This window comes from Ranitomeya imitator, chromosome 4 (assembly GCF_032444005.1).
Source record: "Ranitomeya imitator isolate aRanImi1 chromosome 4, aRanImi1.pri, whole genome shotgun sequence".
NCBI lineage: Eukaryota > Metazoa > Chordata > Amphibia > Anura > Dendrobatidae > Ranitomeya > Ranitomeya imitator.
The window spans coordinates 401,253,422-401,541,779 of NC_091285.1; positions in this window are offsets into that span (position 1 = coordinate 401,253,422).

Consider the following 288,358-nt stretch of genomic DNA (forward strand, 5'->3'; position numbering starts at 1 on the left):
ATGTATGGTAAACAGCCAACCTATAATTAACTGTCCTGCGGTATTTGAAGTAGTGCTTGGAGTCAGTTACTTCCTCGGTGTTCCGGTCACCGGCTACGCGCCTCAGTAGGATGTTGCTGTTCTCGGGGCACGACTCCTACTGGCTCTCCTTTGTGCTTTGATGTCGTTTCTCACTTTTCCACAATATCCTTCTCTTCATGTCCCTTTCTTAGTATACCGCCGCAAGGTAGTGCAGGCACGGTTCCGTCGCATTCTATTCTTTCTGCTAGGCCCCTGTCAGGAACCCACCCCCTGACAGGTCCTCCCTGGACTCTCCCAGGCTGCGTTCTGTCCTAACTTCCTATCCGACCCCTAGTTTTACCAGTGTGAGGACTGGCCTAATACATAGTGCCTTTTGCTCCCCCTAGTGGCCAGAGTGTGAAGTGTAATGTGTGCTTGTGATACCTGGCCAGGTGAACTCCTTTAGTGCAATCAGACTTAACATCACTCCCCTTAGCGGCAGAGCAACATTACTGCAACGACCAGGACTCTGGGGCGCTGCATATATTTTTTTTTTCCACTAGGGTTAGGGTTAGAGTTGGGGTTAGAACTAGAGTTAGAATTAGGCTATGTGCACACGGTGCGGATTTGGCTGCGGATCTGCAGCGGATTGGCCGCTGCGGATTCGTAGCAGTTTTCCATCAGGTTTTCAGTACCATGTAAACCTATGGAAAACCAAATCCGCTGTGCCCATGGTGCGGAAAATACCGCGCGGAAATGCTGCATTGTATTTTCCGCAGCATGTCAATTCTTTGTGCGGATTCCGCAGCGTTTTACACCTGTTCCTCAATAGGAATCCGCATATGAAATCATTGATTCCAGCCAATCTTGCGTTCAAAAAGTCAAATAGTGCTCCCTCCCTTCCGAGCCCTGACGTGCGCCCAAACAGTGGTTAAACCCCACATATGGGGTACCAGCATACTCAGGACAAACTGGGCAACAACTATTGGGGTCCAATTTCTCTTGTTACTCTTGCAAAAATAAAAATTGCTTGCTAAAACATATTTTTTGAGGAAAGAAAAATGATTTTTTATTTTCACGGCTCTGCGTTATAAACTTCTGTGAAGCACTTAGGGGTTCAAAGTGCTCACCGCACATCTAGATACGTTCCTTTTGGGGTCTAGTTTCCAAAATGGGGTCACTTGTGGGGGGTTTCTACTGTTAAGGCATATCAGGGGCTCTGGAAATGCAATGTGACGCCCGCAGACCATTCCATCAAAGTCTGCATTTCAAAACGTCACTACTTCCCTTCCGAGCCCCGATGAGTGCCCAATCAGTGGTTTACCCCCACATATGGCATATAAGCGTACTCAGGACAAACTGGGCAACAAATATTGGGGTCCACTTGTCCTGTTACCCTTGTGAAAATAAAAAATTGCTTACTAAAACAGAATTTTTGAGGAAAGAAAAATGATTTTTTATTTTCACGGCTCTGCGTTGTAAACTTCTGTGAAGCACTTGGGGGTTCAAGTGCTCACGACATATCTAGATAAGTTCCTTTGGAGGTTTAGTTTCCAAAATGTGGTCACTTGTGGGGGGTTTCTAATGTTTAGGCACATCAGGGGCTCTGCAAACGCAACGTGACACCCGCAGACCATTCCATCAAAGTCTGCATTTCAAAACGTCACTACTTCCCTTCTGAGCCCCGACATGTGCCCAAACAGTGGTTTATCCCCACATATGGGGTATCAGCATACTCAGGACAAACTGGACAACAACTTTTGGGGTCTAATTTCTCCTGTTACCCTTGCGAAAATAAAAAATTGCATGCTAAAAAATAATTTTTGAGGAAAGAAAAATGATTTTTTATTTTCCCGGCTCTGCGTTATAAACTTCTGTGAAGCACTTTGGGGTTCAAAGTGGTCATCGCACAACTAGATAAGTTCCATGGGAGGTCTAGTTTCAAAAATGGGGTCACATGTGGGAGCGCTCCAATGTTTAAGCACAAAGGGGCTCTCAAAACGCGACATGGTGTCCGCTAACGATTGGAGCTAATTTTTCATTCAAAAGTCAAATGGCGCTCCTTCCCTTCCGAGCCTTGCCGTTTGCACAAACAGTGGTTTGTGACCACATATGAGGTATCAGTGTACTCAGGAGAAATTGCCCAACACATTTTAGGATCCATTTTATCCTGCTGCCAATGTGAAAATTAAAAAATTGAGGCTAAAAGAAATTTTTTGTGAAAAAAAAGTACTTTTTCATTTTTATGGATCAATTTGTGAAGCACCGGGGGTTTCAAAGTGCTCACTATGCATTTAGATAAGCTCCTTGGGGGTCTAGTTTCCAAAATGGGGTCACTTGTGGGGGAGCTCCAATGTTTAGGCACACAGGGGCTCTCCAAACGCGACATGGAGTCTGCTAAAGTTTGGAGCCAATTTTTCATTGAAAAAGTCAAATGGCGCTCCTTCCCTTCCAAGCCCTGTCGTGTGCCAAAACAGTGATTCCCCCCCACATATGGGGTATCAGCGCACTCAGGACAATTTGTACAATAATTTTTGGGGTCCAGTTTCTGTTTTTACCCTTGGGAAAATAAAAAAATTGTTGCTAAAAGATCATTTTTGTGACTAATAAGTTAAATGTTCATTTTTTCCTTCCATGTTGCTTCTGCTGCTGTCAAGCACCTGAAGGGTTAATAAACTTTTTAAATGTGGTTTTGAGCACCTTGAGGGGTGCAGTTTTTAGAATGTTGTCACTTTTGGGTATTTTCAGCCACATAGACCCCTCAAACCGACTTCAAATGTAAGGTTGTGCCTAAAAAAAAATGGTTTTGTAAATTTCGTTGTAAAAATTAGAAATCGCTGGTCAAATTTTAAGCCTTATAACTTCCTAGCAAAAAAAAATTGTTTCCAAAATTGTGCTGATGTAAAGTAGATATGTGGGTAATGTTATTTATTAACTATTTTGTGTCACATATCTCTCTCGTTTAACAGAATAAAAATTCAAAATTTGAAAATGGCGAAATTTTCGCCAAATTTCCATTTTTTTCACAAATAAACGCAAAAATTATCGAACTAAATTTACCACTAGCATGAATCCCAATATGTCACGAAAAAACAATCTCAGAACCGCTAGGATCCGTTGAAGCGTTCCTGAGTTATTACCTCATAAAGGGACACTGGTCAGAATTGCAAAAAACGGCCAGGTCATTAAGGTCAAAATAGGCTGGGTCATGAAGGGGTTAATATTTTGCTATTTATTTACAGCCAACATCCATCTAGCTGCTTTTTTTGCAAAAACATATAAAACACCAGAAAAAATTATTGCAGGTTAAAAGGGAACATGTCACTGCTCTGTACAGTTGCTGTAACTGCGCCCCCAGCCCTGAATGACTACCGTATATACTCGAGTATAAGCTGACCCGAGTATAAGCCGACCCCCCTAATTTTGCCACAAAAAACTGGGAAAACTTATTGACTCGAGTATAAGCCTAGGGTAGAAAATGCAGCATTTACCGGTGAATTTCAAAAATAAAAATAGATGCTCCATACCGTTCATTATTGCCCCATAGATGCTCCATATACAACTGTGCTATATAGAATGCTCTGCACCGTTGATTATGGCCCCATAGATGCTCCTTATAATGCTGTGCCCCATATATGCTCTGCACCTTTATGGCCCCATAGGTGCTCCTTATAATGCTGTGCCCCATATATGCTCTGCACCTTTATGGCCCCATAGGTGCTCCTTATAATGCTGTGCCCCATTTATGCTCTGCACCTTTATGGCCCCATAGGTGCTCCTTATAATGCTGTGCCCCATATATGCTCTGCACCTTTATGGCCCCATAGGTGCTCCTTATAATGCTGTGCCCCATATATGCTCTGCACCTTTATGGCCCCATAGGTGCTCCTTATAATGCTGTGCCCCATTAATGCTCTGCACCTTTATGGCCCCATAGGTGCTCCTTATAATGCTGTGCCCTATATATGCTCTGCACCTTTATGGCCCCATAGGTGCTCCTTATAATGCTGTTCCCCATATATGCTCTGCACCTTTATGGCCCCATAGGTGCTCCTTATAATGCTGTGCCCCATATATGCTCTGCACCTTTATGGCCCCATAGATGCTCCTTATAATGCTGTGCCCCTTATATGCTCTGCACCTTTATGGCCCCATAGGTGCTCCTTATAATGCTGTGCCCCTTATATGCTCTGCACCTTTATGGCCCCATAGGTGCTCCTTATAATGCTGTGCCCCATATATGCTCTGCACCTTTATGGCCCCATAGGTGCTCCTTATAATGCTGTGCCCCATATATGCTCTGCACCTTTATGGCCCCATAGGTGCTCCTTATAATGCTGTGCCCCATATATGCTCTGCACCTTTGATTATGGCCCCATAGGTGCTCCTTATAATGCTGTGCCCCATATATGCTCTGCACCTTTATGGCCCCATAGGTGCTCCTTATAATGCTGTGCCCCTTATATGCTCTGCACCTTTATGGCCCCATAGGTGCTCCTTATAATGCTGTGCCCCATATATGCTCTGCACCTTTATGGCCCCATAGGTGCTCCTTATAATGCTGTGCCATATATGCTCTGCACCTTTGATTATGGCCCCATAGGTGCTCCTTATAATGCTGTGCCCCATATATGCTCTGCACCTTTATGGCCCCATAGGTGCTCCTTATAATGCTGTGCCCCATATATGCTCTGCACCTTTATGGCCCCATAGGTGCTCCTTATAATGCTGTGCCCCATATATGCTCTGCACCTTTATGGCCCCATAGGTGCTCCTTATAATGCTGTGCCCCTTATATGCTCTGCACCTTTATGGCCCCATAGGTGCTCCTTATAATGCTGTGCCCCATATATGCTCTGCACCTTTATGGCCCCATAGGTGCTCCTTATAATGCTGTGCCATATATGCTCTGCACCTTTGATTATGGCCCCATAGGTGCTCCTTATAATGCTGTGCCCCATATATGCTCTGCACCTTTATGGCCCCATAGGTGCTCCATATAATGCTGTGCCCCATATATGCTCTGCACCTTTATGGCCCCATAGGTGCTCCTTATAATGCTGTGCCCCATTTATGCTCTGCACCTTTATGGCCCCATAGGTGCTCCTTATAATGCTGTGCCATATATGCTCTGCACCTTTATGGCCCCATAGGTGCTCCTTATAATGCTGTGCCATATATGCTCTGCACCTTTATGGCCCCATAGGTGCTCCTTAGAATGCTGTGCCCCATATATGCTCTGCACCTTTATGGCCCCATAGGTGCTCCTTATAATGCTGTGCCCCATATATGCTCTGCACCTTTATGGCCCCATAGGTGCTCCTTATAATGCTGTGCCCCATTTATGCTCTGCACCTTTATGGCCCCATAGGTGCTCCTTATAATGCTGTGCCCCTTATATGCTCTGCACCTTTATGGCCCCATAGGTGCTCCTTATAATGCTGTGCCATATATGCTCTGCACCTTCATGGCCCCATAGGTGCTCCTTATAATGCTGTGCCCCATATATGCTCTGCACCTTTATGGCCCCATAGATGCTCCTTATAATGCTGTGCCCCATTTATGCTCTGCACCTTTATGGCCCCATAGGTGCTCCTTATAATGCTGTGCCCCATATATGCTCTGCACCTTTATGGCCCCATAGGTGCTCCTTATAATGCTGTGCCCCATATATGCTCTGCACCTTTATGGCCCCATAGGTGCTCCTTATAATGCTGTGCCCCTTATATGCTCTGCACCTTTATGGCCCCATAGGTGCTCCTTAGAATGCTGCTGGTGCTGCCATAAAAAAAAAAAAAAATCACATACTCACCTCTCTTCTCAGGACGCCGGCGCTTTCAATAATTACCTGCTCCTCTGCGGCTCCGTCTCCAGCACTGACGCTCAACAGAGGGCGCGCACTGACTACGTCACAGCGCCCTCTAACCTGAGCGTCACTGCTAGAGGACGCTGCAGACGGAGCCGGAGCGAGGAGCAGGTAATTATAGCGCTGCGCTCCCCTTACCTGCTGCGGCGCGGTCCCTGCAGTCCCTGGCTTCTCCGGCGCTGCAGCTTCTTCCTGTAATTGAGCGGTCACATGGCACCAATCATTTACAGCAATGAATATGCGGCTCCTCCCCTATGGGGGTGGAGCTGCCTATTCATTTCTGTAATGAGCGGTGCCATGTGACCGCTCAGTGCAGGAAGAATCTGCAGCGCCGGAGAAGCCAGGGACTGCAGGGACCGCGCTGGGAGCAGGTAAGTATGATTACACAGCCCCCGCTCCCCCTCCCCTGCTGACTGGTATATGACTCGAGTATAAGCCGAGAGGGGGACTTTCAGACCAAAAAAATGGGCTGAAAATCTCGGCTTATACTCGAGTATATATGGTACTTAGGCTACGTTCACATTAGCGTTTCCCGACGCAGCGTCGGGAAATGCTGCGGCGACGCATGCGTCATGCGCCCCTATATTTAGCATGGACATGCGTTGTGCTGCGTTTTGCGACGCATGCGTTTTTTTGGCCGCAAGCGTGGGGCGCAGAAAACGCAGCAAGTTGCATTTTTTTTGCGTCCCAATTTCGGCAAAAAAGGACGCATGCATCACAAAATGCAGCGTTTTAGCGTGCGTTTTGTTGCGTTTTTGTTTGCGTTGTGCGGTGCGTCGCCGACGCAGCCCCGCACAATGCAAATGTGAACGTAGCCTTACACCAATGCAGAGTCAGTGTCAGTCAGGGCCAGGGATACAGATACAGCCGCCACTCTTTATACTCAGAGCTGTGACTGAGCCAGCACTACACCTAACCTCACTGACACCTAATGCTTCCAGGGAGAATAAAGTTAATTTTCTCCCCCGAGAGTTCGGCTAAGTGCAGGTGCCTGCAGATGAAGCCCTTTTATGAAGGTTTAAGCTTTCAGCAGAATCATTTACCACTCTGACATCATTGGACTGCTTTACTTGAGATATACAGTACAGACCATAAGTTTGGACAGACCTTCTCATTTAAAGATTTTTCTGTATTTTCATGACTATGAAAATTGTAAATTCACACGGAAGGCATCAAAACTAGGAATTAACACATGTGGAATTATAGACTTAACAAAAAAGTGTGAAACAACTGAAAATATGGCTTATATTCTAGGTTCTTCAAAGTAGCCACCTTTTGCTTTGATGACTGCTTTGCACACTCTTGGCATTCTCTTGATGAGCTTCAAGAGGTAGTCATCGGAAATGGTTTTCACTTCATAGGTGTTCCCTGTCAGGTTTAATAAGTGGGATTTCTTGCCTTATAAATGGGGTTGGGACCATCAGTTGTGTTGAGCAGAAGTCTGGTGGATACACAGCTGATAGTCCTACTGAATGGACTGTTAGAATTTCTAGTATGGCAAGAAAAAAGCAGCTAATTAAAGAAAAAAGAGTGGCCATCATTACTTTAAGAAAGGAAGGTCAGTCAGTCCGAAAAATTGGGAAAACTTTGAAAGTGTCCCCAAGTACAGTTGCAAAAACCAGGCTACAAAGAAACTGGCTCACATGAGGATCGCCGCAGGAAAGGAAGACCAAGAGTCACCTCTGCTTCGGAGGATAAGTTTATCCGAATCACCAGCCTCAGAAATCCTAGGTTACCAGCAGCTCAGATTAGAGACCAGGTCAGTGCCACACAGAGTTCTAGCAGCAGACACATATCTACAACAACTGTTAACCCCTTAAGCCCCGAGGGTGGTTTGCACGTTAATGACCGGGCCAATTTTTACAATTCTGACCACTGTCCCTTTATGAGGTTATAACTATGGAACGCTTCAACGGATCTTGGCGATTCTGACATTGTTTTCTCCAGACGTATTGTACTTTATGAAAGTGGTAAAATTTATTCGATATAACTTGCGTTTATTTGTGAAAAAAACGGAAATTTGGCAAAAATTTTGAAAATTTCGCAATTTTCCAACTTTTAATTTTTATACCCTTAAATCACAGAGATATGTCACACAAAATACTTAATAAGTAACATTTCCCACATGTCTACTTTACATCAGCACAATTTTGGAACCAAAATTTTTTTTTGTTAGGGAGTTATAAGGGTTAAAAGTTGACCAGCAATTTCTCATTTTTGCAACACCATTTTTTTTTTAGGGACCACATCTCAATTGAAGTCATTTTGAGGGGTCTATATGATAGAAAATAACAAAGTGTGACACCATTCTAAAAACTACACCCCTCAAGGTGCTCAAAACCACATTCAAGAAGTTTATTAACCCTTCAGGTGTTTTACAGGAATTTTTGGAATGTTTAAATAAAAATAAACATTTAACTTTTTTTCACACAAAATTGATTTCAGCTCCAATTTGTTTTATTTTACCAAGGGTAACATGAGAAAATGGATACCAAAAGTTGTTGTACAATTTGTCCTGAGTATGTTGATACCCCATATGTGGGGATAAACCACTGTTTGGGCGCATGGCAGAGCTCGGAAGGAAAGGAGCGCCATTTGACTTTTCAATGCAAAATTGACTGAAATTGAGATGGGACGCCATGTTGCGTTTGGAGAGCCCCTGATGTGCCTAAACATTGAAACCCCCCACAAGTGACACCATTTTGGAAAGTAGACCCCTTAAGGAACTTATCTAGATGTGTGGTGAGAACTTTGACCCACCAAGTGCTTCATAGAAGTTTATAATGCAGAGCCATAAAAATAAAAAATCATATTTTTTCACAAAAATGATTTTTTTGCCCCCAATTTTTTATTTTCCCAAGGGTAAGAGAAGAAATTAGACCACAAAAGTTGTTGTGCAATTTGTCCTGAGTACGCTGATACCCCATATGTGGGTGTAAACCATTGTTTGGGCGCATGGCAGAGCTCGGAAGGGAAGGAGCGCCATTTGACTTTTCAATGCAAAATTGACTGGAATTGAGATGGGACGCCATGTTGCGTTTGGAGAGCCCCTGATGTGCCTAAACATTGAAACCACCAAAAAGTGACACCATTTTGGAAAGTAGACCCCCTAAGGAACTTATCTAGATGTGTTTTGAGAGCTTTGAGCCCCCAAGTGTTTCACTACAGTTTATAACACAAAGCCGTGAAAATAAAAATTCCTTTTTTTTTTCACAAAAATGATTTTTTTAGTCCCCAGTTTTGTATTTTCACAAGGGTAACAGGATAAATTGGACCCCAAAAGTTGTTGTCCAATTTGTCCTGAGTACGCTGATACCCCATATGTGGGGGGGAAGCACTGTTTGGGCGCATGGCAGAGCTCGGAAGGGAAGGAGCGCCATTTGGAATACAGACTTAGATGGATTGGTCTGCAGGCGTCACGTTGCATTTGCAGAGCCCCTAATGTACCCAAACAGTAGAAACCCCCCACAAGTGACCCCATATTGGAAACTAGACCCCCCACGGAACTTATCTAGATGTGTTGTGAGAACTTTGAACCCCCAAGTTTTTCACTACAGTTTATAACGCAGAGCCGTGAAAATAAAAATTCTTTTTTTTTTTCACAAAAATGATTTTTTAGTCCCCAGTTTTGTATTTTCACAAGGGTAACAGGATAAATTGGACCCCAAAAGTTGTTGTCCAATTTGTCCTGAGTACGCTGATACCTCATATGTGGGGGGGAAGCACTGTTTGGGCGCATGGCAGAGCTCGGAAGGGAAGGAGCACCATTTGGAATACAGACTTAGATGGATTGGTCTGCAGGCGTCACGTTGCATTTGAAGAGCCCCTGATGTACCCAAACAGTAGAAACCCCCCACAAGTGACCCTATATTGGAAACTAGACCCCCAAAGGTAGTTATCTAGATGTGTTGTGAGAACTTTGAACCCCCAAGTTTTTCACTACAGTTTATAACGCAGAGCCGCAAAAATAAAAAAAATCTTATTTTTCCCACAAAAATGATTTTTAGCCCCCCACATTTTTATTTTCCCAAGGATAACAAGAGAACTTGGACCCCAAAAGTTGTTGTCCAATTTGTCCTGAGTACGCTGATACCCCATATGTTGGGGTAAACCCCTGTTTGGGCGCACCGGAGAGCTCGGAAGGGAAGGAGCACTGTTTTACTTTTTCAACGCAGAATTGGCTGGAATTGAGATCGGACGCCATGTCGCGTTTGGAGAGCCCCTGATGTGCCTGAACAGTGGAAACTCCCCAATTCTACCTGAAACCCTAACCCTAACACACCCCTAACCCTAATCCCAACGGTAACCCTAATCACACCCCTAACCCTGACACACCCCTAATTCTAATCCCAACCCTAATCCCAACCGTAAATATAATCCAAACCCTAAAGGTACCATCACACTAAGCGACGCTGCAGCGATACCGACAACGATCCGGATCACTGCAGCGTCGCTGTTTGGTCGCTGGAGAGCTGTCACACAGACAGCTCTCCAGCGACAAACGATGCCGGTAACCAGGGTAAACATCGGGTAACTAAGCGCAGGGCCGCGCTTAGTAACCCGATGTTTACCCTGGTTACCATCGTTAAAGTAAAAAAAACAAACGCTACATACTTACCTACCGCTGTCTGTCCCCGGCGCTGTGCTTCTCTGCTCTGGCTGTGAGCGCCGGGCAGCCGGAAAGCAGAGCGGTGACGTCACCGCTCTGCTTTCCGGCCGCTGTGCTCACAGCCAGAGTAGAGAAGCACAGCCGATCGCATATGACGTACTATCCCGTCACTGGGAATTAAGTCCCAGGGCACCTCGACGGGATAGTACGTCATATGGGATTAAGGGGTTAAGAGGAGACTTTGTGCAGCAGGCCTTCATGGTAAAATAGCTGCTAGGAAACCACTGCTAAGGGCAGGCAACAAGCAGAAGAGACTTGTTTGGGCTAAAGAACACAAGGAATGGACATTAGACCAGTGGAAATCTGTGCTTTGGTCTGATGAGTCCAAATTTGAGATCTTTGGTTCCAACCATCCTGTCTTTGTGCGATGCAGAAAAGGTGAACAGATGGACTCTACATGCCTGGTTCCCACCGTGAAGCATGAAGGAGGAGGTGTGATGGTGTGGGGGTGCTTTGCTGGTGACACTGTTGGGGATTTATTCAATACTAGATGGTGGCCCGATTCGAACGCATCAGGTATTCTAGAATATGGATGTCCACGTAGTATATAGCACAGCCACGTAGTATATTGCCCAGTTACGTAGTATATTGCCCAGTTACGTAGTATATTGCCCAGCCACTTAGTATCCACGTAGTATATTGCCCAGCCACGTAATATATTGCCCAGCCACGTAGTATATTGCCCAGCCACGTAGTATATAGCACAGCCATGTAGTATATTGCCCAGCCACGTAGTATATTGCCCAGCCACGTAGTATATTGCCCAGTTATGTAGTATATTGCCCAGCCACGTAGTATATTGCCCAGCAAAAAAAAAACACAACACGAAGGTATGGTGTGAGTCTATAATGCCCATCATCCTTCTGGACAGACTGCTGGGACTTGTAGTTCCCAAGTTTAGAACTATGGGCTGGAATATAGGACAGTAAGGTGCAATACACAGTAGTAAGGAAGAAGTAGCCTCCAGCCCCGGTGCCTCCTCCTCCGGCCGGTGCTTCCCTCTTCCCTGCTCCTTCTCAGCAAAGCAACAGCAATGTCAGCCAATCACTGGGTGCCTCTCATGCTCCGGGTCTCCGCCACAGCCGCCGCTGCAGAAGAGCCCGAGACACCGGCTCCGGTACCGTGAGGAGGTCACCATGTCCTGGCACCACCCTGGAAGCCTGTGCCCATGCTGACCGCATATGTACAGGTGAGCTGACAGCGTGTGCGGCGCCTGCAGGGAGTGACATCATCACTGGTGACATCATCACTGGCGGTGACATTATACCATGTAATGAATAGCAGGAGAGAGGGAAAACCGCACAGTGATCGGTGATTAGCAGTGATCAGACAGCTCCGGGGATGATGAGGGCATGTATGGCGGATGCGGAGGGTGAGACTGACTGCGAGCTTGGGCACTGACTGCAGGGGATTAGGGAGGGACTAATCGGACTGTGGCCGTCGCTGATTGGTTGCGGCAGCCATGACAGGCAGCTGCCGAGACCAATCAGCGAATGAATATCCGTGACAGAAAGAAAGAAGGACAGACGGAAGTGACTCTTAGACAATTATATAGTAGATTGAAGGCATACTGAACCAGCATGGCTACCACAACATCTTGCAGCGGCATGCTATTCCATCCGGTTTGCTTTTAGTTGGACCATCATTTATTTTTCAACAGTACAATGACCCCAAACACACCTCCAGGCTGTGTAAGGTCTATTTGACCAAGAAGGAGAGTGATGGTGTGATACGCCAGATGATCTGGCCTCCACAGTCACCAGACCTGAACCCAATCGAGATGGTTTGGGGTGAGCTGGACCGCAGAGTGAAGGCAAAAGGGCCAACAAGTGCTAAGCATCTCTGGGAACACCTTCAAGATTGTTGGAAGACCATTTCCGGTGACTACCTCTTGAAGCTCATCAAGAGAATGCCAATAGTGTGCAAAGCAGTCATCAAAGAAAAAGGTGGCTACTTTAACCCCTTCATGACCAGGGGATTTTTCGTTTTTCCGTGTTCGTTTTTCGCTCCCCTCCTTCCCAGAGCCATAACTTTTTTATTTTTCCGTCAATTTGGCCATGTGAGGGCTTATTTTTTGCGGGACGAGTTGTACTTTTGAACGACATCATTGGTTTTAGCATGTCGTGTACTAGAAAACGGGAAAAAAATTCCAAGTGCGGTGAAATTGCAAAAAAAGTGCAATCCCACATTGGTTTTTTGTTTGGCTTTTTTGCTAGGTTCACTAAATGCTAAAAATGACCTGCCATTATGATTCTCCAGGTCATTACGAGTTCATAGACACCAAACATGACTAGGTTATTTTTTATCTAAGTGGTGAAAAAAAATTCCAAACTTTGCTAAAAAAAAAAAAAAAAAAATTGCGCCATTTTCCGATACTCGTAGCGTCTCCATTTTTCGTGATCTGGGGTCGGTTGAGGGCTTATTTTTTGCGTGACGAGATGACGTTTTTAATGATAGCATTTCGGTGCAGATACGTTCTTTTGATCGCCCGTTATTGCATTTTAATGCAATGTCGCGGCGACAAAAAAAAAGGAATTCTGGCGTTTCGAGTTTTTTTCCCGCTACGCTGTTTAGCGATCAGGTTAATACTTTTTTTTATTTGATAGATCGGGCAATTCTGAACGCGGCGATACCAAATATGCGTAGATTTGATATTTTTTTTATTGATTTATTTTGATTGGGGCGAAAGGGGGGTGATTTAAACTTTTATGTTTTTTTTATTTTTTTCACATTTTTTTAAACTTTTTTTTTTAACTTTTGCCATGCTTCAATAGCCTCCATGGGAGGCTAGAAGCAGGGACAGCACGATCGGCTCTGCTACATAGCAGCGATCTGCTGATCGCTGCTATGTAGCAGAATTGCACGTGTGCTGTGAGCGCCGACCACAGGGTGGCGCTCACAGCGACGGGCAATCAGTAACCATAGAGGTCTCAAGGACCTCTATGGCTACAATGCAGATGCATCGCCGACCCCCGGATATGTGACGGGGGTCGGCGATGACGTCATTTCCGGCCGCCCGGCCGGAAGCGGTAGTTAAATGCCGCTGTCTGCGTTTGACAGCGGCATTTAACTAGTTAATAGGTGCGGGCAGATCGCGATTCTGCCCGCGCCTATTACGGGCACATGTCAGCTGTTCAAAACAGCTGACATGTCCCGGCTTTGGTGCGGGCTCACCGCGGAGCCCTGCATCAAAGCAGGGGAGCCGGCATCGGACGGTATAGTACGTCCGATGCCGGTAAGGGGTTAAAGAACCTAGAATATAAGACATATTTTCAGTTGTTTCACACTTTTTTGTTAAGTATATAATTCCACATGTGTTAATTCCTAGTTTTGATGCCTTCTGTGTGAATTTACAATATTCATAGTCATGAAAATACAGAAAAATCTTTAAATGAGAAGGTGTGTCCAAACTTTTGGTCTGTACTCTATCTACAAACTGAAACAATTAACACAGCATCATCATAAGCCGGCAATACAGTATGTTTTTTGCTAAACAATCCTAAACCTTTATTATCCTTTACATGCAATGTGACATCTAGAACCTGAGATTTTTGGCATATCTTAAAGAGATTTATTCAACAATTTAGGAGAAGACTGTAATTTTTATTTTAATCTGTTTCTTTTCTGACTGTAGATTCTATTTTTATGCATGATAATGTGGACTGCCATCTTCCCTGAGCTGTTGTTTTTCCCTATTATAGAATGCTGTAGCTAAGGGTACCGTCACACAGTGGCATTTTGATCGCTACGACGGCACGATTCGTGACGTTCCAGCGATATATCCGTGACGTTCCAGCGATCTCGCTGTGTCTGACACGCTCCTGCGATCAGGGACCCCGCTGAGAATCGTACGTCGTAGCAGATCGTTTGAAACTTTCTTTCGTCGTCTAGTGTCCCACTGTGGCGGCATGATCGCATGGTGTAACAAAGGTGTGCACGATATTGTATACGATGTGCGCATAGTAACCAACGGCTTCTACATCGCACATACATCATGAAATTATCGCTCCAGCGTCGTACATTGCAAAGTGTGACAGCAGTCTATGACGCTGGAGCGTCACGGATCGTGCCGTCGTAGCGATCAAAATGCCATTGTGTGACGGTACCCTAAGTCCTGAAACGGGGTGGTCATAACTCGGATGGTGACAGGTTCCCTTTAAACTGAATATGCTTCTGTTCTCGGCAGCAATGCTAAGATGTATCTAGGGCCCAATACTGGGAAATCACTGCCCCCACCACAAGCGCTGCCCATTTTAATTTTTGCATTCCAATGTATTAAACATTTGTGAAGCACCTATGGGTCCAAAAAGGTCCCTGGACCCATATATGAATTCCTTATGAGGGGAGGTTGGCTGTAAGGATTAGTTTCCAAAATTAGGTGACTTTGGGGAGATTTCTGCAGTCTGGGGGTTCTGCAAGTGTGACATTGTGTACACAATCTATTACAGCCAAAATTGCGCTCCAAAAGTCAACTAGCCCTCTTTCCCTTCATAGCTCTGCCATGTGCCCATGTAGAAAGATTCATTTTCTTCTGCTATCTTTGTTCAAAGATTAAATTTTAGGAGAACATTTTAGGGGAAAAACCTTTTATTTTCAGTTTCCAATATTATAAACTTTCACATAGCACCTGTTGGTTACTATACAATTAGATAAATCCCTTATTGGTGGTAGTTTCCTCAATGGGGTCACTTGTGGGGGTTTCTGTTATTTAAGCACCTTGGGGGCACTGCAAATACAGCATGGCATCCCCAATCTAGTCGAGCCAAAATTGTTCTCCAAAAGTCAAATAGTGCTCCTTCCCTTCCTTGCCATATTGTGTGCCCAAACTGTAGATTCTGACCACATATTGGATATCACTACATTCAGTACAAATTACGTAACATTTTTGGGTGCATTTTCTCTCATTTCAACTTATGAAAATGAAAAATTTGAGGCTAAATAAAATTTTAGTGGAAAAAGGTAATTTTTCATTCTACTTTGCTTCTGTCATGGTCCAGTCCGGAGTTTACTTTCTTGTTTCCTCTCTAGAGACTGGTCATGCAGGGGTTAATCTTCTCAGCCTCGTTCTGGAGCTAGCTGGGCTATTTCAGTCCGTCACAGCCTGATGACCAGTGTTAGTGATAGTTCTTGCTTTCTGGCTTGAGCCCCTGACCTGTATTAGTGATCTGTGTTCCTCTGACTGCCTGTACCCGTGTATGACTTGACCTGATCTCTGGACTTTGCCCCTTGTTTTCCATTTCTGATACCACACACCTTCTGACTTGCTTCGACTCTGGTTTGTACCCCGACTTCGTCTTACGTCTCACATTTTGGTTACCACGTTCCCGGTAGGCTCAGACTTCTTGCTTGTCCCTGACTATTCTTCTGACTGCCCCTTTGTACTGTGCAGACCTCTCTGTGCATGAACTTGGCTTGTCTAACTACTCTTTCATTACCTGTGGCACCTGTGCTGCTATTTCAGTGTTGCTACGCTGTGTGTACAACCTCTCTTCCCTCACCAGCACCCCCTGGTGGAGGTTGCACTATACTGCACTGCAGCAGCAGATTACAGCTTCAATTCCTCTGAAGCAACTGAAGGATTAACAATCTTGTTGTTGTGGTTTTTATTGCTTAAAGGGCCTACAGTTTTACTGTTGCAGCTTTCGTCTTTCAATCATAGAGGCAAAGCCCGCGCCCCTTGAGACTCCACCCAGGCTCCTCCCCAGCCTCGCCTCTACGCTCCACCCCTCGAACTGTCCACAGTCCCACCGCTCTCTCACCGGGCCCCATACGCCAGTCAGGGCAGTAATGTCCTGATGGCGGCCCTGACTGTGGAGATGGCTGTTAGTCAGTGCCGTAGTATGTTGCAGCCGCCGCTCATTATGTACTGAGAAGTGACAGAAAATGCACTGGTACACATCTGACTGAAAGCAGAGGCTGCCAATGTTAATTTCTTTTCAAGAGCTGGGATTTCAGTGCAGTGGCTGTACAGCTTTAGGACACTTTTAACCTGCAGATTGACCCCGTATCTGCAGGTTAATGGCATTTTGGGACATGACAGGTTCTCGTGAAGTTCAAGCGATTTATACAGTAGATAGCAATAAACTTCTTTAAGTATAGACATAAAACTTTGGACACAGATTTCAATTGCCAAGTGGAAGATATAGTTTGTGGTTGCAACTCTTCCAAATTTTAAAAAAAAAGGTCTCTTTAAAATGTATTTTATTTAGATTCACTGTATTTCTGAAAATAATAGTTTACTTATTCATTTGCCCGTCAAGCTGTCAGCAGAATTAACACTGAGTCAGCTGTGAAGTAGTTAACATAACATGCTGTAAGCATATTATGAACGCTTTTTAGGGCAGATGTGTCATGTCCTCTGCAGGTGCCAGGCAGAGATTACTAGTTTAATTATTCTTTTCTCTGTAGTATATAGAAAACACTGTTATTTTAGGGAGTCCTAGCACATTGTTGTTTTAAAACTTAATTAAATTTTAGATTGTCCTGCTCTGGTCAAATGTTTTTTTTTCCCATAAGTATGTGCCACATTACTGTAGGTCTATAAATTATGCATCCAAAATTTAGCCACCAAGAGAAATTTAATTCCACTTAAATTCTTTAATTCACAATAATGATTATCGATGTGATACAGATTCTTGAAATTGACCCCTTTTTGATTTAGTTAATTTTTATTTTTGTGCTTTCATTTTTTCCTTAGCTTTTTTTTTAATCTTTCCATTAACATAGTCATAGTCTTACGTTATTTCTGGATAGAAATGTAGATTTGAATATCACCTTTCATTTTACAATTTAAAGTACTGAAAAACTGGAGACAAAAAATCCAAGCGTGTTAAAACAAATGCAATTTCTCCACTGGTTTTTGAGTTTAGTTTTTGCTATATTCATGGTAAAAATGCCAAGGCTGCCTGATTCTTTAGGTCGTAATGATTATTGTAATACAAAATTTTAATATTTTATTAGTAAAATAGTAAAAAAAAAATCTGAATTTATTAGCAAGTTTGGTCTGTCCCCATTTTATGAGAATACTAGCATTATTTTTTTGATGAATATTGTTGTGTAATGGCTTCTATCTACACTGGGGGTAAACTACTGTTTGGGCGAACAGCAGAGCTCGGAAGGGAAGGAGCGCCATTTGACTTTTCAATGCAAAATTGACTGGAATTGAGATAGGACGCCATGTCACATTTGGAGATCCTCTGATGTGCCTAAACATTGAAACCCCCACAAGTGACACCATTTTGGAAAGTAGACCCCCTAAGGAACTTATCTAGATGTGTGTTAAGCACTTTGACCCTCCAAGTGCTTCACAGAAATTTATAACGCAGAGCCGTGAAAATAAAAATTATTTTTTTCTTTCCACAAAAAATATTTTTTGGCCCCCAGTTTTGTATTTTCCCAAGGGTAACAGGAGAAATTGGACCCCAAAAGTTGTTGTCCAATTTGTCCTGAGTACGCTGATACCCCATATGTGGGGGGGAAACCACCGTTTGGGCACATGGCAGAACTCGGATGGGAAGGAGCGCCGTTTGGAATGCAGCCTTAGATGGATTGGTCTGCAGGCATCGCGTTGCATTTGCAGAGCCCCTGATATACCTAAACAGTAGAAACCCCCCACAAGTGACCCCATATTGGAAACTAGACCCCAAGGAACTTATCTAGATGTTTTGTGAGAACTTTGAACCCCCAAGTGTTTCACTACAGTTAATAACGCAGAGCCATGAAAATAAAAAATGTTTTTTAGCCTCCAGTTTTGTATTTGTATGGGGAGGCTAGATCCTCTGAGGAGGAGGAGAGACAAGAACTAGAATATGAGGAGACTGAAACCCTGATGGAAGTTGGGCCCGCTATTCTTGGTGTGGGTAAGATGTGTGATGTCACAGCCTCTGACTCTGTCCCAGACTCACGATGTTAACCCGGTGTGCCGTCAGGGAAATGTATTGACCGTGCCCACAAGAACTTGTCCACATGTTTGTGGTTAGGTGGACCTTCCCATTGACTGCATTTACCAGAGCACGGCTGATATTGTGTAACAAGTGCTTATGTAATTCAGGAACGGCACACCGGGAAAAATAGTGTCGGCTGGAAATCGAGTACCATGGGGCTGCCACCGCTAAGAGATTCTGAAAGGCTCAGTTCCCACAAGTCAAAATAGCAATATTTCCAGGGCTAGCAATCTGGTAATGTGGGTGTTTAGCATTTAGGCCTGTGGCTGGGTGGATATTTCTGCTTTCTGGTAAACATCTGGGGCAAGGACAACTGAACGCTGCACTGGGATAATGAACTTGACATGGTTGCTGACTGTTGTGTCTGTGCAACTGCATGTTGTGGGCAGGAGGCATCAGTGCCTGCTTCATGGTCAGCAGGTTGGAAAGGCTGTAACATAGGGGAAGGGGCAGTACTTTGACCCTCAGACACAGATTTTGTACTCAGGCATTCTGCTCACCTACTGGGGTACTTAACTGTCATGTGCTTTTGCATGCTGGTGGTGCTCAGGTTGGCAGTGTTCATGCCTCTTCTTAGCTTGGTTTTGCAGATGCTTCAAATTAAAGTTGTTTCGTCTGAATGAATTTCAGAAAAAACTGCCATACAAGGGAACAACGCATCCTTGGCCAAGTAGGGGCACTTTATGGAACAGTTAACCAAGTTCTCCCTCTGGTCAAACCACTACCTCTTCTTGCCTGTTTTTGAGCTGCGGATCCTTCCCTCCTTTCCTCTCTGCACTGATGTGCTTGATAGGAGTGCCACCATGCCAGGCTGGATCCGTGGCCTCATCATTGACCACATCATCTTCTAATTCCTCAATCTGATCCTCCTTCTGAGTTGCAATTTGAGGCTGACTTGATGGCAACTGTGCGTCATGATTATCCTCCACCTCTTCAGACATAAATTGGCCTTCCCCAACGTGGCTTTCTCTTGGCCGTGGGTGCTCAAATGTTTGGGCATCACTGCACTCCACCTCCTCATGGCCCTCTTTAATGGTGCACATTGAGAGGCCTGAAAAATTACAAGGGAACATAAACAGTTCCTCAGAGAGGCCAGCATTGGGGTCATATGTCTCCTGGGACTCTTGATGGTGGGAGGAAGGAGGACTAGGTTGAGGATTCAGAAGCCCAGCCTCTTGGCTAATGAGACTGGACAGTGTGGAAGACTTTGTGGTGCTGCTTGTCAACACACTGAAGCCTTTGCCATCCAACCCACAACATCCTCGCACTTGTCTGGGTTCATTAGCGGTGTAGCACGCTGACCAAATTTTGACAGGAAGCTAGAATGAGATACAGTCACTTTTGGATCTGTCACACGGCCTTGGTGGGCACCACCACATCCATGTCCCTTTCTCATATTAAATGCGTTATATGTTTATGAAAAAAATTACTGGCTTTATTTTTCACAAGTACCCTCACAAAGGTCTTATGTACAAATTCACTGTATCTATCAATGTGTGTCTATTTTTTTCAGTTCTCAGCTTTTTCATACATGGCAACAGCAGACTGACGTAAATTACAGGTAAATAGTCACCTTTGCGTATCTCTGCAGTCTTTGCGCCAGTCACACAACTGCTAAATAAAAATAAGCTATTTATTAAACCAATAGAAAATTATGATTCTTTTTAGATTGCCTTGCTGACACACTGCAACAGCTGAGTAATGAAAATTTTTGCAAATGCTAAATTGTCACGTTTGATTATCTCTGCCCGGATTGCAGCAGACGCACAACTGCTGTATAAAATATGCTATTTTTTTTAAAAAAATAGAAATTTTTTGCATTTTTTTTACATAACCTTTATGACACATGGCAACACCAGACTCAGGGAAATTTATGGTAAATAGGGACGTTTCCGTAGCTCAACAGGTTTTGCACCAGTCATACAACTGTTAAAGAAATATTAGGAATTTAAGCAATAGACGAGGAATATTATTTAGCAATTAGCTTTTAAAATGGATGTTACTATATGCTGGCACTGAGTAAAAAAATGTATAGACTGCTACATAGGAATGTTATGTAGCCCCAAAAAATGGTTTTGTATATGCTGGCACTACCTAATATTATTTGCCTATAAAATTAGCTGATTTGCATATTTTGGTACTGGATGAAGCCCTCCATATTTTACTCTTATTCCACAGTCTGTTCCCAATACTAATAATACAAAACCCGGCACTCAACTTTGTGGTGTGAAGAAACGAAAGATTTATTATCCCAAATCAGAAAACGTTTCGGTCCCACAGCTGGACCTTCATCAGTAACGTTTACTGGGACAATGTATAGATTCAAGTGGCTATATGGCCCAGAGGTTGCTACCAATATAGTATTGGATATCCAGAGAGAAAAGTTACAGCCTATATGGGTGCTGTCATCGCGGCGTCCACTGCTAATCAGCGGTGGACGCCGCGATGACAGCACCCATATAGGCTGTAACTTTTCTCTCTGGATATCCAATACTATATTGGTAGCAACCTCCGGGCCATATAGCCACTTGAATCTATACATTGTCCCAGTAAACGTTACTGATGAAGGTCCAGCTGTGGGACAAAACGTTTTCTGATTTGGGATAATAAATCTTTCGTTTCTTCACACCACAAAGTTGAGTGCCGGGTTTTGTATTATTTGCTGATTACGGTTTGGGAACCTACCCGTGCACCTCATACGGTTGTTACACGTGTTTCTAACTACGTTGTTCCCAATACTAAACTGTACAACACAATGGAAAATATCAAAGATCTGCAGCATGTACTTGCAATGATGAGAACACACAGGTGCCTGCCTTTGACTCTCCCTCCAATTAAATCTCTACCTATCCCCACCAAGCAAAGAACTAATCTTCACAATCTTCAGCTTTTAAAAGAGCTTTTTTGACATGAATAATGCTCCCTATAGGCTCCTGTCACTCTGCCTGTGCTCACACTACGCTCTACCTATGCTGTTTCCAGCTGCAATGTGCGCCAGATAGTGCCAGCAGCCTTTAAATATCTCCTATGACACTGTAAGGCCAGCCAATCACAGTAATGCCATACCAGAAATGGCACCAGCATTACTGTGATTGGCAAGCCAGCCCAGCATGTTCATTGGCTGCAAATAAAGCACCAAACATGCTGGGCAGGTCACTCGAATATACTGAGGCGAATACCTAATTATTTGCTGAGTAATGAATAGCCCAAATACCGTACTATTCGTGTGAGTAACAAATATTATTATTATACATTGATATAGCGCCATTTATTCCATGGAGCTTTACATGTGAAAAGGGGCAAATATAGACAAGCACAATAAACATGAGCAATACAAGGCACACACAAGTACAGAAGGAGAGACGACTCTGCCCGCGAGGGCTCACAGTCTACAGGGGATGGGTGAGGATACACTAGAAGAGAGTAGAGCTGGTCTTGCAGCGGTGCAGCAGACTAATGATCACTGCAGATTGTAGGCTTGTCGGAAGAGGTAGGTCTTCAGGTTCTTTTTGAAGGTTTCCATGGTAGGTGAGAGTCTGATGTGTTGGATAGAGAGTTCCAGAGTATGGGGGAGCACGGGAGAAGTTTTGTATGCTCTTGTGGGAAGAAGAGATAAGAGGGAAGTAGAGAAGGAAATCTTGAGAGGATCGAAGGTTGCGTGTAGGTAAGTACCGGGAGACCATGTCACAGATGTATGGAGGAGACAGGTTGTGGATGGCTTTGCATGTCATAGTAAGGGTTTTGGAGCCTCTGGACAATAGCCAGCCATTGAAGGGCTTGGCAGAGAGGAGAGGAGAATAGTGCAGAATGTAATCGATCATCACTAGTAAATAAAAATAGGGCAATTGCATTTTTGTTTGTATTTAACCCATAATAAAAATTAATATTACCATAACACTTACATGACAAAACTAAAATACATAATTTTTTTGTCTATAACAAAAAATAAAAACCCATACATCATATAGCAATGCTGATGATAAATATAAAAAGTTACGGCTCTTATGGTTATGAATGTGGAAGTGCGAAAACAAAGAAAAATTCTGACTGTATAAACAACTGCAAAAATAAAATTTCCATCAGTAAAAGGACTGAATTGCAAACTCAAGTCATTACTCAATTTTTAGCATATGTTCACACACTGCAAAGGGTGAAATCTGTGGTAAAAATTCCATAAGATAAATTGATCATAACTGATAATGTTCTTACCAACAGAAACACGTAGATGTTTGCAATTTAACCTGTCACCAGCTTGTATGCACACCTAATAAAAGAAGAGTTGATTTTCCATGAAGCTGAGCTACCTCCTTTCTTCCTCAAATGTAAAAATGTAAGTGACAACTCCACATAATACGGGTGCAGTACAGTGCTCATGATCTCTTTGGCAATCCTATGGCTCCTTGCAAAATCGAACAGTAATATGTTTTTTTTTGCATGGGTCTTTAGAATATTTATGAATAATTTGGTGTTGATCTACATGGGAACTGCACTTGTCTTTCTCAGTTTTTTCTGTTCTAAATTCACACATATAACATACTTGACCACAGGCAACCTGAAATTCCTGTAATGTCAACTGTTTTATATAAATGTTAATCTCTATAGAGATAACAGGGTGTGAGATAAGATTAATTATTTGGTATTGGAATGTTTAAAGTTAGAAGGCATGCTATGGAAAGGAATCATTACCCATCTCTGTCTGTTAAAGGGAAGCTATCCTCGAAAAACTAACTATTAAGGCTATGTGCACATGTTGCGGATTTTGCTGTGGATCCGCCGCTGCGTGTCCGCAGCAGCTTTCCATACGTTTACAGTACAATGTAAACCTATGGAAAACGCAATCTGCAGTGCCCATGCTGTGGAAAAAAACGCGCGGAAACGCTGCGGATTACATTCCGCAGCATGTAAATTCTTTGTGCAAATTCCGCAGCGGTTTACACCTGCTCCATTATAGGAATCCGCAGGTGTAAAACCGCAGGTGGAATCCGCACAAATTCCACATAAAAACTGAGGTAAATCCGCAGGTAAATCCGCAGCCCTCAAAAATACGTGTGCACATACCCTTATTCTGGTTTTTGTGTTACATGTATTTTTTTTTAAATGTTGGCAATGTTTTTTTTTACATATCATGATGTTTGTTTAAAAAAAAAAGCAGAATTAGTAATCTTGCATTTTTCACCAGTGGGTCTATTTAATACTCTTACCTCCTGTTCTTTCGAAAGAGATTACAGGAGTTTTCTTACCAGTAGAGACAGTATTCATGGCCGGCCTCAGCTATGTGCAACCTGCGCAGTCACATATTGTGCTGGCTTCCAGACTGAAGTGGAAGGGTATGTGCACATGTAGAATGGTCCTCTGCCGATTTTTCCGCTGCGGATTTGATAAATCCGCAGGGCAAAAATTGTGTGTTTTTCCTGCGGATTTATTGTGGATTTACCGGGGATTTACCGCGGCTTTTGTGTGGATTCCACTGCGCTTTTACACCTGCGGTTTTCTATTATAGAGCAGGTGTAAAACTGCTGCGGATTCCGCAAGGTTTTTGCTCTGCAAATTAAATATTTTTCCACAAATCCATTAGATTTACCATAAAACCCTGTGAAGATTATCATCAAGAAATTCCTTAAATTTGACACAACAGTAAGTATTCCTAAAACTTGATGTCCCTGAAAAATTGATGAAAAGAAGAAAATTGGCCTACAGCAGCATTAAAGGAGCTGCAGGAATTTGTAAAAGCATGTGAGAAAGCATATTATAGTCTGATGAGACCAAGGTTGCACTTTTGGCAATAATCCAAGCTTTACGGCAGCTGGAACTGGAGCTTTTTAGTCAAAGTGGAGGGAATAGTAAACAATGTAAAATATAAGTCAAAGTCATATTAGTCAATGAGTCTGCACCTAAATCCCATTGAACACCAGTTTAACCCATTACTTGCCAAATAAGCAATTTTCTTTTTTTTTTTTATGACAGATTTATAATGATTTGGGTCCTAATGGATCAGAAACATAATTTGCTAAATTTTTTCAATATTCAATTAAAAATGACAATGACATGATTTCTTATTTTGAAAACATTAATTTTACAAACACAACACAAAAAATTGGACCTAATTATAAAATCTTAGTTGCTAGAAGCTAAAGATTAGGCGTCCCAAAAAATGGACAATGGTAGATAATGGGTTAAAGATCTTAAAATTGCTATTGGGAGAAGGCACTCTTCACATATGAGAAACCTGGAGAAGTTTGCAACAGAAAAGTGATCCAAAATTCCAGTTGAGAAGTGTAAGGTGTAAATTGTTGATGGTTGTAGGAAGCGATTGATTGCAGTTATTTTTTCTAAAATATGTGCAATTAAATATTAAGTTAAGGGTTCCAATAATTTTGTCCAGCTAATTTTGGGGGTTTTGTGTGAAAGTATGCCCATTATGCTTTTTTTTTGTTTTGTTCAGACAAGTGTATTACAAAACGTGCAGGTGCAATCATTTTGTGCGAGAAATACTCCATTTTCTGGGACAATTTCAAGGGTGCCAACACTTTCGGCCATGACTGTATATGGTGTATTAACCAAAACTGCATATCAATGTAGGAAACATTTACTCTAACACTCCAACAGATTTGTACACAAGCAAAAATTGGACTTCTTGTGTGAATGAACATCCTTACTCTTTACAAATTAAGCCTAATCTTTTATTTTGGCAGATTAAAACGATTATTAGTTTACAATAGCACACTGGATCAAAATAGAGTTTTACATACATACACTGTGTAAAGGTACCGTCACACTTAACGATATCGTTAACGATATCATTGCTTTTTGTGACGTAGCAACGATATCGTTAAGGAAATCGTTATGTGTGACAGCGACCAACGATCAGGCCCCTGCTGGGAGATCGTTGGTCGCTGAAGAAAGTCCAGAACTTTATTTCGTCGCTGGATCTCCCGCTGACATCGCTGGATCGGCGTGTGTGACACCGATCCAGCGATGTCTTCACTGGTAACCAGGGTAAACATCGGGTAACTAAGCGCAGGGCCGCGCTTAGTAACCCGATGTTTACCCTGGTTACCAGCGTAAAAGTAAAAAAAAACAAACATTACATACTTACCTACCGCTGTCTGTCCCCGGCGCTCAGCTTCTCTGCACTCCTCCTGCACTGGCTGTGAGCACAGCGGCTGGAAAGCAGAGCGGTGACGTCACCGCTTTGCTTTCCGGCCGCTGTGCTCACAGTCAGTGCAGAGGAGTGCAGAGAAGCAGAGCGCCGGAGCACAGACAGTTACCCGATGTTTAGCCTGGTTACCGGGGACCTCGGGATCGTTGGTCGCTGGAGAGCGGTCTGTGTGACAGCTCTCCAGCGACCAAACAGCGACGCTGCAGCGATCGACATCGTTGTCGGTATCGCTGCAGCGTCGCTTAGTGTGACGGTACCTTTATTGCCATTTTACTATACATTGATGTGTGAACTCATCTGCTCAACAGGGCAACTTGATATTCTGACTTCTTTTCAGCACAATTTTCAACACAATTCTATTATATTAGTCATATTTAAAAGGTTTTATCAGAAATAATATTAGTATAACCAATCAATGTGTCACTATTTATGTCGAAATCTTGAGATCCTGATGATGACTGATGAGCAGCACAGTCAGCAATTGGCACAAAGAAGGTTTGCTTGAGTGCTGGGAATATTTCCCAGGGCCCCTTGAGGAGTTATACCTTATACTTAAAGTTTTAAACTTTTTAGTACATTTTTGTTAGATTGAATGAGTTTTGTTTGCCACAACTATGCTCAAAGCTCTTATATTAAAGCCCTAATGTCGATTCCGATTTATGGTTTTTTGTCCTAATGCTGCTCTTGGATATGGCTGTCAGAATATCAACTTATTCTCTGCCTTACACTCTGAGGGTATGTTTCCATGGGGCATATTGCTTGAGTTTTTGCTGTGGATTGGACGCTGCGTACAGCCACAGCGTCCAATCCGCATCGTCCAGATGTTATAGCATAGTGGAGGGGATTTTATGAAATTCCATCTCCACTATGCGTGCAGAGCCGCATCTGGCAGCCCTGTGTAACCAGACATGCGGCGCGTCTTTAAAGATCGCAGCATGCCTATTTATCTTGCGGAGACGCTCTGTCTCCGCAAGATAAATAACCCAGTCTATGAATACGATGCGGTGATTCCGCATGTGTTCAATTAACACATGCGGAATCACCGCGTGTGCAACAGGGAGCGATGCTTTGGGCGGAGTGGGGTATCCGCTGCGTCCAAAGCGCTGCCAAAACGCTTGTGGACACATACACCTAAGGTATGTTTCCACGGTCAGGATTGGCTCAGTATTTGCTCAGGATTTGACGCAGGGGAAATCTACATCTGTGGTTACTGGCAGGTCACCTGCATTTTTGATACGTTTTTTACATGCGTTTTGATGAGTTTTTTCCGCAATGGTTTTTGATGCGTTTTTTCATTACATGCTTTTTTTTTGTCACTTGAAGTAAAGCATATTGAAAGTTGTCTTCTGGGAAGGAAAAAAAGGGATTCCTGTTTGCAGATATATTAGGGTATATTCCCACGGTCAGTAAACACTGCAAGTTGGACGCTGCGTACATCTGCAGAGTCCAACCCGCAGCGGCCAGATGTTACAGCATAGTGAATGGGATTTCTAGAAATCCCATCTCCGCTATGCGTTCAAAGACGCAGGCGGTAGACCTGCGTAAACGGACATGTGGCACGTCTTTACAGACCGCAGCGTGTTTATTTACAAAATGGAGACGCTCAGTCCCCGCAGCAAAAATTTCCCATAGACTATTATTACATGCAGTAAAACTGCATCTAATTATTAGTCAAATGCGTAATAACTGCGGGAACGCAGCTTACTACGCATGTGTACTAATTTACATATGTTGAATCTTGTTTCACATCCGGAAGTACGTGACGGGCCGTTGTCACACTTGCAAGTGTGATGCGAGATACACGCGCGAGTGTCTCGCATCAACACCTGGCAGACTGTCGTGTGTGGCTGCATAGATATACATGCAGCCAGCGTCGGACTGGAGCACCTTGGGCCCACCAGAGAAAATCATTCTTGGGGCCCACTATGTAGCTACATAGAAATAGATACAAGACCACCAATTGTGCGGTAAAAAGCCCTAATATCAGGGTATAATATAAGGTAGTTCACGTCTTAATAATGTAGCAAGGGTTGGGGTAGCCCCCTCACAGAATATAATGTAGCCCCCCAGGGCCGTATTTAGAGTTTCTGCTGCCCTAGGCACTTTTAGTGCTGCCTCCCCTTTTGGTGAGTATGACACTATCCGCAGTGACTTTGGCAAGAATCGCTGATGTGAAAGTCGCATTTTGCAGCATATTGGGCAGTTTTTCTGCATCTGCCGTGTAACAGATCACTTACAGCAACACTGCGTTCGGCCTCATTCATTCCCTATGGGATTTGCGGCACTTGCCGTGATCTGGCAAATGTGGTACCATACCTCCCAACTTTTGAAGAAGGGAAGGAGGTATAAAGTTTGCGGCGCGCGTAGTGCGCCGCGGCAAATTTTAGTCCACGCCTCTGACCAGACCCATTTCACAACTAGTCACACCCATATCCACGTCCCAACTGCAGCCATTTAGCACTGCTGATCACACTGTTTTATATACAATAATTATAAGCAAACAAAATTATGGCCACACAGTGCTCCATACTGTATAATGGCCACACATGATGCTCCATACTGTATAATGGCCACAGACAGTTCTTCATACTGTATAATGGCCACACATGATGCTCCATAGTGTATAATGGCCACACATTGCTCCATACTGTATAATGATCACCAACACATAGTGCTCCATAGTGTATAACGGCCACACAGTTCTCCATACAGTATAATGATTCCACATAATGCTCAATACTGTATAGTGACCACAAATGATGCTCCATACTGTATAACGGCCACACATGATGCTCCATACTGCATAATGTCCATTGGCCACACATGATGCTCCATACTGTATAATGTCCATTGGCCACACATGATGCTCCATACTGTATAACGGCCACACACGATGCTCAATACTGTATAATGACCCCCCTCCTGTATGCATGGCTCATCTCCCTCCTATCCCATATACATAGCTCATATTACCCCCTCCTGTATGCATGACTCATATCTCCCCATGTATGCATGGCTCATATTCCCCACCCCCTATGCATGGCTCATATCCCCCCCCGTATGCATGGCTCATATCCCCCCCGTATGAATGGCTCATATTCCGCCCCTGTATGAATGGCTCATATTCCGCCCCTGTATGCATGGCTTATATTCCCCCATGTATGCAAGGCTCATAGTCCGCCCCTGTATGCATGGTTCATATTCCCCCCTGTATGCATGGCTCATAGTCCACGCCTGTATGCATGGCCTATATCCCCCCCTGCATGGCTCATATCCCCCCCCTGTATGAATGGCTCATATTCCCCCCCTGTATGAATGGCTCATATTCCGCCCCTGTATGCATGGCTTATATTCCCCCATGTATGCAAGGCTCATAGTCCGCCCCTGTATGCATGGTTCATATTCCCCCCTGTATGCATGGCTCATAGTCCGCCCCTGTATGCATGGCTTATATCCCCCCCTGTATGGCTCATATTCCCCCCTGCATGGCTCATATTCCCCCCTGCATGGCTCATATTCCCCCCTGCATGGCTCATATTCCCCCCTGCATGGCTCATATTCCCCCCTGCATGGCTCATATTCCCCCCTGCATGGCTCATATTCCCCCCTGCATGGCTCATATTCCCCCCTGCATGGCTCATAGTCCGCCCCTGTATGCATGGCTTATATCCCCCCCTGTATGGCTTATATTCCCCCCTGCATGGCTCATATTCCCCCCTGCATGGCTCATATTCCCCCCTGTATGCAGGCTTTTCTCTCCGCACCCGCTCCTGTTCGGCGTGCCGGCTTATGTCCTCCTTCCTCCCCCCCGTCCCTCATACTCACCTGTCCCACTGCACGGCCGTGCCGACATCCCTCGCGCTCTGTCCCGACTCCAGGCGGCGGTGCCGGCGCAGCACCTTCTTCCTGCTTGAGCAGTCATGTGACACCGTTCATTAAGATCATGAATATTCGCATATTCATGATCTTAATGAGCGGTGTCACGTGACCGCTCGTTCAGGACGAGCTGCAGTGCAGACGCCGAGACCATCGCTGGAGCAGGCAGGGTGAGTATTCAAGGCGGGGGGGGGGGGAAGGCGGCGGTGGTGGTGGGGGGGGCCCTGGAGCGGGGGGAGGCCCTGCCAGCAGGGGTCAGTGCCAGGGCCCACCGAAGGATCCTCCGGTTCCCCGGTGGGCCAGTCCGAGCCTGCATGCAGCCGCACACTCTGGTCCTGAGTGCCAGTGTTGATGCGAGAGACACGCACAAGTTTACAACTTTTTTTAAAATGTTTTTTCTTTCTAAGGGAAGCAGAGTTATCGTTTTTCAGTTTTTAAACTATTTTGAACTTCAAAGTATTGTCCAGCCATCAAAGTAAAATGTAAAAATCTCTCAAAATACTTACCCTACTGATCTTTAAGGTCACTTCCTCTAGGATCACTTTAAATGTCATTCAAAGCTCATTGTTAATACAATTGTTCTGTAGACATAAACTTTCATAGGCTTAAAGGGACACTGTCACCTGAATTTGGAGGGAACAATCTTCAGCCATAGGGGCGGGGTTTTTGGGTTTTTGATTCACCCTTTCCTTACCCGCTGGCTGCATGCTGGCTGCAATATTGGATTGAAGTTCATTCTCTGTCCTCCGTAGTACATGCCTGCATAAGGCAATCTTGCCTTGCGCAGGCGTGTACTATGGAGGACAGAGAATGAACTGCAATCCAATATTGCAGCCAGCATGCAGCCGGCGGGTAAGGAAAGGGTGAATCAAACACCCGAAAACCCCACCCCTATGGCTGAAGATTGTTCCCTCCAAATTCAGGTGACAGAGTCCCTTTAAAAAATTTTTTTGCATTGGGGCATCAAGGGCAGCAAGTGTACTCTTTGGCTCGTTTTAAGAGGTTTTCTCCATTTACAATATTTATCATATATCCACTGGATATATAATGAATAGATATAAATGGGTCAGGCAATTTTGAATTTGCCTGTTTGCGTGTATTTTCCCATGGAAATTCGATTTGCAAAGAAGTTATCCTCCACAAAAAAAGTCCCTTATTATGGTGTAGGGTCTTTCCAGACATCAGATCATAATAAACATAAGATACAAAAAAAAACTATCCTTGCCTCACCACTCACCTTTTCCAGATCCTCACTGTCACTCATCTGGCCCTCTAATATAAAAAAAACTTGGCACTCAGGAAGTTGCAGTGAATAAAACAACTTTTATTATTTTGCAAATCATTATTGTAGATTTAATGTTTCGGTCCTACAATAGGAACTTCATCAGAACTCTCAGGGCACTGTTACCCAGCGATAAGCATTGCAATACAGCACTGTACTACATGTGGATTGAAACTTTCATTATTCAAGAGATAATCAGTTTTGATGAAGGTCCTATTGTAGAACCGAAACGTTAAAACTACAATAAGAATTGTCAAATAAAAGTTCTTTTTTTCACTGCAACTTCCTGGGTGTCAAGTTTTTTATTATATTATTTATGGGTTGGAACCCTACTTGGGCACCTCATCTTACAACCAGGAGTGCCGTATACCTTCTTTACACTCATCTTATCACCACTGTGAATGCTGAAAAAGTCATGATATCACAATGTGTGCCATAACCTTGTACATGCATGCCCAGAACCATCCTAGCCCCAATAGAGCCGGAGGACCAGGCCTAGAATGAGAGGCCTAGGGATGCCATCGCTCGCAGTGACAATCAGAAGATGTGACGAAGACTGGACAGGGACAATGAAGAGCTGAAGGGATGGAGCGGTAAGGTAAGTAATTTTTTTTATTTTTTAACCTTTTGATGGACTTTTACAGTTTAGGAAATTGGGACAATAAAGAGCTGAAGGGGTTGAAAGGTGAGCGGTAAAGTAAGTAATTTTTTTACCTTTTGATGAACCTTTACAGTTCAGGAAAATGGCTGCCAGCGAATACTGTACCATTTTGCTGGATCTACGCGAAGGCAAGTTACAAAGTCAGTGTTTTAGCACATACATATTATTGTAAATTTGAGCTAAATTCAATTCAAATATACTCGCTCATCTCTAGTAATAAATGTATGATCGTTAGGTGTGTGATAAGCAACAGTTACAGTTGATAAAAGATAATTGATGTTTATGGGAAAACTTTTCAAATAAACACAAAGTTAATTTATCTACCAATTTTGTAAATTATGCACTACAATACTTGCCATACTGTACTGTATTTCAATGTTTTGAGAAAACCTAGAAGTTACTTTATCAGTTCGCTTGCTTGCTATAAAATGTACATAAGATATTTGTTGTAAGCGGCAATGATATATCTAAGCTTAAACCTATTGTAGAACATACTGGAGGTCTTTCCCACTCTCCAGTGATGTTTTTTCGTTTGTTGTTCATCCAGTTAGCAAAACGTGTCAGGGCTTAGAGGGGAGTACTTGTTGTCTTTGTCTCATGGAGGCTTCTCTGAGGACTATACATAAATAAAGGATATCTAGTTGGAGCTGCTTTGGGCAGAACACAAGAACAAAGTCAGAGTGAATGACCCTTCACACAGCAGGACATCAGGAGTATCTGACTTGTATTTCTCCTGTGCTGGAAGTGAGATAATGCTAATATCTTGGGCGAATTGATTAGTTTTACCAACTTATTCTTGCCTGATTTTTCTCTCTATCATTTTTGTGAAATGTGTTGAAAAGAATCTTACCAGCTACCTACAGCTGATGCTATTTTTACTAGCATGAAAAAAAAAAGATCAGTTCCATTATTACATTTACTGTATGTTTTGAATTTTAAAAAAATACCGATTTAATTATAGTTTGCCCTTTAGGCTATGTGCACACGTCCGGAAAGTATGCAAAAATTTCCTGAGAAAATCCTAGGAATTCTGCACGCTTTTTTGTCGCATTTTTATCGCGTATTTTGCACGTATTTTGTGTGGATTTTTCGCCTTTTTTTCCTGGAGGTTCCCAACGCAATAATATAGTGGGAAATCCGCTTATAATCCGCAAAATTAATGAACATGCTGCGTATTTTTCCGCATGAATTCTTTTTGTGGAAAAAAACGCAACATGTGCACAAAAATTGCGGAAACCATTAAAAATGATGGGATGCTTAATGTATGCGTTTTTAAGCATTTTTGCCGTGGAAAGTCACCGGAAAAACACACAAAAAAACACGAAAAATCCGCGAATAATCCGGAACGTGTGCACATACCCTTATTCTGCAGTTATTTTTGGCTTTTTGCTGAAATCAACATAAAAATTTCAATATACTTTTATTTTTTCTTACATTTTTTTCTGTAACAATTTATTACTCTCTCCCTAAATCTAACCCTAGCCTTAACCATAAGCCTAGTCCTTAGCTCCATGAAGAAGTATCTCAGTACAATAAGTCCCGATTTGACGGTGGTGAGGGCGGAGGGGGACAAAATTTAGTGCCCTGTGGTCCCCTCCCACATTTTGCTATTGGTCTTCTTATCTAACAGGTCCCTCCCTTTATACACACATGGAAAGAGACCTGTCATTTTGGAAAGAGCTGCTGATGACCCGCTTCTTGGACAATTCATCTTAGTTTGCACGTCCCTGGCTGCCATGTCAATGTATGTTTACTCTGAAATTTGTTTTACCCAGGAGGAAGATGTCGGTGTACAGCAATAGACATCGGATTCCTTAGCAAGTACAGTTATTGATTACCATGTTCATTACTTTCATTATCTTGTGTCTTGGCCTCCTTTTACATGGTTACCACATTAATCTGTTTTCCATGTACGGTATATGGATTTAGGATTTAGATTGTCTTATTGTTTACATGTTTATGTACTGACGTGAAATATGTACTTTACATGGATATGACACTGGTGCTTTTTTGTACATGGTAGTTATAGAATTGATCTTCTATTTATTATTATAATACTTGTGGGTTTATCATATATTTGTGATTACAGGGTGTTGAAATGCTACTCACTTGGATGCATGGTGGGGCAATACAGGAAGCATTTACATTTAAGGGTATGTTCACAAGTTCCTGATTTCCATCCTTTTTTTTTCAGGACTGTCTTTTAAAAAACTGCAGCTCTTGGCAGAAAACGCAGGTCCTTTTTTTGGTCCTTTTTTGGTCCTTTTTTTATGCGTTTTTTGATCCTTTTTTTTATGCAGTTTTCTATGCAGAGACTGTGTGTTTCCTAGGAAGCTTTTTAGGGCTAAAATGGCTGAAAATACCCTAACCCTACCCCTATTCTAACCTTAGTGAAAAAAAAAAATTCTTAATTTTTTTATTGTCCCTACCAATGAGGGTGACAAAGGGGGGGGGGGTGTCATTTACTATTTTTTTATTTTGATCACTGAGATAGGTTATATCTCAGTGATCAAAATGCACTTTGGAGCGAATCTGCGGGCCGGCAGATTCGGCGGGCGCACTGCGCATGCGCCCGCCATTTTGCAAGATGGCGGCGCCCAGGGAGAAGACGGCCGGACGGACACCGGGAGGCCGGGTAAGTATAAGGGGGGGAGATTAGGGCACGGGGGGGCATCGGAGCACGGGGGGGGGGCATCGGAGCACGGGGGGGGGACATCGGAGCACGGGGGAGGGGCATCGGAGCATGGGGGGGTGGGATCGGGGCAGCCACACTCCACCCACGCACTTCCGCCCGCTTCCCCGCACTTCCTGCTGCAGCGGTTCTGCACCACGAACCGCAATAAAACCCGCAGATCTATTTTTGATCTGCGGGTTTTACTGCGGGTTTGACCTCACAATGGAGGTCTATGGGTGCAGAATCGCTGCGGCTCCGAAAAAAGAAGTGACATGGTACTTCTTTTTTCCCGCAGCTATTCAGCGCGGCTTTTTTTTTTAAATTCAGGATCATGTGCACAGTGGTTCCTGTTTTCCATAGGGTACATTGTACTGTACCCTGCATGGAAAACAGCTGCGGAACCGCAGCGGCAAAAACGCTGCGGTTCCGCAGTAAAAAACGCACTGTGTGAACATGGCCTAAATGTCCATGCTGGTTTATTGGTGCTTCATAACCCAGCCACTAGCTAAGGAAAAATTAAAGGCTTTTCAGTGCAAGGAAAGCAAATTAAACAGTTCTTGACAAAGAGCCACACAGGTCACACAGGCTGGATAGCATTCAGTATACCGGCTCTGCCTGGAGATAACACACAGGAGGCCTTCTTCCTCCAGACACAGAGACTATGTATCATACAACTTACTCCATTTTAATATGTGAACCCCATCCAGAGGTTGGGTATGTGGGCATCCAGATCCACCCATCTCTCAGGCTGCCTGTAAAATGTGACTCAACCCAATTTCAGACTAACATGAAATCACAGCTGAAGGATGAGAACGATTAATAGCACAAATCTTTATTAATTACGAGATAAAAACAACATTAAAATAAGATGAATGCTGAGTAAACATAGTAGTAGAGTGTCCAGTAGGGGTGTGTGACCAATACATTCTGCAGAAATCATGAAATATATAATCAGTATGCAATAACCAAAGAAGATGTAATCTTTATTTTTTAGTAATCTTTATTTTTATACAGCGCTAACATATTCCGCAGCGCTTTACAGACATTATCATCGCTGTCCCCAATGGGGCTCACAATCTAAATTCACTATCAGTATGTGTTTGGAAAGTGAGAGGAAACTGGAGTGCCCGGAGGAAACCCAAGTAAGATGTAAAATAAAAAATTATATTATATACATAGGTGATAACCACACATGAAAAAAATGTGGCCAAGGAACAGAGATTTGATCCTGAGCAGATTTGAACAAGCAAAGTTGCATATATAAGATGGAGGTATGAAATATTACTGCTGTTCATGATAAAAGCACACTTGTATAAAGCTATGCAGTGTACAAGGCTATAGGCTCAATGGTATTTTATTACAAAGGTTAAGTATCTAATAGAAATTAGCCAGAAAAACCTTTAACTCAGTGAAAAGCCAGGAGGTATCACATGCAGGACGGACCAGATGTTCCCCCTCACCCCGACGCACGTTTTGTAATTCAGCTTCTCCTGGGGTCCGGCTGTGTGTACTCTGCACCCTCTCACCTGTGGGAGTACTGTCCTTTAGGCTGCTGTGTGTACTGTGCACCCCCTGCCTGTGAAAGTAATGTCCTTGAAGCTGCTGTGTGTACTCTGTGCTCCCCTACCTGTGGGAGTACTGTCCTTGAAGCTGCTGTGTGTTTTATATTAGCCTGAGAAATAAATAATTGGCATCTGTCGTCTCATTGCTATTAGTTGGCCCCAAAATATTTTTTCTGGTTAGGTTTGTGTATTCTAGTAGTTTTGCAGATCAATATATTGCAGTAAACACCTTGTTGCTCTTTGCCAGCCCCAAAAACACTTTTTCAGGCCTGGTGTGTGTTTTGTAGTACTTTAGGAAATCAGTGCATTGCATAAGCCATCACGTTGACATTTTTAGGCCACAAAAATAATTTTTCAAGCCTTGTTTGTGTTTTAAACATATGAGAAGTGACTGGAGTAAGCTAAAAACAAACAAAAAGGTAACAACCAGAATTCATTTAAAACTAAAATTCAATGGTCAGGTCAATGCTCATAATAGTGGAGGTCAAAAGTGAACAGTGCATAAACAAAGTGACAAGTGTGTGAAACAGGAAAATTTACTGAAATGCCTGATTGATGCAATTATAAATGTCGATGAAAAAATGAAAAGGACTCTAAATATGGAAAGACAGACTTGCAAGATTTTAACTAAGTAGTGAAGAGTATAATTCCAGAATAGCAATGCCCGTGCACAGATTGGGCATTAAGTTGTGAAAGCAAATATTATCACAAGAAAACACTAACAAATATTGGAGAATAAATTTACCCATAGTGGAAGGAAGAGGAGAACACCTGCCCCTAACCCCAATGCTCGTTTCGCCTCTGGCTTTTATGAGGGGATATGTTAATGAAGTAAAGAGCTCCTTAAAGGGAAGGTGCCATCAAAAAAATTTTTTTTTCAGAAATTGTAAAAATGTAAAGAATTAATGATTACATGTTCTTAAAAAATATTATCATTTGTTTATAATTTAGTAAAATATGAAAAATAATTTGAAAAGTTTTGGAATTTCCACTTTTAAACACTAGGGGGAGCAGCTGCTGAAATTTCAGAAAAACCTAGTGTACATCTAGCTCACATTACAGCACTGCAGTAATTATGGGCGGAGTCTGCTGATGTGTGTGATGTCTCCTCTCCTCCCCTTCTGGGTGTTTGCTAAGGGATTAGAGAGGATGATATTCAGGAACCCAGTGAGCAGCTATTTTGTTGGTGACTGCAGAGTATGGCTGCCGTCACACTATCAGTATTTGGTCAGTATTTTACACCAGTATTTGTAAGCCAAAACCAGGAGTGGAACAAATAGAGGAAAAGTATAATAGAAACATATGCACCACTTCTACATTTATCACCCACTCCTGGTTTTAGCTACAAATACTGAGGTAAAATACTGACCAAATACTGACCGTGTGACAGCAGCCTTAGGCTACTTTCACACTAGCGTTGTTGGCTGTACATTGTAATGCGTCGTTCAGGAGAAAAAACACATCCTGCAAAGTTGTCTGCAGGATGCGTTTTTTCCCCATATACTAACATTACCGACATTACATGTAACGTTTGTTTGTGCTTCGAGTCATTTTTGACCCCGCATGCACGGCCGAAACTCCGCCCCATCCTCCCCATATCTTACAATGGGGCAACGGAAGCGTCGTAAGACGCCTTCTGCTGCCCACGTCGGACATTTCTTTCACAGCATGCGTCGGTACGTCGACCCGACGCACTGCAACAGGCCCGTACCGACGCTAGTGTGAAAGCAACCTTATACTGACAAGTAGACGGTCACCGAGGATGGCAGGCAGCAAGGATTCTGGGAGATATGTGATGGAGGGAGCAGGGTGACAGCAGCACAGAGTATTTCAGGAGAGCAGTGTGCTGGTCTATGTGGGCCCCCTGTTCGGTGTGCGGAGCTGCCAGGGATTGTACATAGAGCGCTGTCTTTTATACACATGGATGGACCGTCTGCTCCACAGAAATCCAGGAAACATTTCTGCGGATTGATGGCCTGTTCTGATCCAGACTTTGCATGCAGACCCCATTCCCCTCCTCAGATCCTGTCCTGGCGATGTGTGAAAGCGAGGCGACAGGCGCAGTCTGGGATGACGCTGGGAAGGAAATGTAGCCATATAGTAACGATAAAAATGAGACCCCTCTCTTCAGCTGCCTCACCAGCCCTGACTGCACCTAACTGGAGGTCATGCTGCCCCCTCTATTACCCCAGACCCGCGTACAGGTGCTCAGCCAGAACCACCATAGAATGGGTCCGCTTTCTGAAGATAATACTGCCATAGTGTTCTCACATAATACCGCCATATAGATCACACATAATACCACCAGTGTTCTCACATACCGCCATATAGATCACACATAATACCTCCAGTGTTCTCACATACCGCCATATAGATCACACATAATACCACCAGTGTTCTCACATACCGCCATATAGATCACACATAATACCACCAGTGTTCTCACATACCGCCATATAGATCACACAATACCACCAGTGTTCTCACATACCGCCATATAGATCACACATAATGCTGCCAGTGTTCTCACATAATACCGCCATATAGATCACACATAATACCACCAGTGTTCTCACATACCGCCATATAGATCACACATAATACTGCCAGTGTTCTCACATAATACTGCCATATAGATCACACATAATACTGCCATAGTGTTCTCACATAATACCGCCATATAGATCACACATAATACCACCAGTGTTCTCACATACCGCCATATAGATCACACATAATACTGCCAGTGTTCTCACATAAAACTGCCATATAGATCACACATAATACTGCCATAGTGTTCTCACATAATACCGCCATATAGATCACACAATACCAGTGTTCACACATACCGCCATATAGATCACACATAATGCTGCCAGTGTTCTCACATAATACCGCCATATAGATCACACATAATGCTGCCAGTGTTCTCACATAATACCGCCATATAGATCACACATAATGCTGCCATTGTTCTCACATAATACCGCCATATAGATCACACATAATACTGCCAGTGTTTTCACATAATACTGCCATATAGATCACACACACAATACCACCATATAATTCTCACAATACTGATCAAGCATAATACCACCATACAGATCACATAATACCGTCATATAGATCTCACATAATGCCATAATACAGCATGACGCCCGCAGCTCCTGTTAACGCACGCATTGAGTTGTGTGTGCAATGGGGAAAGATATGCAGGGGGGAGAGGAGTGCATAGGAGAGGATTAGATACACGGTTCACCAGACAGTATCACACGAGAGGATTAGATACACGGCTCAGCATAATATCACACAGTATAGGATTAGATACACGGCTCAGCAGACAGTATCACAGGATAGGATTAGATACACGGCTCAGCAGACAGTATCACACAGGACAGGATTAGATACACGGCTCAGCATAATATCACACAGGAGAGGATTAGATGCATGGCTCAGCATACTATCACACAGTATAGGATCAGATACACGGCTCAGCGTAGTATCACACAGTATAGGATTAGATACACGGCTCAGCGTAGTATCACACAGGAGAGGATTAGATACACGGCTCAGCAGTCAGTATCACAGGATAGGATTAGATACACGGCTCAGCAGACAGTATCACACAGGAGAGGATTAGATACACAGCTCAGCAGACAGTATCACACAGGACAGGATTAGATACACAGCTCAGCATAATATCACACAGGAGAGGATTAGATGCATGGCTCAGCATAGTATCACATGAGAGGATTAGATACATGGGCCAGCAGACACTATCACACAGGAGAGGATTAGATGCACGGCTCAGCATAGTATCACATGAGAGGATTAGATACACGGCTCAGCATAGTATCACACAGTATAGGATTAGATACACGGCTCAGCATAGTATCACATGAGAGGATTAGATACACGGGCCAGCAGACACTATCACACAGGAGAGGATTAGATGCATGGCTCAGCATAGTATCACACAGGAGAGGATTAGATGCACGGCTCAGCATAGTATCACATGAGAGGATTAGATACAGGGGCCAGCAGACACTATCACACAGGAGAGGATTAGATGCATGGCTCAGCATAGTATCACACAGGAGAGGATTAGATGCATGGCTCAGCATAGTATCACACAGGAGAGGATTAGATGCATGGCTCAGCATAGTATCACACAGGAGAGGATTAGATGCATGGCTCAGCATAGTATCACACAGGAGAGGATTAGATGCATGGCTCAGCATAAATCACACAGGAGAGGATTAGATGCACGGCTCAGCATAGTATCACATGAGAGGATTAGATACAGGGGCCAGCAGACACTATCACACAGGAGAGGATTAGATACTTGGCTCAGCACAGTACAGTGATAGATGCAGGGTCTGATGTCCTGTGAGGAGCTACAGTGAGGCAGGGTCGGAGCAGCACAGAGCCTCCCCCATCCCCCTCTGTTACCTCTCTGCAGCTCCAGATAAGAGGACATCAGATGGCAGCATTCCTTCACCCTCTCTAGGGATTACAGCCACACACCAGGCAGCAGAGGACAGGGAACGGCCGCTGACAGTGTGAGGGGAGCAGCTCTCAGTCACAGTGGAGCTCACAGGTACACTCCACTGTGGGCTGAGGCAAGATGGCGCCGATCTCCTGCCTCTGCTGTGATGTGGAGACAGCCCAGGGGGCGTGGCCACATCAGAGCAGAGAGCAGTTTATAATTGTAGCTAATGGGTCGGACGCCGACTGCAGCCTCCTATGTCCAGGGCAGCAGAGTGTAAGGGTCTGTTTCCACGATCAGGAAACGCTGCGTGTCTGACGCTGCATAGAGCCGCAGCGTCAGACACGCAGCGTCCAGATGTTACAGCATAGTGGAGGGGATTTAATGAAATCCCGTCTCCACTATGCGTGGTAACACGCACGTGGCGGCCCTGCAACTCCGGACATGCTGCGCGTCTTTTCAGATCGCAGCATGTCCGTATATCTTGCGGCGACGCTGCGTCGCCGCAAGATATAGCACAGGGCCCTATGATGGGGAGCGATGATGCCGGATGTGTGCTGTGAACACATCCGGCATCATCGCGTCCCAGAAAGGGGGCGGGGCTTACCGCAGAGCGGCTAAGCCGCTCCGGCGATACCGCCGGCCATCCTGATCGTGGAAACATACCCTTAGTGTCCTGCTGGGACTCTTAGGCTATATTCACACTTTGCGGATTTTGCTGCGGATCCGCAGCGGATTTGACCGCTGCGGATCCGCAGCAGTTTCCCATGAGTTTACATTTCAATGTAAACCTATGGGAAACAAAAAACGCTGTGCACATGCTGCAGAAAAATCCACGCGGAAACGCTGCGGATTACATTCCGCAGCATGTCACTTCTTTTCTGCGGATTTTCAGCTGCTCCAATAGAAAACTGCAGTTGAAAATCCGCAGAAGAAAACGCAGTAAAAACCGCGATAAATCCGCAGTAAAAACCGCGATGGGTTTTCACTGCGGATTTTGCAATTCCGCTGCGGAAAAATCCGCAGTGGAATCTGCAAAGTGTGCACATAGCCTTACACTGCTGGAAAGCAAAATGGCGGCGCCCAGTGGCTGCAAAAATAATAATAAAAAATATATTAAAGTTAAAAAAAATGATTTTGTATTAAAAATAATTGTTTATATAAACAATCATTTTTAATACAAAAACAAAATTGCGGCACCTTCCCTTTAAATAGGCCTCCATTTCTCAGATGTACGGTGTTACTTTTTGAATATAACAAAAGGTTTTAAACATTTTATTGGCTTCCATTTCTCAGACATACAAGGTGACATGGTCTGTGAACATTTCTGTGCTCTTAAAAACTTAGGAAAAACATTGAAACATGTTTCTGGATTGAATTTGATTGTCATCCATACACTTTTGTGTTATTTCTGTTACATTACGGTGGCGTAAACGCACAAAAGCCGCTTTGATTGCTACAAGTGACCAAGATTTTTTCTATTATTAAAAAATAGACTTGCTTTCAAGACACCTTGTAATTAGAGCAGCCAGGCCATAAGAACATGACTGTTGGCAGCGGTAAATTTTTGATTAGTAGGAGTAAGATGATGATAAGGCAGAAGTTGCCCAAAGTCTTGTCTTTGTTAATCCAGGGTGCGGTGGCAGAAGATGAGGTGGTGTATGATGAAGTCACCCACCCAAACTGATAAGCTGGCATTCAGAGCGAGGCCAGCAGCGTTGAGGGAGAGAGCTCGGTAGCACTGAGGCAATGGGGTGACCAGAGGGAGGGAATTTCTCAGTCAAAGAGTTAGGTGTTCCTCAGTCTATGACTTGTTTTAAAAAGAGTTCTGAGACAAACAAAATGGCCATTGCAACTTGTTCCATGCAAAGATCAACAGGGGCCAGACCACTAAGAATCTAACCACCGCCAGCATGATTATGCACATGTCATCTAAGCACCGACTCGGTGTGCAGAATGCCTGGATATATGATTGGTGCCATCAGATGACACTGCCACTTAACCTGTGCGAGGTGCTTCCCAATTCCCTGTCCAAAACACTGGTGCAGATGCCTATTACCCGCACACATCCTTGCACATTTTGACTCACCATTACCAGGCACTTCCAAATCCTTGTCCCAGCTCAGTGTTCAGCTGCCTCTACCCCAGGCCTTGGAACAAACAAGAAAGTTCTCAGCCACCCACCCACAGGCCCAAATGTTGGTAGACATGGAGGATTTTCTCTGACTCATGATGGTAGCCGTCCTTCAGTAGTTGCCACCACTTTTTCTCCTGGTGTGGCGGCCCCACCTTGTACCAGCACTTTCCAGGAACATCTCCTGTGCCCTTACCAACGCACTTACTGGCATTGCCCATTTAACAACTGATAAGTGGACAAGCGCTTGTGGCCAGGGAGGCTACATTTCCCTGATGGCACACTAGGTGAACATTGTGGATGCTGGGGCTGAATTACGCCCTGGTATGGCGCATGTGCTCCCAACGTCGAAGATTGATGGCCCTACTTCTACCAGGGTTTCCTCTACCTCCTACTACAGTTCCTGCAATATGCGATCTCAGGACACATCGTCTACATCAGCTGGAAGTTGGAAGCTTTGCTGCCCTGAAAGCATTAAAGGGAGTCTGTCACCTGAATTTGGAGGGAACAATTTTCAGCCATAGGGGTGGAGTTTTTGGGTGTTTGATTCACCCTATCCTTACCCGGCTGCATGCTGGCTGCAATATTATTATTATTATTATTATTGCCTTGTGCAGGCGTGTACTATGGAGGACAGAGAAAGAACTTCAATCCAATATTGCAGCCAGCATGCAGCCGGCGGGTAAGGAAAGGGTGAATCAAACACCCAAAAACCCCACCCCTATGGCTGACAATTGTTCCCTCCAAATTCAGGAGACAGAGTCCCTTTAAAGGAACAAGAGAATTAAACCTTGGAGTTAATACAAATAAGACATTTATCTAGTTCTCAACTTATAAGACTTTCTGAAAATTTCCTCACACTGTCATGAATTTACAAGAGAAAAAGCAAAATCTGAATAATGTAGTCTCCAAAATGTATTGTTCATTGTGCGTATTACTGGAAGGGGGAGGAAGTGCAAAAATAAATTATATGAAAAATAAATTATTCCATGCGTTGAGCACAGTGAGGAAAAAAAATTGAGACAATTGTTTTAATGTTGCTGATATTGTAACAAGATTCAGAAATATTAGCTGGCTTTCTATAACTTTAGAGTTTTGTTATATATGATGCATGAAAAAAATAGTTGTCAGAGCCCTGTGCATTTTTCAATCATGTATAGGAAAAACATTTCAACTTTTGCTGCTTTTGTTTACAAGTATTAATTACTTTAGTTTCCTAGGGTTATGCACAAAGCAAAGGCCAACAGCTGATTTATGTGCTGCAGCACCATCTAGTGTTAGTTTAGCTTATTTAGTCATTGTAGATCAATTTTGTTTACTTTCCTATGGTATATAGCACCATTGATTTCCACAGCGCTTTACAGATATCATCATCACAGTTCCTAATGGGGCTCACAATCTAAATTTCCTGTCAGTATGTCCTTGGAGTGGAGAAAAAAAACCCACGCAAACATGCGGAGAACATACAAACTCCTTGTAGATGTTGTCCTTGGTATGATAACCATTGTTAAAGCCCTCAGTCACTGGCTTTCCCACTCTGGCGGCGAAAATTGCGTGGGAGCCCACGCCACTTTTTTCCGTGATTTAACCCTTTATTTTAACACCTAGAGTTCCCAAATTTTGCACACACTACTTTCATTATTAGTGAGGAATATGTAAAAATATAAGGGATATGAAATGTTTTACTGTATGTAAACCATGTCTCTTATCCTGTCGGGTTTGATAAGGAGAAAGCAAAAGCCGGTAATTGAACAACAGGCTTTTCTGCTATCTAGCTCTGCTTTAAATATTAAATATAAATATATATATGTATATATATATATATGTGTGTGTGTGTCTCACTGACATATATATATATATATATATGTATATATATATATTTATATATATATATATATATATATATATATATATATATATATATGTCTGTATATATGTTTTCACGAATATTTGAGCCCATGGATCCATTTTATGTCCATTTTGCAAACCGGTGATAAAATCTCGCCGTACAGATGCCATACGGATGCCATACGGATGGCACACGCATAATGTTTTTTTAGAAAAAAATCGCATCCTCGCGTTGAATACAGATCACTGTTTAGGAACTTTTCTGCGTATTACGCCTGTAAAAACCGGACCGTATTTCCCTACGCTAAAGGTACCTTCACACTAAACGACGCTGCAGCGATCCAGACAATGATCCGGATCGCTGCAGCGTCGCTGTTTGGTCGCTGGAGAGCTGTCACACAGACAGCTCTCCAGCGACCAACGATGCCGGTAACCAGGGTAAACATCGGGTTGCTAAGCGCAGGGCCGCGCTTAGTAACCCGATGTTTACCCTGGTTACCATCCTAAAAGTAAAAAAAACAAACACTTCATACTTACCTTCCGCTGTCTGTCCCCGGCGCTCTGCTTCTCTGTACTGGCTGTGAGCACAGCGGCCGGAAAGCAGAGCGGTGACGTCACCGCTCTGCTTTCCGGCCGCTGTGCTCACAGTGAGTGCAGGAAAGCACAGCGCCGGAGGACAGACAGCGGAAGGTAAATATGAAGCGTTTGTTTTTTTTACTTTTAGGATGGTAACCAGGGTAAACATCGGGTTACTAAGCGCGGCCCTACGCTTAGTAACCCGATGTTTACCCTGGTTACTAGCGAAGACATCGCTGAATCGGCGTCACACACGCCGATTCAGCGATGTCAGCGGGAGAGCCAGCGACCAAATAAAGTTCTGGCCTTCTAGCCCCGACCAACGACATCACAGCAGGATTCTGATCGCTGCTGCCTGTCACACTGGACGATATCGCTAGCGAGGACGCTGCAACGTCACGGATCGCTAGTGATATCGTTTAGGGTGAAGGTACCTTAAGTGTGACGCCGGCCTAATAGATACACGTTACCACCACTTCTGCATTTTTCACCCACTCCTGGTTTTGACTTACAAATGCGAATGTAAAATACTGATCAAATACTCAACATGTGAACATGGCCTTAGGGTATGTGCACACAACACTCAATGAATATTAGAAATAATGAACTTATGTGCAGCAATGTCAAAACAACTGGTCTGTCTTTTTGAACTTCTTGTAACCATTTCAGGCTTCAAAAGCTGGGAAGCGACTAAAAGAAGTGACAAGTTCATTCTTCAGGTGACCTCTGCTTAGAAACCAACATTTTGTTATATGCAATTTAAAAGAAAAAATGCCAGTGGCAAAGTCACTGGAAGAACAACAGAATGGACTGCAAAGGTAAAACATTGCCACCGTGTTCCTGAAGCGCCATCTGTTTCAAAAACTATGATATGCCGGAGTCCGAAAGATGCTCTGTGCACACACCCTAAAATAGACTCCCACTGGCAGGAAAGGCTGAGCACACTTTTTGGCTGCCATCACACTAAAAGTATTTGGTCAGTATTTTACATCAGTATTTGTAGCCAAAACCAGGAGTGGGTGATAAATACAGACGTGGTGCATATGTTTCTATTATACTTTTCCTCTATTTGTTCCACTCCTGGTTTTGGCTACAAATACTGATGTAAAATACTGACCAAATACTGCTAGTGTGACAGCAGCTTTTCACTGTATATGTCTTGTCTTCAAAGGAACCTGTCATCAGGATTTTCAGTAAACTGCTGCCAACACAATCTGTCCCCCCTAACTAGGATACTTATTATACATTCTATGCACCTCTGCAGCCTAAAATGATCTTTATGCACTGCTAAACTACATGGTGTCTGGCACTCAAAGGTCTGATATGAGCCTTTGTGCCTGTTGCAAGCTTTCTAACCTAATACCATTTTACAGGTGGGCACATAATGGATAGTTAGAAGGGAGGGGCATAATGTACTGCCATTACCAGGGCTGGTTTTAGGCAAAGTGGGGCCCTGGGAAAAAAGTTTAAAATGAGGCCCCAAATGCTAACCTATTGCACCATCACTCAGAAACATTCGCTGATTTCAGGCTGCTAAACTAGTGTGATTGACAATTTTGATATCGTTTGACACTTGTTTCCCGGCCTCTTTACACTGGCCGAGAAACAATGATGGGGACAGAATAATCACTAGTAGATTAATCTGTCCCCATACAGTATCATCTAATCAGCAGTATATTTGCAGCGTTCACCGCGTGATGTGCTGCTGAGAACAGTGATTTTTATTTTAGCATAAATAATCCAATCACTTGATGAATAGGCAGCATTTTGCTTGTTTAGTATAATACACTCCCCATAGTCCTCCATGTAGTATAATACACTCCCCATAGTCCTCGATATAGTATAATGCACTCCCCATATTCCTCCATATAGTATAATGCACTCCCTATAGTCCTCCATATAATATACTGCACTCCCAATGGTCCTCCATTTAGTATAATGTACTCCCCACAGTCCTCCATATAGTATAATACACCCCCATAGTCCTCCATATAGTATAATACACCCCAGGCGCGGGCTGGGCCGGGTGGAAAAGGGGCATGTGCCCCCTGGGCCGGTCACCAAGCAGCTGATTCGGGCTGCTGGTGGCCGGCGCTGTGTTCTCTATGTCCTGGCAGCTGTCTCACGGTGCAGCCGACACGCCCCTTGCCCCCTGTGTGTGCGGCGGGCTGCCGAGGTAGAGAGGGGACACTGCTGCATGTAACTGCTGGAGATCTGCATGTGGATGGCCCAGACATCAGTGAGTACCTTCAGCTCTCTGTGTGCGGTGAGGAGGTGAACGCTGCTGCTCACCTCCCGATCGATAAGTCCATGGCCAGTCCCTATAGTATCAGTGGCCGCTCTGCTGATGCTCACAGATTTATTGCAGGGGTCTGAACTGTCACCGTGTCAGTGCCAGGTCATCGGCTCCAGGGTCACCAGACTGCAGGAAAGTTCAGCCTCCTGCAATAAATCTCCCTATACCGAGAGTGAGCACAGACTGTCTACAGAATCCAGCACTGGAGTGATCAAGCCTGAACCTGGTGACCAGGCATCACATGCTATATACATGGCCCTGCATATAAACAGTGCATGGATGTCCAGGGCCAGGTGCAGGATTGATCCATCCAGTGTATGTAACATGGTATATCTGTGCCTATGGTATACCACTATCAGGGGCGTAACTACAGAGGTTGCAGCAGGGCCCGGAGTGTTAAGGGACCCCTAAGCACGCGGAGCTACAAAATGGGCCACCGGCCCTCTAAATCCTCTGCACAGGCCCTGGTGCGTGCTCTTTTGGTGAACGCGCTGACCAAGGCCGTGGCGGCCCACATGAGCACAGCCCTCATTTGTGCTTGCGTACACGGCTGCAGCTTTTGTCAGTGAAGGCAAACAGGAGAGCGCACGCACCAGGGCCTGTGCAAAGTTTTGAAAAGGCCACCACCGCACGCAGAGACACCTGAGCCTCACCATGTCTGACCCTGGCCAGAACCAGCATCAGAGAACAGCGCTCTCCTCACCAATCCCCGGCCGGCATCCGCCCCACGTCCTTAGCACCTCCGATGCTGGCTGGACAGTGGACCCTCCTCATCCTCCCCTATCTCAGGTGAGAACCAAGATGAAAACTTTTGTAAGTATATGCAGCAATTGCAGTTTGACCTGTCTAATGTATATTGTATACTGTTGTATATACATTATATAGGTGAAACTGCAGTACGTACATTATATAGGTGATACCACTGTGTGTAATATACTGCGACCGCTATGTATAGGCCATATATATATATATATATATATATACATACACAGACACACACACACACACATTTGTACACGCACAGCGTCTGGCCTTTATGGGCTATACATAGCGGTCGCAGTATATTACACACAGTGGTATCACCTATATAATGTACGTACCGCAGTCGCGGTTTCACCTATATAATGTATGTGTGAGTGAGTGTGTGTGTCTATGTATGTGTGTGTGCATGCGTGCATGTATGTATGTGTGTCTATGTATGTGTGTGTGTGTCTATGTATGTGTGTGTGCGTGCATGTATGTATGTGTGTCTATGTATGTGTATATGTGTGTGTCTGTGTGTGTGTGCGTGCATGTATGTATGTATGTGTGTCTATGTATGTGTATATATATGTGTGTGTGTCTGTATGTGTGTGTGTATGTATGTGTGTGTGTGTCTATGTGTGTGCGTGCATGTATGTATGTATGTGTGTGTGTATGTATATATATATATATATTTACATATATATATATGTATACATACACGTAATTGTTGGATTATAAGACGCTCCTGATTATAAGACGCACCCCAAATTTTGAGGAGAAAAATAAGAAAAAAATATTTTTTAATAAAATGGTGGTGCTTCTTATAATCCACGCGTCTTATTGCTTACTAGGAGTAGTGGTTGCAGTGAAGGGGGGTCTCAGGGTCGTTGCTGGAGGAGGCAGGAGTGGGGTGATGCTGCAGGCCAGGATGAGGGGGGCACTGATGTGCGGCGTGATGGTGTGGGGGGTCTTGTGCTGGTGCATGTCTGGTGCTGCTGCCGGGTGTCTCTGGGTGCCTGGCGGTTGCTGGCTGGTGCTGCTGGTGTCTCCGGTGCCCAGCAGTGCTGCGTGGGTGTCCGGCACTGCCATTTTGCGACAGGCCAGAACCCCGGTAATTCGACGGTTCCCTGTGTGTGTGTGGTGGACTCTGAGAATATGGCCGAGAATATGGGCTAATAAAGAGTCCACTGCTTAAAGGGATTGTCTCCCACTAGGACAACCTTGTCTTAAACTAAATGTTCGGCCCCGATAAATTAATAAAACCTATACTCACCTGCCGTGCCAGCGCCGTTCCCACAGAGGCTGTTATGTGGTGTTATGACACGTGATGCCCGGAACCAATCAGTGCTGGTGTCACTGTCTTCGCCTTCAGACAAACTGAACATGAAGAGGACGTGCAGGATGAGCTGCTTGATCCTGGCCGTCCTCTTCATGTTCAGATTGTGCGAAGATTGAGTCAGTGACACCAGCACTGATTGGTTCCAGGATCACGTGTCATAACACCACATAACATTTCAAAAAACCTGATCTGCACATCCAAACATAGACACAGTGTGAACAGGTGCTGAACCCAGAGTCGCCAACTCGTATATAATCAAACAAATAGGGCAGCACACTGCAGCGCCAAAACATGCAAACTTGAAAACACGAAATTTTTTTTAAACTGCATTACTGCACTAGAAATATGAAAAATGAGAGCTTTTAGCGCATAAAAATGGCCAATTTTATGTGTACCTCGTAGCCACGTTACGGCATCTCTCTTATACGAGGTCCTACTCTAAACCTACCTCTCTGAGAATAAACGTCTCCATCTGAATGGGTACATGTGAAACCTCTCCTTGGACTCAAATTCTCTCTCACTGTGGAGGGGTATTGGACCTACTATAATTAAAACACCTGAAGCTAGGAGGCAGGGAGTGCACGATCAGAAGGCTAGAGAATACATTTCAAAAAACCTGATCTGCACATCCAAACATAGACACAGTGTGAACAGGTGCTGAACCCAGAGTCGCCAACTCGTATATAATCAAACAAATAGGGCAGCACACTGCAGCGCCAAAACATGCAAACTTGAAAACACGAAATTTTTTTTAAACTGCATTACTGCACTAGAAATATGAAAAATGAGAGCTTTTAGCGCATAAAAATGGCCAATTTTATGTGTACCTCGTAGCCACGTTACGGCATCTCTCTTATACGAGGTCCTACTCTAAACCTACCTCTCTGAGAATAAACGTCTCCATCTGAATGGGTACATGTGAAACCTCTCCTTGGACTCAAATTCTCTCTCACTGTGGAGGGGTATTGGACCTACTATAATTAAAACACCTGAAGCTAGGAGGCAGGGAGTGCACGATCAGAAGGCTAGAGAATACATTTCAAAAAACCTGATCTGCACATCCAAACATAGACACAGTGTGAACAGGTGCTGAACCCAGAGTCGCCAACTCGTATATAATCAAACAAATAGGGCAGCACACTGCAGCGCCAAAACATGCAAACTTGAAAACACGAAATTTTTTTTTTTTAACTGCATTACTGCACTAGAAATATGAAAAATGAGAGCTTTTAGCGCATAAAAATGGCCAATTTTATGTGTACCTCGTAGCCACGTTACGGCATCTCTCTTATACGAGGTCCTACTCTAAACCTACCTCTCTGAGAATAAACGTCTCCATCTGAATGGGTATATGTGAAACCTCTCCTTGGACTCAAATTCTCTCTCACTGTGGAGGGGTATTGGACCTACTATAATTAAAACACCTGAAGCTAGGAGGCAGGGAGTGCACGATCAGAAGGCTAGAGAATACATTTCAAAAAACCTGATCTGCACATCCAAACATAGACACAGTGTGAACAGGTGCTGAACCCAGAGTCGCCAACTCGTATATAATCAAACAAATAGGGCAGCACACTGCAGCGCCAAAACATGCAAACTTGAAAACACGAAATTTTTTTTAAACTGCATTACTGCACTAGAAATATGAAAAATGAGAGCTTTTAGCGCATAAAAATGGCCAATTTTATGTGTACCTCGTAGCCACGTTACGGCATCTCTCTTATACGAGGTCCTACTCTAAACCTACCTCTCTGAGAATAAACGTCTCCATCTGAATGGGTACATGTGAAACCTCTCCTTGGACTCAAATTCTCTCTCACTGTGGAGGGGTATTGGACCTACTATAATTAAAACACCTGAAGCTAGGAGGCAGGGAGTGCACGATCAGAAGGCTAGAGAATACATTTCAAAAAACCTGATCTGCACATCCAAACATAGACACAGTGTGAACAGGTGCTGAACCCAGAGTCGCCAACTCGTATATAATCAAACAAATAGGGCAGCACACTGCAGCGCCAAAACATGCAAACTTGAAAACACGAAATTTTTTTTAAACTGCATTACTGCACTAGAAATATGAAAAATGAGAGCTTTTAGCGCATAAAAATGGCCAATTTTATGTGTACCTCGTAGCCACGTTACGGCATCTCTCTTATACGAGGCTACGAGGTACACATAAAATTGGCCATTTTTATGCGCTAAAAGCTCTCATTTTTCATATTTCTAGTGCAGTAATGCAGTTTAAAAAAAATTTCGTGTTTTCAAGTTTGCATGTTTTGGCGCTGCAGTGTGCTGCCCTATTTGTTTGATTATATACGAGTTGGCGACTCTGGGTTCAGCACCTGTTCACACTGTGTCTATGTTTGGATGTGCAGATCAGGTTTTTTGAAATGTATTCTCTAGCCTTCTGATCGTGCACTCCCTGCCTCCTAGCTTCAGGTGTTTTAATTATAGTAGGTCCAATACCCCTCCACAGTGAGAGAGAATTTGAGTCCAAGGAGAGGTTTCACATGTACCCATTCAGATGGAGACGTTTATTCTCAGAGAGGTAGGTTTAGAGTAGGACCTCGTATAAGAGAGATGCCGTAACGTGGCTACGAGGTACACATAAAATTGGCCATTTTTATGCGCTAAAAGCTCTCATTTTTCATATTTCTAGTGCAGTAATGCAGTTTAAAAAAAATTTCGTGTTTTCAAGTTTGCATGTTTTGGCGCTGCAGTGTGCTGCCCTATTTGTTTGATAACACCACATAACAGCCTCTGTGGAACGGCAGGTGAGTATAGGCTTTATTAATTTATCGGGGCCGAACATTTAGGGGTTGTCCTAGTAGTGGACAAGCCCTTAAATATTTGGTGCTGCTCAGTTATGATATATATTGCCTGCGTGGTGTAAATCTAAGTCTGTATATACAGACTGCACATACCACTCCTGCTGTCCTGTATATATACACTGCACAGTACCGCTCCTCCTGTCCTGTATATATACACTGCACAGTACCACTTCTCCTGTCCTGTATATATACACTGCACAGTACCACTCCTCCTGTCCTGTATATATACACTGCACAGTACCGCTCCTCCTGTCCTGTATATATACACTGCACATACCACTCCTGCTGTCCTGTATATATACACTGCACAGTACCGCTCCTCCTGTCCTGTATATATACACTGCACAGTACCACTTCTCCTGTCCTGTATATATACACTGCACAGTACCACTTCTCCTGTCCTGTATATATACACTGCACAGTACCACTTCTCCTGTCCTGTATATATACACTGCACAGTACCACTCCTCCTATATATATACACTGCACAGTACCACTCCTCCTGTATATATATATATATATATACACTGCACAGTACCGCTCCTCCTGTCCTGTATATATACACTGCACTGTTCCACTTCTCCTGTCCTGTATATATACACTGCACAGTACCACTCCTCCTGTCCTGTATATATACACTGCACAGTACCGCTCTGTTGTGAATTCTGTGGCTGAATTCACTCCTGTGGTCACAAGTGGTACTGCAGCTTCTGAGCTTCCTCCCTCAGGTGTTCTGGTGAGCTCGTTGGCTGCTTTGTTATTTAACCCCACCTGATTCTGTCTTCCTTGCTCCTTGTCAATGTTCCAGTGTTGGATCTGAGCTTCTGGATCTTTCCTGTGGCCTGCTGCTCTGCTTAGATAAGTGCTTCTTTGCTTTTGTTGCTATTTTTTCTGTCCAGCTTGTCTATTCGTTTTGCTGGAAGCTCTGAGACGCAAAGGGTGTACCGCCGTGCCGTTAGTTCGGCACGGTGGGTCTTTTTGCCCCCTTTGCGTGGTTTTTTGCTTTAGGGTTTTTTGTAGACTGCAAAGTTCTCTTTGCTATCCTCGCTCTATCTAGAATATCGGGCCTCACTTTGCTGAATCTATTTCATCCCTACATTTTGTCTTTTCATCTTGCTAACAGTCATTATATGTGGGGGGCTGCCTTTTCCTTTGGGGTATTTCTCTGAGGCAAGTCAGGCTTGTAGTTCTATCTTCAGGCTAGTCAGTTCCTCAGGCTGTGCCGAGTTGCATAGGTAGTGTCAGGCGCAATCCACAGCTGCCTTTAGTTGTGTTTAGGATAGGTTCAGGTATTGCGGTCTACAGAGATTCCACGTCTCAGAGCTCGTTCTATTGTTTTTGGGTTATTGTGAGATCACTGCATGTGCTCTGACTGCTGGCACACTGTGTTACTAGATTGCCTACATAACACCGCTCCTCCTGTCCTGTATATATACACTGCACAGTACCACTCCTCCTGTATATATACACTGCACAGTACCACTCCTCCTGTATATATATATACACTGCACAGTACCGCTCCTCCTGTCCTGTATATATACACTGCACAGTACCACTTCTCCTGTCCTGTATATATACACTGCACAGTACCACTTCTCCTGTCCTGTATATATACACTGCACAGTACCACTCCTCCTGTCCTGTATATATACACTGCACAGTACTGCTCCTCCTGTCCTGTATATATACACTGCACAGTACCACTCCTCCTGTATATATACACTGCACAGTACCACTCCTCCTGTATATACTGTATATATACACTGCACAGTACCGATCCTCCTGTCCTGTATATATACACTGCACAGTACCACTTCTCCTGTCCTGTATATATACACTGCACAGTACCACTTCTCCTGTCCTGTATATATACACTGCACAGTACCACTCCTCCTGTCCTGTATATATACACTGCACATTACCACTTCTCCTGTCCTGTATATATACACTGCACAGTACCACTCCTCCTGTCCTGTATATATACTCTGCACAGGACCACTCCTCCTGTCCTGTATATATACACTGCACAGTACCACTTCTCCTGTCCTGTATATATACACTGCACAGTACCGCTCCTCCTGTCCTGTATATATACACTGCACAGTACCGCTTCTCCTGTCCTGTATATATACACTGCACAGTACCGCTCCTCCTGTATATACACACTGCACAGTACCACTCCCCCTGTATATATATATACACTGCACAGTACCGCTCCTCCTGTCCTGTATATATACACTGCACAGTACCACTCCTCCTGTCCTGTATATATACAATGCACAGTACCACTCCCCCTGTCCTGTATATATACACTGCACAGTACCGCTCCTCCTGTCCTGTATATATACACTGCACAGTACCACTCCTCCTGTATATATAAATACACTGCACAGTACCGCTCCTCCTGTCCTGTATATATACACTGCACAGTACCACTCCTCCTGTCCTGTATATATACACTGCACAGTACCACTCCTCCTGTCCTGTATATATACACTGCACAGTACCACTCCTCCTGTCCTGTATATATACACTGCACAGTACCGCTCCTCTTGTCCTGTATATATACACTGCACTGCACTGCTCCTCCTGTCCTGTATATATACACTGCACAGTACCGCTCCTCCTGTCCTGTATATATACACTGACTGCACAGTACCACTCCTCCTGTCCTGTATATATACACTGCACAGTACCGCTCCTCCTGTCCTGTATATATACACACACTGCACAGTACCACTCCTCCTGTCCTGTATATATACACTGCACAGCACCACTCCTCCTGTCCTGTATATATACACTGCACAGTACCACTTCTCCTGTCCTGTATATATACACTGCACAGTACCACTCCTCCTGTCCTGTATATATACACTGCACAGTACCACTCCTCCTGTCCTGTATATATACACTGCACAGTACCACTCCTCCTGTCCTGTATATATACACTGACTGCACAGTACCACTCCTCCTGTCCTGTATATATACACTGCACAGTACCACTCCTCCTGTCCTGTATATATACTCTGCACAGGACCACTCCTCCTGTCCTGTATATATACACTGCACAGTATCACTCCTCCTGTCCTGTATATATATACACTGCACAGTACCACTCCTCCTGTCCTGTATATATACACTGCACAGCACCACTCCTCCTGTCCTGTATATATACACTGCACAGTACCACTCCTCCTGTCCTGTATATATACACTGCACAGTACCTCTCCTCCTGTCCTATATATATACACTGCACAGTACCCCTCCTCCTGTCCTGTATATATACACTGCACAGTACCGCTCCTCCTGTCCTGTATATATACACTGCACAGTACCTCTCCTCCTGTCCTGTATATATACACTGCACAGTACCACTCCTCCTGTCCTGTATATATACACTGCACAGTACCACTCCTCCTGTCCTGTATATATACACTGCACAGCACCACTCCTCCTGTCCTGTATATATACACTGCACAGTACCACTCCTCCTGTCCTGTATATATACACTGCACAGTACCTCTCCTCCTGTCCTGTATATATACACTGCACAGTACCACTCCTGCTGTCCTGTATATATACAATGCACAGTACCACTCCTCCTGTCCTGTATATATACACTGCACAGTACCACTCCTCCTGTCCTGTATATATATATACTGCACAGTACCACTCCTCCTGTCCTGTATATATACACTGCACAGTACCACTCCTCCTGTCCTGTATATATACACTGCACAGTACCACTCCTCCTGTCCTGTATATATACACTGCACAGTACCACTCCTCCTGTCCTGTATATATACACTGCACAGTACCACTTCTCCTGTCCTGTAAATATATATACAGTCATGGCCAAAAGTTTTGACACCCCTGCAATTCTGTCAGATAATACTCATTTTCTTCCTGAAAATGATTGCAAACACAAATTATTTGGTATTATTATCTTCATTTAATTTGTCTTAAATGAAAAAACACCAAAGAGAATGAAGCAAAAAGCAAAACATTGATCATTTCACACAAAACTCCAGACAAAAGTATTGGCACCCTCAGCCTAATACTTGGTTGCACAACCTTTAGCCAAAATAACTGCGACCAACCGCTTCCGGTAACCATCAATGAGTTTCTTACAATGCTCTGCTGGAATTTTAGACCATTCTTCTTTGGCAAACTGCTGCAGGTCCCTGATATTTGAAGGGTGCCTTCTCCAAACTGCCATTTTTAGATCTCTCCACAGGTGTTCTATGGGATTCAGGTCTGGACTCATTGCTGGCCACCTTAGAAGTCTCCAGTGCTTCCTCTTAAACCATTTTCTAGTGCTTTTTGAAGTGTGTGTTTGGGTCATTGTCCTGCTGGAAGACCCATGACCTCTGAGGGAGACCCAGCTTTCTCACACTGGGCCCTACATTATGCTGCAAAATTTGTTGGTAGTCTTCAGACTTCATAATGCCATGCACACGGTCAAGCAGTCCAGTGCCAGAGGCAGCAAAGCAACCCCAAAACATCAGGGAACCTCCGCCATGTTTGACTGTAGGGACCATGTTCTTTTCTCTGAATGCCTATTTTTCTCTCCTGTAAACTCTATGTTGATGCCTTTGCCCAAAAAGCTCTACTTTTGTCTCATCTAACCAGAGAACATTCTTCCAAAACGTTTTAGGCTTTTTCAGGTAAGTTTTGGCAAACTCCAGCCTGGCTTTTTTATGTCTCGGGGTAAGAAGTGGGGTCTTCCTGGGTCTCCTACCATACAGTCCCTTTTCATTCAGACGCCGAAGGATAGTACGGGTTGACACTGTTGTACCCTCGGACTGCAGGGCAGCTTGAACTTGTTTGGATGTTGGTCGAGGTTCTTTATCCAACATCCGCACAATCTTGCGTTGAAATCTCTTGTCAATTTTTCTTTTCCATCCACATCTAGGGAGGTTAGCCACAGTGCCATGGGCTTTAAACTTCTTGATGACACTGTGCACGGTAGACACAGGAACATTCAGGTCTTTGGAGATGGACTTGTAGCCTTGAGATTGCTCATGCTTCCTCACAATTTGGTTTCTCAAGTCCTCAGACAGTTCTTTGGTCTTCTTTCTTTTCTCCATGCTCAATGTGGTACACACAATGACATAGGACAGCGGTTGAGTCAGCTTTAATCCATGTCAACTGGCTGCAAGTGTGATTTAGTTATTGCCAACACCTGTTAGGTGCCACAGGTAAGTTACAGGTGCTGTTAATTGCACAAATTAGAGAAGCATCACATGATTTTTTGAACAGTGCCAATACTTTTGTCCACCCCCTTTTTTATGTTTGGTGTGGAATTATATCCAATTTGGCTTTAGGACAATGCTTTTTGTGTTTTTTCATTTAAGACAAATTAAATGAAGATAATAATACCAAATAATTTGTGTTTGCAATCGTTTTCAGGAAGAAAATGAGTATTATCTGACAGAATCGTAGGGGTATCAATACTTTTGGCCATGACTGTATATATACTCTGCATCGTACCACTCCTGCTGTCCTGTATATATACAATGCACAGTACAACTTCTCCTGTCCTGTTCTCGGATAGGCGACATTGGTCTTTGGGAGGGTTAATATTGGTTTATTATTTTCAGGAATACTATGGGAAAATAAAATATATATATATTGGAAAACACATTTAAATGGATTATACCAAGTAATGCCCTTTCCCGAGAACTTTGTAGTTGCTGGGGCCGAACGCTGGGACCCGCATGATCTCGAGAACCGGCACTCTAAAGAAGCGATCAATCGTGCGCACTGTGACGGCATTCACACATAGCTCTTCAAATAACGCCTTTAAGAGGAGCGTTGAAGAACACAACACAGTATAGGAAAATCCACTGATCGGGTGTCGGGGGAGTGTTATAGTCTGTGGGCTGGTGGGGTTTGTGTGGCATTGCTCCTTTTTTGTTCCAGTACGGCCCTGGACAGCTCTGCAGGGAGGCTGCCATACTTTGTACTGGTTTTATTCCCTGCACATAGTAGGGCAGTTGAAGGGTTCAGGTAGCAGTGTCATCGCCCTGTGTTGTTCTGTAGCCCACATTCCCACCCTGACTATATACAGTGGCAACTAAGGGGTAGACAGCAGTTCCTTATGAATAGTAGGGTCAGTGGGTAAATGTGTCTACCTGTTTTACAATGGTATGGCCCAAATGTGAGCTGAGGTAAAACATTGCCAGAAGCTAAGAGGCACTAACATGTCCATACACAGGCACTAATGCCCTCACACTTCTGCCAGTATGTACTGCTGTGTGTGTGGCAGTAGTTTTTCTAATAGTCTTATCACACCTGTCTGCCATACTTCCTTGAGGCGGGATGGGAACTAAAGTTGACGTGTTCTAATATTGAGCTCCCATTTCCCAGCTCTGGAAATTCACCACTTACGGTTGGAGGATTGGCAGTGATTACATGGTTTAGAGGAGCACACTTCCATTTATAAGGGGTTGACCCCGTCAGGCTGAGTTTACAGGAGGGATACCCTCCGCTAGGCTGGAGGTTGTGGTGTGTATACAGAATGTAAACTTCACTCTTGTGAACCCAGCCTACAACTAATTATGTAATGGTGCATGTATTACTAATGCAGATGACGTTTGCGTGTGTCGCCATTTCTAATTCATCTATATATTTTGGCATGGGGGGACCCCATTTGACAGTTCGCAGCGGGGCCCATAACTTTAGTAGTTACGCCACTGCTCTGTAGTAAGCTCCGTTCTGTTCCCATATGTCTGTAGTAAGCTCCGTTCTGCTCCCATATCTCTGTAGTAAGCTCTGTTCTGCTCCCTTATCTCTGGAGTAAGATCAGTTCTGCTCCCATATCTCATAGTAAGCTCTGTTCTGCTCCCATATCTCTGTAGTAAGCTCTGTTCTGCTCCCATATGTCTAGTAAGCTCCGTTCTGCTCCCATATGTCTGTAGTAAGCTCCATTCTGCTCCCATATCTCTGTAGTAAGCTCTGTTCTGCTCCCATATGTCTGTAGTAAGCTCCGTTCTGCTCCCATATCTCTGTAGTAAGCTCCGTTCTGCTCCCATATGTCTGTAGTAAACTCCGTTCTGCTCCCATATCTCTGTAGTAAGCTCTGTTCTGCTCCCTTATCTCTGGAGTAAGATCAGTTCTGCTCCCATATCTCATAGTAAGCTCTGTTCTGCTCCCATATCTCTATAGTAAGCTCTGTTCTGCTCCCATATGTCTGTAGTAAGCTCCGTTCTGCTCCCATATGTCTGTAGTAAGCTCCGTTCTGCTCCCATATGTCTGTAGTAAACTCCGTTCTGCTCCCATATCTCTGTAGTAAGCTCTGTTCTGCTCCCTTATCTCTGGAGTAAGATCAGTTCTGCTCCCATATCTCATAGTAAGCTCTGTTCTGCTCCCTTATCTCTGGAGAAAGCTCGATTCTGCTCCCATATCTATGCAGCAAGCTCAGTTCTGTTTCCATATCTCTGTACCAGCATGTTTTTAAAGCCTGTTATGTCTGCTGGTTTAATGCAATGGCCAGAGGTAAGCAGGGAAAGGAGGGTCACCGCAACTGAAGGGCCACTGCCTTGTGATTGCCCCCCAGGCTGAAAACTGCCAGCCAGCCCCTGATACACCCCCATAGTCATCCATATAGTATAATACCCCTGGTATGCATGGCCCCTCATCCCTATCCTGCTATGAATGGCCGCAATCCCCATCCTGATATACATTGTCCCCTCATCCCCATCCTGGCATGCATGTTCCACTCATCCCTATACTGGTATGCATGACCCCCTCATCCCTATCCTGGTATATATGGCCCCCTCATCCCTATCCTAGTATACATCGCCCCCCTTCCCATCCTGGTATGCATGGCCCCTTCATCCCCATCCTGGTTTTCATAGCCCCTTCATCCCCATCCTGGTATGCATGGCCCCCTCATCCCCATCCTGGTATGCATGGCTCCCTCATCCCTATCTTGGTATAACCCCATATTCACCATCCTATTATGCATGGCCTCATCCTGGTATGCATGACCCCCTATCCCCAGCTTGGTATGAGTGGCCCCCTCATCCCTATCTTTGTATGAATGGTCCCCTCATTCACCATTCTGGTATGCATGGCTCCCCTCATCCCTATTCTGGTATGAAAGGCCCCTTCATCCCAGCCTGGTATGCATGGCCTCATCATCCCCAGTCTGGTATCTTTTTTTTATTTTTTTTATTGCGCTAACATATTCTGCAGCGCTTTACAGTTTTGCACACATTATGATCACTGTCCCCAATGGGGCTCACAATCTAGAATCCCTATCAGTATGTCTTTGGAATGTGGGAGGAAACCGGAGTGCCGGAGGAAACTCACGCAAACACTGAGAGAACATACAAACTCTTTGCAGATGTTGTCCTGGGTGGGATTAGAACCCAGGACCCCAGCGCTGCAAGGCTGCAGTGCTAACCACTGCGCCACCGTGTTGCCCGTATGCATGGCCCCCTCATCCCCAGCCTGGTATGCATGGTTCCCTCATCCCCAGCCTGGTATGCATGTTCCTCTCATTCCCAGCCTGTTATGCATGGTTCCCTCATCCCCAGCCTGGTGCATGGCCTACTCATCCCCAGCCTGCTATACATGTACTATCATCCCCAGCCTGGTATGCACTGGTATGCATGGCCCCCTCATTCCCCATTCTGGTATGCATCATCCCCTCATCTCTATCCTTGTATAAATAGACCCCTCATTCCTATCCTGGTATGCATGGCCCCATCAGAAAAACATTGAAAAAACCCATAAACCATTCTACTTACCTTCCGTGCGCTCACTCACAGCATCCTGTTCTGATGCCAGCAGCTGATTTTAGCTTGTAAGCAGCATATGACAGTAATATCATGCACTGCTTACAAGCAGAAGACAGCTGTCGGAATACTCACTGCTCCCCAAACCCGGGACTAAAGAAGTGGAGAGCAGTGAATATTCATTTAACTTTAATAGCTGGCAGTGTTAGCTCTCTAATGGGTGTGGAGAGCAGTGAATATTTATTCTCTTTAGTAGTGGGCACACGTGATTGCCCAGCAGCAGAAAGCCCACGACTGCGGCTAACACTGCCTGCTATTAAAGCAAAATGAATATTCACTGCTCTCCACTCCTGTAGTCCCTTCCATCTCTCGCTGTTATGGCTGGCAATCAGGCAACACAGCGTGCAGTAATCAGCGCACATACAGAGATCTGGCAATAACCAAAAACAATAGGACGAGCTCTGAGACGTGGAATCTCTGTAGACTGCAGTACCTGATCTATCCTCACACAACTATAAGCAGCAGTGGATTGCGCCTAACAACTACCTATGCAACTCGGCACTGCCTGAGGAGCTGACTAGCCTGAAGATAGAAATACAAGCCTGACTTACCTCAGAGAAATACCCCAAAGGAATAGGCAGCCCCCCACATATAATGACTGTTAGCAAGATGAAAAGACAAACGTAGGAATGAAATAGATTCAGCAAAGTGAGGCCCGATATTCTAGACAGAGCGAGGATAGCAAAGAGAACTATGCAGTCTACAAAAAACCCTAAAACGAAAACCACGCAAAGGGGCAAAAAGACCCACCGTGCCGAACTAACAGCACGGCGGTGCACCCCTCTGCTTCTCAGAGCTTCCAGCAAAAGACAATAGCAAGCTGGACAGAAAAAAACAGAAAACAAACTAGAAGCACTTATCTAGCAGAGCAGCAGGCCCAAGGAAAGATGCAGTAGCTCAGATCCAACACTGGAACATTGACAAGGAGCAAGGAAGACAGACTCAGGTGGAGCTAAATAGCAAGGCAGCCAACGAGCTCACCAAAACACCTGAGGGAGGAAGCCCAGAGACTGCAATACCACTTGTGACCACAGAAGTGAACTCAGCCACAGAATTCACAACAGTACCCCCCCCTTGAGGAGGGGTCACCGAACCCTCACCAGAACCCCCAGGCCGACCAGGATGAGCCACATGAAAGGCACGAACAAGATCTGGGGCATGGACATCAGAGGCAAAAACCCAGGAATTATCTTCCTGAGCATAACCCTTCCATTTGACCAGATACTGGAGTTTCCGTCTAGAGACACGAGAATCCAAAATCTTCTCCACAATATACTCCAATTCCCCCTCCACCAAAACAGGGGCAGGAGGCTCCACAGATGGAACCATAGGTGCCACGTATCTCCTCAACAACGACCTATGGAATACATTATGTATGGAAAAGGAGTCTGGGAGGGTCAGACGAAAAGACACCGGATTGAGAATCTCAGAAATCCTATACGGACCAATAAAACGAGGTTTAAATTTAGGAGAGGAAACCTTCATAGGAATATGACGAGAAGATAACCAAACCAAATCCCCAACACGAAGTCGGGGTCCCACACGGCGTCTGCGATTAGCGAAAAGCTGAGCCTTCTCCTGGGACAAGGTCAAATTGTCCACTACCTGAGTCCAGATCTGCTGCAACCTGTCCACCACAGAATCCACACCAGGACAGTCCGAAGACTCAACCTGTCCTGAAGAGAAACGAGGATGGAACCCAGAATTGCAGAAAAATGGAGAGACCAAGGTAGCCGAGCTGGCCCGATTATTAAGGGCGAACTCAGCCAACGGCAAAAATGACACCCAATCATCCTGGTCAGCGGAAACAAAACATCTCAGATATGTTTCCAAGGTCTGATTGGTTCGTTCGGTCTGGCCATTAGTCTGAGGATGGAAGGCCGAGGAGAAAGATAGGTCAATGCCCATCCTACCACAAAAGGCTCGCCAGAACCTCGAGACAAACTGGGAACCTCTGTCAGAAACAATATTCTCAGGAATGCCATGTAAACGAACCACATGCTGGAAGAACAAAGGCACCAAATCAGAGGAGGAAGGGAATTTAACCAAGGGCACCAGATGGACCATTTTAGAAAAGCGATCACAGACCACCCAAATGACCGACATTTTTTGAGAAACGGGAAGGTCAGAAATGAAATCCATCGAAATATGTGTCCAAGGCCTCTTCGGGACCGGCAAGGGCAAAAGCAACCCACTGGCACGTGAACAGCAGGGCTTAGCCCTAGCACAAATTCCACAGGACTGCACAAAAGCACGCACATCCCGTGACAGAGATGGCCACCAGAAGGATCTAGCAACCAACTCCCTGGTACCAAAGATTCCTGGATGACCGGCCAGCACCGAACAATGAAGTTCAGAGATAACTTTACTAGTCCACCTATCAGGGACGAACAGTTTCTCGGCCGGACAACGATCAGGTTTATTAGCCTGAAATTTCTGCAACACTCTCCGCAAATCAGGGGAGATGGCAGACACAATGACTCCTTCCTTGAGGATACTCGCCGGCTCAGATAACCCCGGAGAGTCGGGCACAAAACTCCTAGACAGAGCATCCGCCTTCACATTTTTAGAGCCCGGAAGGTATGAAATCACAAAATCAAAACGAGCAAAAAATAACGACCAACGGGCCTGTCTAGGATTCAAGCGCTTGGCAGACTCGAGATAAGTCAAGTTCTTATGATCAGTCAATACCACCACGCGATGCTTAGCACCCTCAAGCCAATGACGCCACTCCTCGAATGCCCACTTCATGGCCAGCAACTCTCGGTTGCCCACATCATAATTACGCTCAGCAGCAGAAAATTTCCTGGAAAAGAAAGCACATGGTTTGAACACTGAGCAACCAGAACCTCTCTGTGACAAAACCGCCCCTGCACCAATCTCAGAAGCATCAACCTCGACCTGGAACGGAAGAGAAACATCAGGTTGACACAACACAGGGGCACAGCAAAAACGATGCTTCAACTCCTGAAAAGCTTCCACGGCAGCAGAAGACCAATTAACCAAATCAGCACCCTTCTTGGTCAAATCGGTCAATGGTCTGGCAATGCTAGAAAAATTACAGATGAAGCGACGATAAAAATTAGCAAAGCCCAGGAATTTCTGCAGACTTTTTAGAGATGTCGGCTGAGTCCAATCCTGGATGGCCTGAACCTTAACCGGATCCATCTCGATAGTAGAAGGGGAAAAGATGAACCCCAAAAATGAAACTTTCTGCACACCGAAGAGACACTTTGATCCCTTCACGAACAAGGAATTAGCACGCAGTACCTGGAAAACCATTCTGACTTGCTTCACATGAGACTCCCAATCATCTGAGAAGATCAAAATGTCATCCAAGTAAACAATCAAGAATTTATCCAGATACTCACGGAAAATGTCATGCATAAAAGACTGAAAAACAGATGGAGCATTGGCAAGTCCGAACGGCATCACCAGATACTCAAAATGACCCTCGGGCGTATTAAATGCCGTTTTCCATTCATCTCCCTGCCTGATTCTCACCAGATTATACGCACCACGAAGATCAATCTTAGTAAACCAACTAGCCCCCTTAATCCGAGCAAACAAGTCAGAAATCAATGGCAAGGGATACTGAAACTTAACAGTGATCTTATTAAGAAGGCGGTAATCAATACACGGTCTTAGCGAACCATCCTTCTTGGCTACAAAAAAGAACCCTGCTCCCAATGGTGACGACGATGGGCGAATATGTCCCTTCTCCAGGGACTCCTTCACATAACTGCGCATAGCGGTGTGTTCAGGTACGGACAAATTAAATAAACGACCCTTAGGGAATTTACTACCAGGAATCAAATCGATAGCACAATCACAATTCCTATGCGGAGGTAGGGCATCAGACTTGGACTCTTCAAATACATCCTGAAAGTCCGACAAGAACTCTGGGATGTCAGAAGGAATGGATGACGAAATAGACAAAAATGGAACATCACCATGTACTCCCTGACAACCCCAGCTGGTTACCGACATAGAGTTCCAATCCAATACTGGATTATGGGTTTGTAGCCATGGCAACCCCAACACGACCACATCATGCAAATTATGCAGTACCAGAAAGCGAATAACTTCCTGATGTGCAGGAGCCATGCACATGGTCAGCTGGGCCCAGTACTGAGGCTTATTCTTGGCCAAAGGTGTAGCATCAATTCCTCTCAACGGAATAGGACACCGCAAAGGCTCCAAGAAAAATCCACAACGTTTAGCATAATCCAAATCCATCAGATTCAGGGCAGCGCCTGAATCCACAAACGCCATGACAGAATACGATGACAAAGAGCACATTAAGGTAATGGACAAAAGGAATTTGGACTGTACAGTACCAATAACGGCAGAGCTATCGAACCGCCTAGTGCGTTTAGGACAATTAGAAATAGCATGAGTAGAATCACCACAATAGAAACACAGTCTGTTCAGACGTCTGTGTTCTTGCCGTTCTACTTTAGTCATAGTCCTGTCGCACTGCATAGGCTCAGGTTTACTCTCAGGCAGTACCGCCAGATGGTGCACAGATTTACGCTCGCGCAAGCGACGACCGATCTGAATGGCCAAGGACATAGACTCATTCAAACCAGCAGGCATAGGAAATCCCACCATTACATCCTTAAGAGCTTCAGAGAGACCCTTTCTGAACAAAGCCGCTAGTGCAGATTCATTCCACAGAGTGAGTACTGACCATTTCCTAAATTTCTGACAATATACTTCTACATCATCCTGACCCTGGCATAAAGCCAGCAGATTTTTCTCAGCCTGATCCACTGAATTAGGCTCATCGTAAAGCAATCCGAGCGCCAGGAAAAATGCATCAACATTACTCAATGCAGAATCTCCTGGTGCAAGAGAAAACGCCCAGTCCTGTGGGTCGCCGCGCAAAAAAGAAATAATAATCAAAACCTGTTGAATAGGATTACCAGAAGAATGAGGTTTCAAGGCCAAAAATAGCTTACAATTATTTCTGAAGCTCAGGAACTTAGTTCTGTCACCAAAAAACAAATCAGGAATCGGAATTCTTGGTTCTAGCATGGATTTCTGATCAATAGTATCTTGAATCTTTTGTACATTTACAACGAGATTATCCATTGAGGAGCACAGAGCCTGAATATCCATGTCCACAGCTGTGTCCTGAAGCACTCTAATGTCTAGGGGAAAAAAAAGACTGAAGACAGAGCTAAGAAAAAAAAATGATGTCAGGATTTCTTTTTTCCCTCTATTGGGAATCATTGGTGAGGCTCCTTGTACTGTTATGGCTGGCAATCAGGCAACACAGCGTGCAGTAATCAGCGCACATACAGAGATCTGGCAATAACCAAAAACAATAGGACGAGCTCTGAGACGTGGAATCTCTGTAGACTGCAGTACCTGATCTATCCTCACACAACTATAAGCAGCAGTGGATTGCGCCTAACAACTACCTATGCAACTCGGCACTGCCTGAGGAGCTGACTAGCCTGAAGATAGAAATACAAGCCTGACTTACCTCAGAGAAATACCCCAAAGGAATAGGCAGCCCCCCACATATAATGACTGTTAGCAAGATGAAAAGACAAACGTAGGAATGAAATAGATTCAGCAAAGTGAGGCCCGATATTCTAGACAGAGCGAGGATAGCAAAGAGAACTATGCAGTCTACAAAAAACCCTAAAACGAAAACCACGCAAAGGGGCAAAAAGACCCACCGTGCCGAACTAACAGCACGGCGGTGCACCCCTCTGCTTCTCAGAGCTTCCAGCAAAAGACAATAGCAAGCTGGACAGAAAAAAACAGAAAACAAACTAGAAGCACTTATCTAGCAGAGCAGCAGGCCCAAGGAAAGATGCAGTAGCTCAGATCCAACACTGGAACATTGACAAGGAGCAAGGAAGACAGACTCAGGTGGAGCTAAATAGCAAGGCAGCCAACGAGCTCACCAAAACACCTGAGGGAGGAAGCCCAGAGACTGCAATACCACTTGTGACCACAGAAGTGAACTCAGCCACAGAATTCACAACATCTCGCATAGTGCATAGAGGTGGTAGGGACTGTGGGCGTGGGAAGCAGTGAATATTAATTAACTAATAGTGATGAGCGAATATACTCGTTACTCGAGATTTCCCGAGCATGCTCGGGTGTCCTCCGAGTATTTTTTAGTGCTCGGAAATTTAGTTTTTAATGCCGCAGCTGAATGGTTTACATCTGTTAGCCAGCATAAGTACATGTGGGTGTTCCCTAGCAACCAGTCAACCCCCACATGTACTTATGCTGGCTATTCAGCTGCGGCAATAAAAACTAAATTTCCGAGCCCTAAAAAATACTCGGAGGACACCCGAGCGTGCTCGGGAAATCTCGAGTAACGAGTATATTCGCTCATCAATTAATTAATTAATTAATTAATATATCTTCCCAATGAATAAAATGTTATTATATTTTAGGCCCTATATCAATACCTCCCAACGTTTCTGCAAAGAAAAGAGGGACTACGTGTGCCGCGACAATGTTTTAAACCATGCTCCTAATTACACCATGTCCACGCCCCGATACATATAATCCCCCATTCCCAGTAAATATTATCCCCCATTCCTGATATATATAGATTATTTACAGGATTTGTCAACCACCAGAAAGCTGATAATATAAGAACTTTTCATTGTTTTACATATTTTTCACTGCACACCACTGTACCTGAGTCTCCCTAGAATCTGCAGTAAGGTGATCCGGATGTAGCAGCGCTTTGGACGCAGCAGATTACCTGCTGCATCCAAAACGCTGCTTTCTATTGAACGCAGGTAAAGCCGCATGTGTTCACTGAACCATGCGGATTCACTGCTTTCAGTACATTCTAGCTGTCTAATTTCTCTAGAGGAGACTAGTGACTCCACAAGAGAAATTGACATGCTGTGGTCTTCAAAGACGCGCTGCATGTCAGAGTCTGTGAGTGATCCACAGGTGCACGAACACGCATAGTGGACATTGGTTTTCTAGATATCCAATCAACTATGCTGTAACAGCTGGCCACTCTGGGTTTGACACTGCTTAAGTACGCGACCTCAAACCTGGAGCGGCTCCTGATCGTGTGCACACAGTCTAAGGCCGGCGTCACACTTGCGAGTTTTACGGACGTAAGAGCGCAGAATCTACGTCCGTAAAACTTGCAAAAAATACGGCACAATTATTCTCTATGCCCCTGCTCCTCTCTGCCGTATTTTACTGATCAGTATTATACGGCTTTCTACGGCCGTAGAAAATCGCAGCATGCTGCGTTTGTCACCGTACTGCGCAAGAAATACGCCAATGAAAGTCTATGGAAGCGTGAAAAATACGGATTACACACGGACAAGCAGTGTGACTTGCGAGAAATACGCAGCGCTGTTAGAGAGAAAAGCCGGCAATTCAGTGCGGTGTACAGTAAAATCACACTGACAGCTTACAGTCCAATAGGTAGAATAAATGTGTACACATAGAATAGGTATATATATATATATATATATATGTCAGTGAGACACATATATGTATATATATTAATATTTATTCCAGCGCTATACAGCTTGAAAGCCGGTAATTCAATTACCGGCTTTTTCTTTCTCCTTCCTAAAACCCGACATGATTTGAGACATGGTTTACATACAGTAAACCATGTCTTCTCTCCATTTTTTTTGCAGATTCCACACTACTAATGTCAGTAGTGTGTATCTGCAAAATTTGGCCGTTCTAGCTCTTAAAATAAAGGGTTAAATGGTGGAAAAAATTGGCGTGGGCTCCCGCGCAATTTTCTCCGCCAGAGTAGTAAAGCCAGTGACTGAGGGCAGATATTAATAGCCTGGAGAGGGTCCACGGTTATTGGCCCCCCCCCCTGGCTAAAAATATCTGCCCCCAGCCACCCCAGAAAAGGCACATCTGGAAGCTCCCTGGCTTTCTAGGTAAGTTCCCACGATCTATGAACAGCCAGCAGAGGGCGTCTCACCGCAAATGAAGCTAAATATAGATCATTGATCTATTTTTAGCCTCATTCCCTGGGGTTTTGCAGCGAGGAGCAGCCTGCATTAGCACAGATCCTTGCTGCAAAATGTTTTAACCCCTTCAGAAGGATTTACATCGTTGGACGTTACAGATCTGCGGAGGGTAAGTATATTGTTGGTTTATTATGTTTTTTTACTCACAGAACGAGGGTCTTCAGTGACTGGATTGGGCGTTGAATAAAATACTGCAACAACCATTGTTTTTATTTCATTAAAATAATTTTAAATAATGTGTTTGTGTTTTATTTAACCCTTCACTACAATTGGATTAATAATGGATAGGTGTCATAATTGACGCCTCTCCATTATTAATTAGGCTTAATGTCACCTTACAATAGCAAGGTGGCATTAACCCTTCATTACCCCATATCCCACCGCTACACGGGAATGGGAAGAGAGTGGCCAAGTGCCAGAATAGGCGCATCTTCCAGATGTGCCTTTTCTGGGGTGGCTGGGGGCAGATATTTTTAGCCAGGGGGGGCCAATAACCGTGGACCCTCTCCAGGCTATTAATATCTGCCCTCAGTCACTGGCTTTACTACTCTGGCGGAGAAAATTGCGCGGGAGCCCACGCCAATTTTTTCCGCCATTTAACCCTTTATTTTAAGAGCTAGAACGGCCAAATTTTGCAGATACACTCTACTGACATTAGTAGTGTGAAATCTGCAAAAAAAATGGAGAGAAGACATGGTTTACTGTATGTAAACCATGTCTCAAATCATGTCGGGTTTTAGGAAGGAGAAAGAAAAAGCCGGTAATTGAATTACCGGCTTTCAAGCTGTATAGCGCTGGAAAAAATATTAATATATATACATATATGTGTCTCACTGACATATATATATATATATACCTATTCTATGTGTACACATTTATTCTACCTATTCTACTGTAAGCTGTCAGTGTGATTTTACTGTACACCGCACTGAATTACCGGCTTTTCTCTCTAATATATGTGTCTACTGATAGATATATATATATATATATATATATATATATATATATATATATATATATATATATATATATATATATATATATATATATATATATATATATATATATATATATAGACAGTATATATATATTTTCTTTTCTTTTTGGGACACATGGATCACTTCTATAGCGGTATGTTGGTTTTGCTAGCCTGCGAGAAAACCACGCAGTACGGATGCCATACGGATTACATACGGAGGATGCCATGCGCAAAAAACGCTGACACACCCTGCCTACGGAGGAGCTACGGACCACTTTTTTCGGGACTTTTCAGCGTATTACAGCCGGAATATACGGACCGTATTGTTTTACGCTGTGTGTGACGCCGGCCTCAGAGGGAGAAGTCACCAGCAGAGCTGACTTGGGTGTGCAGCTAGGACCCAGGAACTCTGCCAGTCAGGCAACCACCATGTTTTAGCATGGCAGATGAAAGTCAGAATTGTCTCTTTTGCAGGCACAGCACTTGATCACCAGTGACATGAAAAATAAGGCTAATTTCCAATGCTGTGCATGCAAAAAAGGAAACAATTGTCTTCTCTTCAGGGTCAACCCCTGCAGCATCAGCTCCTGTAAGCTATGTTATGGCTGCTATCTGAGACCTTGTGTGTGTCTGCTGCTTCATTGCGGTCAGTGGCGTATCCAGGGGGGGCAGCCGGCGCATGTGCCCTGGGCGCAGCCGACAGGGGGGCGCCAGCGGACCGCCAGAAATTGACAGCCAGCTCAAGTGCTGCGCGTCGCTACGTGTCCCTTCTCAGTTTAAGCCAGCAGTGCCCCTGACGACCGTTGAGAGGCGCTGACCGCCGCTGGCACTTCCGCATCAGGGAAGCGCCAGGCAGCAGCGGCTGACGTCACTGAGCTGTGACAGGCTGCTGCTGAGTTGCATCGGTGTTCGGGTGTGTGCTGGAGTCCGGTTGGTGCCGCGGACAGTGGTAAGTGCTCCAGACCGCGGCCACGGGAACCGGGTAATGGAGCTGAAGAAGTCTGAAGACACCGACCTAATAGAATCAATCAGTCAGAAATGATGTTTGAAATTTTAAGGGGGCTGGTTGGGGTTGGGCATATGGAGCCTGCCTGCATGCATGATAGGGGGAGGGGTCAGGAGGACTTGGCCAGAGGCAACACAGCAACAGTATGTGTCACTTGTGACTGAGGACTGTCTGAAGCAAAGGCTTAGCCAGGGGCTGGATCAAGACTGAGGAACATATGATATGGGGGGATGCGGATGGGATGGGGGCAGAAATCAGGACATTAAAAGGAGGGCACAACACCAATCAGGACATTATGGGGGCACAAATCACAATCAGGACATTATGGGGGCACAAATCACAATCAGGACATTATGGGGGCACAAATCAGGACATTCTGGGGCACAAATCTGGACATTATGGGGGCACAAATCTGGACATTATGGGGGCACAAATCTGGACATTATAGGGGCACAAATCAGGACAGTATGGGGGCACAAATCAGGACAGTATGGGGGCACAAATCAGGACATTATGGGGGCACAAATCTGGACATTATGGGGGCACAAATCAGGACATTTTGGGGGCACAAATCTGGACATTATAGGGGCACAAATCAAGACAGTATGGGGGCACAAATCTGGATATTATGGGGGCACAAATCAGGACAGTATGGGGGCACAAATCAGGACATTATGGGGGCACAAATCACAATCAGGACAGTAAGGGGGCACAAATCTGGACATTATGGGGGCACAAATCACAATCAGGACAGTATGGGGGCACAAATCTGGACATTATAGGGGCACAAATCAGGACATTATGGGGGCACAAATCTGGACATTATGGGGGCACAAATCAGGACATTATGGGAGCACAAATCAGGACAGTATGGGGGCACAAATCTGGACTTTAAGGTTCAAATGGGTGAAGTTTGGGGGGGGGGGGCGCCAAACTGATCCTTTGCCCCAGGTGCAGGAAAGGCTAGATACACCTCTGATTGCTGTGATTGACTGTCATGATATGCAGGTACACGGGGACTCAGAGAGCAGCCACAATGGAGTACATAGGAGCTGCTGCTGGAGGTCATTGTTCTTTTTGTTCTGGCTGCTTCTCCCTAGTATGGTGTGGGTAAAGAAGCTCCCGGCCGGGACTGTGGGGCGGAGTCTCAAAATCATGACTGTCTCGCTATATAAAGGACGGTTGGGAGCTATGCCTATATTATTATTATTATACATTTTTATAGCGCCATTTATTCCATGGCGCTTTACATGTGAAAAGGGGGCAAATATAGACAAATACAATAAACATGAACAAAAAACAAGGCACTAACAGGTACAGAAGGAGGGAGGACCCTGCCCGCAAGGGCTCACAGTCTGCAGGGGATGGGTAGGGATGCACTTGGAGAGGGTAGAGCTGGTTGTGCGGCGGTTCAGTAGGTTGATGATCACTGCAGGCTGTAGGCTTGTCGGAAGAGGTAAGTCTTCAGGTTCTTTTTGAAGGTTTCTATGGTAGACAAGAGTCTGATGTGTTGGGGTAGGGAGTTCCAGAGTATGGGGGAAACACGGGAGAAGTCTTGGATGCGGTGTGGGAAGAAGAGATAAGAGGGGAGTAGAGAAGGAGATCTTGTGAGGATCGAAGGTTGCGTGTAGGTGAGCAGGGCCGCCATCAGGGCATTACAGCCCTTACTGCTGTTTGGGGCCCGGTCAGCAGCAGTACACAGAGGGGCCAGCAGATCCGGGGCCCCACTGTTGTGCTTCTACTGATCGGGCCCTATCATGCACTAAAATACTGTGCACTGCAGCGCACATGTCGGCGCTGGGGCCCGGGAGCCTTCTTGGAGCTGTGCACGGCTGTCTCACCAAGTTGGCTGCGCAGCTCCTGCTCGGCTGTAGCTAGAATGTATGGGCTCCCTGCAGGTCCTGACTACAGCCCATACATTCTAGCAATCTCAGTAGTGAATGTGCTAGAATGTAGGGGCTCCTGTCAGGTCCTCTCAGCAGCCCATACATTCTAGCTGCTGCTTCACTGCTGACAACACTAGCCAGCCCGGGAACGACTGAGGTAAGTATAAAAAACATTTTAGTTTTTTTAAATGGGTGAGGTGAGGGGGAGTGAGACTGCAGATGGAGTGTGTTTGAGGGGGTACTGCACATGGTGAAATGATAGGGGGCTGCAGATGATGAAAAGATAGGGGGCTCTAGATGATGAAATGATAGGGGGCTGCAGATGATGAAATGATAGGGGGCTGCAGATGATGAAGTGTGTTTGAGGGGGTACTGCACATGATGAAATGATAGGGGGATGCAAATGATGAAGTGTGTTTGAGGGGATACTGCACATGATGAAATGATAGGGGGTGCAAATGATGAAGTGTGTTTGAGGGGGTACTGCACATGATGAATGATAGGGGCTGCAGATGATGAAGTCTGTTTGAGGGGGTACTGCACATGGTAAAATGATAGGGGGCTGCAGATGATGAAATGATAAGGGGCTGCAGATGATGAATGATAGGGAGCTGCAGATGATGAAGTGTGTTTGAGGGGGTACTACACATGATGAATGATAGGGGGCTGCAGATGATGAAATGATAGGGGGCTGCAGATGATGAAATGATAGGGGGCTGCAGATGATGAAGTGTGTTTGAGGGGGTACTGCACATGATGAATGATAAGGGGCTGCAGATGATGAAGTGTGTTTGAGGGGGTACAGCACATGATGAAATGATAGGGGGCTGCAGATGATGAAGTGTGTTTGAGGGGGTACTGCACATGATGAATGATAGGGGGCTGCAGATGATGAAGTGTGTTTGAGGGGGTACTGCACATGCTGAATGATAGGGGGCTGCAGATGATGAAGTGTGTTTGAGGGGGTACTGCACATGATGAATGATAGGGGGCTGCAGATGATGAAGTGTGTTTGAGGGGGTACTGCACATGCTGAATGATAAGGGGCTGCAGATGATGAAGTAAAGGGGACTGCAGATGAAGTGAAGGGGGGATAGGGGACTGCAAATGATGAAGTGGGGGTGATGGGGACTGCAAATGATGATGTGGGGGTGATGGGGACTGCAAATGATGATGTGGGGGTGATGTCAACTGCAAATGATGATGTGGGGGTGATGGGTATTGCAAATGAAGATGGGATTTACACCTGTTCCTCAATAGGAATCCGCAGGTGAAATCCGCACAAAAAACACTGGAAATCCACTGAAAATCCGCAGGTAAAACGCAGTGCCTTTTACCCGCGGATTTTTCAAAAATGATGCTGAAAAATCTCACACGAATCCGCAACGTGGGCACATAGCCTTAGGGTTAGGGTTGGCATTAGGGTTGTGGTTAGGGTTAGGGGTGTGTTGCGGTTAGAGTTGTGGTTAGGGGTGTGTTGGGGTTAGGGTTGTGATTAGGGTTATGGCTACAGTTGGGATTAGGGTTAGGGGTGTGTTGGGGTTAGTTTTGGAGGTAGAATTGAGGGGTTACCACTGTTTAGGCACATCAGGGGTCTCCAAACGCAACATGGCGCCACCATTGATTCCAGCCAATCTCGTATTCAAAAAGTCAAATGGTGCTCCCTCAATTCCGAGCCCCGACGTGTGCCCAAACAGTGGTTTACCCCCACATATGGGGTACCAGCATACTCAGGATAAACTGCGCAACAATTACTGGGGTCAAATTTCTCCTGTTACCCTTGGGAAAATAAAAAAATGCTTGCCAAAACATCATTTTTGAGGAAAGAAAAATGATTTTTTATTTTCACGGCTCTGCGTTGTAAACGTCTGTGAAGCACTTGGGGGTTCAAACTGCTCACCACATATCTAGACAAGTTCCTTGGGGGGTCTAGTTTCTAAAATGGGGTCACTTGTGGGGGTTTCTACTGTTTAGGCACACCAGGGGCTCTGCAAACGCAACGTGACGCCCTCAGACCATTCCATCAAAGTCTGCATTTCAAAAGTCACTACTTCCCTTCTGAGCCCCGACGTGTGCCTAAACAGTGGTTTACCTCCATACATGGGGTATCAGCATACTCAGGAGAAACTGGACAACAACTTTTGGGGTCCAATTTCTCCTGTAACCCTTGGGAAAATAAAAAATTCTGGGCTAAATAATTATTTTTGAGGAAAGAAAACGTATTTATTATTTTCACGGCTCTGCATTATAAACTTCTGTGAAGCACTTGGGGGTTCAAAGTGCTCACCACACATCTACATAAGTTCCTTTTGGGGTCTAGTTTCCAAAATGGGGTCACTTGTGGGGGGTTTCTACTGTTTAGCCACATCAGGGGCTCTGCAAACGGAACGTGACGCCCACAGAGTATTCCATCAAAGTCTGCATTTCAAAACATCACTACTTCACTTCCGAGCCCCGGCATGTGCCCAAACAGTGGTTTACCCCCACATATGGGGTATCAGCGTACTCAGGAGAAACTGGACAACAACATTTGGGGTCAAATTTCTCCTGTTACCCTTGGGAAAATAAAAAATTGCAGGCTAAAAGATCATTTTTGAGAAAATAAATTTTTTTTTTCATGGCTCTGCGTTATAAACTTCTGTGAAGCACTTGGGGGTTCAAAGTCCTCACCACACATCTAGATTAGTTCCTTTGGGGGTCTAGTTTCCAAAAAGGGGTCATTTCTGGGGGATCTCCAATGTTTAGGCACACAGGGGCTCTCCAAACGTGACATGGTGTCCGCTAATGATTGGAGCTAATTTTCCATTTAAAAAGCCAAATGGCGTGCCTTCCCTTCCGAGCCCTGCCGTGCGCCCAAACAGTGGTTTACCCCCACATATGGGGTATCAGCGTACTCAGGACAAACTGGACAACAACACTTGGGGTCCAATTTCTCCTATTACCCTTGGCAAAATAGGAAATTCCAGGCTAAAATATCATTTTTGAGGAAAGAAAAATTATTTTTTATTTTCATGGCTCTGCGTTATAAACTTCTGTGAAGCACCTGGGGGTTTAAAGTGCTCACTAGGCATCTAGATAAGTTCCTTGGGGGGTCTAGTTTCCAAAATGGGGTCACTTGTGGGGTAGCGCCAATGTTTAGGCACACAGGGGCTCTCCAAACGCGACATGGTGTCCGCTAACGATGAAGATAATTTTTCATTCAAAAGTTCAAATGGCGCTCCTTCCCTTCCGAGCCTTACCATGTGCCCAAACAGTGGTTTACCCCCACATGTGAGGTATTGGTGTACTCAGGAGAAATTGCCCAACAAATTTTACGATCCATTTTATCCTGTTGCCCATGTGAAAATGAAAAAATTGAGGCTAAAAGAATTTTTTTGTGAAAAAAAAGTACTTTTTCATTTTTACGGATCAATTTGTGAAGCACCTGGGGGTTCAAAGTGCTCACTATGCTTCTAGATAAGTTCCTTGGGGCATCTAGTTTCCAAAATAGGGTCATTTGTGGGGGAGCTCCAATTTTTAGGCACACGGGGGCTCTCCAAACGTGACATGGTGTCCGCTAAAGAGTGGAGCCAATTTTTCATTCAAAAAGTCAAATGGCGCTCCTTCCCTTCCAAGCCCTGCCGTGCGCCCAAACAGTGGTTTACCCCCACATATAAGGTACCATCGTACTCAGGACAAATTGGACAACAAGTTTCGTGGTTCAGTTTCTCCTTTTACCATTGGGAAAATAAAAAAAATTGTTGCTAAAAGATAATTTTTGTGAGTAAAAAGTTAAATGTTCATTTTTTCCTTCCATGTTGCTTCTGCTGCTGTGAAGCACCTGAAGGGTTAATAAACTTCTTGAATGTGGTTTTGAGTACCTTGAGGGGTGCAGTTTTTAGAATGGCATCACTTTTGGGTATTTTGAGCCATATAGACCCCTCAAACTGACTTCAAATGTGAGGTGGTCCCTAAAAAAAATGGTTTTGTAAATTTCGTTGTAAAAATCAGAAATCGCTGGTCAAATTTTAACCCTTATAACTTCCTAGCAAAAAAAAAATTTGTTTCCAAAATTGTGCTGATGTAAAGTATACATGTGGGAAATGTTATTTATTAACTATTTTGTGTCACATAACTCTCTGGTTTAACAGAATAAAAATTCAAAATGTGAAAATTGCAAAATTTTCAAAATTTTCGCCAAATTTCCGTTTTTATCACAAATAAACGCAGAATTTATTGACCTAAATTTACCACTAACATGAAGCCCAATATGTCACGAAAAAACAATCTCAGAACCGCTAGGATCCATTGAAGCGTTCCTGAGTTATTACCTCATAAAGGGACACTGGTCAGAATTGCAAAAAACGGCAAGGTCTTTAAGGTCAAAATAGGCTGGGTCATGAAGGGGTTAATAAGTTAGGGTACCGTCACACAGTGCCATTTTGATCGCTACGACGGTACGATTCGTGACGTTCCAGCGATATCGTTACGATATCGCTGTGTCTGACACGCAGCAGCGATCAGGGATCCTGCTGAGAATCGTACGTCGTAGCAGATCGTTTGGAACATTCTTTCGTCGCTGGATCTCCCGCTGTCATCGCTAGATCGGTGTGTGTGACACCAATCTAGCGATGCGTTCGCTTGTAACCAGGGTAAACATCGGGTTACTAAGCGCAGGACCGCGCTTAGTAACCCGATGTTTACCGTGGTTACCAGCGTAAATGTAAAAAAAAAAAAAACATTACATACTTACATTCCGGTGTCTTCAGGTCCCTTGCCGTCTGCTTCCCGCACTCACTGACTGCCGGCCGTAGAGTGAAAGCAGAGCACAGCGGTGACGTCACCGCTGTGCTGTGCTTTCACTTTACGGCCGGCAGTCAGTGAGTGCGGGAAGCAGACGGCAAGGGACAGAAACCGGAATGTAAGTATGTAGTGTTTGTTTTTTTTTACGCTGGTAACCAGGGTAAACATCGGGTTACTAAGCGTGGTCCTGCGCTTAGTAACCCGATGTTTACCCTGGTTACCCGGGGACCTCGGCATCGTTGGTCACTGGAGAGCTGTCTGTGACAGCTCTCCAGCGACCACACTACGACTTACCAACGATCACGGCCAGGTCGTATCGCTGGTCGTGATCGTTGGTAAATCGTATAGTGTGACGGGACCCTTAGAGTAGGGCCCAGCCAAAAGAGTCTACCTTGTCGTCGTGGCAGATTAAAAAAACCTTTTGGCCAAAACAAAATCTGCTGTCTATGTGTGTGATCTGGTGATGAGAACTGTTAATGTGTGATTGGTGAGAAGTGGAGTTTTTCCAAGAGACAGCGGTGGGGCTGTGGACAGTTCGAGGGGTGGAGGCAGGGCTGGGGTGGAGCCTGGGCGGAGTCTTAACGGGCCCCGAAAATTTTGCCAGTATGGGGCCCCAAAATTCCTAGTGGCAGCCTTGTAGGTGAGTACCGGGAGACCATGTCACAGATGTATTGAGGAAACTGGTTGTGGATGGCTTTGTATGTCATAGTAAGGGTTTTGTCAAATAAATAAGACAGCACACTGCGGCGCTAAAACATGCAAACATCAAACATGAAAATTGAACTGCATTACTGCACTAGAAATATGAAAAAATTAGAGCGTTTAGCGCATAAATTGGCCAATTCATGTGTACTTGGTAGCCACATTAGGGCATCTCTCGTATACCAGGTCCTAAAACTTTCCTTTCTTCGCTGAGAATAAACGTCTTCATCTGAATGGGTACCTGTGAAACCTCTTCTTAGACTAAAATTCTCTCTCTCTGTGGAGGGGTGATGGACCTGTTGCGATTAAAACACCTGCAGCTAAGAGGCGAGAGTTAAAAAAGTTATAGAGAAAGCTAAATTTACGTGTCACTAACTGAATGCAATACAGATATCCTGAAAATTTCAGATTTGCCAGAATCGGGTTGGACGGTCCTTAAAGGAGTGGTCCTGGCAGTAGTGACCCGCTCCATGGCCCTGGGTGCGCAATTAAAGGGGATGGATGATGGGAAGGAATAAAGTTTATATAGGAAAAAGCGGAATGTTCATGACGCCACCTGTGGTACTCGGCCAGGGATGGCCGACGCTCCTTAAAGGGACTGCTGTGGCTGATGATGCAGCAGAGTTGTTATAGCTCCCCACAAGTAGAACTTAGTCCCCAGGGCAGTTAAAAGAAGTGTATGATAAAGTTATTGACAGGTGGTAGTGGTGCAGGGCGAGTGATGCAGGAAAGAATTGAGAGGACACAGCAGGGTGTAGTTTCCACACTTTTACTCACTGTTCAGATATTATTCCCCAGCCGGGGTGCTGCATCCTCCAGGTCAGTGGTCCAGCAAACTCTCCGATAGCTTGGGGCACTTGTCAAGAACGCCCTTCATATGTGCTTTTCCTGGCAGACTCACTGCGCTATCTCTCACCTCTCCTGCCCTGCGCTTCACACCCAGTGTCCCAAGCCGGTGGTCGCAGGTCCTGTTAGGCAACATACTCACTGTCAAGTTTACCATCTGTGTCCACCTTTTTGGCGTATAAATGTGTTTGTGGCTATCACACTTGCAGACACTACAGCCTCCGGGTTCCTAGCTGGGACTTGTAGTTCCTCACTAGACTAGGGGCCAGGTCCCCTACTGCAAACTGGTCCCTCCACCTGGCGATGGTCAGCTTGGACGCGGGCCCCACGGGTGGATTCCACACTTCCCGTGCCCCTAGGACCCCTTTGTTCCTTCTGGGAGCTTCCTTCCTTTCTCCCTCTCTTCAGACTGTCAGGAGCTCCAGACTCACACATCTGCTCCTCATCAACTCTGACTGCTCCCTCCTTTCTCCCCTGATGACTCCTCTCTCACCACCCACACCTTCTACCTAATACCTCTATGGCCTGGGGAGGTCTCGTGTTGGGTGTTAGTGTTAGGGTTCTGTTCTGTGTCCCCTCCTTACCAGAGTGTTGGGGTACCACACCTCTGGTTGATATGCAGTACCTCTGTGGCATCTGGACCCTCAGGGGCACCACATTTGCATCTTATGGTGGACAACTATTGCTCACACAGCCATATGACTGTCTGATGCCTGGTCAGCACCGATAGATTGTAAAACCAGAGGCAGGGAGTTAAGGATATGTATCCTGACTGAAGATTGAAGATATCCAGAATGGATGCTTACAGACAAAATGGACGCTTTGCGAAATATGTATAAGAATCAGAGTATGTTTCCACTGGCACAAACCAGCAGTATTTTGGACGCAGCACATGTCTGCTCCGTCCAAAGCGCTTTTGTACACTCCGTGATTCTGCATGTGTTCATTGAACCAAGCAGAATCACCGCATCCTATACATTGGACTGTGATATTTATCTTGCGTAGACTGAGTGTCTCCGCAAGATAAATTGACATGCTGCGTTCTAGAAAGGTGCGCCCTACGTGCGTATACCAAGGGAAGCCAGAGGCGTCCCTGCATGCATAGTGGAGATGGGATTTAATAAAATCCCATCCACTATGCTGTAACATCTGGCCGCTGCAGATTGGACTCTGCAGCTGTATGCAGCGTCCAGTCCGCAGCATTTACTAAATGTGGAAAGATACCCTCACAGATACAAATTAATGTGTGTACGTGCTCTAAGTCATACCTGCCAACATGTTATACAACACTCAAGTGGACTCTGATATGACAACGTGTCCACTGAGCTAATCAAGAATGAAGTAGTATTTAGGAGAAAAACAGAATCATAAAAGCTAATGAATAATTAATTAAAGGCCTTCCAAAGGAAGGAGGACTTGCGGGCTTAACCACAGATTTACATTGATAACTGATAACCTATAAAAGGATGTGCCTTGCTAGTAGTTACTGTGTCCTCAATCACAAGTGTTTTTTCTCCGTACATGTAAAATATCGCGTAGAGATACAATCTGGCTACAGACAAATAAGGAGATCACACCCTAGTGTGACCCTCCAACAGAGGAAGTCGGACAGTAGAAGGTGAGTGTCTAGAACTCATGAGTATAATAATAGAATAGTTTTTCTCCCTCTTCCCAGCAGGAACGCCAACATGCTCAATGTCACGGCCGTTCAACGGGGTCTCCCGGTCTTGCCTCGGATTCCTGCTCCTGGGCCTGTGCATGAGACTCCCCGCTTCTTAAAGGGGCAGAGTGCCCAATAGCTGGGAGCCATCTAGTACTTAAGACATCTGTTGTGAATTCTGCGGCAGAGCTCCCTCTTGTGGTCACAAGTGGTACTTCGGCTGATTCTCTCTGTGAGCTTCCGTTGGTGGAGGAGAGTGGTACTGCGGCTTCTGAGTTTCCTTCCTCAGGTGATGTGGTGAAGTCGTTAGGTGCTGCTCTATTTAACTCCACCTAGTGCTTTGATCCTGGCCTCCAGTCAATGTTCTAGTATTGGACTTGTTTCCTCCTGGATCGTTCCTGTGGCCTGCTGCTCTGCATAGCTAAGTTCCGCTTTTGCTATTTTGTTTGCTGTTTTTTTCTGTCCAGCTTGCTTAGTTGTTGTTTCTTGCTTGCTGGAAGCTCTGGGACGCAGAGGGTGTACCTCCGTGCCGTTAGTTCGGTACGGAGGGTCTTTTTGCCCCCTTTGCGTGGTTTTTTGTAGGGTTTTGTGTTGACCGCAAAGTTACCTTTCCTATCCTCGCTCTGTTCAGAAAGTCGGGCCTCACTTTGCTAAATCTATTTCATCTCTACGTTTGTTTTTTCATCTTATCTCACAGTCATTATATGTGGGGGCTGCCTTTTCCTTTGGGGTATTTCTCTGAGGCACGGTAGGCTTATTTTCTATCTTCAGGCTAGCTAGTTTCTCAGGCTGTGCCGAGTTGCATAGGGAGCGTTAGGCGCAATCCACGGCTGCCTCTAGTGTGGTTGGAGAGGATTAGGGATTGCGGTCAGCAGAGTTCCCACGTCTCAGAGCTCGTTCTATGTTTTTGGGTTATTGTCAGATCACTGTATGTGCTCTGACTTCTATGTCCATTGTGGTACTGAATTACCTTATCATAACAGACATCCTCCCTTTTAGGGACGTGCCTGTACAATGCCCTCTTTAGCGTTAGTTTGAGATTCTTCCTGATAGTTGTCAGGTCCCTGAACCTATTAATCAAACTGTTCCTGAACCTATTCTGTTAAAACCTGAACCAGTTGCTGAACCTGCCTAGTCTGAACCCGAACCTGTTCCTGCTATCCGTGTTGCCTAAATCTGAAGCCGCTCTAGCAGTACCTGAACTTGAAACCACTCTGGAAGTTCCTGAACCAGAAAGCCACTCTGGCAGTACCTGAACATGAAATTGCTCCAGCAGTACCTGAGCCTAAAGCTGCTCTGGGGGTACCTGAACTTGAAGCTGCTCTAGCGGTACCTGAGCCTGGAACTGCTCCAGCGGCACCTAAGCCTGCAGCCTGAACCAGTACCAGTGCCCGTCCTGTCTTGTGTTCCAGAACTCGCACTGTCTGGACCTGCATGAGTATCTGGTCCTGCCTTGGACTTCGAGTCCATGTCTGCAATCCTGATCCTTTGGGCCAGCTGATACAGTATCGGGGACTACCCTTGGAGAGGTACCTGGTGGCCACCTGCAGCTCAAGCCTAACTTTACTATGAGGAGTTCTCGCAAAAAACAGGTGGCCGCTTAGTCACGCACCTCCATGGGTAAGCCCAGAACATGGAGCAGTGGGTTCACAATCCACGTGTGCGATAAAAATGATAATCATTTTTAATTCTATAGCGCCAACATATTCAGAAGCACCTTACACTTTTACACCTTTACTTTTAATATTATTTATTTATTACAAAATGCACAGCAAATTGGTTGCTTGACTACCTCTCATTCACTCTGTGGCTGCAGAAAAAGTTGAGCTCAGTTCTCAGCAGCACCATAGGGAATGAGTGTAGTGCAGGTTGGGCATGTGAACTACCACTCCATCCTAGCAGTGATAAAAATTCCCCATTCTGTCAATTGGACAGCAGTCGGACCCTCACTGATCAACCAGTTATCACCTATATTGACGCTAGATGATAACCTGTTTCAACCCCTTTAATGATCTATATATATAATTGCCTAAGGGGTACTTCCGTCTGTCTGTCGCAGAAATTCCGGGTCGCTGATTGGTCGTGGCCAGCTGGCCACCACCAATCAGCGACAAGCACAGCTCGGCTGCGAATTTGTCCCTCCCTACTCCCCTCCAGTCAGTGCCCCCTCCCTACTCCCCTCCAGTCAGGGGCCACATAGGGTTTTAGCAGTCCGTTAAACGGACTGCTAAACACCGCTGCATAACGTGGTGTAACGCAGTCCGTTAACGCTGCTATTAACCCTGTGCGACCAACTTTTTACTATTGATGTTGCCTATGCAGCATCACTAGTAAAAACATATAATGTTAAAAATAATAAACAAAATAAAAAAAACATTATATTCTCACCTTCTGGTGCCTTTCCCACTCCTCGCGACGCTCCGGTCCCAAGAATGCATTTCGCAATGACCGGAGATGTCGTAGCAGTCTCGCGAGACCGCTACATCATCACGTGTTATTGCTGCAATGCATTCTTGGGACCAAAGCGTCGTGAGGAGCGTCACGAGGAGCATCGCTAAATGCCTGGGCTGGATCCAGGGGCCGACGGAAGGTGAGTGTATAACTATTTTTTATTTTATTTTTGTTTAACAGGGATATGGTGCCCACATTGCTATATACTACGTGGGCTGTATTATATACTGCGTGAGCTTTGTTATATACTGCATGGCCTGTGATATATACTGCGTGGACTGTTATATACTACGTCTCTGTGCTATATACTGCATGGCTGTGCAATATACTACTTGGCTGGGCAATATACTATGTGGCTGTGTTATATACTACATGGGCTGTGTTACATACTACGTGGGCTGTGTTATATACTATGTGGCTGTGTTATATACTATGCGGCTGTGCAATATACTGCATGGCTGGGCAATATACTACGTGGCTGTGTTATATACTACATGGCTGGGCAATATGCTACGTAGCTGGCAGTATACTGCGTGGGCTGTGTTATATACTGCGTGGGCTGTGTTATATATTGCGTGGGCTGTGTTATATACTACGTGGGCTGTACGATATACTACTATACATATTCTAGAATACCCGATGTGTTATAATCAGGCCACCATCGAGTTAATCATATACAGGCTAGATGTTGATCCACAAACAAATTCATGATCCTAGGGATCAATGGCCCTATCGTTAGTCTACCATTTGTCCTTTTTTGGACCACTTTTTATACATAATAACCAATGCATGGCAGTAACACTCTACAAGATCTGCATTTTTTAAAGATGCTTTAACCAAGCCATCCAACCTTTTAATTTGGTGCTTGGGAAAGTTGCTCAAATACTGTCACATTATGACGACCTTCAGTGAGAAACGGGGGGCCTCAAACTGTCCCTTCAACTGGGTAACTAACTACCCCTGTCCCGGGGATGCTCCTTAAGGTAGAGAAGTCTGAGGACCATACTATGCTCTTGTTAATGTCGTAAGCTGTCCCCTCCCACTGCCCCAGGAGGCCTGGGACAGATATGTTAGTGTATATACACGTAAGACAAATAGGGATAACAAAAAGCAACTTACATACAAAAACACTCACCAAGGGTAGAGAGGAATAAAGGGAAGGACAGGAAGATACGAATCAAGTGGGAATATTATAATGGAGAAAGTATGCAGCTTAAAACACCAACAACAATCTCCAGCAGCAACTACAAACTCCAACTTCAGCACACCAACTCTAGCAAGCCAGGAATCAAAACTTTCACAGGCAGGGATGAGAAGGTCTGGCCAGGTTTTATAGAGAGCAAAAATGAGCAGGTCAGGAGCAGCTGTGAGATGGAGCTGCATGTCTCTAATTAGCATGCAAAAAGTTGTTAACCTCTTCAGTGCCAAAGGAAACAAAGTCCATTTAATATGAGGAACAAAGCACAAATGCTAAATTGAAGACTTTCGATTCACAGTACATAAAGATCGCTTAACCCCAGATCTCCCAAGAGGACATGACACACTTGACATACTTCATCCACATTATCCTTTAGAACAGACTGTATATTAGCTCCCAAATATATTCAACTCCTTGTTTATTGCAATTTAAATTAGAGAGGCAACATTTGTCACTTCACCTGTCAATGATTTTAATGTTATGACTGTGCAATAACACCACATTTACTACACCTGCTTCACATTCACCCCAAGACCTGAGATTCACACCAAATTTACTCTGCTATACAAGCTGTCCACTGACTACCTTACATTGTATCAAAGTGTCATATCTTCAGAGCTGTTCCATGAAAAGATATATTAAAATATTTACACAAATGTAAGGGATGGAGTCACTTTTATGATATACTGTATATTTTGTTATATTGCTGTCTCAACAGTGTTAAAAATTGTACTTTAAATATTTTCTCAAACAAATATAAAATGGGAAAGTTTTATTTGTAACGATAATGTATAGAACAGGTCACAATTATTTTTAGGAAGAAGATATAACTATTTCCTCCTATTGTCAGAAACAATTGTTTCAAATAATATAGGCATTACAAACTTTGTATAATTCGAAACTGCTAGTGTGACTATAAGAAACTTTATACTATATATCTGAGAAATCTGCTTTCTCTACATATGCACCACTTCTCTCGCTGCCACCTGACCTCACAATTCACTATGAAACTAGATGGATATTTCCTGAAGGAACTACAGATAGTGCTTTGGAATGGTGCCTGGGCTGCCCCTGCAAGACTTTCACACTTGGGTTCCCCTCAGGCGCTGGTTTGGTGGACGGGGCCCCTCAGGGGCTAATTTGGTGGGCGGGGCCAATCTGGGACCGATTTGGTGGGTGGGGCCACTCTGGGTCCAATTTGGTGGGCGGGGCCACTCTGGGTCCGATTTGGTGGGCGGGGCACCTCTTGGTCCGATTTGGTGGGCGGGGCACCTCTGGGTCCAATTTGGTGGGCGGGGCACCTCAGGAGCTGATTTGGTGGGAGGGGCACCTCAGGAGCCGATTTGATGGGCGGGGCCCCTCTGGGTCCGATTTGGTGGGCGGGGCACCTCTGGGTCCGATTTGGTGGGCGGGGCACCTCTGGGTCCGATTTGGTGGGCGGGGCACCTCTGGGTCCGATTTGGTGGGCGGGGCACCTCTGGGTCCGATTTGGTGGGCGGGGCACCTCTGGGTCCGATTTGATGGGCGGGGCCCCTCAGTAGCCGATTTGATGGGCGGGGATCCTCTGGGTCCGATTTGGTGGGCGGGGCACCTCTGGGACCGATTTGGTGGGCTGGGCACCTCTGGGTCCGATTTGGTGGGCGGGGCACCTCTGGGTCCGATTTGGTGCTCGGGGCACCTCTGGGTCCGATTTGGTGGGTGGGGCACCTCTGGGTCCGATTTGGTGGGCGGGGCACCTCTGGGTCCGATTTGGTGGGCGGGGCACCTCTGGGACCGATTTGGTGGGCGGGGCACCTCTGGGACCGATTTGGTGGGCGGGGTCACTCTGGGACCGATTTGGTGGGCAAGGTCACTCTGGGTCCGATTTGGTGGGCGGGGTCACTCTGGGTCCGATTTGGTGGGCGGGGCACCTCTGGGTCCGATTTGGTGGGCGGGGCACCTCTGGGTCCAATTTGGTGGGTGGAGCACCTCTGGGTCCGATTTGGTGGGCGGGGCACCTCTGGGACCGATTTGGTGGGCGGGGTCACTCTGGGACCGATTTGGTGGGCGGGGTCACTCTGGGTCCGATTTGATGGGTGGGGCCCCTCAGTAGCCGATTTGATGGGCGGGGCACCTCTGGGTCCGATTTGATGGGCGGGGCACCTCTGGGACCGATTTGGTGGGCTGGGCACCTTTGGGTCCGATTTGGTGGGCGGGGCACCTCTGGGTCCGATTTGGTGGGCGGGGCACCTCTGGGTCCGATTTGGTGGGCGGGGCACCTCTGGGTCCGATTTGGTGGGCGGGGCACCTCAGGAGCCGATTTGGTGGGCGGGGCACCTCAGGAGCCGATTTGGTGGGCGGGGCACCTCAGGAGCCGATTTGATGGGCGGGGCACCTCAGGAGCCGATTTGATGGGCGGGGCCCCTCTGGGTCCGATTTGGTGGGCGGGGCACCTCTGGGTCCGATTTGGTGGGCGGGGTCACTCTGGGTCCGATTTGGTGGGCGGGGTCACTCTGGGTCCGATTTGGTGGGCGGGGCACCTCTGGGTCCGATTTGGTGGGCGGGGCACCTCTGGGTCCGATTTGGTGGGCGGGGCACCTCTGGGTCCGATTTGGTGGGCGGGGCACCTCTGGGTCCGATTTGGTGGGCGGGGTCACTCTGGGTCCGATTTGGTGGGCGGGTCACTCTGGGTCCGATTTGGTGGGCGGGGTCACTCTGGGTCCGATTTGGGGGGCGGGGTCACTCTGTGTCCGATTTGATGGGCGGGGTCACTCTGGGTCCGATTTGGTGGGTTGGGCACCTCTGGGTCCGATTTGGTGGGCGGGGTCACTCTGCGTCCGATTTGGGGGGCGGGGTCACTCTGTGTCCGATTTGATGGGCGGGGTCACTCTGGGTCCGATTTGGTGGGCGGGGTCACTTTGCGTCCGATTTGGTGGGCGGGGTCACTGGGTCCGATTTGGTCGGCGGGGTCACTCTGTGTCCGATTTGGTGGGCGGGGTCACTCTGGGTCCGATTTGGTGGGCGGGGTCACTCTGGGTCCCATTTGGTGGGCGGGGCACCTCTGGGTCCGATTTGGTGGGCGGGGTCACTCTGGGACCGATTTGGTGGGCGGGGTCACTCTGGGTCCGATTTGGTGGGCGGGGTCACTCTGGGTCCGATTTGGTGGGCGGGGCACCTCTGGGTCCGATTTGGTGGGCGGGGTCACTCTGGGTCCGATTTGGTGGGCGGGGTCACTCTGGGTCCGATTTGGTGGGCGGGGCACCTCTGGGTCCGATTTGGTGGGCGAGGCCCCTCGGGGTCACCAACGGGACCTGGGCTGCGCTTACTTTTCACACTCAGGACCGGGGGTGCACTTACTTTTTACCCACGGGACTGGGGGTGCACTTACTTTTCACCCACGGGACCGGGGGTGCACTTACTTTTCACACACGGAACGGGGGTGTACTTACTTTTCACACACGGGTCCTGGGGTGCACTTACTTTTCACACACGGGGCCGGGGGGCACTTACTTTTCACACACGGGACCAGGGTGCACTTACTTTTCACCCACGGGACCGAGGGTGCACTTACTTTTCACCCACTGGACCGGGGGTGCACTTAGTTTTCACCCACGGGACCTGGGGTGCGCTTACTTTTCACACACGGGATCGGGGGTGCACTTACTTTTCACATATGGGAGCTGGGGTGCACTTACTTTTCACACACGGGGCCGGGGGTGCACTTACTTTTCACACACGGGACCCGGGGGGCACTTACTTTTCACACACGGGGCCGGGGGGTACTTACTTTTCACCCACGGGAATGGGAGTGCACTTACTTTTCACCCACGGGACCGAGGGTGCACTTACTTTTCACCCACGGGACCGGGGGTGCACTTACTTTTCACCCACGGGACCTGGGGTGCGCTTACTTTTCACCCACGGGACCTGGGGTGCGCTTACTTTTCACACTCGAGAGCTGGGGTGCACTTACTTTTCACCCACGGTACCTGGGGTGTACTTACTTTTCACATATGGGAGCGGGGGTGCACTTACTTTTCACAAACGGGGCCGGGGGTGCACTTACTTTTCACACACGGGACCTGGGGGCACTTACTTTTAACCACGGGACCTGGGGTGCGCTTACTTTTCACACTCGGGACCGGGGGTGCACTTACTTTTCACCCACGGTACCTGGGGTGTACTTACTTTTCACACCCGGGACCAGGGGTGCACTTACTTTTCACACACGGGACCGGGGGTGCACTTACTTTTCACCCACGGGACCAGGGGTGCACTTACTTTTCACACACGGGACCGGGTGTGCACTTACTTTTCACACATGGGACCGGGTGCACTTACTTTTCACAGACGGGACCGGGTGCACTTACTTTTTACCCACGGGACCGGGGGTGCACTTACTTTTCACACACGGGACGAGAGGGTGTCATAGTCACTTTATTCTGATGTTTGACTTTGATAAATGATCATGTCCTAAGATGGACACCGCACATTTGCATAGCTGCCATCTTTGGAAGGTCAAGTTAGGGGTAATGGCTTACTTTTCACCCACGGGACCGGGGGTGCACTTACTTTTCACCCACGGGACCGGGGGTGCACTTACTTTTCACACATGGGATCGTGGGTGCACTTACTTTTCACCCACGGGACCGGTGGTGCACTTACTTTTCACCCACAGGATTGGGGGTGCACTTACTTTTCACACCCGGGACCGGAGGTGCACTTACTTTTCACACACGGGATGGGGGCGCACTTAATTTTGCACACCCAGGGCCGGGGCGCACTTACTTTTACACACATGGGGTCGGGGGCGCACTTACTTTTGCACACCTGGGGCGCACTTACTTTTGCACACCCGGGGCGCACTTACTTTTGCACACCCGGGGCGCACTTACTTTTGCACACCCGGGGCGCACTTACTTTTGCACACCCGGGGCGCACTTACTTTTGCACACCCGGGGCGCACTTACTTTTGCACACCCGGGGCGCACTTACTTTTGCACACCCGGGGCGCACTTACTTTTGCACACCCGGGGCGCACTTACTTTTGCACACCCGGGGCGCACTTACTTTTGCACACCCGGGGCGCACTTACTTTTGCACACCCGGGGCGCACTTACTTTTGCACACCCGGGGCGCACTTACTTTTGCACACCCGGGGCGCACTTACTTTTGCACACCCGGGGCGCACTTACTTTTGCACACCCGGGGCGCACTTACTTTTGCACACCCGGGGTGCACTTACTTTTGCACACCCGGGGCGCACTTACTTTTGCACACCCGAGGCCGGGGCGCACTTACTTTTGCACACCCGGGGCCGGGGGCGCACTTACTTTTGCACACCCGGGGCCGGGGGCGTACTTACTTTTGCACACACGGGGGCGGGGGCGCACTTACTTTTGCACACACGGGGACGGGGGTGCACTTACTTTTGCACACACAGGGCGGGGGTGCACTTACTTTTACACACTTGGGGTGGAGGTGCAATTACTTTTGCACACATGGGGTGGGGGTGAACTTAGTTTTGCATACACAAGGGGTGCACTTACTTTTGCACACACGGGGCGGGGGTGCACTTACTTTTGCACACACGGGGCGGGGGTGCACTTACTTTTGCACATACGGGGCGGGGGTGCACTTACCCTCTGGGTCCGATTTGGTGGGCGGGGCCACTCTGCCTCCGATTTGGTGCGCTGGACACCTCAGGTAACAATTTGGTGCGCGGGTCACTTTAAGAGCTGATATTATCTGGCAAAACTGTGTCCTGGTGGGGTCATGTAGAGTTCGTAGGCGTTGGCATAGTAACTGGATCTGACTGCACATATGAATGAGCTGATCAGCCAGGTGGCAGTTGGCAGTTATTTTTAAATTGCCTCAGATATCAGCCATTATAAAAGCTTATGGCAAGATTTCCCTATTGAAATACATTGAGCCAAAATTTCAAAAGCAAATTGCGCCAAAACTACAAATCCGATCGACACGAAAAATACTTAGCACACCTCTCAGGAACGCTGGCTTCGAAATGACACCTCACTGGAGTCTGTGCGTGCAGCAGTTCGGGCCGCATTAATTGCAGAAAAAAGCCTAATAATAATAAGAAGTTAACCACGGTGGAATAACAATACAGTGCTTTGTGCCAAAGCACTATAATAAAAACATCGTTTAAGCAAGATTGTCAGCACAGTAAGGAGTCAGGTTACACCTACTATTATGCTTTATGGAGAGGGGAAATGGAGGGGGAGTAGGAGTAAGCAACACTCAGGTTATTTGTCATTTGCACACCTGAGAGCTTATTTTGAAAAGTTACTTGAAATAACAAGTATACTCATTTCAAAAACCTTGGCATATGTCAATAGTACAAGCAAATATAGGAAACTATATAAAATTAGGCTATGTAAAATACAGCATCTTTTCTGAAAATATATGCGTCTTTCTCCACCTATCAGCTACTCCCTTTCCCTTTGCCTCCTAAATTCATCATTCATTCTGAAAAACAGTCTCAGCTCAGTGAAAGACTAGCACATAATGGTCAACTGTCCTGTATTTGTCAGGACTGTCAATAATTTTCAGATACATTCTTTGCAAACTTGTTCTGGCTGAAAAGTTGGCAAGGTTTAGGGAAGCATCAGTAAGATAGGCATTCTGGGGGATTACAGGAAGGGTCATGTGAAATCCTGGACAGGGCTGTGGCGGAAATTAAGTCAGTAATTCTCCAAAACAAATGTTGGTGAGTATGCAGGCTTGTGCTTTAGCTTCTATCAATTGATCTATATAAATTTAGTGCTGGATTCACAGCTACACAGCTTGATGCTGCTCTATAATGTCCTAAGTCCTGTTTCTTCTGTCGGTGTGCCACACAGAGAAAGAGGAAATGGAATCCCTCATGTCTCCTTGTTATTATTATTATTTATTATTATAGCACCATTTATTCCATGGCACTTTGCATGTCAGGAGGGGTATACATAATAAAAACAAGTACAGTTCAATACAAGTCACAAAGGTACAGGAGGAGAGAGGATCCTGCGCGCGAGGGCTCACAATCTACAAGGGTTAGGTGAGGATAGAATAGGCGAGGGTAGCGATGGTCATGCAGTGGCTTGGTTGAGCGGTGGTTACTGGAGGTTGTAGGCTTGTCAGAAGAGGTGGGTCTTCAAGTTCTTTTTGAAGGTTAAATGGTAGGCGAGAGTCTGATATGTTGTGGTAGAGAGTTCCAGAGTAAGGGGGATGTGCGGGAGAAATCTTGAATTCGATTGTGGGAAGAGGAGATAAGAGGGGAGTAGAGAAGGAGATATTGTGAGGATCAGAGGTTGCGTGCAGGTAAATACCGGGAGACGAGGTCACAGATGTATGGTGGAGACCGGCTGTGGATGGCTTTGTATGTCATGGTTAGGGTTTAGAATTGGAGTGTTTGGGTAATGAGGAGCCAGTGCAGGGTTTGACAGAGGGGAGAGGCCATGGAATAGAAGGGGAACAGGTGGATTAGTTGGGCAGCAGAGTTTAGAATAGATTGGAGGGGTGCGAGAGTGTTAGAGGGGAGGCCACAGAGCAGGAGGTTGCAGTAGTCAAGGCGGGAGATGATGAGGGCATGGACTAGGCTTTTTGCAGATTCTTGGTTGAGGAATGTACGGATCCGTGAAATATTTTTGAGTTGAAGTCGGCAGGAATTGGAAAGTGTTTGTATATGTGGTTAGAAAGAGTGATCAGTGTCAAGGATAACCCCGAAGCAGCGAGCTTCTGGGACTGGGGAGAGTGGGCAGCAATTTACTTTAATGGATAGGTCCATTGTGGGGGTCATGTGAGATGGGGGAAAGATGATGAGTTCTGTTTTATCCATATTAAGTTTTAGAAATCTTGCAGAGAAGAAGGATGAAATAGCGGACAGACATTGTGGGATTCTGGTTAGTAGGGTTGTGATATCTGGTTCAGAGATGTAGATCTGTGTGTCATCAGCATAGAGGTGATACTGAAAGCCGTGAGATTCTATGAGCTGTCCCAGGCCGAAGTTGTAAATGGAGAAGAGCAAGGGCCCTAGGACTGAACCTTGCGGGACTCCGACAGATAGGTGGTGCAGAGAGGAGGTGGTGTGTGAGTGGGAGATGCTGAATGTCCGGTCTGTTAGGTATGACGCGATCCAAGATAGGGCCAAGTCTGTGATGCCAAGAGATAAGAGGGTCTGTAGTAATAGGGAATGGTCCACTGTGTCAAAGGCAGAGGACAGGTCCAGGAGGAGGAGGACAGAGTAGTGTCGCTTGGCCTTGGTGTTTAATAAGTCATTGGTGACCTTAGTTAGGGCAGATTCAGTGGAGTGGTGTGGCCGGAAGCCAGATTGTAAGCGGTCGAAAAGGGAGCAAGAAGAGAGGTGGGCGGACAGTTCAAGATGGATGTGTTGTTCCAGCAGTTTTGAGGTACAGGGGAGAAGTGATATGGGGCAATAGCTAGATGCAGAGGATGGGTCAAGGGAGGGCTTTTTGAGGATAGGTGTGATTGAGGCATGTTTAAAACTTGAGGGGAAAACACCAGTTGTTAATGATAGGTTGAAGAGATGGGTTAGGGTTGAGATGAAGACTGTGGTGAGGTTTGGGATGAAGTGGGATGGGATTGGGTCAAGTGCACAGGTGGTGAGATGTGAGAGTTTATCTTCTGTAATGATGGAGAAGTTGGTTTTGTAGGTGGAGGGCTGGGCAGTTAGGAAGAAGAGCTCTGGGGGTTGTCGACCAAAACTGTCTCTGATGTTATCAATCTTCTGCTTGAAAAATGAGGCAAAGTCTTCAGCTGACATGAGTAGAGAGGGAGAAGGTGCTGGGGGACGGAGGAGAGAATTGAAGGTGTTGAATAGCTGTTTGGGGTTGTGAGACAAGGAGGATATGAGAGATGAGAAATAGGTTTGTTACGTGTTACGGAACCACTCAGCACCCAGAATATGTTGTGCAGTTATATGTATGTATAATAGGTTCCATGTGAGATGCATGTCCCTAATGCATCAGCCCACAGGCTGCACCCCTGGGCAGAGGGGACACGATATTCCCCTTTTGTCCTCCCCCCACCTTTGTAATTCCCACAGTAAATATCGCTTTTATATTGGCCTGCCCTCTGTATCTGTGTGATATATTCTATGTCCTGTGAGTAAAGTTTTGTCAGACTGGAAATAAGTGGAGAAGCAGTGATCTTTTATATGCACCCATGTAACCAAGCAATTCCAGCCAGCGTCCTTCATTCAGACTCCAACCAAAGCAGAGTGGACCTCCTGAAACGTGGGGTGGTACTGAAAGAGGTACCCCAGCTTGGTAGACCCCTTTACAAGGTTGTAATGTGTATGGTTGACATCTGAAAATCAGAGATAGAACCCACAGAGGACAAATCTGATGAAAAATGCAGGATGCAAATAATGGCCAGAGATTATGGTATTTCCTCCCCCTTCTTCCCCTCCCTGCCCCTTCCCCCCACCCCAATTCCCCTGGTTCCCCCATATATTCCCATCCCTTTCTCCTTCCCACCCTTAAAATTTTAAAAGTTCAATAAAAATTTTTGGAAAAAGAAATTATGGTATTTCAGTTGCACACAGATATTACAGTTTATTACAAATGTACCTGTTTTGACAGATACAGTTGTGGCCAAAAGTATTGACACCCCTGCAATTATGTCAGATAATGTTCAGTTTCTTCCTGAAAATGATTGCTATCACAAATTCTTTGGTATTATTATCTTCATTTAATTTGTCTTAAATGAAAAAACACGAAAGAGAATGAAGCAAAAAGCAAAACATTGATCATTTCACACAAAACTCCAAAAATGGGCCAGACAAAAGTATTGGCACCCTCAGCCTAATATTTGGTTGCATAACCTTTAGCCAAAATAACTGCGACCAATCGCTTCCGGTAACCATCAATGAGTTTCTTACAATGCTCTGCTGGAATTTTAGACCATTCTTCTTTGGCAAACTGCTCCAGGTCCCTGATATTTGAAGGGTGCCTTCTCCAAACTGCCATTTTTAGATCTCTCCACAGGTGTTCTATGGGATTCAGGTCTGGACTCATTGCTGGCCACCTTAGAAGTCTCCAGTGCTTTCTCTCAAACCATTTTATAGTGCTTTTTGAAGAGTGTTTTGGGTCATTGTCCTGCTGGAAGACCCATGACCTCTGAGGGAGACACAGCTTTCTCACACTGGGCCCTACATTATGCTGCAAAATGTGTTGGTAGTCTTCAGACTTCATAATGCCATGCACACGGTCAAACAGTCCAGTGCCAGAGGCAGCAAAGCAACCCCAAAACATCAGGGAACCGCCGCCATGTTTGACTGTAAGGACTGTGTTCTTTTCTTTGAATGCCTCTTTTTTTCTCCTGTAAACTCTATGTTGATGCCTTTGCCCAAAAAGCTCTACTTTTGTCTCATCTGACCAGAGAACATTCTTCCAAAACGTTTTAGGCTTTTTCAGGTGAGTTTTGGCAAACTCCAGCCTGGCTTTTTTATGTCTCGGGGTAAGAAGTCTCGGGGTAAGAAGTGGGGTCTTCCTGGGTCTCCTACCATACAGTCCCTTTTCATTCAGACGCCGACGGATAGTACGGTTTGACACTGTTGTACCCTCGGACTGCAGGGCAGCTTGAACTTGTTTGGATGTTAGTCGAGGTTCTTTATCCAACATCCGCACAATCTTGCGTTGAAATCTCTTGTCAATTTTTCTTTTCCGTCCACATCTAGGGAGGTTAGCCACAGTGCTATGGGCTTTAAACTTCTTGATGACACTGCGCACGGTAGACACAGTAACATTCAGGTCTTTGGAGATGGACTTGTAGCCTTGAGATTGCTCATGCTTCCTCACAATTTGGTTTCTCAAGTCCTCAGACAGTTCTTTGGTCTTCTTTCTTTTCTCCATGCTCCATGTGGTACACACAAGGACACAGGACAGAGGTTGAGTCAACTTTAATCCATGTCAACTGGCCGCAAGTGTGATTTAGTTATTGCCAACACCTGTTAGGTGCCACAGGTAAGTTACAGGTACTGTTAATTACAAAAATTAGAGAAGCATCACATGATTATTCGAACAGTGTGAATACTTTTGTCCACCCCCTTTTTTATGTTTGGTGTGGAATTATATCCAATTTGGCTTTAAGGACAATTCTTTTTGTGTTTTTTCATCTAAGAAAAATTAAACGAAGATAATAATACCAAAGAATTTGTGATTGCAATCATTTTCAGGAAGACACTGAGTATTATCTGACAAAATTGCAAGGGTGTTAATACTTTTGGCCACAATGCTAGCTTAAGAAATATACCCGGAAGACAAAATGTTTCACACAAGTGTTTGTGTTTTAACTAAATTGTCATGCAAAGATATAACATATTTCTCACATTGAAGCAACATACTTTACTTCTGTAATGTTGCTGATGGTAGATTTGATTTTACCCTTGGTTGCCAGAAACATCCTTGAAAAAGTTTTACAATTTTACTACAATCAATGAAGATACATTGTAGAAATTTCTGCTTAAATACATGAAAGTCATTAGCAATCAGGCTTAAAAAGTTCATCAAAATGAAATTTTCTCTTGGCTGATTCATCTCTCCCTGCAGCATGCAGTATTTTATTATTAAGGATAAAGATAAAAAGTCATGGACGGCAGTGGTTTAAAAGACAAGCCCATCATAATCAAGCAGAGTAACAGGCAGCTGCTCAGCACCTGTCAGGTAATCTGGACCCTGACATAAATTAGGACATTCAGTGCATTTTATACGATAAGCATTTTGGTTCTCTATAATGAAGAGCTTGTTATTCTAAGTGTCTTTGTAATAGAATTCAGCAGAAGTTGCCAAATAAAATAGTCAGCGACTGTGATGAGTCAACCTCAGAAGTGATGGATTAGTGTAATCTTGCCCTTAAAACACCATACTGGCTAAACTATTTAGTTTTAATATAATCAGGTAATGAGTAAGTACAAAATGGAAAGTGTTCGGTATGTGAACTGCATATTAATGTATTGCTCATTAGGAGGCACTAGGTGGCAGTAGCTGCATACAAAAACATTCCAAATCTTATATACTTTGTGTTGTAAACACATAAAATATAGCAACTAAATATGTAGAGTATTTATTTCTCCTATATGCTCACTGTCTGACTTTAACTGAACTAAAGTCACTTCTGAAGAAATGTGCCATTATTCCTGTGTCTTGTGCATGAATATGTGACTCTTCAGATTTTGTGTTATTCTATGCCTGACGAAGAGACCTGAGTAGTGTCGAAAGCTTGTAATTTGTCATATTTTCAGCTAGCCATTAAAAGGTGTCAAGTCAACCACTGAGGACTCTCAAATTGTAATATTTTTCAATCTACTGGCTAACACAATACAAAGATATATATTTTTTTACTGTAATGATCATTATACAACTTAACTACAGGCAACCCTAAGTGGAAACCAAAAAGAGAACACTGAACATATGATCAAAAAGGAGAATTTGGGACCATTGATATAAAAATAATATACCTTTATATTAACAGTGGTAAGAGATAGCACCACATACAAAGAGGCCCACACATAATAAAAAGAAACATGATCATACACAATAAAAATATGATTAAAATTCAAGCCACTAGGTAATTGATGGAGCCATACATATGGACCTGAATATGTAATATACAAAAAGTTCTATAAATATTAGATAATAAATCATAAATCAAGTGTATCTGTAGCCTGAAAGAAAAAGTGCTGTGTCCCACAAGACAATGTGAGAGACAGGGACTCAGTCAACAGAGGAACCAAAAGGGACGCCTGTGTTTTAGAAAGATGTGAGGATGTCTGCTCCTTAGAGAATAAATACCAAGTGGATCCAAAATGTAAGGGAGCATAGGCACCAATGTGCTCAGAATGTAAAAGGGAGGTGAAAGTAAGTAGGTGAAAACCTATAAATATTCAATACCTATGAAGCAAAGAATGAGAGAGTACATGGAGAGGCTGGATGGATTACATGAGTGGTTGCTAGATTTAAGTGTGGCGCACACCCCGACGCACGTTTTGGACCATGTCCTTCGTCAGGGAATCAAAAAGTATTTTATCAGCAGGAGATTATCACTACAGAACTAGCTGTTCACTGCTTCCTGGTCCAGTCACACCCCCACCACTGATTAGCAGCTTTCTGTCAATATACAAAGCACATAGCTGTGCTGTGGGTGGCGGCAGCATTCTGAGCACTGCTACATCTATAGCAGAGAAAACTCTGATTTTATTACAACTCCTCCTCCCAGTAAATTATGCCCAGTACAAGCTTCTGATGTATTTCATTACTCATTAGCTGAAATTGCATTGTCATTTTGCTGTTTTCCCCTGATATGTGAAGGAATGAATCAGAGCATTTAGCCAAGGCTATTCCTTGGCTCTGTTTAACCTCACACCATTTAGGGTAGACATGTCTCATAGGGCTTACAGAGGACTTGTCACCAGGTCAAAAGTGTTCGTATTTCGCTGTTATTTTACTCCCATTGCTTAAAAACCCACTAATTGGTTCTAGCGCCATGGGTCTTTTAATTTTGTGCTATTTTTTATGGTCTTTACCAGAGGTCGTAGCTAAGTGGATTCACTGGTGGCGCGTCATTACTCTGCTCTGTATCATTAGCCTGTGAGCACTGCCCCCTTGGTTAACACCATAAAAATTTGCATTATTTAAAGGGAACCTGTCAGATGGTACAATGTTGCCCAAACCTTGGGCAGCATGTATCAGCCACTATCACAAAGCCATGTTTTTAATAGCTGCCGGGGGACCATGGTGCCCAAAATTGACTAGTTGTGCAGGTGGGTCCCTGGTGGCTTCTACCCACTCGCCATATGTGCACTTTGGCAGAGTCATGCCAGTCACTGTCAGTGAGCAGGGAGAAGCCGCCGGGGACCAGTCTGTTCAACTTGTCACCAGAAAACCATACATGGCTGTGTGTACAGACAGTGGCTGATACATGCTGCTCACTGTTTTGGCCACATGTATCAGTTGACAGGTTCCTTTTGAAAAGCCTACATCTCCTGAATTGTATGATGGATTTAAAAAAATTATTCAGAAAGCAGAAGCAATGAAATAAGAATGAAAACAGTACCCATTTGATCAGGTGACAAGTCCTCTTTAACACCTTCAAGATATTGCAATTTTCCGTTTTCTGAAACTACGGTGCTGTAAAAGTGAAATTTCACAATTGTTTCTTGTTTTTTTATTCACCATGTTCACTATATAGTAAAAACTACCTAGAAATATGATTCTGTAGGTCAAGACGAGTATTTGTATGCAGATGCCAGACGTGTAGTTTTTTTTAATTAAAATTTGAAAATTTGTAAAAATAAAAATTTGCCTGTGTTGCCATTTTACTGAGCTTTTTTTTACTGATACCTTTTTGGGTTGATACGGTGTTTTGATTGCCTCTTTTTGCATTTTACTGCAATGTTGCAGCTGCCAAAAAGAATTATTCTGGCATTTTTTTTCCTTTACTCTGCTACTGATTAGATTCATCTATTTTATATTTTGATAGACTGGACTTTTACGAATGCACCAATACCAACCATGTGTATTTTTTAATCTTTATTAATTATTTTATTTTTAATGAGAAAAAAGGGTGGTGAGTTGAACTTTTGTGTTTTTTTATTTTTTCAGATTTTTTAAAACTTAAAAAAAACTTTAAAAAAACAAGAAACATTTTCACTGGATTTAACCCCTTACCGGCATCGGACGTACTATACCGTCCGATGCCAGCTCCCCTGCTTTGATGGAGGGCTCCGCGGTGAGCCCGCACCAAAGCCGGGACATGTCAGCTGTTTTGAACAGCTGACATGTGCCCGTAATAGGCGCGGGCAGAATCGCGATCTGCCCGCACCTATTAACTAGTTAAATGCCGCTGTCAAACGCAGACAGCGGCATTTAACTACCGCTTCCGGCCGGGCGGCCGGAAATGACGTCATCGCCGACCCCCGTCACATGTCCGGGGGTCGGCGATGCGTCTCCATTGTAGCCATAGAGGTCCTTGAGACCTCTATGGTTACTGATTGCCCATCGCTGTGAGCGCCACCCTGTGGTCGGCGCTCACAGCACACGTGCAATTCTGCTACATAGCAGCGATCAGCAGATCGCTGCTATGTAGCAGAGCCGATCGTGCTGTGCCTGCTTCTAGCCTCCCATGGAGGCTATTGAAGCATGGCAAAAGTTAAAAAAAAAAAGTTTAAAAAAATGTGAAAAAAATAAAAAAAACATAAAAGTTTAAATCACCCCCCTTTCGCCCCAATCAAAATAAATCAATAAAAAAAATATCAAATCTACGCATATTTGGTATCGCCGCGCTCAGAATTGCCCGATCTATCAAATAAAAAAAAGTATTAACCTGATCGCTAAACAGCGTAGCGGGAAAAAAACTCGAAACGCCAGAATTACGTTTTTTTGGTCGCCGCGACATTGCATTAAAATGCAATAACGGGCGATCAAAAGAACGTATCTGCACCGAAATGCTATCATTAAAAACGTCATCTCGGCACGCAAAAAATAAGCCCTCAATCGACCCCAGATCACGAAAAATGGAGACGCTACGAGTATCGGAAAATGGCGCAATTTTTTTTTTTTTTTTTTTTAGCAAAGTTTGGAATTTTTTTTCACCACTTAGATAAAAAATAACCTAGTCATGTTTGGTGTCTATGAACTCGTAATGACCTGGAGAATCATAATGGCAGGTCATTTTTAGCATTTAGTGAACCTAGCAAAAAAGCCAAACAAAAAACCAATGTGGGATTGCACTTTTTTTGCAATTTCACCGCACTTGGAATTTTTTTCCCGTTTTCTAGTACACGACATGCTAAAACCAATGATGTCGTTCAAAAGTACAACTCGTCCCGCAAAAAATAAGCCCTCACATGGCCAAATTGACGGAAAAATAAAAAAGTTATGGCTCTGGGAAGGAGGGGAGCGAAAAACGAACACGGAAAAACGAAAAATCCCCCGGTCATGAAGGGGTTAATAGTCCCCTTAGGGGACTGGATGCTGCGAGGAAAGGCAAGTTTAGGACCTGGTATAAGAGAGATGCCATAAAGTGGCTACCAGGTACACATAAAATTGGCCATTTTTATGCGCTAAACGCTCTCATTTTTCATATTTCTAGTGCAGTAATGCAGTTCAATTTTCGTGTTTCATGTTTGCATGTTTTAGCGCTGCAGTGTGCTGCCTTATTTAACTATATACGAGTTGGCGACTCTAGGTTCAGCACCTGTTCACACTGAGTCTATGTTTGGATGTGACGGTCAGTCTTTTGAAATGTATAGTTAAGCTGTTCCAAGTTATTTATCTTGGAATGTAATATAAAAATGCGTTGCCTCTAAAGGGAGTCCATCACACCCAAAATGCATTTTTTAATGGGCTAAACAGTGTTTTAGGCAACTTAACCCCTATAACAACCATACTAACACTCTACCTGTTACTGGTACTGTGCCTGAGAAAATATCTTTTAATTTATATGCAAATGAGTAGGCTTCAGTGCATCCTTGGTGTAGCCAAGCTTCCTATTTGTACATTGGGGCTTTTCTTCTGCTTCTGATTGACACTGCTTGCTTCCCAGAGCGAGCACTTCATAACTGTTGCAGGCATTCGTGTGGGTGCACGTGAACGCAGTGGCTGTGCGTGTTCTACTCATTGTCTCCTTTCTACTGACACGACTCACTACACTTCTGGGATTATTAGTCCAGCGAGTGGAGTCAGAAGAAAAAAGAAGGCACACACACTGGCAGCATTTCGACAGTGCTTGACCTGGAAAGCAAGAACTGTCAATCAGAAGAGGAGAAGGCCCAAATATGAAAATGAGGAGGCATGGTAGTGCAGCAAACTCTTAGTAATGCCTAGGGTGCACTGAAACTCGTCATTTACATATAAATTAAAAGTTATTTTCTCAGGCACTGTACTAGAAACAGGTGCGGTGCTAGTATGGTTGTTATAGTGCCAAGTCCCCTTTAACACTATATAGCCCAATTAAAATGCATTTTCGGGGTGGCGGACTCCTTTTTCAAATTAGAAACTGAAATCCCATTCCAGGTGCTACACACTATGTTCCCCTGTGTCGCGTCAGCTGATCGCGGCGCCGGGGATGCATGGGTTTGTTTGCCGGCGCCTTCTGATGACCTCCTATGTCGGCGCGTGTCGCTCCACACCCGCTCCCCCTCTCATTGGCTGCCCATTACATAAATACCTAGCTTCCCTTGGATGTAGCCACCCCCTGACGAAGGCAGATGCCAAAACGCACGTCGGGGTTCGGCACATCCCAGGGACGTTCATCCCATTTAGCAGGTAATACCAGGTGGCTTCTTTTTGACCTCTACTCCAATGTTTTTTTTGTTTTTTGGGGCATTTTTTAATTTTTTTTTTTTTTTGTTTGTTTGCTTGCCCGCTGGGTGCTTTATAGCTCACTGGTCACTATGACAATTATACTATATACCGGCCAGATTTAGCGCCAATAGATTGCACCAATATTTATTATCAGCATCTCTATTCGGTCTCCTTTCAGCCACCAATTAATTAAATTTGCACATGCACTTTATAATATTCATTTGGTAAATCTGCTTGCTATATATTTTATGGCTTATTGACACAGGTATGCACATATATGTTGTTCTTACACTGTGGTTATATATTTAACTTATTTTTAGTGCTGCCATTTACATGTCCCTGGTGTTGTGCTTTTTATGGTATTTTTTCCCACCGTTACACTATACTATATATATTTTAATAAATATTGTAATTTATACTGCATTTTGGACTTTGTTTCGTTTTTTTCTTCGTTTTTTCTATGTTTTCCCGATTTGTCCGATACACCTTCCATTGGTGCACATTGGTGGTTATAGATATAGATATATATATATATATATATATATATATATATATATATATATATATATATATATATATATATATTCTCTCCTCCCATGTACAATTGCTATGTGCACTGTGCCTTGAGATATATTTAACTATAAAGAACTTTGTGACTTTCCTTCCGTTTCAGTTCTGTATTCTTTTGATGTTCTGACACAGCTCATTATGGTTTTAATTTGTTCTACGCAGTAAACATGACAATCTTCAAATTATCTAATGAATGAATGTAATAACAGATAATGTACAGCAATTGAAACAGATATTTGGGATGTCTGTGAAGCAGACATCTAACTGCTTTAATATAAAATAATACTGTTTTCTTTTAATAGCTTATGTTTCCCTTACTGAAATGCCAAATTGACTAACTACATCAAACTGTTCAAAAATAATGAGACAAAGCATAAATTATTTATTCTGTTTACATCATGTTTTATAGGCAGAAAATATGTGCCTTTACAGTAGGTGGATGCAAGGGCAAGACAAGCGCTCTGCCACCATTGGCATGCTATGTAAAAACTGTAGGGAAAAAGTGCACACCAAACCATAGGGTGATACCCTTACATAAAGATAAAATAGATCCAGGTAATATACTCACCTAAGTGAGTTGTGTAGGCTTAACCCCTGTAAAAGCTTAATATCAGTTACTGCTGCTTCATGGTTGGGGATGATCTCCACCAGGATGCTGGAAGAGAAGAGATAGTACACTGTTGTAGGCTGGTTTCACACATCCAGATATTTCCGGTATAGGAAAAAACGGTACCGGAGATATCCATGTCCGTTTGTTGTGAATGTAATACTTGCGGCACATGTGTGGCAACCGTGTGCCACCTGTGTGCCGCATCGGTACCACAAAGACGGCCGCCGGGGAAGAAACGCTACAGTAAGCGCTGTTCCCTGGCGGCAAGTACTGAAGCCGACTCTCATCATTCTCCCCTGCTCTGTCGGCGATCGGCGTGAGCAGAGAAGAATGATGAGAGTTATAATAAATTCCGAATGATGACAGCAGGTGGGGGCTTTTGGGACTCTCACTCCCATCATCCGACACCTGCTGCCGCTAATAACAGTGACAGCAGAATCGGATGATACAAAATAAATGAGTGAAAAACCCAATGTGGTTCACCCCAATTTTCTTGAACCAACCAGGCAAAACTCACAGCTGGGGGTTGCAACCCTCAGCTGTCAGCTTCAGCAAGGTTGGTTATCAAGAATAGAGGGGTCCCCACGCTGTTTTTTTTAATTTAAATAAATAATTTAAAAAAAAACATGGGATCTCCTCATTTTTGACAACCAGCCTTGCTAAAGCTCACAGCTGGGGGCTGCTATTCTCAGGCTGGTAATGGGCCATTGATGTAAGCCCCCCAGTCTAAAAACTACAGCCCACAGCTGCCCAGAAAAGGCGCATCTATTAGATGCACCTATTCTGGTGCTTTGCCTGGCTCTTCCTATTTCCCCTGAAGTAGTGGCAAGTGAGGTTAATATTTGTGGTGTTGATGTCACCTCTGTAATATCAGGTGACATCAAGCCCACGGCTTAGTAATAGAGAGGTGTCTATATGTTAAATAAAGACACAGCCAGAATAAAATTCTTTATTTGAAAAAATTACAAAGACTTCTTTAATATTGTAAATTAAACCATACTTACTGCAATGGCTAATTCCCCGAAGCCCTCAATCTCCTTTAAAAAAAAATTAAAAAAATATACCATACCTGTCCGTAGTTGTGTCCCACGCCTTAATCCATGTTTGGGCCTAAATAGTTTTCAACCTGGATGGTGCCAAGATCCGACCTTCCCGGCTGAAAACCACTGGTTAATGAGCTGCTGAGAGGGCAGCATCATTCACCAGCAGTGACCTCATCACTGGCATTTTCCCACTGTCCTGAGGTCACCGCAGAACAGCCCGGCCTCGATGATATCACCGCTGGTGAATGATGCTGCACTCCCAGCAGCTCATTCATCAGTGGTTTTGAGCTGCCCCCTCCTGTATCCACCTGTCAGAGCGTCTAAGCCCGCTTGTTACATCAAGGGCCAGGCGCACGCATCATGCTTGTCATCCTCAAATATGCTCCCTGCTCTGCGTGCAGCGGCTGCAATCCTCTCATGTCCCGAAGGCATCACAGCACCATGCGCACATGTTCTGGCAATGTCCCCTCAGCTCCCCTGGCTTCAATCTCATAGAGGCAAAGCAGAGCCGCCATCTTGCAGCCCCCTGTATCCAACACTGCCACCTTACTCCTCCCTGCACCCACCACACCTCCTGTGCCAGCCACTAACTGCAATGGGAAGACAGACTTGCAGCAGTGCATCCTCTGTTGAGGAGCCTGCCTCCTCTTTGCAGGTCCCTAATGTACAGACACTACATAGTACTCCTGCACCCTATACAGTCCCTGCACAACCTGATGCAGTTAGTGCTATTCTAACAAACAGCACTACTGCTATGCCACCCCCACACAAATTTTAAACCCTCTGCAGGGGCCAATTCCACCACAACAGTTATGGGTACAGTTACAGCTATGGGTGCAGTGCCCACTAGTGTCCACATTATGTCAGCTTCATCTATGGCCCAAGTAGTAGTGGGTGCTGGATCCCTGGTCCTGAATCCGTGCCATCATGGGTGCAGTAATGGCACCATCAAGTGCTCATCTTCATCCTACAGTCCTGATTGGCGCCGTCGCTCTGCACACTCTCATAGCAGATGAAGCAGGCATTTGTCATGCTTCTCCAGATCTTCTAGACATAGTCACCTATTCAGATCATTTCACTGGGTTTCACTTTGCTCAAATTTTGTTAACAGTCTCTTTGTCTAACGATTATGTAGATATTTGAGCCCTCGTGCACCTGACCAACACATGATCGATAAATAACGGAGCCTCGTGGATAGACCATTTTAAAGTAAACCGAAAGTTGCCAAAACGATTAATTGGCTACAGGCAATGTTGGTTATGGGCTGAGTCAAGTGCCAAAAGTTCCCAGAGCGCTGCTCTGAAATGTTCATATATATGGATACCATTTATAATTTGTATAAGGCTCATGGGGGAAGTGCATGGTGGCGCTACGATAAGGAATTCAGGAAGGGTTTAGCCCAACAAGCTTATATGTGTAGTGGGGTAAAAGCCATGGATACATTTATTCATCTCATGTTGGCTCAAAAAGTTGCACCCCCCTTTCATACAGCGGCCTCTGCTCACACCACCGGAGCAGGGTCAGTGGCAATCCACAGACCCGGCTCCTGTTGGCTGTTCTATGAAGGGCACTGTCATTATTTTGTATTATGCAAGTACAAACATGAGTGTTTGGCATGAGTATGCCTCCATGCCACAATCAAATGCCCTCGTCCCTCCACAAATTTGCCCACAAAATCCACCAACCACTCAGAACCTAAGGGCTCCAGTGAGCGTATTCGCGATGGGGCCTTGGCTCGACTGCTATCTCAATAAATAAACCGAGAGTCCAGTTACATTTCGGTTTCAATTACGTTTTTTTCATCCCCTTTTCTTTCACTAAACAGTAATCTTTTACCCCAAACTTAAAATCGGCACAAGATTTTCCACTAATTCTTATAGATAAGGTTCAGAAAGATGTCTAGGCAGAATAAAAGGTCCATTCTCGACCCAACCATTTTACAATTTGCGCATTTCCCCAATAATAATTGTTCCCAAAAAAGATCCCGGCAAGTTTCGACTCATTCAACACCACTCCTACCCCAAAGGATCATCTGTAAATGACGGCATTTCAGAAAGTGATGCGTCGGTCACATACGTTTCCTTTAATCGGGCTATCAAGTTGATTAGGGATGCTGGCCAAGGGGCTTTAATGGTGCCCAGATGTCTGTCCCTCTCAACCAGAGGTATCAAGCTTCCCCATTACAAAATTCGTATAAAACCAGCTTTACAAGCTGATTTGCTGGTCTGGAAAGAGTTCCTCTTGTTCTACAATGGTCACACTTGTTTTCAGTCCCCAGAAATGACTAATGAGGATATTTCCCATTTTTCCGATGCTGCCGGGTCCTCAGGTTTCGGTGTTATTTTCGATGATCAATGCTATGTGGAATGTGGCTTTCCTCAGGCTGGGAAAAAAATCTCACTTTGTTAGAGGTATTCCCCATTGTTGCGGCTATTGCCATCTGGGATTCCTCTGTCCGGGAAAGACAAATTTGTTTTTGGACGGATATGAGTGTGGTACACTTCATAAATCACCTGACATCCTCTTCTTCCCCTGTCATCAAGCTACTTACAATCTTGCTTTTAAAATGTTTAAATTTTAACATCTGGTTTAGAGATTGACACATCCCAGGCACTAACAATTTAATTGCTGACTCTCTTTCTCATTTTGATTGGCAGAAATTTCTAGACTGTTTACCCACGGCCAAAGTGGAGAGGCACCCATGCCTGTCTCTGATGTGGCAAGTGGTGGAGGACATTTAATGGACCTAGTGAGATCCTCGGTTGCCCCGTCTACATGGCATTCTTATGGTATGGTATGGCGTGGAGGGAGTGGTATAATTTAGTGGGGGATAGACCGATTTTGCCAGCTCATGACACTCGTTTGGAAGTAACCATTGATTACCTTCTTCACCTTCAAAGCATGGGGGTATGTGGGGCTGTTGCTCAGAACCGCATATCTAGTTTGACCTTTTATTCCCGTTGGACGGATGTTACCAAGTTTTTTTTTAATCATTCGTAAGGTCATCAAAGGTTAGATGAGGGGGTACAATCATCAGGAGAGCAGAAGGACAATTTCTTTCAATTTCCTTACCAGTTTGATTAACGGCATCCCTGTCATCTCTTCCTCCCTTTTCAATTCTGCTCTTTTGTCTGCTGCATTTGGTATTACTACTTTTTGTGCTTTAAGCATCAGTGACCTAGTCCACACATCAAAGCATACTTTGGGTGGTCTTCAGCATGTTCTCCATGAAATTGTTCATATAGCTCAAAGTTGCTTCCTCTCCCATAAATTTGGTTGTCCATGCGGGCGGAAATTATCTTTGCTCTTTCCACCTAGCCGAATTCCTCACTATGAAACATTGAGATGTTGATAAATTCCATGGCTTTTTCCTAGAACTAACTCTGGTCTGGTCAGAGATTATTTCCCACATTGCAAGGTGCGAGACATGCGGCGACCGTAGAGCGCTCTGTCATGCTTTATACATTTCAAAGCTGGAGTGGTCATCAGACATTGTCAGCTGGAGGGAGTCCGCAGTCTGATGTTGCCTGATGGTATTCATCTCATAGATATAGGTCTGGATATTTTCCTTTCTGGTCTACAGGACGGTATTGAGCAGGCTTTGTGCCGAGTGGGTGGGGGTTGGAGCGCAGTATAAATACCTTGCTCCTCCTTGGCAGTCAATGTGTTATACCATAAGAGTTTTGTATGTTTGAAGTCGGACTTGTGACGGGAGTCCAGCTGGGCATATCGATTTGTACCTGTTCAGCTGGTCATTTGTTCCTTACCGATTGTTTTGAAACTTACGTGCTGTGCACGCCCCTTACGCTGTGACCGACCTTTACCCATTAAAAGAAAAAAGTGTTTGGTTTGAATATGTGTCTTGTCTTTTATTACATGGGACACTTTGAGTAAAAATATGGTTTTATGGGTCTCACCAGAGGGGCACTTCAATCCTTTATTGGATGCCCCCTGACTGGAGTGCAATGTTTAGAAGCGGTTAAAGCTTGTGTTCCAATATTCCCTGCTTTTCCTTTTCTTCTCCCTTCCTGTTTGTCATTATGGAAACCCCTTTTTTCCTCCTCCCTTTGTGCCCCCCTAAAAATTATGTAAAATCCTCTTCATGCCTCTCTCCTTACAGCAGTGGGACCCGGAGGCTGCACTGTCCCACCCTCCCTTACCTCTTATTTGTTCACTGTGTTTTGATTGTTATGTGTTTTTTGGTATTTAAGTCACAGCTGCTGTAAATTTGTTATACCATAAGAGTTTTGTATTTACGAAGCCAGACTTGCGCTGGGAGTCCACCTGGGCATATCGATTCGTACCTGTTCAGCTGGCCAAGTGTGCCTTACCGTTTTCTTTGATACTTACGTGCTGTGCACGCCCCTTGCGCTGTGACTGGCCTTCACCCATTAAAAGAAAAAAGTGTTTTGTGTGAATCTGTGCCTTGTCTTTTATTACATGGGACACTTCGGGTAAACACATGGTTTTGTGGGTCTCAGCAGTCTAAGTAGCCTATTAAGTGTAGAGTTTGTTGTTAAATACACTGCTGTTTACTATACAGTTTACCTCAGCTAGATAGGGTGAGGTCACTTGGATATCACTAAGTCCTCCTTCACACGTTTGTATAAAACACATGCTTGAAAAACTGGTACCGGTGTAATTAGTGTTTTCAATCAGTGTGTCATCAGTGTTTTGGATCAGTGTGTCAATTTTTACGATCAGTGTCAAGCAACGTTTTTTTGCTTTGGATAAAGAAAGAAAATAATTGCAAAGCTTCTCTTATGCTTTGCAATGTTCGACAGTCCTTTCTCATTCCTCATGCTTTGCCCTGTTAAAATAAAAATACCTATACTCACCTCCGATGCTGGCAGCCATTCCAGCGGTGTTGGCATTCACATTCCTGGGGCTCACGTGAGGTGTTCTGGTACGTGAACCCTGAGCCAAGTCAGCAATGGTGTCATTGTCCCTGCCTTTGGACAAATCAATCATCAAGAGGAAGACAGAGAGCAGCCACAGCCCTGACGTCCTGTTGATGCTCAATACGTCCCAATGTGGAGATCGTGAAGCTGGCACTTATTGGATGAAGGGCTCGTGTGACATATCAACCTCACCCGAGCACTGGGAACATGAGTGCCAATGCAGCACCCCAGGTGACCGGCTGCTGCAGTGATGTTGCTTTTCCTTCAGGGAAGGTAATGTCATGCTCAGAGGCAATGGAGTTCTCTTCACCAGGTAAGGCAAACACATGCAACACATTCTGAATCCAGGCCAGGAGGGGGAGATCAGGACCCGGATTCAAGGGAGCTTCTCTAGGCTTTATGTATCCTGACCTGGAGGAGGAGCTAGTTGGTCCAGGGAGACCAAGCAAGTTAGTTGTTCAGAGACACTGAAGGAGAAGGAAGTCTGAAACTGAGTGCAGACAGAGAGGCCTGGCAGCCACGAGGGAGCTGCAGCCTCTGGAAGGACAGATAACCTGGAAGGGTTGAATGTTGAGTAGCAAGAAGGAAAGGAGCAAAGGAGAGGAACAGGGCTCAGAGGGGAACTGTGACCGGGCACCCTCAGAGCCATAGCGCAGAAGCCAGGAACCAGGAGCCCTAGGCCTTAGTGGAACTGTACGACACTTGGCAGAACCGGAGGGCACGACACTACACGTTAACTGCCCACACCACGCCTGAGACGCAGCAGCTTCTGAGGAGCCCGAGACATGATAGAGTCCCTGTAAAAAGGCTCAAGCTGCCCGTCATGCAGGTACCTGTCTTAGGACAGGGGATTAGAGGACTCTGCAGGAAGCTTCAGGCAGCAGGGACGTCACCTTTAACGGTGCTAGTTGGAAAGGCTCACAGACCTCTACTGGAAAAAGGAACCCTCTATTGCCTCTGAGCCGTCCGGACCACCATCATCAGTGCCTGGTACCCTGGACTGTGGCCTACCATTTGCAGTAAACCAGGTAAAGACTTACAGCTTGTCTCCTCCATTTATTTATCGGCACATACCATCATCTTGGCCACACACCATGAGACCCCGCTTCACTTGTGGGAAGTGTAACACCCGTGCTGCCACAACATCCCCCAGGGGACCCCTTCAATGCAGCGTCGGTCCCTCAACTGACCTAACACCACAGGTGGCATCACGACAGACTCATAAACATTTTCCCTTTAAAGACCTTTCCCTTTTACGTTGAGCCCCAGGGCCACGGACCGGGTCGCAGCCACCGTGACATCTCCCCTTTAATAGCCAACCGGACCCAGTACCGAGTACCCCACTGTCCTGGCTAGATGACTCACCAACACCACTGGAATGGCTCTAATACCGGATATGAGTATAGATATTTTTATTTTAACTGAGCCAAATATGAGGAATGAATAAGTTGTGGACAACCCCTTTAAACATGGTTAGCACATGGATGCCATACTTCTGATGTATGTGTTTTTCAAGGACCATAGACTCGTATTGGCCCTTGTCATCTGTGCTGCTGGAAAAAAATGGACGAGTCTCCTTGTGTCTGTGTAAAAACATGCATATGCATAGTATCATAGGTCATAATGTATACATGTGTTTTCTGTGAAAAAAAGATACCGCAAAAGGGGTTCAATACAATCCTAGAGACTTTAGAGTGTTAAACAAGTATTTTCTAGGCAATTAGCGGCTGTTTAGCATTGAGATTAATGGTAAATTTGCTGTGTTTGCTACAAATTTTGGGGGAAAATTCGGCAAAGCACATGAATATGATCAACACAACTCTACTCTTCAGCCATTCCAGCATGCACACAAGTTTAATGTATTTTTGAGCAACTACCAGTTGCATGAAGTATAGGGATGACGATATTTGTATAGCATAAAATATCTTATCTCCACAGCTGTATAGTGGGAACAAAATGTAGAATGCTCAGATTTAGTTTGGTGCTGTAAATTGTGAGTGGATAGGCGACATGGAGATTGAAATTGTTTTTGAACAATGATTTACTGCTAGTTGAGATCATGGAAATTGCAGTATTATAGGCAATAAAGAAAATAGAAAATGTTATTTCCAAGTTTCTATAACTGGATAGGTTTAGAACAGGGGCAATGGACCCACAATGGCAATATCTCAATATGTCTCTGAATATTTGCAGCCACAGATGATGTTGTCCCCATCTCCCTCCTCCTCTTTCCTCCAGCGTGATACGACTCGTCTGCACTGCAGCGTCAGAGTGATCACAAGCATACAAACAGAGGATGTGGCGCCCGTTGCACTGAGGGGCTGACTGACGGCTGGGAGGCAGTTGAGTCTGGGTGAAGGACGTGCCCCGGGACAGAATACAGGAATGGCGCAAAAATTATAAAGCTTAACCCCTTCATGACCCAGCCTATTTTGACCTTAATGACCTGGCCATTTTTTGCAATTCTGACCAGTGTCCCTTTATGAGGTAATAACTCAGGAACGCTTCAACGGATCCTAGTGATTCTGAGATTGTTTTTTGTGACATATTGGGCTTCATGTTAGTAGTAAAATTAGGTAAAAAATTTTTGCGTTTATTTGTGAAAAAAATCGGAAATTTGGCAAAAATTTTGAAAATGTCGCAATTTTAAAATTTTGAATTTTTATTCTGTTAAACCAGAGAGGTATGTGACACAAAATAGTTAATAAATAACATTACCCACATGTCTACTTTACATCAGCACAATTTTGGAAACAAAATTTTTTTTTGCTAGGAAGTTATAAGGGTTAAATTTGACCAGCGAGTTCTCATTTTTACAACAAAATTTACAAAATCATTTTTTTTAGGGACCACCTCACATTTGAAGTTAGTTTGAGGGGTCTATATGGCTGAAAATACACAAAAGTGACACCATTCTAAAAACTGCACCCCTCAAGGTGCTCAAAACCACATACAAGAAGTTTATTAACCCTTTAGGTGCTTCACAGCAGCAGAAGCAACATGGAAGGAAAAAATGAACCTTTAATTTTTTAGTCACAAAAATGATATTTTAGCAACAGTTTTTTTATTTTCCCAAGGGTAAAAGGAGAAACTGGACCCCCGAAAGTTATTGTAGAATTTATCCTGAGTACGCCGATACCCCATATGTGGGGGGAACCACTGTTTGGGCGCACGACAGGGCTCGGAAGGGAAGGAGCGCCATATGACTTTTTGAATGAAAAATTGGCTCCAATCTTTAGCAGGCACAATGTCGTGTTTGGAGAGCCTCTGTGTGCCTAAATATTGGAGCTCCCCCACAAATGACCCCATTTTGGAAACTAGATCCCCTAAGGAACTTATCTAGATGCATAGTGAGCACTTTGAAAACCCAGGTGCTTCACAAATTGATCCGTAAAAATGAAAAAGTACTTATTTTTCACAAAAATTTTCTTTTATACTCAATTTTTTCATTTTCACATGGGCAAAGGACAAAATGGATCCTAAAATTTGTTGGGCAATTTCTCCTGAGTACACCGATACCTCACATGTGGGGGTAAACCACTGTTTGGGCACACGGCAAGACTCGGAAGGGAAGGAGCCATTTGACTTTTGAATGAAAAATTAGCTCCAATCGTTAGCGGACACCATGTCGCGTTTGGAGAGCCCCTGTGTGCCTAAAAACTGGAGCTCCCCAAGTGACCCCATTTTGGAAACTAGACCTCCCAAGGAACTAAACTAGATGTGTGATGAGCACTTTAAACCCCTAAGTGCTTCACAGAAGTTTATAACGCAGAGCCGTGAAAATAAAAAAAATCATTTTTCTTTCCTCAAAAATTATTTTTTAGCCCACAATTTTTTATTTTCACAGGGGTAACAGTAGAAATTGGACCCCAAAAGTTGTTGTCCAGTTTGTCCTAAGTACGCTGATACCCCATATGTGGGGGTAAACTACTGTTTGGGCAGACGTCAGGGCTTGGAAAGGAAGTAGTGACGTTTTGAAATGCAGACTTTGATGGAATGGTCTGCGGGCGTCATGTTGCGTTTGCAGAGCCCCTGATGTGCCTAAACAGTAGAAACCCCCCACAAGTTACCCCATATTGGAAACTAGACCCCCAAAGGAACTTATCTAGATGTGTGGTGAGCACTAAGAACCCCCAAGTGCTTCACAGAAATTTATAACGCAGAGCCGTGAAAATAAGAAATAATTTTTTTTCCCAGAAAAAGAAGTTTTTAGCCCCCATTTTGTTACTTTCCCAAGGGTAAGGCCGGGATCACATGCGAGAAATACATCTGAGTCTCACATGGTAATACCCGGCATTCCTGCCATCACTCAGGAGCAGAGTGTTGGACGCATAGCAATACATGCAGCCACACGCTCCGCTCCTGTGTGACGGCGGGAATGCCGGGTATTACTAAGCGAGACTCGGACGTATTTCTCGCATGTGTGATCCTGGCCTAACAGGAGAAATTAGACCCCCAAAGTTGTTGTGCAATTTTTCCTGAGTACGCTTATGCCCCATATGTTTGGGTAAACCACTGTTTGAGCGCACGTCGGGGCTCGGAAGGGAGGGAGCACCATTTAACTTTTTGAACGCAAGATTGGCTGGAATCAATGGTGGCGCCATGTCGCGTTTGGAGACCCCTGATGTGCCTAAACAGTGGAAACCCCTCAATTCTAACTCCAACAATAACCCCAACACACCCCTATCCTAATACCAACTCAAGCCATAACCCTAATCACATCCCTAACCCCAACACACCCCTAACCACAACCCTAACCCCAATTCCAACCCTAACCCTAAGGCTATGTGCCCACGTTGCGGATTCATGTGAGGATTTTTCCGCACAGTTGTTGAAAAATCCGCAGGTAAAATGCACTGCGTTTTACCTACGGATTTACCGTGGATTTCCAGTGTTTTTTGTGCAGATTTCACCTGCGGATTCCTATTGAGGAACATGCTGCAGAAAATACAAGTTTCCGCGCGGTATTCTCCGCACCATGGGCACAGCGGATTTGGTTTTCCATAAATTTACATGGTACTGTAAACGTGATGGAAAACTGCTACGAATCCGCAGCGGCCAATCCGCTGCAGATCTGCAGCCAAATCCGCACCGTGTGCACATAGGCTAATTCTAACCCTAATTCTAACCCTGACCCTAGTTGCAACCCTAACCCTAGTTCTAACCCTAACACGTGCTCTAACCCTAACCCTAGTTCTATCCCTAGTTCTAACCCTAACCCTAGTTCTAACACTAGCCCTAGTTCTAACGCTAGTTCTAACCCTAACCATAGTTCTAACCCTAACCCTAGTTCTAACCCTAACCCTAGTGGAAAAATAAAAGTAAATATATATCTTTATTTTATTATTGTCTCTACCTATGGGGGTGATAAAGGGGGGTTATTTATTATTTTTTTTATTTTGATCGCTGTGATAGGTTCTATCACAGTGATCAAAATGTACCTGGAATGATTCTGCCAGCCGGCAGATTCGGCGGGCGCACTGCGCATGCGCCCGCCATTTTGGAAGATGGTGGCGCCCATGCAGAAGATCGGTAAGTATGGGATGGGAAGGGAGTATGGGATCGGACAGCCGGGGAGTGAGATCGGACTGCGGGGGGGCGGACAGGAGGATGGAGGGGAGCGGAGCACAGGACAGGATGGAGGTGGATTGGTGGTGGTGGTGGGGGCAGATCGCGGTCTCCAGCCATGGCCGATGATATTGCAGCATCGTATGTGCAAAATTTCCTTCCTAATGAGACACAATGCAGCCGTCATTCCTACCCCCTTGGCGCCAGGTGCCGCCTCCTCAGCATTGTTTTAATCTGTCCCGTAGCCTGCGCTGTTATGTTCAACCTTGGCCATGCTCAGTTAGCGCTGCCCGTCTTCTGACATCATTTGGTGTCAGGCAGACTGTGCCTGTGCGGCCAGCCGGCCACGCTGCCCAAGATCCCGCATCGCAGTGTCTTCTGATTTAATCACACTGCAGGCCTGGGATTCATGGGCATGCACAGTGCATATCTTCACCTCAGGCTCTCACTCATCACCCTCCGCCTTCTTCAGACTGTGCACCGTCAGCTGATCCCTAATAGCATGCCACAGCCGTGACGCCGCACAGTCTGAAGAAGCCAAAAGGAGGTGAGTGAGAAGCGAAGATATGCACTGCGCATGCCCATGAATCCCAGGCCCGCAGTGTGATTAAATCAGAAGACACTGCGAGGTGGGATCTCGGGCTACGCGGCCGCACAGGCGCAGTCCGCCTGACACCAAATGTTGTCAGAAGACGGGCAGCGCTAACTGCACATGGCCAAGGTTTAACATAACAGCACAGGCTCCGGGACAGATTCAAACAATGCTGAGGAAACGGCGCCCTGCACCGAGGGGGTAGGAATGACAGCTGTGCTGCGTGTCATTACGAAGGAAAGTCCCACCTCCGGGACGGTTTCACGGTATCAGGGGACACATTTTAGAAGTGATTAGTTCTGCATTTGCAAGGAGCATAATTATAAATTATATTGGGTTCAGTAACGCTAGCTGCTCCCCTGCTGTGTGTGTGGCAAAAAATAAAGTCTACTCCTCCTGCTTTCCCTAAGCTTCAACACCGCCATTGGTTGCCCGGAAGTGCTGTCTGCACAGTCAACAGTTGCTCCTCTGTTATTGGGGTTCAGTAATGCCAGCTGCTCCCCTGCTGTGTGTGCGGCAAAAACTAAAGTCTGCTCCTCCTGCTTTCCATGGGCTTCAACACTGCCAGTTGTTGCCCGGAAGTGCTGTCTGCACAGTCAACAGTTGCTCCTCTGTTATTGGGGTTCAGTAATGCCAGCTGCTCCCCTGCTGTGTGTGTGGCAAAAACTAAAGTCTGCTCCTCCTGCTTTCCCTGGGCTTCAACACCGCCAGTTGTTGCCGGAAGTGCTGTCTGCACAGTCAACACTTGCTGCCGTGTTATTGGGGTTCAGTAACGCCAGCTGTTCCCCTGCTGTGTGTGCGGCAAAAACTAAAGTCTGCTCCTCCTGCTTTCCCTGAGCTTCAGCACCACCAGTTGTTGCCCGGAAGTGCTGTCTGCACAGAGAAATACACTCGCTCCTGTGTTAGTGGGGTTCAGTAACGCCAGCTGCTCCCCTGCTGTGTGTGCGGCAAAAACTAAAGTCTGCTCCTCCTGCTTTCCATGGGCTTCAACACTGCTAGTTGTTGCCCGGAAGTGCTGTCTGCACAGTCAACAGTTGCTCCTCTGTTATTGGGGTTCAGTAACACCAGCTGCTCCCCTGCTGTGTGTGCGGCAAAAACTAAAGTCTGCTCCTCCTGCTTTCCATGGGCTTCAACACTGCTAGTTGTTGCCCGGAAGTGCTGTCTGCACAGTCAACAGTTGCTCCTCTGTTATTGGGGTTCAGTAACACCAGCTGCTCCCCTGCTGTGTGTGCGGCAAAAACTAAAGTCTGCTCCTCCTGCTTTCCATGGGCTTCAACACTGCTAGTTGTTGCCCGGAAGTGCTGTCTGCACAGTCAACAGTTGCTCCTCTGTTATTGGGGTTCAGTAACACCAGCTGCTCCCCTGCTGTGTGTGCGGCAAAAACTAAAGTCTGCTCCTCCTGCTTTCCCTGGGCTTCAACACCGCCAGTTGTTGCCCGGAAGTGCTGTCTGCACAGTCAACAGTTGCTTCTCTGTTATTGGGGTTCAGTAACACCAGCTGTTCTCCTGCTGTGTGTGCAGCAAAAACTAAAGTCTGCTCCTCCTGCTTTCCCTGGGCTTCAACACCGCTGCCAGTTGTTGCCCGGAAGTGCTGTCTGCACAGTCAACAGTTGCTCCTCTGTTATTGGGGTTCAGTAACGCCAGCTGCTCCCCTGCTGTGTGTGCGGCAAAAACTAAAGTCTGCTCCTCCTGCTTTCCATGGGCTTCAACACTGCCAGTTGTTGCCCGGAAGTGCTGTCTGCACAGTCAACAGTTGCTCCTCTGTTATTGGGGTTCAGTAATGCCAGCTGCTCCCCTGCTGTGTGTGTGGCAAAAACTAAAGTCTGCTCCTCCTGCTTTCCCTGGGCTTCAACACCGCCAGTTGTTGCCCGGAAGTGCTGTCTGCACAGTCAACACTTGCTGCCGTGTTATTGGGGTTCAGTAACGCCAGCTGCTCCCCTGCTGTGTGTGTGGCAAAAACTAAAGTCAGCTCCTCGTGCTTTCCCTGGGCTTCAACACCGCCTGTTGTTACCCAGAAGTGCTGTCTGCACAGAGAAAAACACTCGCTCCTGTGTTAGTGGGGTTCAGTAACGCCAGCTGCTCCCCTGCTATGTAGCCGGCAATGTGTCCTTCGACCACCATGCTGACACTACAACTGAAATTAGAGGGAACCTGTGCCCTTCCCCCAGACATTTGTATCTGAAAGACAGCAGTAACGCTGCACAAGGGAAAGGTGGCTCTTTTAGTTATGCTCCTTGCACACGCTGAACTTAAAGTGACTCTGTCACCTGAATTTGGAGGGAACAATCTTCAGCCATAGGGGCGGGGTTTTCGGGTGTTTGATTCACCCCTTCCTTACCCGCTGGCTGCATGCTGGCTGCAATATTAGATTGAAGTTCATTCTCTGTCCTCCATAGTACACGCCTGCGCAAGGCAAGATTGCCCGAAAACCTTGCCCCTATGGCTGAAGATTTCCCTCCAAATTCAGGTGACAGAGTCCCTTTAACACTTATAAAATGTGTCCCCTCACACCGTGAAAATGGCTTGGAGGTGGAACTTTCCTTTCTAATGAGATGGAACGCAGCCGTCATTCCGACTCCCTTGGCGCCAGGCGCCGCCTCCTCAGCATTGTTTGCATCTGTCCCATAGCCTGCACTGTTATGTTCAACCTTGGCCATGCTCAGTTAGCACTGCCCATCTTCTGACATCTTTGGTGTCAGGCGGACTGTGCCTGTGCGACCGCGCTGCCCGAGATCCTGCCTCGCAGTGTCTTCTGATTTAATCACACTGCGGGCCTGAGATTCATGGGCATGCGCAGTGCATATCTTCACCTCAGGCTCTCACTCATCTCCCTCCGAATTCTTCAGACTGTGCGCCATTAGCTGATCCCTTATAGCATGCCACGGCCGTGGCGATGCACAGTCTGAAGAAGCCGGAAGGAGGTGAGTGAGAGGCGAAGATATGCACTGCACGGTCCCGAAGGCTGGAATTTCCTTCTTAATGAGACGCAGCACAGCTATCATTCACACACCCTTGGCACCGTGCGCCACCTCCTCAGCATTGTTTGAATCTGTCCCGGAGCCTGCGCTGTTATGTTGTCCCTTGGCCCTGCGCAGTTAGCGCTGCCCATCTTTAGACATCATTTGTTGTCAGGCTGGCTGCGCCAGTGCTGCCACCCTACCCGAGAACACGCCCCGCAGTGTCTTCAGATTTATTGACACTGCGGGGCTGTGATTCATAGGCATGCGCAGTGCATATCTTCGCCTCTCACTCATCTTCCGCCTTCTTCTGACTGTGCCGCGTCACGGCCGTGGCATGCAATTTGGGATCAGCTGGCGCGGCACAGTCTGAAGAAGGCGGAAGGTGATGAGTAGTGTTGAGCGATACCGTCCGATACTTGAAAGTATCGGTATCGGATTGTATCGGCCGATACCCGAAAAGTATCGGATATCGCCAATACCGATATCCGATACCAATACAAGTCAATGGGACACCAAGTATCGGAAGGTATCCTGATGGTTCCCATGGTCTGAAGGAGAGGAAACTCTCCTTCAGGCCCTGGGATCCATATTAATGTGTAAAATAAAGAATTAAAATAAAAAATATTGATATATTCACCTCTCCGGCGGCCCCTGGACATCACCGCGGGTAACCGGCAGGCTTCTTTGTTTAAAATGAGCGCGTTTAGGACCTGAGGAATGACGTCGCGGCTTCTGATTGGTCGCGTGCCGCCCATGTGACCGCCACGCAACCAATCAGAAGCCGCGACATCATTCCTCAGGTCCTAAATTCCTAGAATGAGGAGTTTAGTGCCTGAGAATGACGTCGCGGCTTCTGATTGGTCGCGTGGCGGTCACATGGGCGGCACGCGACCAATCAGAAGCCGCGACGTCATTCTCAGGTCCTAAACGCGCTCATTTTAAACAAAGAAGCCTGCCGGTTACCCGCGGTGATGTCCAGGGGCCGCCGGAGAGGTGAATATATCAATATTTGTTATTTTAATTCTTTATTTTACACCTCACTATGGATCCGATACCGATACCCGATACCACAAAAGTATCGGATCTCGGTATCGGAATTCCGATACCGCAAGTATCGGCCGATACCCGATACTTGCGGTATCGGAATGCTCAACACTAGTGACGAGTGAGAGGCAAAGATATGCACTGCCGATTTCCATGAATCCCAGGTCCGCAGTGTCTTCAGATTTATTCACACTGCGGGCCTGTGATTCATGGGCATGCGCAGTGCAGTGCATTTTTTCGCCTCTCACTCATCTCCTTCCACCTTCTTCTGACTGTGCCGCGTCACAGGCATGGCATGCAATTTGGGATCAGCTGGTGTGGCACAGTCTGAAGAAAGTGGAAGGAGATGAGAGAGAGGCGAAGATTTGCACTGTGGATGCCCATGAATCCCAGGCCCGCAGTGTGAATAAATCAGAAGACACGGCGGGGCGGGATCTCTGGCAAGGAAGTCACACAGGCTCAGCCAGCCTGACAACAAATGCTGCCTGAAGATGGGCAGCGCTAACTGCGCATGGCCAAGAGATGAAGAAGAAGAAGATGAAAAACGTGAAGGAGAAGTTGATGGAAAAGATGATGCTGCTGAGGATGATGAAGAAGAAAGTGTGGAAGAAGTTAAAAAAAAGGTGAACAGCATGGAAGTAGTGAAACATAAATATCTGACTAAGTATAAAAAATCGTAACATAGTCAATAGCTTTGTAACTCCGAACGTCTTGAAAAAAAAAAATTCCTGCTATTCCATTTGATTGGGCTAAACCTCTATGCCTTTAATGTCTCCTCCACCTCCCCCAATACATCCTGCATTATTCTTTGTTGTTTTCCTTCATGTAGAATTAACCTACAAGGAAAGAAAGGGTTAATTTTAATTCCGATATATTGGTCCCATTGACTTGCATTGGTATCGGGTATCGGTATCGGCGATATCTGATATTTTTTGAATATCGGCTGATCCAATTCGATACCGATACTTTTGAATATCGGAAGGTATCGCTCAATACTACACATGAGCCCTGCAGCCAATCTGCAGACACTTCACTCTGACTTCATCAGGACGAAACTGACATAAGTGTGGGCTGTTAGTTTTCTTTGACTTCCTCTGAATGTCAGGTTATTCGAAGAGGGAAAGAAAAAAACTAACCATACAGATGAAAATTGGCCACAGCAGGAAGGGGAAAAGAATGTTTAGCAATAGCAATTTACTTCTCCAGAGTATAGAATGAGTGTTTGGTCACCCTGTGAATTCTCCTTTTCTAGTGTGCTTATCTCCAAACTTGGACATCATAAAAACTGCTTGACAGTCAGATAAAATGCAGTTGCATCATAAGCCTGGAGATGTCAGCAAAACAGCACATATCAGAAAAACTTCATCTACTCTGCACTGGCTGCAGAACTATTATTAAAGGTCAACATAGCAATAAAAATTGAAATGATTTTTTGCTGAAGAAGCAGACATTATGGCTCTCACATTTTAAAGACATTATTGACAATAAGAGAATTACTATTCCATTTATTTAAACTAGTTTAATGGTTTTTCCTTTATTTTCTTTTTCTGAAAATCTTTAAAGGAAACCTGACAACTGATACATGCTACCTAACCCACGGGCAGCACTATGGCCTTTCAGAGAAAAACATAGTTTGAAAACCAGAAAGGAGTGTCCTCCGTGGCTTCTCCCCCACCCGATCCCTATCAGTGATGGTTCTCTTCTAGCGTACTGTATGTATAGGGAAAGACCTGTCATTCCAGGTCAGCACTATATAGCATTACAGAGTGCAACTTTATTTATTTGTCATGTATAGAGATGCACCTGTACAAACCAGTTTGGAAGTGACAGTCGGTCTTTTGTTATTACTACAGGGAAGCAGACGGGAAAGAGCTGATAGAGACTCACCTGTCCAACTAGTCTCCCATGTGGCTCTGTCCTCGGCAGCTTATAAAGAATCTTTTTCTCTGAAACGTTGCATCATTTCAGAGTCAAGCATACCTCGCTGAAATCACACAGCCAGTGTTTGATACATGCTGCCTATGGATCCGGTGTCAGGTTCCCTTTAAAAAAAAATACACTTTTTACTGTTGGGTGTCCTATACATGCTGAGGCGCAATTACTACAACTGTGTGACTTTTAGGCAGTGTGAACTTAGACTAGAAAGACTTAAAATCAGCCTCATGGTAGCCATTTGTAGGCCAAATAGGTAATTTTTCAGTACCACTGTTTTTTCTAGTAGTGTGAAAATCTATCATTTGCATCAGCCGTCTCATTGCCATAAATAGGCCAAATAAATAATTTTTCAGTACAGCTATGTTTATTTTAGTAGTGTGGCAAATAAATAATTGACATCAGCCATCTCATTGCATTTGTACGCCAAATAAATAATTTTTCAGTACTTCTGTACTAGTGTGGGTTTTTAAGCATTCTGGGAAATAATGCAGCACCCCAGAGTCCTGGTCATTGCAGTAATGTCACTCTGCCACTAAGATGTTATTCTGGATTATCTCAATGAGAATAACTGTTTAACTCCATATCAGCATGGGTTTATGAGAAATCGCTCCTGTCAAACCAATCTAATCAGTTTTTATGAAGAGGTAAGCTATAGGCTGGACCACGGTGAGTCATTGGACGTGGTATATCTCGATTTTTCCAAAGCGTTTGATACCGTGCCGCACAAGAGGTTGGTACACAAAATGAGAATGCTTGGTCTGGGGGAAATTGTGTGTAAATGGGTTAGTAACTGGCTTAGTGATAGAAAGCAGAGGGTGGTTATAAATGGTATAGTCTCTAACTGGGTCGCTGTGACCAGTGGGGTACCACAGGGGTCAGTATTGGGACCTGTTCTCTTCAACATATTCATTAATGATCTGGTAGAAGGTTTACACAGTAAAATATCGATATTTGCAGATGATACAAAACTATGTAAAGCAGTTAATACAAGTGAAGATAGTATTCTGCTACAGATGGATCTGGATAAGTTGGAAACTTGGGCTGAAAGGTGGCAGATGAGGTTTAACAATGATAAATGTAAGGTTATACACATGGGAAGAAGGAATCAATGTCACCATTACACACTGAATGTCAAACCACTGGGTAAATCTGACAGGGAGAAGGACTTGGGGATCCTAGTTAATGATAAACTTACCTGGAGCAGCCAGTGCCAGGCAGCAGCTGCCAAGGCAAACAGGATCATGGGGTGCATTAAAAGAGGTCTGGATACACATGATGAGAGCATTATACTGCCTCTGTACAAATCCCTAGTTAGACCGCACATGGAGTACTGTGTCCAGTTTTGGGCACCGGTGCTCAGGAAGGATATAATGGAACTAGAGAGAGTACAAAGGAGGGCAACAAAATTAATAAAGGGGATGGGAGAACTACAATACCCAGATAGATTAGCAAAATTAGGATTATTTAGTCTAGAAAAAAGACGACTGAGGGGCGATCTAATAACCATGTATAAGTATATAAGGGGACAATACAAATATCTCGCTGAGGATCTGTTTATACCAAGGAAGGTGACGGGCACAAGGGGGCATTCTTTGCGTCTGGAGGAGAGAAGGTTTTTCCACCAACATAGAAGAGGATTCTTTACTGTTAGGGCAGTGAGAATCTGGAATTGCTTGCCTGAGGAGGTGGTGATGGCGAACTCAGTCGAGGGGTTCAAGAGAGGCCTGGATGTCTTCCTGGAGCAGAACAATATTGTATCATACAATTAGGTTCTGTAGAAGGACGTAGATCTGGGGATTTATTATGATGGAATATAGGCTGAACTGGATGGACAAATGTCTTTTTTCGGCCTTACTAACTATGTTACTATGTTACTATGTTACTATGTTATGTCTGATTGCACTAAAGGAGTTCACCTGACCAGGTATCACAGTCACACTTTACGCTTCACACTCCGGCCACCAGGGGGAGCAAAAGGCACTATGCATTAGGCCACTCCTCACACTCTGGTAAAACTGGGGGTTGGATAGGAAGTTAGGAAGAAAGCAACCTGGGGGAGCTCCAGGGAGGACCTGTCAGGGGTGGGTTCCTGGCAGGTACCTAGCAGAAAGGACAGATCATTACGGAGCCGCGCCTGCACTACCTTGCGGCGGCATCCTAAGGAAGGACACGAAGCGGAGTATATTGTGGAGAAGTGAGAAACGAGATCACCGCACAAAGGAGATAGAACCAGTAGGAGTCGTGCCCCGAGATCGGCAACATCCTACTGAGGCGCGTAGCCGGTGGCTGGAACGCCGAGGAAGTAACAGACTTCAAGCATTACTTCAAACAGCGGCAGCACAGTTGATTATAGGTTGGCTGTCTACCTTAAATCAATTAAGCAGACATAGGGGGCAATTGTGGGAGAGGGGCATCTCTAGGGCCCCAGAATAACTCCAGGCCTTCCCGTCATACGGGTGCGTCCTAGCCAGACAAACTGTGGGACGGAGAAGAGAAAGAATGAATACGAAAGTTGTGAGGACTATCCCGTGGTGCTCAGCAGGGAAGGACTACAACTCACAGGCGCTAGTGGTAGGCAACGATTTCCACCTGCAAAGGGAACTCTGGATGTGCCTTCGGACCGGCCGGTCTCAGCCAGCCCTGTTAGCAGTGCTCTGGATTGCGGATCCCGAAGTCTTCAGTAAAAAGGTAAAGAGACTGCAACCCTCTGTCCTCGTTATTAACAGCGCCTCACATCATCACCACCTACACTACTGGGAAGCCCTGGGGATATACTTCACCTGTGGGAAGGTATACCATCTAGCTGCCATTACATCACCCCAGTGGACCCCTAAGCAGCGTCGGTCACCCTGACCGAATACCTCAGGTGGCGTCACGAACTCCTGACAAACTTTCATCACCTTTCATTGGACGCCCCTTAGCAGGGTCACGGACCGGGTCTAGCCACCGTGACAACCCCAGGACCGAGACAAAGAGGACCGGTACCAAGTACCCTGCGGCCCTGCGTCTGGGGGCGCTCCATAAAGAATTGGCATCAACCATCTCATTGCTATGTCTAGACCTCAAAAATATTTTTTCTGGACTAGTGTGTGATTTTTTGTAGTCTGGGAAAAAAAATAACTGGCATCAGCTATCTAGTTACCATTTGTAGGCCAAACAAATAATTTTTCTGTACAGCTGTGTCTGCACAAGCAGTATTTCTAAAAAATTTGTATACACCGCAGCTGTGTTTTTCAGAGTAGTGTGCTTAAACTAAAATTCTATTCTGCTGTAGTCTCTTTATCATTTGTGGGCCGAAAAAATTATTTTATTCTACCGTTGTGTCTATACGAGTTGTGTGTCTAAAAAACGATTCTACTCTGCAGACCTATATTTCCCATTTGTGGGCCGAAAAAAATATTTTATTCTACCGCTGTGTCTATACACGTAGTGTGTCTAAAAAATTATTCTACGATGCAGCCGTTTTTTTGTGAGTGGTGTGTGTAAATAAAATTCTACTGTACTGCTGTTTCTGTACGAGTTGTGGCTTAGGTATGCTTAGGTATGCTTAGGTAACTTTGCCTTTAAGCCTCTGTGTGTACTTTGCAACCCTGCCTCTGGGAGTACTGTGCAAAAAAGCCTTTGTGTGTATTGTGCCAAAAAGCCTTTGTGAGTATTGTGCTAGGAAGCCTATGTGTATACTGTGCCAAGAAGCCTCTCAGTGTCATCTGGTGCCCTCTGTGGAAGCTTAGGTATGCTGACTTTGAGGTACTTTAGCAAGTCCCCAGTTGCAGGGTTTTCTTTAACACACTCAGCAGAGACCAAGTAGTTATTTCCACTTCTCCAAATCTTCTGCTCGCTTTTCTGAGATGTTTTGGCTTACACGCTGCCATTGACCCTTCTTTCTTTGTTTCTCTGAGTCCATTACAATACGCTAGTGGCATGTGCCTACCAGACAGGTCTAGTCTCTTCTGGTCCTCTTTTCCGGGGAAGCAGATCTCCAGTTCTGTAGATCTCACAAGCAAGGCAGGTGGACCATTGGAAAACCTGCATTTTGTTTACGCCTGACTGATTCTCCCTACAGCCCCTTTTATCAAAGTGTTCTATCACCATGTACATCCCACTGATATTCCTGGGGTCTTTCTAGCCCTACTACATTATATGCAGTTATCTTTGCAGCTGACAACTGTGGCCTGCTACAGCATCCAGTTACAGTGATGCAGAGTGTCACAACGACCCCATTATTATGTGTACCTTATGCACAGGTTGTGGCACCCCAGGAATCCGGTTACCACAATGGCATTGCCTTCCTCATGGGGGTACGACGATACATAAGGTGGGTTAGGGCGGTTCCCACCTAGACAACTCAAAAGTCTGGAGGGAAAGTAATTGGACCAGTGTTACCCCCAGGAACTTAATTGGCCGATTCTTACCGTGTTGTTTTCATTTTTGTAAATTTTAATATTTTTGAAACCCTGTACACCTTTTACAATTGTTCACCTGTTGATTAGTTTTCTTTTTGTGTCCTCAGCCTGGGAGTATTGAATTGTACTAAGGGGGAATGTGGCACCCCAGGAGTCCCTTTTCCTCATGGGAAGGGGGGAAGGGGGTGATGTCTTGCCTGGAGGTAAGCAGGGGTCCACTTAGCAGGTAACACAAACATACAACAGTGTCTCAGTGTGAGACAGTGAAGGGAGAGGAAGCATGTGAGGAGAGGGACTGGGGATGGAGCTATAACTGAGCCTAGGATTAAAGGGAACCTGTCACCCCCCCCCCAAGCGTTTGAAACTAAAAGAGCCTCCTTGTGCAGCAGTAATGCTGTATTCTGACAAGGTGACTCTTTTAGTTATTGGTGCTGTAACTGCAGAAATAATCCGTTTTGTAATTTGTCCTAAATACCTTTCTTCAGTCCTGGAGGCAGGCCTTTCCCCCCTGCTGCAGATGCCACACAGCCGTCACTCAAGTCTTCTTGGCGCTGGGCGCCGCCTCCTCAGTGCTGTTTTGAAAACAGCCAGCACCTGCACTCTTTTGTCATGCCTTGGGCAAGCGCAGTGAACGCTGCTCGTCCTCTGTCCTCATATGCAGTCTAGCTGACTGCACCTGTGCGGCTGCCCTGCCTGTGAATCCCAGCCCCGCAGTGTCTTCTGATTTATTCACACTGCGGGGCTGGGATTCACAGGCAGGGCAGCCGCACAGGCACAGTCAGCTAGACTGCATATGAGGACAGAGGACGGGCAGCGCTCACTGCGCCTGCCCAAGGCATGACAAAAAAGCGCAGGCGCCACTGTTTTCAAAACAGCGCTGAGGAGGCCGCGCCAAGAAGACTTGAGTGACGGCTGTGTGGCATCTGCAGCAGGGGGGAAAGGTCTGCCTCCAGAACTGAAGAAAGGTATTTAGGACAAATTACAAAATGGATTATTTCTGCAGTTACAGCACCAATAACTATAAGAGCCACCTTGTCAGAATGCAGCATTACTGCTGCACAAGGTGACTCTTTTAGTTTCAAACGCCTGGGGGGGGTGACAGGTTCCCTTTAAGCGCAAAGAAGGCGGACACCGAAGTCCATGGTTGCACAGGTACTAAAGGCTCAGCAGCTAGAACCAGAGGGCAGGAGATGGCAAGTCTCCTGGCCCATCTAATATCTGGAGGCACCACAGCAAGCCAGGATCCTGGAGCTGCCAGTGAGAAGGCAGTGCCCATGACAGACTCAGGCTGTCAGCCATACAGGTTGGGAGTACAGACACAGCAGACTTGTGCAGAGCTTCAGGCAGCAAGGGTCAGAGTATACAGCGTAGAAGGAAGGCCTCCAAACCCACCTGGCTAGGTGTATCCCAAGCTACCTCCAGGCTGCCCGGACCCTATTGCCACCTGCTACCTGTACCCAGGACTGTACCTGCATTTCATCAGTAAAAGGTAAAGGAAACTGCTATCCCTGTGTCCTTCAATTATTTCCTGCATCCAACCGTCAATCATCCCTTTTACCAACTGTACAGGTAGCCCTGGGGACTAAGCTCTACTTTTGGGGAGCTATACCAACTCTGCTGCAACTCCATCAGCCCCAGTGGACCCCTTTAAGCAGCGTCGGACATCCCTGGCCAAATACCACAGGTGGCGTCACAAATTATCCTTTATAGACTTTATTTTCCACTTCCATTCATCCCCTTTAACTGGACGCCCAGGGCCACGAACCGGGTCATTGCCACTGTGACCACCCCTTTAAGTACTGCAGGACCCAGCCCGAGTACCCCACGGCCCTAGCGGGTGCTCCATCTTGGCGTTACAAACAGAATTCGTGCCTCGAAGTGTACCCCCTGTCTGAAAATCAAAAGGTCAGCATCCTCACTGGCCAGTTAACTGGTGCAGCTCAGAGGGAGGTAAAGTCCTGGCTGGACACTGACAGAAGGACTGTTAAGCAAATTTTGGCCAGGCTGAAGGACACCTTTGACACCCGCACTGCAGCAGAGATAAAGATGAGATTCTTTGGGTGTAAACAAAGGGTACAGAATAGTATATGGGACTATGCCCTTAATCTCCAGGAGGCACTGTGGACCAATAAGCAGGTTGACCCTGGCAGCATGCAAGATGGGGACAGAATATTAAAGGAGAAATTTATTGAGTGACTCCTGTCTAACACCCACAGGACTTTGACCTGACCTGGACTTTGCACACTTTAAAGATAGGACCATCTAGGTGCTGCATGAACCAAATTCCAGCTGCACAGCACGTCTGGGCGCCTAGCATTTACATACCACCAGGAGGTGGCATCTTTTCCTCAGGCTCCCGTTGAGGCTGATGTGCAAACCCTGGATAATGACCCTGCGGCAGGACTGTGCCTCCAGGTCCAGGAACTGACCAAAACTGTGGCTGCACTAGCCAAAACCGTGCAGTCCATGCAAGTGTCCCCAAAGGAGAAGATCCAGCTGGCTTTCAGTCCAGATGACGTCCTGTGGCGATGGCAGAAGAGGAGCCCACCGACCAGAGAGAGAGACAACGAACACTACGACTATGACGGAAGACCCATATGTCACCGCTGCAGCAAGGCAGGACACTTTGCATGGTTCTGCAATGTAAACGAGCAACCCATGGGGCAGAGGGCCAACCCCCAGGAGTAGGATGACCTGGCCCACAAAGCTGGGGAGCCAAGTACGTCGGAGGACGACCGGTCCTCCCAGTTGTGATTGACGGCATCCCGATGAGCGCTTTACTGGACACCGACTCTCAGGTGACGACTATGCCATACATTCTTTACAAACGGTACTGGGCTGACTCTGATGTTACCTGTGGCCCAGATAATGATCTGACAGTAGTTTCCAGCAATGGTCAGCCTTTACCACAAATGGGGTATAAGGAGGTGACCATTCAGGTGGGGCGAGTAGAATTGAAAGCCCAAGGTCTGATAATTGTAGACATTGATCGACGAGAATGAAACCCAATGATCACTTTAGGCACCAATGTAATAGAACATTGTCTTGCAGAAATTATTGTTTTGTTGCAACAGGTGACTGAAACTGCTGGTTCCAGTGAGCAACGGGTCCTGCAAAAGGAGATCAAAGCACTGATGCAGAGACAACAGGTAGAGCTGTCTGGTGGAGAAGTCAGCAGTGTCAGAGTAAGTGATCCATTCCTCATTGCAGTACCCCCAAGAAGTGAAATGTTAATTTGGTGTCGGGCAGCAATAGGCCTCAGTGGCCAAGATTACCAGGCCCTGGTAGAACCAGTGTACTCTGACTGTAGGCCCAATGTCCTGACAGCCAGGGGGTAGTCGATGTCCGCAAGGGAAGAGTACCAATGCGCATCCTGAATTGTGGGGAAAGAGAGGTCCATTTACCCCCATATGCCACCCTTGCTAAGTTATTCACTGTCAGTAACAATGCAATGCAAGCAACAGAACCCTTGGTTTCGTCCGACCAGGCGGAGGACAATGGCTCTGCAGGACAGCTGGAGGAAGGGTGTCAACAGCTACACGTAGGCACTGATTCCACTCCTTTGCATCAAAAGCATGGGGTTTACTGAGTGGTCCAAGAATATGAGCGGGTATTCAGCAAACACCCACTAGACTTTGGGCAGGTACAAGGGGTCCAACATCATATCCTCACTGAAGATCATCTGCCAATTAAAGAAAGGTACCAGCATGTACCCCCAGCTCACTATCAATGTGCCAAAGATATGTTACCGGAGAAGTAGGAGGAGACAGTTGTAGCCCCTGGCCAGCTCCGTTAGTCCTCAGAAAGAAAGATGATACCATGAGGATGTGTGTTGACTACAGGCGAATTAACAGCATTACACACAAGGACGCCTACCCATTACCTAGAATTGAGGAGGCATTAGCTGCCCTGACATCCGCTATTTCTCCACCTTAGATCTCACCAGTGGGTATTGGCAGGTTCCCGTGGCAGAAGCGGATAAAGAGAAGACCGCCTTCACGACACCAATGGGCTTCTCCGAGTTCAACTACATGACATTCGGGCTTTGCAATGCACCAGGGACGTTCCAGAGCATGATGGAGTGTTGCCTTGGGCACAAGAGCTTTGAAACCGTTCTCTTGTACCTGGATGATGTCATCGTCTTCTCCAAGACCTATGAAAACCACTTGAAGCACCTGGCTGAGGTGTTCGAAGCCCTGTCCAACTTTTGGCCTGAAAGTGAAGCCGTCCAAATGCCACCTGCTGAAGCCCTAGGTGCAGTACCTAGGTCACATGGTAAGCGCTGAAGGTGTGGCACCAGACCCTGACAAAGTCACTCTTATCAGGAATTGGCCAAAACCCAACAACACTCATGAAGTACGGCAATTTCTCGGGTTGGTAGGCTACTACCGGAGATTCATCAGGGGCTTCATCAAGATAGCCGCACCCCTGCAAGACTTATTAGTGGGCCAATCCAAGAAGGCTAAGAACAAGAGTCCTCCGTTTGAGTGGAACGACAGGCTGGAAGAATCCTTCACTCGGATAAAGCTGGCCCTCACAGGAGATGAAGTCCTGGCCTATCCTGACTATGACCAACCATTTGTACTTTACACAGATGCCAGCAATGTGGGTTTAGGAGCCATGCTTTCACAAGTGCAGAAAGGCAGAGAGAGAGTGATTGCCTATGCCAGCAGTAAGCTTCGTCACACTGAAAGGAACCCCGACAACTACAGTTCCTTTAAACTGGATTTCCTCACCACAGTCTGGGCGGTAACAGAGCGCTTCAAGCACTAATTGGCTTCAGCGAAGTTTACCATCTATACGGACAATAATCCGCTTACCCACCTTGAAACGTCAAAGCTAGGTGCATTGGAGCAGCGATTGATGGCCCGGCTGTCCAACTACGAGTTTACCATCAAGTATCGAGTTGAACATAAGAATGCTAATGCTAATGCGCTGTGCAGAATGCCAATTCATCAGACGGGGGAGAAGATCCAGAAGCACTTGAAGAATCGAGTTACCAGCCTTCCACCGTCCAGTTGCAGCCTAACGCTCCCAGCGGGTGAGAAACAAGCGCTGCATCGTACAGGAGGCAATGTTAAACCCATTGCCCCACCATGAGTAGGCAGAAGGGAAGGATAGCGATCCAGCAGTCTGCCTACTAAAGGAGCTACTGACACAAGCTGACTCATACCCTGATCCAGATGCTCCACAGGAAGCACAGCAGTTGTGGAAAGAGAAAGGCAAGCTGTTCACCTATGAGTGTAAGCTGTGTCAAAGGAACATCAACCCACACACTCATGAACTAGTCTGGCAAGTGGTAGTCCCGAAGCCGGATGCGCTAATGGTCTTGAAAGTGTACCAAGAAGGAGCAGGACACATTGGGTGGAATAAGTTGGAGGTTCTACTACTTGAGAGATTCTACTGGATTGGCTTGAGGACAGCCATTAAGGAGTGCCAAGAATATGGCCCATGCAACCTGCGCAGGAAAGACCGTAACAGCCAGCGAGCCCCATTACAGCTGATCATCACCAAACAACCACTTAAACTGGTAGAGTTGGAGCACATGAAGCTGACCCCAAGCAGTTCAGGCTATGTCGACGCCCTCACCATAGTGGACCATTAGTCAAGGTTCCTAGTAGTCGTGCCTGTCAAGGACCAAACAGCGAAGAGAGCAGCCAAGGCATTTCAACAACACTTTTGTCGACCACACGGTTACCCTGAAAACGTACTCACTGACCAAGGCCCAGCGTTTGAAGCAGAAGTGTTTCAGGAGTTCTGTAACCTATACGGATGGAAGAAAATCAGAACGCCATACTATCCACAGGCAAATGGCATGTGTGAGAAAATGAACCAAGTGGTAATTGACCTGTTGAAGCCCTTGCCACTGGAAGAGAGAAACCTGTGGCCAGAGAAGTTGCCGTCTTGGTAGACCTATACAACCATATCCCGGTAAATTTCATCAACTGCACTCCAACCTACAGTACAGACCAAAAGTTTGGACACACCTTCTCATTTAAAGGTTTTTCTGTATTTTCATGACTATGAAAATTGTACATTCACACTGAAGGCATCAAAACTATGAATTAACACATGTGGAATTATATACATAACAAATAAGTGAGAAACAACAGAAAATATGTCTTATATTCTAGGTTCTTCAAAGTAGCCACCTTTTGCTTTGATGACTGCTTTGCACACTCTTGGCATTCTCTTGATGAGCTTCAAGAGGTAGTCACCGGAAATGGTCTTCCAACAATCTTGAAGGAGTTCCCAGAGATGCTTAGCACTGGTTGGCCCTTTTGCCTTCACTCTGCGGTCCAGCTCACCCCAAACCATCAGGTCATCTGGCCTAGCACCCCATCAGTCTTCTTCTTGGTCAAATAGCCCTTACACAGCCTGGAGGTGTGTTTGGGGTCATTGTCCTGTTGAAAAATAAATGATGGTCCAACTAAATGCAAACCGGATGGAATAGCGTGCCACTGCAAGCTGCTGTAGTAGCCATGCTGGTTCAGTATGCCTTCAATTTTGAATAAATCCCCAACAGTGACACCAGCAAAGCACCCCCACACCATCACACCTCCTCATCCATGCTTCACGGTGGGAACCAGGCATGCAGAGTCCATCCTTTCACCTTTTCAGCATCGCACAAAGACACGGTGGTTGGAACCAAAGATCTCAAATTTGGACTCATCAGACCAAAGCACAGATTTCCACTGGTCTATTATCCATTCCTTGTGTTCTTTAGCCCAAACAAGTCTCTTCTGCTTGTTGCCTCTCCTTAGCAGTGGTTTCCTAGCAGCTATTTTACCATGAAAGCCTGCTGCACAAAGTCTTCTCTTAACAGTTGTTGTAGAAATGTGTCTGCTGCTAGACCTCTGTGTGACATTGACCTGGCCTATAACCTGAGCTGCTGTTAACCTGTGATTTCTGAGGCTTGTGACTCAGATAAACTTATCCTTAGAAGCAGAGGTGACTCTTGGTCTTCCTTTCCTGGGGCGGTCCTCATGTGAGCCAAGTTCTTTGCAGCGCTTGATGGTTTTTGCCACTGCACTTGGGGACGCTTTCAAAGTTTTCCCAATTTTTTGGACTGACTGACCTTCATTTCTTAAAGTAATGATGGCCACTCATTTTTCTCTACTTAGCTGCTTTTTTCTTGCCATAATACAAATTCTAACATTCTATTCAGTAGGACTATCAGCTGTGTATCCGCCAGACTTCTGCACAACACAACTGATGGTCCCAACCCCATTTATAAGGCAAGCAATCCCACTTATTAAACCTGACAGGGCACACCTGTGAAGTGAAAACCATTTCCAGTGACTACCTCTTGAAGCTCATCAAGAGAATGCCAAGAGTGTGCAAAGCAGTAATCAAAGCAAAAGGTGGCTACTTTGAAGAACCTAGAAAATAAGACATATTTTCAGTTGTTTCACACTTTTTTGTTAAGGATATAATTCCACATGTGTTAATTCATAGTTTTGATGCCTTCAGGGTGAATTTACAATTTTCATAGTCATGAAAATACGGAAAAATCTTTAAATGAGAAGGTGTGTCCAAACTTTTGGTCCGTACTGTATCTGATGAGAGCGAGACCTGGCAAGTTACCCATTGACTTGGGCATGGGAGTCTTAACACTTGAGACAACATCACTAGATGTAGACTGGGATACAGGGCGGCAGCTGCAAGACCGCAAAGCGCAAGAGTGCATGGAACGAAGTTTGTCCCAAGCCAGGCAAAGACAAGAAAAGAGCTACAACCAACAAGCTCCGGCTACTCCTTTCACACTAGAAGAACAAGTTCTCAAAAGAAAGAGAAGGATGCACAAACTAGATGATCAGTGGGAAGCTGAACCATGCACTGTCATGCCTTCAAACTTTGATAATAGTAAGGTATGCATCGTCAGTAAAGATGGAGGAGAAACCTCAGCAGCCATATCGAGAGATCATCTGAAGATATGCCCTGACCAACTGAAAAACAAGGATGAAAACCAAGATACCCCTCAGCCCATAGAAGAGGAGGAAGAGAAAATCCATACCGTTCTTGGAGACTTTCCCCAGTCATGGACACAGGTAAACCAAGCCATCGTAGTACCTGTGCTGATCTTTCCCCAACCTACTGAACTTGAAGCAGCAGTGACTCAAGACCAACCTGAAGACCCGTCAGCACAAGCAGCAGATGCCACACCAGCAAAAGAGCAAGAGAGTCCACCCGCTGACAGCGGTGAATCTGTCATGCCCACATTGAGCAGGAGCAGTCGTAGGAAATCAGGTATACCTGTGCCAGGTAGAATCACTCGTAGTGTAGTCAATAGTGAGCACACTACACCAGTGGCAGCAAGTACAGTGAATCCAGTTAGGACACTATCAATTCCTGTACTGCATAGATTCACCCATAGTACCAGAGGTCAGATCCCAGCCCGGTATAGGGACTAAGACGTCGCTGCAAAACTAATGTAAATAAGTTTGAATGTATAAGTTAGCAATCGCTAAAGCATGAGTACCTACAGAGACTACTGTATGAACTTTTAAACATGCATCATAACCTGTTAAAGAATAATTGGGCCACAGGACTATGTATGGTCAGGACCTTTTCTTGTACATAGTTACCCCGGTTTGGCCTAGAAAATAAACCGCCGGCGTGCCCAGGGACTATACATAAGGTGGGTTGAGGCGGTTCCCACTTAGACAACTCAAAAGTCTGGAGGGAACACAAATGGACCAGTGTTACCCCCAGGAACTTAACTGGCCAATTCTTACAGTGTTGTTTTGGTTTTTGTGAATTTTTATATTTTTGAAACCCTGTATACCTTTTAAAATTGTTCACCTGTTGATACGTTTTCTTTTTGCTCCCTCAGTCCAGGAGTACTGAATTGTATTAGGGGGGAATGTGGCACCCCAGGAGTCCCATTTCCTCAATGGTATTGCTTTCCTCACGGGGGGGGGGGGGGGGTGATGTCATTCCCAGGGGTATGGAGGGGTCCACTTAGCAGGTAACACAAACATACAACACCTTCCTAACTCCAGATCAGGAGGGGGAGCTCTAAACCCAGTTTCAGGGTAGCTTCCCTACTTCCCTATAAGTTCTGGTCTGGAGGTGGGGCTAGTGAGTTCAGTGTGAGACAATGATGGGAGAGGAAGCATGTGAGGAGAGAGACTGTGAATGAAGCTATACATGAGCTTTCCCCAGGATTAAGCATAAAGAAAATGGACACCAGAGTCCGTGGTTGCATGGGTACTAAAGGCCCAGCAGCTAGAACTGGAAGGCAGGAGATTGCAGGTCTCCTGGCCCATCTAATACCGGGGGGCACCACAGCCAGTCAGGAGCCTGGGGCTGCCAGTGAGAAGGCAGTGCCCATGACAGGCTCAGGCTCAGCCATACAGGTTGGGAGTAGAGACAATGAGGACTTGTCCAGAGCTTCAGGCAGCAAGGACCAGAGGATACAGCGCAGAAGGAAGGCCTCCGAACCCACTTGGCTAGGTGTATCCTAAGCTAACTCCAGGCTGCCCAGATACCATTGCCATCTGCTACCTGTACCCTGGACTGTACCTGCATTGCATCAGTAAAAGGAGAACGAAACTGCTATCCCTGTGTCTTTCAATTATTTTGTGCACCCTCAGACCTGCACCCCACCATCAATCATCTCTTTTACGAACTGTACAGGTAGCCCTGGGGACTAAGCTCTACCTGTGGGGAGCTATACCAACTCTGCTGCAACTCCATCAGCCCCAGTGGACCCCGTTAAGCAGCGTTGGCCATCTCTGGCCGAATACCACAGGTACCACATAAATTATCCTTTACAGATTCTCCTGTTCTCTTCAACATATTCATTAATGATCTGGTAGAAGGTTTACACAGTAAAATATCGATATTTGCAGATGATACAAAACTATGTAAAGCAGTTAATACAAGAGAAGATAGTATTCTGCTACAGATGGATCTGGATAAGTTGGAAACTTGGGCTGAAAGGTGGCAGATGAGGTTTAACAATGATAAATGTAAGGTTATACACATGGGAAGAGGGAATCAATATCACCATTACACACTGAACGGGAAACCACTGGGTAAATCTGACAGGGAGAAGGACTTGGGGATCCTAGTTAATGATAAACTTACCTGGAGCAGCCAGTGCCAGGCAGCAGCTGCCAAGGCAAACAGGATCATGGGGTGCATTAAAAGAGGTCTGGATACACATGATGAGAGCATTATACTGCCTCTGTACAAATCCCTAGTTAGACCGCACATGGAGTACTGTGTCCAGTTTTGGGCACCGGTGCTCAGGAAGGATATAATGGAACTAGAGAGAGTACAAAGGAGGGCAACAAAATTAATAAAGGGGATGGGAGAACTACAATACCCAGATAGATTAGCGAAATTAGGATTATTTAGTCTAGAAAAAAGACGACTGAGGGGCGATCTAATAACCATGTATAAGTATATAAGGGGACAATACAAATATCTCGCTGAGGATCTGTTTATACCAAGGAAGGTGACGGGCACAAGGGGGCATTCTTTGCGTCTGGAGGAGAGAAGGTTTTTCCACCAACATAGAAGAGGATTCTTTACTGTTAGGGCAGTGAGAATCTGGAATTGCTTGCCTGAGGAGGTGGTGATGGCGAACTCAGTCGAGGGGTTCAAGAGAGGCCTGGATGTCTTCCTGGAGCAGAACAATATTGTATCATACAATTATTAGGTTCTGTAGAAGGACGTAGATCTGGGTATTTATTATGATGGAATATAGGCTGAACTGGATGGACAAATGTCTTTTTTCGGCCTTACTAACTATGTTACTATGTTACTAGATTTTAGATCGCCCCGTTAGGGCAGCGGGGTACTTGGTACAGGCTCCTTCGGTTCACAGGGGGATGTCACGGTGGCTGACCCGGTCTGTGGCCCTGGGACATCCGTGTAAAAGGGAAAAGGTCCTTAAAGGGGAAATGTTCGTTACACCACCTGTGGTATTCGGTCAGGGTGACAGACGCTGCTTTAAGGGGTCTGCTGGCGTGATGTTATGGCAGCTAGATGGTATACCTTCCCACAGGGGAAGTATGTCCCCAGGGCTTCCCAGTGTGTAGATGGTGGATGGTGTGAGGCGCGGTGAAGAACGAGGACACAAGGTTGCAGTCTCTTTACCTTTTACTGAAGGCTTCAGCATCTACAGTCCAGGGTACCAGACCACAGGGCAGACAGAGTCCGGCTGGTTTGGAGGCAAATCCAGATTCCCCTTATCAAGGTAGAAATCAGTAGCCTTCCTTTAGCACCGTGGTGTTGTAGCACCTTACAGCTAAGTGTCTCATAAGGTCCTCACAACTGTTGAAGATGTTACAGATGCTATGTCTCTTTCCGTACCCCAGATGGATAGGACAAACCCGTATGACCGGTGGCTTGAGGCGTTTTACAGGAACTCTATCATGCCCCAGCCTCTAAGCGGTGCCACCTTGCCTCCTGGATATAGGGCGGGCAGGTAACGTGAAATTAACTGTCCTGCCGGTCTCTGGAGCAAGGCATAAAGGACTGTTGCTCCCTCGGTGTTCCGGCTACAGGGATCCTGCGTCTCAGAGGGAGGCAGCCTGTGTAGGGCAGAACTCATCTGATATTCACTCCTTTGCTACGACTTCTTCACCCTCTCTGCAATACAGTTCTCCTTCAGTGTCTCTTTCCAGAAGCTGCCGCACTCAGGGCAGGCACAGCTCCGTGTCCTTCTGTCTCGACCTCTGACAGGATCCCACCCCTGTCAGGGACCAACTACCTGAGCGAAGCTCAGCCAGCACCTAACTTCCTCCCCAGGCAACCATTTTTACCTAAGTGTGAGAATTGCCCTAATAGATAGGAACATAGCTCCCCCTGGTGGCCTGGAGTGCGAAATGTGTTGCATGTTTGTGATACCTGATTCAGTTGTCTTTCTTTGCCTCCAAACGTAACATCACTCCCCCCCTAGAGGAAAATGACATTACTGCAACGACCAGGACCCTGGGGCACTGCACTTTTATTCTCCATTTCCATTCATCCCCTTTAACTGGACACCCAGGACCACGGACTCGGTCATCGCCACTGTGAACACCCCTTTAAGTACCGCCGGACCTTGCCCGAGTCCCCCACGGCCCTAGTGGGTGCTCCACAGGCAGAGACAAATAAATTATGTAGCAGTCTCTCGAATCACTTAATGAGTCACTTGAATCATTTCATAAATACATCTGTGGATTTTGTGCGGCAAATGCAGGTAATACAAGTTATGCTTCTTGCATAGTATTTTCATTCTTATGTCTGCTGTGTTGTCTTGTGTTATGTATCATTACTAAAATATTAATGAACGTCGGGATACTTCTATTAATATTCATTCATGCATTTATGAAAACTGAACAATGCTACTGAACTGACAGTTTTCATATTTGGACAAGTAACAAAGGGAAAACCAAAGTGCCACAATCAATATAGCAGACAGAGGCACCGTCATAATGTTACACAGCCATATTTAACACTGTGCCGATAAAACTACAAAAGACAGCTGCGTATAATATGTGTTCTGGAGAAGACCACGGGGCACATAGTGAATTGAAATTAATTCACAGACCTCCTTTATTACAAATATGGCTCTTTTTCACTCAGAATATTAATTAACCATTGCTTGCTTATTATCCCCGACCTTTCGGGTCTGCTGTTGTAAAAAATATAATACAGTGTAAAGAAGAAAACATGTAAAAGAGAACATGTGACTTTGCAAATACTGTTCTTGTAATGAAAATAATGTCTAGAGAATAGGAGAAGAAAAAAGGCATTGAACTTTTATGGCACAATTATTTATTCATTTCATAAGAATGTCCATGTTAATGTGGTTTTAACCCCTTCGCGACATGCGCCGTACTAGTACTGCGCTGCCGGCACTGCATTAGTGCCAGCAGCAGTACTAGTACGGCGCACCGATCACCGCGGTCTCGCGCTGAGCGCCGCGGTGATCGGGTGCGGGTGTCAGCTGTATACGACAGCTGACACCCCGCAGCAATGCCCACGATCGGCGCTATCGCCGATCGCGGGCATTTAACCCCTCTGATGCCGCTGTCAGTAGTGACAGCGGCATAGAGGGGGATCGCGCAGGGACGGGGGCTCCCTGCGCTCTCCCACCGGAGCAACGCAATGAGATCGCGTTGCTCCGGTGACCCGGAAGGAGTCCCCGGATCCAAGATGGCCGCCGGACTCCTTCCGGGTCATGAAGTGACCTGGCTAGCTGGCGCCTGCTGAGAGCAGGCGCTGGAGAGCCAGCTAAGCTGCCTGTCAGATCGTTGATCTGACAGTGTGCTATGCACAGTGTCAGATCAACGATCTGATCTAATACAGAGATGTCCCACCCTGGGACAATGTTAGAAAGTAAAAAAAAAAAAAAAATAGAATGTGTAAAAAAAAAAAAAAAAAAATCCCCAAATAAAAAAAAAAAACATTTCCCAATAAATCCATTTATTTATATATAAAAAAAAAAAAAAACAATAAATGTACACATATTTGGTATCGCCGCGTCCGTAACGACCCGCTCTATAAAAAAAAAAAAAAAAAGACAAGGCAAAAAACAACGCTTTATTATCATACAGGCGAACAAAAAGTGGAATAACACGCGATCAAAACGACGGATATAAATAACCATGGTACCGCTGAAAACATCATCTTGTCCCGCAAAAAAAAAGCCGCCATGCAGCATCATCAGCAGAAAAATAAAAAAGTTATAGCTCTCAGAATAATGCGATGCAAAAACAATTATTTTTTTATATAAAATAGTTTTTATTGTGTAAAAGCGCCAAAACATAAAAAAAATTACATAAATGAGGTATCGCTGTAATCGTACTGACCCGAAGAATAAAACTGCTTTATCCATTTTACCACACGTGGAAAGGTATAAACGCCCCCCCTAAAAGAAATTCAGGAATTGCTGGTTTTTGTTCATTCCGCCTCCCAAAAATCGGAATAAAAAGCGATCAAAAAATGTCATCTGCCCGAAAATGTTACCAATAAAAACGTCAACTCGTCCCGCAAAAAACAAGACCTCAAATTACTCTGTGGGCCAAAATATGGATAAATTATAGCTCTCAAAATGTGGTGATGCAAAAACTATTTTTTGCAATAAAAAGCGTCTTTTAGTGTGTGACAGCTGCCAATCATAAAAATCCGCCAAAAAAAGCTATAAAAGTAAATCAAACCCCCCTTCATCACCCCCTTAGTTAGGGAAAAATAATAAAATGTAAAAAAATGTATTTATTTCCATTTTCCCATTAGTGCTAGGGTTAGGGCTAGGGTTAGGGCTAGGGTTAGGGCTAGGGCTAGGGTTAGGGTTAGGGCTAGGGTTAGGGTTGGGGTTAGGGTTTCAGTTATAATTGGGGGTTTCCACTGTTTAGGCACATCAGGGGGCGTCCGATCTCAATTCCAGCCAATTCTGCTTTGAAAAAGTAAAACAGTGCTCCTTCCCTTCCGAGTTCTCCTGTGTGCCCAAACAGTGGTTCCCCCCAACATATGGGGTATCAGCGTTCTCAGGACAAGTTGGACAACAACTTTTGGGGTCCAATTTGTCCTGTTACCCTTGGGAAAATAAAAACATAGGGGATAAAATATCATTTTCGTGGAAAAAAAAATATTTTTTATTTTCACGGCTCTGCGTTATAAACTGTAGTGAAACACTTGTAGGTTCAAAGCTCTCACAACACATCTAGATAAGTTCCTTTGGGGGTCTAGTTTCCAATATGGGGTCACTTGTGGGGGGTTTCTACTGTTTAGGTACATCAGGGGCTCTGCAAATGCAACATGACGCCTGCAGACCAATCCATCTAAGTCTGCATTTCAAATGGCGCTCCTTCCCTTCCGAGCTCTGCCGTGCACCCAAACAGTGGTTCCCCCCAACATATGGGGTATCAGCGTTCTCAGGACAAGTTGGACAACAACTTTTGGGGTCGAATTTGTCCTGTTACCCTTGGGAAAATAAAAACATAGGAAATAAAATATCATTTTCGTGGAAAAAAAAATATTTTTTATTTTCACGGCTCTGTGTTATAAACTGTAGTGAAACACTTGTTGGTTCAAAGCTCTCACAACACATCTAGATAAGTTCCTTTGGGGGTCTAGTTTCCAATATGGGGTCACTTGTGGGGGGTTTCTACTGTTTAGGTACATCAGGGGCTCTGCAAATGCAACATGACGCCTGCAGACCAATCCATCTAAGTCTGCATTTCAAATGGCGCTCCTTCCCTTCCGAGCTCTGCCGTGCACCCAAACAGTGGTTCCCCCCAACATATGGGGTATCAGCGTTCTCAGGACAAGTTGGACAACAACTTTTGGGGTCGAATTTGTCCTGTTACCCTTGGGAAAATAAAAACATAGGGGATAAAATATCATTTTCGTGGAAAAAAAAATATTTTTTATTTTCACGGCTCTGCGTTATAAACTGTAGTGAAACACTTGTTGGTTCAAAGCTCTCACAACACATCTAGATAAGTTCCTTGGGGGGTCTAGTTTCCAATATGGGGTCACTTGTGGTGGGTTTCTACTGTTTAGGTACATCAGGGGCTCTGCAAATGCAACATGACACCTGCAGTCCATTCCATCTAAGTCTGCATTTCAAACGGTGCTCCTTCCCTTCCGAGCTCTGCCATGCACTCAAACGGTGGTTCCCCCCCACATGTGGGGTATCAGCGTACTCAGGACAAATTGGACAATAACATTTGTGGTCCAATTTCTCCTGTTACCCTTGGGAAAAAAAAAATTGCGGGCTAAAACATCATTTTGTGGAAAGAAAAAATGATTTTTTAATTTTCACAATGCTACATTCTAAACTTTAGTGAAACAATTGGGGCTTAAAAGTGCTCACCACACATCTAGATAAGTTCCTTAGGGGGTCTTCTTTCCAAAATGGGGTCACTTGTGGGGGGTTTCCACTGTTAAGGCACGTCAGGGGCTCTCCAAATGCGACATGGCGTCCGATCTCAATTCCAGCCAATTTTGCATTGAAAAGTCAAATGGCACTCCTTCCCTTCCGAGCTCTGCCATGCGCTCAAACAGTGGTTTATCCCCATATATGAAGTATCGACGTACTCAGGACAAATTGCACAACAACTTTTGGGGTCCAATTTATCCTTTTACCCTTGGGAAAATAAAAAATTTGGGGCAAAAAGATCATTTTTTGTGAAAATTAATAAAAAAATTTTTTTTACGGCTCTACATTATAAACTTCTGTGAAGCACTTGGAGGTTCAAAGTGCTCACCACACATCTAGATTAGTTCCTTAGGGGGTCTACTTTCCAAAATGGTGTCACTTGTGGGGGTTTCCACTGTTTAGGCACATCAGGGGCTCTCCAATCGTGACATGGGCTCCGATCTCAATTCCAGCAAATCTTGCATTGAAAAGTCAAATGGCGCTCCTTCCCTTCCGAGCTCTGCCATGTGCCCAAACAGTGGTTTACCCCCACATATGGGGTATCGGCGTACTCAGGACAAATTGTACAACGACTTTTGTGGTCCAATTTCTCCTGTTACCCTTGGTAAAATGAAACAAATTGGACCTGAAGTAAAAATTTTGTGAAAAAAAAGTTAAATGTTCAATTTTTTTAAACATTCAAAAAATTCCTGTGAAGCACCTGAAGGGTTAATATACTTTTTGAATGTGGTTTTGAGTACCTTGAGGGGTGCAGTTTTTAGAATGGTGTCACTTTTGGGCATTTTCTGTCATATAGACCCCTCAAAGTCACTTCAAGTGTGAGGTGGTCCGTAAAAAAATGGTTTTGCAAATTTGTTGCAAAAATGAGAAATCGCTGGTCAACTTTTAACTCTTATAACGTCCTAACAAAAAAAAATTATGTTTCCAAAATTGTGCTGATGTAAAGCAGACATGTGGGAAATGTTGTTTATTAACTATATTATGTGATATAACTCTCTAATTTAAGGGCATAAAAACTAAGAGTTTGAAAATTGCTAAATTTTCATAATTTCCGACAAATGTTTGTTTTTTTCACAAATAAATGCAAGTCATATCGAAGAAGTTTTACCACTATCATGAAGTACAATATGTCACGAGAAAACATTGTCAGAATCACCAGGATCCGTTGAAGCGTTTCAGAGTTATGACCTCATAAAGTGACAGTGGTCAGAATTGTAAAAATTGGCCCTGTCACTTAGGTGAAAACAGGCTTTGGGGTGAAGGGGTTAAAATTCTGGAATTATGTCCAGAATTTCTAATGCAGTTCTCATTAGACGGTAGAAAAGACAAATAAGAGATGTTCTGTTACCACAAGAAAGTATGTTTCAACTATTATATGGTAAATTAAAAGGGAACTAAAGTCAAATTATTCAGTAACCTTCAGGGGGTGACTAGTTTTGACATTTGCATCTCACATTCTTTGAGGACAACAGCATACGATGAATAATGAATATGAAGTAACAACACAGAGACATGTCACAGTTGAGGTCTGATGCACATAGTGAGAGTAGTACCTCTATATTACTATATAGGGACATAGTAACAGGTACTAAATATAGTAATGTCACAACTACATAGTGCTGTCAGAGATATACGTCTTTTCCACATTCCAATTATATTAAAATTTCTGTTTGTCGCACCGTTTTATCAGCGTTTTCTGCATAAGATCGCTGTCTTCTCTGTCAAAAGTCGCTGTCTTCTCAGTCACTACTGTTCAGGTTTTAAAATTATATATCAGTTCATATCTGTGATTGTGATGCGAGAAACAATGGCTGCCCCACTTGCCATTTGCATGAAAGAAGAGCAGCGTGCAGTAATTTTTTTTATTGTGGTTTGAAGATGTGTCTGGTGCCGATATTTATCTTGGGAATGATGCAACAAGTTTTTCACAACAGGATTTGGGGATCCTCTTCCATTCTTCCATGCAGATCCTCTACAGTTCTGTCAGGTTGGATGGTGAATGTTGGTGGACAGCCATTTTCACGTCTTTCCAGAGATGCTCAATTGGGTTTAGGTCAGGGCTCTGGCTGGGCCAGTCAAGAATGGTCACAGAGTCGTTCTGAAGCCACTCCTTTGTTATTTTAGCTGTGTGCTTAGAAGGCCCTTGTCTTGTTGGAAGGTGAACCTTCGGCCAAGTCTGAGGTCTAGTGCACTCTGGAAGAGGTTTTCATCCAGGATATCTCTGTACTTGGCCCCATTCATGTTTCTTTCAATGACAACCAGTCATCCTGACCCTGCATCTGAAAAACACACCCATAGCATGATGCTGCCACCACCATGTTTCACTGTTGGGATTGTATTAGGCTGGTGATCAGCAGTGCCTCGTTTTCTCCACACACACCGCTTAGAATTATCACAAAAAGGTCTATCTTTGTCTCATCAGACCAGAGAATCTTATTTCTCATAGTCTGTGAGTTCTTCATGTGTTTTTTTGTGGAGAGGAGTGTTATGAATAGGTAATTCAGAACCACAATGGACCTTGAAGTTCAGAGCACACAAGTGACCTGACAAAAACCACAAAACATAGAACGAGCTCTGAGACGTGGAAACTCTGCTGACCGCAATCCCTAAACCTATCAAACCACACTAGAGGTAGCCGTGGATTGCGCCTAACGCTCCCTATGCAACTCGGCACAGCCTGAGAAACTAGCTAGACCTGAAGATAGAAAATTAAGCCTACCTTGCCTCAGAGAAATTCCCCAAAGGAAAAGGCAGCCCCCCACATATAATGACTGTGAGTAAGATGAAAATACAAACACAGAGATGAAATAGATTTAGCAAAGTGAGGCCCTACTTACTGAATAGACCGAGGATAGGAAAGATAGCTTTGCGGTCAACACAAAAACCTACAAACAACCACGCAGAGGGGCAAAAAGACCCTCCGCACCGACTAACGGTACGGAGGTGCTCCCTCTGCGTCTCAGAGCTTCCAGCAAGCAAGTAAAACCAAAAAAGCAAGCTGGACAGAAAATATAGCAAAAAGTAACACAAGCAGAACTTAGCTTATGCTGAGCTGACAGGCCACAGGAACGATCCAGGAGGAAGCAAGACCAATACTAGAACATAGACTGGAGGCCAGGATCAAAGCACTAGGTGGAGTTAAATAGAGCAGCACCTAACGACTTAACCTCATCACCTGAGGAAGGAAACTCAGAAGCCGCAGTACCACTCGTGACCACAGGAGGGAGCTTGATCACAGAATTCACAACAGTACCCCCCATGAGGAGGGGTCACCGAACCCTCACCAGAGCCCTCAGGCCGACCAGGATGAGCCATATGGAAGGCACGAACAAGATCGGCAGCATGGACATCAGAGGCAAAGACCCAGGAATTATCTTCCTGACCATAACCCTTCCACTTAACCAGATACTGGAGTTTCCGTCTCGAAACACGAGAATCAAAAATCTTCTCCACTATATACTCCAACTCCCCCTCCACCAAAACCGGGGCAGGAGGATCAACAGATGGAACCACAGGCGCCACGTATCTCCGCAACAATGACCTATGGAATACGTTATGGATGGAAAAAGAATCCGGAAGGGTCAAACGAAAAGACACAGGATTAAGAACCTCAGAAATCCTATACGGACCAATGAAACAAGGCTTAAACTTAGGAGAGGAAACCTTCATAGGAATATAACGAGATGACAACCAAACCAAATCCCCAACACGAAGTCGGGGACCCACACAGCGTCTGCGATTAGCGAAACGTTGAGCCTTCTCCTGGGACAAGGTCAAATTGTCCATTACATGAGTCCAAATCCGCTGCAACCTGTCCACCACAGTATCCACACCAGGACAGTCCGAAGACTCAACCTGCCCTGAAGAGAAACGAGGATGGAACCCAGAATTGCAGAAAAACGGTGAAACCAAGGTAGCCGAGCTGGCCCAATTATTAAGAGCGAACTCAGCCAACGGCAAAAAGGACACCCAATCATCCTGATCAGCAGAAACAAAACATCTCAGATATGTTTCCAAGGTCTGATTGGTTCGTTCAGTCTGGCCATTTGTCTGAGGATGGAAAGCCGAGGAAAAAGACAAATCAATGCCCATCCTAGCACAAAAGGCTCGCCAAAACCTCGAAACAAACTGGGAACCTCTGTCAGAAACGATGTTCTCTGGAATGCCATGTAAACGAACCACATGCTGAAAGAACAATGGCACCAAATCAGAGGAGGAAGGCAATTTAGACAAGGGTACCAAATGGATCATCTTAGAGAAGCGATCACAAACTACCCAAATGACCGACATTTTTTGAGAGACGGGGAGATCCGAAATAAAATCCATAGAGATATGTGTCCAAGGCCTCTTCGGGATCGGCAAGGGCAAAAGCAACCCACTGGCACGAGAACAGCAGGGCTTAGCCCGAGCACAAATCCCACAGGACTGCACAAAAGAACGCACATCCCGCGACAGAGACGGCCACCAAAAGGATCTAGCCACCAAATCTCTGGTACCAAAGATTCCAGGATGACCAGCCAACACCGAACAATGAACCTCAGAGATAACTTTATTCGTCCACCTATCAGGGACAAACAGTTTCTCTGCTGGGCAACGATCAGGTTTATTAGCCTGAAATTTTTGCAGCACCCGCCGCAAATCAGGGGAGATGGCAGACACAATTACTCCCTCTTTGAGAATACCCGCCGGCTCAGGCAAATCCGGAGAGTCGGGCACAAAACTCCTAGACAGGGCATCCCCCTTCACATTTTTAGAGCCGGAAGGTACGAAACCATAAAGTCAAAACGGGAGAAAAACAGCGACCAACGAGCCTGTCTAGGATTCAACCGTTTGGCAGACTCGAGATAAGTCAAGTTCTTGTGATCAGTCAAGACCACCACGCGATGCTTGGCTCCTTCAAGCCAATGACGCCACTCCTCGAATGCCCACTTCATGGCCAGCAACTCTCGATTGCCAACATCATAATTTTGCTCAGCAGGCGAAAACTTCCTGGAAAAGAAGGCGCATGGCTTCATCACCGAGCAATCAGCACCTCTTTGCGACAAAACAGCCCCCGCTCCAATTTCTGAAGCATCAACCTCAACCTGGAACGGAAGCGAAACATCTGGTTGACACAACACAGGGGCAGAAGAAAAGCGACGCTTTAACTCTTGAAAAGCTTCCACAGCAGCAGAAGACCAATTGACCACATCAGCACCCTTCTTGGTCAAATCAGTCAATGGTTTAGCAATACTAGAAAAATTACAAATGAAGCGACGATAAAAATTAGCAAAGCCAAGGAAATTTTGCAGACTCTTCAGAGATGTCGGCTGAGTCCAATCATAAATGGCCTGGACCTTAACAGGGTCCATCTCGATGGTAGAAGGGGAAAAAATGAACCCCAAAAATGAAACCTTCTGAACACCAAAGAGACACTTTGATCCTTTCACAAACAAAGAATTAGCACGCAGGACCTGGAACACCATTCTGACCTGCTTCACATGAGACTCCCAATCATTCGAGAAGACCAAAATATCATCCAAGTATACAATCAGGAATTTATCCAGGTACTCTCGGAAGATGTCATGCATAAAGGACTGAAATACTGATGGAGCATTATCAAGTCCGAATGGCATAACTAGGTACTCAAAATGGCCCTCAGGCGTATTAAATGCAGTTTTCCATTCATCGCCCCGTTTAATACGCACAAGATTATATGCACCACGAAGATCTATCTTGGTGAACCAACTAGCCCCCTTAATCCGAGCAAACAAATCAGATAGCAGCGGCAAGGGGTACTGAAATTTGACCGTGATTTTATTTAGAAGGCGGTAATCAATACAAGGTCTCAGCGAACCATCCTTCTTGGCCACAAAAAAGAACCCTGCTCCCAATGGCGACGACGACGGCCGAATATGACCCTTCTCCAAGGATTCCTTTACGTAACTCCGCATAGCGGCATGCTCAGGTACAGATAAATTAAACAGTCGACCCTTAGGAAACTTACTACCAGGAATCAACTCGATAGCACAATCACAATCCCTATGCGGAGGTAGGGCATTGGACTTGGGCTCATCGAATACATCCCGGTAATCAGACAAGAACTCTGGGACCTCAGAAGGGGTGGATGATGAGATAGACAGAAATGGAACATCACCATGTACCCCCTGACAACCCCAGCTGGACACAGACATTGATTTCCAATCTAATACTGGGTTATGGGCTTGTAGCCATGGCAACCCCAACACGACCACATCATGCAGATTTTGCAACACCAGAAAGCGAATATCCTCCTGGTGTGCAGGAGCCATGCACATGGTCAGCTGGGTCCAATACTGAGGCTTATTCTTGGCCAAAGGCGTAGCATCAATTCCTCTCAATGGAATAAGACACTGCAAGGGCTCCAAGACAAACCCACAGCGCCAAGCAAACTCCAAGTCCATCAAATTCAGGGCAGCACCTGAATCCACAAATGCCATGACAGAATAGGAAGACAAAGAGCAGATCAAAGTAACGGACAAAAGATATTTCGACTGTACCGTACCAATGGTGGCAGACTTAGCGAACCGCTTAGTGCGCTTAGGACAATCGGAGATAACATGAGTGGAATCACCACAGTAGAAACACAGCCCATTCTGACGTCTGTGTTCTTGCCTTTCAGCTCTGGTCAAAGTCCTATCGCACTGCATAGGCTCAGGTTTATGTTCAGATAATACCGCCAAATGGTGCACAGATTTATGCTCACGCAAGCGTCGACCGATCTGAATGGCCAAAGACATAGACTCATTCAGACCAGCAGGCATAGGAAATCCCACCATGACATCCTTAAGGGCTTTCATTCCATTGAGTGAGCACAGACCACTTTCTAAACTTCTGACAATAAATCTCTATCTCATCCTGACCCTGACACAGAGCCAGCAAATTTTTCTCTGCCTGAGCCACTGAATTAGGTTCATCGTACAGTAATCCGAGCGCCAGAAAAAACGCATCAATATTACATAATGCAGGATCTCCTGGCGCAAGGGAAAATGCCCAGTCTTGAGGGTCGCCACGTAATAAAGAAATAATGATCTTAACTTGTTGAACTGGGTCACCAGAGGAGCGAGGTTTCAACGCCAGAAACAGTTTGCAATTATTTTTGAAACTCAGAAATTTAGCTCTATCTCCAGAAAACAAATCAGGAATAGGAATTCTTGGTTCTAACATAGAATTCTGAGCCACAAAGTCTTGAATATTTTGTACTCTTGCAGTGAGAAGATCCACACATGAAGACAGACCTTTAATGTCCATCACCACACCTGTGTCCTGAACCACCCAAATGTCTAGGGGAAAAAAAAGGCAAAACACAGTGCAAAGAAAAAAAAATGGTCTCAGAACTTCTTTTTTCCCTCTATTGAGAAGCATAGTACTTTGGGCCTCCAGTACTGTTATGAATAGGTAATTCAGAACCACAATGGACCTTGAAGTTCAGAGCACACAAGTGACCTGACAAAAACCACAAGACATAGGACGAGCTCTGAGACGTGGAAACTCTGCTGACCGCAATCCCTAAACCTATCAAACCACACTAGAGGTAGCCGTGGATTGCGCCTAACGCTCCCTATGCAACTCGGCACAGCCTGAGAAACTAGCTAGACCTGAAGATAGAAAAATAAGCCTACCTTGCCTCAGAGAAATTCCCCAAAGGAAAAGGCAGCCCCCCACATATAATGACTGTGAGTAAGATGAAAATACAAACACAGAGATGAAATAGATTTAGCAAAGTGAGGCCCGACTTACTGAATAGACAGAGGATAGGAAAGATAGGTTTGCGGTCAACACAAAAACCTACAAACAACCACGCAGAGGGGCAAAAAGACCCTCCGCACCGACTAACGGTACGGAGGTGCTCCCTCTGCGTCTCAGAGCTTCCAGCAAGCAAGTAAAACCAAAAAAGCAAGCTGGACAGAAAATATAGCAAAAAGTAACACAAGCAGAACTTAGCTTATGCTGAGCTGACAGGCCACAGGAACGATCCAGGAGGAAGCAAGACCAATACTAGAACATAGACTGGAGGCCAGGATCAAAGCACTAGGTGGAGTTAAATAGAGCAGCACCTAACGACTTAACCTCATCACCTGAGGAAGGAAACTCAGAAGCCACAGTACCACTCGTGACCACAGGAGGGAGCTTGATCACAGAATTCACAACAGAGGAGAGGCTTCTGTCGGGCCATTCTGCCACAAAGGCCCAACTGGTGGAGGGCTGTAGTGATAGTTGACTTTGTGGAACTTTCTCCCATCTCCCTACTGCATCTCTGGAGCTCAGCCACAGTGATCTTGTGGTTCTTCTTTACCTCTCTCACCAAGGCTCTTCTGGTGGTTCCAAACTTTTTCCATTTAAGGATTATGGAGGCCATTGTGCTCTTAGGAACCTCGAGTACTGCAGACATTCTGTTGTAACTTTGGCCAGATCTGTGTCTTGCCACAATTTTGCCTCTGAGCTCCTTGGCCAGTTCCTTTGACCTCATGATTCTACTCATTTGGTCTGACATACACTGTGAGCTGCAAGGTCTTATATAGACAGGTGTGCCTTTCCAAATTAAGTCCTATCAGTTTAATTAACCCCTTCCCGACCCATGACGCCACGTAGGCGTCATGAAAGTCGGTGCCATTCCGACCCATGACGCCTATGCGGCGTCATGGAAAGATCGCGTCCCTGCAGATCGGGTGAAAGGGTTAACTCCCATTTCACCCGATCTGCAGGGACAGGGGGAGTGGTAGTTTAGCCCAGGGGGGGTGGCTTCACCCCCTCGTGGCTACGATCGCTCTGATTGGCTGTTGAAAGTGAAACTGCCAATCAGAGCGATTTGTAATATTTCACCCATTATAACGGGTGAAATATTACAATCCAGCCATGGCCGATGCTGAAATATCATCGGCCATGGCTGGAAATACTAGTGTGCCCCCACCCCACCCCTCCGATCGCCCCCCCACCCCCCCGATCTGGCCGGTACACTGCTCCGGCTCCCCTCCGTCCTGTGCTCCGCTCCCCCCCCGTGCTCGTGCCCGCTCCCCCCGTGCTCCAATCACCCCCCCGTGCTCCAATCACCCCCCCTGCACTCCGATCCACCCCCCCCCCGTGCTCCGTTCCACCCCCCCGTGCTCCATTCCAGCCCCCCCGTGCTCCGTTCCACGCCCCCCGCGCTCCGTTCCACCCCTCCCGCGCTCCGATTCCCCCCCCCGTGCTCCGATCCCCCCCCCCCGTGCTCCGATCCCCCCCCCCCGTGGTCCCCCCCCCCCCTATCATACTTACCGATCCAGCCGTGGTCCCGTCCTTCTTCTCCCGGGCGCCGCCATCTTCCAAAATGGCGGGCGCATGCGCAGTGCGCCCGCCGAATCTGCCGGCCGGCAGATTCGTTCCAAAGTGCATTTTGATCACTGAGATATAATCTATCTCAGTGATCAAAATAAAAAAAATAATAAATGACCCCCCCCTTTGTCACCCCCATAGGTAGGGACAATAAAAAAATAAAGAAATTTTTTTTTTTCCACTGTTAGAATAGGGTTAGGGGTAGGGGTAGGGTTAGGGTTAGGGGTAGGGTTAGGGTTAGGGGTAGGGTTAGGGTTAGGGGTAGGGTTAGGGTTAGGGGTAGGGTTAGGGGTAGGGTTAGGGGTAGGGCTAGGGGTAGGGTTAGGGGTAGGGTTAGGGTTAGGGCTAGGGTTAGGGTTAGGAATGTGCACACGTATTCTGGTCCTCTGCGGATTTTTCCGCTGCGGATTTGATAAATCCGCAGTGCTAAACCGCTGCGGATTTATGGCGGATTTACCACGTTTTTTTCTGCGCATTTCACTGCGGTTTTACAATTGCGATTTTCTATTGGAGCAGTTGTAAAACCGCTGCGGAATCCGCACAAAGAAGTGACATGCTGCGGAATGTAAACCGCTGCGTTTCCGTGCAGTTTTTCCGCAGCATGTGTACAGCGATTTTTGTTTCCCATAGGTTTACATTGAACTGTAAACTCATGGGAAACTGCTGCGGATCTGCAGCGTTTTCCGCAGCGTGTGCACATACCTTTAGAATTAGGCTATGTGCACACGGTGCGGATTTGGCTGCGGATCCGCAGCAGTGTTCCATCAGGTTTACAGTACCATGTAAACATATGAAAAACCAAATCCGCTGTGCCCATGGTGCGGAAAATACCGCGCGGGAACGCTGCGTTGTATTTTCCGCAGCATGTCAATTCTTTGTGCGGATTCCGCAGCGTTTTACACCTGTTCCTCAATAGGAATCCGCAGGTGAAATCCGCACAAAAAACACTGGAAATCCGCGGAAAATCCGCAGGTAAAACACAGTGCCTTTTACCTGCAGATTTTTCAAAAATGGTGCGGAAATATCTCACACGAATCCGCAACGTGGGCACATAGCCTTAGGGTTAGGGTTGGAATTAGGGTTGTGGTTATGGTTAGGGGTGTGTTGGGGTTAGGGTTGTGGTTAGGGGTGTGTTGCGGTTAGGGCTGTGATTAGGGTTATGGCTACAGTTGGGATTAGGGTTAGGGGTGTGTTGGGGTTAGTGTTGGAGGTAGAATTGAGGGGTTACCACTGTTTAGGCACATCAGGGGTCTCCAAACGCAACATGGCGCCACCATTGATTCCAGCCAATCTCGTATTCAAAAAGTCAAATGGTGCTCCCTCACTTCCGAGCCCTGACGTGTGCCCAAACAGTGGTTTACCCCCACATATGGGGTACCAGCATACTCAGGACAAACTGCGCAACAATTACTGGGGTCCAATTTCTCCTGTTACCCTTGTGAATCTAAAAAAATGCTTGCTAAAACATAATTTTTGAGGAAAGAAAAATGATTTTTTATTTTCACGGCTCTGCGTTGTAAACGTCTGTGAAGCACTTGGGGGTTCAAAGTGCTCACCACATATCTAGATAAGTTCCTTGGGGGGTCTAGTTTCTAAAATGGGGTCACTTGTGGGGGGTTTCTACTGTTTAGGCACACCAGGGGCTCTGCAAACGCAACGTGACACCCGCAGACCATTCCATCAAAGTCTGCATTTCAAAAGTCACTACTTCCCTTCTGAGCCCCGACGTGTGCCCAAACAGTGGTTTACCCCCACATATGGGGTATCAGCGTACTCAGGAGAAACTGGACAACAACTTTTGGGGTCCAATTTCTCCTGTAACCCTTGGGAAAATAAAAAATTCTGGGCTAAATAATTATTTTTGAGGAAAGAAAACGTATTTATTATTTTCACGGCTCTGCATTATAAACTTCTATGAAGCACTTGGGGGTTCAAAGTGCTCACCACACATCTAGATAAGTTCCTTTCAGGGTCTAGTTTCCAAAATGGGGTCACTTGTGGGGGGTTTCTACTGTTTAGGCACATCAGGGGCTCTGCAAACGCAACGTGACGCCCGCAGAGCATTCCATCAAAGTCTGCATTTCAAAACGTCACTACTTCAATTCCAAGCCCCGGCATGTGCCCAAACAGTAGTTTACCCCCACATATGGGGTATCACCGTACTCAGGAGAAACTGGACAACAAATATTGGGGTCAAATTTCTCCTGTTACCCTTGGGAAAATTAAAAAATTCTGGGCTAAATAATTATTTTTGAGGAAAGAAAACGTATTTATTATTTTCACGGCTCTGCATTATAAACTTCTATGAAGCACTTGGGGGTTCAAAGTGCTCACCACACATCTAGATAAGTTCCTTTGGGGGTCTAGTTTCCAAAATGGGGTCACTTGTGGGGGGTTTCTACTGTTAAGCCACATCAGGGGCTCTGCAAACGCAACGTGACGCCCACAGAGCATTCCATCAAAGTCTGCATTTCAAAACGTCACTACTTCACTTCCGAGCCCCGGCATGTGCCCAAACAGTGGTTTACCCCCACATATGGGGTATCAGCGTACTCAGGAGAAACTGGACAACAACTTTTGGGGTCAAATTTCTCCTGTTACCCTTGGGAAAATAAAAAATTGCAGGCTAAAAGATCATTTTTGAGAAAATAATTTTTTTTTTTATTTTCATGGCTCTGCGTTATAAACTTCTGTGAAGCACTTGGGGGTTCAAAGTCCTCACCACACATCTAGATTAGTTCCTTTGGGGGTCTAGTTTCCAAAATGGTGTCACTTGTGGGGGATCTCCAATGTTTAGGCATACAGGGGCTCTCCAAACGTGACATGGTGTCCGCTAATGATTGGAGCTAATTTTCCATTTAAAAAGCCAAATGGCGTGCCATCCCTTCCGAGCCCTGCCGTGCGCCCAAACAGTGGTTTACCCCCACATATGGGGTATCAGCGTACTCAGGACAAACTGGACAACAATATTTGGGGTCCAATTTCTCCTATTATCCTTGGCAAAATAGGAAATTCCAGGCTAAAAAATCATTTTTGAGGAAAGAAAAATTATTTTTTATTTTCATGGCTCTGCGTTATAAACTTCTGTGAAGCACCTGGGGGTTTAAAGTGCTCAATATGCATCTAGATAAGTTCCTTAGGGGGTCTAGTTTCCAAAATGGGGTCACTTGTGGGGGAGCTCCAATGTTTAGGCACACAGGGGCTCTCCAAACGCGACATGGTGTCCGCTAACAATTGGAGCTAATTTTCCATTCAAAAAGTCAAATGGCACGCCTTCTCTTCCGAGCCCTGCCGAGTGCCCAAACAGTGGTTTACCCCCACATATGAGGTATCGGCGTACTCGGGAGAAATTGCCCAACAAATTTTATGATCCATTTTATCCTACTGCCCATGTGAAAATGAGAAAATTGAGGCGAAAAGAATTTTTTTGTGAAAAAAAATTACTTTTTCATTTTTACAGATCAATTTGTGAAGCACCTGAGGGTTTAAAATGCTCACTAGGCATCTAAATTAGTTCCTTGGGGGGTCTAGTTTCCAAAATGGGGTCACTTGTGGGGGAGCGCCAATGTTTAGGCACACAGGAGCTATCCAAACGCGACATGGTGTCCGCTAACGATGGAAATAATTTTTCATTCAAAAAGTCAAATGGCGCTCCTTCCCTTCCGAGCCTTACCATGTGCCCAAACAGTGGTTTACCTCCACATGTGAGGTATTGGTGTACTCAGGAGAAATTGCCCAACACATTTTAGGATCCATTTTATCCTGTTGCCCATGTGAAAATGAAAAAATTGAGGCTAAAAGAATTTTTTTGTGAAAAAAAAGTACTTTTTCATTTTTACGGATCAATTTGTGAAGCACCTGGGGGTTCAAAGTGCTCACTATGCATCTAGATAAGTTCCTTGGGGCGTCTAGTTTCCAAAATGGGGTCACTTGTGGGGGAGCTCCAATTTTTAGGCACACGGGGGCTCTCCAAACGTGACATGGTGTCCGCTAAAGAGTGGAGCCAATTTTTGATTCAAAAAGTCAAATGGCGCTCCTTCCCTTCCAAGCCCTGCCGTGCGCCAAAACAGTGGTTTACCCCCACATATGAGGTATCAGCGTACTCAGGACAAATTGGACAACAACGTTCGTGGTTCAGTTTCTCCTTTTACCATTGGGAAAATAAAAAAATTGTTGCTAAAAGATAATTTTTGTGACTAAAAAGTTAAATGTTCATTTTTTCCTTCCATGTTGCTTCTGCTGCTGTGAAGCACCTGAAGGGTTAATAAACTTCTTGAATGTGGTTTTGAGTACCTTGAGGGGTGCAGTTTTTAGAATGGTGTCACTTTTGGGTATTTTCAGCCATATAGACCCCTCAAACTGACTTCAAATGTGAGGTGGTCCCTAAAAAAAATGGTTTTGTAAATTTCGTTGTAAAAATGACAAATCGCTGGTCGAATTTTAACCCTTATAACTTCCTAACAAAAAAAAATTTTGTTTCCAAAATTGTGCTGATGTAAAGTAAACATGTGGGAAATGTTATTTATTAACTATTTTGTGTCACATATCTCTCTGGTTTAACAGAATAAAAATTCAAAATGTGAAAATTGCGAAATTTTCAAAATTTTCGCCAAATTTCCGTGTTTATCACAAATAAATGCAGAATTTATTGACCTAAATTTACCACTAACATGAAGCCCAATATGTCACGAAAAAACAATCTCAGAACCGCTAGGATCCGTTGAAGCGTTCCTGAGTTATTACCTCATAAAGGGACACTGGTCAGAATTGCAAAAAACGGCAAGGTCTTTAAGGTCAAAATAGGCTGGGTCTTGAAGGGGTTAAACACAGCTGAACTCAAATGAAGATGTAGAACCATCTCAAGAAGGATCACAAGGAAATGGACTGTATGTGACTTAAATACGAGAGTCTGAGCAAAGGGTCTGAATACTTACGACCATGTAATATTTCAGTTTTTCTTTTCTATTAACCCCTTCATGACCCAGCCTATTTTGACCTTAAAGACCTTGCCGTTTTTTGCAATTCTGACCAGTGTCCCTTTATGAGGTAATAACTCAGGAACGCTTCAACGGATCCTAGCGGTTCTGAGATTGTTTTTTCGTGACATATTGGGCTTCATGTTAGTGGTAAATTTAGGTCAATAAATTCTGCATTTATTTGTGATAAAAACGGAAATTTGGCGAAAATTTTGAAAATTTCGCAATTTTCACATTTTGAATTTTTATTCTGTTAAACCAGAGAGATATGTGACACAAAATAGTTAATAAATAACATTTCCCACATGTTTACTTTATATCAGCACAATTTTGGAAACAAATTTTTTTTTTGTTAGGAAGTTATAAGGGTTAAAATTTGACCAGCGATTTGTCATTTTTACAACGAAATTTACAAAACCATTTTTTTTAGGGACCACCTCACATTTGAAGTCAGTTTGAGGGGTCTATATGGCTGAAAATACCCAAAAGTGACACCATTCTAAAAACTGCACCCCTCAAGGTACTCAAAACCACATTCAAGAAGTTTATTAACCCTTCAGGTGCTTCACAGCAGCAGAAGCAACATGGAAGGAAAAAATGAACATTTAACTTTTTAGTCACAAAAATTATCTTTTAGCAACAATTTTTTTATTTTCCCAATTGTAAAAGGAGAAACTGAACCACGAAAGTCGTTGTCCAATTTGTCTTGAGTACGCTGATACCTCATATGTGGGGGTAAACCACTGTTTGGGCGCACGGCAGGGCTTGGAAGGGAAGGAGCGCCATTTGACTTTTTGAATCAAAAATTGGCTCCACTCTTTAGTGGACACCATATCACGTTTGGAGAGCCCCCGTGTGCTTAAAAATTGGAGCTCCCCCACAAGTGACCCCATTTTGGAAACTAGACGCCCCAAGGAACTTATCTAGATGCATAGTGAGCACTTTGAACCCCCAGGTGCTTCACAAATTGATCCGTAAAAATGAAAAAGTACTTTTTTTTCACAAATATTTCTTTTAGCCTCAATTTTTTCATTTTCACATGGGCAACAGGATAAAATGGATCCTAAAATGTGTTGGGCAATTTCTCCTGAGTACACCAATACCTCACATGTGGGGGTAAACCACTGTTTGGGCACATGGTAAGGCTCGGAAGGGAAGGAGCGCCATTTGACGTTTTGAATGAAAAATTATTTCCATCGTTAGCGGACACCATGTCGCGTTTGGATAGCTCCTGTGTGCCTAAACATTGGCGCTCCCCACAAGTGACCCCATTTTGGAAACTAGACCCCCCAAGGAACTTATTTAGATGCCTAGTGAGCACTTTAAACCCTCAGGTGCTTCACAAATTGATCTGTAAAAATTAAAAAGTACTTTTTTTCACAAAAAAATTATTTTTGCCTCAATTTTTTCATTTTCACATGGGCAGTAGGATAAAATGGATCATAAAATTTGTTGGGCAATTTCTCCCGAGTACATGGATACCTCATATGTGGGGGTAAACCACTGTTTGGGCACTCGGCAAGGCTCGGAAGGGAAGGCGCGCCATTTGACTTTTTGAATGGAAAATTAGCTCCAATTGTTAGCGGACACCATGTCGCGTTTGGAGAGCCCCTGTGTGCCTAAACATTGGAGCTCCCCCACAAGTGACCCCATTTTGGAAACTAGACCCCCCAAGGAACTTATCTAGATGCATATTGAGCACTTTAAACCCCCAGGTGCTTCACAGAAGTTTATAACGCAGAGCCATGAAAATAAATAATTTTTCTTTCCTCAAAAATGATTTTTTAGCCTGGAATTTCCTATTTTGCCAAGGATAATAGGAGAAATTGGACCCCAAATATTGTTGTCCAGTTTGTCCTGAGTACGCTGATACCCCATATGTGGGGGTAAACCACTGTTTGGGCGCACGGCAGGGCTCGGAAGGGATGGCACGCCATTTGGCTTTTTAAATGGAAAATTAGCTCCAATCATTAGCGGACACCATGTCACGTTTGGAGAGCCCCTGTGTGCCTAAACATTGGAGATCCCCCAGAAATGACACCATTTTGGAAACTAGACCCCCAAAGGAACTAATCTAGATGTGTGGTGAGGACTTTGAACCCCCAAGTGCTTCACAGAAGTTTATAACGCAGAGCCATGAAAATAAAAAAATAAAAATATTTTCTCAAAAATGATCTTTTAGCCTGCAATTTTTTATTTTCCCAAGGGTAACAGGAGAAATTTGACCCCAAAAGTTGTTGTCCAGTTTCTCCTGAGTACGCTGATACCCCATATGTGGGGGTAAATCACTGTTTGGGCACATGCCGGGGCTCGGAAGTGAAGTAGTGACGTTTTGAAATGCAGACTTTGATGGAATGCTCTGTGGGCGTCACGTTGCGTTTGCAGAGCCCCTGATGTGGCTTAACAGTAGAAACCCCCCACAAGTGACCCCATTTTGGAAACTAGACCCCGAAAGGAACTTATCTAGATGTGTGGTGAGCACTTTGAACCCCCAAGTGCTTCATAGAAGTTTATAATGCAGAGCCGTGAAAATAATAAATACGTTTTCTTTCCTCAAAAATAATTATTTAGCCCAGAATTTTTTATTTTCCCAAGGGTTACAGAAGAAATTGGACCCCAAAAGTTGTTGTCCAGTTTCTCCTGAGTACGCTGATACCCCATATGTGGGGGTAAACCACTGTTTGGGTACATGCCGAGGCTCGGAAGTGAAGTAGTGACGTTTTGAAATGCAGACTTTGATGGAATGCTCTGTGGGCATCATGTTGCGTTTGCAGAGCCCCTGATGTGGCTTAGCAGTAGAAACCCCCCACAAGTGACCCCATTTTGGAAACTAGACCCCGAAAGGAACTTATCTAGATGTGTGGTGAGCACTTTGAACCCCCAAGCGCTTCATAGAAGTTTATAATGCAGAGCCGTGAAAATAATAAATATGTTTTCTTTCCTCAAAAATAATTTTTTAGCCCAGAATTTTTTATTTTCCCAAGGGTTACAGGAGAAATTGGACCTCAAAAGTTGTTGTGCAGTTTCTCCTGAGTACGCTGATACCCCATGTGTGGGGGTAAACCACTGTTTGGGCACACGTCGGGGCTCAGAAGGGAAGTAGTGACTTTTGAAATGCAGACTTTGATGGAATGGTCTGCGGGTGTCACGTTGCGTTTGCAGAGCCCCTGGTGTGCCTAAACAGTAGAAACCCCCACAAGTGACCCCATTTTAGAAACTAGACCCCCCAAGGAACTTATCTAGATATGTGGTGAGCACTTTGAACCCCCAAGTGCTTCACAGACGTTTACAACGCAGAGCCGTGAAAATAAAAAATCATTTTTCTTTCCTCAAAAATTATGTTTTAGCAAGCATTTTTTTAGATTCACAAGGGTAACAGGAGAAATTGGACCCCAGTAATTGTTGCGCAGTTTATCCTGAGTATGCTGGTACCCCATATGTGGGGGTAAACCACTGTTTGGGCACACGTCGGGGCTCGGAAGTGAGGGAGCACCATTTGACTTTTTGAATACGAGATTGGCTGGAATCAATGGTGGCGCCATGTTGCGTTTGGAGACCCCTGATGTGCCTAAACAGTGGTAACCCCTCAATTCTAACTCCAACACTAACCCCCCCACACCCCTAACCCTAATCCCAACTGTAGCCATAACCCTAATCACAACCCTAACCACAACCCTAATTCCAACCCTAACCCTAAGGCTATGTGCCCACGTTGCGGATTCGTGTGAGATATTTCCGCACCATTTTTGAAAAATCCGCAGGTAAAAGGCACTGCGTTTTACCTGCGGATTTTCCGCGGATTTCCAGTGTTTTTTGTGCGGATTTCACCTGCGGATTCCTATTGAGGAACAGGTGTAAAACGCTGCGGAATCCGCACAAAGAATTGACATGCTGCGGAAAATACAACGCAGCGTTTCCGCGCGGTATTTTCCGCACCATGGGGACAGCGGATTTGGTTTTTCATATGTTTACATGGTACTGTAAACCTGATGGAACTCTGCTGCGGATCCGCAGCCAAATCCGCACCGTGTGCACATGGCCTAATTCTAAAGGTATGTGCACACGCTGCGGAAAACGCTGCGGATCCGCAGCAGTTTCCCATGAGTTTACAGTTCAATGTAAACCTACGGGAAACAAAAATCGCTGTACACATGCTGCGGAAAAACTGCACGGAAACGCAGCGGTTTACATTCCGCAGCATGTCACTTCTTTGTGCGGATTCTGCAGCGGTTTTACAACTGCTCCAATAGAAAATCGCAGTTGTAAAACCGCAGTGAAATGCGCAGAAAAACCGCGGTAAATCCGCCATAAATCCGCAGCGGTTTAGCACTGCGGATTTATCAAATCCGCAGCGGAAAAATCCGCAGAGGACCAGAATACGTGTGCACATACCAAAACCCTAACCCTAGCCCTAACCCTAACCCTACCCCTAGCCCTAACCCTAGCCCTAACCCTACCCCTAACCCTAACCCTAACCCTACCCCTAACCCTACCCCTAACCCTAACCCTAACCCTACCCCTAACCCTAACCCTATTCTAACATTAGTGGAAAAAAAAAATTTCTTTATTTTTTTATTGTCCCTACCTATGGGGGTGACAAAGGGGGGGGGGGTCATTTATTATTTTTTTTATTTTGATCACTGAGATATAATCTATCTCAGTGATCAAAATGCACTTTGGAACAAATCTGCCGGCCGGCAGATTCGGCGGGCGCACTGAGCATGCGCCTGCCATTTTGGAAGATGGCGGCGCCCAGGGAGAAGACGGACGGGACCCCGGCTGGATCGGTAAGTATGATGGGGTGGGGGGGGGGGGGACCACGGGGGGGGGGGATCGTAGCACGGGGGGGGGGAAATCAGAGCGCGGGAGGGGTGGAACGGAGCACGGGGGGCGTGGAACGGAGCACGGGGGCCTGGAATGGAGCACGGGGGGGTGGAACGGAGCACCGGGGGGTGTGGATCGGAGTGCAGGGGGGGTGATTGGAGCACGGGGGGGTGATTGGAGCACGGGGGGAGCGGACAAGAGCACGGGGGGGAGCGGAGCACTGGACGGAGGGGAGCCGGAGCAGTGTACCGGCCAGATCGGGGGGCTGTGGGGGCGATCAGTGGGGTGGGGTGGGGGCACATTAGTATTTCCAGCCATGGCCGATGATATTTTAGCATCGGCCATGGCTGGATTGTAATATTTCACCCGTTATAATAGGTGAAATATTACAAATCGCTCTGATTGGCAGTTTCACTTTCAACAGCCAATCAGAGCGATCTCAGCCACGAGGGGGTGAAGCCACCCCCCCTGGGCTAAACTATCACTCCCCCTGTCCCTGCAGATCGGGTGAAATGGGAGTTAACCCTTTCACCCGATCTGCAGGGACGCGATCTTTCCATGACGCCACATAGGCGTCATGGGTCGGATTGGCACCGACTTTCATGACGCCTACGTGGCGTCATGGGTCGGGAAGGGGTTAAATTTGCAAAAATGTCTACATTTCTGTACATTTTTTTCAGTCAAGATGGGGCGCAGAGTGTAATGAGGCAGTGACCCCTGTTACAGCTAGGGGGCGCTCTTTGTGCTCTCCAGAATGCGCACAGAGGCGTAGTGAGGCCATAAGGGTGTATTGCAGTCACAGGTGTAGCTATGATTAGAATGGTGAAGCAGTGACTGATTAAAAGGAATCTGTGACCTGAAATTGGCGGGCTATGTACATTCATGGCCAAAAGTATTGACACCCCTGCAATTCTGTCAGATAATACTCATTTTCTTCCTGAAAATGATTGCAAACACAAATTATTTGGTATTATTATCTTCCTTTAATTTGTCTTAAATGAAAAAACACAAAAGAGAATGAAGCAAAAAGCAAAACATTGAAAACTCCAAAAATGGGCCAGACAAAAGTATTGGCACCCTCAGTCTAATACTTGGTTGCACAACCTTTAGCCGAAATAACTGCGACCAACCACTTCCGGTAACCATCAATGAGTTTCTTACAATGCTCTGTTGGAATTTTAGACCATTCTTCTTTGGCAAACTGCTCCAGGTCCCTGATATTTGAAGGGTGCCTTCCCCAAACTGCCATTTTTAGATCTCTCCACAGGTGATCTATGGGATTCAGGTCTGGACTCATTGCTGGCCACCTTAGAAGTCTCCAGTGCTTTCTCTCAAACCATTTTCTAGTGCTTTTTGAAGTGTGTTTTGGGTCATTGTCCTGCTGGAAGACCCATGACCTCTGAGGGAGACCCAGCTCTCACACTGGGCCCTACATTATGCTGCAAAATTTGTTGGTAGTCTTCAGACTTCATAATGCCATGCACACGGTCAAGCAGTTCAGTGCCAGAGGCAGCAAAGCAACCCCAAAACATCAGGGAACCTCCGCCATGTTTGACTGTAGGGATCGTGTTCTTTTCTTTGAATGCCTCTATTTTTCTCCTGTAAACTCTATGTTGATGCCTTTGCCCAAAAAGCTCTACTTTTGTCTCATCTGACCAGAGAACATTCTTCCAAAACATTTGGGGCTTTTTCAGGTAAGTTTTGGCAAACTCCAGCCTGGCTTTTTTATGTCTCGGGGTAAGAAGTGGGGTCTTCCTGGGTCTCCTACCATACAGTCCCTTTTCATTCAGATGCCGACTGATAGTATGGGTTGACACTGTTGTACCCTCGGACTGCAGGGCAGCTTGAACTTGTTTGGATGTTAGTCGAGGTTCTTTATCCAACATCCGCACAATCTTGCGTTGAAATCTCTTGTCAATTTTTCTTTTCCGTCCACATCTAGGGAGGTTAGCCACAGTGCCATGGGCTTTAAACTTCTTGATGACACTGCGCATGGTAGACACAGGAACATTCAGGTCTTTGGAGAAGGACTTGTAGCCTTGAGATTGCTCATGCTTCCTCACAATTTGGTTTCTCAAGTCCTCAGATAGTTCTTTGGTCTTCTTTCTTTTCTACATGCTCAATGTGGTACACACAAGGACACAGGACAGAGGTTGAATCAACTTTAATCCATGTCAACTGGCTGCAAGTGTGATTTAGTTATTGCCAGCACCTGTTAGGTGCCACAGGTAAGTTACAGGTGCTGTTAATTACACAAATTAGAGAAGCATCACATGATTTTCCGAACAGTGCCAATACTTTTGTCCACCCCCTTTTTTTATGTTTGGTGTGGAATTATATCCAATTTGGCTTTAGGACAATTCTTTTTGTGTTTTTTCATTTAAGACAAATTAAATGAAGATAATAATACCAAATAATTTGTGTTTGCAATCATTTTCAGGAAGAAAATTAGTATTATCTGATAGAATTGCAGGGGTGTCAATACTTTTGGCCATGACTGTAAATGCCCTGTGTCTAGCCCAATGGGCAGTGTTTCGTCTTCTTTTCTCCACCCCATCCTTCTCGGCTGTCTGCAATAGTTTTGTGAATTTGAGTAGGTGTCCTCCATACTTCATGTGTGCGCAATGCAATCTTGCCTCGCGCACGCGCAGTATGCTTTGCCCAACTGCGAGCAAAGTCAAAAAGCATTACTGCGCATGCGCCGGCGCACTATGTCCCGGAACACAGCGAAATACTTCCGGAACATAGCAGACCGGCGCATGAGCAGTAATGCTTTTCGGCTTTGCTCGCAGTTGGGCAAAGCATACTGCGCGAGGCAAGATTGCATTGCGCACACATGAAGTATGGAGGACACCTACTCAAATTTACAAAACTATTGCGGAAAGAGGGGAAGGATGGGGTGGAGAAAAGAAGATGAAACACCTCCCATTGGACCGGACACAGGGCATTTATATAACCCGCCAATTTCAGGTGACAGATTCCCTTTAAAAGCCCTGTAGTATAGGGAGAGGTGTGTCAGTGTTGGTCTTGGAAGCAGACAGAGCAGTTTTCTGCAGAGCACTCCCTGTTTGAGGCAACCAAAGAGACTGACACCCTGTGTCTCGGACTGTCGTTTTATTTTCCCAGCTGCGATCCGATACAGGAAACAGCATGCTGTGCACTGCATGAGTAAAGAGACTTGGTCCTGGCGTGCGGTTGCCCAGGGAGACTGGGCAAAGGGAAGTCCAGCCTGTTTAGGGACTGCAAACTAAATGGACTGTGTGAAGTAACACATTAAAGGAACAGTTTGTTTTGAACTTGCTTGGGTCACTGCCTCATCACTGTGCAGCGTGGACACCACTGCTCTCCATATGGTGGAGAATGCAGGCAGTGTGAATTAAGGCATACCCCAGAGAGTGCTGTAGAATGTTGTGCAAGTCTGCTGGAGAAATGGAGGAACTTTTGGAGCAGGTTGTGCTCAATCAGCAAAGGCTTCAACAAGAGGAGCTGCAGTTTCAGAGGTTGCAGCAAAAGGTTCTGCAGAAGCAACAGCGGCAGTTACAGCAACAGGAGCTGCAGTTGCAATGGCAGCAAGAGGTGCTGCAATGGAAGCTAGCAGAGCTTCAGTATGGTAAAGAGGAGACCCCTAAAATGAGGGGTGATCAGCAGAGTCATGAAGAGACCCCAAAGGTAAGGGGCGATCATTGAGTACCAGTGGTCCTATGTAGAGTCTCGATGCACCAGGTCTCAGGCAAATGACTTGTTGCAGTTGGTGGAGGAATGGCTCCAGCCTGAGTTTTTTTTCGAGATGATGGAGAGAATCATGGCTGAATGGATGGTGAGGGCTCTGCCAGCCGCCATGCAGCATTGGGTTGAGCTGAGGGACCTAGTCACCCTGGAAGTGCTGATAGAGATTATTGAGCGGTATAAACCCACTCAGGACATTGCACCAGAGCCCAGGCATGGGTCTAGTAACTGTTCGTTGACATCTAAGCCCATGAACTGTGGGAACACTTGCCTGAGTCTATGTGTGCCCAGCCAGTCTGTATTATCACTGCGGGCACAGCCGGCAGTGAACCACGATTGTGCCAGGTACTTGTGAATGGGTGCTGAACAGAGGCTGTCCTGGACACAGGGAGTAAATTGACTCTGGTCCATAGGTCCCTTGTTGCCGGGGACAACCCCAAAGGACCAAAAGTGAAGGTAATGGGTATCCACTGGGAAATCCTTGAGTACCTGACCACCGAGGTTTATTTTTCCACACAATGTGGGAACATTAAACATGTGGTGGGAGTGGCAAAGACCCTTCCATATGGGACTGTGTTGGGGAGTTACTTACCCCTGTTTTGTTCCCTGTGGGAGACCAGGTTTAACTCTGCTGGAAAAAGGTTGTACCAGGTGCAGAACCTAAAGATATTGAGATACCTGCCTTAGGGGTCACCAACCTAGGGACAGAGTGGACTCCCGATAGGCTCCTTCTAGAGGTAATGGCAGGAGAAACTGAAGATGTTGTTTCGGGAGTAGAACCCAAAGATGCTAAGATGTCTGCCACAGGGGTCACCAATTTAAGGTTAGAGTGTAACCCTGATAGGCTCCCTCTAGTGGTTGTGGCAGTAGAGGTTGTGGGGAACCCATTGAACCCCGAGCTGGAGGTTTTCCCTAGTAAGGTCTGGACAGCTCAGATCCAGGGTCCCACAAGGAGACACAGGAGTGTGTGGTCGTGGAGGCAACTGGGGACGTGCGCATGAGGAACCCTCTGGCACTGGTCAAGGATGGGGCCAGGGGTCAGGGAAAATTAGATAGAGTGCTTGTTAGATAGCAGTGTCGGGAGGCTCAGGTTCGGGTGAGACATTATACAGACATATGCTCGGAGTTGCCATTGCAGTCTGCGGCGTTTCAGTAGTCACTGAGGCACGGGTAATGGTACAGAGGAAACGGTACCAGGGGCCCAAAAGCAGATAATTAGGTGACAGGATGACCCGTGAGGTTAGTGAACACAAAATAAACAAGGTCAAGACCACCCAAAACTGGTCCAAATCAATGGCTAAACAGAAAAGAGGGCTTGGCTTCTGCAATGGAGAATGGGGAGGGTGGTACCGTAATGAAGTATGGAAGAGAAAAGGAGAGAGATGCATGCGCGATCAATGGTTCCGGTCCCTACTTTGGTTTCTTAGTGTAATGTCGGGTGGGGATGTCACAGGGGCATGCAGATGCCCTGTCTCATGCCCATACAGGGTAACAAATGTTCAACCCCACAGGTATGAACAGGGGGGAGGATATGAGTCAATGGCCTCTGTTACAGCTAGGGGGTGCTGTTTGTGCTCTCCAGAGTGCACACGGAGGCGCAGTGAGGCCCTGAGGGCATATTGCAGTCACAGGTGTAGCTATGATTAGAATGGTGAAGCAGTGACTGATTAAAAGCCCTGTAGTATAGGGAGAGGTGTGCCAGTGTTGGTCTTGGAAGCAGACAGAGCAGTTGTCTGCAGTGCACTCCCTGTGTGAGGCAACACAGGGGCAAGAGGAACCAAAGAGACTGACACCCTCTGTCTCGGACTGTCATTTTGTTTTCCCAGCTGCGATCTGAAGATACAGCACAGAGACTTGGACTTGGTCCTGGCATGTGGTTGCCCAGGGAAACTGGACAAAGGGAAGTTCGGCCTGTTTAGGGACTGCAAGCTAAAGCCGTGTACTATGTATTCTAATGGACTGTGTGAAGTAACCCATTAAAGGAATGTTTTGTTTTGAACTTGCTTGGGTCACTGCCTCATCACTGTGCAGCATGGACACCACTGCTATACAGTACATTAATGTGAAAAAAAATAACTTTTTTGAATTTACCAAATGGCTGCAATGAAATAAACAGTGAAAAATTTAAAGGGGTCTGAATACTTTCCGAACCCACTGTATATACACTTCCACTTTAGCTACATCATCCTGCCCTACAGTGTCCTCCTTATCCTTTTATTCCCCAATGGACTGACCTGAAGAACCCCGGTAGCTGCCACAGACATAGACCAAGCACCCGCTACCCCTAAACCCCTTGACCTTTCAATGGCCCCGCTAATGAGCTCCTCTAATGAGCCCCTCTTCCAAAGTACTGTTATTACCTACCCATGCCGTCGTCAGTGACATCCTCCATTGTGATATCCCCTTCTAAACCTATGAACCTGCTAGCCCCCCAAAAATTTAGATCTTGACCACAACTACTCAATGTGGTTAACATAGAAAAAGTTTGTGATGCCTCACCTAGCTGCCTGGGTGCTGTCTTCCCAGCAGCCAAAGGTCCAGTGTCCTGTGATGAATCTCCTCCATCCATTCCTGGATACCATGGAGGGCCAGCTGATTATTGCCCCTGACCCAGCTATAGTTCAAGATTATGACCCCACAAGGATACAGGGCCAGCTGCTTGCTGCCCACAGGATGTCTGCTGCATGGCCATCACATCTGACCTGATGACAGGGCCAGCTGTCTGTTGCCTGTGATCCGCATGCCCCTCATAGCTGGTGGGCGGTAAAAGAGAGGGAGACCTCTCCAGACTTGCGGCCAACACTGTCACACTATGGGCGGGACCAGCCATTCACTGGCATAAAAAAGCAGGAGGCCCCACCGGACTTGCGGCCTGTAACACCGCAGAGGGGATGGAGCTATCTCACTATTGCTTGCGAACACCGACACGCCAAAGAGCCTCCATGTTAGGCCCCCGTCCTCTTATCAGCCGCAATTCCCTGTGCCAAGCAGGTCCTCTCCTGAAAAGGAGATCCAAGGTCTCAGTTCCGGACTCCATACGCTCTGATTATACTGGAAGGGAGGTGGATGCCTCTCCCAGTTGTAGGCCCCACTGAGTGGGAGAATTACTCCTTGAACAAGAGTGACAGGTGGCAGCAGTGCAGCCTGCGCTCCGAACCAGAAGGGCTCCTAAATTAATGTAGCGCCGGACCCGGGAGGTGTCATCAGGGCTTAGACACTGGAGGATTAGCCCTCCATGGTCAGCATCCTTCCTGGGGCAATATGCTAGGTCCTGCCCCAGCACCCCCTAACAGGCTTTGTACAGAAGCCTGCAACTAGTCTGCACCATGCAGACCAGCAGCACTCCTAAGCTGCTGCAGCATAATATCAATCAATTCCATAATAAGAACAAACAGCGTCAGTATGAGAGATCCTTACTCTGTGTTGGGAACCTAAAATGGCTACCGAACCCCACATGGCCGTCCCTTATAATCCCTACTCCTCCCACATCTCTCTCTTAGATGTCACTACCCCTTAGTAATAAATGACCTGCCCACCTCCAATCCCCTGACAACCCTGACAATTCTAATAACCCTTCAGCTCACTATAATTCCCACATTAACCCCATCATGCCGGCCTCCCTCTGGTGCCCAGGGGGCTGAGTATGACCTTTCCTTCTCCTGTTGCCTTCTGTATAAGTGGTGCTTGCATGTGTCAATCACTTGACAGAGAGGTTGAAATGCAAAAGAGAGTGAAATATTGTGCCCATAAAAAGCCTGGCACCTGGGCCAACCATCCCTCTGGCTTTCACTACTCTATGACACAGGTGCCTCTGTTGTAACTGGGGCTGGTGTAATTTCATTTGTGTAGTTTTAATTAGGTAAGGCTACATAGGTCCTCTGCTGACAGACATGGTGAAAGGATGTATGGGGAGGGCCATGGCTTCGCAACTGCAACTATTGCAACCCTGTTATTTATGCTGCTGATAAATAGAATAAATTGTGCCGTGATTGCCATACAGACAGAACTGTTATTTGTTGCAAACACCATACACTCTGCATTCACAAATTTCAGATTCTGTCCAGGTCTAAGTGAAAGTCATCAATTTGTTATTTCTGTAATTTCACTGACTATGAACTTGGTATGCTTATGGCATTTGAAGTCCAATTTTGTTGTGTACATGGAAAACCAAATACCATAAGTATGTAATAATGAAAAGAAGCATTTTAGGAGTACATTATGGAAACGGCAAAGAAATTGCTTTTCTGACATGCATCTGTAAAATGCCTGGTTGCTTAGAAGGATCTTTTAATGGTGCATCTGAAAATTGTGCCAATTATTCCAGTACTGTAGTCACTTTGTGCTTGTTTATTTACCGTAATTCAAGTTTATGATAGCACTATGCTCGCAGCATAAAATGCGTTCTGTTCATGCTAATAATATAGGAAAGACCAGTTACATTTTGATATTATTAATTAAATGGAGATGCGAAATGGTTTAAGCATTAGATCTTTTGTGTTTGGGCAATTTTAAAGTTCATTCTTGAACGTGAGGAAAACAGATCGATATTTGTTCAGCGTGCATAAAGGGGTACATTTAACTGCTAACATCACAAAATATCTATACTCCAGATGAATATGCTCTGAGGTTATGGCCATTGATCAAGCTGATTGCTCTTGGTCTGAACAGTTATTGGTCTTTCCAAGTTGAAGACCCTTGCTCAATCTTGCAAGTTAAGAGCTGAAATGGATTTTCACTTTGCATGTGGAATATATTAAACACTGAATGTGAAACGTCTGGAAATATTGAATATTGAGAAGGGTAATGAATACCAAAGATTGCAATAGACATCTAAATTCTTATTTCTTTTGTTATTAAATTTAGAACACAAGAGAACTGTTTCTCACACCAAAACCATTTCCAATGGTAAAGCTAAAAATAAGTGTCAATGTCAGTAACATATTAAATTATTATAATAATAGAAAACAAAGAATTATCTGGCCATATATGTGATATTGTCACACAGCTCAGAGTTATTGTAACGTTACTGACTCAGGGTTGGGTATGCTAATATAAAGGAGATGCTTCATGTTTGTTAAGGATTGATTGACATGGAGTACAGAACTTTACTGTCTTATCAAAAGGGCTGTAGAGAAGCTGGAATATGCATTATGAGAATGTATTGCAGCTAAAAAGCGAACTGGGTTATTTACATATACCGTAGCTGCTGCAAATTTTCTTATTCAACATAAGGGATAGGTATGCCTTAATTATAGACTTTGTACCAGAAAACTATATCTAAACCTTCCTCTACCAAAAATGTAATTGAAGATGCAATACAATATTGCGTAAATGTCACTTTTTTACTGTGATTTTTTAAATTGGCAAAAAACATACAGTCAAGTTGTTCTCCCACACAAAAACTATGGCAATTTTTCAACACATTGGCTCTACAAGGAGAAGGCACTAAAAGCAAAAAGGCTCCTAAGCATGACGTTGGGTACCCCTGCCTGCCTTTTCCATGCCTCACCCACATAGACACATTAGTATTTATTTTTATAGCGCCATTTATTCCATGGTGCTTTACATGTGAGGAAGGGTATACATAGTAAAAACAAGTACAATAATCTTAAACAATACAAGTCATAACTGGCACAGGAGGAGAGAGGACCCTGCCCGCGAGGGCTCACAATCTACAAGGGATTGGTGAGGATACAGTAGGTGAGGGTAGAGCTGGTCATGCAGTGGTTTGGTCGATTGGTGGTTACTGCAGTTTGTAGGCTTGTGGGAAGAGGTAGGTCTTCAGGTTCTTTTTTTAACCCCTTCATGACCTTGGATTTTCCGTTTTTCCATGTTCGTTTTTCACTCCCCTCCTTCCCAGAGCCATAACTTTTTATTTTTCTGTCAATTTGGCCATGTGAGGGCTTATTTTTTGCGGGACGAGTTGTACTTTTGAACAACATGATTGGTTTTACCATGATGGGGAAAAAATTCCAAGTGCAGTGACATTGCAAAAACAGTGCAATCCCATGTGTGTTTTTGGTTTGGATTTTTTGCTAGATTCACTAAATGCTAAAACTGACCTACCATCATGATTCTCCAGGTCAGTTCGAGTTCATAGACACAAAACATGTCTAGGTTATTTTTTATCCAAGTGGTGAAAAAAAATTCCAAACAATTGAGCCATTTTCTGATACCCGTAGCGTCTCCATTTTTCGTGATCTGGGGTCGGGTGAGGGCTTATTTTTTGCGAGCCGAGCTGACATTTTTAGTGATACCATTATGGTGCAGATACGTTCTTTTGATCGCCAGTTATTGCATTTTAATGCAATGTCGCAGCGACCAAAAAACCGTAATTTGGGCGTTTCAAATTTTTTTCTCTCTATGCCGCTTAGCGATCAGGTTAATCCTTTTTTTATTGATAGATCGGGCGATTCTGAACGCGGCAATACGAAATATGTGTATATTTTATTTTATTTTTATTGTTTTATTTTGAATGGGGCGAAAGGGGGGTGATTTAAACTTTTATATTTTTTTATGTATTTCATATTTTTTTAAACATTTTTTTTACTTTTGCCATGCTTCAATAACCTCCATGGGAGGCTAGAAGCTGGCATAGCCTGATCGGCTCTGCTACATAGCAGCGATCATCAGATCGCTCCTATGTAGCTTAATTGCAGGCTTGCTATGAGCGCCGACCACAGGGTGGCGCTCACAGCAAACCGGCATCAGTAACCATAGAGGTCTCAAGGACCTCTATGGCTACTATCCTGATGCATCGCTGAAGCGGTTGTTAAATGTCGCTGTCAGCGTTTGACAGTGGCATTTAACTAGTTAATAGCGGCAGATGGATTGTGATTCCACTCGCCGCTATTGCGTGCATATGTCAGCTGTTCAAAACACCGCCGGAGCCCCCATCAAAGCAGGGGATCTGACCTCGGAAATACTATCCCGTCCGAGGTCAGAAAGGGGTTAAGGTTTTGATGGTAGGCGAGAGTCTGATATGTTGTGGTAGAGAGTTCCAGAGTAGGGGTGATGCATGAGAGAAATCTTGTATGTGATTGTGAGAAGAGGAGATAAGAAGGGAGTAGAGAAGGAGATCTTGTGAGGATCGGAGGTTGCATGCAAGTAAGTAGCGGGAGACGAGGTCACAGATGTCTGGAGGAGACAGGTTGTGGATGGCTTTGTATGTCATGGTTAGGGTTTTGTACTGTAGTCTCTGGCAATGGGGAGCCAGTGAAGGGATTGACAGAGGGGAGAGGCCAGGGAATAGAGGGGGACAGGTGGATTAATCGGGCAGCAGAGTTTAGAATAGATTGGAGGGGTGCGAGATTGTTCAAGGGGAGGCCACAGAGCCGGAGGTTGCAGTAGTCAAGGCGGGAGATGATGAGGGCATGGAATAGGGTTTTTGCAGATTCTTGCTTGAGAAATGTATAGATCCATGAAACAATTTTGAGTTGAAGTCAGCAGGAAGTGGAAAGGGATTGGATATGTGATTTGAAGGAGAGATCAGTGTCAAGGATTACCCCGAGCAAGCTTTTGGGACTGAGGAGAGTGGGCAGCCATTTACTGTAATGGATAGGTCCGTTGGGGTGGTCGCATGAGATGGGGAAAGATGATGAACTCTGTTTTATCAATGTTAAGTTTTAGAAATCCAGCAGAGAAGAAGGATGAAATAGCGGACAGACAATGAGGGATTCTGGTAAGTAGGGTGGTGATATCTGGTCCAGAGATGTAGATCTGTGTGTCATCAGCATAGAGTTGATACTGAAAGCTGTGAGATTCTATGAGCTGTCCCAGGTCAAAGGTGTAAATGGTGAAGAGCAGTGGCCCTAGGACTGAACCTTGCAGGACTCCGACAGATGGGGGCGAGTTGAGGAGGTGGTGTGTGAGTGGGAGACGCTGAATGTCTGATCTGTTAGGTATGACGAGCTCCAGGATAGGGCCAAGTCTGTGATGCCAAAGGATGAGAGGGTCTGTAATAATAGGGAATGGTCCACTGTGTCAAAGCCAGAGTACAGGTCCAGGAGGAGGAGGACAGAGAAGTGTCACTTGCTCTTGGTGGTTAATAGGTCATTGGTAACCTTAAACACAAATTTTCCCAAAGAGGATATCAAGAAATAATACAATAAAAAAAAATCAAAATATCAATATCACACAACAAACCCTAATTGGGTATGAGAGGCCACAAAAGAAGGGTCAAGAGTATATTTACCAAAATATTATCATTTATTAATGTTAAAAGTTGTACAAAATTACATCATATCAGAGTAGCACTACCAAAGCAGGTAACATGCTTTGTGAGCCAAAGTATGGCATTATTTGTGACTGAAAAATATTAATGCAAAAGAATGCAAATACTATGCTCTGTAAATATTGTGAGAGCATACTCGATACATGGGAGTCACCCTTATCACATTCCCAGTAGTGCCATAAGGGGTCAAACTCCAATTAGAGAGGGGATATAGATATAGATCACTCCTAGGATTAAGTGCCACAGTGCGTATTAGTGCATATCATTAGACAAAGTATCCATAGATAAAGTGCAAATGCCACCGCCATAACTTACAATGTTTATGACAAAATGGAGCCCAGGCCTGCCACCTCTATGCGCGTTTCATCCATCTTCATCAGGAGGCGTGGCTAACAATCATGTGTGTCAGTATATGAAGGGCGTTGTACCAATCAGAGGTGTCCAGTAATTGATGATGCAGGTCAATAAGTGGCGCATGCGCGGACGTCACCGCACCACATGGGGGCACTTCCTCCTGCACTCATGGAATGCAAGCAATCCACCATTGCTAGGCAGCGGGGATCACGTGCGTGCCCTTGGAGTGCATTGGGAAGGCCAAGGTGCAGCAAGACCCGGGCATTCGCACTGACCATGGAGCAGGAAGCAATGAATGATTTGCAGATAAAAATTATAAAAAAGTGGACGGATAGCCCAAAATAGAAAAAATTATAATGAAAATTATATTAAAAGGAATAGAATGATGGTGAATGTGAGCGGAAAAAATACATAAAATTAAAATGGTAGGAAAGTGATATGTAAAACATGTGATGCTATGCTCCCAAAATGGAACCACCGAAAGGATTAAAATATTGGAATGAAAATAGAGGGGGGTAGACAATGTGATGATGAATGTGTGTGAAGGGATACGGACTAGAAAAATATATATGCATAGTGGCAATAAGCCAAATAAGCCAGAATAATAAGTGAAAAAGTGACACACTAAGAAAATACATGATCAAATATGTTAATCATGCATAAGAATCTAAGTTGATTAGTCTATCATAAATAATTATACAAGGTTATACAAAAATTCAACATTATAATATAAACAAAAAATAAATTAAACAGAAATTAATCAAATAATTGAGTCCACAGTAATATTATCAGAAGGATCCACGGCGGAACACCAGAGGACCCAAGCATGATCCATGGCCAAAAAGGAGGACGGACCCCGGACGAACAATGCCGAGAAGGACGATCATCAAGGAGGTAAATCAATAACAATTTGAGAAAATATATATAAACAGTTAAAATACCAACATAAAATTAAAATATGCCGCTGAAAAACACATACAAAACACAAACTAAACAGAACCCATAATGAATAATAAACCTAAAGAACGGAGCCGAACCCATGGTTCTCATTTAATCCATGGGGTACCAAGGTGTTAAGCCTGAAAATCCATCGGCTCTCAATTTGAGAGAGAACCTTAAATAAATTTCCACCCCTTATACCCAAGGTTACCTGATCTATGGCCATGACCTGAAGGCCCCTTGCATCAGAGTTATGAACTGCTTTAAAATTTTGTGGGAGGGTCTTAAGCTGTTCGCCATCTTTGGCCTCTTTTGCTTTCTCTATATCTCGCACATGGTCCCGTATCCTTATGGGTAACTCTCTTGTGCAAGACATATTTCAACTTGAGACATACAAGTTACATTTTTTTTATCTGAAAACCTTAAGTTCCATGAAAATTATGGAACTTTTTACTTTTGACTGTATTGGCACAGCCTTTACATCTCTTGCGAGGATAAAAACCATGTATTTCTCAAAGAAGACTATTGTGTGATGGTTTAACAGGGGAGTAATGGCTCCTTATCCTTACGAATAGATCAGATATATTCTTGGATCTTTCTGCTGTGATCAAAGGCTTGGCAGTTAGTTTTGTTCAAAATCAGATCGACCATCAGAACATTATTATTATTAATATTATTATTATTGTTATTATTATTTATTGTTACAGCGCCATTTATTCCATGGCGCTTTACATGTAAGGAGGGGTATACATAATAAAAACAAGTACAATAATCTTAAACAATACAAGTCATAACTGGTACAGGAGGAGAGAGGACCCTGCCTGCGAAGACTCACAATCTACAAGGGATGGGTGAGAATACAGTTGGTGAGGGTAGAGCTGGTCATGCCATTCCATCGGTTATGAATAATTCCAGTCAATTCCCTCCTCTGGCTGTTATAAGAGGTAATCAATCTAACTTTAGAAGTATCAGATACTTTCTTCCTATTGTTGTTCTGATAAAGCAGCTGATTTCTAGATACACTCTGTGCTCTCCTATAGGCATGTCGAATTGATCTATGCCCATTGCCCCTTTCTCAAAACCTAGAATAGAGTTCTGCAGCTTGATCCTGGTATGCATCATCCGTGGAGCAAATTATTTTAGCTCTTAAATATTGTCCCACTGGGATAGATTTAATTGTGGAAGGCAGATGGGATGATTGTGAGTGTAGAATAGAATTTGCAGCCGTGGGTTTTCTGAAAATGGTGGTAAGAACAGAACCATCATTATTTATGGAAATATCAATGTCTAAAAATGTTACCCTATGTTAGTAAGAATAGGTCAAAAAAATATTCATGTCGTTATTTAGGGTTGACATTAAATTCTTCAGCTCATCTCCGGTACCCTCCCAGCCAAACAAAATATCATCAATATATCTTATGTAATTCTGGATTTTATCGATACCGAGGATGAGGATGGCTGAACATTGAAAAATATCATGTTACCAAAAACCTAAAAACAAGTTGGCATATGAGGGGGCACAAGCTGCCCCCATAGCCGTACCTTGTAGCTGGAGGAACACCTGATCCTTGAATGTAAAAGTTGTGGGTTAAAACAAATTCCAACAATGTTGGGAGAAGTTTGACCATGCTACTATTCAAATTACTGTTATATAAAAACCAGGAAACTGCTGCTAGGCCTTAGGTATGTCTAATAGAGGTATAGAGTGCCTCGACGTCAGCGGTTACTAGAATCATATTTTCATCTAGATGTAATTGATCTAATCGCTTTAATGCTGCTGTAGTGTCCAGGGTAAAAGAGGGCAAAGTGCAGACAATAGATTTTAAATAATAATCAATTATTCTGCAGATTATTTCTGTTAAACTTTCATTGCCAGACACTATGGGACGGCCGGGTGGGTCTATGACATTCTTGTGTAAGTTGGGAAGGAGATAGAAGGTAGATAGTTTGGGTTTAAGTGTCTCTATTACTTCCAACAATTTTTTCAGAATAGTTCCTTCCTCATGCGATTCCATAAGAATGGAAACAAGATCCCTTTGGAATTCTTGAAGAGGTATATAAGTTAATCCCCTATAGCACTCGCCATTGGAGAGTAACTTAAAAGCTTGCTTTTCCTAGAGGTCATTAGGCCAAATGACCACATTGCCTCCTTTGTCGGCCATTTTAAAAGTTACATCTTTCCTTCCTTGTAATTCCTGAATGATTTTTTTTATCTCTAAGATCAGAGGGTCCTAAGTAGTATTTACGATTGATGTTTTCTATATCTTGGGTAACAAGTTTAACAAAAATTTCCACCGCAGGGCAAGAATTAATATTGTAGAATTTTTTAGATCTATTGAAAAGAAAAGTTGGAAAACTGCTCACCAACTCGGGGTAATTGTTTTCTTCAGCAATAGATTCAAGAACTGAAAGAGCCTCAATTTCTTCCATAGAAACCAATGGTATGCCCATATCAGATTTTTCATGAAACCTTTTTAAGATAAGTTTTCTCGCACACAGGTGAATGTCCTTTATTGTCATGAAGATATCTAGAGGTTGGGGGGGAGAGAAGGTTAAACCCTTTTCAAGCAGTGCTATATGTTCATCAGATAATATATGCAAAGACAAGTTGATTACCTTAGGATGGTCTTTACGTTTATTACCATGGCCTGATCCTTGTCTTCCTTGATATCCAGTTCTACCACCAAATCGGGTCCTAACTTGTCTAGAACTTCGTTGTTCTTGCTCATGCGTGGAATGAGCATTGCTTGACATAGAAGAAGAGATGAAAGAAACTAATGGACTGTGAACAGGAGTTTTTTGTTTATTCTCATTCTGGGATCTGTTTTGCCATCGGTAAATCTTATTTTGCTCATAATCCAATTTATCTCGCTGATACTTTTTCATTTTAGTAGAACTAATTTGTTGTTTCCATTTCCATATTGCCTTCTTGGTAAAATTTATTAAGATCATTAGCAGTCAGCTGAGATAAAAGATCCTTTTGCATTTGGTTAAGTTCAGTGTTAATATCATTCAATATAGTCACATTCTTTGTATTGATAATTTCCATAAAAGAAACTGAACAATCAGACACACTTCATATACTGACACACATGATTGTTAGCAATGCCCCTGATGAAGATGGGCGAAACACGCGTAGAGGCGGCAGGCCTGGGCTCCATTTTGTGATATACCATGTACGTTATGGCGCTGGCATTTGCACTTTATCTATGAATACTCTGTCTAATGATATGCACGAATATGTACTGTGGCACTTTATCCTAGGAGTGATCTATATCCCCTCTTTAATTGGAGTTTGACCCCTTATGGGACTATTGGGAATGTGACAAGGGTGACTCACATGTATCCAGTGTGCTCTCACAATATTTGCAGAGCATAGTATTTGCATTCTTTTGCATTAACATTTTTCAGTCATAAATAATGCCGTACTTTGGCTCACAAAATCCCCATGTTTCCTGCTTTGGTAGTGCTACTCTGATATGATGTAATTTTGTACAATTTTTAACATTAATAAATTATAACATTTTGGTAAATATACTCTTGATCCTTTTTTGTGGCCTATCATACCCAATTAGGGTTTGTTGTGTGACATTGGTGACCTTAGTTAGGGCAGTTTCAGTGAAGTGGTGTTACCGGAAGTCAGATTGTAAACGGTCAAAGAGGGAGCAGGAAGCGAGATGGGAGGACAGTTCAAGATGGACGTGTTGTTCCAGTAGTTTTGAGGCATAGGGGAGAAGTGATATAGGGCAATAGCTAGATACAGAGGATGGGTCAAGAGAGGGCTTTTTGAGGATAGGTGTGATTGAGGCATGTTTAAAGCTTGAGGGGAAAACACCAGTTGTTAGTGATAGGTTGAAGAGATGGGTTAGGGTTGGGATGAAGACTGTGGCGAGGTTTGGGATGAAGTGTGATGGGATCGGGTCAAGTGCACAGGTGGTGAGATGCGATCTTGAGAGTAGAGTGGAGAGTCGATATTCTATAATGCTGGAGAATTTGGTTTTGGAGGTGGAGGGCTGGGTAGTTGGGAGGAAGGACTCTGGGGGTTGTGGACCAAAACTGTATCTGATGTTATCAATCTTCTGCTTGAAAAATGAGGCAAAATCTTCAGCTGAGATGAGTGGGGAGGAGGCATGCACATTTACATGAATATTTTCATTAGGCGTACAGATGCATACATACATAAAATATGCACTTGCTAATACATTACGCACATTTACACATTTTACTCATATATATAGTACACGCATGCCCAAAAACATTTAAAATATGAACATACACAATAGCTGAAGAGTATGCAAAATGGAAAAAGAAGAAAAGTAGATACATGCAGAATGATATAGTGGATTATGGAGGTGGTGATTGGTAAGATGTGCATTTAAATTTTTCTTTTGCAACCGTTTTTATTGACTTTTACAGTTCAGCAAAATAGTGGCTTCAAACCAAAGTGAATTACAAAAAAAATCTATCTTCTAGAGAATAAGAATTTTTGTAAAATTTCTATATAGTTCAATTTTACTTGAAAAAATAGCTAATCTCCAGTAGGCACTGTTTGATTCCTTCGACTTGGAATGTGAGAAGCAAATTTCACTTGCAGCACAGAATAGATCACTACATGCCGTTCTTCTAATTTGAAGATCTGTTCATGCAGAGTTTTTGCCTCTTTGCACCTTCGTAGTCATTCCAAATCATTGTTGTTCTCCCAACCAGTGGAACACGCATTGTTCAACATAGCTATCATGTTAGCTTATGCACATTGCAATCTATTTTAGCGAACGCATTGCAATCTGTTTTAGTGAAAAACCAAAGTCTCTGAGTTCAAGGATTCTGTTCATCTCAGTTTACGACAAGTACCAGGGTCGGACTGGGGTGTCTGGCACCCACAAGGGGAATGGACTCTAGGGGCCCACCCTACAGCTATATGCAAATATCTGTCATTATAGTGGAGCATCGGCTGTAAAACAACGGCGGCTGCTGCACATCTACTGTGTGCCCCAATAACTGGGATGTATAATTTCGGTAGTGTACATTAATGGGGTTCTCTTGAAGCAATGAATCCAGCAGCAGTCAACTCCTTGTGAATCTCCCCTAAATTTTTGAATGGCTTTTCTTAACAATCCTTTCAAGGCTGCGATTATCCTGGTTGCTTGTGCACCTTTTCCTACCACACTTTTTCCTTCCACTAATATGCTTGGATACAGCACTTTGTGAACAGCCAGCATCTTTAGAAATTACCTTTTGTGGCTTACCCTGCTTGTGGAGTGTGTCAATGACTGCCTTCTAGACATCTGTTAAGTCAGCAGTCTTCCCCATGATTGTGGAGCCTTCTGAAACAGACTAAGGCTGGGTTCACATTTGCTTTTGGCTAGTCTGTGTACTTCCTCCCTTAAGCTCCGCCTATGCATCCTGCATCGTCCTGTGTACCTATCTTTAACATTGGGTACGCAGCGACATGCATTGTATGCGGATGTGTCCGCATGTGGTGTTTTGACATGCCTGCTGAACGCAACTTGTTGCATTTTCTTGCGGTTGGCAGGCACGTAAAAAAATCCACATACAATGAATGTTCCTGCGTACCCAATGTTAAAGATAGGTACGCAGGACGCATGCAGAAGCAGGCGGAGCATAGGTGGAGCTTAAGGGACGAAGTAAGCAGCCATACGCAGACCAGCCAAACGCAAGTGTGAACTTAAACTAAAGGTACCGTCACACTCAGCGACGCTGCAGCAATATAGACAACGAGCCGATCGCTGCAGCGTCGCTGTTTAGGTCGCTGTAGAGATGTCAAACACGGCAACACCGGAACGATGCAGGAGCGATCCAGTGACGTACTTCGTACGCTGGTTGTTAGCTCCATGTAAAAACAATGCAGGCATCGTTGCTTTTGCTGTCAAATGCGACGAATCACACCGACCTGATGAGCAAATAAAGTTCTGGACTTCTAGCTATGACCAGCGATGTCACAGCGGGATCCTGATCGCTGCTGCATGTCAAACACAACGAGATCGCTATCCAGGACGCTGCAACGCCACGGATCGTTGTCTTTCTCGTTGTACAGTTGCTCAGTGTGAAAATACCTTAAGGGACTTTTTTAAATGCTTAGAAAGCATTTGCAGGTGTTTTTTGTTAATTATTCTAATTTACTGAGATAATTACTTTTTGGTTTGCATTGGCTGTAAGCCATAATCATCAACTTTAGCAGATATAAACTTGAAATAGATCACTGTGTTTGTAATGACTCTGTAAAGTGCTGCGGAATATGTCAGCACTATAGAAATAAAATTATTATTATTACTCTATATAATATGACATTTACTTTTTGCATTGAAAAACTGAAATAAATTAACGTTTTAATGATATTCTAATTTTGTGAGAAGCACCTGTATATCTCCCCAATCCAGGTATACATAGTCCCCTCATCCATATCCTGGAATGCATGGCCCACTCATCCCTATCCTGGTATGCTTGGCCCCCACATCCCTATTCTAGTATGCATGGCCTCTAGTGATGAGCGAGCATTCTCGGTAATGCTTGGTACTCGCCCGAGTAATTCCGGGTTTGCTTGGCTGTAGTCCAGGTGTCCACCTTCATGTTTGGCACTCTTTACTGTGCCAATCAACATGCAGGGATTGTTTGCCATGCTTTGTAATGCCACAGCCATGTTGGTTGTGGCATTACAGTGATTGGCTGGCAAAACAGCGCCATCAGGTCTATATCAGACCTGGAACCGCCCTGCTTGTCACTCTTAGCTCCTGAATCACCAGTGTAGGGAGAGGTGCTGCTGAGCTTGGGACAGAATAGGTGGGGTATCAGTTAGTGTGGGTACACCATTGTAGAATCCACAAATCCAGCTAAACCAATAGTCCTTCTAAGGACTAATTATGGGGGTATATAGATATCAGTGATAGGTAGGCAGGAAGTGTATGTGGCTATATATCAGTGCTAGGCATGCAGGCAGTGTATGTGGCATACTTTATTGCATACAGAATACTTTATTGCATACATCATTACTGTCCGCTGCTGCCTATTACATATATTGACTGTATATACAGTGGGGCAAAAAAGTATTTAGTCAGTCAGCAATAGTGCAAGTTCCACCACTTAAAAAGATGAGAGGCGTCTGTAATTTACATCATAGGTAGACCTCAACTATGGGAGACAAACTGAGAAAAAAAAATCCAGAAAATCACATTGTCTGTTTTTTTATCATTTTTTTGCATATTATGGTGGAAAATAAGTATTTGGTCAGAAACAAAGTTTCATCTCAATACTTTGTAATATATCTTTTGTTGGCAATGACAGAGGTCAAACGTTTTCTGTAAGTCTTCACAAGGTTGCCACACACTGTTGTTGGTATGTTGGCCCATTCCTCCATGCAGATCTCCTCTAGAGCAGTGATGTTTTTGGCTTTTCGCTTGGCAACATGGACTTTCAACTCCCTCCAAAGGTTTTCTATAGGGTTGAGATCTGGAGACTGGCTAGGCCACTCCAGGACCTTGAAATGCTTCTTACGAAGCCACTCCTTCGTTGCCCTGGCGGTGTGCTTTGGATCATTGTCATGTTGAAAGACCCAGCCATGTTTCATCTTCAATGCCCTTGCTGATGGAAGGAGGTTTGCACTCAAAATCTCACGATACATGGCCCCATTCATTCTTTCATGTACCGGATCAGTCGTCCTGGCCCTTTTGCAGAGAAACAGCCCCAAAGCATGATGTTTCCACCACCATGCTTTACAGTAGGTATGGTGTTTGATGGATGCAACTCAGTATTCTTTTTCCTCCAAACACGACAAGTTGTGTTTCTACCAAACAGTTCCAGTTTGGTTTCATCAGACCATAGGACATTCTCCCAAAATTCCTCTGGATCATCCAAATGCTCTCTAGCAAACTTCAGACGGGCCCGGACATGTACTGGCTTAAGCAGTGGGACACGTCTGGCACTGCAGGATCTGAGTCCATGGTGGCGCAGTGTGTTACTTATGGTAGGCCTTGTTACATTGGTCCCAGCTCTCTGCAGTTCATTCACTAGGTCCCCCCGCGTGGTTCTGGGATTTTTGCTCACCGTTCTTGTGATCATTCTGACCCCACGGGGTGGGATTTTGCATGGAGCCCCAGATCGAGGGAGATTATCAGTGGTCTTGTATGTCTTCCATTTTCTAATTATTGCTCCCACTGTTGATTTCTTCACTCCAAGCTGGTTGGCTATTGCAGATTCAGTCTTCCCAGCCTGGTGCAGGGCTACAATTTTGTTTCTGGTGTCCTTTGACAGCTCTTTGGTCTTCATCATAGTGGAGTTTGGAGTCAGACTGTTTGAGGGTGTGCACAGGTATCTTTTTATACTGATAACAAGTTTAAACAGGTGCCATTACTACAGGTAATGAGTGGAGGAAAGAGGAGACTCTTAAAGAAGAAGTTACAGGTCTGTGAGAGCCAGAAATCTTGATTGTTTGTTTCTGACCAAATACTTATTTTCCACCATAATATGCAAATAAAATGTTAAAAAAACAGACAATGTGATTTTCTGGATTTTTTTTTCTCAGTTTGTCTCCCATAGTTGAGGTCTACCTATGATGTAAATTACAGACGCCTCTCATCATTTTAAGTGGTGGAACTTGCACTATTGCTGACTGACTAAATACTTTTTTGCCCCACTGTACATGGCCCCAGGTATCAGTAATTTTTTTTGCCTCTTTATCCTGATTATTTTATTTAAAATCAATCCAGAGCAAACATATTTTTTCTCCATTTGCTTGTTGACTCTGCAGAATACAGCCAGATCCTTTCCATAGTACAGCGTTAAAATACAACTATTTTAAACAGGGGTTGGCCATCACAGCAATCACATCTGAGTGCGCATAACATTCTGCCATTTTTCTGGTACTGTAACTTTTTTTTGCAGTGACTTATACAAGTTCTTGACAACAGTTTGCTTAAAAAAAAATTACCTACAGGGCAGATATTTTACACTGTGTTTTCTCCACCACACGGATCGCCTATCATTGTTCTCAAAATTGTGCCATTTCAGGGCTCCATTGCATTTATTTTGTTGTGTGTTAGTCTAGTTATTGACAGCATTTTGCTGCCCAAAAAAAGCAAAAAAACAGGACAGATATTGAAAAGTGGTGTTTCAATATCTGTCACCTATCTATCGGCTAAAAACTGGGGCACTTTTTGGGCTCCATTGAACTGTTTTTGCTGTGTCTTAGCCTACTTATTGACAATTGTGCTGTAAAAAAAAGCCAGATCATTTAAAGTGGGGCATCTCCGTAACACACTTCACCTATCTGTGGGCCACAAATTGTGGCATTTGAGGCCTCAATTTAACTGTTTTCGCCGTGTGTTACCCTAGTTCTTGACACTATTGTGCTGTAAAAAATAAAAATACAGGCCACATGTTTTACAGTGTGGTATCTCTGTCACATTCTTCATCTATCTGTGGGCTTCAAATTTTCAAATAGTGGCATTTGAGGCCTATTTTGAACTGTTTTTGCTTTGTGTCACCCTAGCTCTTGACACTATTGTGCTGTAAAAAACAATAATACAGGCCACATAATTTACAGTGTGGTATCTCCGTCACACCCCTCATCTATCTGTGATCTCCAAATTGTTGCATTTGAGGGCTATATTAAACAGTTTTTTCAGTGTCTTAGTCTAGTTATTGGCAGCAGTTTGCAGAAAAATAAATTCTTACCTACAGGCCAGATATTTTAAACTGTGGTTTTCCCGCACACGGATCACATCTAATTTAGCTTCAAATTCAGGCATTTGTAGTGAACGTGGAAAATATTGTAGTACATTTTAAAATGGGCAAGGGACGGGGAAGTGGACGTGATGGTGATGGTGCATGCAGAGGGCAAGGCCGAGGCCGTGGCAAGCTGAAATTGCGCAACAACAAACACCCATATCTTCTTGCTCAACATTCCTGTCACAATTACTAGGGGACCGCAGCAGCACAACAGCATTGAACCCAGAGCAGTGTCAAAAGGTTGTTGGCTGGATAGCAGATAATGCCTCCAATCACTTTGCCACTACCACCACCACCCTGTCTTCCACACAGTCAAGTCTGAGTAGCCGTGAGTGTGGACCACATATTCCTTACCCTGATCAGCTCTCCTTCCTTGGCATCACTGAAACCTGGCTCACCCCCTCAGACTCAGCCTCTTCAGCCGCACTTTCCTATGGTGGATTCCACCTCTCTCACATCCCTTGCCCCAACAACAAATGTGGTGGAGGAGTTGGCTTTCTCCTGTCCGATACCTGCTCCTTTACCCCAATTCCACTACCACCCTCCGCTACTCTTCCCTCGTTCAAGGTGCATTCCGTCTGCATCTACTCCCCCTCTAACCTCCAGCTGGCTGTCATCTACCGCCCCCCAGAACTAGGCATCTCCACCTTTCTTGACCACTTCACCACCTGGCTACTTTGATTCCTCTCAGCCGACATCCCCACTATCATCATGGGTGGCTTCAATATCCCCATTGACACTTCCACCTCAGCCGCCTCTAAACTTTTGTCGCTTACTGCCTCCTTTGGTCTCACTCAATGGTCATCCGCAGCCACCCAAAAAGATGGCCACACATTGGACCTCATCTTCACCCACCTCTGTTTCCTTACTAATCTCACTAACTCACCCCTCCCCGCCTGACCACAACCTACTGACATTTTCTTCCCTCTCCCCTCCTAGTGCACAACCCCCACTCCACAAACTCACTGACCCTTGCTGAAATCTCAGACACCTCAATTTACTCTCACTCTCGGAGTCCCTACTCCCTCTTACAGACATAGCTTCCTTCCATGACACAGATGTTGCTGCCACTTTTTATAACACCACAATAACAGCAACACTTGATTCGGCCACCCCGCTCATGCATAGCAAAACTCGTAGAATCAACAGGTAGCCCTGGCTAAACAGCCTAACCAAAGAACTGAGACAGGCTTCCAGGGTCGCTGGACGGAGATGGAAGAGATCTCGTTCTGCTGAGCACTTCACTGCATACAAGCAGTCCCTCGCCAACTTCAAGTCTACACTCACTGCAAAACAAACTTACTTCTCATCTCTCATATCCTCCCTGACTCACAACCCTAAACAGCTCTTCAACACTGTCAATTCTCTACTCCATCCCTTCAGCATCTCCTCCCTCCCCTCTCATGTCTGCTGAAGAATTTGCCTCTTTCTTTAACACTAGGACTACTGGTATAGTCATTTTGACTACTTGCACTTCAGTAGTTCTAGTCGGGGTCACGAGTCCAGTAGTCCTAGTGTTAAGCAGATGATCGCTAACATCAGACAAAGGTTTGGCCCGCAACCCCCAAAGCCCCTCCTCTTGACTTCTCAGTCCTGTTCCAAAGCCAGCTTCTCCACCATGACAGACGATCAGCTCTCTATCCTTATGTCAAGATCACATCTCACCACTGGCACGCTCGACCCGCTCCCTGTTATGACCTGGTGGTCAGGACAATAATGGACCTGGTGGTTAAGAGCACACGGAATGACCTGATAGCTACTGATAATAAAGGACGTGCTCTGGGACGTGGGAACTCTGCTGACCGCAATCCCTAATCCTATCAAACACACTAGAAATAGCCGTGGATTGCGCCTAACGCTCCCTATGCAACTCGGCACAGCCTAAGGAACTAGCTAGCCCTGAAGAAAGAAAAATAAAGCCTACCTTGCCTCAGAGAAATTCCCCAAAAGAAAAGGCAGCCCCCCACATATAATGACTGTGAGTAAAGATGAAAATACAAACACAGAGATGAAATAGATTTAGCAAAGTGAGGCCCGACTTACTGAACAGACCGAGGATAGGAAAGGTTACTTTGCGGTCAGCACAAAAACCTACAAAAAGACCACGCAGAGGGCGCAAAAGACCCTCCGCACCGACTCACGGTGCGGAGGCGCTCCCTCTGCGTCCCAGAGCTTCCAGCAAGCAAGACAATAATAAAAATAGCAAGCTGGACAGGAAAATAGCAAACCAAAGAAATACAAGCTGGAACTTAGCTTCTGCTGGGAAGACAGGTCACAAGAACGATCCAGGAGTGAACTAGACCAATACTGGAACATTGACAGGTGGCATGGAGCAAAGATCTAAGTGGAGTTAAATAGAGCAGCCAGCTAACGAATTAACCTCGTCACCTGTGGAAGGAAACTCAGAAACACCCACCAGAGGAAGTCCATGGACAGAACCAGCCGAAGTACCATTCATGACCACAGGAGGGAGCCCGACAACAGAATTCACAACAGCTCCCTTCCCATCTCATCCCTAACCTGGCAAAAGTCTTCATCCCAACCCTAACACAACTCTTCAACTTCTCACTTACAAATGGTGTCTTCCCCTCATCCTTCAAACATGCATCAATTACACCTATCCTCAAAAAACCCTCCCTCGACCCATCCTCTGTGTCCAGCTATCACCCGATATCCCTTCGCCCTTATGCCTCAAAACTACTGGAACAGCATGTCCATCTTGAACTGTCCTCCCACCTCTCTTCCTACTCCTCCTACTCCCTCTTTGACCGAATACAATCTGGCTTCCGACCACATCACTCAACTGAAACTGCCCTAACTAAAGTGACCAATGACCTACTAACCGCCAAGAGCAAGCGACTGTACTCTGTCCTCCTCCTCCTGGACCTGTTTTCTGCCTTTGATACTGTGGACCAGTCCCTCCTTTTACAGATTTTCTCATCTCTTGGCATCACAAACTTGGCCCTATCCTGGATCTCATCATATATAACAGACTGGACATTTAGTGTCTCCCTCTCCTACACCACCTCCTCATCTCGCCCACTGTCTGTCGGTGATCGCCAAGGCTCAGTTCTGGGACCTCTACTCTTCTCCATCTACACCTTCGGCGTGGGACAGCTCATAGAATCCCACGGTTTACAATATCATTTCTACACTGATGACACGCAGATCTACCTATCTGGACCTCACTTCCTTACTGACCAAAATCCCACAATGTCTGTCTGCTATTTCATCCTTCTATTCTGCTCGCTTTCTAAAACTGAACATGGACAAAACAGAATTCATCATCTTTCCCCCACCTCTCTCCACCCGACCTATCCATCAATGTCAATGGCTGCTCACTTTCCCTGGTCCCGCACTCTCAGTGCCTCGGGGTGATCTTTGACTCTACCCTCTCTTTCAAGCCACATATCCAAGCCCTTGCCTCCTCTTACCGACTCCATCTCAAAAACATTTCCCGGATCTGTCCATTCCTTGACCATGAATCCACAAAAACACTAGTACATGCCCTTATCTCCCGCCACGACTACTGCAACCTCCTACTCTCTGCCCTCCCCTCTAGTGCTCTGGCACCACTCCAATCCATCCTAAACTCTGCTGCCTGACTAATTCACCTGTCTCCCCGCTACTCCCCAGCCTATCCTCTCTGCCAGGCCCTTCACTGGCTTGCTATTGCTCAGAGGCTACAGTTCAAAACAGTAACAATGACATACAAAGCCATTCACAACCTGACTCCTCCATACATCTGTGACATGGTCTCCCGGTACCTACCTACAGTCAACCTTTGATCGTTTCACGCTCTCCTTCTCTACTCCTCTCTCATCTCTTCCTCCCACAACCGCATCCAAGACTTCTCCTGTGCTTCCCCTATACTCTGGAACTTTCTACCCCAACACATCAGGCTCTCGCTTACCAAGGAAACCTTCAAAAGGAACCTGAAGACCCACCTCTTCCGATAAGCCTACAACCTGCAGTGATCCCAAGTCTACTGAACCGCCGCATGACCAGCTCTACCCTCTCCTAGTGTATCCTCACCCATCCCCTGTAGACTGTGAGCCCTCGCGGTCAGGGTCCTCTCTCCTCCTGTACTTGTGTGTGCCTTGTTTTACTCATGTTTATTGTACTTGTCTATATTTGCCCCGTTCACATGTAAAGAGCCATGGAATAAATAGCGCTATAAAAATGTATAATAATACTGTACATAATAATAATCCTCCTTACTCCCATAATGCTGAAGTGCCCGGAGAAAACTAATCCCACACTTGGACAATCCAAAGAGTTGTTCACTTTTCCATTTATAGATTCGAGCCTCTTGCCCGGTCCACTTGAAGCTGGGCAAGAGGAGATCGCATGTAGCGATGCCCAAATATTTGAGCAGCCACGGTCACACGAATACAACAGTGGGAAAGAGTCACAAGAGGTGGACGTTGATGAGACACAATTGCCATAAAGTCAAGAGGAGGACCAGGGTGCAGAAGTGGAAGACGAGGTGGTGGATGATATAGTAACTCACCCAACCTGGCAGGAGGACAGGCAGAGCGAGGACAGCAACACACAGGGGGAAATAGGTGTAGCACCCCAACAGGCAGGAAGAAGCAGTGTGGTGGCTATAGACAGGAGGTGGGCAACAGTTCACCATAACATCAACCTGACAGAAGTTGGCATTCCAACTGTTAGGTCTTCCAGAGTCTGGTTGTTTTTTAAGGACTCTGCCAATAACCCCAAATGGGTCATTTGCACCACCTGCTATGCCCACATGAGCAGGGGTAGCAAAACCACCAGACTGGCCACCACCAGCATGGTCAGGCACATGGTAGCAAAGCACCAGACTTTGTGGGCTGAACCCCAGGGTCCAGGAACAGTGTCTGCAGGTGACACCACTGCTTCTTCCACTGTTGTGGGTGCAAGCCAATCCCCTGTCCATGGTGCATGCGAAGATGCCTCCTGCCTTGCACATGTCATTGCACACACTCAACTAGCAGTATCATCAAGCATGTCCACATCCTTGTCCCAGCGCAGCCTTCAGTTGTCCATACCCCAGTCCTTGGAACGCAAATGTAATTATGCTGCCAACGTTCCACAGGCCACACTACTAAATTCACACATTTTTCACCTGTTTCAGCTCGAAATGTTGCCTTTTAGGCTCATGGAGATGGAAGCTTTCCACGACCTGGTTGGGGTGGCTGTCCCAAGGTACTCGGTCCCCAGCTGCCACTATTTCTCCCGGTGTGCCGTCCCCGCTTTACACAAGCACATGTCCCAAAACATTAGCCATGCCCTCAACAATGCTGTTACTGGCAAAATCCACCTAACCATGGACACGTTGACAAGTGCTTCTGGGCAGGGAAGGTACATCTCGCTAAAGGCTCACTGAGTTAACATAGTTGAAGCCGGGACCCAGTCAGATCTTGAGATGGAACACATCCTCCCGACACCAAGGATTGCAGGCCCTATGTCAATCAGGATTGACCCCACAGTGTACAGCTCCTGCAACTCCTCCTCCTCCTCTTCACCCTCCATCTCCAAAATCACCACATCAGTCACAAGCTGGAAGCACTGCAGCACTGCCTCAGCCAAGCGGCAACAGGCTGTACTGAAGCTAATATGCATAGGTGACAAACCGCACAATGCTGAAGAATTGTGGACAAATCTGAAAGAGCAGGCAGATCTGTGGCTGACACCGCTGAACCTACAGCCAGGCATGGTTGTGTTTGACAATGGCCATAATCTGGTGGCGGCTCTGAGGTGAGACGAGCTCACACACGTACCATGCCTGGCCTATGTGCTTAACCACATTGTTCAACGGTTTCTCAAAAGCTATCCGGAGCTGCTGGATCTGCTTGTCAAGGTACGCCGCCTATGTGCCCATTATAGAAAGTCAACTACAGCTTCCGCTGCCCTTGCTGTGCTTTAGCAGCATTTGAAGCTTCCGGTTCACCGACTGTTGTGTGTTGTCCCCACACATTGGAACTCAACACTGCAGATGTTGGAAAGGATTTGTGAGCAGAAGAGGGCAGTTGTTGACTATCAGCATCAACAAGGTCGTCGGTATTCAGTTCAGACATCACACATAAGACCTCTTTAGTGGACATGGATGATAGACATATATACCATCCTCCAATACTTTGAGGACCCCACCAAGATGGTGAGCGGCGATGATACCATAATTAGAGTCACCATCCCACTTCACAGTCCTGCAGCGCTTTCTGCTCACTATCAAAGAGGATGCATTGCAGGTGTAGATTGATGAGACAGAAAAAGGAACCATACAGGGTGACTACACACATCCCAGCCTCATCTCATACCAACATGGATTGGGTGACAATGAGGAAGAGGAGGAGGAAGAACAGAAACTACTTTCTTGTGCTATAGACAGTACTACAAGCACAACTGTCATACCGTCTGTTCAGCATGGATTGTTGTGAATTCCGCTCTTGGGCTCCCTCCGGTGGTTGTAAGTGGCACTTTTGTGAGTTCTGCTCTTGGGCTCCCTCTTGTGGTTTCAAGTGGTATGGCTGCTCCTTGGAGTTAGCTGTCATCAGCTGCCTCCACTTATCTTCTCTTCTGCTCAGCTATTTAGGTCTGGCTGTTCCTTCAGCTAGTGCCACTTGTAAATGGTTTCTGGTTGGATTTACATCTCTTTGGATTTCCCTGTTTTCCTGACCAGTTCAGCAAAGCTAAGTTCTTACTTGCTCTGTTCTGTTCACAGATTGTGGACTTATCCGTTCAGTGCTTTCTATGTTTGTCCAGCTTATCAGTAGGAATTAATTCTGTCTTGCTGGAAGCTCTGGGAAGCAGATTTACCCTACACACCTTTTGTCAGGTGTGGAGGTTTTTAGTAAACTCTGTGTGGATTTTTGTAGTGTTTTATACTGACCGCACAGTATTCCATCCTGTCCTATCTATCAAGCTAGACTGGCCTTCTGTGCTCATCCTGGTTTCATTCTGTGTATGTCTTTTCCCTCTCCACTCACAGTCATTATTTGTGGGGGGCTAATCTATCCTTTGGGGATTTTCTCTGAGGCAAGATAGCTTTCCTGCTTCTTTCTTTAGGGGTAGTTAGCTCTTAGGTTGTGACGAGATGCATAGGGAGAGTTAGGAGCATTCCACGGCTGCTTCTAGGCTTGTGTTGAGCTTAGGGACTGCGGTCAGTACAGTTACCACTTCCTTCAGTGCTCGTTCAATGTTGCTCCTAGACCACCGCATCATAACAGTACAAGTGGCCAAAAATGAATTAAATGCAGCTCAAAAGAAGGAAAAGAAAGTTCTGAACCATTTTTTTTCTGTGCTCTAGTTTGTCTCTTTTTTTTTCCTCTTGATATCTGTGTGGTTCAGGATATATGCTCTGGCATGGATGTCCAGGGTTTGTTTTCTCGTGTGGATCAACTTGCTGCAAGAGTACAGAATATCCAAGATTATGTTGTTCAGACTCCGGCTTTAGAGCCTAGAATTCCTACTCCTGATTTGTTTTTTGGGGACAGATCCAAGTTTTTGAACTTTAAAAATAACTGCAAATTGTTTTTTGCTTTGAAACCCCGTTCTTCTGGTGATCCCATTCAACAAGTAAAAATCATCATATCCTTGCTGTGTGGTGACCCTCAAGACTGGGCTTTTTCTCTTGAAACAGGGGATCCGGCATTATTGAATGTAGACGCATTTTTTCAAGCGCTCGGATTATTGTATGACGAACCTAATTCTGTGGATCATGCAGAAAAAACCCTGTTGGCCTTGTGTCAAGGTCAGGAAGCGGCAGAATTATACTGCCAAAAATTTAGAAAATGGTCTGTGCTCACTAAATGGAATGAGGAGGCTCTGGCTGCTATTTTCAGAAAAGGTCTTTCTGAAGCCCTTAAAGATGTTATGGTGGGCTTTCCTACGCCTGCCAGTTTGAGCGAATCTATGTCTCTAGCCATTCATATTGATCGGCGTCTGCGCGAGCGCAAAGCTGTGCACCATATGGCAGTGTCCTCTGAGCAAAGACCTGAACCTATGCAATGTGATAGGATTTTGAGTAAAACAGAACGGCAGGAATTCAGACGTCAGAATAGGCTGTGTTTTTACTGTGGTGATTCGGTTCATGTTATCTCTGACTGCCCTAAGCGTACTAAGAGAGTCGCTAGGTCTGTTACCATTAGTACGATACAGCCTAAATTTCTCTTATCTGTGACCCTGATTTGCTCATTGTCGTCCTTTTCTGTCATGGCATTTGTGGATTCAGGCGCTGCCCTGAACTTAATGGACTTAGAATTCGCCAGGCGCTGTGGTTTTTCCTTGCAGCCTTTGCAGAGCCCTATTCCTTTGAGGGGTATTGATGCTACACCCTTGGCCAAGGATAAACCTCAGTACTGGACGCAGATGACTATGTACATGGCTCCAGCACATCAGGAAGATTGCCGTTTTCTGGTGTTGCATAACCTGCATGATGTTGTTGTACTGGGTTTTCCATGGTTACAGGGACATAATCCGGTGCTGGATTGGAAAACTATGTCTGTGACTAGTTGGGGTTGTCAAGGGGTACATAGTGACGTTCCTTTGATGTCAATTTCCTCTTCCCCCTCTTCTGAGGTCCCTGAGTTTTTGTCGGATTTCCAGGATGTATTTGATGAGCCCAAGTCCAGTTCCCTTCCACCGCACCGGGACTGTGATTGTGCTATTAACTTGATTCCTGGTTGCAAGTTCCCTAAGGGCCGACTTTTCAATCTGTCTGTACCAGAGCATGCCGCCATGCGGAGTTATGTTAAGGAGTCTTTGGAGAAGGGGCATATTCGGCCCTCTTCGTCACCATTGGGAGCGGGTTTCTTTTTTGTTGCTAAGAAGGATGGCTCCTTGAGACCCTGTATTGATTATCGTCTTCTTAATAAGATCACGGTCAAATTCCAATACCCCTTGCCTTTGCTTACTGATTTGTTTGCTCAGATTAAGGGGGCTAGTTGGTTTACTAAGATTGACCTCCGAGGGGCATATAATCTTGTTCGTATTAAACAGGGTGACGAATGGAAAACTGCATTTAATACGCCCGAAGGCCATTTTGAATACCTTGTGATGCCATTTGGGCTCTCTAATGCTCCATCTGTGTTCCAGTCTTTCATGCATGATATTTTCCGCAATTATCTTGATAAATTCATGGTCATATATTTGGATGATATTTTGATTTTTTCCGATGATTGGGAGTCTCATGTGAAGCAGGTCAGCATGGTGTTCCAGATCCTTCGTGATAATGCTTTGTTTGTGAAGGGGTCTAAGTGCCTATTCGGAGTTCAGAAGGTCTCTTTTTTGGGTTTTATTTTTTCTCCCTCGTCTATAGAAATGGATCCTGTTAAGGTCCAAGCTATTCATGACTGGATTCAACCGACATCTGTGAAGGGCCTTCAAAAATTTTTGGGCTTTGCTAATTTCTATCGCCGTTTCATTGCCAACTTTTCCAGTGTGGTTTAGCCCCTTACTGATTTGACGAAGAAAGGCGCGGATGTGACGAATTGGTCCTCTGCGGCTGTTGAGGCCTTTCAGGAGCTTAAACGCCGATTTACTTCTGCCCCTGTGTTGCGTCAGCCGGATGTTTCTCTTCCTTTTCAGGTTGAGGTCGACGCTTCTGAGATTGGGGCAGGGGCCGTTTTGTCTCAGAGGGAGTCTGATGGTTCTTTGATGAAACCGTGTGCTTTTTTTTCCAGAAAGTTTTCGCCTGCGGAACGCAATTATGATGTCGGCAATCGGGAGTTGTTGGCTATGAAGTGGGCGTCTGAGGAATGGCGACATTGGCTTGAGGGAGCTAAGCACCGCGTTGTGGTCCTGACCGATCATAAGAATCTGATTTACCTCGAGTCGGCCAAGCGGCTTAATCCTAGACAGGCTCGATGGTCCCTGTTTTTCTCCCGTTTTGATTTTGTGGTCTCGTATCTTCCGGGATCTAAGAATGTTAAGGCTGATGCCTTCTCTAGGAGTTTTTCGCCTGATACTCCTGGAGTCCTTGAGCCGGTTGGCATTCTTAAGGAAGGGGTGATTCTTTCTGCCATCTCTCCTGATTTGCGGCGGGTGCTTCAGGAATTTCAGGCTGATAGGCCTGATCGCTGTCCTGTGGGGAAGCTGTTTGTTCCTGATAGATGGACAAGTAAGGTAATTTCTGAGGTTCATTGTTCAGTGTTGGCTGGTCATCCTGGGATTTTTGGTACCAGAGAGTTGGTTGCTAGGTCCTTTTGGTGGCCGTCCTTGTCGCACGATATCCGTGCTTTTGTGCAATCCTGTGGGACTTGAGCCCGAGCCAAGCCTTGCTGTTCCCGCGCTAGTGGGTTGCTTTTGCTTTTGCCGGTCCCTGAGAGGCCCTGGACGCATATTTCCATGGATTTTATTTCGGATCTTCCTGTTTCCCAGAAGATGTCTGTTATCTGGGTTGTTTGTGACCGGTTCTCTAAAGTGGTCCATCTGGTACCTTTGCTTAAGTTGCCTTCCTCCTCAGATTTGGTTCCATTGTTTTTTCAGCATGTGGTTCGTTTGCATGGCATTCCGGAGAATATTGTGTCTGACAGAGGTTCTCAGTTTGTCTCTAGATTTTGGCGGTCCTATTGTGCTAGGATGGGCATTGATTTGTGTTTTTCTTCGGCGTTTCATCCTCAGACTAATGGCCAAACTGAGCGAACTAATCAGACCTTGGAGACCTATTTGAGATGCTTTGTGTCTGCTGATCAGGATGATTGGGTGTCTTTCTTGCCTTTGGCCGAGTTTGCCCTTAATAATCGGGCTAGTTCGGCTACTTTGGTTTCTCCTTTCTTTTGTAATTTTGGTTTTCATCCTCGCTTTTCTTCTGGGCAGGTTGAGCCTTCTGATTGTCCTGGTGTTGATTCTGTGGTGGACAGGCTGCAGCAGATTTGGACTCATGTGGTGGACAATTTGACGTTGTCTCAGGAAAGGGCTCAACGTTTTGCTAACCGCCATCGGTGTGTTGGTCCCCGGCTTCGTGTGGGGGATTTGGTTTGGATGTCTTCTTGTCATGTTCCTATGAGGTTTTCGTCCCCTAAGTTTAAGCCTCGGTTTATTGGTCCTTATAAAATTTCTGAAATTATTAATCCGGTGTCGTTTCGTTTGGCTCTTCCAGCCTCTTTTGCCATTCATAATGTTTTCCATAGATCTTTGTTGCAGAGATACAGTATGTGGTGCCCGTTGTTCCCTCGGTTGACCCTCCTGCCCCGGTGTTGGTTGAGGGAGAGTTGGAATATGAGGTTGAGAAGATTTTGGATTCTCGTTTTTCGAGACGGAGGCTTCAGTATCTTGTCAAGTGGAGGGGTTATGGCCAGGAGGATAATTCTTGGGTTGTTGCCTCCGATGTTCATGCCGCCGATTTGGTTCGTGCTTTTCATTTGGCTCATCCTGATCGGCCTGGGGGCTCTGGTGAGGGTTCGGTGACCCCTCCTCAAGGGGGGGTACTGTTGTGAATTCCGCTCTTGGGCTCCCTCCGGTGGTTGTAAGTGGCACTTTTGTGAGTTCTGCTCTTGGGCTCCCTCTTGTGGTTTCAAGTGGTATGGCTGCTCCTTGGAGTTAGCCGTCATCAGCTGCCTCCACTTATCTTCTCTTCTGCTCGGCTATTTAGGTCTGGCTGTTCCTTCAGCTAGTGCCACTTGTAAATGGTTTCTGGTTGGATTCACATCTCTTTGGATTTCCCTGTTTTCCTGACCAGTTCAGCAAAGCTAAGATCTTACTTGCTCTGTTCTGTTCACAGATTGTGGACTTATCCGTTCAGTGCTTTCTATGTTTGTCCAGCTTATCAGTATGAATTAATTCTGTCTTGCTGGAAGCTCTGGGAAGCAGATTTACCCTCCACACCTTTAGTCAGGTGTGGAGATTTTTAGTAAACTCTGCGTGGATTTTTGTAGTGTTTTATACTGACCGCACAGTATTCCATCCTGTCCTATCTATCAAGCTAGACTGGCCTCCTGTGCTCATCCTGGTTTCATTCTGTGTATGTCTTTTCCCTCTCCACTCACAGTCATTATTTGTGGGGTAAAGCACAAATGTGGATGAAAATGCAGTCACCAACATATTATGACAAACCCACTAAGGGTATCTCTATATCTATAGTCGAGCGGGACAACAATAAGGACCATACTGGACAAACTGCACAATTGTAACCAAAAGCAGCAAGAGAAAAAAAGCAGCAAATAGTCCAAAGTAATGAAAATATAGAAACTTTTTATTAAATGACACCAGATAAAACCATGACAGAGGGATAGAATAATCCCCACACTACACAGAGCATGTAAGCATTGGACAGGTGATTGGTATCCACATAATATAGGTACACACTAAGACTACCCTAAGAGCACAGCCCCCTTGAGAAAGGCAGTAGCCGAAACGCGCGTCGGGGGGGACAGATGTGCGGTGTCTGCTCATACTAAGATTCTCCACTTCTACCCGGTATGTATACACTCTGTTATGCATGGAGATGGTCATAATGATTTGTACCATATGGTCTCTCAGGTTATTTAGCTACAATGGGCCACTTCTGCATGGCCTCTATTGAATATGAGCTGTGCTCTTAGGGTAGTCTTAGTGTGTACCTATATTATGTGGATACCAATCACCTGTCCAATGCTTACATGCTCTGTGTAGTGTGGGGATTATTCTATCCCTCTGTCATGGTTTTATCTGGTGTCATTTAATAAAAAGTTTCTATATTTTCATTACTTTGGACCATTTGCTGCTTTTTTTCTCTTGCTGCTTTTGATTATTTGTGGGGGGCTAATCTATCCTTTGGGGATTTTCTCTAAGGCAAGATAGCTTTCCTGCTTCTTTCTTTAGGGGTAGTTAGCTCTTAGGCTGTGACGAGATGCATAGGGAGAGTTAGGAGCATTCCACAGCTGCTTCTAGTGTTGTGTTGAGCTTAGGGACTGCGGTCAGTACAGTTACCACTTCCTTCAGAGCTCGTTCCATGTTGCTCCTAGACCACCGCATCATAACAGTGGATAGCCTGAGGACAGGGAGGATGAGGACAGCATGGTCAGTCATTCTCTTGGTGAGGACACGGAAGTATTGCCTGTTAGCAGTCTGGTACGCATGACTGCATTTGTTACACTGCCTTTCCTGTGACCCTCGCGTTCTCAAAATTTTTGATGACAGATTTTACTTGTTGATGACACTTCTAGACCCACCCTACAAGGAGAACTTTCTATCTCTTATTTTAGAGGCAGACAGGTGTACTAAAATGGTGCAGTACCAGAGGGCCCTTGTTGTGGAATTATTAAAAAAATTCCCATCTGAAAACGGTGGCAAAGGTCACAGTTCATTGGACAACCAAGGAGTACAGGTGAGAGAGATGTAACTCCAAACCAGCAGAGGTAGGGGAACAATGTCCAAGTTCTGGAAGAGTTTTCTCAGACCCTCCCATCGCACAGGCCCTGAGGCACGGGGTACTCTCACTGGGAGTGCAAGGTATTGGAAAATGCTGAGGGAGTACCTTGCTGACCGTACAAACTTCCTCCGTGATTCTTCTGTGCCTTATAATTTTTGGCTATCCAAGCTGGATACATGGCATGGACTGTTCTTTACGCCTTGGAGGTCCTGGCCTGCCCTGCTGCTAGCGTTTTGTTAGAGCAGTTCATTAGTGCCGCTGGTGGAATTATAACTGATAAGCTCTGTCAACTGTAAATGCTTAACAGGCTGACTCTTATAAAAATGAACAAGGGCTGGATTGGGCCAGACGTCTGTACACTACCGAATGATAGCAATGAAACATGAACTCTACTCCAGTGTCTTTTTTTGGTAAATCTATTCCCGTGCACCTCTTCACACCCACACATGGGTATACGCTTCCTGATTTCCCTTATTTGCTGTTGTCGTCCTCCTCTTTCTCCACCACCACTATATCACCATGGTGACCATGGTCCGTGATGGAACAGCCATGTTATTGTGTTAAAGGCTGTTTTTGATGCCTGTAAAAAACTGTTTACACATTATGTTGATGTGTACCCCCCAGGGGGAAATGTTTGTTATGCCATACACTTAGTGTATGGGCATTAAAAGTATAGGAGATCTTCTCCTTTAAATAGGGAAAATACTTTAGGATGCCATCCTCCACGTCTCTTCAGACGCCACCACTAGATCACCAGGGTGAACGTGTTCCGTGATACAACAGCCACATTATTGTGTTAAAGGTTGGTTTTGATGCCCGTAAAAAATGTATTCACAGTATGTTAATTTTTTTTTAAGGCCCTCCACCACGTTTTTTTCCAAAGGGCATTGGGGTGCTTGCAAATTTAGGGCAGGCCTTGCATTCACTGCATAGCCAAACAGTTTGGAGATCCAGTTCCTAATAATGGGAACTGTAGGGGTTTGTTCAGCTGCTTCAACAATGCAATTCTCCACTTTTGGGTCTTCATCCTCAACACTGCAATTCTCCAATTCAGGTTCTTTGGGCTTGGCTTAAGACTGCAATTCACTGCAAAGTCAAACAGTATGGGAGCACCAACTTCCTAATATTGGGAACTTTGGTTTCATGTGGCCATCCACTACGTCGGTTCAAAGGGTTCAAAGGGTTCAAAGGGTTATTGGGGTCCTTGTTACTTTGGTGCAAAGCAGATCTTACATTCAATGCATAGGCAAACAGTATTGCAGGACCAAATTTCTAATAATGGGAATTTTGGTTTCATGTGGCCATCCACTTCGTCGGTACAAAGGTTGTAATCTTTGGGCAGGGCAGGCCTTGCAAGTACCAAATTTCTAATAATGGGAACTTTGGTTTCATGGGGCTTTCCGGGACGTCCGTTTTTTTCGGTTATTGGGGTGCATCCAAATTTGAGGCATGACTTGCATTCAATGTATAGGCAATAACAGTATTGGAGACCCACTGTATAATAATGGGAACAACAAAGCATAGCCGGCTGATGGCTCTCTAAGAATAGTGAGGAACATCTGCTGTCCTTTTAAGAATATTAAAGTCCGCCTGATGGCCCTCCTCCTTTAACAGTCCTTCATAAATGAAACAGGATGTGTCTGATGATGTGTCACACACCACATGGCCAGCTAAGGTTGTAAAATGTTAAAATGACATTTCCCAGTGAATGCATTTGTCTTGGTTGAAAGCAATACTAAAGTTGAAAAATGCATCAAAAAACGCTGTCTGAGCATAGAAAAAAAACACAAAAAATTGAGCTAAACTTGAGTTGGTACACATGCAGAGGTTAAACGCATGTTCACATTGGCCACAAAACATTAAAACCTACAAGAGAAAAAAAGTAAGCGAAAACCCTGATATTACTAAGTAAAAAAGCAAAAGTGCATTTAAATAACACAGAGCTTTTAATAATACTGTTTTTTGATCAAAAATAGCACAAAAGCCATCCCACAACGTCAAGGTAACTCTGATAGGGACAGTCCTACACTGTCTAATATTTAAACCTTACCATGTGTCAATGTTGACCTCAGTGTGAATAAGGGCAGTGTTATGAAAGGCAATTCAGTACTACAATGGACATAGCGGTCAGAGCACATACAGTGATCTGACAATAACCCAAAATCATAGAACGAGCTCTGAGACGTGGGAACTCTGCAGACCGCAATCCCTAATCCTCTCCAAACAACACTAGAGGCAGCCGTGGATTGCGCCTAACTCTGCCTATGCAACTCGGCACAGCCTGAGAAACTAACTAGCCTGAAGATAGAAAATAAGCCTACCTTGCCTCAGAGAAATACCCCAAAGGAAAAGGCAGCCCCCCACATATAATGACTGTGAGTTAAGATGAAAAGACAAACGTAGAGATGAAATAGATTCAGCAAAGTGAGGCCCGACTTTCTTAACAGATCGAGGATAGAAAAGGTAACTTTGCGGTCTACACAAAACCCTAAAGAAAACCACGCAAAGGGGGCAAAAAGACCCTCCGTACCGAACTAACGGCACGGAGGTACACCCTTTGCGTCCCAGAGCTTCCAGCAACAAAATTGACAAGCTGGACAGAAAAAATAGCAAACAAATAGCAAAGAAGAACTTAGCTATGCAGAGCAGCAGGCCACAGGAATGATCCAGGGAAAAGCAAGTCCAACACTGGAACATTGACAGGAAGACAGGATCAAAGCATTAGGTGGAGTTAAGTAGAGAAGCACCTAACGACCTCACCAGATCACCTGAGGGAGGAAACTCAGAAGCCGCAGTACCACTTCCCTCCACCAACAGAAGCTCACAGAGAGAATCAGCCGAAGTACCACTTGTGACCACAGGAGGGAGCTCTGTCACAGAATTCACAACAGTACCCCCCCTTGAGGAGGGGTCACCGAACCCTCACCAGAGCCCCCAGGCCGACCAGGATGAGCCACATGAAAGGCACGAACAAGATCGGGAGCATGGACATCAGAGGCAAAAACCCAGGAATTATCTTCCTGAGCATAACCCTTCCATTTAACCAGATACTGGAGTTTCCGTCTAGAAACACGAGAATCCAAAATCTTCTCTACAATATACTCCAATTCCCCCTCCACCAAAACCGGGGCAGGAGGATCAACAGATGGAACCATAGGTGCCACGTATCTCCGCAACAATGACCTATGGAATACGTTATGTATGGAAAAAGAATCTGGAAGGGTCAGACGAAAAGACACAGGATTAAGAACCTCAGAAATCCTATACGGACCAATGAAACGAGGTTTAAACTTAGGAGAGGAAACCTTCATAGGAATATGACGAGAAGATAACCAAACCAGATCCCCAACACGAAGTCGGGGACCCACACGGCGTCTGCGATTAGCGAAACGTTGAGCCTTCTCCTGGGACAAGGTCAAATTGTCCACTACATGAGTCCAAATCTGCTGCAACCTGTCCACCACAGTATCCACACCAGGACAGTCCGAAGACTCAACCTGTCCTGAAGAGAAACGAGGATGGAACCCAGAATTGCAGAAAAATGGCGAAACCAAGGTAGCCGAGCTGGCCCGATTATTAAGGGCGAACTCAGCCAAAGGCAAAAAGGACACCCAGTCATCCTGATCGGCAGAAACAAAGCATCTCAGATATGTTTCCAAGGTCTGATTGGTTCGTTCGGTCTGGCCATTAGTCTGAGGATGGAAAGCCGAGGAAAAAGACAAGTCAATGCCCATCCTACCACAAAAGGCTCGCCAAAACCTTGAAACAAACTGGGAACCTCTGTCAGAAACGATATTCTCTGGAATGCCATGTAAACGAACCACATGCTGGAAGAACAATGGCACCAAATCAGAGGAGGAAGGCAATTTAGACAAGGGTACCAAATGGACCATCTTAGAAAAGCGATCACAGACCACCCAAATGACTGACATCTTTTGAGAAACGGGAAGATCAGAAATAAAATCCATAGAGATATGTGTCCAAGGCCTCTTCGGGACCGGCAAGGGCAAAAGCAACCCACTGGCACGAGAACAGCAGGGCTTAGCCCGAGCACAAATCCCACAGGACTGCACAAAAACACGCACATCCCGCGACAGAGACGGCCACCAAAAGGATCTAGCCACCAACTCTCTGGTACCAAAGATTCCAGGATGACCAGCCAACACCGAACAATGAACCTCAGAGATAACTTTATTGGTCCACCTATCAGGGACAAACAGTCTCTCCGCTGGACAATGATCAGGTTTATTAGCCTGAAATTTTTGCAGCACCCGCCGCAAATCAGGGGAGATGGCAGACACAATTACTCCTTCCTTGAGTATACCCGCCGGCTCAGACAAACCCGGAGAGTCGGGCACAAAACTCCTAGACAGAGCATCCGCCTTCACATTTTTAGAGCCCGGAAGGTACGAAATCACAAAGTCAAAACGGGCAAAAAACAGCGACCAACGAGCCTGTCTAGGATTCAACCGCTTAGCAGACTCAAGATAAGTCAAGTTCTTATGATCAGTCAATACCACCACGCGATGCTTAGCTCCTTCAAGCCAATGACGCCACTCCTCGAATGCCCACTTCATGGCCAGCAACTCCCGGTTGCCCACATCATAATTTCGCTCAGCAGGCGAAAACTTCCTGGAAAAAAAAGCGCATGGTTTCATCACTGAGCAATCAGAACCTCTCTGCGACAAAACAGCCCCTGCTCCAATCTCAGAAGCATCAACCTCGACCTGGAACGGAAGAGAAACATCTGGTTGACACAACACAGGGGCAGAAGAAAAACGACGCTTCAAGTCTTGAAAAGCTTCCACAGCAGCAGAAGACCAATTGACCAAATCAGCACCCTTCTTGGTCAAATCGGTCAATGGTTTGGCAATACTAGAAAAATTGCAGATGAAGCGACGATAAAAATTAGCAAAGCCCAGGAACTTTTGCAGACTTTTCAGAGATGTCGGCTGAGTCCAATCATGGATGGCTTGGACCTTAACAGGATCCATCTCGATAGTAGAAGGGGAAAAGATGAACCCCAAAAATGAAACCTTCTGCACACCAAAGAGACACTTTGATCCCTTCACAAACAAAGAATTAGCACGTAGGACCTGAAAAACTGTTCTGACCTGCTTCACATGAGACTCCCAATCATCCGAGAAGATCAAAATGTCATCCAAGTACACAATCAGGAATTTATCCAGGTACTCTCAGAAGATGTCATGCATAAAGGACTGAAACACTGATGGAGCATTGGCAAGTCCGAATGGCATCACTAGATACTCAAAATGACCCTCGGGCGTATTAAATGCAGTTTTCCATTCATCTCCTCGCCTGATTCGCACCAGATTATATGCACCACGAAGATCTATCTTGGTGAACCAACTAGCCCCCTTAATCCGAGCAAACAAATCAGATAACAATGGCAAGGGGTACTGAAATTTAACCGTGATCTTATTTAGAAGGCGGTAATCTATACAAGGTCTCAGCGAACCATCCTTCTTGGCTACAAAAAAGAACCCTGCTCCTAATGGTGACGATGACGGGCGAATATGCCCCTTCTCCAGGGATTCCTTCACATAACTGCGCATAGCGGCGTGCTCAGGCATGGATAAATTAAACAGTCGACCTTTTGGGAATTTACTACCAGGAATCAAATTGATAGCACAATCACAATCCCTATGCGGAGGTAGGGCATCGGACTTGGGCTCATCAAATACATCCCGGTAATCAGACAACCAGACTCTGGAACCTCAGAAGGGGTGGATGACGAAATTGACAGAAATGGAACATCACCATGTACCCCCTGACAACCCCAGCTGGACACCGACATGGATTTCCAATCTAATACTGGATTATGGGCTTGTAGCCATGGCAACCCCAACACGACCACATCATGCAGATTATGCAACACCAGAAAGCGAATAACCTCCTGATGTGCAGGAGCCATGCACATGGTCAGCTGGGTCCAGTATTGAGGCTTATTCTTGGCTAAAGGCGTGGCATCAATTCCTCTCAATGGAATAGGACACTGCAAGGGCTCTAAGAGAAACCCACAACGCTTAGCATACTCCAAGTCCATCAAATTCAGGGCAGCGCCTGAATCCACAAATGCCATGACAGAATACGATGACAAAGAGCAGATCAAGGTAACGGACAGAAGAAATTTTGACTGTACTGTACCAATGGTGGCAGACCTAGCGAACCGCTTAGTGCGCTTAGGGCAATCAGAGATAGCATGAGTGGAATCACCACAGTAGAAACACAGCCCATTCAGACGTCTGTGTTCTTGCCGTTTAACTCTGGTCAAAGTCCTATCGCACTGCATAGGCTCAGGTTTAAGCTCAGGTAATACCGCCAAATGGTGCACAGATTTACGCTCACGCAAGCGTCGACCGATCTGAATGGCCAAAGACATAGACTCATTCAAACCAGCAGGCATAGGAAATCCCACCATGACATCCTTAAGGGCTTCAGAGAGACCCTTTCTGAACATAGCTGCCAGCGCAGATTCATTCCATTGAGTGAGCACGGACCACTTTCTAAATTTCTGACAATATACCTCTATCTCATCCTGACCCTGACAAAGAGCCAGCAAATTTTTCTCTGCCTGATCCACTGAATTAGGTTCATCGTACAGCAATCCAAGCGCCAGGAAAAACGCATCGATATTACTCAATGCATGATCTCCTGGCGCAAGAGAAAATGCCCAGTCCTGAGGGTCGCGGCGCAAAAAAGAAATAACAATCAAAACCTGTTGAACTGGATCACCAGAGGAGCGAGGTTTCAAGGCCAGAAATAATTTACAATTATTTTTGAAACTCAGAAACTTAGTTCTATCTCCAAAAAACAAATCAGGAATAGGAATTCTTGGTTCCAACATAGCTTTCTGATCAATAGTGTCTTGAATCTTTTGTACTCTTGCCGAGAGCTGATCCACAAATGAAGACAGACTTCTAATGTCCATCGCTACACCTGTGTACTGAACCACCCAAATGTCTAGGGGAAAAAAAAGGCAAAACACAGTGCAAAGAAAAAAAAATGGTCTCAGAACTTCTTTTTTCCCTCTATTGAGAATCATTAGTACTTTGGGCTTCCTGTACTGTTATGAAAGGCAATTCAGTACTACAATGGACATAGCGGTCAGAGCACATACAGTGATCTGACAATAACCCAAAATCATAGAACGAGCTCTGAGACGTGGGAACTCTGCAGACCGCAATCCCTAATCCTCTCCAAACAACACTAGAGGCAGCCGTGGATTGCGCCTAACTCTGCCTATGCAACTCGGCACAGCCTGAAAAACTAACTAGCCTGAAGATAGAAAATAAGCCTACCTTGCCTCAGAGAAATACCCCAAAGGAAAAGGCAGCCCCCCACATATAATGACTGTGAGTTAAGATGAAAAGACAAACGTAGAGATGAAATAGATTCAGCAAAGTGAGGCCCGACTTTCTTAACAGATCGAGGATAGAAAAGGTAACTTTGCGGTCTACACAAAACCCTAAAGAAAACCACGCAAAGGGGGCAAAAAGACCCTCCGTACCGAACTAACGGCACGGAGGTACACCCTTTGCGTCCCAGAGCTTCCAGCAACAAAATAGACAAGCTGGACAGAAAAAATAGCAAACAAATAGCAAAGAAGAACTTAGCTATGCAGAGCAGCAGGCCACAGGAATGATCCAGGGAAAAGCAAGTCCAACACTGGAACATTGACAGGAAGTCAGGATCAAAGCATTAGGTGGAGTTAAGTAGAGAAGCACCTAACGACCTCACCAGATCACCTGAGGGAGGAAACTCAGAAGCCGCAGTACCACTTCCCTCCACCAACAGAAGCTCACAGAGAGAATCAGCCGAAGTACCACTTGTGACCACAGGAGGGAGCTCTGCCACAGAATTCACAACAGGGCAGACAACAGGACTGGCCCAACCAGTGAAACACTACACTGGGGAATCCTTATATATAGTCTCTAGTTCAGAAACAGGGAGGCCACACCCCGGCTCGCACAGAATGCAACACTACAGAGAAAAAAAAACACAAACATTGAACTTAACTTGAGTTGGTACACATGCAGAGCTTAAACGCATGTTCACATTGGCCGCAAAACATTAAAACCTACAAAAGTAAGCAAAAACCCTGATGAAACTAAGTAAAAAAGCAAAAGCGCATTTAAATAACACAGAGTTTTTAGTAATACTGTTATTTGATCAAAAAATAGCACAAAAGCCATCCCACCCAGGAGGGTCTGCTTGCCGCTGACCAATACTGGTTGCTATAGCTGAACCTGGGATGGCAGCAGCAACCAAACGCACAGCATTAGTCTGAGAAAGATGCTGGGACCGAAGTCTCTGGTCAGCAGGATCCTCTGCAGCTGAAAAAGAATGGGAGACTGTAGATGACATGGCTCGAGATTTCCCCTGTGCAGCGATGGGATCTCGACGCTTAACAGACATTTTAACCCCGGGAGCTTTTTTGGTTTTGCATTTTCGTTTTTTGCTCCCTGCTTCCCAGAGCCATAACTTTTTTTATTTTTCCATCAACATGGCCATGTGAGGGCTTATTGTTTGCGGGATGAGATGTACTTTTGAATGACATCATTGGTTTTACCATGTCGTGTACTAAAAAACGGGAACAAAATTCCAAATGCAGTTAAATTGCAAAAAAGTGCAATCCCACACTTGTATTGTGTTTGGCTTTTATGCTAGGTTCACTAAATGCTAAAACTTACCTGCCATTATGATTCTCCAGGTCATTATGAGTTCACAGACACCAAACATGTCTAAGTTCTTATTTATCTAAGTGGTGAAAAAAATGTCAAACTGCTTAAAAAAAAATGTGCAATTTTCTGTTACCAATAGCATCTCCATTTTTTCTGATCTGGGGTTGGGTGAGGGCTTTGAGGGCTTATTTTTAGCGTGCCGAGCTGACGTTTTTAATGATACCATTGTGGTGCAGATACATTCTTTTGATCGCCCGTTATTGCATTTTAATGCAATGTGTGGGGACTAAGAAAACATATTTCTAGTGTTTTTGACTTTTTTCTCGCTACGCCGTTTAGCGATCAGGATAGTCCTTTTTTTTAATTGATAGATCGGGCGATTCTGATCACGGCGATACCAAATATTTGTAGGTTTGATTTTTTTTTTTATTGTTTTATTTTGAATGGGGAGAAAGGGGGGTGATTTAAACTTTTTATATTTTTTTTATTTGTTTCATATTTTTAAAAACATTTTTTTTAATTTTGGCATGCTTCAATAGCCTCCATGGGAGGCTAGAAGCTGCCATAACTCGATCGCCTCTGATACACAGATGCGATGCTCAGATTGCTTCTATATAGTAGAATTACAGGATTGCTATGAGCGTTGACCACAGGGTGGCGCTCATAGCAATCCGGCATCAGCAACCATAGAGGTCTCAAGGAGTCCTCTGGTTGTCATGCCAACACACCGATGACCCCCGATCATGTGACTGGGTCATTGGTATGCGCATTCCGGCCGGATGGCCAGAAGCGCTTGTTAAATGCCGCTGTCAGAGTTTGACAGCAGCATTTAACTAGTTAATATGCGTGGGTGGATCGCGATTCTGCCCGCGACTATTGCAGGCACTTGTCAGCTGTTCAAAACAGCTGACATGTCCTGGCTTTGATGCAGGCTTACCGCCGGAGCCCACATCAAAGCGCGGCTTCTGCCATCGGATGTACTATCCCGTCCAATGGCAGAAAAGGGTTAAAACCTTTTACTCGTATTGGATATCATTCGTTCTATATAAGCTACAATTACAAAATAGCGTTTTTAAAGAATATTTGAATAAAATTATATTTTAACAGGTGTACTATATGGCGATCTATTGAAAAATTGGATGTACCGACAGTATTTGTAAGAATATTTCTCAATGACTTGTTTGGTCATAGTGGGAGGTTTTCTCGCTAATAATTCAGAAGAAGATATGACCAATATAAAGGGAATTTGCTTACAATAGTGGTAAAATATATAAATGGTCACCTGCATTGTGTTTCTCTCTTTTTATCTATTAGCACTGTGGAGCTTAGTTGCAATGCTTTGTGCTGAAAATACAAAGAATTCAGTCATCACTTTAGTTTGTTCTCGCAGAATTTTGCAATACCCCTGACAGCTTGGTTTCCATGGAAACTTTATATGATAATGGAAAGTTAAAATGACTAGTGTGAAACATGATTTGTACATTTTGTTACAGACTAGGTAGTGTACGTCTCGCTTTAGATAAAAAAGATGCTCAACGCAGGCTTTTAATGCAAACATATTGTGCTTACAAAGGAAGAAGCGAGCTGCACAATGCTTCAGCAGAAATTGTTGCTCACTTTCAATAGATAAAAATAGCCTAATACCTTTGACATTTTATTTATTGTCATAGAAAGTGATCCTTTCTCCTTACTGAAAAATGATTTTGTTATGGTGACTGGTTTATAAACTATTTTTTTAAATTGACAATTTTCCTAAAGGTAGAATGTATGGGACATTTGTGGATCATTTGTCCAAGTTGGATAAAATATGAACCTCAGTTCTGAAATGCCATAATTGGGAGTTAACTTAGAAACATTCAAGATCATTTGCATGTAACCGATGCACTGGTTATTTATGTCACCACAACAATTTTCTCACACTTTCTGTTGCATTATTTAGAAAATGGATATCAATTTTATAGTACTGCAAAATGAGCAATTACTATGTGCAGTATATAGGTAATGATAAGCAAATATAGCAAATGCCTATCATACTATTCACAGCTTAGGACACAACACAATTCCAATAATTTTCATATAAAAAATGAGATAGTTATGTGAAATTTTATTTTTTGTTATTTTAAAATGGTTTTCTTTAGAACCTTTTTTTACCAATGTATCATTATACAAACAAGATAAAAGAAGGAATATAATAGCAATAAGGTATTATAAAAATTGTCCCGATCAGCCTACGAAAAAAAACTGCAGTGTTTGAAAAAAAAGAAGTCGGTCATCCCCAAACTCAAATTGAACCATTTATACAATCATACAAGGGATTTAGCCTTTAGGCTATGTGCCCACGTTGCCGATTAGGCTTAGGAATTTTTGGTGCGGATTCTGCATCTCTTGGCAGAAAACGTAGGTGCGGATTTGACGCAGATTTTGTGCGGATTTGCTGCGGATTTACTGCGGATTTTTTGCGGATTTACTGCGTTTTTTACCCCTGCAGATTTCTATAATGGAACGGGTACACAAACGCTGCAGATCCGCAAAAAAGAAGTGACATGCTACTTCTTTTAATCCGCAGCGTTTCCTTACAGAATTTTCTGCATCATTAGCACAGCATTTTTTTTCCTATTGATTTACATTGTGCTGTAAATCACTTGCGGATCTGCAGCATTTCTGCAAGGCAAAAAACGCTGCGGATCCGCAGGAAATCCGCAACGTGTGCACATACCCTTATAACAATCCTATCTGTGGTACAGATTTTAATTATTTTGCTATATGTAAAAATATATTTATTTCATGTGTAAATGAGAGGAACCCAGTGAACTAGTGATGGGCCAACGTGCTTGGATAATGTCTTATGTGAGCACGCTCTCGTGTTATCCGAGTATCTCGATCGTGCTCATATATTATGTTCGAGTCCCTGCGGCTGCATCTTGCTGCTGTTAGACAACCTCAACACATGTGGGGATTCCCTAACAGACAGGCAATCCCTGCATGTGTTCAGGCTGTCTAACAGCTGCAAATCACACAGCCACAGGGACTCAAACATAATATACGAGCAGGTCCAAGATACTCGGATAACACCCAAGCATGCTCGATTAAGACGTTATCCAAGCACATTCGCTCATCACTACAGTGAACCCATGACATGGCCAAGTGCTCGGTAGATTGTTTCATCAACTCAATTACCATCCTCCACCCCTCTAACAATTGTGATGATTGACAGCACTCCAAGGAGCATGTTTTGTTTTTAATCCTCAACTGTGCATGCACATACATTGCACAGGAGCCGAGAGCGCACATAATGTCAGTGTGTACCGGCTCCCTCTGATCTACATTTCCTGTTTGCAAGGGTTTCTCACTGCTCATAGGATCACGCAGCAGTGTGGGGTCAATGCTAACAGGAGACAGGTTTGAGAACGCATTCTGACATTCCAGGAGCCGAGTGCACACAATGTCTGCGTGAGCAAGCACTCGTCTCCCCTTCTTCTTTGCCTTGTCTACAAGCTGCTGTGTAATCCTGTATGCAGTGAGCAGCTGTTGCAGACAGCACAAGGGAATCAGATGGCATCTGCGCATGCTGACATTGTGTGAGCTCTTGGCCCCTGTAATGTCAGTGTTTGCAGGGTTGAGGATTCAATAACTATAATTTAATTATCAAAAGGGGAGAGAGGAAAGTGGTAATCAAGGGGTTAGAATGGTGTATGGAACCCTCCGGTCACACCACTCCACTGAAATTGCCCTATCTAAGGTCACCAATGATCTATTAACCGCCAAGAGCAAGCGACACTACTCTGCCCTCCTACTCCTGGACCTGTCCTCTGCCTTTGACACAGTGGACCACTCCCTATTGCTACAGACCCTCTCATCCCTTGGCATCCTAGACTTGGCCCTATCCTGGATCTTGTCATACCTAACAGACAGGACATTCAGCGTCTCCCACTCACACACCACCTCCTCACATCGCCCTCTATCTGTCGAAGTCCCACAAGGTTCAGTCCTAGGGCCCCTGCTCTTCTCTATTTACACCTTTGGCCTGGGACAGCTCATATAATCTCACGGCTTTCAGTATCATCTCTATGTCGACAACACGCAGATCTACATCTCTGGACCAGAAATCACCACCCTACTATAACCAGAATCCCTCAATGTCTGTCCACTATTTCATCCTTCTTCTCCACTAGATTTCTGAAACTTATCATGAACAAAACAGAATTCATGATCTTTCCCCCATCTCACGCCACCCCCCCAATGGACCTATCCATTACAGTAAAAGGCTGCCCACTGTCCCCAGTCCCACAAGCTCGCTACCTTGGGCTTATCCTTGACATTGATCTCTTCTTTAAACCACATATCCAAGCCCTATCTGCTTACTGCCGCCTTCAACTCAAAAATATTTCATGGAGCAGTACATTCCTAAACCAAGAATCTGCAAAAACCTTAGTCCATGCCCTCATTATCTCTCGCCTTGACTACTGCAACCTCCTGCTCTGTGGCCTCCCCTCGAACACTCTTGCACCCCTCCAATCAATTGTAAACTCTGCTGCCTGACTAATCCACCTGTCCCCCCACTATTTCCTGGCCTCTCCACTCTGTCAAACCCTTCACTGGCTCCCCAATGCCCAGAGTCTCCAGTACAAAAACCCTAACCATGACATACAAAGCCATCCACAACCTGTCTCCTCCATACATCTGTGACCTCATCTCCCGGTACTTACCTGCACATAACCTCCGATCCTCACAAGATCTCCTTCTCTACTCCCCTCTTATCTCCTCTTCCCACATTCACGATTTCTCTCGCGCATCACCTCTACTCTGGAACTCTCTACCACAACATATCAGACTCTCGCCTACCATTGAAACCTTCAAAAAGAGCCTGAAGACCCACCCATTCCGACAAGCCTTCAACCTGAAGTAACCACCGATCAACCAAACCACTGCACGAACAGCTCTACCCTCTCCTATTGTATTCTCACCCATCCCTTGTAGATTGTGAGCCCTCGCGGGCAGGGTCCTCTCTCCTCCTACTAGTTGTGACTTGTATTGTTTAAGATTATTGTACTTGTTTTTATTATGCATACCCCTCCTCACATGTAAAGCGCCATGTAATAAATGGCGCTATAATAGTAAATAATAATATGGAATAAAAAATGTATAGAAAACAAAATAATAAAGACCTACAGTACCAGTATGGTTTTAATAAGGTTAATATATCCCCTATATAATTGTATACATGGTTTAATTTGAGTATTGTCATGGAGTGCCAGACTTCTGATAACATCTAGGACCAGGAGATGCAATAATTTAAATATACTGTACACAGGGTGAAGAAAGAATATCTGGTAAGTAATATAATATAATATATAATAACTCTACTGTGATGGTAAAGCCACCTCACACACCACTAATCCATAGCAAAGTAGGTGTGACAAAACCAGATTATATCTTAATTACCCAGATGACTATTTTTAGCAAACCAAGAGGAATATGCTGTTATCTATACTTTTGCTTGTGTAAGCCTGTAATAGTGACTTGTAAGCTGATATTTCATATAACATAGTGTGCGCTTATCTTTGATGACTAGTGATGTTTGTTGATATGCTAATTATGCATTGTATTTTGGATCCAGTTTGACTTCGAAAGCAGAGAGGGAAAAAGTGTTCAAATAGATTAAATAATCAAGTAATGCTACTTGATCTCATCACCATTGTTTCCTTTGTTTTGATGCTGTACTGAAGGACACTGGGTAAATCTAAAAATATGGAACATGCCTCTGTATTAAGAGACTCAGAGACAGAGAGACGGGGTGAGAGACAGCCAGAGATTCTGCCAAGACATATATATTTTTGTGTCTTCAAAACCCCCATATAACAGCCTATGCAGGAAATGCAAAATCTGCAAAAAACACGCTAAATATACTGTACTAATAAACACCTTGTTCACAAGAAATACAATATGAGGTATACCAACATGAATGTATATAACAAAGATACACAGACCAAGCCCTCTAAAACACACACACACACACACACACACACACACACACACACACACACACACACACACACTATAGGCGTCCCTATATGTGTCTTAAATGAAAACAAATGAAAGGGCATAAAGCGTGTACACATATATAATATGCTGGTGACGAAGCTGCTCTTTAGCAGCGATACGCGTGGGATTCTCCCCCCCCCCCTTTTTGGCCCTGATATGCCTGGGTGTTTTGTGGACTATTTTCCTTGCTGCCTTCACTTTTCAGCATTGCACATTGTTTCCTGCTCTCTCTGTGGTCCACATGTTTTTGCCAGATACATGACCGGGCTCCAGGTTGTATTTATTGCCTGATTTACTTGAGCTTCTCTCTACTCTCTGTGGTTCCCAGGGTTTATTTGCAGGCTCGTACTTTGCAAGATTTAACACATTTGCAGCATTCCTTTCACCCTTTCAGGGCCACCAGCATATTATATATGTGTACACGCTATATGCCCTTTCATTTGTTTTCATTTAAGACACATATAGGGACGCCTATAGTGTGTGTGTGTTTTTTAGAGGGCTTGGTCTGTGTATCTTTGTTATATACATTCATGTTGGTATACCTCATATTGTATTTCTTGTGAACAAGGTGTTTATAAGTACAGTATATTTAGCGTGTTTTTTTGCAGATTTTGCATTTCCTGCATAGGCTGTTATATGGGGGTGTTGTGTACTTTGGTACAGTTTTTTAATTGAGTTTATATTTGTATGGTGTCTTTGCTTGTAATAAAATTTATTCTATATTTTGCTATATATTTTGTAGTAGGTGTGCACGTTCTTTTTGGCTCTTTTTCTTCTTTTATTTTATTTATGAACTCATAATGACCCGGAGAATCAAAATGGCAGGTCAGTTTTAGCATTTAGTGAACCTAGCAAAAAAGTCAACCAAAAAATAGTGAGGGATTGCACTTTTTTTGCAGTTTCACTGCACTTGAAATTTTCTTCCCGTTGTCTAGTGCACGACATGGTAAAACCAATTATGTCATTCAAAAGTACAACTGGTCCCGCAAAAAATAAGCCCCCACATGGTCATATTGACGGAAAAATAAAATAGTTATAGCTCTGAGAATGAGGGGAGCGAAAAACAATGCAAAATCGAAAAAAGCTTGGGTCATGAAGGGGTTAATGTTAATTAAAAACAATCACTATGTTTCTGGGTATGATTAAAGATCTCGTCCTCAGGAGTAAGAACAATAATTTTACATTACCACCACCTTTTATTTTTAATAGGTTTACTAACAAAGTGATTGAAACTATTGAAATTTAAATTTGTCAGTTTTGGTGATATTTTTTCCACACAATCAATTTGCTGGTAGTTAAATTGTGATGAAATAATGTGGCTAACAGTGTGAGGTTTCCTAGAAGTATATGCTGCTTCTTCTAATTTTTATACATACAGTAACTGGCCTCAGTAAGTTGGAAGTGAGATGTAAGAGAGAGATAGAGAGAGAGATAGGCTCAGTTATGGCTTAGGACAATGTGTGATAATTAGTGTTGAGCGATACCTTCCGATATTTGAAAATATCGGTATCGGATTGGATCGGCCAATATTCAAAAAACATCGGATATTGCCAATAGCGATACCCGATACCAATGCAAGTCAATGGGACCAAAATATCGGAATTAAAATAAACCCTTTCTTTCCTTGTAGGTTAATTCTACATTAAGGAAAACAACTAAGAATAATGTAGGATGTATTGGGGGAGGTGGAGGAGACATTAAAGGCATAGACGTTAAGCCCAATCAAATGGAATAGCAGGAATTATTTTTATTTTTAAGACGTTCGGAGTTACAAAGATATTGACTATGTTAAGATTTTTTATATTTTGTCAGATATTTATGTTTCACTACTTCCATGCTCTTCACCTTCTTTTTTACTTCTCCCACACTTTCTTCTTCATCATCCTTAGCAGCAGCATCTTTTACATCAACTTCTTCTTCACCTTATTCATCTTCTTCTTCTTCACCTTCTTCCTATTATTCTTTTTTGATACATTCTTCATATTCTTTTTATTAACCTAATATTCTTCTTCATATTCTTCTTCTTCATCATATTCTTATTTGTCACAGGCATTCCTGTAGTTGTTATCTATAAAAGTTTGAAGATTACACCTTCCGTTCTGCCTGTCACAAAAGAGTTACAACAGGATTTTTCCGCGTTCAGTTTGGCCTGCATGCCACGGCCGTGACGCCGCACAGTCTGAAGAAGGCGGAAGGAGATGAGTGAGAGGCGAAGATATGCACTGCGCATGCCCATGAATCCCAGCCCCACAGTGTCTTCTGATTTCTTCACACTGCGGGGCTGGGATTCATGGCCTTGCGCAGTGCATATCTTCGCCTCTCACTCATCTCCTTCCACCTTCTTCAGACTGTGCGGCATCAGCTGATCCCTAATCACATGCCACGGCTGTGACGCCGCACAGTCTGAAGAAGGCGGAAGGAGATGAGTGAGAGGCGAAGATATGCATTGCACATGCCCTTGAATCCCAGCCCCGCAGTATGAATAAATCAGAAGACACTGCGGGGTGGGATCTCAGGCAGGGCGGACGCACAGGCACAGCCAGCCTGACAACAAATGATGTCAGAAGACGGGCAGCGCTAACTGTGCATGGCCAAGGGATAAAATAACAGCACAGGCTCCGGTACACAAACAAACAACACTCAGGAGGTTGGGCCCGGCGCCAAGGGAGTATGAATGACGGCTGTGCTGCGTCTTATTAAAGGGCCACTGTCACCCCCTCCAGCCATTATAAACTAAAAGGGTGAGGCAGGTCCTCACCCACCTTGGGATTCCCAAGGTTGGTGGCCGCACAGGCGCAGTCTGCAAGCCTGGCTGTGACGTCTGATGGCCAGAGCTCACTGCGCCTGCACCAGACAGTACTACACAGCGCAGGTGCCGGATTTCATGCGAAAACAGCGCGGAGCGGGCGGCACCCAGCGCCGATGAAGATTTGAGTGATGGCAGTGTGGCGTTTCAAGCAGGGGGGTGAGGACCTGCCTCCCTGGATAAAGACAGGTATTTTGGAGAAGTTGTAAAACACTTTATTTTGGGAATAAATGCACCAAAAACTAAAAGAGCCACCTTGTCAGAATGCAGCATTACTACTGCACAAGGTGGCTTTTTTAGTTTATAACAGCTGGAGGGGGTGACAGTGGCCCTTTAAGAAGGAAAGTCCCACCTCGGGGAAGGTTTGAAGGTACGAGGGGACACATTTTATAAGTGTTATCTTCAGCATGTGCAAGGAGAATAACTAAAAGAGCCACCTTGTCCAAATGCAGCATTAGTGCTGCACAAGGTGGCTCTTTTAGTTACAAACGCCTGGGGGGGAAAGGTTCCCTTTAATTTCTGTTGTTGTGTCAGTGTGGAGGTCGCAGGACACATTGCCAGATACACAGCAGAAGAGCAGCTGACGTAACTGAACCCCAATAACACGGCAGGAAGTGTTGACTGTGCAAACGGCACTTCTGGGCAGCAACTGGCGGTGTTGGAGCCCAGGGATTACATGAGAAACACAGTGTAGGCCAAGGCCTAATTTGAGCAAGTTTCAAATCTGTAGTAGTGTGAATGTGGAGGGAGCAGGCAAAATTGCTGCACACACAGCAGGGAAGCAGCTGGCATTACTGAACCCCAATAACAGAGGACCAACTGTTGACTATGCAGACAGGACTTCCGAGCAGCAACTGGCGGTGTTGGAGCCCAGGGAAAGCAGGAGGAGCAGACTTGAATCATTGCCGCACACACAGCAGGGGAACAGCTGGCATTACTGAACCCCAATAACAGAGGAGCAACTTTTGACTGTGCAGACAGCACTTCTGGGCAGCAACTGGCGGCATTGGAGCCCAGGGAAAGCAGGAGGAGCAGACTTGATTCATTGCCGCACACACAGCAGGGGAGCAGCTGGCGTTTCTGAACCCCAATAACAGAGCAGCAAGTGTTGACTGTGCAAACGGCACTTGTGGGCAGCAACTGGCAGTGTTGGAGCCCAGGGATTACATGAGAAACACAGTGTAGGCCGAGGCCTAATTTGAGCAAGTTTCAAATCTGTAGTAGTGTGAATGCGGAGGGAGCAGGCAAAATTGCCGCACACACAGCAGGGAAGTAGCTGGCGTTACTGAACCCCAATAACAGAGGAGCAACTGTTGACTGTGCGGACAGCACTTCCAGGCAGCAACTGGCGGTGTTGGAACCCAGGGTATGCAGAAGGAGCAGACTTGAGTTATTGCTGCACACACAGCAGGGGAGCAGCTGGCATTACTGAACCCCAATAACAGAGCAGCAACTGTTGACTGTGCAGACAGCACTTCCGAGCAGCAACTGGTGGTTTGGAGCCCAGGGAAAGCAGGAGGAGCTGATTTGAGTCATTGCCGCACACACAGCAGGGGAGCAGCTGGCATTACTGAACCCGAATAACAGAGCAGCAACTGTTGACTGTGCAGTAGTGCTGAGCATTCCGATACCGCAAGTATCGGGTATCGGCCGATATTTGCAGTATCGGAATTCTGATACCGAGTTCTGATACTTTCAGTATATCGGAAACTGGAATCGGAAATTCCCATCATGCAAACTCTCGGTTTTATTTAAATCAGCCAATGAAGAATGATTTGAAGTGTGGGCACATCCTGTTCTGCATGGTACCATGTAACTACTGGCATGGCTGTGATTGGCTGCTGAAATGATGTCACGACGAACTATAAAAGTCGCCGCCACCATTTTGGGCTCACTCTGCTGTGAATTCAGTTAGGGACAGGACGCTGTGTTCTGACTGAGGGCCAGTTTTGAGATAGCGATTTGCTTCATTGTGCTTTACCCAGGCTAATTTAGCAACCGCTGTGTGAGAACCTTGCTTTTGCCTTGCAGCGCTGTTCACAGCTGTCTGCAAGGTCTGTGTGTGAGTGCAGCTCGCTCTGTAGTCTGTTCTGCTGCCACAGCCGGTGGTAGTCAGCTCAGGGTGCGTTACTGCCTCATACTGCTGAATCCATTGTCCTAAATTGCAATTAGTGCAGCCTGCTGCACATTTTTTCAAATATATCCTATATTAGTGGCTTTCCATCTGTATCCTGCTAGATTGTGGAAAAACACTATATAGGATTAGATAGAGGAGCTTTTTTTGGCCTTGCAGCGCCGTTCTTGGCTGTCTGCATGGTCTGTGTGAGTGCAGCTCGCTTTGTAGTCTGTCCGCGGCCACAGCCGGAAGTGGTCAGCTCAGGGTGCGTCACTGCCTCATACTGCTGAATCCATTGTCCTAAATAGCAATTAGTGCAGCCAGCTGCATATTTTTCACTAATATCCTATTAGTGTCTTTCCATTCGTATCCCGCTAGATTGTGGAAAAACACTATATAGGATTAGATAAAAGAGCCTTTCTTGGCCTTGCAGCGCCTTTCTCGGCTGTCTGCACGGTCTCTTGTGAGTGCAGCTCGCTTTGTAGTCTGTCCGCAGCCACAGCCGGTTGTGGTCAGCTCAGGGTGCGTCACTTCCTCATACTGCTGAATCCATTGTTCTAAATTGCACTTAGTGCAGCAACCAGCTGCACATTTTTTTAAAAATATCCTATTAGTGTCTTTCCATCCGTATCCCGCTAGATTGTGGAAAAACACTATATAGGATTAGATAGAGGAGCTTTTCTTGGCCTTGCAGCGCCATTCACAGCTGTCTGCACGATCTGTGTGTGAGTACTGCGCTCACTCTGTAGTCTCTGTTCTGCGAAACAAACCCAAAGTTCACCAAACACTCCACTTTACTGTTGTGTAGGCCACATAAGCTCATAATAAAGTGTAGTCCACACTTCATAAAATAAGTATTTCTTATACCTGTTAGCAGCTGTTCAGGAATAAGCACACTAAGCCCTTAGTACTTTTCTGCCTATCTTTATCAGTCTATAACGATGAAGAAGGCAGGGAGTAAGGCACGTGGGCGTGGGGCAGGGAGAGGACGTGGGGATTCTGTGTCTGCTGCGGTCACTGGTGACTCATCATCCCCCAGTTTTAGCAGGGAGCAGACCTTCATGCGCAGCTTTGTAGGTGTGCCGCTGCTGCGGGACGAACAAATTGAAGCCGTTGTCGGATGGATGGCAGCTAACGCATTGACTTCAATTAGTGCCACATCTTTTCAGGCACAGAGCACTGAAGAGCAACCATCTGTTTTTTCACCACCTGCCAAATTGCCCAGGCAGTCAGAGAGCCCAGGACAGGAGCCATCACTACTTCTGTTCTCTGAATCTCTTGGCTTGGAAACAGGGGGCCAGCCAAGCAGCATTCGAGAATCAGAAGAAGAGGCTGTATGCAGTGATGCCCAACAGCTTTGTCTCTCTGAATCAGAAGAGGCGGGAGGGACAGTGCCTCTGGTTAACACATCTCAGTACGCATCTGATGATGAGACTCAGGTGTCACTTTCTGGTGCATACTGTGCTGCCGAGACTACCCAGGAGAAGCAGTTGGTGGAAGAGGGTAGCGTAGATGATGAGGTCATCGACTCATCATGGCGTGAGGAACAGGAAGGTGGTGGGAGCAGCTCTGAGGAAGAGATTCCCTGAACGGCTGGGAGAGGGAGGGGAAGACTGCGGTGCCTGTAGCCTCCACATCGGCACCCATTAGGAGCATGCCTCTTCCAAAAGCCAAAGCGGGCGCTCCCAAGACTTGCAGTGCCTGGTCCTTTTTTGACACAGTTGCAGATGACATTTGCTTTGTCAAATGCAAGCTGTGTCGTCAGAAAATCAAACGAGGTAGAAATGTCAGCAACCTCAATACCTCAAATATCTGGAAACATGTGCGGACCAAGTACGCGGTGGAGTTACAAAAACACACTGAAGACCTAGGCCACATTACAGCAGCACCGACCAACTCTTCAGCTTATGTTTGAGCCTCTTCCTCCAGCTCACATACTGCTGGTTCGGTTACCTCACAGGATTGCCATGGAAGAACCTCTGGCACCTTTGTCAAGAGAGCCAGTGTAATTCCACCCACAGCACCACGTTCCCAGTCATCCTCACACTCCCAGCCCAGTCTACAGCCATCAGTAGCACAGGTATGGGAGAAAAGGCGGCCATTCTTGGCAAACCACTCACGGGTACAGGCTCTGAATGCAGGCATTGCAAAACTTCTGTCCCTTGAAATGCAGTCATTCAGGCTGGTGGAGACTGACAGCTTCCGTAACTTGATGGCATTGGCAGTCCCACAATACAATGTGCCCAGCCACTTTTATTTCAGCAGGCAAGCCGTCCCTGCCCTGCAAAAGCATGTGGAGGGAAACATTAAACATGCGCTACTAAATGCCGTTAGTAGCAAGGTCCACCTCACCACCGATGCATGGACCAGTCACCAAGAGCAGGGACCTTTCCCTCACTGCCCATTGGGTCAATGTTGTGGAGCCGGGAACAGATCTGGCGAGTGGCGCTGTATGTGTACTGTCAACTCCAAGGATTGCAGGAATCCAGTCTGTTCACACTCACTAACATCCCATGTCTGGCACATGTGCTCAACTTGGTTGTGCAGAGTTTTCTGAAGGACTATCTGGATCTTAATGCACTGCTGCACAAGGTCCGCCTTGAGTGTGCTCACTTGTGGCGTTCCAGCATGGCCAGATCGCGCATTGCAACTCTGCAGCGCTGATTCCGTCTTCTGGAACATCACATCATATGTGACCTCCCCACCAGGTGGAATTCAACGTTACATATGTTGGAGCGGTTGTGTGAGCAGCAACCAGCAGTATTGGAGTACCAGCTGCATCAGGCGCCAAAAAGTCGCATTGCGCACCATTCAGACTTCACAACCACTGAGTGGGCCACTATGAAGGACATCTGCCAGGTTTTGCGTGCTTTCGATGAATCCACGCGGATGGCGAGTGCAGATGATGCACTAGTCAGCATGACTGTCCCCCTTATCTGCCTGCTTGAAAGAACACTGCAAGCGCTAAGGGATGAGTTGGTAGAAGAGGTTGAGGATGAGGAGTCAGAAATGCCATCTGCTTCTGGACAGTCTGCACGACGTTGTTCCTCACAAAGGCCTAGGCAGGGGAAATTTTGTGAGGAGGATGAGGAGGAGTCAATGGAGGAGGAAGACATCTTTCCAGAGGAGGGAGTTAAACAAATCTCCAGTAGTCAGTATGTAGAGCGAGGGTGGGGTGATGCAGAGCAGGCAGACATCACGCCTCAAGCAGGGGGCAGCGTTTCATGGCCAGTTGGCAGTCTGCAGCACATGGTTGATTTCATGCTGCAGTGCCTGAGAAACGACTGCCGCATCGGCCACATTCTTACCACAGCTGATAATTGGGTGTACTCCCTCCTCGATCCATGCTACAGGGACAATATAAAAACCCTCATACCACCGTTGCAGCGGGAGCGTAAAATGCGGCTGTACCAAGACACACTGGTGCAGTCCATCATCTTCTCCAGTCCAATCGAGAGAAGTGCTGCGCCTGCTACTGCTAGTGCTTTACAAAGCAGCTCTGTGCATCGAGGCAGGGGAGGAATCTCTGCACAAAGAGGGAGCAGAACCAGTGCCTCAGCACAAGGCAAGACCAGTCTGGCCCAACAGTGGCAAAGTTTTGTGTGCCCGCCACAAATGTCTACACCATCACAGATGGATCCAGTCAGCAGGAAGCCATGTTTCCGTCAGATTGTGACAGACTACATGTCTTGCCCTCTCAGCATACTCCCAGACGGATCTTCCCCCTTCAAGTTTTGGGTCTCTAAGCTGGATACATGGCCAGAGCTTAGCCAGTATGCATTGGAGGTGCTGGCTTGCCCTGCTGCCAGTGTATTATTGGAACGCGTCTTTAGTGCCGCAGGTGGTGTACTAACAGACCGTCGCATGCCACTATCCTCCGATAACGTTGACCGGCTTACTTTCTTGAAAATGAACAAGGCCTGGATTTCACAGGAATTTGCCATTCCTCTTACCGATTAAATAATTGGTTGCCAACAGTATCCAGGTCTCCTGTTGTATTCATGTTTCAACCACCTGAACTTTAATCCCTGGGCTCCAACACCGCCAGTTGCTGCCCAGAAGTTCCGGCTGCACAGACAACACATGACCCAGTGTTATTGGGTTTCAGTAACATATGCTGATCCCCTGCTGTGTATCCGGCAACGTGTCTAGCGACCACCACGCTGGCACTACAACAGCAATTAAAGGGAACCTGAGGAGAGGAGTGAGAGGCGAAGATATGCACTGCGCATGCCCAGGAATCCCAGCCCCACAGTAGGACTAAATCAGAAGACACTGCGAGGCGTGTTCTCGGGCAGCGCAGTCGTACAGGCACAGTCAGCAAGACATCAAATGATGTCAGAAGATGGGCAGCGCTAACTGTGCAGGCCCAAGGTTAAACATAACAGTGCAGGCTCTGGGACAGATGCAAACAACGCTGCGGAGGCGGTGCTCGGCACCATGGGGGTGCCGTACAGGCCCAGTAAGCATGACACCAAATGATGTTAAAAGATGGGCAGTGCTAACTGCGCATGGCCAAGGTTTAACATAACAGCGCGGGCTCCGTGACAGATTCAAACAACGCTGATGAGGCAGCGCCCGGTGCCATGCGGGTATGAATGCCATCTTTGCTGCGTCTCATGACGACGGAAAGTGCCACCTCTGGGATGGTATCACGGTATCAGGGGACACATATTATAAGTGTTTAGTTCAGCGTGTGCAAAGAGCATAATTAAAAGAACCATCTTTTCCTTGTGCAGCATTAGTGCTGCACAAGTTGGCTCTTTCAGTTGCTAATGCCTGGGGGTTTAAAGGTTCACTTTCAACTTGATCCAATTAGGCCTCAGCCTACACTCTGCTTCTCCTTTATTCCCTGGGCTCTAACACCGCCAGTTGGTGCCCGGAAGTGCTGTCTGTACAGTTAACAGTTGCTCCGCTGTTACTGGGGTTCAGTAACATCAGCTATTCCCCTGCTGTGTCTGTGGCAATACCTCAAATCTGCTCCTCCTGCTGTCCCTGGGCTCTAACACCACCAGTTGGTGCCTGGAAGTGCTGGCTGCACAGTCAACACTTGCTGCCGTGTTATTGGGTTTCAGTAATGTCAGCTGATTCCCAGCTGTGTATCCGGCAATGTGTCCAGCGACTGTCACACTGACACAAAAGATATTAAACTGTCTCGAGTGCAGGCTTCGGCCTACAATCTGCTCCTCCTGCTGTCCCTGGGCTCTAACACCGCCAGTTGGTGCCCGGAAGTGCTGTCCGCACAGTCAACAGTCACTCCTCTGTTATTGGGGTTCAGGAACGTCAGCTGTTCCCCTGATGTGTGTGCGGCAATACCTCAAATCTTCTCCTCCTGCTGTCCCTGGGCTCTAACACTGCCAGTTGGTGCCTAGAAGTGATGGCTGCACAGTCAACACTTGCTGCTGTGTTATTGGGTTTCAGTAACGTCAGCTGATTCCCAGCTGTGTATCCGGCAATGTGTCCAGCGACCGTCACGCTGACACAATAGATATTAAACTGTTTTGAGTGCAGGCTTCGGCCTACACTCTGCTTCTCCTGCTGTCCCTGGGCTCTAACACCGCCAGTTGGTGCCCGGAAGTGCTGTCCGCACAGTTTACAGTCGCTCTTCTGTTATTGGGGTTCAGTAACATCAGCTGTTCCCCTGCTGTGTGTGTGGCAATACCTCAAATCTGCTCGTCCTGCTGTCCCTGGGCTCTAACACCGCCAGTTGGTGCATGGAAGTGCTGTCCGCACAGTCAACAGTCGCTCCTCTGTTATTGGGGTTCAGTAACATCAGCTGTTCCCCTGCTGTGTGTGTAGCAATACCTCAAATCTGCTCCTACTGCTGTCCCTGGGCTCTAACACCGCCAGTTGGTGCTGGCTGCACAGAGAAAAACACTCGCTCATGAGTCAGTGGGATTCAGTAACGCCAGCTGTTCCCCTGCTGTGTAGTCGGCAACGTGTTCAGCAAAAGCCACGCTGGCACAATAACAGACATTGAAATGCCTCCAGTGCAGGCTTCGGCCTACACACTGCTCCTCCTGCTGTCCCTGGGCTCCAATACTGCCAGTTGGTGCCCAGAAGTGCTGGCTGCACAGAGAAAAACACTCGCTCATGTGTGAGTGGCGTTCAGTAACGCCAGCTGTTCCCCTTCTGTGTAGTCGGCAACGTGTCCAGCAAAAGCCACGCTGGCATAATAATAGACATTGAAATGCCTCCAGTGCAGGCTTTGCCCTACACACTGCTCCTCCTGCTGTCCCTGGGCTCCAATACCGCCAGTTGATGCTCGGAAGTGCTGGCTGCACAGAGAAAAACACTTGCTCATGTGTCAGTGGGGTTTAGTAACGCCAGCTGTTCCCCTGCTGTGTAGTCGGCAATGTGTCCAGCAAAAGCCATGCTGGCACAATAGCAGACATTGAAATGCCTCCAGTGCAGGCTTCGGCCTACACACTGCTCCTCCTGCTGTTCCTGGGCTCCAATACCGCCAGTTGGTGCCTGTAAGTGCTGGCTGCACAGAGGAAAACACTCGCTCATGTGTCAGTGGGGTTCAGTAACGCCAGCTATTCCCCTGCTGTGTAGTCGGCAACGTGTCCAGCAAAAGCCACGCTGACACAATAACAGACATTGAAATGCCTCCAGTGCAGGCTTCGGCCTACACACTGTTCCTCCTGTTGTCCCTGGGCTCCAATACAGCCAGTTGTTGCCCGGAAGTCCTGGCTGCACAGAGAAAAACACTCGCTCATGTGTCAGTGGGGTTCAGTAACGCCAGCTGTTCCCCTGCTGTGTAGTCGGCAACGTGTCCAGCAAAAGCCACGCTGGCACAATAGCAGACATTAGACTGCCTCCAGTGCAGGCTTCGGCCTACACTCTGCTCCTCCTTGATTCCCTGGGCTCCAATATCGCCAGTTGGTGATAGCACTAATGCTTCACAAGGAACAGGTGGCTCTTTTAGTTATGCTCCTTGCAGATGCTGAACTTAACACTTATAAAATATGTGTCCCCTCATACCGTGAAACCGTCCCGGAGGTGGGACTTTCCTTCGCAATGAGACGCAGCACAGCCAGCATTCATGCCCCCATGGCGCCGAGCGCCGCCTCCTCAGCATTTTTTGTATTTGTCCCGGAGCCTGCGCTGTTATGTTTAACCTTGGGCATGCGCTGTTAGCACTGCCCTTCTTCTGACATCATTTGATGTCAGGCTGACTGCGCCTGTGCGTACGCGCTGCCCGAGATCCCGCCCCGCAGTGTCTTCTGATTTTGTCACACTGCGGGCCTGGGATTCAAGGCTGGTTCAGCAGTGCCAATAGGACAAGCTCCCCCTGTAGGACTGTTGGTGTTCGGTAACTGCGGCAGCCTCGCGGCCTAGCTGTTCTCTCCTCTCCTGTGGACCTTCTGGTCCACATCCTGGTTCCAGCACTGTCAGCTGGTTCCAGGCAGAGCCTTTGGCTTAGGTGCCTCCTTCTGGTTATCCGAGTTCCGCCAACGCCAGGCGGTCCTTGGTAGTGCTTTTAAGCGCGGGTGCCTACAGCTTAGTAACCGGGTTCCAGCACCGTCAGCTGGTCCTCGGTGCCATTGGCTCACTGAGTTGGTTTTCGGTAACTACGGCCGGCTTGCGGAATACCTATTTTTTCTTTTACTGTGGACCTTCTGCTGCCTGAGTTCCAGCACCGTTAGCTGGTTCTTGGGAACACAATCTTGACTAGGTCCCCCTGGTTCCAGCATCGTCAGCTGGTTCCGGGCAGAGCCATTGCCTTATGTGCCTCCTTCTGGGTATCCGAGTTCACCAATGTCAGGTGGTCCTTGGTAGTTGGCAGATTGGCAGATTGACCCGTAGAAGCGCAGGCACAGCGCGAAACGGCCGTCGTCCCCCTCTGCTCACAGGAGCTTCGGCTCCTTCTCCCCCGGCCATGAATTTTATCTGGAGTTGGTATCAATAAAGAAATTTTTTGGAAGACTGGTGAGTGCCTTCGTTTTTCTCTTCTCAATATTTTTGTGGTCCTTGGTAGTGCTTTGTGGCACGGGTACCTCCTGCTTAGTAACCGGGTTCCAGTACCATCAGCTGGTCCTCAATCGTGCCATTGGCTCTTCTACCTTCGGGTAGCCATCCGGGTTCCAGTACCATCAGCTGGTTCTCGGCAGTGTCTTTTGCTCTTTTACCTTCTGCTCCCCATCCTGGCTCCAGTACCGTCAGCTGGTTCCGGGCAGAGCCTTTGGCTTAGGTGTCTCCTTCTGGGTATCCAAGTTCCACCAATGTCAGGTGGTCCTTGGTAGTGCTTTGTAGCACGGGTACCTCCTGCTTAGTAACCGGGTTCCAGTACAGTGAGCTGGTCCTCGGTCGTGCCATTGGCTCTTGAACCTTCAGGTAGCCATCTGGGTTCCAGTACTGTCAGCTGCTTCTCAGCAGGGTCTTTTGCTCTTGTACCTTCTGCTCCCCATCCTGGTTCCAGTACCGTCAGCTGGTTCTGGGCAGAGCCTTTGGCTTAGGTGCCTCCTTCTGGGTATCCGAGTTACACCAACGTCAGGTGGTCCTTGGTAGTGCTTTGTGGCACAGGTACCTCCTGCTTAGTAACCGGGTTCCAGCACTGTAAGCTGGTCCTCGGTCATGCCATTGGCTCTTCTACCTCCTGCTCCCCATCCTGGTTCCAGTACCATCAGCTGGGTCCTCGGTCATGCCATTGGCTCTTCTACCTCCTGCTCCCCATCCTGGTTCCAGTACCATCAGCTGGTTCCGGGCAAAGCCTTTGGCTTAGGTGCCTCCTTCCGGGTATCCGAGTTCCACCAACGTCAGGTGGTGGTCCTTGGTAGTGCTTTGTGGCACAGGTACCTCCTGCTTAGTAACCAGGTTCTAGTACTGTCAGCTGGTCCTCGGTCATGCCATTGGCTCTTGCACCTTGGGCAACGCATCTGCATTCCAGTACCGTCAGCTGGTTCTCGGCAGTGTCTTTGGCACGGTTACTCCCTCCTGCCCAGCCTGGTTCCAGCACCGTCAGCTGGTTTCGGGTAGTGTCAACGACAGTTAGACTCCAAAACGTTGTCCTGTCGTGTTGCGGTCGGGTTAGTCGACTTCATAGTGCCTGCAGTTTAGGAGCTTCCCATGTGGGCTGCGGGAATTGGCAATCAAGGCTGGTTCTGTAGTGCCAATAGGACAAGCCCCCCCCTGTAGGACTGTTGGTTTTCGGTAACTGCAGCTGGATCACAGCCTACCTATTTTTTCTTTTACTGTGGACCTTCTGCCGCCTGAGTTCCAGCACCATCAGCTGGTTCCGGGCAGAGCCTTTGGCTTAGGTGCCTCCTTCTGGGTATCCGAGTTCCACCAACGTCAGGCGGTCGTTGGTAGTGCTTTGTGGCATGGGTACCTCCTGCTTTGTAACTGGGTTCCAGCACCATCAGCTGGTCCTCGGTCGTGCCATTGTCTCTTCTACCTTCGGGTAGCCATCTGGGTTCCAGTACCGTCAGCTTGTTCTCGGCAGTTCCTCGGCCTTCTTGTACCTCCTGCTACAGTTCCAAGTTCAAGAGCCTAAGCATGACGACCCTGAAGACCGAAAAGCAAAAGAACAAGAAGCTGCAGAACAAAAAGCAGAACATTAAGCATAAGACTAAACATCAGAGCAAAAGATATTATCTAAATTATAAGCAGAAGAAGACTAAGCAGTGTATGGGGGTGAGTCCGTTCCTCCTCGTGGTGCCCCTGGAAAAAACCTGCTGCTGCAGGCCAAACTGAACGCGGGCAAATCCTGTTTTAAATCTTTTGTGTAATCTTCAAACTTTGATAGATAACAACTACAGGAATGCCTGTCACACATAAGATTTTGATGAAGAAGAGGAATATGAAGGAGATTATGAAGTTGAATATGAAGAAGAAGAAAAGTTGAATGAGAAGAATATGAAGATTTAAAAAAAAAAAGAATAACAGGAAGAAGGTGAAGAAGAAGATGAATAAGGTGAAGAAGTTGATGAAAAAGATGCTGCTGCTGAGGATGATGAAGAAGAAAGTGTGTTAGAAGTAAAAAAAAAGGTGCAGAGCATGGAAGTAGAGAAACATAAATATTTGATAAAAACTAAAAAATCTAAACATAGTCCAAATCTTTGTAACTCCGAACGTCTTAAAAAATTTATAATTCCTGCTATTCCATTTGAATGGGCTAAACCTCTATGTTTTTAATGTCCCCTCCACCTCCTCCGATCCATTCTACATTATTCTTAGTTGTTTTCCTTCATGTGGAATTAGGCTACAAGGAAAGAAAGGGTTTATTTTAATTCCGACATTTTGCTCCCATTGACTTGCATTGGTATCGGGTATCGGTATCGGCAAGATCCGATATTTTGCCGATATCGGCCGATCCAATCTGATACCTATACTTTCGAATATCGGTAGGTATCGCTCAACACTAGCAGCAACTAATAGAATGGTATTGAACAGGGAGAAATGCAAGATTGTACATCTGGGCAAGAAAAATGAAAATTACATCTACAGAAAGGGAGGAATAGAACTAAGCAACAGCACATGTGAAAAAGACTTGGGTGTACTAATAGATCACAGACTGCACATGAGTCAACAGTGTGATTCAGCAGCAAAAAAGGCAAACACAGTTCTGTTATGTATTAAGAGTAGCATAGAATCTAGATAACGTAATTATCCCCCTCTACTCCTCCTTGGTCATGCCTTATCTGGAATACTGTGTCCAGTTCTGGGCCCCACATTTAAAAAAAGACATTGAAAAACCAATATTGTATGAAGACATTATGTACATGAAACATGCATTTTCTTTTTTTCTTTTGATTGGATTGTCTCCTTATAACTTACGGCAACATCGACACCACAATTGGATTTTGATTATGTAAATCAAACACCCATTCTTACTCTGTCACCCAATAGACTGCAAAACCTTTATTAATGGTGGATGATGTTTCTCTTTCCCTTACACATTTTTTGTTGAAGAAAAAGAATCATACCTTTCCAGTTTTAGTTGCTTTATTACAGCTTCATTGACTTTGGTGAGTGTTACATTTGATGTGAAGTTGGAGTACTGGAGCTAAATTAATTTTTTAGGATTTAATTGTAAAATAGAGTTTCTCATGTTGCATGTACAGATCACATAAAAGTAACACATATCTCTTAATATAGTAAGAATAATAATGTGATTTAGTAATTTCCTTATTCATGACCCAATTTAATTTAATATTCACAGAATTACTTATGACTTTAATAAAGCGCTCTTATAACCTATGCCAATGTCATAAAACCAAGGCACAGCTTTACAGACATCAGAATAATTAGCTAATGTCTGAACCAAGCATGGTTTCTTTTCTATTTCCCCTTGCTAAATGGACTTAAAAGATGTGTCTGTGCATCAATGGTGTCTTTTTAGTAGCACATTCAGCTTGCTATTTCCTGGATCTTTTCCAGCATTGGCAATAGACACAAGCTAACTATATTAAATAAAATTGCTTTTAGGTGTTTGCATTGCAGAGAGCACACAGATGAAAATAAAATATTTTTTTCATATTGATGAAACCCAAACCACCATTTGTTGCTTTTATGTAAAATGATTTAATTGCTGACAATATTTGAAAATAATAATTCAGGTATGTATAAAATAAATACTTTTTAAATGATCAAATTACCATAATATTCTCTTGTGTTCTTAAACTCAAAAGTACTTTCCTTTCTGGAAAACTGAATATAAAAATCAAGAAGAATGGTAATTTACATCTTAATTAACCTAATCTTGAGCTATTTTTAAGAACCATTTTTTCTAATAGGTATAGCTAAACCTTTTCCCACCATGGACATTTTTCATTGTTTTATTCTATTCCTCCAAAAGCCATAATTTTACATTTTTCCAAAATCAAAGTGCTATTTTTTGTGGAACAACACCATTCATTTTACCATACAATGTGCATTAAAAAAAAACAAAGAAAGGGGAGGTGTGGCCTGAACTTCGGACAGGGAAGACGTTTGACAAAGCGTCTCCTGCTGCCAGGCCACTTGATACCCAAATTGAGCCCACGCAGGAGAAATTCCGGTGTCGGATGAGTCACCGGAGCACTAGAGGAAGGCGCTGCAATCTTTAAAGGAACCCTTGGACCGGCGGCAGTCGGGTAAGCGGTGAGGACAAGCTCTGGTGGCGAGCCCGGGCACCATCCTGCTGTACGCGCTGCTCGTCCCGCCACTCCAGACAGAGGAGCCAGCGCAGGTGTCAGCACCGTGACGGTGATAAAGGTGCGCAGGAGATCTCACTTGTTCATTGGGATCCCTCGGAGGGGTTTATCGAGGGGTGCTACACAGGCTCCGGGAAGGTCCGCAAGTGGAAGGTCTGTAGGGGACAGGCGTGCCGCCCGGGTGTTGGCTGTGATTCGGGAGGAGACGCTGAGAGGCCTGCTGCCCTGTTGGCCCCGACATGTGAGTAGACGACGGAGTGGGAGCAGGTGCTGACCTGAGAGACCCTGCAGAGGGGACTTTTCTGCCATGCACGAGGGGCGGGAATACATTGCCTCCATATTCTCCCCCTCCCTTTCTCTCTGGTGTGGTGACATGCTGCAACAAATAGCAAAACCTCTCCCTACAGAAAATCATACTTCTTGCCTCTTCACCTATATCCCTCATCCCAACTGGACTAATCCCTAATTATTTCCCCATCTGTACTTGGGCCCACATATAAAAAAGTTTCTTCCTGAAAATGATTGCAAACACAAATTCTTTGATATTATTATCTTCATTTCATTTGTCTTAATTGAAAAAACACAAAAGAGAATGAAGCAAAAAGCAAAACATTGATCATTTCACACAAAACTCCCAAAATGGGCTAGACAAAAGTATTGGCACCCTCAGCCTAATACTTGGTTGCACAACCTTTAGCCAAAATAACTGCGACCAACCGCTTCCGGTAACCATCCATGAGTTTCTTACAATGCTCTGCTGGAATTTTAGACCATTCTTCTTTGGCAAACTGCTCCAGGTCCCTGATATTTGAAGGGTGCCTTCTCCAAACTGCCATTTTTAGATCTCTCCACAGGTGTTCTATGGGATTCAGGTCTGGACTCATTGCTGGCCACCTTAGAAGTCTCCAGTGCTTTCTCTCAAAACATTTTCTAGTGCTTTTTGAAGTGTGTTTTGGGTCATTGTCATGCTGGAAGACCCATGACCTCTGAGGAAGACCCAGCTTTCTCACACTGGGCCCTACATTATGCTGCAAAATATGTTGGCAGTCTTCAGACTTCATAATACAATGCATACGGTCAAGCACTCTAGTGCCAGAGGCAGCAAAGCAACCCCAAAACATCAGGGAACCTCCGCCATGTTTGACTGTAGGGACCGTGTTCTTTTCTTTGAATGCCTCTTTTTTTTCTCCAGTAAACTCTAAGTTGATGCCTTTGCCCAAAAAACTCTACTTTTGTCTCATCTGACCAGAGAACATTCTTCCAAAACGTTTTAGGCTTTTTCAGGTAAGTTTTGGCAAACTCCAGCCTGGCTTTTTTATGTCTCGGGGTAAGAAGTGGGGTCTTCCTAGGTCTCCTACCATACAGTCCTTTTCATTCAGACGCCGACGGATAGTATGGGTTGACACTGTTGTACCCTCGGACTGCAGGGCAGCTTGAACTTGTTTAGATGTTAGTCGAAGTTCTTTATCCAACATCCGCACAATCTTGCGTTGAAATATCTTGTCAATTTTTCTTTTCCGTCCACATCTAGGGAGGTTAGCCACTTCTAACTTCTTGATGACACTGCGCACGGTAGACACAGGAACATTCAGGTCTTTGGAGATGGACTTGTAGCCTTGAGATTCCTCATGCTTCCTCACAATTTGGTTTCTCAAGTCCTCAGACAGTTCTTTGGTCTTCTTTCTTTTCTCCATGCTCAATGTGGTACACACAAGGACACAGGACAGAGGTTGAGTCAACTTTAATCAATGTCAACTGGCTGCAAGTGTGATTTAGTAATTGCCAACACCTGTTAGGTGCCACAGGTAAGTTACAAGTGCTGCTAATTACACAAATTAGAGAAGCATCACATGATTTTTTGAACACTGCCAATACTTTTGTCCACCCCCTTTTTTATGTTTGGTGTGGAATTATATCCAACTTGGCTTTTGGTCAATTCTTTTTGTGTTTTTTCATTTAAGACAAATTAAATGAAGATAATAATACCAAACAATTTGTGTTTGCAATCATTTTCAGGAAGAAAATGAGTATTATCTGACAGAATTGCAGGGGTGTCAATACTTTTGGCCATGACTGTATAATGGTGAAACCTAATAAAGAGCGCGGAAAATCTTTTGCCCCTATTCTTCATAAAGATAAACAAAGTGATATGGAGAAATTCTTGAAAAGCAAATCTTTGACAGCTCGAGCTATTCACAAAAGCTCTCACTCTAATACTGCTACGGATGATCATATTGATGACTCTGACTCTAGTGATGAAGCTTCACGAAGCGATATTCCTCACATGAACTCTACGTGCCGAATAATAATCAAATTGTTTGGCTGTGTAAAGTATTGAATACTCTTAGTTTGTTTAAGGAAGGGATTCTTATAGTAGGGGGGGATTTTAACGTCTCATTTAACCCGACAATAGACACTTCATTAGGTAAATCCTCTATTTCACAAAAAGCTTTAAGAAAATTGCACCTTAGCCTACAATCTTTAAGTTTAAATAAAAAATGCTATATTAATATCATTTATGATCTATTGCTCCTTAGTTTTTGCTTTTGGTTCATATGAATTATGTATGAGGGGATCAAAATATTTTTTTTATGAGGAATTCTATCGGTTCTATGTAAATATTTTGACAGTGTAGTTGTTGTACTATTACACTCATAAAAGCTTTGCACAATGTGCAAAGCCAGGAAAAAATTGTAAGGAGAGTAATACAGTAAGCCTGTTCAGGTGTCTGCTTCTTTTTTTTCATCAGGTTGCTGGGGGGACTATTTCCACCTACTTCCTGCAACCCAATAGCCTGTAATTGCCCAGCTTCAGGAAGTGCTGGAGCCCCCGACATGTAGAAATGGGCAACATCCCCCTGTGTCTCCTGCACCATCGCTTGCCCAGTGTCCACGCATAGGAGGTGGGGAACCCCAAGGAAAGTTCGTCCACTCGGAGGTGCTAGCCCATCTCAAGCCATCTCAAGGAGCCTCTCTCAGGCTCCTTCATTTCACAGGAAGGGTTCATTATGCTCCTTTCCTTCTTGGATCACATCCACTGCATACCAGCAGTTGCTCCACCATTTTGAGGAACATGACCCTTCTTTTAGCCATTATCTCTTGCAGCCTTCAAGAGAAGGGTTCCGTCTCTACTGCCCACTGGTTGAATGAGATGTGAGGACGGGTCCTAAAATCTTCTATAGACCTCCTTCTTTGAAGCTAGTGGTCCTTAACGACTTCCCCCTGGGTCGGTACCTGGCAGCTAGCAGGCACACTAACATGTCTCCAGCTCTTGTCCTGGCTCACCTCCTTCTCTCTTCCAACCAGCCTAGGCCCTGCAGTTTGCTCACTAGTTGCTGGATCCTGGCTTATCCGTCTGCAGTTTGAAAAACACCCAGTCTGAGGTACACAAGAACACCAAAGGTGAAGGTTGCGGACTGGGTTCTGGCCGTAATGGTTCCTGGATAGTTCTGGCATAGTAGTGCATCATGGCACTACAATAGTGCTGTGGGAGTGACTAACATACTATATGGGGGTAAGGTGGGAACTGTTATGACAGGCAATTCAGTACCACAATGGACATAGCGGTCAGAGCACATACAGTGATCTGACAATAACCCAAAATCATAGAACGAGCTCTGAGATGTGGGAACTCTGCAGACCGCAATCCCTAATCCTCTCCAACCAACACTAGAGGCAGCCATGGATTGCGCCTAACTCTGCCTATGCAACTCGGCACAGCCTGAGAAACTAACTAGCCTGAAGATAGAAAAATAAGCCTACCTTGCCTCAGAGAAATACCCCAAAGGAAAAGGCAGCCCCCCACATATAATGACTGTGAGTTAAGATGAAAAGACAAACGTAGAGATGAAATAGATTCAGCAAAGTGAGGCCCGACTTTCTTAACAGAACGAGGATAGGAAAGATAACTTTGCGGTCTACACAAAACCCTAAAGAAAACCACGCAAAGGGGGCAAAAAGACCCTCCGTACCGAACTAACGGCACGGAGGTACATCCTTTGCGTCCCAGAGCTTCCAGCAACAAAATAGACAAGCTGGACAGAAAAAATAGCAAACAAATAGCAAAGAAGAACTTAGCTATGCAGAGCAGCAGGCCACAGGAAAGATCCAGGGAAAAACAAGTCGAACACTGGAACATTGACAGGAAGCCAGGATCAAAGCATTAGGTGGAGTTAAGTAGAGAAGCACCTAACGACCTCACCAGATCACCTGAGGGAGGAAACTCAGAAGCCGCAGTACCACTTTCCTCCACAAACGGAAGCTCCCAGAGAGAATCAGCCGAAGTACCACTTGTGACCACAGGAGGGAGCTCTGCCACAGAATTCACAACAGTACCCCCACTTTGAGGAGGGGTCACCGAACCCTCACCAGAGCCCCCAGGCCGACCAGGATGAGCCACATGAAAGGCACGAACAAGATCGGGAGCATGGACATCAGAGGCAAAAACCCAGGAATTATCTTCCTGAGCATAACCCTTCCATTTAACCAGATACTGGAGTTTCCGTCTTGAAACACGAGAATCCAAAATCTTCTCCACAATATACTCCAATTCCCCCTCCACCAAAACCGGGGCAGGAGGGTCAACAGATGGAACCATAGGTGCCACGTATCTCCGCAACAATGACCTATGGAATACGTTATGTATGGAAAAAGAATCTGGGAGGGTCAGACGAAAAGACACAGGATTAAGAACCTCAGAAATCCTATACGGACCAATGAAACGAGGTTTAAACTTAGGAGAGGAAACCTTCATAGGAATATGACGAGAAGATAACCAAACCAGATCCCCAACACGAAGTCGGGGACCCACACGGCGTCTGCGATTAGCAAAACGTTGAGCCTTCTCCTGGGACAAGGTCAAATTGTCCACTACATGAGTCCAAATCTGTTGCAACCTGTCCACCACAGTATCCACACCAGGACAGTCCGAAGACTCAACCTGTCCTGAAGAGAAACGAGGATGGAACCCAGAATTGCAGAAAAATGGCGAAACCAAGGTAGCCGAGCTGGCCCGATTATTAAGGGCGAACTCAGCCAAAGGCAAAAAGGACACCCAGTCATCCTGATTGGCAGAAACAAAGCATCTCAGATATGTTTCCAAGGTCTGATTGGTTCGTTCGGTCTGGCCATTAGTCTGAGGATGGAAAGCCGAGGAAAAAGACAAGTCAATGCCCATCCTACCACAAAAGGCTCGCCAAAACCTCGAAACAAACTGGGAACCTCTGTCAGAAACGATATTCTCTGGAATGCCATGTAAACGAACCACATGCTGGATGAACAATGGCACCAAATCAGAGGAGGAAGGCAATTTAGACAAGGGTACCAGATGGACCATCTTAGAAAAGCGATCACAGACCACCCAAATGACTGACATCTTTTGAGAAACGGGAAGATCTGAAATAAAATCCATAGAGATATGTGTCCAAGGCCTCTTCGGGACCGGCAAGGGCTAAAGCAACCCACTGGCACGAGAACAGCAGGGCTTAGCCCGAGCACAAATCCCACAGGACTGCACAAAAGCACGCACATCCCGCGACAGAGACGGCCACCAAAAGGATCTAGCCACTAACTCTCTGGTACCAAAGATTCCAGGATGACCAGCCAACACCGAACAATGAACCTCAGAGATAACTTTATTGGTCCACCTATCAGGGACAAACAGTCTCTCCGCTGGACAACGATCAGGTTTATTAGCCTGAAATTTTTGCAGCACCCGCCGCAAATCAGGGGAGATGGCAGACACAATTACTCCTTCCTTGAGGATACCCGCCGGCTCAGACAAACCCGGAGAGTCGGGCACAAAACTCCTAGACAAAGCATCCGCCTTCACATTTTTAGAGCCCGGAAGGTACGAAATCACAAAGTCAAAACGGGCAAAAAACAGCGACCAACGAGCCTGTCTAGGATTCAACCGCTTAGCAGACTCGAGATAAGTCAAGTTCTTATGATCAGTCAATACCACCACGCGATGCTTAGCTCGTTCAAGCCAATGACGCCACTCCTCGAATGCCCACTTCATGGCCAGCAACTCTCGGTTGCCCACATCATAATTTCGCTCAGCAGGCGAAAACTTCCTGGAAAAGAAGGCGCACGGTTTCATCACTGAGCAATCAGAACCTCTCTGCGACAAAACAGCCCCTGCTCCAATCTCAGAAGCATCAACCTCGACCTGGAATGGAAGAGAAACATCTGGTTGACACAACACGGGCAGAAGAAAAACGACGCTTCAACTCTTGAAAAGCTTCCACAGCAGCAGAAGACCAATTGACCACATCAGCACCCTTCTTGGTCAAATCGGTCAATGGTTTGGCAATACTAGAAAAATTGCAGATGAAGCGACAATAAAAATTAGCAAAGCCCAGGAACTTTTGCAGACTTTTCAGAGATGTCGGCTGAGTCCAATCATGGATGGCTTGGACCTTAACAGGATCCATCTCGATAGTAGAAGGGGAAAAGATGAACCCCAAAAATGAAACCTTCTGCACACCAAAGAGACACTTAGATCCCTTCACAAACAAAGAATTAGCACGCAGGACCTGAAAAACCGTTCTGACCTGCTTCACATGAGACTCCCAATCATCCGAGAAGATAAAAATGTCATCCAAGTACACAGTCAGGAATTTATCCAGGTACTCTCGGAAGATGTCATGCATAAAGGACTGAAACACTGATGGAGCATTGGCAAGTCCGAATGGCATCACTAGATACTCAAAATGACCCTCGGGCGTATTAAATGCAGTTTTCCATTCATCGCCTCGCCTGATTCGCACCAGATTATACGCACCACGAAGATCTATCTTGGTGAACCAACTAGCCCCCTTAATCCGAGCAAACAAATCAGATAACAATGGCAAGGGGTACTGAAATTTAACCGTGATCTTATTTAGAAGGTGGTAATCTATACAAGGTCTCAGCGAACAATCCTTCTTGGCTACAAAAAAGAACCCTGCTCCTAATGGTGACGATGACGGGCGAATATGCCCCTTCTCCAGGGATTCCTTCACATAACTGCGCATAGCGGCGTGCTCAGGCACGGATAAATTAAACAGTTGACCTTTTGGGAATTTACTACCAGGAATCAAATTGATAGCACAATCACAATCCCTATGCGGAGGTAGGGTATCGGACTTGGGCTCATCAAATACATCCCGGTAATCAGACAAGAACTCTGGAACCTCAGAAGGGGTGGATGACGAAATTGACAGAAATGGAACATCACTATGTACCCCCTGACAACCCCAGCTGGACACTCACATGGATTTCCAATCTAATACTGGATTATGGGCTTGTAGCCATGGCAACCCCAACACGACCACATCATGCAGATTATGCAACACCAGAAAGCGAATAACCTCCTGATGTGCAGGAGCCATGCGCATGGTCAGCTGGGTCCAGTATTGAAGCTTATTCTTGGCCAAAGGCGTGGCATCAATTCCTCTCAATGGAATAGGACACTGCAAGGGCTCCAAGAGAAACCCACAACGCTTAGCATACTACAAGTCCATCAAATTCAGGGCAGCGCCTGAATCCACAAATGCCATGACAGAATACGATGACAAAGAGCAGATCAAGGTAACGGACAAAAGAAATTTTGACTGTACCGTACCAATGGTGGCAGACCTAGCGAACCGCTTAGTGCGCTTAGGACAATCAGAGATAGCATGAGTGGAATCACCACAGTAGAAACACAGCCCATTCAGACGTCTGTGTTCTTGCCGTTTAACTCTGGTCAAAGTCCTATCGCACTGCATAGGCTCAGGTTTAAGCTCAGGTAATACCGCCAAATGGTGCACAGATTTACGCTCATGCAAGCGTCGACCGATCTGAATGGCCAAAGACATAGACTCATTCAAACCAGCAGGCATAGGAAATCCCACCATGACATCCTTAAGGGCTTCAGAGAGACCCTTTCTGAACATAGCTGCCAGCGCAGATTCATTCCATTGAGTGAGCACTGACCACTTTCTAAATTTCTGACAATATACCTCTATCTCATCCTGACAGAGGCGTAGCTAGAGCTTTTGCCGCCCGGGGCTGGTCCCGAGCTTGGCGCCCCCCCCCCCCCCCCAGCAGGAATAAGACCTCAGATGTAGAACTTTAATTGTTTCGCCAGTGAATGTTACCATCACATGATCGGGACTGCAAAAAAAAAACAAGTTCTGCTTACCTGACCGCGCTCCTGCTCTCTCCACGCAGCTGAAACGTGTACTCGCCGGCGACTGACAATGATGTCAGACGCCGGCGACATGCACACTGGGACTGATGTCAGCTGCCAGCCTCAAATTGGCTGGCGGCTGTTAACTATTGACGTGCGGGCGCGGGCCCGCACGTCAATAGCGTTAAACAGCTGCAGCGCCGGCCGCGGCCCGGTGACCCACCCCCTGGGCCGGCTCCAGGTTTTTGAGGGCCCCGGGCAAAAGAGTCTCAGTGCCCCCCCCCCTTTAACACATACCACGATTCATGATGCCCAGATACGGCAGAGAAATCTAGGTATAGTACAATGCCAGATTTCACTTCTAACATGAGTGACAGCTATTGTAAATTCTACAGTGTATATATACAGGATAGGAGGAGTGGTACTGTGCATTGTATATATACAGGGGAGTGATGGTACTGTGCAGTGTATATATACAGGAGGAGTGGTACTGAGCAGTGTATATATACAGGGCAGTGGTACTGTGCAGTGTATATATACAGGGCAGTGGTACTGTGCAGTGTATATATACAGGGCAGTGGTACAGTGCAGTGTATATATACAGGGCAGTGGTACTGTGCAGTGTATATATACAGGGCAGTGGTACTGTGCAGTGTATATATACAGGGCAGTGGTACTGAGCAGTGTATATATACAGGGCAGTGGTACTGAGCAGTGTATATATACAGGGCAGTGGTACTGTGCAGTGTATATATACAGGGCAGTGGTACTGTGCAGTGTATATATACAGGGCAGTGGTACTGTGCAGTGTATATATACAGGACAGGAGGAGTGGTACTGTGCAGTGTATATATACAGGACAGGAGGAGCGGTACTGTGCAGTGTATATATACAGGACAGCAGGAGTGGTACTGTGCAGTGTATATATACAGGAGGAGTGGTACTGTGCAGTGTATATATACAGGAGGAGTGGTACTGTGCAGTGTATATATACAGGAGGAGTGGTACTGTGCAGTGTATATATACAGGAGGAGTGGTACTGTGCAGTGTATATATACAGGGCAGTGGTACAGTGCAGTGTATATATACAGGGCAGTGGTACAGTGCAGTGTATATATACAGGGCAGTGGTACTGTGCAGTGTATATATACAGGGCAGTGGTACAGTGCAGTGTATATATACAGGAGGAGTGGTACTGTGCAGTGTATATATACAAGGCAGTGGTACTGTGCAGTGTATATATACAGGGCAGTGGTACTTTGCAGTGTATATATACAGGGCAGTGGTACTGTGCAGTGTATATATACAGGGCAGTGGTACTGTGCAGTATATATATACAGGAGGAGTGGTACTGTGCAGTGTATATATACAGGAGGAGTGGTACTGTGCAGTGTATATATACAAGGCAGTGGTACTGTGCAGTGTATATATACAGGAGGAGTAGTACTGTGAAGTATATACAGGAGGAGTGGTACTGTGCACTGTATATATACAGGGCAGTGGTACAGTGCAGTGTATATATACAGGAGGAGTGGTACTGAGCAGTGTATATATACAGGGCAGTGGTACTGAGCAGTGTATATATACAGGGCAGTGGTACTGAGCAGTGTATATATACAGGGCAGTGGTACTGTGCAGTGTATATATACAGGGCAGTGGTACTGAGCAGTGTACATATACAGGGCAGTGGTACAGTGCAGTGTATATATACAGGGCAGTGGTACTGTGCAGTGTATATATACAGGGCAGTGGTACAGTGCAGTGTATATATACAGGAGGAGTGGTACTGTGCAGTGTATATATACAAGGCAGTGGTACTGTGCAGTGTATATATACAGGGCAGTGGTACTTTGCAGTGTATATATACAGGGCAGTGGTACTGTGCAGTGTATATATACAGGGCAGTGGTACTGTGCAGTATATATATACAGGAGGAGTGGTACTGTGCAGTGTATATATACAGGAGGAGTGGTACTGTGCAGTGTATATATACAAGGCAGTGGTACTGTGCAGTGTATATATACAGGAGGAGTGGTACTGTGGAGTATATATACAGGAGGAGTGGTACTGTGCAGTGTATATATACAGGGCAGTGGTACAGTGCAGTGTATATATACAGGAGGAGTGGTACTGAGCAGTGTATATATACAGGGCAGTGGTACTGAGCAGTGTATATATACAGGGCAGTGGTACTGAGCAGTGTATATATACAGGGCAGTGGTACTGTGCAGTGTATATATACAGGGCAGTGGTACTGAGCAGTGTATATATACAGGGCAGTGGTACTGAGCAGTGTATATATACAGGGCAGTGGTACTGTGCAGTGTATATATACAGGGCAGTGGTACTGAGCAGTGTATATATACAGGGCAGTGGTACTGTGCAGTGTACATATTTCAACAGCCGCCCAGCCCAGGCCCCCAGCACCTGTCCTGTATATATATTATATATACTGTCATACAGGCTGTACAGATACAGCATATACATATACAGGACAGGTGCTGGGGACCTGGGCGGCTGCTGAAGTATATAATATACAGTATATCAGCTGTGGCCGCCCCAGGTCACCCAGACTGTCAGAATACCTCAGGGCGGCAAGGAGCTCCTCCGGAATTATCTGCCTGTCCTGATAAGTTCAGCAGCCAGCGAGGGGCGGGCGGGAGAGCAGAGCAGGAGAACTCTCCGCCCACAAACAATGTCACGCTGGCTGTGTTGTTAACCCCGATGTGCCTGCACTGCCTGGCCCTGCACTGACTGAAAAGGTGCTTGTGCCAGCAGGGCTAGATGCCCGCCCCCCGCATTGTGCCGCCCGGGGCGGCCCCCCCCCCCCTCCTTCCTACGCCACTGCATCCTGACCCTGACAAAGAGCCAGCAAATTCTTTTCTGCCTGATCCACTGAATTAGGCTCATCGTACAGCAATCCGAGCGCCAGGAAAAACGCATCGATATTACTTAATGCAGGATCTCCTGGCGCAAGAGTAAATGCCCAGTCCTGAGGGTCGCCACGCAAAAAAGAAATAATAATCAAAACCTGTTGAACTGGATCACCAGAGGAGCGAGGTTTCAAGGCCAGAAATAGCTTACAATTATTTTTGAAACTCAGAAACTTAGTTCTATCTCCAAAAAACAAATCAGGAATAGGAATTCTTGGTTCTAACATAGATTTCTGATCAATAGTGTCTTGAATCTTTTGTACTCTTGCCAAGAGCTGATCCACAAATGAAGACAGACTTCTAATGTCCATCGCTACACCTGTGTACTGAACCACCCAAATGTCTAGGGGAAAAAAAAGGCAAAACACAGTGCAGAGAAAAAAAAATGGTCTCAGAACTTCTCTTTTCCCTCTATTGAGAATCATTAGTACTTTGGGCTTCCTGTACTGTTATGAGAGGCAATTCAGTACCACAATGGACATAGCGGTCAGAGCACATACAGTGATCTGACAATAACCCAAAATCATAGAACGAGCTCTGAGACGTGGGAACTCTGCAGACCGCAATCCCTAATCCTCTCCAACCAACACTAGAGGCAGCCATGGATTGCGCCTAACTCTGCCTATGCAACTCGGCACAGCCTGAGAAACTAACTAGCCTGAAGATAGAAAAATAAGCCTACCTTGCCTCAGAGAAATACCCCAAAGGAAAAGGTAGCCCCCCACATATAATGACTGTGAGTTAAGATGAAAAGACAAACGTAGAGATGAAATAGATTCAGCAAAGTGAGGCCTGACTTTCTTAACAGAGCGAGGATAGGAAAGATAACTTTGCGGTCTACACAAAACCCTAAAGAAAACCACGCAAAGGGGGCAAAAAGACCCTCCGTACCGAACTAACGGCACGGAGGTACACCCTTTGCGTCCCGGAGCTTCCAGCAACAAAATAGACAAGCTGGACAGAAAACATAGCAAACAAATAGCAAAGAAGAACTTAGCTATGCAGAGCAGCAGGCCACAGGAAAGATCCAGGGAAAAACAAGTCGAACACTGGAACATTGACAGGAAGCCAGGATCAAAGCATTAGGTGGAGTTAAGTAGAGAAGCACCTAACGACCTCACCAGATCACCTGAGGGAGGAAACTCAGAAGCCGCAGTACCACTTTCCTCCACAAACGGAAGCTCCCAGAGAGAATCAGCCGAAGTACCACTTGTGACCACAGGAGGGAGCTCTGCCACAGAATTCACAACAGGGAACATCTGGATGTAAGTATACTGCCTCAGTTTGATTTCTATGGCAAAGCGTTGACTGTCATACTGATACTGGAGACTGTGGGTGTCACTACTGGGGAGAGAGCGAGCATGAGCTGGATGTCACTCCTGGGGGGCTTTGGATGTAGCTCATGACCCTCTCTTAGAGTTGAGTGTGCCTGTCAAGGTAAGAAAGGTTGAGAATTTCTGAGATAAAATGTACAAATTCCGAGTTTCTGTGGCATGGAGCAGGTAACGTTATACTAGCTTGATGTGGTGCTCTACATTTTGCTTATTCTTGTGCAAAACTTATTACAACCTTCTCAAGATCCTTTTAAAGCTACCGCAGTGTAAAAACTGAGTAGTCTAATATGACCCACCCTTAGCATACCCACTGTCCTATTTCTTTATCAATTTTGCTGTAAATTAAAAGGATATCAACATAAGGTACAATTTGTAAACTTGAATGCATGGTGCATTTTATGAGTGATTTGTATGCATCTTATCAGATTAGGGATATTATTTATACATGTTTAGTGAGGTTATCTCTTAGGCAATGTGATTCTTCTCTCTTATAAATAAACAGCTCATGGACATGCGGAAATTGTAATGCGGAAGTTATCAGTCACTTGCATTGTATTCAGAAAATAAGCAGAAGTAGAGAGATAAATCCTTTTGTGTTTTTCTGGTGTTAGTATGCTGTTAGCACAAAATAAATTTGTAATATTTCTCTTTGGCTCTTTGTGTTAAAATAAGGGAAAAGGGAAAAATCAGAAAAGCTGATACATGAATATAAAGTACCCAGGATACAATACATTGTAGGCTTTGCTGAATGTGCAGTTATTAAACTGCTCACTTCATTCTTTTGGAAAAAAGGAATTTAATCTGCTTTTTGGTCTTTTGTGTACTAACATATTATTTAAAGCAATTAGTCTGCCTTTATGAAGCTTATTAACAGATGCAGGTGGGTGATCTCAAGGTCAGCTTTAAAGCACAACTCTCAGCTTCTTCATTTTCTTTATAATCCTTTTCTAGGGATCATGTATGTGAGTATAATGCATGTACCGTATATACTCGAGTATGAGCCGAGATTTTCAGCCCAAATTTTTGGGCTGAAAGTGCCCCTCTCGGCTTATACTCGAGTCATGGTCGGCGGCAGGGTCGGCGGGTGAGGGGGAGAGAGGACTGTCGCATACTCACCTGCTTCCGGCGCTCCTGGCACTGTCCCTGCCTGTCCCATGCACTTCAGGTGCCGCAGCTCTTCCTCTGTTCAGCGGTCATGTGGTACCGCTCATTAAAGTTATGAATATGGACTCCACTCCCATAGGGGTGGAGCCACATATTCATTCCTGTAATGAGTGGTGCCAGTGACCGCTGACAGAGGAAGAGGCTGCAGTGCCCGGAGACATCTGTCCGGGAGAAGGAGCCAGGGACGCCAAGAGCAGGTGAGTATTTCATATTTACCTGTCCGCGTTCCACCCGCCGGCGCCGCTCCGTCTTCCCGTCCTCTTGCTGTGACTGTTCAGGTCAGAGGGCGCGATGACGTATTAGTGTGCGCGCCGCCCTCTGCCTGAACAGTCAGTGCGGAGAGACGGGACGCTGAGGAGCTGCGGGCAGCAAGAGAGGTGAGTATGTCATTTTTTTTTATTGCAGCAGCAGCATTATATATGGCACAGCTTTAAATGGAGTATCTATGGGGCAATAATGAACGGTATAGAGCATTATATTGGCACAGCTTTATATGGAGCATCTATGGGGCAATAATGAATGGTATGGAGCATTATATGTGGCACAGTTTTATATGGAGCATTTTATGGGGCCATAATGAACTGCATGGAGCATTATATGGGGCATAGCTTTATATGGAGCTTCTATGGGGCAATAATGAACTGTATGGAGCATTATATGTGGCACATTTTTATATGGAGCATCTATGGGGCCATAATGAACTGCATGGAGCATTATATATGGCACATTTGTATATGAAGCATCTTATGGCTCCATAATGAACTGCATGGAGCATTATATGTGGCACATTTGCATATGGAGCATTATATGGGGCATATTTTAATATGGAGCATCTTATGGGGCCATCATGAACTGTATGGAGCATTACATGGGGCTCCTGATTCAATATGGATATTCAAAAACACTTAACCTACTGATGTCTCAATTAATTTGACTTTTATTGGTATCTATTTTTATTTTTGAAATTTACCAGTAGCTGCTGCATTTTCCACCCTAGGCTTATACTCGAGTCCCAGTATTTTGTGGCAAAATTAGGGGGGTCGGCTTATACTCGGGTCGGCTTATACTCGAGTATATACTGTAGTTGCAAGCTCACCGGTAGCTGTCTTTACTCATTTTCAATCTCACTCTGGCACCACGTGAGTGCAAGTCTTTGAAAACTCAGAACAAGACTCTGGAGACTCATTCTGAATCCTAGACTTGTATTGAAAATAGTGACTTCTGAAATGCACTGCGAACCTTTGCGGCTTACAAAATCTATTACGTGGTGCCATAGTGACCAGAGTGTGGTTGAAAATAGATGAAGAGACCAACCAGTGAGTATATAACTACATACATTATACTTACATTTGTTATCCACAACAAAGGGATAAAAAAGATAATCTGACTAACTGGAAAATTGAGACAATCCGTGCCTTCACTTAGTAAAAATAATATTTCTCGTCTCATCCTGTTTTGGTCCTTCCTGATCTAGAGTGTTTCATAGTAAAAGTAGATGCTACTTAAGTTGGAATTGGAGCGATGCTATAACAAGCTATCTGGTTTTTCACTTAATTTTGTTCATATAACTTCTTTCCAGAAAAGTTTTCACCTGTCAAGAGGAAATATGACATTGGTCATCATGAATTGTTGGAAATCTAAAGTGCTTTCTAGGAATAGCGCAGCTTACTCATAGGGGACAAGCATAAAGTCAATGTTATCACTGACCACAAAATCTTACCTAGAATCAGGAAAAAATCTAAACTCACGACTAACTACATGGGCTATTTTCTTCTATGTGGTTGATTTTGTGGTAACATTTAGATCTGGTATTAATAATATTAAAGAAGGTACTCTTTCCCAAAGTTTCTGCCTATCTCTATAGGAGGACTCACTTCATAGGACAAATAAAGTTTATCTGGTCTGAGATCAGAGAATCTCATCTGCTTAGAAAAAATGCACATATGGGTCAAGTTTTTTGGTTGGGGACAAGGTGTGGTTTTCCAATGAAAATATTAAACTTAAGGGCCCCTCTGCTAAACTAAGACCCAGATTCATTGGCCAATAAGAAATAGTGTAGGTTGTCAACCAAGTAGGCTTCCATTTAAAACTTCCACCTTCCTTCGGGATACCCAACCTAATGTATTTTCAAATGCATTTAGTTATTTTCCTGAATTCCTGTCTTCTTTGCCAGTTATAAGTTCAGTTTGACTTGGGTCACACGTGATTTTCAGCCTCTGTCCTGCTTAATTGATTTCTATCGCTTGTCCTCACCCATATTTTAACCCCTTAACCCCCGAGGGTGGTTTGCATGTTAATGACCAGGCCACTTTTTACAATTCTGACCACTGTCACATTATGATGTAATAACTCTGGAATGCTTAAACGGATCTTGGCAATTCTGGGAATGGTTTCTTGTGACATATTGTACTTCTCATTAATGGTAAAATTTCTGTGATATAACTTGTGTATATTTGTGTAAAAATCGGAAATTTGGCTAAAATTTGGAAAATATTGCAATTTTAAAATTTTGAATTTTTATGCCCTTAAAACAAATAAATATGTCACACAAAATAGGTAATAAATAACATTTTACACATGTCTACTTTACATCAGCAAAATTTTGGAAACAACATTTTTTTTGTTGGGAAGTTATAAAGCTTAAAAATTGACCAGCCATTTCTCATTTTTACAACAAAATTTACAAAACCATTTTTTTAGGGACCACCTCATATTTGAAGTCTCTTTGAGGGGTCTATGTGCTAGAAAATACCCAAAAGTGACACCATTCTAAAAACTGCACCCCTCAAGCTGATCAAAACCACATTCAAGAAGTTTATTAACCCTTCAGATACTTCACCGGAATTAATGGAATATGAAAAGAAAGAAATGAACATTTAACTAAACATAAACTAAACTAAACTAAACATTTTTACTAAAATCTAACTTTAGACTCTTTTTTTTTATTTCACAAGGGTAACAGGAAAAAATTAACCCCAAAATTTATAATGCAATTTCTCCTGAACATGTCAATACCCAAAATATATGAAAAAAAACAATGTTTATGCGCATGACAGAGCTCGGAAGAGAAGGAATGCCGTTTGACTTTTTCAACGCAAAATTAGCTGGAATTGAGATCGGACTCCATGTTGCATTTGGAGAGCCCCTGAAGTGCCTAAACAGTGGAAACCCCCCAGAAGTTACGCCATTAAGGAAACCAGACCACCAAAAGAACTTATCTAGATGTGTGGTGAGCACTTTGAATCCCCAAGTGCTTCACAGAAGTTTATAACGTAGAGCCGTGAAAATAAAAAATCATATTTTTTCCACAAAAAAGAATCGTTTAGTCCCCAATTTTTTATTTTCCCAAGTATAACAGGAGAAATTGGACCCAAATGTTGTGCAATTTGTCCTGAGTACAATGATACCCCATATCCTGGGGTATCCATACACTGTTTGGGCCAATGGAAAACTTTGGAAGAGAAGGAGCACCGTTTGACTATTTCAAACCAAAATTGGCTGGAATTGATATTGGACACCATGTCGCGTTTGGAGAGCCCCTGATGCGCCTAAACAGTGGAAACCCCCCAAAGTGACCCCATTTTGGAAACTAAATGTGTGGTGAGCACTTTGAACCCACAAGTGTTTCACTAAAGTTTATAATGCCTGGCCATGAAAATAAAAAATCATATTTTTTTTCTGTAAAAGGATCTCTAAGTCCCCAATTTTTTATTTTCCCAAGGGCAACAGGAGAAATTGGACCCCAAAAGTTGTTGTCCAATTTGTTTTAAGTATGCTGATACCCCATATGTGGGAGAAAACTACTGTTTGGGTACACGACGGTACTCGGAAGGGAAGTAGTGACGTTTGGGAATTGTCATGACTCTGGACGGGGTGGTTCTGGTTCTGTCCTGGTCAGGTCAGGGTTAAGATAGTTTGTCTCTCTTTGGTTCTGGGGAGGCTGTTTAATGCTTGTAGTTCCTGGTTCCAGTGTCGGTGATACTTCCGTTTACTCGCCTAGGGATTGCTGACCCAGGTTACTCGTCTGTAATCGTTGTGCCTCTGTGCGTGTGAGCTTTTCTGGGAATGACCTGGTTCATCCCCTGACTTCTGCCTCTGTGTTCTGCTTTGTACTGCCCTGTCCTTCCTAGTTCTCTGATCCCTTAGCTTATCTTGGTTCACTCGCTGTCTGATCCCTAGGTATCTTGCTCTTGTTTGGCATTGACCCTTGGCTCTCCATTTGACTATGTTTATGGTTTGTGCCCCATATCCCACGCTCTCAGCTGCTTTCATGTCCTCACACATGGTAAGTCCGCCCCTGAGGTCATGTGACTGTTTAGTGGCAGGTAGGGTTGAGCGACTTTTAGTTTTTTAGGGTCGAGTCGGGTTTCGCGAAACCCGACTATCTCAAAAGTCGAGTCGAGTGGAATCGGCCGATTATCGCGAAAAGTCGGGGATCGACCGAAACACGAAACCCAATGCAAGTCAATGGGGGAGCATAGTTGGCAGTCAGTGGAGGCCAGGAAAACACCTACAGTGCCCATTTTAATGGCAAAAACATCCATTCTTGTTACTGAAGCTTGTGGGGCGCCTCCCACTGGCAGCGACACTTTTGCGTACTATGAGGGGCCCTGTACCAGTAACGTCGCCAACAAGTATTCCTCCTTCACCTGATGAAGGAACCTGCACTTTCATCTGCACCTTCCTCTTTGTCCCCGTGTAAGGTGGTATGGTATGCGGGAAGGGGAACCTGACTTTCAGCAGGGTCACATTCTGGCTGTGTAGCGTGCACGGGGAATGTAGCGTTATGGGTCAATGTACCAGCAGACTCATCTATCACTGGCTGGGCAATGGGCAGGATGAGGAGGAAACACAGATATAGGCCCAAATAATAAAGTGAGCTAAATGCAGTTCAAAATTGGTAACAGGACTAACCAGGGGGCATTGCTTTGTTCAGTGGAGTACAACTGTAATGAGAGGCTGACACAGTGAGTAGGCCCAACTCAGTAAGTAGGCTAAATGCAGTTCAAAATTGGTAACAGAAGTAAACAGGCGGCACTGGTTTGTTCAATGTAGGAGAACATCAAGGAGCGGCAGACACCGTTAATAGGGCCAACAAAACAAGTAGGCCAAATGAAGTGTTATATTAAAAACAATTTAACGAGAGCCTGAAGATAGAAGCTAGGGAAAGGCAACATGGAGAACACCTTGGAGCGGAAGACACCGTTTGTAGAACCCAGACCCAACCTGTAGGCCTAATGCAGTGTTGTTTCAACAACTACTTAACAAGAGCTTCAAGATAGAAGCTAGGGAGAGTGTTGTGAATTCCGCTCTTGGGCTCCCTCCGGTGGTTGTAAGTGGCACTTTTGTGAGTTCTGCTCTTGGGCTCCCTCTTGTGGTATCAAGTGGTATGGCTGCTCCTTGGAGTTAGCTGTCATCAGCTGCCTCCACTTATCTTCTCTTCTGCTCGGCTATTTAGGTCTGGCTGTTCCTTCAGCTAGTGCCACTTGTAAATGGTTTCTGGTTGGATTCACATCTCTTTGGATTTCCCTGTTTTCCTGACCAGTTCAGCAAAGCTAAGTTCTTACTTGCTCTGTTCTGTTCACAGATTGTGGACTTATCCGTTCAGTGCTTTCTATATTTGTCCAGCTTATCAGTATGAATTAATTCTGTCTTGCTGGAAGCTCTGGGAAGCAGATTTACCCTCCACACCTTTAGTCAGGTGTGGAGATTTTTAGTAAACTCTGCGTGGATTTTTGTAGTGTTTTATACTGACCGCACAGTATTCCATCCTGTCCTATCTATTTAGTTAGACTGGCCTCCTGTGCTCATCCTGGTTTCATTCTGTGTATGTCTTTTCCCTCTCCACTCACAGTCATTACTTGTGGGGGGCTAATCTATCCTTTAGGGATTTTCTCTGAGGCAAGATACTTTTCCTGCTTCTGTCTTTAGGGGTATTTAGCTCTTTGGCTGTGACAAGATGCCTAGGGAGAGTTAGGAGCATTCCACGGCTGCTTCTAGTGTTGTGTTGAGCTTAGGGACTGCGGTCAGTACACTTACCACTTCCTTCAGAGCTCGTTCCATGTTGCTCCTAGACCACCGCATCATAACAGTACAAGTGGCCAAAAATGAATTAAATGCAGCTCAAAAGAAGGAAAAGTAAGTTCTGAACCATTTTTTTTTCTGTGCTCTAGTTTGTCTCTTTTTTTTTTCCTCTTGATATCTGGGTGGTTCAGGATATATGCTCTGGCATGGATGTTCAGGGTTTGTTTTCTCGTGTGGATCAACTTGCTGCAAGAGTACAGAATATCCAAGATTATGTTGTTCAGACTCCGGCTTTAGAGCCTAGAATTCCTACTCCTGATTTGTTTTTTGGGGACAGATCCAAGTTTTTGAACTTTAAAAATAACTGCAAATTGTTTTTTGCTTTGAAACCCCGTTCTTCTGGTGCTCCCATTCAGCAAGTAAAAATCATCATATCCTTGCTGCGTGGTGACCCTCAAGACTGGGCTTTTTCTCTTGAAACAGGGGATCCAGCATTATTGAATGTAGACGCATTTTTTCAAGCGCTCGGATTATTGTATGACGAATAGTGTTGAGCGATACCGTCCGATACTTGAAAGTATCGGTATCGGATAGTATCGGCCGATACCCGAAAAATATCGGATATCGCCGATACCCGATACCAATACAAGTCAATGGGACATCAAGTATCGGAATGTATCCTGATGGTTCCCAGGGTCTGAAGGAGAGGAAACTCTCCTTCAGGCCCTGAGATCCATAGTGAGGTGTAAAATAAAGAATTAAAATAAAAAATATTGATATGCTCACCTCTCCGGCGGCCCCTGGACATCACGCTGGTAATCGGCCGGCTTCTTTGTTTAAAATGAGCGCTCATGTGACCGCCACGCGACCAATCAGAAGCCGTGACGTCATTCGCAGGTCCTTAATTCCTAGAATTAGGAGTTTAGTGAATGAGAATGACGTCGCGGCTTCTGATTTGTCGCGTGGCGGTCACATGAGCGGCACGCGACCAATCAGAAGCCGCGACGTCATTCGCAGGTCCTAAACGCGCTCATTTTAAACAAAGAAGCCGGCCGGTTACCAGCGTGATGTCCAGGGGCCGCCGGAGAGGTGAGCATATCAATATTTTTTATTTTAATTCTTTATTTTACACATCCCTATTGATCCGATACCGATACCCGATACCACAAAAGTATCGGATCTCGGTATCGGAATTCCGATACCACAAGTATCGGCCGATACCCGATACTTGCGGTATCGGAATGCTCAACACTAATGACGAACCTAATTCTATGGATCATGCAGAAAAAACCCTGTTGGCCTTGTGTCAAGGTCAGGAAACGGCAGAATTATACTGCCAGAAATTTAGAAAATGGTCTGTACTCACTAAATGGAATGAGGAGGCTCTGGCTGCTATTTTCAGAAAAGGTATTTCTGAAGCCCTTAAAGATGTTATGGTGGGCTTTCCTACGCCTGCTGGTTTGAGCGAATCTATGTCTCTAGCCATTCAGATTGATCGGCGTCTGCGCGAGCGCAAAGCTGTGCACCATATGGCAGTGTCCTCTGAGCAAAGTCCTGAACCTATGCAATGTGATAGGATTTTGACTAGAACAGAACAGCAGGAATTCAGACGTCAGAATAGGCTGTGTTTTTACTGTGGTGATTCAGCTCATGTTATCTCTGATTGCCCTAAGCGTACTAAGAGAGTCGCTAGGTCTGTTACCATTAGTACTATACAGCCTAAATTTCTCTTATCTGTGACCCTGATTTGCTCATTGTCGTCCTTTTCTTTCATGGCATTTCTGGATTCAGGCTCTGCCCTGAACTTAATGGACTTAGAATTCGCCAGGCGCTGTGGTTTTTCCTTGCAGCCTTTGCAGAGCCCTATTCCTTTGAGGGGTATTGATGCTACACCCTTGGCCAAGGATAAACCTCAGTACTGCACGCAGATGACTATGTACATGGCTCCAGCACATCAGGAAGATTGCCATTTTCTGGTGTTGCATAACCTGCATGATGTTGTTGTACTGGGTTTTCCATGGTTACAGGAACATAATCCGGTGCTGGATTGGAAAACTATGTCTGTGACTAGTTGGGGTTGTCAAGGGGTACATAGTGACATTCCTTTGATGTCAAATTCCTCTTCCCCCTCTTCTGAGGTCCCTGAGTTTTTGTCGGATTTCCAGGATGTATTTGATGAGCCCAAGTCCAGTTCCCTTCCTCCGCACCGGGACTGTGATTGTGCTATTAACTTGATTTCTGGTTGCAAGTTCCCTAAGGGCCGACTTTTCAATCTGTCTGTACCAGAGCATGCCGCCATGCGGAGTTATGTTAAGGAGTCTTTGGAGAAGGGGCATATTCGGCCCTCTTCGTCACCATTGGGAGCGGGTTTCTTTTTTGTTGCTAAGAAGGATGGCTCCTTGAGACCCTGTATTGATTATTGTCTTCTTAATAAGATCACGGTCAAATTCCAATACCCCTTGCTTTTGCTTACTGATTTGTTTGCTCAGATTAAGGGGGCTAGTTGGTTTACTAAGATTGACCTCCGAGGGGCATATAATCTTGTCCGTATTAAACAGGGTGACGAATGGAAAACTGCATTTAATACGCCCGAAGGCCATTTTGTATACCTTGTGATGCCATTCGGGCTCACTAATGCTCCATCTGTGTTCCAGTCTTTCATGCATGATATTTTCCGCAATTATCTTGATAAATTCATGGTCGTATATTTGGATGATATTTTGAATTTTTCCGATGATTGGAAGTCTCATGTGAAGCAGGTCAGGATGGTGTTCCAGATCCTTCGTGATAATGCTTTGTTTGTGAAGGGGTCTAAGTGCCTATTCGGAGTCCAGAAGGTCTCTTTTTTGGGTTTTATTTTTTCTCCCTTGTCTATAGAAATGGATCCTGTTAAGGTCCAAGCTATTAATGACTGGATTCAACCCACATCTGTGAAGGGCCTTCAAAAATTTTTGGGCTTTGCTAATTTCTATCGCCGTTTCATTGCCAACTTTTCCAGTGTGGTTAAGCCCCTTACTGATTTGACGAAGAAAGGCGCGGATGTGACAAATTGGTCCTCTGCTGCTGTTGAGGCCTTTCAGGAGCTTAAACGCCGATTTACTTCTGCCCCTGTGTTGCGTCAGCCGGATGTTTCTCTTCCTTTTCAGGTTGAGGTCGACGCTTCTGAGATTGGGGCATGGGCCGTTTTGTCTCAGAGGGAGTCTGATGGTTCTTTGATGAAACCATGTGCTTTTTTTTCCAGAAAGTTTTCGCCTGCGGAACGCAATTATGATGTCGGCAATCGGGAGTTGTTGGCTATGAAGTGGGCATTTGAGGAGTGGCGACATTGGCTTGAGGGAGCTAAGCACCGCGTTGTGGTCCTGACCGATCATAAGAATCTGATTTACCTCGAGTCGGCCAAGCGGCTTAATCCTAGACAGGCTCGATGGTCCCTGTTTTTCTCCCGTTTTGATTTTGTGGTCTCGTATCTTCCGGGATCTAAGAATGTTAAGGCTGATGCCCTCTCTAGGAGTTTTTCGCCTGATTTTCCTGGGGTCCTTGAGCCGGTTGGCATTCTTAAGGAGGGGGTGATTCTTTCTGCCATCTCTCCTGATTTGCGGCGGGTGCTTCAGGAATTTCAGGCTGATAGGCCTGACCGCTGTCCTGTGGGGAAGCTGTTTGTTCCTGATAGATGGACGAGTAAGGTAATTTCTGAGGTTCATTGTTCAGTGTTGGCTGGTCATCCTGGGATTTTTGGTACCAGAGATTTGGTTGCTAGGTCCTTTTGGTGGCCGTCCTTGTCGCGCGATGTCCGTGCTTTTGTGCAATCCTGTGGGACTTGTGCCCGGGCCAAGCCTTGCTGTTTCCGCGCTAGTGGGTTGCTTTTGCCTTTGCCGGTCCTTGAGAGGCCCTGGACGCATATTTCCATGTATTTTATTTCGGATCTTCCTGTTTCCCAGAAGATGTCTGTTATCTGGGTTGTTTGTGACTGGTTCTCTAAAATGGTCCATCTGGTACCTTTGCCTAAGTTGCCTTCCTCCTCAGATCTGGTTCCATTGTTTTTTCAGCATGTGGTTCGTTTGCATGGCATTCCGGAGAATATTGTGTCTGACAGAGGTTCTCAGTTTGTCTCTAGATTTTGGCGGTCCTTTTGTGCTAGGATGGGCATTGATTTGTCTTTTTCTTCGGCGTTTCATCCTCAGACTAATGGCCAAACTGAGCGAACTAATCAGACCTTGGAGACCTATTTGAGATGCTTTGTGTCTGCTGATCAGGATGATTGGGTGTCTTTCTTGCCTTTGGCCGAGTTTGCCCTTAATAATCGGGCTAGTTCGGCTACTTTGGTTTCTCCTTTCTTTTGTAATTTTGGTTTTCATCCTCGTTTTTCTTCTGGGCAGGTTGAGCCTTCTGATTGTCCTGGTGTTAATTCTGTGGTGGACAGGCTGCAGCAGATTTGGACTCATGTGGTGGACAATTTGACGTTGTCTCAGGAAAGGGCTCAACGTTTTGCTAACCGCCGTCGGTGTGTTGGTCCCCGGCTTCGTGTGGGGGATTTGGTTTGGTTGTCTTCTCGTCATGTTCCTATGAAGGTTTCGTCCCCTAAGTTTAAGCCTCGGTTTATTGGTCCTTATAAAATTTCTGAAATTATTAATCCGGTGTCGTTTCGTTTGGCTCTTCCAGCCTCTTTTGCCATTCATAATGTTTTCCATAGATCTTTGTTGCGGAGATATGTGGTGCCCGTTGTTCCCTCGGTTGACCCTCCTGCCCCGGTGTTGGTTGAGGGAGAGTTGGAATATGAGATTGAAAAGATTTTGGATTCTCGTTTTTCGAAGCGGAGGCTTCAGTATCTTGTCAAGTGGAGGGGTTATGGCCAGGAGGATAATTCTTGGGTTGTTGCCTCCGATGTCCATGCCGCCGATTTGGTTCGTGCTTTTCATTTGGCTCATCCTGATCGGCCTGGAGGCTCTGGTGAGGGTTCGGTGACCCCTCCTCAAGGGGGGGGTACTGTTGTGAATTCCGCTCTTGGGCTCCCACCGGTGGTTGAAAGTGGCACTTTTGTGAGTTCTGCTCTTGGGCTCCCTCTTGTGGTATCAAGTGGTATGGCTGCTCCTTGGAGTTAGCTGTCATCAGCTGCCTCCACTTATCTTCTCTTCTGCTCGGCTATTTAGGTCTGGCTGTTCCTTCAGCTAGTGCCACTTGTAAATGGTTTCTGGTTGGATTCACATCTCTTTGGATTTCCCTGTTTTCCTGACCAGTTCAGCAAAGCTAAGATCTTACTTGCTCTGTTCTGTTCACAGATTGTGGACTTATCCGTTCAGTGCTTTCTATGTTTGTCCAGCTTATCAGTATGAATTAATTCTGTCTTGCTGGAAGCTCTGGGAAGCAGATTTACCCTCCACACCTTTAGTCAGGTGTGGAGATTTTTAGTAAATTCTGCGTGGATTTTTGTAGTGTTTTATACTGACCGCACGGTATTCCATCCTGTCCTATCTATTTAGTTAGACTGGCCTCCTGTGCTCATCCTGGTTTCATTCTGTGTATGTCTTTTCCCTCTCCACTCACAGTCATTACTTGTGGGGGGGCTAATCTATCCTTTGGGGATTTTCTCTGAGGCAAGGTAGTTTTCCTGCTTCTGTCTTTAGGGTTAGTTAGCTCTTAGGCTGTGACGAGATGCCTAGGGAGAGTTAGGAGCATTCCACGGCTGCTTCTAGTGTTGTGTTGAGCTTAGGGACTGCGGTCAGTACAGTTACCACTTCCTTCAGAGCTCGTTCCATGTTGCTCCTAGACCACCGCATCATAACAGGAGAGGCAACCTGGAGAACACCTTGGAGCAGCAAACACCGTCTTTACAATCCAGACCCAACTTGTAGTCCTAATGCAGTGTTGTTTCAACAACTACTTAACGAGAGCTTCAAGATAGAAGCTAGGGAGAGGCAACCTGGAGAACACCTTGGAGCGGCAGACACCGTCTCTACAACCCAGACCCAACTTGTAGGCCTAATGCAGTGTTGTTTCAACAACTAATTAATGAGAGCTTCAAGATAGAAGCTAGGGAGAGGCAACCTGGAGAACACCTTGAAGCGGCAGACACCGTCTCTACAACCCAGACCCAACTTGTAGGCCTAATGCAGTGTTGTTTCAACAACTAATTAATGAGAGCTTCAAGATAGAAGCTAGGGAGAGGCAACCTGGAGAACACCTTGAAGCGGCAGACACCGTCTCTACAACCCAGACCCAACTTGTAGGCCTAATGCAGTGTTGTTTCAACAACTACTTAATGAGAGCTTCAAGATAGAAGCTAGGGAGAGGCAACCTGGAGAACACCTTGGAGCGGCAGACACCGTCTCTACAACCCAGACCCAACTTGTAGGCCGAATGCAGTGTTGTTTCAACAACTACTTAATGAGAGCTTCAAGATAGAAGCTAGGGAGAGGCAACCTGGAGAATACCTTGGAGCGGCAGACACCGTCTCTACAACCCAGACCCAACTTGTAGGCCTAATGCAGTGTTGTTTCAACAACTACTTAATGAGAGCTTCAAGATAGAAACTAGGGAGAGGCAACCTGGAGAACACCTTGGAGCGGCAGACACCATCTCTACAACCCAGACCCAACTTGTAGGCCTAATGCAGTGTTGTTTCAACAACTACTTAATGAGAGCTTCAAGATAGAAGCTAGGGAGAGGCAAGCTGGAGAACACCTTGGAGCGGCAGACACCGTCTCTACAACCCAGACCCAACTTGTAGGCCTAATGCAGTGTTGTTTCAACAACTACTTAATGAGAGCTTCAAGATAGAAGCTACGGAGAGGCAACCTGGAGAACACCTTGGAGCGGCAGACACCGTCTCTACAACCCAGACCCAACTTGTAGGCCTAATGCAGTGTTGTTTCAACAACTACTTAATGAGAGCTTCAAGATAGAAGCTAGGGAGAGGCAACCTGGAGAACACCTTGGAGTGGCAGACACCATCTCTACAACCCAGACCCAACTTGTAGGCCTAATGCAGTGTTGTTTCAACAACTACTTAATGAGAGCTTCAAGATAGAAGCTAGGGAGAGGCAACCTGGAGAATACCTTGGAGCGGCAGACACCGTCTCTACAACCCAGACCCAACTTGTAGGCCTAATGCAGTGTTGTTTCAACAACTACTTAACGAGAGCTTCAAGATAGAAGCTAGGGAGAGGCAACCTGGAGAACACCTTGGAGCGGCAGACACCATCTCTACAACCCAGACCCAACTTGTAGGCCTAATGCAGTGTTGTTTCAACAACTACTTAATGAGAGCTTCAAGATAGAAGCTAGGGAGAGGCAACCTGGAGAACACCCTGGAGCGGCAGACACCGTCTCTACAACCAAGACCCAACTTGTAGGCCTAATGCAGTGTTGTTTCAACAACTACTTAATGAGAGCTTCAAGATAGAAGCTAGGGAGAGGCAACCTGGAGAACATCTTGGAGCGGCAGACACCGTCTCTACAACCCAGACCCAACTTGTAGGCCTAATGCAGTGTTGTTTCAACAACTACTTAATGAGAGCTTCAAGATAGAAGCTCAGGAAAGGCAACCAGGAGAACACCTTGGAGCGGCAGACACTGTTAGTAGGCCCCAACCAAACTAGTAGCCCCACTGCAGTTGTTCGATTAAAAAACTATTTAACAAGAGCCTGAAGATAGAAGCTCAGTAAAGGCAATCAGGAGAACACCTTGGAGCGGAAGACTCAGTTTGTAGACCACAACGAAACTTGTGGCCCCAATGCAGTTTTATAATTCTGACAGGCTGAAAACCAGCCTTTTTTTTTTTAGAGGAGGACAGCTGTATTAAGTGGCGCAGACAAACACTGCTAGTAGGCCTTACACCACAAAGTAGGCTCACTGCAGGTTGAAAAAAAGTTACATGGGTACACGGTCGGCATTGGTGTGCTCAGCGGAGGACAAATGGTAGGAGGGACCGCAGACACACTTAGTAGGCCTAAAATTAAAAAAAAATAGGCTCAAAGCACCTTCGATTATGTGGCAGGGGTACACAGGCAGCGTTGCTGTGGTCAGCGGAGGAAGATTGGAAGGAGTGTCTAACACAGTTAGTACTCCCAAAAAACAAATAGATGTTAATGTTTTGCGAAACAACAAAACCAAAAAACAAAAGGGTGGCATACTTAGGTAGAGGGGTGGGCTCCTCTGCTGAGTTTCAGACATAGTAATTTGGCGCTAAGTATTTACTGGTGTCAATATAGGACACTGACCCTGACTATTTTAACTAGCATCATACTTGTCAACAAATTGGTATTGTCAGTGCCAGGCATTGAAGGATGTCAGCGCATAGACCAAACATTGTTGGAGCTGTGAGAGATAATTTTGCAAGTGGTAGAGCACTGTTTGAGCTGGGGGGAAGGAACTCTCTTGTGGCCGGTGGTACAGGCCCAGGGCCCCTCATGTTACAACGGTGTGTCTGACGTTGGGTGCGCGCCACCACTGCCAGAGACACTTTATTGTACTATGAGGGACCCAGTGGCCGTGCCGTTGACCAAAAGCAGGCACACCCACCTCTTCAGACAAACGGCACTCTCACGGGTGCTTGCGTCAAGTGGCGAGACCACGGCCCCGTGGGGAGAGTTAGCCCATTTAGGGAGGTGTAAACATGTCGTATGCTGGACAAACAGCTGCTGCAAATAAAGAGATTGGAACAGTCAGTAAGACCAGTCCACAAGCAAGACCTTTTTATAGGAAAGCTAGGTGTCAGCCGGGAAAGGTGGGGCAAAATAATTAGAAATCCGTGAGTGGTTCATTTTAATGAAGGTTAGATCATCAACATTTTGGGTAGCCAGACGAGTCCTTTTTTCGGTCAATATTGAACCAGCAGCACTGAATACTCTTTCTGATAGCACACTAGCTGCTGGGCAAGCAAGCTCCTGCAATGCATATTCTGCCAATTCAGGCCAGGTGTCTATTTTGGATGCCCAGTAATCAAATGGGAATGACGGTTAAGGGAGAACATCGATAAGGGATGAAAAATAGTTAGTAACCATACTGGACAAATGTTGTCTCCTGTCACTTTGAATTGATGCTGCAGTACCTGTCCTGTCTGCGGTCATTGCCAAATCACTCCACAACCTGGTCAGAAAACCCCTCTGTCCAACGCCACTTCTGATTTGTGCAACTCTAACACCTCTGCCCTGTTGCCCCCTGCAGCTCGTGTGAGAACCATCACCGGCGCTGTGTGCTGGGAATGCCTGAATCAAACGATCTACAAGAGTTGCTTGTTTGGTTGTTAATATTTGTTCGAGGTTCTCATGTGGCATGATATTTTGCAATTTGCCTTTATAGCGAGGATCAAGGAGGCAGGCCAACCAGTAATCGTCATCGGTCACCATTTAAATAATGCGTGGGTCCCTTTTGAGGATACGTAAGGCATAATCCGCCATGTGGGGCAAAGTTCCAGTTGTCAAATCTGCGGTTGTGCTGGGTTGAGGGGCAGTTTCAGGCAAATCTAGGTCACTTGTCTCCGTCAAAAAACCTGAACCCGGCCTTGCAACGCCACCAGTTGCTATTGGCCCCGGAGAAGCTTCCTCATTCAAATAATACTCATCCCCATCATCCCCCTCGTCCTCCTCTTTGCCCGCTACCTCGTCCTGTAGACTGCCCTGACCAGACAATGGCTGACTGTCATCAAGGCTTCCCTCTTCCTCGGCTGCAGACGCCTGCTCCTTTATGTGCGTCAAACTTTGCATCAGCAGACGCATTAGGGGGATGCTCATGCTTATTATGGCGTTGTCTGCACTAACCTGCCGTGTGCATTCATCAAAACACTGAAGGACTTGACACAGGTCTTGTACCTTCGACCACTGCACACCTGACAACTATATGTCTGCCATCCAACTGCCTGCCCATGTATGTGTATCCTCCCACAAATACATAACAGCACGCCTCTGTTCGCACAGTCTCTGAAGCATGTGCAGTGTGGAGTTCCACCTTGTTGCAACGTCGATGATTAGGCGATGCTGGGGAAGGTTCAAAGATCGCTGATGGTTCTGCATACGGCTGGAGTGCACGGGCAAACGGCAGATATGCGAGCAAAGTCTGCACACTTGGAGGAGCAGGTCGGGTAACCCCGGATAACTTTTCAGGAAGCACTGCACCACCAGGTTTAAGGTGTGAGCCAGGCAAGGAATGTGTTTCAGTTGTGAAAGGGCTATGGCAGCCATAAAATTTCTTCCGTTATCACTCACTACCTTGCCTGCCTGTTATGAACTGGTGGTTTAGGAGCAACATGGGACGAGCTCTGAAGGAAGTTGTACCTGTACTGACCGCAGTCCCTAAGCTCAACACAACACTAGAAGTAGCCGTGGGATGCTCCTGACACTCCCTAGGCACCTCGTCACAGCCTGAGAACTAACTACCCCTAAAGATAGAAACAGGAAAACTATCTTGCCTCAGAGAAAATCCCCAAAGGATAGATAGCCCCCCACAAGTAATGACTGTGAGTGGAGAGGGAAAAGACATACACAGAATGAAACCAGGATGTAGCACAGGAGGCCATTCTAGCTAGATAGATAGGACAGGATGGAATACTATGCAGTCAGTATAAAACACTACAAAAAATCCACACAGAGTTTACAAAAATCTCCACACCTGACTAAAGGTGTGGAGGGTAAATCTGCTTCCCAGAGTTTCCAGCTTCACTGAATTAATTCATACTGACAAGCTGGACAAAACATAGAAAGCACAGAATGGATAAGTCCACAACCTGTGGACAGAAAAGAGCAAGCAAGGACTTAACTTTGCTGAACTGGTCAGGATAACAGGGAAATCCAAAGAGATGTGAATCCAACCAGGAACCATTGACAAGTGGCACTGGCTGAAGGGAAGAGCCAGGCAAAAATAGCCGAGCAGAAAGACAATCAGTGGAAGCAGCTGCAGACTGCTAAATCCAAGGACCAGCCATACCACTTAAAACCACTGGAGGGAGCCCAAGAGCAGAACTCACAAAAGTGCCACTTACAACCACCGGAGGAAGCCCAAGAGCGGAATTCACAACACCTGCCTCAAGATGTACAGTGCCCAGCCATGACTGAGTTTCTTTCTGCAAGAACTCGGACAGAACTTCCGCGGTGTGTCTGTTGTCACCCAAACACTTCATTGCCAATACAGCCTGCTGACGCTTGCCACTAGCTGTCCCATAATGGGACACCTCGTGAGCAACAGTGGCAACTGCGGATGGAGTGCTCGTGTGACTGCGGTCTGTGGATGAGCTCTCGCTTCTGCAGGAGGATGAGGAGGAGGAGGAGGGGGGGCGAACGCCTACAGCCAACTGTTTCCTAGACCATGGGATAGGCAGAACTGTCCCAATATTGCTGTCCCCTGTGGACCCTGCATCCACCACATTAACCCAGTGTGCTGTGCTGGACACGTAACGTCCCTAGCCATGCCTACTGGTCCATGCATCTGTTGTCAGGTGCACCTTTGTACTCACAGATTGCCTGAGTGCATGGATGATGCGGTCTTTTATATGCTGGTGGAGGGCTGGGATGGCTTTTCTCGAAAAGAAGTGTCGACTGGGTAGCTCGTAGCGTGGTTCAGCATAGTCCATCAGGGCTTTGAAAGCTTCGCTTTCAACTAACCGGTAGGGCATCATCTCTAATGAGATTAGTCTAGCAATGTGGGCGTTCAAACCCTGTGTACGCGGATGCGAGGATGAGTACTTCCTTTTCCTAACGAGAGTCTCATGTAGGGTAAGCTGGACTGGAGAGCTGCAGATCGTGGAACTAGCGGGGGTGCCGGTGGACATGGCAGACTGAGAGAGGGTTGGAGATGGTATTCTTGCTGGTGCCCTACATGCAGTGTTTCCTACTACGAAACTGGTGATTCCCTGACTGCTTTGGCCTGGCGACGAAATCTGCACATTTACTGCAGGTGGTGCGGGAAATGGTGGGCTTACAGTGAGGGAAGGGATGTAGAGTTGCTGACTAGCTTCATTGGCCGAGGGTGCTACAACCTTAAGGGACGTTTGGTAGTGAGTCCAGGCTTGCAAATGCATGGTGGTTAAATGTCTACGCATGCAACTTGTATTTAGACTTTTAAGATTCTGACCTCTGCTTAAGGTAGTTGAACATTTTTGACAGATGACTTTGCGCTGATCATTTGGATGTTGTTTAAAAAAATGCCAGACTGCACTCTTTCTACTATCGGATACCTTTTCAGGCATTGCAGACTGAGCTTCTTTAACCGGATGTCCACGCTGTCCTACAACTGGTTTTGGTTTTGCCACGCGTTTTTGGCCAGATACGGGCCTGGCAGATGGAACCTGTTGCGATGTTGATGCCTTCTGCGGCTCCTCCTCCTCCGCTTCAGAGCTACTGCCGCCTGCACCCTGTTCCCCCAATGGCTGCCAATCAGGGTCAACAACTGGGTCATCTATGACCTCCTCTTCTATCTCGTGTGCAACTTCGTCTGTGTCACCGTGTAAGCCGGTGGTATAGCGTTCGTGACGGGGCACCATAGTCTCATCAGGGTCTGATTTTGGATCAGTACACTGTGAGGGCAATGTTCTGGTCTGAGTCAAAGGAACAGCATAATAATCTGGCTGTGGCTGTGCATCTGTGCACTCCATGTCCGATTCAACTTGTAATGGGCATGGCCTGTTAACTGTTTCACTTTCTAACCCAGGAACGGTATGTGTAAAGAGCTCCATGGAGTAACCCGTTGTGTCGCCTGACGCATCCTTCTCTGTTGTTCTTGGTGAAGAAGACAAGGAAGCGACTTGTCCCTGACCGTGAACATCCACTAACGACGCGCTGCTTTTACATTTAGCAGTTTCAGAAGAGGAGGCGAAAGAGCTAGAGGCTGTGTCAGCAAGGAAAGCCAAAACTTGTTCTTGCTGCTCCGGCTTTAAAAGCGGTTTTCCTACTCCCAGACAAGGGAGCGTTCGAGACCTTGTGTAGCCAGACGACAAACCTGGCTCAACAACTCGAGACTTAGGTGCTATATTGCTTTTCCCACGACCACCTGATGCTCCACCATCACTACCATCATTACCAGCTGGCAATGACCGCCCACAGCCACGACCTCTTCCACCAGACTTCCTCATTGTTTGAAAAACGTAACCAAACTAACGGTATTTGTTACTGTAAAACCAGTTACAAGGTGAACTCAAACTTCTGTTGGATTTATATATCTCTTTATAGGTGGGTGAGACTGCAGGGAAAATCAGGCCCAATGTATAACAGTACACAGCTTCAGTGGCAGACAGATATGCCACTAACAGGACTGACGCTGATGCAGACACTAAGAATTAAAATCTCCCCCTGTTTATTTTTTCGGGGAGAATATTGAAGAAATGTGGCCCACTCTTATAAAGTATATGTTCTGTGGCACAAAATTAGAGACAGATGCCACACACAGCACTGGCAATGAGGCAGAATTGCCAATCTTAATCTCCCACTATTTTTATTTTTTCAGGGAGAATTGAAAAGAAATCTGGCCCAGTATTACACAATAGGTTTAATGTGGCACACAATATGAGACAGGTGGCACACACAGGAGTGGCATTGAAGCAGAAATGCCAATCTTAATCTCCCACTACTTTTTTTTTTCAGGGAGAATTGAAAAGAAATCTGGCCCAGTATTACACACTAGGTTTAATGTGGCACAAAATTTGAGACAGGTGGCACACACAGGAGTGGCACTGAAGCAGAAATGCCAATCTTAATCTCCTACTTTTTTTTTTCAGGGAGAATTTAAAAGAAATCTGGCCCAGTATTACACACTAGGTTTAATGTGGCACACAATTTGAGACAGGTGGCACACACAGGAGTGGCACTGAAGCAGAAATGCCAATCCTAATCTCCCATTTTTTTATTTTTTCAGGGAGAATTGAAAAGAAATCTGGCCCAGTATTACACACTAGGTTTAATGTGGCATACAATTTAAGACAGGTGGCACACACAGGAGTGGCACTGAAGCAGAAATGCCAATCTTAATCTCCCACTACTTTTTTTTTTAGGGAGTATAGAAAAGAAATCTGGCCCAGTATTACACACTAGGTTTAATGTGGCACACAATTTGAGACAGGTGGCACACACAGGAGTGGCACTGAAGCAGAAATGCCAATCTTAATCTCCCACTCCTTTTTTTTCAGGGAGAATTTAAATGAAATCTGGCCCAGTATTACACACTAGGTTTAATGTGGCACACAATTTGAGACAGGTGGCACACACAGGAGTGGCACTGAAGCAGAAATGCCAATCTTAATCTCCCACTCCTTTTTTTTTTCAGGGAGAATTTAAAAGAAATCTGGCCCAGTATTACACACTAGGTTTAATGTGGCACACAATTTGAGACAGGTGGCACACACAGGAGTGGCACTGAAGCAGAAATGCCAATCTTAATCTCCCACTACTTTTTTTTTTCAGGGAGAATTTAAAAGAAATCTGGCCCAGTATTACACACTAGGTTTAATGTGGCACACAATTTGAGACAGGTGGCACACACAGGAGTGGCACTGAAGCAGAAATGCCAATCTTAATCTCCCACTATTTTTTTTTCAGGGAGAATTGAAAAGAAATCTGGCCCAGTATTACACACTAGGTTTAATGTGGCATACAATTTGAGACAGGTGGCACACACAGGAGTGGCACTGAAGCAGAAATGCCAATCTTAATCTCCCACTACTTTTTTTTTTTAGGGAGTATAGAAAAGAAATCTGGCCCAGTATTACACACTAGGTTTAATGTGGCACACAATTTGAGACAGGTGGCACACACAGGAGTGGCACTGAAGCAGAAATGCCAATCTTAATCTCCCACTCCTTTTTTTTCAGGGAGAATTTAAAAGAAATCTGGCCCAGTATTACACACTAGGTTTAATGTGGCACACAATTTGAGACAGGTGGCACACACAGGAGTGGCACTGAAGCAGAAATGCCAATCTTAATCTCCCACTCCTTTTTTTTTTTAGGGAGTATAGAAAAGAAATCTGGCCCAGTATTACACACTAGGTTTAATGTGGCATACAATTTGAGACAGGTGGCACACACAGGAGTGGCACTGAAGCAGAAATGCCAATCTTAATCTCCCACTACTTTTTTTTTTTAGGGAGTATAGAAAAGAAATCTGGCCCAGTATTACACACTAGGTTTAATGTGGCACACAATTTGAGACAGGTGGCACACACAGGAGTGGCACTGAAGCAGAAATGCCAATCTTAATCTCCCACTCCTTTTTTTTCAGGGAGAATTTAAAAGAAATCTGGCCCAGTATTACACACTAGGTTTAATGTGGCACACAATTTGAGACAGGTGGCACACACAGGAGTGGCACTGAAGCAGAAATGCCAATCTTAATCTCCCACTCCTTTTTTTTTTCAGGGAGAATTTAAAAGAAATCTGGCCCAGTATTACACACTAGGTTTAATGTGGCACACAATTTGAGACAGGTGGCACACACAGGAGTGGCACTGAAGCAGAAATGCCAATCTTAATCTCCCACTACTTTTTTTTTTCAGGGAGAATTTAAAAGAAATCTGGCCCAGTATTACACACTAGGTTTAATGTGGCACACAATTTGAGACAGGTGGCACACACAGGAGTGGCACTGAAGCAGAAATGCCAATCTTAATCTCCCACTATTTTTTTTTTCAGGGAGAATTGAAAAGAAATCTGGCCCAGTATTACACACTAGGTTTAATGTGGCACACAATTTGAGACAGGTGGCACACACAGGAGTGGCACTGAAGCAGAAATGCCAATCTTAATCTCCCACTACATTTTTTTTCAGGGAGAATTGAAAAGAAATCTGGCCCAGTATTACACGCTAGGTTTAATGTGGCACAAAATTTGAGACAGGTGGCACACACAGCACTGGCAATGAGGCAGAATTTCCAATCTTAATCTCCCACTATTTTTATTTTTTCAGGGAGAATTGAAAAGAAATCTGGCCCAGTATTACACATTAGGTTTAATGTGGCACAACATTTGAGACAGGTGGCACACACAGGAGTGGCACTGAAGCAGAAATGCCAATCTTAATCTCCCACTATTTTTCTATTTTTTTTTCAGGGAGAATTTAAAAGAAATCTGGCCCAGTATTACACACTAGGTTTAATGTGGCACACAATTTGAGACAGGTGGCACACACAGGAGTGGCACTGAAGCAGAAATGCCAATCCTAATCTCCCATTTTTTTATTTTTTCAGGGAGAATTGAAAAGAAATCTGGCCCAGTATTACACACTAGGTTTAATGTGGCATACAATTTGAGACAGGTGGCACACACAGGAGTGGCACTGAAGCAGAAATGCCAATCTTAATCACCCACTACTTTTTTTTTTTAGGGAGTATAGAAAAGAAATCTGGCCCAGTATTACACACTAGGTTTAATGTGGCACACAATTTGAGACAGGTGGCACACACAGGAGTGGCACTGAAGCAGAAATGCCAATCTTAATCTCCCACTCCTTTTTTTTCAGGGAGAATTTAAAAGAAATCTGGCCCAGTACTACACACTAGGTTTAATGTGGCACACAATTTGAGACAGGTGGCACACACAGGAGTGGCACTGAAGCAGAAATGCCAATCTTAATCTCCCACTCCTTTTTTTTTTCAGGGAGAATTTAAAAGAAATCTGGCCCAGTATTACACACTAGGTTTAATGTGGCACACAATTTGAGACAGGTGGCACACACAGGAGTGGCACTGAAGCAGAAATGCCAATCTTAATCTCCCACTACTTTTTTTTTTCAGGGAGAATTTAAAAGAAATCTGGCCCAGTATTACACACTAGGTTTAATGTGGCACACAATTTGAGACAGGTGGCACACACAGGAGTGGCACTGAAGCAGAAATGCCAATCTTAATCTCCCACTATTTTTTTTTCAGGGAGAATTGAAAAGAAATCTGGCCCAGTATTACACACTAAGTTTAATGTGGCATACAATTTGAGACAGGTGGCACACACAGGAGTGGCACTGAAGCAGAAATGCCAATCTTAATCTCCCACTACTTTTTTTTTTTAGGGAGTATAGAAAAGAAATCTGGCCCAGTATTACACACTAGGTTTAATGTGGCACACAATTTGAGACAGGTGGCACACACAGGAGTGGCACTGAAGCAGAAATGCCAATCTTAATCTCCCACTCCTTTTTTTTCAGGGAGAATTTAAAAGAAATCTGGCCCAGTATTACACACTAGGTTTAATGTGGCACACAATTTGAGACAGGTGGCACACACAGGAGTGGCACTGAAGCAGAAATGCCAATCTTAATCTCCCACTCCTTTTTTTTTTTCAGGGAGAATTTAAAAGAAATCTGGCCCAGTATTACACACTAGGTTTAATGTGGCACACAATTTGAGACAGGTGGCACACACAGGAGTGGCACTGAAGCAGAAATGCCAATCTTAATCTCCCACTACTTTTTTTTTTCAGGGAGAATTTAAAAGAAATCTGGCCCAGTATTACACACTAGGTTTAATGTGGCACACAATTTGAGACAGGTGGCACACACAGGAGTGGCACTGAAGCAGAAATGCCAATCTTAATCTCCCACTATTTCTTTTTTCAGGGAGAATTGAAAAGAAATCTGGCCCAGTATTACACACTAGGTTTAATGTGGCACACAATTTGAGACAGGTGGCACACACAGGAGTGGCACTGAAGCAGAAATGCCAATCTTAATCTCCCACTACATTTTTTTTCAGGGAGAATTGAAAAGAAATCTGGCCCAGTATTACACGCTAGGTTTAATGTGGCACAAAATTTGAGACAGGTGGCACACACAGCACTGGCAATGAGGCAGAATTGCCAATCTTAATCTCCCACTATTTTTATTTTTTCAGGGAGAATTGAAAAGAAATCTGGCCCAGTATTACACATTAGGTTTAATGTGGCACAACATTTGAGACAGGTGGCACACACAGGAGTGGCACTGAAGCAGAAATGCCAATCTTAATCTCCCACTATTTTTCTATTTTTTTTTCAGGGAGAATTTAAAAGAAATCTGGCCCAGTATTACACACTAGGTTTAATGTGGCACACAATTTGAGACAGGTGGCACACACAGCACTGGCAATGAGGCAGAATTGCCAATCTTAATCTCCCACTATTTTTATTTTTTCAGGGAGAATTGAAAAGAAATCTGGCCCAGTATTACACACTAGGTTTAATGTGGCACACAATTTGAGATAGATGGCACACACAGGAGTGGCACTGAAGCAGAAATGCCAATCTTAATCTCCCACTATTTTTTTCAGGGAGATTTTAAAAGAAATCTGGCCCAGTATTACACACTAGGTTCAATGTGGCACACAATTTGAGACAGGTGGCACACACAGCACTGGCAATGAGGCAGAATTGCCAATCTTAATCTCCCACTATTTTTATTTTTTCAGGGAGAATTGAAAAGAAATCTGGCCCAGTATTACACACTAGGATTAATGTGGCACATAATTTGAGACAGGTGGCACACACAGGAGTGGCACTGAAGCAGAAATGCCAATCTTAATCTCCCACTATTTTTTTTCAGGGAGATTTTAAAAGAAATCTGGCTCACTATTACACACTAGGTTTAATGTGGCACACAATTTGAGACAGGTGGCACACACAGCACTGGCAATGAGGCAGAATTGCCAATCTTAATCTCCCACTATTTTTATTTTTTCAGGGAGAATTGAAAAGAAATCTGGCCCAGTATTACACACTAGGTTTAATGTGGCACATAATTTGAGACAGGTGACACACACAGGAGTGGCACTGAAGCAGAAATGCCAATCTTAATCTCCCACTATTTTTTTCAGGGAGATTTTAAAAGAAATCTGGCCCACTATTACACACTAGGTTTAATGTGGCACACAATTTGAGACAGGTGGCACACACAGCACTGGCAATGAGGCAGAATTGCCAATCTTAATCTCCCACTATTTTTATTTTTTCAGGGAGAATTGAAAAGAAATCTGGCCCAGTATTACACACTAGGTTTAATGTGGCACATAATTTGAGACAGGTGGCACACACAGGAGTGGCACTGAAGCAGAAATGCCAATCTTAATCTCCCACAATTTTTTTTTTATGGGAGAATTGGCAAGAAATCAGGCCCACTGTTAGACTGTATGTTTTCTGTGCCAGAAAATGAGACACAGATGCCACACACAGGACTGCCACTGATACAGATTTGCCAATTTTAATCTGCACCCTTTTTTTTTTCTTCTTCAGGGAGACTAGTGAATAAATCTGGGCCACTGTATTAGAGTATATTTTCTGTGGCAGAAAGTGGCTTGAAGAGATATAACGAAGCAAAACAAACAAAAAAAAAGGACAGTCCTACAATTACTATCTCCCTGCAGTAATCTCAGCAATGTATGGCAGACAGCAATAACAAGGAGTGGACTGCTGCACAAAAAAAGTCAAAAGTGTGGACAAACAAACAAAAAAGCTGTGCAGAAAGGAAGGAGCAACAGGATTTGTGCTTTGAAAAATGCAGTTGGTTTGCACAGCGGTGTACAAACAGCAATGCAGCTATCTGGGAGCCTTCTAGGGCAGCCCAATGAGCTACAGCGCTGAGGAAAAAAAATGTAGCCTCCACTGTCCCTGCTAAGAAAAGGTGGTGTTGGACAGTGGAAATCGCTACTGCACAAGCGGTTTGGGGGTTAATGTACCCTGCCTAACGCTATCCCTGCTTCTGACGAAGCGGCAGCAACCTCTCCCTATGCTCAGATCAGCAGCAGTAAGATGTCGGTCGGCGGGAATGCCTGTTATGACCTGGTGGTTAGGAGCACCCGACCTGATAGTTAAACTCATACAGGACGAGCTCTGGGATGTGGGAGCTCTGCTGACCACAAGCCCTAATCCTATCGCACACACTAAAAAAAGCCGTGGAGCGCTCCTGACGCTCCCTAGGCGCCTCGTCACAGCCTCAGAGCTAGATAGCCCTAGAGATAGAAAATAAAGCCTACATTGCCTCAGAGAAATTCCCCAAAGGAATAGGCAGCCACCCACATATAATGACTGTGAGTAAAGATGAAAGTCACAAACGCAGAAATGAAATAGGTTTCAGCAAAGGGAGGCCAGACTTACTAAATAGACAGAGGATAGGAAAGGAAACTTTGCGGTCAGCACAAAAACCTACAAAAGACCACGCAGAGTGTGCAAAAGGGTCCTCCGCACCGACTCACGGTGCGGGGTGCCACTCTGCATCCCAGAGCTTCCAGCTAGCAAGACAAAATCAGGATAACCAGCTGGACAAAGAAACAATGAGCAAAAATAACAATAAGGAACTTAGCTTCTGCAGGAGAAGACAGGTCACCAGGCAGATCCAGGAGCGAACTGAACCAATGCTAAAACATTGACAGCTGGCATGGAGTAACGATCTGAGTGGAGTTAAATAGAGAAGCCAACCAAAGGATAAACCACGTCACCTGTGTAATGAACCTCAGAAGCAGCAGCTTCACTCATAGCCACCAGAGGGAGCCCATAGACAGAACTCGCCGAAGTACCATTCACGACCACAGGAGGGAGTTCGACAACAGAATTCACAACAGTACCCCCCCCTTGAGGAGGGGTCACCGAACCCTCACCAGAGACCCCAGGCCGATCAGGATGAGCCAAATGAAAGGCATGAACAAGATCGGCAGCATGAACATCAGAGGCAAAATCCCAGGAATTATCTTCTTGACCATAACCCTTCCACTTGACCAGGTACTGGAGTTTCCATCTCGAAACACGAGAATCCAAAATCTTCTCCACCACATACTCCAACTCCCCCTCGACCAACACCGGGGCAGGAGGATCAACGGAGGGAACCATAGGCGCCACGTATCTCCGCAACAACGACCTATGGAACACATTATGGATGGCAAAAGAAGCTGGAAGGTCCAAACGAAATGACACAGGATTAAGAACCTCAGAAATCTTATATGGTCCAATGAAACGAGGCTTAAACTTAGGAGAGGAAACCTTCATAGGAACGTGACGAGATGACAACCAAACCAAATCCCCAACACAAAGTCGGGGACCAACGCAACACCGGCGGTTAGCGAAACGTTGAGCCTTCTCCTGGGACAATGTCAAATTGTCCACCACATGAGTCCAAATCTGCTGCAACCTGTCCACCACCGCATCCACACCAGGACAGTCCGAAGGCTCAACCTGCCCTGAAGAGAAACGAGGATGGAAACCAGAATTACAGAAAAAAGGAGAAACTAAAGTAGCCGAGCTGGCCCGATTATTAAGGGCGAACTCAGCCAAAGGCAAGAAGGACACCCAATCATCCTGATCAGCAGAAACAAAGCATCTCAGATATGTCTCCAAAGTCTGATTAGTTCGTTTGGTTTGGCCATTAGTCTGAGGATGGAAAGCCGAAGAAAAAGACAAATCAATGCCCATATTAGCGCAAAAGGACCGCCAAAACCTCGAAACAAACTGGGAACCTCTGTCCGAGACGATGTTCTCCGGAATGCCATGCAAACGAACCACATGCTGGAAAAACAATGGCACCAAATCAGAGGAGGAAGGCAATTTAGACAAGGGTACCAAATGGACCATCTTAGAGAAGCGATCACAAACCACCCAAATGACCGACATCTTTTGAGAAACAGGGAGATCAGAAATAAAATCCATGGAAATATGCGTCCAGGGCCTTTTCGGAATCGTCAAGGGCAAAAGCAACCCACTGGCACGAGAACAGCAGGGCTTAGCCCGAGCACAAATCCCACAGGACTGCACAAAAGAACGCACATCCCGTGACAAAGAAGGCCACCAAAAAGATCTAGCCACCAAATCTCTGGTACCAAAGATTCCAGGATGACCAGCCAATACTGAACAATGAATCTCCGAGATAACTCTACCAGTCCATCTATCAGGGACAAACAGTTTCTCCGTAGGACAACGGTCAGGTCTATCAGTCTGAAACTTTTGCAGCACATGCCGCAAATCAGGGGAAATGGCAGACAAAATTACCCCATCTTTAAGAATACCCGCCGGCTCCGGAACACCCGGAGAGTCAGGCACAAAACTCCTTGACAGGGCATCAGCCTTCACATTCTTAGATCCCGGAAGGTATGAAACCACAAAATCAAAACGGGAGAAAAAGAGCGACCATCGAGCCTGTCTAGGATTCAACCGTTTGGCAGACTCGAGATAAGTCAAATTCTTGTGATCCGTCAAGACCACCACACGATGTTTAGCTCCTTCAAGCCAATGTCGCCACTCCTCGAATGCCCACTTCATGGCCAACAACTCCCGATTGCCCACATCATAATTGCGCTCAGCAGGCGAGAATTTTCTAGAAAAGAAGACACAGGGTTTCTTCACCGAGCCATCAGAACTTCTTTGCGACAAAACAGCCCCTGCTCCAATTTCAGAAGCATCAACCTCCACCTGAAAAGGGAGCGAAACATCTGGCTGGCACAACACAGGGGCAGAAGCAAAACGACGCTTCAACTCCTGAAAAGCCGCTACAGCCGCAGAGGACCAATTGACCACATCAGCACCTTTCTTGGTCAAATCAGTCAACGGTTTAGCAATACTGGAAAAGTTAGCGATGAAGCGACGATAAAAATTAGCAAAGCCCAGGAACTTCTGCAAGCTCTTCACAGATGTCGGCTGAGTCCAATCGTAAATGGCCTGAACTTTAACAGGGTCCATCTCGATAGTAGAAGGGGAAAACATGAAACCCAAAAATGAAACCTTCTGAACTCCAAAGAGACACTTTGACCCCTTCACAAACAAGGAATTTGCACGAAGGACCTGGAACACCATTCTGACCTGCTTCACATGAGACTCCCAATCATCCGAAAAGACCAAAATGTCATCCAAATATACAATCATAAATCTATCCAGGTACTCTCGGAAGATGTCACGCATAAAGGACTGAAACACAGACGGAGCATTAGAAAGCCCGAATGGCATAACCAGGTACTCAAAATGGCCCTCGGCGTATTAAATGCTGTTTTCCATTCATCACCCTGTTTAATTCGAACAAGATTATACGTCCCTCGAAGATCTATCTTGGTGAACCAACTAGCCCCCTTAATCCGAGCAAACAAATCAGACAGCAGCGGCAAAGGATACTGAAATTTGACTGTGATCTTATTAAGAGGGCGGTAATCAATACAAGGTCTCAGAGAACCATCCTTCTTGGCCACAAAAAAGAACCCTGCTCCCAATGGTGACGACGACGGACAAATATGACCCTTCTCCAAGGATTCCTTTATATAACTCCGCATAGCGGCGTGCTCTGGCACAGATAAATTAAACAGACAGCCCTTAGGAAACTTACTACCCGGAATCAAATTAATAGCACAGTCGCAATCCCTATGAGGAGGTAGGGCACCAGATTTGGGCTCTTCAAATACATCCCGGTAATCTGATAAAAACTCAGGGACTTCAGAAGGAGTGGAAGGCGAAATTGACAGCAATGGAACATCACCATGTACCCCCTGACAACCCCAGCTGGACACAGACATAAATTTCCAATCCAACACTGGATTATGGACCTGTAGCCATGGCAACCCCAAAACGACCACATCATGCAGATTATGCAACACCAAAAAGCGAATATCCTCCTGATGTGCAGGAGCCATGCACATGGTCAATTGAGTCCAGTACTGAGGCTTATTCTTGGCCAAAGGCGTAGCATCAATTCCTCTCAATGGAATAGGATACTGCAAGGGCTCCAAGAAAAAACCACAGCGCCTGGCAAACTCCAAGTCCATCAAATGCAGGGCAGCGCCTGAATCCACAAATGCCATTACAGAATACGACGACAGAGAGCAAATCAGAGTATCGGACAAAAGAAATTTAGACTGTACCGTACCAATGGTGGCAGACCTAGCGAACCGCTTAGTGCGCTTAGGACAATCGGAGATAGCATGAGTGGATTCACCACAGTAAAAACACAGCCCATTCCGACGTCTGTGTTCTTGCCGTTCAGCTCTAGTCAAAGTCCTATCACATTGCATAGGCTCAGGCCTATGCTCAGAGAATACCGCCAGATGGTGCACAGCTTTGCGCTCACGCATGCGCCGATCGATCTGAATGGCCAAGGACATAGACTCATTCAGACCAGCAGGCGTGGGAAATCCCACCATGAAATCCTTAGGGGCTTCAGAAAGACCATTTCTGAAAATTGCCGCCAGGGCACATTCATTCCACTGAGTAAGCACAGACCACTTTCTAAACTTCTGACAGTACACCTCCGCTTCATCCTGACCCTGACACAAAGCCAGCAAGATTTTCTCTGCCTGATCCACTGAATTTGGTTCATCATAAAGCAATCCAAGCGCCAGAAAAAATGCATCTACATCTCGCAATGCAGGATCTCCTGGCGCAAGGGAAAATGCCCAGTCTTGAGGGTCCCCACGCAACAAAGAAATTATGATTTTTACTTGTTGAACGGGGTCACCAGAGGAGCGGGGTTTCAAAGCTAGAAACAGTTTACAATTATTTTTGAAATTCAACAATCTAGATCTATCCCCAGAAAATAAATCAGGAATAGGAATTCTAGGCTCTAACATAGGATTCTGAACCACAAAATCTTGAATGTTTTGTACCCTTGCAGTGAGATGATCCACACAAGAGGATAGACCCTGAATGTCCATCTCTACACCTGTGTCCTGAACCACCCAAAGGTCTAGGGGAAAAGAAAGACAAAACACAGTGTAAAGAAAAAAAAATGGTCTCAGAAGTCCTCTTATCCCTCTATTGAGATGCATTAATACTTTTGGCCAGCTGTACTGTTATGACCTGGTGGTTAGGAGCACCCGAACTGATAGTTAAACTCATACAGGACGAGCTCTGGGATGTGGGAGCTCTGCTGACCGCAAGCCCTAATCCTATCGCACACACTAAAAATAGCCGTGGAGCGCTCCTGACGCTCCCTAGGTGCCTCGTCACAGCCTCAGAGCTAGCTAGCCCTAGAGATAGAAAATAAAGCCTACCTTGCCTCAGAGAAATTCCCCAAAGGAATAGGCAGCCCCCCACATATAATGACTGTGAGTAAAGATGAAAGTCACAAACGCAGAAATGAAATAGGTTTCAGCAAAGGGAGGCCAGACTTACTAAATAGACAGAGGATAGGAAAGGAATCTTTGCGGTCAGCACAAAAACCTACAAAAGACCACGCAGAGTGTGCAAAAGGGTCCTCCGCACCGACTCACGGTGCAGGGTGCCACTCTGCATCCCAGAGATTCCAGCTAGCAAGACAATATCAGGATAACCAGCTGGACAAAGAAACAATGAGCAAAAATAACAATAAGGAACTTAGCTTCTGCAGGAGAAGACAGGTCACCAGGCAGATCCAGGAGCGAACTGAACCAATGCTAAAACATTGACAGCTGGCATGGAGTAACGATCTGAGTGGAGTTAAATAGAGAAGCCAACCAAAGGATAAACCACGTCACCTGTGTAAGGAACCTCAGAAGCAGCAGCTTCACTCATGCCACCAGAGGGAGCCCATTGACAGAACTCGCCGAAGTACCATTCACGACCACAGGAGGGAGTTCGATAACAGAATTCACAACAAACGCCCCTTTATGGCCCCTTTGACGCCGCAGAAAGCAAGCCAATCACTGCAATGCCCTTCTCTAAGATGGTGGGGACTGAGACCTATGTCATCACGCTGCCTACACTCTGCGTCCACCTTCATTGGCTGAGAAATGGCGCTTTTCGCGTCATTGAAACGCGACTTTGGCGCGAAAGTCGCATACCGCATGGCCGACCCCACACAGGGATCGGGTCGGGTTTCATGAAACCCGACTTTGCCAAAAGTCGGCGACTTATGAAAATGAACGATCCGTTTCGCTCAACCCTAGTGGCAGGTCCTGTGCACACTACATACTTTAGCTCTCACACTCCTTGTGCTTGGTTCCGGGCTCACTGCAAGCGCCAACTAGGCTCCTCAGGTGACACACACTGTGGGTCATTACATTATCTCTGACCCACTTTCAAAATTTGTGTGGGGGCATTTTTTGTTTGTCTGTGTACATGCATCTACTGCATGCTTTGCCTGAGCAGGTAGCTAATCTAACTCAGATGATGCAAAATCTGTCTGTGAAGCAAAGGTCCTTAGTGGCATATCACCAACACGTGTGGAGAGAATTGGATGAGACTGTTAAATCCTTTCAGAGCGCTTCTTTTGTTTCTGGCTGTAATGATGGGGGTGTGTCTGATGTTTCATTACCTTTCTCTGAACCCTCTGTTAAACTTCCGGTCACCTATTCTCGGGACAAGAGTAAATTCCGGGTGTTTAAGGAGGGATGCAAGCTACTGTTTTCTTTGGGTCCTCGGTAGGGTTGAGCGAAACGGATCGGACAAATTCAAAAATCGCCGACTTTCGGCAAAGTCGGGTTTCATGAAACCCGATCCTAGTGTGGGATCGGCCATGAGGTCGGCGATCTTCGCGCCAAAGTCGCGTTTCGTATGACACTTTCAGCGCCATTTTTCAGCCAATGAAGGAGGACGCAGAGTGTGGGCAGCGTGATGACATAGGTCTCGGTCCCCACCATCTTAGAGAACAGTGACAGTGATTGGCTTGCTTTCTGCAGCGTCACAGGGGCTATAAAAGGGCGTGCACGCCGACCGCCATCTTACTTCTGTCAATCGTAGCATAGGCAGAGGTTGCCTCAGCTTCATCAGAAGAAGGGATATAGTTAGGAAGGGAAGATTAACCCCCGAAACTGCTTGTGCTGTAGCGATTTCCACTGTCCAACACTACCATTTATTTGCAGGGACAGTGGAGGCTATATTTTTGTACATCAGCTCTGTAGCTTATTAGGCTGCCTTATAAGGCTCTCTGATAGCTGCATTGCTGTTTACACGCTGCTGTGCAAACCAACTGCTTTTTTAAAAGCAAAAATCCTGTTGCTCCTTTCTGCGCAGTTATCTTGTTTATTTGTCCACACTTTTGTGTGCAGCAGTCCTTTTTATTGCTGCCCTACTTTTCCTGAGTATTTATTGAGTAACACCACAGTGGTCAATAGAGTTCTGAGGTAACGTTTCGACCCATAAGGTCTTTCTCAAACCTCACTGTAAAAAACATGAAATACACTATATTAGAGATGGTGTAGCCAAGAAAATATAACAAAACAAAATATAACAAAACACAGTGGATGCAGCAAACAGCCAAAAAAAGGAAATACAAGCATAATATAGTAATCATGATAAATGCCACTGTGTTGCTAAATGAGCATCAAACGATGCTGTATATACATATAGAGTAAAAAAAGGGAGGGGGGGGGCAAATACCAAAACAAGAGAAAATAAACAACAATCATATGAGAGAAGCAAATTATTTACATATGTACATGTCTACAAAATACGTGAACAAGGCCCAGAGGAGTTTATAAGCAATACGAATGCTAGATCAGCGTTCAGGCAGGCAAAAAAAGGAGGATGGTAGGCTTCATAGATAACTGAAAAAATATATACATATTAAGCAGGGGGAGTAGAGCAAAACTGACCTTAATAAATGAACAGTGATGGAAGAGAGAGGAGGAGGACACTACAGGTTACTCCATGGAGCTCTTTACACATACCGTGCCTGGGTTAGAACGGGAAATTGTTAACTGCCCATTACAAGATGAATCGGACATGGAGTGCACTGATGCACAGCCACAGCTAGATTATAATTCTGTTCCATTGACTCAGATCACTACATTGCCCTTGCAGTGTACTGAGTCAGAATCTGACCCTGATGAGAATATGGTGCCCCGTCACGAACGCTATAGCACCTTACACGGTGACACAGAGGAAGGTGCACATGACATTGAAGAGGAGATGATAGATGACCCAGTTGTTGACCCAGATTGGCAGCCATTAGGGGAAGAAGGTGCCGCTGCCAGTAGCTCTGAAGCGGAGGAGGATGATCCACAGCAGCCATCTACATCGCAACAGCTGTCATCTGGCAGGCCCGTCTCAGGCCCAAAACGTTTGTTAAAAACAAAAACAGTTTTAGGGCAGCGTGGCCATCCGGTGAAAGCAGCACAGCGTGCAATGCCTGAATAGGTAATCCATAGTAGGAAGAGTGCAGTGTGGCAATTTTTTAACCAAGATCCAAATGATCAGTCAAAAGTTATCTGTGAGAAATGCTCAAAGACCTTTAGCACAGGGAAGAATCTTCAAAATATAAATACAACGTGCATGCTTAGACATTTAACCAGCATGCACTTGCAAGCCTGGATTAACTACCAAACGTCCCGTACCGTTGGTGCACCTGCTCAGAATGAAGGTAGTCAGCAACGCTATATTGCTTCCCTCACTGTAAGCTCACCGGTTAGGACACCACCAGCAGCAAATGTGGAGGTACCGTCGCAAGGCCAAAGCAGTCAGGGAATCACAAGGTTATTGGAAGGAAACACTGTATGTAGGCCAACATCGAGAATACCATCGCCAACCCTCTCTCAATCTGCCATGTCCACTACCACCACCACCGCAAGTTCCACCATATGCACCTCTCCAGTCCAGTTCACCCTACAAGAGACTCTCGTTAGGAAAAGAAAGTACTCATCCTGTCATCCACGTACACAGGGTTTGAATGCCCACATTGCTAGACTAATCTCGTTAGAGATGATGCCCTACCGGTTGGTTGAAAGCAAAGCTTTCAAAGCCCTGATGGCCTACGCAGTACCACGCTATGACCTACCCAGTCGACATTTCTTTGCGAGAAAAGCCATCCCAGCCCTCCACCAACATGTAAAAGACCACATTGTCCATGCACTGAGGCAGTTAGTCAGTAGAAAGGTGCACCTCACAACAGATGTATGGACCAGTAGGCATGGCCAGGGACGTTACGTGTCCATCACGGCACACTGGGTTAATGTGGTGGATGCAGGGTTCACATGGGACAGCCATAGTGGGACAGTTCTGCCTAGCCCACGGTCTAAGAAACAGTTGGCTGTAGGCGTTCGCAACCCCTCCTCCTCCTCCTCCAGAAGCGAAAGCTCGTCCACAGAGCGCAGTCGCACGACCACTCCATCCGCAGCTGCCAGTGTTCCACACGAGGTGTCCCATTATTGAACAGCTAGCGGTAAGCGTCAGCAGGCTGTGTTGGAAATGAAGTGTTTGGGTGACAACAGACACACCGCGGACGTACTGGCCAAGTACTTGCAGCAACAAACTCAGTCATGGCTGGGCAGTGTACATCTTGAGGCAGGCAAGGTAGTCAGTGATAATGGAAGGAATTTTATGGCTGCCATAGCCCTTTCAGAACTTAAACACATACCTAGCCTGGCTCACACCTTGAACTTGGTGGTGCAGTGCTTCCTCAAATATTATCCAGAGTTACTAGCCCTGCTCCTAAAGGTGCGAAGACTTTGCTCGCACATCCGCCAGTCGCCCATACACTCCAGCCATATGCTGAACCATCAGCAATCGCTGAATCTTCCCCAGCACTGCCTAATAATCGACGTTGCAACAAGGTGGAACTCCACACCGCACATGGTTCAGAGGCTGTGCGAACAGAGGCGTGCTGTGATTAATTTGGGGGAGGATAGACATACACGGGCAGACAGATGGATGGCAGACATGGAGATGTCTGGTGTGCATAGGTCGAAGCTCCAAGACCCCTGTTAAGTCCGTCAGTGTTTTAAGGAATGCACACAGCTGGTAAGTGCAGACGACGCCATCATAAGCATGAACATCCCACTTAGGCGTCTGCTGATGAAAAGTTTGATGCACATTAAGGAGCAGGCGTCTGCAGCCAAGGAGGAGGGAAGCCTTGATGACAGTCAGCCATTGTCTGCTCAGGGAACTCTCCTGGACGAGGTGGCGGATGAAGAGGAGGAGGAGGAGGATGATGGGGATGAATATTTATGGGAGAAGGATGCTTCTCAGGGGACAATAGAAACTGGTGGCATTGCAAGGTCAGGTACAGGTTTTTTGCGGGACACAAGTGATCTTGATTTGCAAGAAAGTGCTCCTCAACCCAGCACAAGCAGTGAATTAACACCTGGAACATTGGCCCACATGGCACATATGCCTTGCATATCCTAAAAAGGGACCCCCGCATTATCAAAATGATGACTGATGACGATTACTGGTTGGCCTGCCTCCTAGATCCACGATATAAAGGAAAATTACAAAATATCATGCCACATGAGAACCTTGAGCAAATATTGGCTACCAAACAAGCAACTCTTGTAGACCGTTTGGTTCAGGTATTCCCAGCACACAGCGGCGGTGATGGTTCTCACACGAGCCGTAGGGGGCAACACAGCAGAGGTGTTAGAGGTGCACAAATCCGAAGTGGCGTTGGACAGAGGGGTTTAATGACCAGGTTGTGGAGTGATTTCGCAATGACCGCTGACACGACAGGTAGTGCTGCATCGATTCAAAGTGACAGGAGACAGCATTTGTCCAGTATGGTTACGAACTACTTTTCCTCCCTTAATCGATGTTCATTCCCCTTTGATTACTGGGCATCTAAAATAGACACCTGGCCTGAATTGTCAGAGAATGCATTACAGGAACTCGCTTGCTATGCTTCTAGCTATCAGAAAGAGTATTCAGTGCTGCTGGTTCAATACTGACCGAAAAAAGGACACGTCTGGCTACCCAGAATGTTGATGATCTAACCTTCATTAAAATGAACCAATTATGGATTTCAAATTATTTTGCCCCACCTTATCCTGCTTACACGTAGCTTGCCTGAAAAATGTCTTGCTTTTGGCCTCCTCTTAATGACTCCTCCAATTCCTCCATTTGCAGCTGCTGAATGTCCATCATAGGCCATTTTTATACCTCCCTAAAAGGACTGACTCCCCCCACAGGGCCGTGCTCACCACCTGGCCAAGCACCCGTGCGAATGCCGTTTGCCTGGACAGGTGGGTGCGCCCACTCTTGGGCGACGGCACTGGCACAGGGTCCCTCATAGTACAATGAAGTGTCTCTGATGGTGGCGGTGCACAACCAACGTCAGACACACCGTCGTAATATGAGGGGCCCTGTGCCAGTACCGCCACCCACGAGAGAGTGTTCCCCCCCGCTCGAACAGTGCTCTACCACTTGCAATACTTACCTCTCCCTGCTCCACCACTGTGTAGTCTGTGCTGTTAAATCCTTCAATGGCATTGCCAATACAAATTTGTTGAAATGATAGATGATAGTTAAAATATACAGGAGCCCTGGCCTCCATTTAGACCAGTTAATACTTTGCGCCTACTTCCACTGTCTGCTACTCAGCAGAGGAGCCCACCCCAGTACCTAGCTATGCCGCCTGTTTAGTCCTGTTACCAATTTTGAACTGCATTTAGCCTACTTTTTTATTTTGGGCCTACTACCTGTGTCTGCTCCACTCGTTACAATTGTTCTCCACTGAACAAAGCAATGCCTACTGTTTAGTCCTGTTACCAATTTGGAACTGCATTTAACCTATTTTGTTATTTTGGGCCTACTAACTGTGTCTGCGCCACTCGCTACAATAGTCCTCCACTGAAAAAAGCAATGCCCCCTGTTTAGTCCTGTTACCAATTTTGAACTGCTTTTAGCCTACTTTTTTTTATTTTGGGCCTATATCTATGTTTCCTCCTCATCCTGCCCATTGCCCAGCCACTGCTAGATGAGTCTGCTGGTACATTGATCCAGACCACTACATTCCCCTTGCACTCTACACAGCCAGAATCTGACCCTGCTGAAAGTCAGGTTCCCCTTCCCGCATACTATACCACCTTACACGGGGACAAAGAGGAAGGTGCAGATGAAAGTGCAGGTTCCTTCATCAGGTGTGGGGGGGGGCATACGCGTTGGCACTGGCACAGGGCCCCTCATAGTATGCAAAAGTGTCTCTGGCAGTGGGAGGTGCCACCCGCCGTCAAACACACAGCTGTACTATGAGGGTCCCTGTGCCAGTGCCAACTAGGGGCCCCCCTGTTTGCTCAGGATCACTTTTCGAAATAATCGGCCGATTTCATCCGACCCGACTTTTGACAAAGTCGGGTTTCGCGAAACCCGACTCGATCCTAAAAAAGTAAAAGTCGCTCAACTCTAGTCCTTGGTCTTCAGGTGATGAAAGCCAAAGCGTGGGCATTGTCATTTCTATTTTGAGGGAGGGTCCGCAGTCCTGGGCTTTTTCCCTGTCTCCCACCACCCCTGAGCGAATGTCTGTTGATCAGTTATTCGAGGCCTTGGGGCTGATTTACGATGAACCAGATTATGTGAGGTTGGCTGAGGACACGATTATGAGTCTCTCTCAGAGAAAGCTCTCAGCCGAATGTTATTGTTCTGAGTATTGACATTGGGCTCTGGAGGTTACTTGGAACAACTCTGCACTCAGAGGGCTTTTCCAAAGGGGGTTGTCCGACCACCTTAAGGATGCGTTGGCTCTACATCCACCACCCGAATCATTGGAGGATGCCATTGCACAGGTCATTCGAATGGATAGCAGGCTTTGTGAAAGAGGAGTGGTACAATGTGATACTCCCTTATTTTCTACCAAATCTGAACTCGCCTCATCTGTTGAGCCCATGGAGGTAGGATCTGTCTCTGTGAATGAGAGGAGAAGTCACAGAGAGAATAAGCTCTGTTTCTTCTGTGGGTCCGAGGGACATTGGAGAAAGGACTGCTTTCCTGACTACGTCTTCCAAGGTGTCGGGAAATGCCTAAGTCAGGGTAACTGTTGAGGACTCCCAGCTACATTTTTTCCTCAGTTTCCAAGCTATTGCTTAAAGTTGAACTTGGTGTAAACAGCTGTTTTTTCCCCGCTGCGGCTTTTGTGGATTGTGGGTCCACTGTGATTTTGATTGACTCCAGGTTGGTGGCCCAGTACCCTGTATAGGATAGGGACAGCTAGGTTGGCTACTCCCATAAAAGTGGCTATTGAATCTACACCCCTCACCAAGAATGGGATCTGCTCTGTGTCAGAGGAATTCATCTTCACGGTGGACTCTGTACACACTGAACACATCTCCTGTTTTGTTCTTGACAACTTGCCTGCCGGGTTGGTGTTGGGGTTCCCTTGGTTGCAATGTCATAATCCAGTCATCAACTGGGAATCTCGAGAAATTGTTAATTTGGGTCCAAATTGTGTTAATAAATGCCTAATATTTGCATCTGTCTCATCTGTCAGTCTGGAGGGTATTCCGGAGTACTTGAAGGACTTTGAAGACGTGTTCTGTGAAAGAGAGGCTGAGGTTTTACCACCACATTGCCCTTTTGATTGTGCCATTGACCTGATTCTGCGTGCCAAATTGCCCAAGGCCCGTCTGTACAATCTTTCGGGTCCTGAGCGGGTCACCTTGAAAGATTACATTTCCGAGAATCTTTGTAAGGGGCACATTCACCCTTCTGTTTCTCCTGTGGTGGCAGGGTTCTTTTTCCTTAAGAAAAAAGATGGTGGTCTCCACCTATGCCACGACTTTCGGGAACTTAATAAGATCAATGTAAGAAATACTTACCCGCTTCCACTCATTCCTGATTTGTGTAGCCAATTATCTGGGGCTAAAGGTACCGTAACATTTAGCGACGCTGCAGCGATATAGACAACGATCCGACCTAAACTAGATCGCTGGAGCGTCGCTGTTTAGGTCGCTGTAGAGATGTCAAACACAGCAACTCCAGAACGATGCAGGAGCGATCCAGTGACGTACTTATCGTTCTCGCTGGTTGTTAGCTCTGTGAAAAAACATTGCAGGCATCGTTGCTTTTGCTGTCAAACATGACGAATCACGCCGACCTGACGACCAAATAAAGTTCTGGACTTTCAGCGACGACCAGCAATGTCACAGCAGGATCCTGATCGCTGCTGCGTGTCAAACACAACGAGATCGCTATCCAGGACGCTGCAACGTCATGGATCATTGTCGTTCTCGTTGTAAAGTTGCTCAGTGTGAAGGTACCTTAAATGTTTTTTGAAGCTGGACTTGCAGGGGGCATATAACTTGATTCGAATACTAGACGGGGATGAGTGGAAGTCGGCATTTCTTAGATTCAAAGGATTGTTCGAGAACCTTGTTATGCCTTTTGGGTCGACAAATGCTCCTGCGGTCTTTCAGAATTTCATAAATTATGTTTTCTCTGATTTGATTGGGCAGTTTGTGGTTACATACTTTTTCAATTTATACAATTTTTTCATCTCATAAGCAGGCTCAGATTGGTCATCTGTGTACAGTTCTCCAGAGGCTCCTGGAAAATCAGCTGTTCACCAAATGAGAGAAATGTTCATTCTTTGTTCAGGAACTGTCTTTTTTGGGGTTCATTGTGTCTTGTCAGGGGTTTTGCATGGATCCCATTGTGGACTGGGTCCAGCCTCGGGATCTGAAAGGTCTGCAATACTTCTTGCGATTCGCTAATTATTACCGGAGGTTTAATAAAGGGTTCTCACAGGTAGTTAAGCCCCTCACTGATTTGACACAGAAGGGGGCTGATGTTAAGAACTGGTCAGTCCCAGCTGTTTTGGTGTTTTTGTCCTTAAAAAGTGATTAATGACCGCCGTGGTGTCATGGCTCCTGGGTAATACTGCTGTGGGAAATGCTGCACACAGCAGCAAGGGAGCTGAGCAACGTGCTGGGAACTAACCAGGTAGCAACCAGGACCTGAACCATGTGATAGAGTAGGAGGTGGTCAGGGGCAATGCCAGACCCTGGGGTGCAGAGAATAGATAAACACAAGAGTAGTCAAACAGGGGATTGTCAGGAGTAAAACCAGAAGTCAGAAATCCAGTAGAACAGAGTAACACATGGAGAGCAAGGAAAACAATTGCAAACTGGGCACACACCTCAGTGGTCAGGCACACAGACTAGAACAGAAAGTATAGCTGACAGTGAATCCTAGTCTGGGGTGAGTATAAATATCCCTTCCAGATCGAAAGGGCGGCCAGCAAAATTAACCCTGAGAGAACCATTTCCTAACCATGACACCCGGTTTTGGTTCAGCCTGTTCCATCTGAGCCCTGTGTGGTAGAGGTGGATGCCTCAGAGTTAGGGGTGGGGCGGTGTTGTCCCAGGGGCCAGCCACATTGAGCAATCTGAGACTATGTACCTTCTTTTCCAAGAAGTTCTCCTGGGCAGAACGGAACTATGATGAGGGCAATCAAGAACATCTGACTGCTAAGTTGGCTTTTGAGGAATGGAGGGATTTTTTGGAGGGCACAGCTCATCCCCTTACAGTGGTGACCTATCATAAGAACTTGTCGTACATTGAATCTGCTATAAGGTTGACCCCTAGGCAGGCTAGGTGGTCACTTTTTTTTCCTGATTACTATTCTCGATCACTTTTCGTCCAGGATCCAAGAATGTAAAGGCCAATGCTTTGTTCCAGAGTTTGGATCCAGTGACTCCACCTGAATCTCCATCCTCCATTCTTCAACCTGGGGTGGTGGTCGCTGATGTGTCATCAGGGTTGGAATGAGAGATTTGAGAAACTCAGTGTTAGGGTTGGCGGAACGCACCGAATATATATTTATTAGAGGAAATTGGTGCGTTCGCAACCCGGGATCCACCGTGCAGGAAAGCACCTGCAGCTAGATATGGCAGTACTATATAGTGGTATAAACAGACTATGTTACTTCACAGAGTCTGTTAGCAAAGATAACGCTGTACCCTGTTTGGCTCACAGAGGCACACAGCTACTTAGTAGAGCAGATGGTGGTCATGCAGTCAAATGCAAACATAAAACTCCTCGCCGGAGGTGCCAGCATTCTAGGGGCTTATTTCAGCCGGGTCCCTGAATACACACACACAAAACTCCTCGCCGGAGGTTCCAGCATTCTAGGGGCTTATTTCAGCCGGGTCCCTGACTGCATACAAAACATGACCACACTGGCACTGAGCTCATACATAAATTGACACTAGCGCATTGCCGTGCGGTCATGAGAACCCTTTATAGCTGTAGCACCTACAGGACCTTCCAAGAAGGGCCAATGGAAGGCTGCCACAGAACTTGATCAGGTACAGGGCCTTCCTGGAGGACCAATGGAAGTTGCTGCAGTACCTGAGCATGTGCCCTTGATCTCCACTGAGAGATCTTGCCCTGAGCATGCTCAGTGTGTGCAAAGCAGGACTTAGTCGCAGAAAAGCCTGCTTGCCGCAGACCAGTGCAGGGTACAATAGTAAAGCCTGGAGAGGCAGCAGTAACCCTTTGCACAGTATCAGATTCAGTGAAACGCTAGGACCGACGTCTCCGCTGAGCAGGCTCCACTGTGGCCGATTTAGAATGGGAGACCGCAGCAGACATGGTTCGAGATTCCCCCTGTGCAGCGGCAGGAACTCGACTCCTAACACTCAGTCTCAAGCTCCCCCGTCCAAACCGGTTGATAACCTGTTTGTGCCTATTCAGTTTCAACTCAGGGTTCTCTGAAAGTTCCATAACTCAGCTCTGAGTGGACATCCTTGGAACTCAGCTACTTGTGGGGCCATTGCGAGGGTTTTTTGGTGGCCCTTGCATACGTCTGATGTGAAGAAGTTTGTGTCTGTCGGTGAAGAACTCTCATAACTGGCTGGCTGGGGAATTGGTGCCTTTTTCCAGTTCCTGATAGACCATGGACACATTTGTCCATGGATTTTATCATCCATCTTCACCCTTCCAAGGGTAATACGATCAAATGGGTGGTGGTTGACAGGTTTTTGAAACAAGCACACTTTGTACCCTTGATAGCGTTGCTGTCTGCGGAGACTTTGTCTAGGTTGTTCGTTCAGCATGTCGTGCGATTGCATGGTTTGCCCTTGAGTGTGGTGTCTGACCGTGGAGTGCAGTTTGTGCCCAGGTTTTCGAGGGCGTTTTGCAAAAGGTTATCCTTTTCATCTGCATATCATCCAGAGACCAATGGTCAGACAGAGTGGACCAACCATTCGTTAGAACAAATTTTGCGCTGTCTTTCCAGCTCCAGACAGGATGATTGGTGTGATGCATTGCCCTTACCAAAGTTTGCGTTTAATAGCCATGGAAACCATTCCATAGGTACCTCCCCTTTCTTCGGCAACTATGGGTTCAATCCACACTTTGGGGAGTTTAGTTTGGACTATGGTTGCCCTGGGGTTGATGTAGCTGTACAGCAGTTAGGGGATTTGTGGCGGGTGGTCTAAAGGAATATTGGGGAGGCTCAGAGGAAGTTTAAGTAGGGATGAGTGAGTATAATCGTGGGTATTCGGTACTCGGCGAGTAATGAAGTACTCGCAGTAGTTGGAAAATAGCAAATATTTCACTACTTGCCGAGTACTATTCGGATCTTCTGGCCTGCATAGTATAGGTGTATATATTATGTATATATTATATTATATATACAGTGCCTTGCAAAAGTATTCGGCTCCCATGACCTTTCCAACCTTTTCCCCCATACCATGCTTGAAACAAAAAGATACCAAATGTAAATTTTTGATGAAGAATCAAGTGGAACACAATTGTGAAGTTGAACAAAATGTATTGGTTATTTTAAATTTTTCTGGAAATTCAAAAACTGAAAACTGGGGCGTGCAATATTATTCGGCCCCTTTAACTTAATACTTTGTTGCGCCACCTTTTGCTGCGATTACAGCTGCAAGTCGCTTGGGGTATGTTTCTATCAGTTTTGTACATAGAGAGACTGAATTCTAGCCCATTGTTTCTTGTCAAACAACTCGAGCTCCATCGATTTGATGGAGATCCTTTGTGAACAGCAGTTTTCAGCTTTTTCCTCAGATTCTTGATTGGATTGAGGTCTGGGCTTTGACTTGGCCATTCTAACACCTGGATACATTTATTTGTGAACCATGCCACTGTAGATTTTGCTTTATGTTTGGGATCATTGTCTTGTTGGCAGACAAATCTCTGTCCCAGTCTCAGGTCTTTTGCAGACTGCAACAGGTTTTCTTCAAGTATGGTCCTGTATTTGGCTCCATCCATCTTCCCATTAATTTTAACCATCTTCCCTGTCCCTGCTGAAAAAAAGCAGGCCCAGACCATGATGCTGCCACCACCATGTATAACAGTGGGGAAGGTGTGTTCAGGGTGATGAGCTGTGTTGCCTTTACGCCAAACATATCGTTTGGCATTGTTGCCAAAAAGTTCGATTTTGGTTTCATCTGACCAGAGCACCTTCTTCAACATGTTTGGTGTGTCTCCCAGGTGGCTTGTTGCAAACTTTAAACAACACTTTTTATGGATATCTTTGAGAAATGGGGGCTTTCTTCTTGCCACTCTTTCATAAAGGCCAGCATTTGTGCAGTGTGCGACTGATTGTTGTCCTCTGGACAGAGTGTCCCACCTCAGTTGTAGATCTCTGCAGTTTATCCACAGTGATCATGGGTCTCTTGGCTGCATCTCTGATCAATCTTTTCCTTGTTTGAGATAAAAGTTTCGAGGTACGGCCGGGTCTTGGTAGATTTGCAGTGGTATGATACTCCTTCCATTTCAATATGATCACTTGCACAGTGCTCCTTGGGATGTTTAAAGTTTTGGAAAATCATTTTGTATCCAAATCCCACTTTAAACTTCTCCACAACAGTATCACGGACCTGCCTGTTGTGTTCCTTAGTCTTCAGGATGCTCTCTATGCTTCAAATAGAACCCTGAGACTATCACAGAGCAGGTGCATTTATACGGAGACTTGATTACACACAGGTGGATTATATTTATCATCATTAGGCATTTAGGACAACATTGGAACATTCAGAGATCCACAATAAATTTCTGAAGTGAGTTTGCTGCACTGAAAGTAAAGGGGCCGAATAATATTGCACGCCCCATTTTTCAGTTTTTGAATTTCCACAAAAATGTAAAATAACCAATACATTTTGTTCATCTTCACAATTGTGTTCCACCTGTTGTTGATGCTTCACCAAAAATTGACATTTGGTATCTTTATGTTTGAAGCATGATATGTGGGAAAAGGTTGAAAACTTCAAGGGAGCCGAATACTTTCGCAAGGCACTGTATATACTGTATATGTCATTGACACACACATATAAATATCTATAATATAACGCTGGGAGCGTCACTCTGTCCAAAGCCTTTATAGACTGCACAAGCGCAAGCGCCGGCGCAGTCTGGACCCCACAGAGTGACGCAGCCCAGGAGATCGCGGTATGCGTAAGCACTGAACGCACATCGCGATCTCCAACGGAGAAGCAGGGACGTGCCAGGAGGGTAAGTATGCTATATTCAGCTGTCCCGTTCCAGCGCTGCGTGCCGCTCTGTCTTTCGGGTCCTCTGCCTGTGACGTTCACAGTTCAGAGGGCACGATGACGCGCTTAAATGCGCGCCACCCTCTGACTGAACAGTCACAGCCAGAGGACCCGGAACACAGAGCGGCATGCAGCACTGGAATGGAACAGGTGAATATAGCAAGTTTCGGGGGCCTGAGCTGGCGGCGACTCCGGCACCTGACCCCCACAGCGCGCCGGTGTCCCCGCCTGCTCAGGCCCCCCAGCACTCGGCGCCCAGCGACGATAGGTGAGTATGTTATTTTTTTGATATATATCGCAGCAGCATACGGGGCATATACTATGGAGCATCTTATGGGGGCCATCAACCATAATGGAGCAGCATAAGGGGCATATACTATGGAGCATCTTATGGGGGTCATCAACCATAATGGAGCAGCATACGGGCATATACTATGGAGCATCTTATGGGGGCCATCAACCATACTGCAGCAGCATATGAGGCATATACTATGGAGTATCTTATGGGGGCCATCAATTATAATGCAGCAGCATATGAGGCATATACTATGGAGCATCTTATGGGGGCCATCAACCATAATTCAGCAGCATATGAGGCATATACTATGGAGCATCTTATGGGGGCCATCAACCATAATGGAGCAGCATATGAGGCATATACTATGGAGCATCTTATGGGGCCATCCATCTTTATGGAGCAGCGTATGGGGCATATGGATGGGAGCAGCAAATTACAGAATGGTGGCGCAGGCTGGGAGCAGCACATGACAGAATAGGGCAGCACATGACAGAACGGGGGTGCAGGATGGCAGCAGCACATGACAGAACGGGGTGCATGATGGAAGCAGCACATGACAGAACGGGGGCGCAGGATGGGAGCAGCACATGACAGGATGGGGCGCAGGATGGGAGCAGCAAATGACAGAATGGAGGCACAGGATGGGTGCAGCACATGTCAGAATGGAGGCGCAGGATGGGTGCAGCACATGTCAGAATGGGGGCGCAGGATGGGAGCAGCACATGTCAGAATGGAGGCGCAGGATGGGAGCAGCACATGACAGAATGGGGGCGCAGGATGGGTGCAGCACATGACAGGATGGGGCACAGGATGGAGCAGCACATGACAGGATGGGGGCGCAGGATGGAGCACCACATGACAGAATGGAGGCACAGGATGGGTGCAGCACATGTCAGAATGGAGGCGCAGGATGGGTGCAGCACATGTCAGAATGGAGGCGCAGGATGGGAGCAGCACATGACAGAATGGGGGCGCAGGATGGGTGCAGCACATGACAGGATGGGGCACAGGATGGAGCAGCACATGACAGGATGGGGGCGCAGGATGGAGCACCACAT